Genomic DNA, 243,793 nt, shown 5'->3' with positions numbered 1-243,793 from the left:
ATTTATCTGCACCATATAATAAATAGTTATGTTAAATTATAACAACTAAAATATATTTTTTAAATATATACTACCCAAAATTTGATGGGTTTAGTATACACTTCCACTATTTAGAATAATTCTTCTTTTTTTAATGAAAGAAGTCTGCAATAGTAGGATACTTGAGATATTAATACTGAGAAGTAGGAATTGTTGTGTTGTAGGTTTCCGACAATGAATCTGTCAAAATATGCCCGAGCTAAGCGAATGGAGTATATATAACTTACATTTGATGCAACCCAAAAAAATAGAATTCTATAGATTTCTCCTGACTTACCTTTTGATTTTCTTGTCTCAGCATCATAAATAAATCAAATATTTTCAAAAACTAATAAACATTGTACTGCATTTTATTATTTAGGGTTCAATATGTACTGATCTATCCTTGCTAAGTCAAAATCTATGAAACCTACCAAATCATAGGCATTTGCACACGCTCCTATGCCCACAATTGTCAAATGCTGACTATATTTCTCTTGTTCTTCTTATTGCGCCGTCTCCTTTCGAAGGTTGGCGATCCAAATAGCTTTGGAAACTGCTGCATATAAGATTTTTGTGGACAAGCGGTCAAACCACCTCCTCAGGTCTTTCAGCTACGAGTTCTGGCGTAGATATTCTTGTTGACAGTGAACTCCACCATGCACGTGCTGAGGCTGGATACAAAGCATTGAAGTTTATGGCTGAAAAGGCTAATCGACAACTCGTTATACTTTTCAATGATCTTCAGCAAGTGTTGTACTGTCCAACATTGACTCACTCTTCAGTATTCTACCACCGTCAGTATGCCACTTACAACTATGATAATATTCACGATGCAGATTCAAACGATGATGTGGTGGCATGAATCTATTGGTAATCGTGATTCTACAGATATCGCTTCAGCTTTCCTGTGTTACATAAAACTTAACTTTCGTCCATTGCAGTCAGGAGAAATAAAAAAACTCATAGTTTGGTCTGACCAATGCGTCGGCCAGAATAATAACTGAAGAATGCAGTCCATGTTCCGTTTGCTGATTGTGAATAGATATTTCCCTCAAGTAGAACAAAAGTTCTTAACTAGCGGCCACAGCTTCTTACCTTGTGACCTTGACTTCTCGCTCATAGAGAGAAAGACAAAAAGAACAATGGTAAATGTACCCTTCGACTGGGTGGCAGTGATTGCCAGCTCACGTCCCAGCAATCCCTTCAATGTGTACTACATGGAGCAAAAAGACTTCAAAGACTTTTCAACATGTGAGAACTACTTATGGAAAGATCCCAAATGTAAGATCACTGGATCCTTTTGATTTTCTTGTCTCAGCATTATAAATAAATCAAATATTTTCAAAAACTAATAAACATTGTACTGCATTTTATTATTTAGGGTTTAATATGTAGTGATCTATCCTTGCTAAGTCAAAATCTATGAAACCTACCAAATCAGAGGCATTTGCAAACGCTCCTATGCTCAGAATTGTCCAATGCTGACTATATTTCTCTTATTCTTCTTATTGCGCCGCCTCCTTTCGAAAGTTGGGGATCCAAATAGCTTTGGAAACTGCTGCACATAAGATTTTTGTGGACAAGCGGTCAAAACATCTCCTCAGGTCTTTCAGCTACGATTTCTGGCGTCTTCCAAATGATCTTTTGCCCTGAACTTAACCTTCCAATATGATTTGGAGTAATTAATATCTTTCACTGCTCAACACATGACCCAAGTATTGTATTTTTCTCTCTTTAATTATGCTGAGTAATTCTCTTGTTTCTGAGTATTTCTCTTGTTACTGACTATTTATTCATTTTATCATAAAAACCTTCCATATTGGTTAATGCCACACGGTTAAAAATTAACACACTTGATCTATATCACATTTTAATTTAAAATATAACAAACAATATATACACATTCATTAAAAACCTTTTACTGACATGTCTCTACATACTCCAACGGCTGATCCCCTCTTGCCTTGGAAGTTTCTCCACACTCAAATCTCTTAAAATCGACCACTTCTATGTTGTGCTCTTTAAGAACCTCGTCTACAGTCACAGTATCATCTAGAAGGTAGTCTTGGTGGATGAGACAACTCTCTTCCTCTTTGTTTGTGGAAGGTTTGTCATCGGGAGAACCGATTTTTGTGGGGTACATACCGACAATATGTTGACACAGGCCTAAAAGTTGACACAGTTAAAAATAACGACTTATAGTAAGTTTAATCAAATTAAAACGAGTACAAAAATTATCGATGTAAACAAGAATATCCATAATGTCACAAAATGTCATACGCATCAGTAGTTTATTGTAAGAAGGGCAATTAGTTGTTCAGAACTTTCATTCCCACAAAAAATTACACACATTCTTGAAAATAAAAATAAAGAAAGGTTTTAAAACATAGGTACTGTAGGTAGGCAGCTATATTTTTACATGATACGATAAATTAAATATTTGGAGATTAACATAAAGAGATTTGTGTGAGGATTCTTTCCTTTAATTTAACAGTAAATTGCACATCAAAAAGTTATGCAATAGAAAATTAATTCAGAAATATCTAACCATTGAATAGGTATGGCAAAAAAATATTTGAAGCCCAGTACGATTTTGTGACCACAAAAAAGTAATTTTACAGTTTTGCCTGAGAAGTGAAAATTGTAACAAAATGTATGAAAAATAATCTTACCCCTACTAATTTCGGATGTAGTTTCATTGTGTTCTAGTGCTTTATAAGCCACCAGTCCTCCCAGTCGTCCTAACTGAACGTTATTGCTTATGCTGCCAGATGGATGAGCATAACCTATAATATAAGAAAATAAAAAATTATTTAAGAATTTAAAAATATATTCAATTTGTAAGTTTGATTTTTAAAAACAAGCACTGTCATTGCAAACAATTGAATGGTGGGCAGCAACAATGTTGTAAGCAACAGATTGGGTCAAAGTGAGGTTTTAATGCAATATTGTTGTATATCCAAAGACCAATGCGAGCATCTTTCAATCTGGCTAAAAACATTTTGTCTTCCTTGAGTTTTTCGTACCGCAATGTTGGTATCCGTGCAAAAACGTTGTATGTACGTCACTGTCACTACTATCACTGTAAAAATGGAGGTTAGAAACGGGAATGTACCAGCAATACCCCGCCACATGAGATGAGTGCTAGAGTGTTGTATATTTTGTTAGAAAACGCATTTTTTTGTAGCCTTATCATTGTCGTTAGCTTTGTTATGATCTGCGCTCGTCCGTAATGAGTGTATGATTTGAAATTCGGCATCTTTCGATAATTTCGATAACTTCAAATAAGTATTATTTTAGGAGCGACTATGTATGTGAAAATCTGTTTGCGAGGCTGCTAAAATTCAAGACCAGTTTGGAGATCTATTCACAACATTTCATAGGCTGGATTATAATGCACAAATTGCACGTATAAGAACGTATAAGAGAACACATAAAGTCGTTTCCACATGAAGAAAACCATTATAGTCGCGCTGCCTTTCTGCTGTATTAAACTTAAAAAAAAATGTACAAACTGTTTTGTGAAAGTATCCGAATGCAATGTTTCCCGGCACACTTACACTGACATATTTCAATCAGACCTTAATCTGCGCTTTGCTCTCCCTCGCTCGTTTTGTGATAAAATGTATATCAAGCTTGTGGTTACTCCAGACGGTCTAGAAAGAAATGCTATTCTTGTTGACAGTGAACTCCACCATGCACATGCTGAGGATGGATACAAAGCATTGAAGTTTAATGCTGAAAAGGCTAATCCACAACTAGTTGTACTCTTCACTGATCTTCAGCAAGTGTTGTACTGTCCAACATTGACTCACTCTTCAGTATTCTACCACCGTCAGTATGCCACTTACAACTATGATAATATTCACGATGCAGATTCAAACGATGACACTATGATGTGGTGGCATGAATCTATTGGTAATCGTGGTTCTACAGATATCGCTTCAGCTTTCCTGTGTTACATAAAACTTAACTTTCGTCCATTGAAGTCAGAAGAAATAGAAAAACTCATAGTCTGGTCTGACCGATGCGTCGGCCAGAATAATAACTGAAGAATGCTGTCCATGTTCCGTTTGCTGATTGTGAATAGATATTTCCCTCAAGTAGAACAAAAGTTCTTAACTAGTGGTCACAGCTTCTTACCTTGCGACCGTGACTTCTCGCTCATAGAGAGAAAGAAAAAAAGAGCAATGGTGAATGTACCCTTTGACTTTGTGGTAGTAATTGCCAACTCACGTCCCAGCAAGCCCTTCAATGTGTACTACATGGAGCAAAAAGACTTCAAAGACTTTTCAGCATGTGAGAACTACTTAAGGAAAGATCCCAAATGTAAGATCACTGAGTACAGTTGGTTCAAATTCGACAGCGATGATTCTATGAGAATAATGGCTAGAACTTCTCACAACGTCATGCAACCTTGTGAATAAAAAATGGCGTGCACAAGCCATCAGAGCATTCAACTACCAAATTGATGCATTGCCGAATGAGTATACCAGGCCTATAAAAATAAAAGAAGAAAAACACAAAAATCTGCCGGATATGTGCCAGTACCTGAAACCCAAATACCGAGAGTTATGAAAAATTATATTTTATTATTAATATTAGATACTTTTTTTCAAAACCTAAATAAGCCAAAACATCGCATAGTAATCAGGTACAACACTGTTATATATCCAGTATATACAACATTGTTGCTGGGATATTTTTTTGAAATAATTTCTTTCTGCTTACTCTGTGTAAACCTGCATAATTTTTTTACACATCTATAACTTTATCTTGTTGTTAAGTGACTTTTTTTCAGTGCTTATTTTCATAAATAACTTTCAATATGTTTTTTCATCCCTTGCGTAATCTCAATTCTGTCAAATTTGTATTACAAAACCAAAAAATGCAAAAACTACAACCACTAGCCATACAGTGATGGACAGAATACTATAAAACTTTGTGTTCTAAACTTATAAAGATTTAAGTGATGAATTTGGTAGTTACTTGATGGAAATTCATTTTATCTAACAATACAGCTGTTTCAGCAGAATACCTTTCTCAAGTGATCCATTTTTGACATGCAGTTACACTTTATAGTCTTTAACTGAATAGGTTGAGGAGGGTAGAACTGTTTGTCTCCAGTTAGTCATTCAGAATTATGTCTGTATTTTTAATTTATTAATTTCCATTGATTCTAATAAATATAGCTTAAGGCCTTTAATTTGAATGTGAAGAATTTAAAATTCATCATTAAAAGAATAAATATAGCCTAGAAGGTGAAACATGTACGTTAGAATCTGTTTTTCTGTTATTGAAAGCCCTTTTATGTCCTGCTATATGTTTGTTAAAGTTCTAGCAGTTTGACTGATGTAAGTTTTTGGGCAGTCGCCACATTTAAGTTTGTATACACCACTGTGTAAGTGCTTTTTCTTTGTTGTTCTTAATAATGTTATTAATAATAAGACAGCGATATTTTTCTATTATTATAGATGTAGTGTACCCCTTGTCATTTACATGTGTTTAAAGTACCTGTAAGGTGAATCCCATCTCCTGCTCTAATACACAAGGCCCTCTTCAAACTAGCATTCTCTCCTACAGTTCCAATCATAAGAGCTAGTCTATCAGCTAGACTTTTACCATCAGTTGCCTTCAAATTCTTCAGCTGCTCACTGTCCAAACAAATCTAAACATACAGAATAATTTAGTAGTATTTAGCTATTTTTGATACAAATAAAAATAATAATAAAAACATCATTTAGTTATACTCACCTTTGTATTAATCTGATTTGCTGACTTCTCATGATTTTTGGCAAATTGCAAACAACTTCTGGCTGTTTCTTCGACCATATTCTGAAACTCTTTATTTCTAGCAACGAAATCTGTCTCACAATTCACTTCAACCAACACCCCAGCGTTATTTTCAATCGCCACTCCAATAAGTCCTTGTGTAGTCTGTCTCCCTTCTAATTTGGTGGCTTTGGACCAACCTAGAGCTTGGGCTTGTTGTTTCAACCATTGTTCTGCTTCTACCAAATTGTTGTTGTGCATTTCTAGAGCTTTTTTACAGTTTGCAAAGGTATAACCTGAAAAATACAATATATTTTTAAATACAAAAAGTATTAGAAAATAATACAATAAAAAATTATGTTATTTGCAAAATTCTTAAAGAATTTATATTATTTTACATTCAGATTTTTTATTCATACCAATATTATATAATTATATTAGTTTTTATCACAAATTGATCGATTTTATCACAAAATGAATTGTATTTCAAAGAAAATTGATTCATTTTTTAAGAAAATATTAATTAAAGCTGAACAAATTATGAAGCCACAATATGCAGTTATGTCAACAGCCAGACTAAGTATAAATCTTATAAATACTGTAAAAAAATATAGAAATATATAACTATAAACTGATAATTTCAATGATTATTTTCTAGATTATTAGAGTATTATATAGTCTATAAATGACTTAATCTATTATATAAACAGACTAACCTATTAGTATCACAGTAAATAAATGATAGGAATGCTGTGGTGACTGAAATCACTTTGTTTTTTATACAGATAATATAAGTATGAACATAAATGAAACTAATAGGAAAATCTAGATCAAAACATGTTGATGTTTTCTTCAAAAATATCAACCAAAACAACCTTATTTCAGTTATTAATAAAAACAATATTAATAATGCTGGATATAGTTTTCCCTATCTTTTAAGTATTGCATATAGAAACCTTCTATTTATGAATCTATATTCGTTGCTTCTACAGTACATATTAAATATCCCTTACCTGTTTTCTTCCGCAGAGTAGCCAATAGTGATTTTTCTGCAGCAAAATTGCGTTTGGTTAGATACAGATGCCTTACACTTCTAAAGAATAACTGCAAAATTAAATAAAAAGCCAGTATTAGAGTAGTCCCATGCTGAACATACAAGGAAAGCTTATTTGAAAATTGATAATTGTCGTTGACAATCTCTAATCTGTTGTTACGTACTAGAATACGAAAATTTTTGAGGGAACTCATGTCATATAAGCAGAATGATTGATTTTACCTCTGCTTACCGTTTCCATGGAAAATACATATTTAGAGGGTTCTACAACTAAAGTCAGAATCTATTCGAAGAAGTTTGTGAATGATAATATTTTCCTGAAGAAATGGGTCGTTAGAAATCTATACAATTGCAGGTACGTATACTTACCATTTTATATTTTAATTTTTCTTAAATTTAAAGTAAAACTAACCTATACCCCCGGTAGACAAGATATTTTTGATAATTTTCATATGACAATATGACATATAGTTGACGTTTGTCGTTGTTTAACAGTTAAGTAGTACAATTTCTCGATTTATTCGAAACCTTCAGTCTAAAACCCGTGACGTCATTTTAATTTATAGATTTAAAAATGTATAACAAATTAACAAAACAGTATGATTAATTATTATTACACAGTATCAACTAAAATTAGCGAACAAATATATAAATTAGATAATACTCTGGCAAAATGATAGTTTTTTTTTAAATAAGAACAAATCGAATTGTTTGCATATATTCACAAAAATCTTGGATGTGTACTGTTTTCCAGCATGATATATTATTAATAAATAAAGTTAAAATAAATACATACTAGGAGGAGTAGGTACAGGGTACTGGATAAATAAAAGCATAAGACTTTTTTGATAGATTTTTTCAGGTATGGCGTCCAGAGACGTGGAAAGAGATCGTTTGATCAAACGCATTACTGAGAAGAGGGCGAAACTGGAAGCTCGTGGTGATCTTAATATAAAAATTCCACGATTATCACTGCCATCAGATTTTAACATACATGACCGATCGTTATTTTCTCTGCCTCCAGAACTGCTTAAGCCAATATTGGCTTCTGCACATCCCAAATATAAAAAGCAGTTTGCAGCCGAAAAGAAAAAAGGTACATATTGAGACTAAATCAGCGTATGAAGTATATTTCACGTCTTAATTTTTCAATTTGTTCCATTCTTTTAGCGGCAGAACAACAGTCTAGAATCAAATCTTACACATTGTTACGAAAACAAAGGGAAGAATACAGAAACAGATTAGTGAAGTTAATAGTTGGAACAGATGCCGACAGGGCAATGTCCATGGATGATGAATTGCCAAATGCTGAAGATAGGGAAATGTTACGATACTATTACTATATTAAACACGGTGTAGATACGGTACATGTTGCGCCCTTGGATGAAAAAGTATTAGTAAGGGTAAGCGGTAACATTTTTAAATAAGGACGATATTAAGACCACGTACATTTAACCAACTTACACCTTTAAACGGCTAATGGAATTTGGAGAAAACCTTTTGTTGTAGTAAAAGGCACGGTAAACTGCACTGGAGTTCTCCATAATCTTTTTAATTACTTACTTCGTTTAGAATGTTTTTGCCTGTATTATCAGTTAGAGTTAATTTGTATAAAATGAGGAGCAAAAATTCTAATGGAATTTTAAATATTATTTATTTGGCTAATAATGAATGTATAAATATAATGGTTAACCTGCTAAACAATTATTTTGTAAATAACATTATAATAGTGTACTTACTGAATAGTTAGATTTCTAAATCATCATCGTCGTCACTAAATTCACTACCGCTATCATTACGTAAATCTATAATCACTGGATTAATTTCACAATTATATTTTCCCGGATCCACCACTCTTCTATTAATTTTTCACATATTTACAGTTTTGGCCCATATTTCTGGAGTTGCAGTTCAAAGAGCTTTTTGCCTTGCCACATTTCCCTAACTGCATCGTTACTGCGATTAAATCTGCATTTTCTATAAAGCCTTCTTTCTCTCCTGCATGAAGAATGATAGGTCTTTTTCCTTAGATATCTGTGTGTTTTATTGATTTTATGCTGCCGTCTTGCCAAATTCTTTTAATTCCACCCTTTGCAAATATCCATGTCTCATCTAAGTATACGAATGTTGTATTTTTAGATTTAAGTCTAGTGTATTCTCTCAAAAATTTAATTCTTTTGTGAACCACACTCCAACAGGTAAGTCAATGCTCCTAGAATGTTTACGAGTTGTTTTCTTATCTTCGTGATACTCAGTCACAGTAAGATCTTCTTGAGAATCTCTGACAGTAGAGTTTTTAGCTTGCTTTCACTTATCCCGTGTGCTTCACAAACTCGTTGATTTGTACATAATACTAACTTTAAAGGTCCACCATTGTCCCTTTCCATGGTAAAGTATTTATGCACATTTGCAATTAATACATTAATATCCAACTTACGTCTAGGCATGATGGTCACTTGAACCTAGACGTTTGAATTACAATATAATCAGTTTAGATCAATATGACAGAAAGTTTCTAACTGTTGTGCTTAAGAGGTAAAATATGACCTCTGAAGATACTGACGCATCACAGGAAAATACTCCTTCCAACGATAAATAAAAAACAAAACAAGAAGTTAACAAAATGGCTATTATTCAGTTGAACATTCAAACCGTATTTACACATATAGCTATGCTACAGCTTTTAATTAAAGAAACACATCCACAGGTTATCTGCTTACAAGAGACACATTTCACAGACAAGTACAGAATATATTACGAAATATATACAGATTCGTCAAAAACTTCTGAAATGGAAACGGTAGACGCAGCTTTCGTTGACGAAACAATTAAATATCAGTTCCAGGTACCTAAGGAGTACTCCATATATTCCGCCGAATTGTATACCATATATAAAGCCCTTTAACATATATCAAACCAGCCCAAATTGGAAGCAATCATTTTCATAGATTCTTTAAGTGCAGTACAAGGAATATTAAGGGTTTACCCAAACCGCCCAATACTATGCCAAATTAAAATTGATCTAGAAGAACTTTACAGTAAGAATAAAAGGCATGTAGGCCTAATAGGTAATGAACAAGCTGATCGCGAAGCCTAAAGAAGCCTGTTATACGAATAGACCAGATAAAGAGCTCCTAGAAATTCCTCATTCCGACATTCAAAACACCACCAAAGAATTTTCAATGAGAATATGGCTCGAAAGATAAAAAAAAACTTGACGACAACAAACTACAACGCATCAACCCAAATTTGTCACCAAAAGAGATAATGCCACTAAAAACGACGAGATCAAGTCATACAACACCGCTTGAGAATAGGATCTACCAGGTTAACCCACCAGTACTTAATGAAGAAAGAACAACAAAAACTGTGCTATGTTTGTGATATTCCTCTGACAATCGAACACATTATTGTTAGTTGCCCATTTTATCACCTGGAACGACTTCAAAGTGATTTACTAAGTGATCTGAAAAGTACTATACTGTAAAAGTATATATCTGAACTATATTAAATGTGATAAAGTGACTAAGTTTTTAAAACTAACTAAATTGTACAATCTAATATAAAAATAGACTTAAGTTCTCAATTGTAATTAGTTGTTATTGACAAACATCTGATTTTATGTACAACTCTTTCATGGTTGACGCGGTTTACTTAATAAAAAAAAGTAGGTGAAAGAAATTTACGTTAAATAACATTATGCAAGAATACTATTTATAAAAAAAACGGGTGTGGCAGTCCAGTGGAACTGCCGATAGAAGTTATACTTCTATACACGCGTTCGTCTTTATAAATTTATATGGCAATCAATCTGCACAATCATTACATATGTAATGCTATAGGTAAGTACGCTAATAATTAAAAATAAAGTAATCAATCAGTGGAAATAATAACAAATAAATGTTTCCGATTCTAAAAATGCTAAGATATTAAATAAATAATATTCATCAGTATGTAAAAATGACAATAGGTATACATAACTTACTTACCCATATGTTTAATTTACCATGATAATAATATTAATACAAATTAAAATGAAATATTCATAAGTATTTACAAATGACAATATACGTAAGTTACTTATGCATATGTTTAATTTACCATGATAACAATATTAATAAAAAAAATATTGTTTGGTGATACAACTGTAATATTTAATTGTTGTTTGTTGTGTATATAAGTACACATTTGAACTTTCTTGAGATATTTACAAGTTTTAATCTATAATTTAACATGCCTAACGAGGCTTGTTACTCCCGTGCAAATTTCCAAAGTCGAACGCGCGTATAGTATAACTTCATGAACCAAACACGTAAAATATTTGCCAATTAGACATGACATAAACGTATTTCAAAATTGACAGTTCTCGGTTATACAGTGATTTATTGAGATTATTATTTTGAAATACAAAAGACTAAAATAATTATGAACATTTAAATAATACAAAACATATCACATAAATAATAATATTAATAAAAATTATATTATATATATATATATATATATATATATATATATATATATATATAATATTATATATATGTAATATTAAATATATATACAAAAGGAACATTTTTATTCTCGAGAGAGGAAGAGAGAGAAAATATATCTTCTGTCTCTCTCTTACTCATTACCTTACATATGTAATGATTTCACCGATTCACTCCCGTACAAATTTCCAACGTGGAGCGCGCGTATAGAAGTATAACTTCAAAAATGTAACAAAATATGCAAAACTATGAACAACGGATTAATGACATATATTTATTTTATACCTAAAATTTAGCAAAGTGTTAAATAATATGGAGAACACCAGTGCAGTTTATCGCGCCTTTTAGTACAACGAAAAGTTTTCTGCGAATTCCGTTAATCGCTTAGAGGTGTAAGTTGGTTAACTGTACTGTATTTACCTTTAAATTACTGCACAATCGCCTTTACTTAAATTTTGTTGAAATATATTAGTTGTTATATGGGTTTATACATTTTTTATTTAAACAAAAATGAACTATTTTTTATTTAAAAAAGGGAGTTTTTACCCTTTTTATGTGGCGTGGATAGTGTAAAAAAGTCAGTACGGTCTCTGTGCCCAATATTCATCACAGAAATCAGAAATGACTTGTGTGTTTTCCGTTATGAACCCTTTAAGATGAAAAACTTACAATACTTTGTTAAATAGGTTTTGGCACTGGTGCCCAAGAGGTTGTGGAAATGGGAGAAAACGTTGGAAATATCTATCCAAGAGGTAAAAGATGAATTTATGCTGGCCGTAAAAAAGGCTATTGTGGATTTCGTCCTTCAAGATCCAGCGTTCGTCAAAGCCATTGGCGAAAACTTGACTCCTGCCAGAATAGAACTGAAAAGTATAGGTAATAGCTTTAGACCTGCTTTCAATAAAGCCCAATTGAAAATCAGCAGGAATTTGCACTGTATTAATCCGTGTTTAGCAGCTGTATTGGACATTTGGGAAAAGGAGTTCAAGTAAGTGGCATTTTGCTTTGATTTCTAAAAGTCTGCTAAATATAAACATTTCTTAGAGATAGTTTTTCTATTTTGCAGAGATCTTCGTCTTCTAGATATCGAAGCCCTAAAGAATCACCAAGGGGCTTTCGAGTTGAGCGAATTCAAATTTGTAACAAACAAACACATCGAAACGTGCAAAGACAATCTGTTTTCCAAATACTATTACGCCGTCACGGACATTTTTCTTCAAGGCAGTAAGAAGAACAGGTTACCAGATCCAGGGAAGAAGAAGAAAATGGAGTCGTTTTATAACGCGGTCGCTAGTATCATGACTTATCAGCTACAGACTTTATGTTTTAATTCGTTAGCTGATTACATGAAGTACATTTTAGATGTTAGGGTAAAGTATACTCGTTGATTTTATCGTACGACCAGAAAATTAATTTTGTTTGTTTATCTTGCGGCTTTGAAATTGTGTATTTAATGACGCACAGACTAACAAAACATAATTATTTATTTACTTATAAAACGGTTACATATAAATTAATTAATCATAGCAGAGTGGACATTCGGATTTGCTCATCGACTTGACATAACCTCACCCAAGCCTGTCTAACTTTTCGGAAGTGTCTACTGAATCATGCATCTAGAGGCGATAGATAAGACTGCGCGAAACTTTAGTTTTTTTCTTTTCTTTAACAGTTTCTTTTTAAAGGCGTTTTAAAAGATTGCTTTATGTTTTTTGCAAGTTTGATTTCCTTTGAGTCATGGGGACTTTATTTTGAGAAGAAATTCTCCTTCTTTCAACACTGCAGCTGTCATTTACAGTTTTTTTACTATTAATCTTAGTATTACATATCTGGTTCCCCTCATCGTATGACAAGGGTACTCCAGTTTTATCTTTTTCACTTTTCACTGTTCGCGTTATTTCTGTTCTGTGTAGGATCAGAGGAGAATGTTAAAAGTGACGTTGGGGTGAGCACGGTGATTTAGTGGAATTTGATACCATCAATAAGCTTTTTCCTGTCTAGATCCGTTATTTCAGGCCACCTGTACGAACACCTGCAATTATTTCAGCTTTTTCTCATTGTTATACCTGATGGACACCTGCGTCTCGGGTCAACACACCGTTCTTGAAGTTAAGTTTAAACTGTTTGCAATGTTCTACATACTTGACAACGACATTTTGGATATCAAGTCGATGAAGACCTCCAATTAGATCAGGGCACTGTCCAGCAATTTATATGGTATTTATCGTGAATTCGCTAGGGCAATATTAACAAAAGCAATGAAGTTGCAGGAGACAGACTCAAACTGAACACTCCAGGAAAATCTGTTCCTAGATGTAAATATCAACAAATTCTCCAGCATTTCTGTGTCAACGTATATTCGTCTTCTGCATCAATATATAATAAGTCAACTAAAATCCTCTTTTCCCATTATTTCAAATACTTAGGCGGTCAGATAAGTAATTAGCCTCAGCGCACGATGGCGCCACTATATCAAGAGAAATCTACTGTAGTTTTGTTTTGACGGCGTGTGAAAGCGGGCGTGTTGGCAAATTTTAGAAAAATGGAAAAAGAGCAATATCGGTCGGTAATTTAATTCTTGTTTTTGCGAGGGAAATCACACAGCGAAATCAAAGTGCGCTCGGATGCTGTGTACGGTGACTCCTCACCTTCGATTACAAGACTTAAAAATTGGTTTAACGAGTTTCAACGTGGTTTTACATCGGTTTTTGATGAGCTGCGCCCAGGTGCCTCAAAATCGGCTACCACGAAGGTTAACATGACAAAAATTAACGATCTCATACTGGCACACCGCTGACTGAAGGTACGCGAGATAGCTGAGGCAGTAGCCATCTCAAAAGACCAAGTATATCATATCCTGCGTGAAATTTTGGGCGATGATTGCCGCGTTTGCTCATTCCGGACGACAAGCTTAACCATGAGACCACTTCAGAGCAGTGTTTGACACTATTTTAGTGTTATCCAAACGAGTTTCTACGTCGTTTCGTAACCATTGACGAAACATGAATTCATTGCTACACACCAGGGATCAAGAAACAGTGGCGGCAACCGGTGAACGCGCTCTGAATGAGGCGAAGACTGTCCTATCGATCAAAAAGGTGATGGCCACCATTTTCTGGGATTCACAAGGAGTCGTTGTTCGATGTATGCTGTTGTATATGGACAGGCGGCGTAAGGTAATCGATTTAGGTTCTGTTAGTAGAAAAGAAACGTAATATAAAAAATAATTCGTGAATAATATCGTACTTGTGCAAACATCCAGCGGATGGACTGTATTCTGATAGTCTTCCAGTCACTTGATTTATAATTTTGAATTTGATCAATGAACTTTTCTATCACTGTCGAATATCCTATTATGACGGCTACCAATTACGGCTACCAATTTCTGTTCATTTATATTTTAGTATGCCAATAAAGGGTTCCAAATAAAACTACAGCAAAGGGGCAACAGCTTGATGTTTGAGCCGTCATTTAAAAGTTTTCGTGACACATTAGTAGCACTCATTGATATAATGATTGACGCTGTTGGAGATATTCCAAGACTCGAGACGAAATTGTACTTGGATTGGACAGAACAAGAAAGATACTTAAAGGTACGCTGAATTTTAAGCCTATATTATTTATTTTAAATTTAAGTCGTTTGTTTCGATTTTTAAAAAAATTATTTGTTTGATATTCTACTTTTTTATATAAAATATTTTAGCCCATATTTCCAGAAGAACTTGCTTTGCAGTACAAAGCCCAAATTAGATATATGCTCGATGAACAACGGATTGGACCCGAACTAAGAGTTCAAGACTTTGATGAGTTTCTGTCCTTAATTAACGGAAAAGATGAGGAGTTTATAAATGAATTTTTATCACAAAAACACACGTTTGATGAGTTGGCCAATGAGATCCTTAAGTACAAGGTAAAGTCCGGCTGTTTATTGATTGTACTTTTATTTGTTTGTAGATTGTATATCGTTCAACTTACCTGCGATCTAAAGACCCTTGTGTGTATATCCGACATTTATATTTGTGGTTTTAGCATCTAGCGCCTGTGCTGGAGCTTTTATTAAATTGATGCCTAGCTTTAAGAGGTACTCAAACCTTCTCCTTGCCGCTTAAGAAACTTCATCCTTGAGAAGCTCTTAAGGTTCTCACAGGGATTTATTGTTTATAAACTGGGTTCCTGATTTAAGGTTAGTCATATGAGACCAAATGATGCTTATAGTGAACGTTAAAAAGCTGCTACTAAACATTTCAACATGAAAAAAAAATCAACGCGTTACTGTAAAAAGTAAAAAAAAAGTTTCACAAATTTTGATCCGATAAACATTCCAAAATATGCAAAAGACTCAGCTTAAACATATGACGATGAGCAGGAAATGACAGAAAGAATTCGACAGACCAAGAAGAAGACGACAGAAAAGAGAGCTCAAAATAAGTGACTCTTCTTTCCAGGAATAACTGGATGAACTGCATCCCAGGACTAATTCTGGACCAAAGTGGGAATCCATGGGATTGATGGACACCATAACGTATTTCTTAAAATTCAAACACAAAAATTCCTAAGACGTTTACTGACCAAGCAGTGTTCTTTCAGGTAACGATCGCAATGGGAATCCTTTGCTATTTTATAAATAGCAGGCAACGATGCATCCAACTATACTGACCGGCCCCCAGACCCTGATTAATCTCCTTCCCATCCCACGGGGTGAAGAGTTTTGTCTCTTAATCTTGAATAACCTGATTGACACGCAGAACTCACTTTCTAGGGGCACCTGCCAGAAACATTTGTTACTGTAAACAAACAATTTGATTATGTTTATTCTCGTTCGAAGATTTTGAGATGCCATTATTAAGCGTTTTACTTTCGAATATTTATAAGACTCAAATTTAAACTTATACAGGGTGAAAGAAAAAATGCTACAATATTAGTGGCCAAAAATAAAAAATTACAAATAAAAATACAAACTTTTACCAAAGAAGAAGGAACCAAAACTGTAATATTGTAGAAATAGGCATATAATGGTCAAGAAAACTATAGAAAACTTACACAGTATCACAACTTAAAAAATAAGTATTACACTCCTATAAAGGAAAAAAACTGTAACTGAAGCGCTAAACAAAGCTCAAGGGAGAGAAAACACCACCGTTGCAGCCTACACTGACACAATTTATAAATTTTCTGGTAATAATAATATTATAAAAACGAGCTACCTATATTTTGCTACATTTACATTTTGTTACTAACCATAATTGTTTTTTTAGGCAATTGTTGATAAAATTCCTTTGGCAAACGAACACTATGTTCGTATTGAAATGTACGACATGAACCGAAACGATTTGATCAAAGCCTTGGAAGCTTCTGCTCAAAATTTCAAAGATATGTTGCTACAGAAATGCATTAAAGATTTGCAGGTACTGTGTAAAAGGTAAGTGGCTCAAAAATTTATTTAGTTTTAAACAAAACTGTTTTGGTTCGTCTGAACTACAAAATACTTTGAGAAAAATATGGTTCTCGTATTCTTTGCTTAAATAAAATAAATATAGATGGTTGTGTTTGGATTAAATTCGAATCTCTCACCATTCTTCTACACGTGTTTCAAGGTTTACCTTTCATTAGAAAGACTTGTGAGAAGACTGAACTGAAAATGAAGTCAGTGTCGATAGCGATTAAAGTAAGCTGTAAACCCAAGCTAATAAAACTTATGGGTCGATGTTAGGAATATTTATATTCCACTCATGCATCAACAATTTAGCCATGTAAATCACCATTATGTTGGTACTCATTTCGTCAAGTAAATACGATAAACAAAATAAATTGAGACGGTTGCGTTTCGAGTCAATTCGTGTTTCTCACCACTCTTCTACACTATTTACCTTTCATAAGAAAGACGTAAAAGACTGGACTGCATAGAAAAGCACCAGCTGATAGAACTTTGTCTGATCTCCACCAATTGTTGGGGGGAAAGCTTATTAAATTCCTTTCCCAGCGGGTACAGTACCAAATATTGTAGGACCATGGACTGTTAACGAGATTCCTTCGATATACGTAAGCAGACTTCACGGCGATGATTCCTTATGTGTTTGGTTTGATCGGGTTATACTTAGCAAGAAATAAACGTAATCAATCGATAGTACACATTTAATAACTATAGAATATTTACAAAACATACAGAATATTTAAATAGTGGTTTTGGGTCGCGAAAATATAGCGAAAACTAATGCACTTTTTCACTGCATTTTTTAGAGGAAGAGATCGTTAGCGTACCCAGATCGATTAACCGAAACGATTTGATCAAAGCCTTGGAAGCTTTTGCTCAAAATTTCAAAGACATGTTGCGCCGCACATTCGGCTTGTAAGTTGAGAACACAAATCACATCTGCAATTTGTTTGGCTTGAATTTTTATCTAACAGTGTCGACAGGTCGGCGTCAGTTATAACCCAAGGCCTTTATGAGGTATTTATGAGACAAATAACCTGCAGGCAAGAAGAACAGTCTGTCGCATAAGATCCAAGCCAATATTTGCGAAAATGAAAAATAAACTAATCTTAATAGAACTTGTTGGTTTTATAACACCAGCTTTGGTTAAATGTCATCCAGAGAAAACATTTCTATTGTCTTTATCCCTATCGTCTTTTTTATTATCTTCTATGCAGATCAATAATTTACATATCACATTGGATGTTTTAAATGTTTAACTAATTTACAGCATTGGTGACGAATACCAAACTATATCCGACAAAGCATTAGCAATTCCTGACGATACTCATGAACTAATTGCTACAATTCGATATGTTGCTGACGTACAAGCTATCACTCTCTTGGATCTGGAGGATAAGTTAAGAGATGTTATGAATTATATTCTATTTTTGACCGACTATGTCATCTTTACGCCGGTAGAAATGAAATTGAATAATAATGCGTTTCAATGGTGAGTAGAAATTCATTCAGTAAATTTTCCGTATTCTCTGCGATGGATCACGATTAAACGCCGTCACTGGTTTTCTTAGATTTGAACATGTTTATAGTTTACTTCATGACTAGAGCTCGGGAAAAATATGTACTTAAAAAACCCTAAAATATGCATGCAAATATGCAAATATTGAAACTATTTAATTTGTTTTATGTTAAAGTCACAAAAAATATTTATTGACATCTGTATTATTTACATCATCATATTCATTTATTCTTTGATTCATGATTAGACTTCGGCAAATATGCAAATAAAAATGTAGAAAATATGCGCATAAATATGCACGTGTTTACCCGAAAATATGCAAATATTTTACAAAATATGCATACAAATAAATAAAATCGTAAAATAGTAACAATTTTATTTAAAAAAAAAAGTGTACATAACTAAATATTTCCTACTATTCATTAAGATTTACATTTATTTTAAGTAACTACATCATTTTTAAGTATGAATAAACTTATTTAGAATTATGGTAACAATAAATGACCAAGTGGTGTTCAAAATTTTCTAACAAAAACTTGTGGCTTCTGTCTGAGTACATATATTTATATATGGAAAAACTTCGTTCAACATCAACTGATGTAACGGGAGCATTTTTCAAACTAACCAAAACATTTGGTTCTAAATTAATTGTTTCCGAAATATTTCCAGCTAGAACACTGACTACTTCAGAAAGAATATGGTAACCTTTATTTTTTTCCATAGTAGCTTCAAATTTTTTTAAAATATCTTTTCCAATATTACCTCTAACGTTCCGATAACATGACGCAAATTCTTTTATTAATGCTGTACTTTCGAACAATGACAGTTTTGGTGATTCTAACTGAGTAATTGTTTTTTGAACAAAACTAAAATTTGATTTTATAAATGAAAGTTCTTATTGAAGCAAGTTACTCTGAAAAGTTTGTTTAGAATCCAAAAGAGATTGGGAACTTTCATCTGTTAACGTATCAATTATGTTCTTTATTTTAACAAAATGATCTGTATAAAAATTAGCTGCTTCTAACCATGTTCCCCATCGCGTTAAAATAGGTTGTGGTGGAAGAGGAATGTTAGGTAGCATTTCTTTATAAAGTTGAATTCTTATAGGAGATTTAAGAAATACTTTTTTGACACTGGATATCATGGTATTTACAAGAGGAAACTTTTTTCGTATTTCCTCTGCAACTCTGTTTAATCCATGCGCTACACAAGTAACATGTATTAAATCTGGGAAAAATATTTTTACATTTTGTCCTGCTTTCACCATATAAGGAGCAGTATCCGATAAAATAAGCAGTAATTTATTAGAAGGAATAGTTGTCGGAAGAAAAAAAGTTGCTAATGTTTCTTGTATAAAACGCGAAATTGTTAAAGCATTTGTTTTCTCAAGTTGCTGGCATGAAATAAGATGAGATTTTGGTAAGGTATCTTCTTTAAGAACACCAATCAATAAATGAGCAATATACTTTCCTGGGGAATCAGTGGTTTCGTCTACAGATATGTAAAAATAATTATCTGCAATTTCTTCCTTAATATTAATTAACTCCGACGAGTATAGCCCGTTCACATTATTTCTTCTTAGAGACCGATCACTTGGAACATTAAGTTTGCAATATTTTTTTAGAAACGAACTAAAATTTACATTTGCTAATTTTAAAAGCGGTATGTTTGCAGACACTAATGCGCGACACAAGTCTTCATTAAAAGTTTCTTGCTCATCTAATTTTTTTGAAGTAGATTGGAAACATTTAGCCATTGAAGTTTGATGTTTTCCTCCTATTTTTCCTTTTTTTGCAATGTGTGAAGCAGTTCTCACATGTTGGTCTATCTGAAATTTCTTCTCACATGCTATCTATAAATAAAAATAACAACCTTTATTTTAACCCAACCTTTAAAATATAAAAATATACAAGGTGTTTTTGGTTAATCAAATAACTGGTTTGGAAAAAAAAAACACTCGCTAACTGTTTTAAATGCAGTATTAATCCACAAATTAGTTTTTGTTACTAACCATTAGTACATCATATAACTTATTTTAAAATTCAACAAAAGTTTTTTTTTTGTTAATTCAATTACAATAAAAATAATTGTGTTTTAGAATAGCTGACTTCATAAAAAAAAGTAAAGGTGAAAAATTTTTCTAAATACACACCATTGTATTGTACCATGGACAATTTTTTCTCACTAAAGGAAGCTATTTTTCATTTAAAAACAACCTACGAGTACTAAATTTCAAGTAAATACGTTTATTGGTTTTAAAGTTATTGTTGTTATTAACTAAAAGAATTTAATTTTTTTTAATTTTAACACCCTGTATCTCGAAAAGTAAATAAGTTTGACCCCTCATTAACTATATCGTTTTGTTCAATTTTTCGAGAAGTATCTACAGTCAAACGTTGTAAGTGTCATTTGGAAATACCCTGTATGTATGAAATATTAGATATTTAATAGAAAATATTAGATACTTACAATTTTGCCACAGACTGAACAGTAGATTTTTGCCATATCCAAAGACAGCTCTTTATAAGGTTAAATCCAAGTTGAAGCACTGGTTGTTTTAGGCATTATAAAATCACAATCTTCCTTTTTGTTACGCACAACGAGTGTTTACGCTTTGAATATCAAAACAAGAATGATTTACAAATCTGAGCATCAAATTAGAAATGTTTAGGTACCTAATTCAATAAACTGGGAGATTTTGGAAAATCCCTAAATTAGGAACAAAACTATTAGCCGTTTACCTGCTGTTAAGATACAATAAATTGTAGATAGATTTGGGGATTAGATCATAAAATGCAAATGAGCGAACCCTTAGTAATTATCCAATAACTGAATGCCTCAGTGACCGAGACTTTCTAAGAATGTTGAGGGCTACTTAAATTGATCTTCTTTGAAATTGTAAATGTTTTGTACCTGTAGAGATTACGTACTTAGATCATTTCTTGATCAAAATGACTACAAAATTTTATACAAGAATTGAAATAAATTGGTATGTTTAAAAATTTTCAAATACAGTATAAAAATCTGAACTTTTATGCACTTTATGCAAACTTTTATACAAATATGCCAAAATATGAAATATTTGCATAAAATATGCACAATATGCAAAATATGCAATATGCATATTTGCCGAAGTCTATTCATGATCATTCAATTCATCATCATCATCATTCTTTATTATACTATTATTACAGTTAAAACTATACAGGGATGGGCATAAGTCAGTTAACCCATTTGCATACCAAATAAAAAAAACTAAACAGAAAACTAATTTATTGATTTGATTAATTATTAAAGTAATTATGGTTTTAAAGTTACTGTTTATGTTCAAACTACAGACCACGTTCCTCAATGCACCTATGACACCGCTTATATACGCTGTTGCAGGTTTTATCAAAGAATTCTGGGTTGTTGCGGAGTGCATCGAATTCCTCTTGAATTCTTGTTTTCAAATGTTCAATATCACGTAATGGGGTGGCGAACACTTTGTTTTTGAGTACCTCACAGAGCAAAATCGCATGGCGTTATGTCTGGTGACCGTGCTGGCCACTCAATGTCAAATTCGGCATTCAGGTATTCGCGAACTGCAAGTCCGAAGTGCGGAGGAGCGCCGTCTTGTTGAAAATAGCGAATATCTGCAAACTCTGGGTTATTTTCCAAAGTACCCTTTAAATCAATAGGCAGTTCAAGATAATTTTCTGCATTTACGCTGCTTTCAAAAAAATACGGACCAACTATACCACCGGCGTGATGTCCAGCCCACACTGTTACTCCAGGAAGATTTAACTCATGAGCAATGGTTTCGTGAGGGTTTTCATCTGCCTAGTAAACACAATTGTGTCGGTTAATCTGTCCGTTTAGTTTGAACTACGCCTCATCACTCCAAAAAATTAGCTTATAAAATTGTGCATCGTCATCTGCGCAACCAGTATACCACTCGCAATGCGATGTGCATTGAGTATATGCACTTTTAATAAATGCATATGCATTTATACAATTTATCCAAAATATATAAATTTCCCGAGCTCTATTCATGACAAATGTTGTGAGGATCACTCAGAAAATATAATTTTGTTTTGTATTCGATATAATTAAGTGAATATTTTCAGGTACTTATACATGTCCAAAGTCTTGGAAGAACACCGACAAATGGTAGACCAGAAAATGGAAGAGTTTCAACAACTCCTCGCACAGAAAATCAAGAAGTTTAATGAAGAACTGGAAATATACGCCAAAATGGTGGACGAATTACAGCACAACGGTAACATTGAAGATCTTCCGAAGTACCATAAAAAAGCTACAAAGCTTGACGAAAGGTAAATACATTTTACCTATTCTATTAGTTTCGCCTTGAAACTTTAACTGTTTGTAAAACATTACAATTGACTAATTTTAGACTCATCACTGCCATGGAGAAAATCGATAGCTTTAATGAAGAAGAAGCTGCTTTTGGCTTCGAACTTTCGCAGTATCCCATGAGAAAACAAATACACGACAAATTAAGTCCTTACAAAAAGTTATACGATAATTCAGTGGAATTTTTAAACAAATACGACTTGTGGATGAAGTCCAGAGTAGGCAGTTTTGATCCAGATGAAATTGAGACTGATGTTGGTACTTATTATCGAAACGTTTATAAGCTAGAAAAGATCTTTTCGGAGAAACCAGCCACCCTAGAATTGGCTACTACTGTAAGTTTACAAACATTTTTTTTACAAAATCGACAATATTTTGTGTGTTATGTCTTATTTTATCTTGTTATTAGATGGTTTTATCTTGTTTTTGTGTTATTTTGTTTTGTTACTATTTCTCGTTGGGTTTTCTCTTCTTTTATTTCTCTTATTTTCCTTTCAGTTTCTGTTTTGTATACATTTTGTTTTGTTTTAGGTTCGAGAAGCAAATCGAAGAGTGTTTGGATCTTTATTTATCTTGTTTTTGTATTGCTTTGTCGTGATTTGCCTTGTATTACTTCATATTGTGTTGTTTTATCTTGTTTCTTCCTTGTTCTATTTTGTTTTGTATAATTTATGTCTTGTTTTGTATTGTTTTTTTGTCGTTTTATCCTGTTATTATCTTGTACTTTGTTTTGTTTGGTTATGTCTTGTTTTTGCAAGATGTTTTTATTTTATTTTGTTCAATTTTAGGTCAGGGAGCAAATAGAAGAATTTAAGGAGCATATGCCGATCATCCAAACCTTGGGCAATCCCGGAATGAAGGAGCGCCATTGGGAAAAAGTGTCTGAAATCGTGGGATTCCCCATAACCGTAGATGAAAACCTAACACTGGAGAAAATTATCGATTACGGATTGGACGATTATTACGAGAAATTTGAAGCCATATCCGAGGCAGCTACTAAGGAAAATAACTTAGAGAAGAATTTGTCCAAGGTAAGTTGGTTTATTAAATATAGTATTGATATTATATCATTAATATATTGTGATAGATGCTGCACGAATGGGAAGATATTGAGTTTAGTGTTTTGATGTATAAAGACACTGGAACATATATTATCTCGGCTGTGGATGACATTCAAGTACTTTTAGATGACCATATTGTCAAAACACAGACTATGAAAAATTCACCATACATCAAACCATTCGAAAAAGAAACATTGTAAGTGTATTTAAAGCCTAATTTTGCTATTTGCTTTTTCTTGTAGCAATACCCTGTGTGATGTTCAATTGTGCTACACTTCCATTGAGCATTATACTTTTCTAATGGAAGCTTTTGTATATATATTTTCCAATTGGTTACACCACAAGTTATAATTTTTGTTGTAATTGCCTCACATGTATATTTTAAAACTTTTACATAAACAAAGAGACTTACATAAAATGTTATTTAATGTCTAAAATACTTTATCTGGCCTTTAATAAGTGTTTCTTTAAAAGAGCCTGGGAACAAAAGTTGCAATTGCTACAAGAAATCATGGATGAATGGTTAAAGGTTCAGTCCACTTGGATGTACTTGGAGCCCATATTTTCCTCACCCGATATCCAACAACAGATGCCAGAGGAGGGAAGAAGATTTAGCGCTGTTGATAAGGTACGTCATTTAATTTATTTTCGTATTGGGTCATTTTGAGATAGTATTCGGTTTCTCTGCATTATGTATTTAGATCTGGAGGGACCTAATGAAGACAGTATACAGCGATCCCAGGGTACTAGCTGTTGCTGAGATCGACAAGATGGCTGAAAGGTTGAAAAAGTGCAACAATTTATTGGATTTAATTCAAAAAGGACTTAATGATTATTTAGAGAAGAAGAGATTATTCTTCCCTAGATTTTTCTTCTTATCCAATGACGAGCTACTAGAAATTTTGTCTGAGACGAAAGATCCCACAAGGTAATTAAAAAATTACTTAATTTCAACAGAATTTTCAGTAACGATTTAATAACATTTAAAGTTTGAAAAGATTTCAATAAAATATCAAATTTTCAAGGATATTTCGACTATAATTAAATAAAATTTCAAAACCATTTCAGTACAACGTCAACATAATTTTCATAATATTTTAACCTTGCAGTCGTAGCGCCTCTTTTGAAAACACATTTAATAGCGCCGGGTTCACCAGACCCGATATATAAATATAATAGATATATATATATATATATATATATATATATATATATATATATATATATATATATTTATATATATATATATATATTTTTATATATATATATATATATATATATATATATATATATATATATATATATATATATATATATATATTTATATTATGTTCACCGACGAAGCAACTTTTACCAGACGAGGGGTTTTTAATTGGCGAAATAGTCATTATTGGGAAGAAGAAAACCGGCATGCTATTAAAGCTAGACATTTTCAGCATGAGTTTAAATTGAATATTTGGTGTGGCATTATAGGCGACCAACTACTAGGGCCTTATGTTCTTCCTCCGAATTTAAATGGAGATTCTTATTTATTCTTTTTGGAAAATACTCTTAGTGATATTTTAGATGATCTGCCACTGGATGTAAGAAGAAAAATGTGGTTTATGCAGGATGGAGCGCCACCTCATTTTTCATTAGCTGTTAGAAATAATCTTAATGACGTATTTCCTTAACGATGGATTGGCAGAGGCAGTGATTTTCAATGGCCACCAAGAAGTCCTGAGTACAACCCGCTAGATTTTTATTTTTGGGGACATATGAAGTCCTTAGTTTATGCCAATGAAATTAATACACGAGACAAACTTTGGAGATACATTCAAAATGCAGCTAATCTTATAAGGGGACAGAATAATATTTTTTTTAACGTCCGAAAATCCTTTATAAACATAATTAGAAAAGGCATAGAAATCGGAGGAGATCATGTAGAACATTTAGTTTGAGTTTTTGTGAGTTCTTTTAAGTTAAAGTGTGTTTAGTTTTGATTTATCGTCAAAACGGAAACCTTACGTTAGTTGCAACTTTGTTTATTAGTTTTGTTTGGGAAAGTATGTACTTACTATTTCTTTCTTATTTTTACATTTAATATTTTTCTGTTACGGTACTGTAATGTGATCTAATATAATGCTATGTATTCTAACGACTTTGGTAAAATATATTGTTTCCTGTTATTTCGTAAAATTGCTAAACTGGTTGTCTCATGTATTATGTTTTAAGTACGGAGAATTTGACTTCTCTTTTGTATTCTGTGTCACAAAGATGCAGACAAGTGTACGGTTTCGTATTACAGTCACAATTAACTTAAATTATCGCATTCAAAATCATAATACAATAGGGTGATTTATTGATGTACCCTCTTCCACCCAACGGTCAAAAGATTAATATTTGGCCCAATAGCCATATTTTGGTCCAAATAACCTGTCCTTAGTCTATGTCCTAATAGTTATTTAAATCGCATTTCTTCATTAGTAAAATGATTGTGACGAGGCATTTCAATAAAAAAAAGTAATGGTTACTTTTAAAAAATGCAACATTACACTACATTGTCACATCAAAAATAATTTACTCTGAACAAATGACATTTACCAACAACAATTATCTGACAGTCCAAAGCATACTTTTCATAAATGAAATAATATTTGAAATCCTTTTTTAAGACTCTAAGCAGTTCGACTGCGTTTTTATCGAAAACGGTTGAAATTATCATGTTTAAACAAGAGTATTAATTTTACGTAAAAATGATGTTTACGTCATATTTTCTAATAAAAATTACTAAAAAGTTTCATCAGAAAAAGTGTCTCAATTTGATCATTAGGAATGATCCACGTGGCGCCCTCTATGACAAAACGTAAAATTGTAAATAAAATACTATTTCTTGTCTAAGATTATGTCTCTGTGCCAATTTTGATAGCAATTTATAAATATACAGGGAAACTATTAGCAAAAAACGAAAAACAAAAATTAACTTTAACACCCTGTATCTTTTTTCTCAGCAACATTTTATTAAGGCATATTTGGCTCAATAGCCATATTTTGGTCCAAATAACCTGTCCTTAGTCTACGTCCCAATAGTTATGACTCACCCTGTATAATATATATATATATATATATATATATATATATATATATATATATATATATATATATATATATATATTTAATTTTTTTTGCCTTTATTAATTAAATACCTTCTTATAAATACATTTATGTGAATATGATATTGAATAATTGATTGATTTATTGATTGTAAATTCGACTATTGTATTTAGTATACCATCAGAAATAAATAAACTCCGTCATTCTGCAGGTGTATTTGACTGTTTTGCCACTCCTCCAACTCCAGCTAAATAAGTAATTATATCCTTCCTGTGGGTTTTTTCTCTTGTCAAAGCCAAACTGTGTTTCCACCACACTGTCCCATCTTTAGCGGTAAAACGAGGTATTCGTGTGTTTTTCGGTTCACAACTTTCATCATCAGAATTGGAAGAAGAAGCCTCCTGTTCGGTATTCGATGACTCAGATTGGACTCCGCAATGGCTGAAGTTGTCGGTCTCCGAAAAATCATCTTCTAAATCAATCTCTATTTCACTGTCAGATGGTACTTCTTCCAGTAGACGAGGAAGTCTGACTTGCTGGGCCTCGAAACCCATTATCTGCAAATAATTATTGTCATGGTTATAAAATACAATGTAAAGAAATTATTCGAGTATATAGCATACTATTTAATCAAGTTGTAACAGTAAATAAACAAATAAAAGTTAAAATACTCACCAAAAAAGTAAAAACTGATTTGGTAGCGCTGGGTCTCTTGAACCCGACGTATCCACTTTACAAAAAACAAGAGATCGTAGTACCCTGTTCGAACGCCTGAGTTGTACTGCTGGAGAGAAGTTAGGAACATAGCTGGATGGTTTTGTTCACAGCGCTGCTGCCAACGGAGTTTTATGTAGTTAAAGGTAGATTCGGGTTTTACAGACCCGGCGTTACTACCGCAGAGTTAAAAACAATTTTTATATAATTTCATTAAAATTTAAATAAAATATCTAAATTTTTAAGAGATTTTAATAATTTTCAACAAAAATTAAATGAAACTTCACCAAAATCTAAAGATTTGCAGAAAACATCAATTTTTCAATAAAACTTCAATATCAATTCAACAAAATTTCAATACAGCTTTGACATGAACACAATTTTAATCACAATTTCAAAAGAATTTCGACATTTCAATAAAAAAATTAGAAATTTAGAATGCTCTTCTAACAATTTTCAATAAAATTAAATAAAAGCTAAAATTAAAAACATTTTAATAAAACAACAATTTTTCAGTAAAATTTCAATTATTACTTAGTAAAATTTGAACATAACAAATTCAATATCACGAAACACAATTTTTGTAATAATTTCAATATAATTTTGATAAAATTCCTTTATTACATTACAATTTTTAATAAAAATTTAATAAAATTTTAATAAAATGTAAAACTTGAATAAATTTTAACAAAATTTAAATATAACAATTTTAATATCACTCAACGCAATGTTTGTAATAATTTCGATATAATTTCAACAAAATTATGATAAAATTTGTTCAAAATTTTAAGAAATCTTTAATAATTTTCAATAAAAATTACATCAAATTTCAATAAACTGTAAAATTTAAAAATATTTCAATTAAATTTCAACTCTAATTCAATAAAATTGCATATAACAATTTCAATATCATTCATCGCAATTTTGGTAACAATTTCGTTTTAATTATAATAAAATTTTAATAAAACCCCTATAAAATTTCAAGGAATCTTTAATAATTATTAATAAAAATTAAATAAAGTTTTATTAAAATGAAAAATTTGAAAAGATTTCAATAAAATTTCAACTTTAATTCATTAAAATTTCAATAAATCTATTTATAATAATTTTTAAAACGAAAATCTAATCCTAAAAATAAACGTATTATTAATGAGATTTGTGTTGAAACGCCTTTAATTATAGTAGATACCATTGAAATTATTTTAATAAAATATCAACCTTAATTTAAAAAATTAGTTAATAAAATTTTTTTTAAGGGTCCAGCCACATCTTAAGAAGTGTTTCGAGGGCATAGCAAAACTAACATTTACCGAAGAGCTAGATGTAACACATATGAAATCAAGCGAAGATGAGATAGTACCACTAGTAGATGTTATCCAAACTGCTCTTGCAAGAGGTCAAGTGGAAAAATGGCTTGTAGAACTTGAGGCTGACATGAAGAAATCCGTTCATAATATGGTTAGTACAATGTGCCTTATATAATATTTGTATCGCATATATTTATTTTTGTTTCAGGTGAAATCGTCTATAATTGACTATCCGCTAAGGCCCAGAGAGCAGTGGGTGCTGAAGTGGCCAGGGCAGTGCATTCAAAGTGTGGGATGTACGTTCTGGACTACAGAGGTCACTGCTGCTATTGATCGCGGAACTAGCGCTTTGCAGGAATATTTGGCGAAATGTAACCATCAAATCGCCAAAATTGTCGATTTGGTGAGAGGAAAACTTAATGCTCAAAATAGGATTACTTTGGGTAGGTACCACATTATTAAAGATAAAAACATCGGTTTTTTCGCTGGAAAAAATAAGCCTAATTTTGTGGAACTATCTTTGTAGTTTATGAAACCATCCATTCTAATTTATTAAATTTTTAGGAGCTTTAGTTGTGTTGGACGTGCATGCCAGAGATGTCCTCTCCGGCCTTATTACAGATAGCGTGAAAAACGTACACGACTTCAAATGGTTGTGTCAACTGAGGTATTATTGGGAGGTAACTTAAATTTTTATTTAGCTAAAACCTATTTTTTTACATAACCTAAGAATCTTTGTTATATTAAAATACTTTTTTTACATTTTTTTATGATTCAGAACGACCAGATGGTAACTTCTATGATTAACTGTACCTTAAAGTACGGATATGAATATTTAGGAAATACAACAAGACTTGTAGTCACACCGCTGACTGATAGGTGCTACAGAACATTGTTTGGAGCTTTACATTTACATTTAGGTGAGTTTTTTGGGAAGTCATATTAGGCAAGATACTGGTATAAGAATCTACTGGTCATATTGGACGATATAGATAAGAAAGAAACATTACAGCAAATAAATAGAGGTCAAAAGGCATCAAGACTCACGCAAAGAAGATATTTTATTTTTTACACGTTCTATTTGCTCCAGCCATTATTTTCATATCATCTGCGTAGTAAACCTTACCTATTTGTTCTGTAGGTTGCATCCCAGGTTCAGCTCTTATGTTGGTGTATCAGGAACATTTTTTATTTGAACTATCTAAAATAACTTTGTCACTTCCATTTGAAATTCTTTTTTAATTTCACTTTTAACAGTTTTGGAAATGAATTCATCCTTATGAGAAGCGATGTAATTTTTGGTTTGGTTTTGGTGGTACTAGTGTCGATTTTAAGATTTCATTCAACTTTAAAGGCATCGTTAGTTTTTCAGCTAGTTCTTTTTGTCATATTTTAATACCTTGTGGCGATATGGTGTCTGGATTTGAGGACTTACTGTTGTATAATTTGTTTCTTCTCATTGCGCCGTCTCCTTTCGAAGGTTGGCGATCCAAATGGCAATTGTAGTTTTGCAAACTGCTGCGCGAAAGATTTCTGCGGATGAGCGGTCAAAACATCTCCTCAGGTCTTTCAGCCACTAGTTCTGGCGTTTTCCTACTGATCTTTTGCCTTGTACTTTTCCTTCCAGTATAACTTGAAGTAATTCATATCTTTCGCCTCTCAGCACATGACCCAAGTATTGCATTTTCCTCTCTTTGATTATTCTTAGTAATTCTTTTTGTTTACACATGCGACGAAGTACCTCAACATTAGTAACTCTTTGTACCCATGGAATCCTCAACATTCGTCTGTATATATACATCATAATTTGTTTAGCAATTTCTTTTAATTCATAGATTTATCTTGTTTCTGTCTAAACAACTGTTTCCACAGGTGGAGCTCCGGAAGGCCCAGCTGGTACGGGAAAAACGGAAACAACAAAAGATTTGGCGAAGGCGGTAGCCAAACAATGCGTTGTTTTCAATTGCTCTGATGGTTTGGACTATATAGCTTTGGGAAAATTCTTTAAGGTACCTTCAGTTTTGATTCAAAACGAATTTTTTGTTGTAAACTAATTTTTTGTCGACTGTAGGGTTTGGCGTCTTGTGGAGCCTGGTCTTGCTTTGACGAATTCAATAGAATTGATCTGGAAGTACTTTCTGTAGTAGCTCAACAGATATTAACTATACAGCGAGGTAAGTAGACGTGTCAAAATATTATATAACTAAAAAAATAGCTTTTAAATATACATAGCGATAGTTTGATGACCAATTGAGTATCTTATGGCACAGAAGCTCTACTAATTTTAAAAAACGATTAGAGGAACCGCGGTAATTTCGGACCTCTGCTGATAATTCGGACCCCTAGTGCAGTTTCGTACCGAGGTGCTGCTGTCAATTGGAAAACAGCGTAAACCTTTCCTTGGCATTGCCGAATGTGAGGCTCTGCCGATGTTCAGTTAGTGACTGATTTTAGACAGTGACGAGTGTTTTTATTTTTGTGACTCATGGAATATGACAACTAGAATAGACAACTATACTATCTAACGAGTGGATGCCTTTACATATCTCGGCACAGAAATCAATCAGAAGAACTCCGTAAGTAGCGAAATTAATGCACGTATTTCCAGCGGGAATCGTACATACTATGCTAATAAAAGATTGATGACATCGAAATTTTTAGAAAAAAGAACCAAAATGACTGTCTACAGAACACTGATTAGACCCGTAGTAACCTATGGATGTGAGTGAAACTTGGGTAATGACGAAAAAAGATGAAGCCCAACTCAGGACATTCGAGAGAAAAATACTGAGGAAAGTATATGGCCCGGTACAACAGGAAGATGGCACATGAAGAATCAGGAGAAACGACGAGGTTAATGAGTTAAATGAAGGTTATGACATTGTAAGATTTGTGAAAAGTCAAAGACTGTCATGGCTGGGACATGTGCAGAGACAAAACGATGCAAAAACAACAAAGAAAATATTACAATGGAAGCCCATAGGAAGGCAAAAAAAGGAAGGCCCAGAACGAGATGGTTGGATGACGTGGAAGACGACCTGAAAACAATGAACATAAGACAATGGAGAAGAATGGCACAAGAGAGATCTGAATGGAAGGACATAGCCAGACAGGCAAAGACCCATCCAGGGTTATGATGCCAAAAGAAGAAGAAGAAGAAGACTCATGGAATATTTGCAGTGTTTTTGTTTATTATTTCCTATGATAGTTCTCGTGAAGGTAAGAATTTAATACTAACGTATGGAGAACAGTAAGAATATGGAGAACCAATAAAAGCAGCTTTTGTTAGGGCAGGAAAGCCTACTGTCTTGCCTCCTGAAGTGGAGGAACAGTTGGTTAAGTTTTGTTTGGTTATGGAATCTACATTTTTTGGTTCGACTAGGCGAGACCTTCGGTGGATGGCCAATCAACTGGCTGAAAGGAATTACATAACGCACCCTTTTGTTAAATACAACATGGCAGGTAAAACGTGGCTAGACCTATTCATGAAAAGGCATAAGGGCTGACTTTCAATTCGTCGACTTCAAAAAGGCAGATACGCTCCCTTACATAAGGAGAAAAAGGTGCCTTAATAACAATTATAGTCTGTATGAGTGCTGGTGGCGACTATGTTCCACCCATGATGATATTTCCTCGGAAATATATGAATACTTAAATACAAAAAGGAATTTCCTAAGGTGATGTCTTTCACGTGCAGCCATCAGGGCGGATTACAACAGAACTGTTTACAAAATGGTTCGACCATTTTTTGAGCACTACAAAACCTACAACTGAATTCCCTGCTCTCCTAGTCTTTAACGGGCATTCAAACCACAATGGATGTTAATAAACAAATGCCCTTTAACAACATTTGACGTAATGGAGCTGTTTGGTAAGACCTACATAAAGTGTCAAACGACTGTATATCTAATGATCCTGTTGAAATTTCTTTGAACAACACACTTGATAAGGAAAATTCTGAATCTTCTTAGCTGCTGACACATTCTCCTTCATGGGTTGCACACGAACAAGCGTTCACCTTAACTCAGTTGGAGTTGAGGTGCACCTGCTCCCCGAACTCTGCTATTCCCCTTATCAAGTTCTCTGTCAAATCCTTTTTCAGTTTACACATGCCCCTTTCAAATCTTGCCTGTTTCCAAACTGATAAAAAATCATCTGGAAGAGGCAACAAACCCTGCAAGTTTGCCATAATCACTTCGTCTTCTTATAAAGCAGGAAGCCGTAAAGGAAGTATAAAAGTTAATTGTTTTTACTTATCCAACCAATTGTCTGCTGCCTAAATAGGTCTTGCTAGAAATTACTAAAAAGGTTCTGTCAGGAAAAAAGATCAAACTCATAAAGACGCCAAAGGAAAATGGAAGAAGACTGGAACAAAAAAGAAGATGTTAGAGGATGAAAATAAAGAAGACTTCTAGAAAAAGTGTAAAAGGCATAAACCTAACCCTCAGGTCAACAGAAAATTAGATTTCGAGATACACAAGGGATCTTCATCTGAGGAAGACGATCATTTGTCTCTGAAATAAGTCTCTTCAATCGGATTTGTTGTAGGACTAGGACAAACACTGAATGAATCGATTGTGATGTGCATGTTCTGTAACGAACAATGGTCCAAGTTAGTGATGGGTGAACAGTGGATCAAATGCCTAATGTGTCAGTGTTGGAAACATGTTGATTGTACCAGTGCGGAAAAATATAATTACATATGCGATTTCTGCCAGTAAACTAGATTCAAACTTAAAACAATAATAGGCCTACGGCTTTAAAAAAAACTACTATATTTTGATATTTTTGTATTTAAGTCACTTAAAAGTCAGATTTGTACATAGTTTATCAATCTATTTTAAAAATGAAATAAATTTATATATTTATTTAAGTGTGAATTATTTCTACACCAGTCACATTAGATTTCTAGGGTGTACAAAATACGAGGAAAAGAGGGGTCCAAACTTACAGCACTTTTTTAAGTTCCTGTTTTGTGAACTTTTGCAAAAATTAGCAGATTTATATAATATATACTTTTAGAATATTTCAAATTAAGAAAAGTTATTTCTAGATAATGTTAGTTTAGTTTTTTTCTTAAATTGGAATTCAAACTACTTTAGTATAAATGTTATTAAGTAAAAACCAATTGGGGGTCCGAATTTGCCGCCTTTCCTCTAGTATTAGCAATAAGCAAATGATTATTTGTAGGAATTAATTCTGGATGCGAGAAACTTCTCTTTGAAGGTACAGAATTGATTTTGGATCCCACTTGTGCTGTTTTCATTACCATGAATCCGGGCTATGCAGGAAGATCGGAATTACCCGACAATTTGAAGGCTCTTTTCAGGTACATATAGTTTATTTTGAATAACAGAGAATGTAAATAAGCCTTTTTTATTTTATCTAGATCTGTTGCTATGATGGTTCCAGATTATGCACTCATTTCGGAGATAGAACTGTATGCTTCTGGATTCCTGACTGCTAAACCTCTTTCGATAAAGATAGTGGCCACCTACAGACTCTGCTCAGAACAGTTAAGCTCCCAACATCATTATGATTATGGTAAGTACCTTGATTTCTTCCTCTTATTTATTCCAGAATTTAGACATCAAAATCTAGTTCATTGTTTGATGACGCACCCTATACTACTTTGTTAACTAGTAATATTAAATTGAACAAATTTGACGTTACTGCAAAAGCATCTTCTTTAGTTATTTATTAAATGATTCAATGATGATACAAATTCATATTTTTGTAGGTATGAGAGCTGTAAAGTCAGTGCTCAGGGCAGCCGGTGCCTTAAAACTGAGATATCCAAAAGAAAAAGAGGATATTCTGGTACTTCGTTCCATTATCGATATAAATTTGGCCAAGTTTTTGGAACAAGATGTGCCATTATTCGAGGTAATAGAATCTTATAATTATCGTAACAGATCTTCGTAACTAATTATTTGCTCTTCCTTGAGAGTCATTTCGTTTTTATTGTATTCTATTGATGCTACGTTTTTTTAACTAAAATAATTTCCTCGTTGGATGAAATTTCTTTTTTTATGACACATTTTTACCTTTATTTTAACTACTTCCCTTAAAATTCCTGTTTTATTTAACATTCTGACTCGCTGTAGCAACCACATGGCAACAAATTTTTTTTAAAGCTTATTGTAATGCTCAATCATTGCGTAACTCTTTTCTTGATTTTGAAGTACTGCTCAATGATGTTATAGCTGACTGTTTGTCTCTTAATAAGCACTGTCTTATATCTGATAAGCTACATACTATCTATATTAAGGGCTTTCAGATGGTTACTGGATTTTGCAGTTTATAAATTAATTATAGTTTCCTATAATTTGTGGACTGTTTACAAATTTCCATAATTTTTCAAAATATTACGAAAATATCCTAAATTTTTCCTAGTTTTTTAGTATTTTTAGATATTTTACTCAATTAAACTCAATTTCGTATGAGGTACCACAAATTTTTTACCCCTTAGTAAGTATCCTTACTTTTTCAAAATATCACGTTAACGTTTTTTTAGGTCTTAAAATTTAGTATTATCAATTTTATGAAATTTTCCAAGATTTGTTTACAATTTTATACACTTCCCAAATTTTTCATAAATTTGCTCACCTTTACAATCTTTTGCATTTTTATTTTTACAATGCAACTTCTATTTGTTAAATTTTTAAACAATTTTATTTCAATTTTGTATATATATATATATATATATATATATATATATATATATATATATATATTCATTTGTAGCTTATTCACGCTTTTTCAGAAATTTTAAATAGTTTTGCACAATAATGTGGAATTTTACTCAATTTTTTTTTACACCTTAGTACAATATCATACAAAGTATTACAATTTTTTTTAAAAATTTCTTTATTTTGAGATTTACGAAATTTTCCAAATATTTTTGTCAGTTGTCACAAGTTAATAGACAGTCAAATTTTCCATAAATTTTCTTACGTTATAACCTATAGCGCATCCACCAAAATGTGGAATCAAAATAAAAACACGATTTTAATGTTTTTTTTTTGTTTCTTTATTATATTTATAAGCTTTTTAGTACGAACTAACGAAATAAAAACTCAAAATAAAAATTATCTTAGGTGTATACAATCAAATAAAGATGTTTAATCAGTCGCAATTTGCAACCATCTTACCTTTTCTTAACTTCAAATAAATAGAGCAAATGCTACAATTATCAGATTAAAAAAAACTCGTACTCAGTAAGCCGTGGAAGTGAAACATAGAGCTTTGCTTGTGTTGACTGACAATTGTCACGACTGAAATTTTATCCACCTAAACTTAGCTGTTGTTCAGTTCATTTGAAGCAATTTTGAGCTAAAGCAAGTTAATTACTATTTAAATGGGAATAAGCCACAATTAAAGGTTAAAATACGTTTATTGACGTTTCAATTTCCACTTCGGAAATCGTTCTCAAAATACAAACATTAGTAAATTAAACAAATTTTGTTTTTGTTACTTAGTGAAAAATTCTTCTAATAATTTAATTTTATCTGACTCATCTATATTGACAATTCAGACATACATTATACATTTTAAAGTAGACGACTTTAAAATGATATTGCCAATATTGTTGAGTTGCGTTCCTGGGACGACTTTACTTATAAGATAGTTCATTCGATTACATGAAATCAACTTTAACTTGAGAATATCCGTCAGAAAAGATCATAACATGTAATTCGTCTTAAAAAAGACAAATACATGCCATGATGACAGTAAAATTCTCCTGTTAGTGATTCCATAGTAAATTATGAGGGAAAAACCAGGAAAAAAAACCTCATAATACTATCCCGACATGGTAAGTATTTGATCTTGCATTTAGTTTACCTTCAATAAATACCAAATTCCGATTTTATATGTTTGTTATTTAAAAAATATAAATGATGTATTCTCCATATGTTACTGACTTATCAATATTGGTATTTTCTTTTTAATAACTTCCTCTTTCAATATGGGTAACCATATCCTACTACATTCTGCCGAGGAATTCGCGACACAATTGGTCTCATTTAGCATAATTAGAGCCGCTTCTTTGATTTTTCTCTTTTTACCATCCGTTTCTTTTAGGACTATATTTGAATCATTCCATTGAACCCTATGTTCATTATCCCATGCATGTTTACATATTTGAGATCTATCAAATTCTCTATTTTTAATATAGGATTGATGTTCACTTATTCTAACATTTAATGGCCTCGATGTTTCACCTAAATAAAACTGATCGCATTCACAAGGTATTTTATAAATGCAATTCTTTGTCCTTTCTTGTTCATTGTTAGGTTTGGTTTTGGACAAAATAGATCTCAACGTGTTTGTTGTTTTGAATGTTGTTGAAATGTTGAATTTATTTCCTATCCTTTTAAGCTTTTCCGATAATCCTTTTATGTATGGTATTGTTATTTTCCTCGTATTATTCCTTGTATATGCTGTAGGATCTCGTTCTAAGTTGTTTTGTTCTATTCGATCGATTGTTGAAAATTTCTTATTTATAAACGATAAAGGATAATCATTTTTTAATAAAACAGATGTTAACAAATGTTTCTCCTCCAAGAACGAATTTTCGTTAGAACAAGTAATTTTGGCTCTATCGTATAAGGATTTAATGATTCCCTTTTTAATATTAATATTGTGATTTGATTTGAAATTTAAATATCTGTTGGTGTGTGTTGGTTTTCTATACACCTGAGTTTCGTATCCAGTATCGTTCTTACATCCAGAAACATCCAGAAAAGGTAATGTGTTATTATATTCCTTTTCCATGGTAAATGTTATTGTCATAAATATATCGGCTAATAATGGAGATAAACTAGAGCCCATTGCTAGTCCAAAACTTTGTTTATAGAATTCATTATTTAGTTGAAAATATGTATTATCAGTACATACTGTTATTAACTCCATTATAGCTGATATATTTAGTCTTGTTCTAGTTGCCAATGTATCATCACTCTCTAATTTTGTCTTGACTATATTTAAAGTCTTATCTAATGGCACATTCGTAAATAAACTATTTATGTCAAAACTTACTAAAGTATTATTTGAATTAAATTCAATATTTGATAATTTATTTAAAAAATGTTGTGTATTTTTTATAAATGTGTCATTATTATTTGCAATTGGTTTTAAAATATTTAACAAAAATTTTGATAGTTCACTACAAGGAGAATTCATGGTACTACAAATGGGTCTAAGTGGTATATTTGTTTTATGAACTTTTGGTACTCCATAAAAATGAGGGGTCTTACTGTAATGAGGTGTAATTAATCTTCTCTGATAACTGGGTAAACAATCTTTAAACTTGAATAAAGTTCTATATATTTTGTTTTCCAAAGGTTTTGTTGGATCCTTTGTTAATTTTGTGTAAGGTCCGTTTATTATTAGATCTTTAATTTTGTTTTCATATTGAATTCTATCCATTACCACAGTTGCATTCCCCTTGTCTGCTGGTAGGATGATTACGGAGTCGTCATTTTTTAAAGTTCTTATAGACTTTAGTTCCTCTTTGCTTATGTTTTGTTCAATTTTAGTAGACTTTTCCAATTCAAGCTTACATAATACTCTGTATTCTTCCTTTTCATGGGTTGGTAAACATTGAGATATTTTTTCCACTGAGCTTATTATGTCTAATTTTGGTATTGATGGCTGAACATATATGGAGAATACATCATTTATATTTTTTAAATAACAAACATATAAAATCGGAATTTGGTATTTATTGAAGGTAAACTAAATGCAAGATCAAATACTTACCATGTCGGGATAGTATTATGAGGTTTTTTTTTTCCTGGTTTTTCCCTCATAATTTACTATGAAATCACTAACAGGAGAATTTTACTGTCATCATGGCATGTATTTGTCTTTTTAAAGACGAATTACATGTTATGATCTTTTCTGACGGATATTCTCAAGTTAAAGTTGATTTCATGTAATCGAATGAAGTATCTTATAAGTAAAGTCGTCCCAGGAACGCAACTCAACAATTTTGGCAATATCATTTTAAAGTCGTCTACTTTAAAATGTATAATGTATGTCTGAATTGTCAATATAGATGAGTCAGATAAAATTAAATTATTAGAAGAATTTTTCACTAAGTAACAAAAACAAAATTTGTTTAATTTACTAATGTTTGTATTTTGAGAACGATTTCCGAAGTGGAAATTGAAACGTCAATAAACGTATTTTAGCCTTTAATTGTGGCTTATTCCCATTTAAATAGTAATTAATTTAAAATGCCACAAGAAAATAGCTTCAGAACAATATAAAGCAAGTTAAGTAATACTTTTTTCTGCCATGGCTTACTGAGGACGAGCCTTTTTTGGATCTCATGATAAAAATCAGTCTGTATTATAAATTTCTAAACAAAAACATGACTTATTTAGTTTTTTAAAAGTGAGACCTTCAAATAGTGATAAATTATGGACAAATGATCGCCTTTCACTCGTTCGGTCCCATAAACGGCCATTTCCTCTTTTCGTAATCTTTTTGAGAATCAGTTTGCATTTCAAAAATATATATTTTTTTCTTTATTTTTCGATAGTCTACAGAATTTTTTACACTTTTCCACAACTTTGTGTAGCTTATTACACATTTTCCATATATTTTATTCTATTTTTGCAGTCTTTAAAATTTTTAACAATTTTAATTCAATTTTATACAAAATATTTCAAAATTTTTTCCGGTATTTTCTAGAATTTCTACACTGTGATACACAAAGTATCACACATTTTCTATAAATTTACTCAGTTTTCTAGAATTGCACTATTTTCCACAATTTTATACAAGAGAGATTTATAAAAAACAAAACAATTAAAAACTCTTTTAGAAAACCGCAAGTAGAAATAAAAACACTGTTACACAAAACCAAACAACAAACACAAAAATCAAACTATAGTAAACATTCTTTTAATATAAATGTTTCTTGTAGGGTATCACCTCAGACTTGTTTCCCGGAGTGATTTTACCAGAACCAGACTACATTATCCTAGACAAAGCCTGTCGAGACACCTGCGAAACAAGGAATATCCAGTGCACGCCGTTTTTCCTGCAAAAAGTCCAACAACTGTACGAGATGATTATTGTTAGACATGGATTGATGATAGTTGGCTTGCCCTTTGCGGGAAAAACAACTTCCTACAGGGTGCTGGCCGATGCACTTGCGTTGGCCGAGGAAAGAGTGAGTTTTTAAATTAAATTTAGTGGATTTCCAGCTAATTGGATTTGATTACTACTATAACTGATTAGACTTCAATAACTTAACGATCATTTTATTGTTTAGGGCGGCATGGATGAACACAAAGCTATATACGTTGTAATGAATCCGAAATCGATCACGATGGGTCAACTGTATGGCCAGTTTGATCCAGTATCCCATGAATGGTCTGATGGTGTACTGGCCGTCAGTTTTCGACAATTTGCGATGTCTACCACAGATGATAGGTAAGCTGTTAAACTATAAAAATATTGTAGGTATGTTGTTTATTTTTGTATCTTCTTCTTAACGTGCCATCTCCGCGACGGAAGTTGGCAATCATCATGCTATTCTGATCTTAGATGTTGCCGCTCTGAATAGTTCGATTGACGGTCATCCGTACCATTTCCTCAAGTTACGCAACCATGAGATTCTTCTCCTTCCTTTACTTCTCCTGCCCTGTATTTTCCCCTGTATAATTAATTGAAGTATGTTGTATCTTTCATTACGCATAACATGCCCCAGGTATTGCAGCTTTCGTGTCTTAATGGTTATCGCTTTTTTGAACCCCTTTTTCGAGAAAAAAGCTATAAGCTATAACTATAGCTAGTATTGAATAAACACAAAAACAAAACGATTTCAGTGAATCAAAGTCAGCATTCTTTATTTATTTATAGGAAATGGCTCATTTTTGATGGTCCTGTAGATGCAGTATGGATAGAAAATATGAATACTGTATTGGACGACAATAAAAAGTTGTGTCTAATGTCTGGAGAAATCATCCAGCTAGCAAATACGACAAACCTAATATACGAACCAATGGATTTGGACGTAGCGTCTCCTGCAACGGTGACTATAAAGAATACCTCTTGATTTTTGTTATATTCTAAATGTTTTGTAGGTTTCTAGATGCGGTATGATTTATATGGAACCATCGTCTCTAGGCTGGGAACCGCTTTTGCTGTCATGGCTCAATACTTTGCCTCCATTCTTAAATACCGATTTCTACAAGACGATGATACTGAATTTATTTATGAGATTTTGTAAACCACTTTTATGGTTGGTTAAAAAAGGAGACCTGAAGGTAATTAAACTGAAATAAAGATATCTAAAAAGAAGCTGAATTTTGGGTTGTTTATTAAAAATATTTGTACTGTATCTACCACGAAATTTTTTCTCTATTTTTAGGAAATCACTCCCTGCCAAGAAACTAACCTTCTTCAAGCTGTAATGTACTACTTCGATACTTTCATGGACGACTTCTACGACGAAAAATACCGAGAGCAGGTTTCCGATCTGGACGTCAGAGCACAAATAGAAGGTTCATTCTTCTTCTCGTGCATTTGGGGCCTAGGTGGAACTTTAGATTTACAAAGTAGACCAAAATTCAACTTTTTGTTTAGAGCGCTGTTAGAGAAAGATTTTAATCAATCAGTGATCAAGACTATTAAATATCCATATGAGATCAATAAGCCCGACAAACCGTATATATTTTCTTTGCCAGCAGGAGAGACATGTTTTGATTATAGATTTATAAAGGAGGTAAGTAAGGAGGTGTTTGCTTCTTTGTTTCGTATCCTAGAGCCTAGATTGCTGTTTCTTAAAGGGTTATTCTTAAATAGCGATAATGTTCTTTATTATTAGAAAATAAATGTGTGTGTGTGTGTATGTGTGTTGTATTGGTACTAGTTTTAACAACCAACTGGTAAATCAATTTGTTTTGAGTTCTCACTTTACACAAGATAGAGTTAGTATCTACATTGAAAACTATTCTATGGCATTGACACTTTAAATCCATTTAATCTAACGTGTACTGATCGATTAATATACAAGTTAATAATGATGTTCCATGTTACAATTTCAAGTATTCCTATTTCCAACATTTTAGTATATAGAATGTGGAGATTAACATTGTCATAAGTCCCTCTTATATCTAGAAACAAAGCACTAACTGCTTTCTTATAAGTAAAGGAACTAACTAATATTAAAAAATTTAATGACAGTATCCCCATCTCTGATTATATAAATACGTACAGAAAATGCTATCTAAAACTACTCAAAGTAGCCAAAAAATCCTACTTTCATAATCGCCTAACAAGCTCCAAAAATATTTCAAAAGAAACTTGGTCAATAATAAACGATTTTCGAAATAAAACCAATGCAGCGAATCAAACCTTTTCTTTTCCTAACCCCGAAAATCTAAATGATTACTTTATTAATGTGAGTAAAAATATAACCTCAACTATTTCGCCACAACAAGATCCAGTTTCCTATCTCCCTAATTCAAAAAACATTGCTGATACCTTCTTTTTAAGACCAGTTGATAAGACTGAACTCATTCGAACAATTCGTAGTATAAAAAGCAAATCGTCCTGTAGTACAGATGGATTATCTATTAAAATTTTCTCAAATCTTCCGCATAATGTATTGGAGGTCATGGTCTCGCTAGTAAATGATTCCCTTGAAAAAGGTACATTCCCTAACTGCCTAAAGACTGCCATCTTATTATTATTGTTCTGTTTTTTTATTATATTTGTTTTTGTTTTATACTTTTTGTACTTTTTGACTGATTTTTTTTAGCTTTGTCCATAAAATTGTTCAATAATTTTCAGTGACAATAAAGCATATTTCTATTCTATTCTATTCTAACTATAAATGCCTATCAAAAAGAGGCTGAGGCTTTCTTGTGTTGATTTACCTTTTCTAAAACCAAACTGAGTTTTTGGTAATAGGTCGTTCAAACAAAATTCCAGACGGTTTTTAATAAGTCTCTCATATGTTTTAAATATACATCAAGCCAAACCGATTGGATGATAAGAATCTCAATTCATAAACAATTTTCCTGGTTTTAAGATCGGGAAAACGAATGCAGAAACAAAAACAGAAAACGATATTGATATAAACGTGTCAATCGTCAGGAATCTTAATGCGGCGTGAATTTCATTATATAGATTTAGAAGCGCAATTTTTGAGGAAAATTAAGCAGCTAGTGCTGAATTTGAATTTTTCTCCAAAGAAAAGTAAAGTTCAGTGTCAGAAAATGGTTTGATTAAGAATCGGATTTGTTCTGGATAGTCATACTGAGTCGATTAGTCGATTAACTTTTGACCATACATATTTAATAAGGACCCGACATAATCTCTATAGCATTTTCTTTTAGCTTGTATAGTGATCTTCTTGATTTTGATCTTGATCTTCTTCTTTTTTAAACTTAAGTAGGTTTTCTTGGTTTGGATTATCTTTGAATATACAAAAATTTTGCCGTCTTCTTCTGACTGCTTCCTCAAATTCTAAATTCCACCAGTATTTGTCTCTGCTAGTTGATTCTTTTTTATTTTAAATTTGGAGATGCAGTAGAATGGGGTTGTATTTATACTGTGCAAAAATTTTTCATATGAATTTAGATTGAGAGAAGATATCTCCCGAACATTGTTCATATAATTTGTAGCCGGCTGTCTTTAAATTCCACTTTGTGATTATGGGTTATATATATGAGCTGGCTAATCTTCTATTTCCACACTTATAGGTACATGGTCTAAACCAAATAGGTCTTAAAATGTTTTCCAAGTGGTCAGATGGCTTAAGTTAGGAGTACAAATGGTCAGGTCTATTGCCGATTTCGAAAAGTTTCTAAAGAAAGTAAGAGAGCCATCGTTTTTGATTTATGGCCAAGATTTTGCCGTTTATATCTGTGTGACTGTCTATGCCCCAGACAAGGTCATGAGCATTGAAGTCATTTCCTATTATAAATGGTCTTTCTATAGACCACAACAAACACAATAGGAATATAAACACTATAAACGAATCACAAATGAAACAAATACTTTAGTTAGGCAAATAAAAAGGTACAGCGTTTTCCGTTCTCCCAATAATATTGATATCATCAGCATAGGCAAGGATTTGCATTGATTTATTATATATTGAACAAATAGTTGTGATTTTTTACATACGTATTACTTTTTCCAGAGACAGATTGAACAGTATACAGGAGAGAGAGTCTCCCTGACGGAACCTTTTATTTGTTTAAAAGTTTCAGACAGTTCCCCCTAAATTTGTACTTTACATTCAACTTTTTTAAGAGTTTGGTATTCCTAGCTCTATCATTGCTTTAAACATTTCTCTTATATTCACAGAGTCGTAGGTTGCTTTGTAGTCTATAAATATGTGATGAGTAGCAATGCCATATTCTGAAAGCAGCCTTTAAATTCTTGTCTTGTTGTAAAATCTTATCGATTGTGCATTAATTAGTTTTTTAAATAAATTCGTGCCATATTGTGTGTAATATTTTCTAACTTATTGTGCTTTGGTTCCATTTCCATTTCGCGTCTTCAACGATTATGCAGCCTGATTATATTTTTGTCCTTTTCCTATTTGCGTTTATGTTTTTGTGTTTATTTTCGTGGTGTTTCTTTACAATGTCGATGTCATTCAGCGTCCAGTAAAATCCAAACTAGCTATAAAAGCCTAATTTCACAGAGGCCTTTCTACAAACTTCGACTAAGATAATAAGAAATAAGGACAGTAGTATGTCACAATAGTTACCACTTGGAGAAGTCTTGAGAAATCTTGAGAAACTATTAAATGTTTTTGAGTTGTCTTTTAAGGCGTATTGTTGAGTTTTTTATCACGAAGCTTAGAAGCGATTTTACGCAAATACTATTGTCAATTCCCTTGAATATAAAAGTCTGTAAATTCACATATAAATATGAAACTTTTTTGTAATTTGCATTTGACGATCTTTCTGTTATATATTAAATTTTTTTTATTGTGTTCGTCCTAGGGTAAAGGCAAATGGAAGCTTTGGTCGGACGAGCTGATGTCTGCCCCGCCTATCCCGAGGGACATTCCCGTAAATCAAATTATTGTGACAACGGTCGAGACTATTAGAAATATGGCTTTGATGCAGTTGTTGGTTCAGCACAACAAAGCGATGATGATCATCGGGCCGACGGGCACGGGGAAATCAGTTTACATCACAGTGAGTACGATTTTAATGTATTAGGTATCGGTAAGAGCCATGGATTTTTCATAGAATTGCATCATTATATACTGTGTCCATAAAGTATGGAATTGATTCATTATTTTCTAAAACAAACTTTATTTAACACGCTGATACACAATATTGTAATGTAAAACTTAGGGGATGGATTATAAAATGAACACAATGCTACAATTATTGTTTACAACATTTTTTTTTTCTTGATTTAAAAATAGGCAAAACAAAGGCTTTGTTCTAAGAATTCTTGAAATATTCCATAAGTTAGCACAACGGCTAAGACAGTGAATATCTATATTTTTAATTGGTTTGTACAGCTGGTTTCTAAAAAAAAACTGATACGACTCTTAAAGCATATTTTTTAGAAAATTGAGCAGTGTATTTTGAATACTTAATATTAACATACTATCACTGTTACTGCCAAACCTTAAGATTTGTCAGATAACTTATTCTCTTCAACAAAAAAAATGGCTCTACATGCTAGCAATGAACTAAAAGCAAGAATTGTAACCAACTTAAAAGATGGTTGGTCACTATCTACCGTAGCGAACCATTTTAATGTAAGCAGAATAACAGTTTTTAATATTAATAAAAGATGGAAAGAAAAAGTAACTCTTGAAAGAAAACTAGGTTCTTGAATACCAAAAATTTCTACCGCTCATGAAGATCGTATGCTTTTGGAGAGATTAAAAGAGAATCCTTTTGAAGATGCGAAAACTGCAAGAATTATGTCCTGAAATCTAATTAAGTTTCCAGGAAGAAAGAAAACAACTTGGCGCACAATTAAAGCATTGCGTCTTAGGTACCGAACTGCAGCAAAAAACCAAGCTCTTTTACCACAACAGAAGCAATCAAGACTTATATTTGCTTTAAACCATCAGCTACAAAATCAAGATTTCTGGGATATAGTAGAGAAGAAGATAGGTACAAATATGGGCTACCATTTTGTTTATTGCTGATATCTTGACTATTTTTTTATCGAAAAAGTTCAAATTACATAATTGGCATGTAGAATTGTTTTGCTTTTTTGTGCAAGTCCGTTTTTCTGCCTAGTATGGTATTTTTTTCTGTAATGTCATAAAAATACTTACGGTGTCATTTAAGTAAGAAACGAAAAGGTGATATAAATATGGGCTACTAGTAAAAATATTTTTATTTTATTTTATAATTTTTTATGTACAATATTCACACACATATTCGTCTCTTTCTGCACCAGAACAATCTATAAGTGCCCACAAGTTGCACATAAGGCACTGAATCCATTTTTCACTTCGATAATCCTCACAAAATTTTCCGTCACAGAAAATACAATTTACATCGGTATTTTCCGGATCCGTTACACCAGGAATCTCTTTCAAATTCATATCTTCATCAGCTGGTTGAAATTCCTGCTTACTACCGATGTCAAAAGAACTTTCGATTTCCTTTTTATGCCGCCTCTCTGACTTGTTTTTAATTTTTTTCTTAGTTACCTTCCTTGTGGACTTACTGCTTGTACATTTAATTTCATTTTGCTGTTTTGCTGGTCTAATGCTTCCTTGTAAGGTGAAGAAGTTAATACCGTTGATTTAGATGATTCTCTACCACGATTTGTAGATTTTTTCCTGATCGACGGCACTGGCGATATTTCAAATGGTTCAAGTCCATTTCTACTTCGAAAAACGATTTCCGAAGTGGAAATTGAAACATCAATAAACGTACTTTAACCTTTAATTGTGGCTTATTCCCATTTGAATAGTAATTATTATTTGTCTGTCATAATAAATATAATATAATGTTAGACCAATCAAACACACTCTTCAAAATAATCAAATCGTACTAAGAGTGGTATCAGTTTTTTAGGAACCAGCTGTACAATAACAAATAGTTTTTCAAATTTTCTAGAAGTAGCAAAAAAAATCAAATTCTTTAAATTGTTGAAAAGAAAATTACTATTGGTACCACCCAAGATAAAAACATGGGTTCCAGGTCACTGGGGAATTTTCGGCAGTGAAAGAGCTGATGCACTTGCCAAAAGAGCATCAGCTATAAAATACTTCGGTCCAAAACTGGCCGAACTAGTTTTTAACAAGCATGTTCAGCGACCGGAGAAAAGCTTGGATCCAAGGAAAAACAACTCTCTTAAGGCAAAATTACCTGGATACAATAGAACTGCTTTATAAAGACTTAAACAGTGCATAATCTGAAATGGATATCATGAGTAAATGTAAGCGAATAGGTTAACTGGCAGGAATGCTACTGGTTTAGAATAGACGGCAAATGATGCAATTTTATCTAATTTTATTAGGTATATGAAAGGTGTATTAAGTCGGAAATTAACAAACTATTTTTGTAGGACTTTCTTCTGAAGAGAATTTCGAAAACTTACATACCACTATTTATAAACTTTTCTGCCCAAACTACCGCCAATCAAACACAGAATATAATCATGTCCAAATTGGACAAAAGAAGAAAAGGTAAGAACGATTCATGAAATATACCATATTGTATTAAATTTCTTCCAACTATTGCAACGTATTTTTTGTAAATTTAGTACATTTGTTCTGTGATTGTATATCATCTCTTTAAATATAGAGACGTGTGCGATAATATTTGTTGAGTAAGCAACATAAACTCTGTTTTTAATAGCAATACCTTTACCAAGGTTCTAGAAAAGTTTCACACAAATGCAACTTTGGAGAAAAGTATCATCATCATCCTCTTTGACTCGACAATCCTCTGTGGATTCTGGCCTGTTCCGAGATTCGCCGTCATCTTGCTTCCAGAATCGTGAGTTTCTGACAAACTATTGGCATCTTGTGATTTATAATACCTACCTCTAAGTCGGTCTCAACTCCATCCAATCACCCAATTCGCAGCCTGTCTCTCAGAGCCAGTCGACCTTCTATAGATATGCCTTTTCTAAAAACAGTATCGTTTCTTCTCACTTTAGCTCCAATACTGTTAAAAAGAAAGTCAAAATCCACTTGTGACATCCGAGTAGTTTCTGAAAGTTTCTTCTGTTTCGTTTTCAGTAGTTGCTAACATTTGGCTATTCTTTTCTCTGTATTGTTTCTTCTGCTACCATTGCTTTTTCTATTGTTTCTTTTCCCTGTTCAGGGTTCATTAGTTATTATTCCTTGTGAAATGGTACGAGCTTTTAGTCACCATTATAACAGCCGCTAATCAAATCTTGAACAGGTCTCAGACAGGTCTTGAACAGGTCTTAAACAGATTTTAAACAGCTTTGAATAGGCCTGGAACAGATTTTCCTGTTTAAGGTTTAAGACCTATTCAAAGCTGGTCAAGACCTGTTTAAGACCTGTCCAAGACCTGATTAGAGGTGTTAGAATGGTTAATAGAATCTAGAATTTCAATATAAATAAGGATTAAAACAGAAAAAATGACATCAAGGGTCAAAGGTCAAAGTGCGCTTAAGTGCATACTTATCTACTAAGCACAGTGTCATAAAAATGTGCTCTTAATACTTTTGAGAGTTTATTATTTTATTACTTCTATTTAAAATATTTTATTTTGTGCCTCTCCATTAAATATTTTAGGCGTTTTTGGTCCACCCGTATTGAAAAAATGTGTAATATTTGTTGATGATGTCAACATGCCGACAAAAGAAATATATGGAGCTCAACCACCCATAGAATTGTTGAGGCAATGGTTCGACCATGAGATCTGGTACGATCTCAAAGATATTGTACCCATGAGACTAATTGATATACAGGTAAGTTGACAAAAATCGAATAAGAGTTTTTTATATCGTCATTATGATTCTCTTTGGCTGTAATTATAATCAGACCCGGTTGTCAAAGCCTTCATTAAATAATTAACTAAAATATTTTTGCCAGTTTTTTGGAATTATATGTACTTTATATTTATTTTCAGTAATAAATAGTTCTTAAATTTCCCTCTTCTTTTATTGCTCACTTATCCAGTATTAACACCCAAATACGTCTATGTCTGAGAGAGAAATCATTTTTATTGTACTCGGATCTTGTACGGAGCGAGAAAAGCAAATAAAGAAAGTCTGGATCGAATTGTAAACGTAAATGTAAACGTTCATAGAAACCCATTAAAATATTTTATCTACTTTGCTAGAGTTTTAAATACATAATAATAGTTTTACTATTAAGTCTTGAACTCCTTCAATAGCAAATAAATTGTGTTGAATAATTTTATCGATACATTTTTGTAAAGATCATATATATTTTTACCTATTTTGCCAATTTTCACACAAAAATTTATTTTGCCCATTTCTTCTCAACTTAAGAATATATTTTATGTTAAAAGTAGTCCAAAATCGGATAAGTTGTACTGAAAAAGTTCTCAACACTTCCTCTTGCGAGATATGCCTGTATTTTCTTCTTTATTTATTAGGTTTTCTTCTTTTTTAGTTTATGTGTGCCATGTGTCCCCCTACTGGTGGTGGAAATGTGATAACTCCCAGATTCTCCAGACACTTTGTCCATCTTTGTATTGATGAGTTTCAGGATTCTGTTCTGATCAATATTTTCAGCAAGATAATGCTTTGGCATTTGGACACCAGGTAAGAATGTACCATAGAATTATGTATATTTGTTGAATCTATTTATTAAAATATTAAAAATCAAACAATTTATTAACCTTTTGAGTCATGTTGAAAGTAGGCACATTATAAAAAGTTTTTTCCTAAAAGATGGCTTTGACAGTAAAAATCACAAATAATGTGTTAAAAACTAGATGGTTCAGAAAATCCATTTGTAGCAAAAAATTTATAAGCTATTACTCACATCATCCAAAAGCTTATTGACAATATAAAAATAGCAACAAAAACGTCAAAATTATTTCGTCTTTATATTCTAAAACTAAACATCCTACAGATAAATTAGATAAAACAAATGTAGTACATAGCATTATTTGTACTTAGTGTGAAGCTGTGTATGTTTGTAAAGCCGGGAGAAATTTATCAAATCGTATTATTTTCCACAAGAGTGATTTTAGAATAAAAAAACTGTGTTGTGCTTTGGCAGAGCATTTAATTGACAAAATACACTGGAATCCCGAGACACCTATAGAAGAATATGAAATGAAACAAAGCAGTTGGTAAGAAGAATTTTTTCCTCTTCTTTAATAGTGTGATTTACTGCCTTTTCCCAGTTTTCAGGTTTTACATTATTTACGGCCTCCAAAAACAACTGTTTAACATCATGAATTTTAAAAGTGGTATTTTTTCTTGAAACTTCACTCTTTATCTGTGCCCATACCAGTTCAATCGGGTTTAATTCACAATTATATGGTGGGGATCTAAGTACTGTCATTCCACAATTTTTGGCAATTTCATCAATTTCGTATTTTTTAAATTTTTCTTTATGAAGGGCACACAACGAATAAAGTTCCTTTCTTATAGATCCGGGATGGTACGTAATATTTTTTGAACTCAGCCAATTCTGCAAGTCTTTTTTTAACCACTTGGTTGTGGGCAGTCCTTCTATAAGTCTGGAGTGATAACTTGCATTATCCATTACTATTACACAGTTCTTAGGAAGAAGATCTATCATTTGTTCGAACCATTCTTGAAAGACATCAGCGTTCATGTCTTCATGGTAGTCACCGGTACGAGTTGATTCAAAAGTTAATAAACCACCTTCAACAAAACCGTCTGAACTGCCAATGTGTACTATTATCAGCCTGCGTCCCTTTCCTGATGGTGGGTTTAAACCAGTAGATAAGTTATTTACAAAAGCGTGCCTTTGACTTGTAACAGTTTCATCCTGCCAAAATTTATTTGGTGTATGACCCTCGTTGACCCATGTTTCATCAAGATAAAATATTTTTCTTTTTTGGTTTCTCATTTCCTTTATGGTTCTTAGAAAATGTCTTCTCCATATGACAATATCGCTTCTTTCTAATAAAATAGACTTTCTGGGATTCTTTTTCCAGCGGAAGCCTATTTCTTTTAAAAGTTTCCATAACGTACTTCGACTCATTTCTGGGTAATCCTTATCATCTCGAACTGAGGCAAGAACTTTATTCAATGTTGGAAATTCTTGTCTAAAGAAGAATTCATGCCCTTTCCGTCGAAGTCCTTCTTTAAAATGATATTCTATTTGAAATTTTGGTTTCCCTGGAGCATTACGTGGCATTTGAAAACTACCACATTTCTCTTCTTTAATAACTCTGTAAATCGTAGATTTCCCAACACCAAGTGTACTGCTAACTAACTCAACGGTCTCATTAACACTTTCACATAAACGTTTGTCTGTAAATGATTTAAAACAATTAAATATTAATGTTTTTTCATTAACTGTTAGAGGACCAATTTTTCGGCGTTTACACGGCACTTCCAAATTTTCCATAACACTAGTATACACAATAAACTGCACCTTACAACTGAAGTACCTACTTTTAGTGAACTGTTAAGAATTTTTAATACGCCACTTGGACCTTCCTATATACAAAATGGAAAAACCCACTATCACATTTTCTGTGGAATAAGTTTAGAAGGTAATTATCTAGTCAATTACTGTCGTAGATTCCTGGAATTAAAGAATTAAATGTTTGATTGTTGAAACCCTTACTTCGTGGAATGCACTCATTTCAGATAAAATAAAACGTTTTATTTTATCTAAAGAATTAAACTTTATTTTGCAAATAGGCAAAGAATTAAACTTTATTTTGCAAATAGATAAAATAAAACGTTTTATTTTATCTAAAGAATTAAACTTTATTTTGCAAATAGGTAGGTACTTATTAAACTTTTATTGGTTATATATAACCAATAAAATAAACATCTTACATTTCTTGCAAATTCATTAGTACCTGTTAACCTCCATCACTCCGACACTGGCAACCTTATTTAGGGATTAGTAACCCTCACAACTATTGTATTCTATTCTGCTCCAACCTTTATACCTGGTGGTCATACTCAATTTAAAATTGTTTTCCTATATACTTCTGTAAACTTGTTGACAAATATCTGTTTTTCATTGAGTCACCCGTATCAACAGTTTAGGGATTTGCATACATAATTTATTGTTTTATTACTCTCTCATACATAAAAATACACTATAAAATATGATGAGGGTATAAACAACCCTTTTAAAGATTATTCCTTTATAGCTCTAACTTTTTTGCAGACATAACATGTCTTAAACACACTAATTTACAAAGAAAATTCTGTAAATACACGTTTTGTCTAACTCCGAAGCTCATTTTTCATGATAGTTTTACAAATTTGTATTGAGTAACTTCAAGAAATTCTCACAGACATACGAACAAATGATTTGTATTCTTTTCAGAAATTTTCCACAATAACGTTGCATGCAGACTTGGAATTCTTATTTTATTCCTGTTACTCGCGAGGCGGTTCTTTTTACTTTATAAGGTTATTCAGACATTTTCTGCATCACGAAAGGATCAACAAATAAAATGAAACTAATATACTGTAACATATAACACACGTAAAGACACACACGCAATAAGACAAAGAATGATACATATCACCGAGGCATCAGTAGAGAATTTCTTGACGTTTTCGCCATAGTTGTATCGACTTTAGATTTAAAAGGGATTCAGTTTTTAATAGACAATAATTCAGATAATTACATACAATAATTTAAATGTGGATTCAGAAGAGGGCGCAGCACAGTAGATCAAATTTTCTTGCTGCATGAAATACAAGCGGAAAGTTACGAATACGGGAAATCTACAGTGGTCCTATTCATCTATTGTAAACAAGCTTTTGACAGAGTAAATGGAAATAAATATACAAGGCCCTACGTGAAATGGGAATTGGTAAAAAATTAGTAAGAATAATAAAAGTGACACTCAGAAAAACAGAGAATAACGCTAAAATAAATGGAAAACAAACAGGTAAGTTTAAAGTCAGTGAAGGGGTGCAACAAGGGAACCCATTATCATAATTGTGGCTCATCCTTCTTGAAATTGTCATCAAACACGGAATTAACAGAATATGACTTGTATCAAAGAAAATACCAATACCTAGCATCAGCTGATGACATAGTACTGATAGCCAGAAGTAAACAAGAATTAAAAAGAAATATATGGAATGGACAGAACAAGAACAAATACAAAGACAATATCTGAAAATAATCACATAAGATATATAAATTCGAAGAAGTAGAAAAATTTCAATACTTAGAAGCGACATTTACCGGGAAACCAAATATAAAAAAAGAAATTCAAATGAGAATTATGGCTGATAATCATTGTATCTTTGCTTTAAATAACTTATTCAGAAGTAAAAACATATCATGAAAGGCTATAATGAGAATATAGCCTGTATATAATGAGAATGGTAAGACCTGTAGTATTAACTGCCAGTGAAACATGGACGATGAACAAACCAGAACAAGTCATGCTCAAAGTGTCGGAGAGGAAAGTCCCTAGGAAAATATTTGGAGGAAAGCTATGGACTGGGATGTCGATAACAAGACCAAATATATCACTAGAGAAGATCTATGGATAACTGAATATCGTAGGGATATAAAATTACAAAGTCTGAAATGGTTGAGACATATCCAAATGATAGCAAATACGAGACTACCTAAAAGAATACTAACGGGAGGAATAGAAGAAAAAAAGAAGAAAGGTGGGCCGAAAGCCAGGTGAAAGAAGGAGGTTGAAAGGGACAGAATAACTTAAAATCCTAAATTGGAAGGGTAAAGCAGAATACAAAAAAGAATGGCAAAGAATATTAAACCAAGATTCGGACCTTCTAGGCCTGGAGAGCTAAAGTATATATAAATCTTATGGAAAAAATTAATATTAAAAGACAGAATGTACAGAAAGCGACATGGATTATACCTGGTAAAACAACCGCTAACCAGATTGAACATGTCTTGATAGACAAAAGGGCAGGCAACGAGCTACAAAATGAAGAGTCTAAGAGGAGCCTGTTGCGGTTCTGATCAACTCCTAGTACAGATAAAATGTAAATGCATAATTTAGAGAAACAGAAGGGACAAACAGGAATAAACAACAGAACAAACAGATATAAAAAAATTGAGACAACAAGATATCAAACAGAACTATGAGACAGAAATAACACAAACACTGACAAATACTGGCAGTCTATGCACCGAAGAACCTACATTGTTTCATCTTTGGTTTAGACTTTTTATTTATAATAGGGAAGTTTATGTCAAAATAATACATAAAAATATTTTAAAAAATATTGAAAGCAATATTTGTATTTAAAATATCATATATTTGATTCCAGTGCTCTCTGGAGATGTCATTTATAATTTTATTTATAGTTATGTCATTAAAATATCTTTTTTGATAGAATACACTTGACTTACTTGTTCCAAAATCAAACTCAATCTATACAGTTCGATGATCTGACACATTATTAAGTTTACATTAAAAGAAGAAAGGACATTTTGCAGTTTGTTAACATGAGAATTTGAATATCTAGTATCAATATTAAACTCACTAGGGTAGAGGCATCACTTACAGCCACTAGCTCACCTATGGCTATTTTACTATGATTAGTACGATAATAGGCATAGCGTTTATCAACCAGTAAGCTTGAATCTGATAAAATACTGTAACGAACAAGCTTATTTCGACGTACCCCAGATAACGGTTGCATCTATCGAGACGTTGATGTGTGTTCGAGAATGTTCCTGATGTATTGACCGGCTGTCAGATCGTCAGATGTCAGAATAAAGTTGGACTATTCCAGATTATTCTAGTGCATAATAACTTGTATATATAAGCTGTGCTGATATTAGTTTAGTTAGTTGATAATATATTATTATAGTATAAGCTTATAAGTGAATATATTTATATAAATTAGACCCGCTCGTTTATTAGTAAAACGCTACAGTAGTGTTACGGTGTGAGGTAATTTATTTATTTAAAAATAATTTCATTTCAATGACCCCAATATATAAAAAAGGTGACAGGAGAAATTGTAAAAACTATAGAGGGATATCGGTCACAAGTTCAATGAGTCGACTATACGGACGAATACTACGGGAAGATTATCAATCGTCTGAAGACGAAGAACAAGGAGGATTTAGAGCAGGTCGTTCATGTACAGATAACATCTTCTGTCTTAAACAAATTATAGAAAAGAAAATTGTGACAAATAGAGAGTTACATATGACTTTTGTAGATCTTGAGAAGGCATATGACACAGTCCCGCTAAATAAACTATGGGAACTCCTGGGCACATCAAACATACATCAAACATTGGTTAGTGCTCTCAAAGATCTATATTATGGTTCAAACTCCCAAATGAAATTCGGAAACCTCTTAGCTGAAAAATTTGCAGTTACTAAGGGTCTCAGACAAGGATGTTGTATCTCTCCGACTCTATTTAAGATTTATATCTCTGCAGCTCTGAAACAATGGAAAAGGAAAGTCAAAGGAATGGGTATACAATTGAACGATCAGGATTATATATATACTTTACAGTTTGCAGATGATCAGGTGGTGATCTCAAATGACAAAGATGACATGGAATACATGCTTAGAAAACTAATTGAAGAATACCAGAAATGGGGATTAAATATCAATTTAGAAAAAACAAAATACCTCTCAATTGGAGCTGAAGCAGAACAACTCGATATTGATGACAATCAAAAAATAAATCCATGCAACGAATATAAATACCTGGGCGTCATCTTCGACCGTAGTGGAAAAGACGAACGAGAAATAGAACATCGAATTGTACAAGCACGAAGAGCTATAGCATGTTTGAATGGAATTCTATGGAGTAAAGAAATACCAAAGAAAAGAAAATGGAACATCTATGAGACAATGGTTAAAACTAGCCTACTTTATGGAGCTGAGACATGGAGAATAACCGAAAAATATAAGAAAAAAGGTCGAAGCCACGGAAATGGATGCCATCAGAAGATCGATGAGAATATCAAGAGCCGACAGAATACGGAATGAAGTGATAAAACAACAAATGGGTATAGAGGGCACTATAGTTGAGGATATTAAGAGAAAACAGCTCATATGGTATGGGCATGTGAGCCGAATGGGGGACGAAAGATTGCCTAAAAAAACGATGATGTGGCAACCCCCAGAGAAGAGGAAACGAGGAAGACCACCACAGAGCTGGAACCTGGGAGTTAGGAAAGCGATTAGCGCTCGAAATCTGGACGAAAACCTAACTCAAGACAGAATACAGTGGCGTTTGGGAGTCGGACAACGTCGTAAGACGTTATAAAAAACCGAATATATATATATATATATATATATATATATATATATATATATATATATATATATATATATATATATATATATATATATATATAATTTCAGCAGTGACTTTTGAAAAAGACTTTGGAACTTTTGTAAAGTATTGTTCTTCGGAAAAGTCCGCGTAGTTCGGTAGTGATCTTTGTAAGAATGAACCTTTAGTAGTGTAAAAGTACGTGTATTCCTGACCAAAGATGCGGCTTGCAGAACTATCAGTAAAATAGTTACGTAAACAACTAGAAGAGCGATATGAAGACAGCAGCGGGTCCAAAAATATCCTGCAAGAATGACTGAAGGATCTTCTCAATAAAAAATAGAGATGACCCAGATACATTCCATTTTCAATTAGCAGAAGAAGCAGTTTTAACAAATATTGAAGAAAATTCTCAAATTATTAAAGAAACTTCTAGAAAAAATGATGAAGGATTAGAAGATGTTTCTAGAAGATTCGACGAGAAATTTGAAAATGTTTCTAGAAGATTCGACGAGACTTCTCTCAAATAATTAAAGAAGTATGTAGTCAGAACAATGAGAAATTTGAAGAAGTTTTTATAACATTCGATAAGGTAGAAGAAAAGACCAAACAGTTAGAGAGCATGATAACCAATACAAAAGTGCTGCCACCAGTTAACGCAGTAATTTTAGATCCTGTAGTGAAAGAGGAATCACCTAGAGACAAATCTACACATCATATGAGATTCAAATTTCCACCATTTGATGGGAAGTATTCTTGGTCCAGTTACCTTAGACAATTTGAAGCTATTGCTACAGCCAATTATTGGAAAGAGCAAGAAAAGGCTGTTTTCTTGACTGCTGCTTTACGAGGTGATGCTGCGGATATAATAAGATCGATTCCTAAGGGCCAAGAAAATGTTAACAGACCTTGTTCACTCGACTAGACAAACGTTACGAAGATGTCCATTTACAACAAGTCTACAAAGCACTACTAAGAAGTAGAATTCAACGAGCAAGTGAAAATTTACAAAAGTTTGCAAACTCTTTAACGTTGATTTTGTTTAATTTAATTTCACTTCTAACCCATATCCCTACGCCTCCACCTCTGTTGAAATTGTCACGGATATACACGAATTGTCACAATGTAGTTACTTGCTAGGTTATAACCTTCAAGGTAAACATATTTTACCGAATGAATCGTCTCCCATAATTCTGTAAAACAAATTATATTTATATTCTTAAAGTTTTTAATATCTAAAGTAATTTCACAAGCTTTTTCAACACTAATACTTTGGACGTTGAGTAGCATCAGCTCGGGGTTAAAAATGACATCTAAAAATGAATATATTATGAGTATTTATGGTATAAAGCATATAAGTAATAGTGAATAATGAAAAAATATACTTCCACATAAAAATATTCACAAAACAACAAGGACGTCTCCAGGGCGACAACGATTGATTACGTTTTAATTAAAAAAAGACTAAGAAATTTATTTGAAGATAACAGAATAATGCGAAAATCCGACTGTACTTTAGTTTTGACCATTAAGTAGTAATTGAAACTTTTTTTTTATTTTATTTTTTATTTGAAAGCTTTTTAATCGAAACACATTATATTTAATAATAGGCCAGCTAGTCCAGTCGTCAGTGACGAAAATCCCACTGATACTCTAAAAAGCATACGAACAAGTTAAATATTGCTGAGTTTGTGAATTTTGGAACTGCCAAAAACATACAAAAAGGTTTGTCACTTCTAAGGCTTTAGGGCTTTCCCCTAAAACCTCTCTCGTAGGTGGGAAAAATGGAAAACATCAATTTACCAAGAATTTGTACACCGTAGAAAACAATGTTTTAAACAAGAAATATAGCTGAGATGTTTATGACCAAAAATGTTAGATATGTATTAGTACTTTTAATAGATAGCGAAAACAACTTCTCAATATTATAGAGCCAGAAAGTTCTTTATATGCCCGGACCTCATCGTACTTGTACTTTTTTTGCAACATAAGTTTTTATGTAACGTCAAATTTATTGCATTCTTAATTAAACTTATATTTTATATCAGTTTAACCTCTTAAGAGTATATAATTATTTTTCATCTTTTATAAACGATTTCGTCCCGAAAATCTACGCTTATGTTTCAGAGTATATATCTGAAGCTGCAACTCATGAATTTTTATTAAAATTCCTGGCGTACTTGACGTGATACGACGATACGTCAAAAGACGACGTTTTCCTTCGTTGCCCTTTAAAGACGAGGTCCTTTTCACCTCCTACTCCCAACTCCCCCTTTTCGTCGTTCGCGACCGTATTATGTTCAGCTCAAAGTTATTTTAAAGTTGAAGAAACTAAACACAGCTCCATCGGATCAATTTAATTTGCCGTGTGAAAAATGTTAAATAGGGGCGCAAAACATTGACGGTGTGTAGCTGAAGGAAATTTACTCCTGTTGGGTATTACTGGATATTACTGAGATATTAGAATTTTCATTTATCGTTTTTATCAAGTTCCTTCCCCTAGTGTCCATTTTCTGCCAAGTTCTTCTTTTTATGTAGATATGACTCTGTCTGTTTTTCAATGTGCCTGCAGTAAGTTGTCGTTCCATCGTTTTCGTGATCGTCTTCTTATTGGAGAATCGTCTCTTGCCGTCTTTACTACTCTGTCATCCGGCTTATATGATCGTTCCATTCTACTCTTCTATTTCTTACCCAGTTCTTGATGTTCTCCACCCTGCATCTACGTCGTATATCTGTACTTATAGCTCTGTCCCATGGTGTCTTACCATCAATTTTTCCAAGTGTTTTCATCTCTGCTGTTTCTAACATTCTTTTTGTCCTCTCTATGGAGATTTCAATAAAAGTACAATATACAGAATACTATATTTAAAAAGCAAAGTGACTCTCCATAAAGCGTTACAAACATCAAATTTTAAATTTTCATATTACAAAATAGTTGTATCCCAGCTTTTGTATAATTCGTACCATCCATTTTAAGATAAAACCGTCTTCTTCTTCTTCTCCATTTGACCTGTCCGTTGCGAACGTTGGCTATCAACATGGCAATTCTGATCTTGTTTGCAGCGCTTCTGAATAGTTCGACCAATGTGAGCCCAAATCATTTCCGCAGATTTTGGAGCCACGAGTGTCTTCTTGAGCTTTCTTTCTCTTTTACCATTCTTTGAAGTACCTCTATGTTGGTGACATGTTCGATCCAGGATATACGAAGAATGCGTCGGTACACCCACGTTTCGAAGGCTTCTAGTTTTCTCGTGAGCGTCTCTGTCAGCGTCCAGGCCTCCATACCATATAGTAAGATCGGAAAAATGTAACATTTAACTAGACGTAGTTTTAGGGGAAGAGACAAATCCTTGCTTATGAGGAGCTTTTTCATATTGTTAAATGCTGTTCTAGCTCGTTCTATTCTCGCTTTAATTTCTGTGGCCTGTTCCCATTTTGCATTTACGTTGGTGTCAAGATACACATACGATTCTACGTGGTCAATTAGTATGTTACTTATCCGTAATTGTCGAGCAGGTTGTTGCTTTTTGCTTATCAGCATACACTTTGTCTTTTTGAAGTTGAGGCTCAGGCCGTATTCCTGACTAACTGAATAAACTTTTTTCATTACCTGTTGCAATTCGTCTATGGTACTGGCAAGGATGACCGTGTCGTCGGCGTATCTTATATTGTTCGTTAACTCGCCGTTTATTTTTATGCCTTCATTTGCAATTTCCATACATTTGTTAAATATTTCCTCGGAAAAAATATTGAATAGGAGTAGGGATAAGATACACCCCTGACGGACACCTCTTTTGATATGCACCCTTCCAGTGAGTTCGTTGCCAATTTTTGCTCTTGCTGTTTGAGACCCCAGTATAGGTTTGCCACAATTCGAATGTTCTTGTCGTCAATACCTGTCTTTCGCAGAATATCCATCAATTGTTCATGATGGACATTGTTAAATGCTTTTCTAAAATCCACAAAGCACAAATACACGCCCTTATCAACGTCTCTACACCGCTGTATAAGCACCTGGAGAGCGAAAACTGCTTCTCTAGTTCCAAGTGCTTTCCGAAAACCAAACTGCGATCTATCGATATTTGACTCAGATTTATCATATATTCTTCTATGAATGATCTTAGTGAGCGCTTTATTAGTGACATGATCGATCAAGCTTATAAGCCGGTAGTCATCACAGATCTGGGCATTTGGTTTCTTCGGGATTGTAATAAATGTTGACTGTAGCCAGTTCTCCGGGATTTTACCGCTATTATATATGTTGTTAAAAAACAATATTAGACGGTTTTATATTTTAACAACATAAAACGTCTCATATTGTTAATTATCCCGCCATTTCTCCTAATACTTGATAAACTTAGTACACCCTTGTTTAATATCTCCTTCTAGCGAATTTACTTGCAGGAACTTTTGCCCACTGATCATTTGCATCAATACTTACTTTATATTTAATAAATACTTTGCTCTTAATCCGTTCCTAGCTCGCATAAAAGAATAATCCCACTATGAAATAATTAAAACCGCCATTAAGAACGGGAAGCCGAAATATACTTAAATTTCCGATTTTCTGAGAACTTTCAGGGCTTGTAAAATTACGGCTCGGTCTGAGCTGAGCTTATTTTGCTTTTTAGCCATTTTTAGTCATTTATTTTGTAAAGAATGTCGAGATCAAAGGCTTTCGGCTTATTTCGGAGCCAGTATAATTTTATATTTAAAGTGGACATCATATTTTATCCGTAATATGAAAACGTTTTGAGATAAAATGAAAATTTTAAAAAATCTTTAAAAAATTGCTTGCTCGGATTTACATTAAGAACTGTATATGGTAAATAATACTAATTTATTAGAAAAAGATTCTTTTAATGTTGATTTTTAACATATAATCTCAATTTTGATATATATTTTTAAGCTGTTCACTGATTTTGGTGAAGTACGTTGTTATTGACCTTTTTTAAGTCTACATAAGACAATTGATGTCACTTGAAGTAACAAAAAACAAAATTTGTTTAATTTCTATTTTGAAAACGATTTTCGAAGTGGAAATTGAAACGTCAATAAACTTACTTTAGCCTGTAATTGTGGCTTATTCCCATTTAAGTAGTAATTACTTTACAACGCCATAAGAAAATAGCTTCAGAACAATATTAAAAAACTTTGTTTGTAGTTCAAGGCACATTAATGCCTTACATCAATCATTTTATTTTATTTATTTATTTATTTTAACGGTAGAACCATTTACAATAAAATACAGCAAATAGTAAAAAGTAAAGATCATGTACAATAAACATCAAAACAGTAACAAAGAAATAATTAAACAGTAAAAATTTGTGCATTAAAACAGTATATCAAATCACAAAAGTTAAAAAAATATCACATATCTAGATTAATAATTAGATTCTTGTTGCCTTTTAAAACATTAATGTTTGGACAGAATGGATCCAATAGGAGCTCATTGCAAGAGCTGAGCATTCTCGACAAGGGAAAATGACGAGCATAATCAGTTCTATGAAAAGGAATATAAAAGAGTGCAGTGTGTCGAGTTCTATGTATTGTAATCCGTAAACTAATTTTCGAATGAATGAAAGCCGTTCTGAAGAGGCCTATTAGGCCGAAATACGTATAAGCGGATGCACAGGCGCCCTGTACGTGAAATCAAATCTTAACTGTCTTTTCCTTTCTATGTATTGTATTTAAGTGTACATTGGCTGATAGCGGGGGACAATTAATAATGTTGTTTAGTATTTTAAACAAAAATAACATATCAGCTCTTAACCTGCGGTTCTTCAATGCAGCAAAGTTAAATTGAGACATTATTATAGAATAATCTATGAAATAATTTTCAGTATTTCTTATATTAATATGTGCTTTAAAAGCTAAAGATCTTAGAAACTTCCTCTGAACGCTCTCCAATCCATTAATGTAGACTTGATGAAATGGGGGCCAAACAACAGAGCAGTATTCAAGATCTGAGCGTACCAGAGAGCAATACAATAATTTGAATACAATAGGTGAGAGATCATGACTGTTACGATAAATAAAACCAAGATTACGAAATCCTGTTTCCTTAATTTTAAGAAAATGACTTTTAAATGTCAATGCACAATCCAATAATACACCCAAATCTCTTATCTCAGTAACTGAATCCAAGAGAACATCATTAAGAACATATCTATTAGCTATTAGATTATTTAACGACCAAATGAAATACAAGAACATTTAGTTGGATTTAAGCTTAAACCATTTTGTTTTGACCATAAATATATATTATTTATATCATCTTGCAAGAGATCTTTATCCTATTTATCATGTATACAACAAAATAACTTTTATCAGCAAATAGCAGGAAGTGCGAGTTTTTGATAGTCTTAGCAATATCGTTAATGAACAAGTTAAAAAACAAGGGACCACAATGAGACCCTTGTGGTACATCAGAACAACAATGGAATTATTTTTAAATATAATTGTTAATACGAACTTGCTGTGTACGTCCCATCAGAAAACTTTAATTCCAATTAACAATGGGGTCAAAAATTAACCAATTAACAATGGGGTCAAAGCCAGATGCATGGACCAAAAGATTATGATTAACCTGGCCAAATGCCTTTGAGAAATCAGTGTAAATGCTGTAGACCTGAATTTTATTCTCAAATGCACCGAACAAGTATTGTTGGTAATTGACAAGGTTTGTTACAGTTGACTTCACCTTATAAAATCCATGTTGTTCATCAATAATTATGTTTCTGCAAACCCAGGTGAGATTTATCGATACCAATTTATCTAGAAGTTTTGGGATTGCTGATTGAATAGTTATACCTCTATACTTTGTAGCATTTTATATTGAAGTCCCCTCGTATATGTGATATATTGAGGGACCCTCATATATGTTTGAGAGATCTAAGAATGTTTTTGATGTAATTTTGTTCCTATCGTACGTGTTGAACCCAAATGTTTTCAATTCTTTCTTAGCGTCGAAAAGTGATATAAATCATTTTAGAGTTGTTTATTATTTTAAAGATGTATACTTTCTCAGCATTTTCTTTTAATGTTTTATTCGAAGTCGCCTTATAATTTTGGTACGTCGTAGAAATGGAATCTTCTGCGTTTTAATTCCTGTCAAGTGTTTGTTTATTTTCAACTTATATGAACGAATTTTTAAATTCGTCATTCGTACTTGGGTCGCCGTAGGTGCAGGTGTAGATTAATTCTTACTTGGTTCGCTGTGTGGATCACAAGTATGGATCATGGATCCACAAATTCACCGTCGAATTTGTGTTTTCTTGTTTTTGGTCCCTTTTCATGGAAATGTAGCATGAAGTGATAGTAGCAGTTTTACGATAGTTTTTGAAGATGGCCTCATGTTACCATTGTGCTGTGCCTGTTCCAGTCTTTGAAGGAGACGGGTTTTCAAGGTTGTGATCCAGCCGGTGCTGGCTTCCTCCCTTCCCCTTCTCTTCCTCTTCTTATCCCTGATCGTCATCCCGGATCTGCCCCCAGTATAGTTCCAGCATGTTTCCAGTTCCCGACCCCAGACATGCAGAATAAGGCTTAGTGAGGTTCAGGTAACTTTTTCTGTGTTTAATTTTCAAGTAAAGACAGACATTTTTTAGAGAAATAATTGCTTTCGTAACAATTTAAATTTTTTTTTAAATTGTAAGATTTTAGAGTTTGACTTTAGCTGTCAATTTGTGTGTTCAGTTTTTTTTTAAATTTATTGTTAACTTATGACAGCTCGTTTTATTATTATTTTGATTTTATTTGTTTTATTTTTAAAAAAAGGTTAACCTCCATGCTATTTTGTAAGTTCTTGTAGCATCTCCTGAGTTTGTAAATCAGTAGATGACATGTAAGTTCTTTGTATTTTGTGACTATTGTGGTAATATTTTTGTATTGTCTTTTTTGAACATTCTTGTGTTCTCTATGTTTTGCAACTGTTTGTGGTAAGACACAATAAATGTTAAATTTTGTTTTTTAACATTTTGTTTATTCCTTTTTAACTAACCCTTTTTTGAGTTTTATTTGAAAAAGATAGGTTTTGCATTTCAGATAATTATTTCCCTAGTTACAACTAGCTGTTGTAATGGTTATAATTAGGCACCTTGAAGTGGCGCTCTTTATAAATTATTAGAGGTGTTCATTGTTTCTTTCTGTTTTGTTTGTCCCAAGAGATTTGTATAAGTACCCCTTTATTTAATTTTTTTGTAGTTGCCCCAATCCAACCCCCTTGTCTTTTACTTATCCACGACCCCAGCTCTCCTACCAAAACCTGAGTGCCGTTCGCATATGTTTCGATTATTTTGCTTACCCTTCTCCACCCCCACTAGTTTCTTCCCCCAATTTTCTACCCCTTGTATTAATGCCTCGTGTGGTAGGCAAAATATTTCGTTACAACTTGTTAGCACACTCGCGATTGCCAGATTTATAGATGGGTGTAAGAAAACTATTTTTCCAATATTGTGGAAATACAGATGATGACAATGATAAATTGAAAATTTGTTGTCAAGGTTTACAATTGGAAAAATTTAATTCTTAATAAGTGCTGCAGGTATACCATCAGGCCCTGAAGAATATGTAGTTTTTAAACTCATAATCCCCTCGAAACATCAGTCAGACTAAATTTCAGAATCTGGAAATCCACACTTAGTCCAATTTAAAATTAGGTAAATCATACTCACTATCATTATATGTACCTGAAAAATAACTGACAAATAGATTGACTATTTCATCACCAATCTGAGCTATTACATCCCCTCCTTTATTAGACATTACATTAGGATAAGCACTAGACCCACGTGTAGCACTAACATACATCCAAAAAGAGTGGGGATTACTTGAAAGATTTGCTTGAATATTCTCTAAATAGTTCTTATAACATACTGCTTGTAATGATTTACATCTTTCCCTTAACACCAAAAATTTCTCATATGAGGTGCCTGATGCTTTAAAATTCCTGTGAGCTAGTTTTTTCTGTATGACAAGCTCAATTCATTCTCGCGAAAACCAAACTGGAAAGTTTAATGATTTAAACCGTTTGATACGAACAAACATATTGGTTACATCATATAAAATATGGTAAAAAGTTTTTCTATGCAGCAATTAATAACTGATTCATCTAATACCTTGTTCCAAGGAATTGAGGCTAAATATTCATTTAAAACTTGATAATTACATTTTTTTAAACCATGATAGAAGACATCATATTTAAGAAACAAATTTAAATTGGCTGCATATAACAATATAGTATAAGCTGAATGATGTTGCTAAATATTCAATAGAATATCAGTTGAAATTGACACAACTGCATCCCTCTGAGTACTGAAAACTAGATCTAAAAATTTATTATTAAGGTTAGGCAAAACATTTACAATACTTGTGACGTATTTTGAAAATTGTAGCATGTACAAATAATATTGGCGGACACTGAACTGTAACACCATTATTAAGATTATCCCAGGATGCCTAACGTAGGTTGTAGTCACCACAAATAGAGAATTCACAATCACTTAATCTATCCATTAAGTCCAACATACATGCTCTTCATGGAATGCTCCTCATATACTGACCCAGATGACCATGGAGGAAAGTACACTGCACCAATGACTAACTTTTTTGTGCCACACATTACCTGTGTAAAAACATGTTCCACAGAGGAATCGGTAGGCCTAACCAACATTGAATAAATGCGTTGATGAACAGCATAAACATAATAATAAACAACATAAAATTTGTATCAGCTTGACGGTAAAAATTCGATACCTTTTGATCCAAATGTCCTATCGACAAAAATCAAGATACGTTTTATAGGCACAGAGTGCAGCTTTCGTACGCAGTTTTTGTGTTTTGCGGAGAATAAACTCAGTTTTTATGAAGGTGTTAAATAAATTAACGTATCGCGATTTTTGCCATTTTTACGATTCTCATGAAATTAATGAAATTGATCACATTCATTGACCATTTGTAGGAAAATTTTCATATTTAGAGATCAGTCTTTAAAACCTATGACATGAAATTTTAATTTTGGTTTTTGGTAACAAATACGAGGCATTTGAAATATGAATAAAAAACGCAGAATTTAATGTTTTACATTACAAACGATCACACGTCACGGTAAATGCATTTAAGAAGACGTTTTTGGGTATAGTTTATTGCAGAAGTTTTGTTCTTTTAAAAAACGTACTATTGTAATTAAAAAAAAAAGTGTTAAATGTTTTAGTTTGTTTGTTGTGCGAAACTTTACATCCAGCGTTTTTTAAGCATATTTTAAACGCCTTTCATTTGTTGCCAAAACTCAAAACTAAAATTTAATAAAATGACTGTGGCCAGTCAATGAAAGGGATATATTGTATTGATCTCGTGAAAATCATAAAAAATGGTAAAAAAATCGCGCCTCGTTTATTTATTTAAAACTTGTCACAAATTTTATTAAACATTGATTTTGCTTGCGTAACTGACATGCAAAATCGACGGTCGCTTCAAACGTTGTTTCTAAGAGAACGGTTCATTCTACACAAAAAATGCTTATAAACAATTTTATTTAAAATTACATTTTTTATTTGAAACATTTTTTTCTAAGGTGTACAGATTCTTAGTAAATCGATTTTTTTTGCGGTTTTACCCCCAATGAGGCGGGTTTTAGGGGGTAGCTCGGGGGTAAAAGTGGTAAACTTTTTTTAATCTTTTTGGGGTCCCACAATTAATATTCTCGGTAAAATTCAGCTTGTTTGTATGATTTTAGAGAGTAGGAGACTAAACAAAATGACGCCTGTGTTCAAAATTGGAAAGAAAATATTCAATATTTATAACTTTAATACGAATAATTATTTACGAAATCATACATAAAACATTAAAAAAAAACGTTTTTTTTTTTGTTAAGAAAAAAGCCTTGAGTAATGTAGTCACTATATAGTCATTCATATTCATATTTTTCTTAGGGGATTTTCCAAAGAGTTCGATCCATGCATAGAACAAATAGTGAATGCGACTTTGGAGATTTTCAAGCAAGCCCGACTGAACTTACTGCCAACACCCGCAAAATCACACTATCTTTTCAATTTGAGAGATTTCTCTAGAGTAATACAGGTAGAGTATGCTTTTTTTATTATTTTTGTGCGATAAGTTCTATTTTATTTATGAAAATAGATCAGCGATGGCAGGTATTTTTTTGTAAGATTTAGTTTTCGAGCATGGATTATATATGAATATATAATTATTATGGGTGATTTTAACGTACGTGTTGGTTATAGTTCCAGGAATAAAACAGCGATACAATGAAAATATTAGAAATGAAAACGGAAACCTTCTGATGGACCTCTGCAGCATAAAGGAAATACGTATTAAATAAAACATTTTTCTCTCACAAAGAACAATTGAAATACATTTTTAAAAACAGTAAATGACAAATATCTATGATAGCATGAAATAACAAAAAAATTTTTCTGATTAAAAATTATTTTAATTGTTCAATTGTTGAATTGAAAAATGCAACCTTTTAAAATTTCGTGCATAATATTCAACAAGTATGTGTTGATGATTTTTAGTTTCTTCCAGGTAAATAGCTGTCTTCCATATATTTATTTTTTACTTATTTTTAGGGTGTTCTCTTATCAGTACCAGAAGCCATGGAGGATCTATTAGCCATAAAACGCTTATGGGTGCACGAGGTTCTAAGAGTATACTACGACAGACTTGTGGACCATGGGGATAGAGCATGGATTTTTCAAGCTTTAAGAAAAGTCTGTACGTCTTACCTGGAAGAAGATTTGGACGATTTGTTCATCAGACTGAAAAGACCTAACGTTCCGGTAAATATGTCTATATTAAAATTATTTGTTTGTCTTAGTTAATGAAAATTTTAAGCCCTACTTTTAATGCCGTAAACTGTTTTAAAATCGCTTTTTGCTAACTTGTGGCAAGCTGGCTATAATTAATAGATATCCTTCGTGTTTATTCTTACATCAACACTCGCGGCAATACCTAAAAAGACTAATAGCCTAATTTTGTAGGTTACTAGAAAGCGTTGGACACTGTTCAACATGAGAAGTTAATAGCTATTTTGAATGATAAAAGTCTGGATGGACGGGAAATTTGTACTGAAATAAAACAACTAGCATTAGAATTAAAAGCCAAACATATGAGGACATTCTTATTACGAGAAAAGTTTGACAAGGCTGAGTGGTCTTCCTGCTTATATTTAATTTATACGCAGCAAATATTTTCGGAGAAACTGTAGAAGACAAAACAGAGAATAGACGTAAAACGGATTAGTCACCAACAATGAAGATATGCCGAGGACACAGTTTAGTAAGCAAGGAATTCAGATGATTTACAGACACTTTTCTATGCTGTAACAGACCACAGTAAATAAATGGCTTAGAAAGTAAATAAAAAAAAATAAAATGGGTAGTCATCAGCATCAGTAAGAAAAAGTCACAATTATACAAATATTCGCATTGTTGTGTGAATGAAAAATGGGACTTAACTCAGAAAATCAAAAGTAGAATAGAGCACGTTCAGAGCAAAATATTCTTTCGTTTTACTATGAGTCCGGGGATTCTATGGTCTGGTAGATTGCCATGTAAAAGATGAGAAGCTTCATCTCTCGACCTGTCAATAACATTGCTGGAATGTAACCAGTTGTTTTATGTTGGGAGCTTCGGTAGGCTAGCAGAAACAGAGGCACCAGTTTGTCCCAGTCTCTCTGATTTTCTTGTACAAACAGGGACAGGTAGTTGTTGATGGTCCGGTTATGTCTTTTTGCTGATGGAAACCCATCATGGTCTTTCTTCCAAACTTCCGATCCAAAGTTGCGTTTCTGATTAGAATGAAGAAAAAGTGGAACCCCATGTCGGAATAAAAAAATTTTCAAGCAGAGCCTCACCAACTATAATTGTTTTTTGGTTGGGTAGTGCAACTACTTCTGGCCATTTGGAAAAATACTGCATAGCAACCATCAAATACTTGTTTCCTGATGCTATACTGGAAATGGTCCCAGAATGTCAACAGCAACTCGTTCCCATTGAGTCCCGGTGATGTATTGTTGGAGTTTTCCCCTAAGTCTCTTTTTGGGTCTCCTCTTTAATGCACACAGGTCACATCGTCTGAACTATTCTTCCACATCTTGCCGACAATTAACCCAATAATACCGTGTCATAAACTCTGGTCGGAGTCCTATTAATCCCAAAATGCCCCCCGGAGTGGCTATCATGGAGTTCTGCAAGCTCGTCCTTAATAGATGCCCTTAAAAGAACAACTTGGAACACTGTTCTTGTTCTATCTGCACTCTCCCGTTTACGACTGAAAGTTTCATATTTTTTTTTCTCTTTGATTAACCACGTATCTCTTCAACTTCTTCTCTTCCAGACGACATTGTTCCATTACGGTAATCATATCCCGAAATTACTCCATTTTGGTCTCGTTTCTTGATTTTACCATGCAAATTTTCGACAATAACGTCTTTAACTTCTTTCCCTTAATCCGACTTTCTCCAGGCACCAATTGTTACGTTTTTCCATGAGTTCGGGGATTAAATGGAGTACATGTAGATTAACTAACTTTACACACTGACCTCCAAAAATCTAACTAATAGTAACTAAACAACTAATATCACATTAACAATTATAAATACACCAATAATTTTCACCTACAATAACACACTTGTCTGATTACTGTCTATTCAAAGGGACGGTGCAGCTGTTTTTATACACGAACAGATGTTCTAGAGATCGCTAGCGATGGCATGAACGCCGAGTCTGCGCTTTTAGCACGAAATTCCAGGAAAATATCGCGAGTAAAGCAATAATAGAACGCCAGGTAGAATTTTCGAGATAATTACAGGACTGTTATTACAGTTACGTAACAATACATTAACTAACATCATGGTACTGGTTAAAAAACAAGGCACTTAAAACCAAGAATTTAACCTTAAAACCTATTTTCTGTATTACTTTTAAGCGCAGACATTATAAGTCTATTATTTTAACTAATGATTGAATGTGGGTTATGTTTTCTTTAACTATTTATTAATAACGAGTCTGTTTATGCCATTATTATTTAGCTAAAATATATAATAATTTGTGTATTTTTATGACGCACTGGTGCGTCACTCGCCTAATTCATAAAATTGTTATCATATGTGCGCACAATGTACCAGTGTGTTTTGTATTATTTAATAATATAATTTAACGATACAAGTAATAAATACGCATAATCACATTAATGAATAAAGCCATTTTAAACCATTTTTAATGTAATTTCCAGAGAAAGTCTTTCCTAAATTTATTTTTTTTTGTTAAATTCTTTAATGGTCGTAATTTATTTTAACTTTTCTAATCATTATTCTACACGTGACGCATTTGTGCGTCAATTAAATCGTACGACGCATAATTGCGTCATGGTTATTTATTGAGCTTTTTACGTAAAACGCTACAGGCTCTACTATTTTTAAGGTTGGTGAAGTGGAGCTACGTAATCTCTTGTACTGCGATTTCGCAAACCCAAAAGCAGATCAAAGACATTACATGGAAGTTTTAGATCTAGAACAACTGACATCTATAGTGGAAGGATATTTGGCTGAATTTAATAATATGACCAAAAAACCCATGAATCTGGTGTTGTTCAGGTAAAACCACTTTACAATTAATTTTACAATTTAATGAATAAAACTTAACGATTTTTGTTATATTTTTTTATCACAATAATTCAAGATGTTGGGGTTTAAAAAATTTTTAAATCTTTCTTTGCAATGCAACATCTAATGAAGTCAAAACATCTTTCACGAGGTACAAAAATCCGGATAAATATAAGACCATAATACGACCAGCAGTCGCGTATGGAAGCGAAACATGGACGCTAACAAAAAGAGAAATAAATAAATTCCTGGTTTGTGAACGTAAAATTCTTCGAATGATATATGGCCCTTGCAGAGACAGTGTGACAAACAAATGGAGGGGCAGATACAATAACGAGCTAGAGCCTCTATTCGGAAAAGAAAATCTAGTCAGATATATAAAGGCCAATAGACTCAGATGGGCAGGGCATGTGATACGCAGTAACGACAATCGCATTATAAACAATGTGTTCTGGGAAAGGCCAGAGGGAAGAAGGTCTGTAGGGCGGCCTGGAGAAAGGTGGAAAGATGCAGTCAAAGAAGATCTAGAGAAAATGGGAGTTCGACAATGGGAATTACTGGCACAGGACCGACAAACATGGAAGGCAATAGTAAACGCGGCAAAGACTCACGAAGAGTTGTAGCGCCATTGATAATGATGATGGTTTTAAAAAATTTGCCCAAAAGTAAATATTTGCCAAGAAGTTGGTCTTCAAAGATAGTACCTAGTGGTTCTATAGGATCAGAAATTACTAAGTATTACATAAAAAGCTTTAATTAAAAGTAATAGAATATCACGTCTAAGACCAACTTTATAAGGCAAACCAAACAGATAAAAAATGTTTATATACACAATAAATCTTATACATAGATTTCCCATTTCACTTTTAAATATTTTGAATATCAAATACTGTAAAAACCTACTTTCATACGACTAGACTATTTATTATTCAATTAGCAGCCCAGATCTGGCAAAGAGCATTTCTGGGAATTATTTCAAAGGAACTACGGTGTTTTGTAAAAAACTTAGAGGTCACTGGTTAAATGAAATTAGAATTATTAAGAGAAGAAAAATGCAATATTTTGACTGTAAATAAAGGTAGCGAAAAAAGCAAATATTTAATTGTGAATACATTACGAGAATTAACTGGCTTTAACTCAATACTGTTAACTCTACAAAGAACATAGACTTACCTTTTGGTATATTCATAGTCAGTGGAGTCGCGTAGGTACCACGTCGCGACGACGGGACGCCGAGGTTTGATAGAGGACCAATATAAACTGGTCGCGTTTCGTTCGCTGTCTCGTGATGAAGTGTTTCGCATTTCTTGAGACGGTCAGAAACCCTCTGGTCACGCTTCGAGGTGGTCCGTAGGGCGAGGGTATACCACTATACTGATAAAAATCACTCTATTGTATTGCGATTTTGAATGGCAATAATCCAACTTAATGGTCACAGTAATATGATACTTTTGAAAAATAACAAAAGAGAAAGTCAAATTCTTTGAACTAAAAACAGACTAACAATAAAATTTTACGAAATTTTATTTAACAGAAAATAATATCTTTTTAAAGCAAGGTAGTTAAAATATACCATTAAATTAGATCATATTAGTACAGTAAAAAAATGTAAAATATGAAAATAAATACTACATACTTTCCCAAACATACGGTCTTAGACGTCCATATAACTACCACAATCAATTAGTCGATTCATTTCGTTTCAGATTTGCTATTGAGCACTTGTCCAAAATATGTAGGATCCTGAAGTCGCCCAGAAGCCACGGATTATGCGTTGGTGTAGGAGGATCAGGACGACAATCGTTGACGCGCTTAGCGGCTCATATTGCTGAGTACGATTTGTTCCAAGTTGAAATTACTAGACAGTATGGCATCAACGAATGGCGGGAGGATGTTAAGGGTATTCTTAGAAGAACTAGTGCGACAGATCTACACGGTAAGTATTACTAGAGTTTTATAATTTTATACAATCTATATCAGCCAAATAGGGAATAAGAGCTTCTCATTCAACCTGAATAGCCATCTAAAAGTACGATAATATATACAATATCACTGAAACGTCACTGTTATAATAACACTGAATATTGTTCTGAAACTATTTTCTTGTGGCATTTTAAAGTAATTACACTAATTACTATTTAAATGGGAATAAGCCACAATTAAAGGTTAAAGTACGTTTATTGACGTTTCTGTTTATTTCCGAAGTGGAAATTGAAACGTCAATAATTGGTGGATTACTCCCATTTAAATAATAATAACACTGAAATCCCATCTCCAATTAAAATAAGTATAAAAGCAAAAGTAGTCATGAATTTAAATAATGCTTTGCATTTTTTATACTGACCAGCCTCAAATAATGGTCAAAATATAACAAAAAATACCGGCGCCCATTTGTAATGCGATACCATCATTGAAGTGATCATAAAAACTGTAAACAAGTCGTTAATTAGGTGTTAACTGCCCATAAAATATTTTATTTCTTTCTTAACGAGTGACATTGATTGATTTATTGTTTTCAAACGAAAACGGCTGCTGAAATATTCACACTTTTTTATCTAAATAGTAAGTGTCAACATATTTAAAAAAATATAAAAAAATGCCGGATTCTCTTTTAATTTATGCGTGATGGTCGAATCGTAAATATAAATTTATTCTTCTTTAATAATCCAGTCAAATTATGAAAATAATTTTATTTTAATAATTAATCGCAAAAGTAAATAGGTATCAAAAATTCTCTCCCCCCCACCCTCCCGGCGTCAAATTCTTTTAAACCTTTGAATCCGGTCTTAAAATGTAATATGTCCCCTCCCGATGTACGGAAATAATACAGTGTCTCTGAAGATCTCTAAATTATGTATGAAGCTTTGAAAACGTGGTGTTTTAGAAGATTGCTCAAAATTCCATGCGTGGACCATTTTAGAAACGAAGAGGTCCTAAAAATACTTTATTTTTGAGAGAATTACTAAATCTATTCAAAGGTTTCATATTTGGGTCAAATTTTAAGAAATTATGTATAAGTCACTAAGTGCCATCTTAATGGACAACATTGATAGTAAATTGCAACATTCATGGTTTAAGAACATACGAAACTGGTGCGATATATCTAAAGCACAATAATCAGAGGAATGGAAGAGGGATTCCTATGCATTCCACAACCTTCATTATCACGTACATGCTAACACGTTGCATAGCCCATCTCTTACATAGGGTAGTCAATATCAATCTTTAGATTACCATCCTTATCTATTACAGACCATGTTTGAGATTTAAATTCTCTGGTAGAGCTTGATCTTCTGAAAAAAACGTCCACGTATTATTGGATATCCACAGCTTACGGCCCGTGGAAACCGCTGCCTCACAGTCTTTTACAGCCTTGATTACCTTATCTTTGAGATAGATCCAAGTGCTTTCAGGGTCACTATCTACTTGGCCTAAAGAAAGAGCTTCTTCTAGGTTTTGTTGGAAGTCATTGATTTTTGATGGATTTAGAGACATGATTTTCTTAAGGATCTTCTCTTGATGACTTTAAAACGAAGTCGAACGTTCAATACCAAGAGTTAATGATCGCTTCCACAGTCTGCGCCAGGATATGTTTTACAGTTAATAGCCGACGACTTCCATCTTGATCTTATTAGGATGTAGTCTATTTGATTTCTCGTTCGTCTATCTAGGCTGCGTCATGTGTATAATCTCCGTGGATGATAGATAGATAGATAGATAGAACGTGTCTGTAATTGTAAGATGTTATTCTTCACAGAACTCCACTAGACGGTCGCTATTCTCATTTCTAGGTCCCAGTCCATTTTTGGCCAGCATTCCTTCAATATTTTCATTAGATGACTCTACTTTGGCGTTAAGGTCTCCTAAAATTATGAGTAATTCACAATTCGGAATAGCTCTACAGTTTCCTCTAGACGACCATAGAACCTGTTGATGTCTTCTTCTTGTGCAGCTGTTGTAGGAGCGTATATCTGAGCGTATATTTGCACATTGTGTATATCTGCACAAGGTGTCGGGTATGGGTGAATATTTTCATTTTAATAGATATTATACTGTCATCAACAGTATTATATCCCATTAAGCAGTCGTTTAGTTTAGAAGGTACAATTATTGCGACTCCATTTGTACTTGTGACCATTAAAAGAAGACTTTCACTAGACCATTACGATCGAAATATTTTTACTCTAGGTAATAAAAGTAGACTGAAATTTAGTTGAAAATATGTAATTGTTGGTTATGTAAAAGCCATATCCTGATTTTTTTTAGGAATGGAAGTCATTCATTGAAGATTTTAACAAGTAATAAAGCATTGGAATATGCCTAGAATTTAAGAAAACGGATAACAGATATTTATACAGTGTTATTAATTTTAAGTTAAAGAAGTAGATTGTCATCAAAAATATTCAAGTCGATTGTGTTTTATAGGTTTTATATATGTAGACTTTTAAAAAGGGTCTTTTTTTACGCTGTAATCAGTATAAATAACTACGACTCTTGGGCAAATTGAAAGATTGAATCACAGAAAAATAAAATACTAGTGCTTCCTTGAAAGTTTATCCATACAATGATACACTGATGATAACGGAAAAGCATACAATTGTCTTTTGCATACACAGAGTCAAATTTGCTTAAAAACATAAATGAATTTTGTTCAGATCTGAAATTGATCGTATTTTTCAGGTGTTTTCCTATTTTCTGACACACAAATCAAAGAAGAAGCCTTTCTGGAAGACGTCAGCAACTTGATGAACTCCGGCGAAGTACCCAATATCTTTACATCCGAAGAAAAAGTGGAACTGTGCGAAAAAATGCGGCAACTCGATAGGCAGCGCGACAAGTCTATGCAGACGGACGGAAGCCCACCCGCACTGTTTAACTTCTTTGTTCAAATTGTGAGGGAACAGCTTCATTTGATACTTACGATGAGTCCGATTGGGGAAAGTTTTAGAACTAGGGTTAGAAAGTTTCCGGCGTTAGTGAATTGCTGCACCATCGATTGGTTTCAGGTATGTTTGATGTTTATTGTGTTTGGTTATGTAGCTTTTTAATTCTTTTGAACGAATTTTTCTATTATTTTTTTTAAATCATCTGTTACTTTCTGCCATTCGATCTTTGTGTGCGACCTCTTTTACTCTTCTCAGAAAAGTACTATTTATGCACTCATTCTAAGTCAAACTCAAACTATTTTTCAACAGAGAATACTCGTTTGGAAATTTCCTGTTCTCCTCCAAAAATTACAAACCAAAGTTTTTTAAATTCCAAAATCTTGCCAGTACATTTCTTTTGGATGCCCAACGAACACTGCAAGACCAATTCGTTTTCCTGACCCGTTTCTTCTTCAAAGAGTTCTAGGGAATCGTCGTTCATTGGTAACTTGAGCGTATATTTTATTGATACAGACTAAATTACCGATGACATAATATGTCATCAATTTCCTTGTTGGTATCTGAGAAATAAAGCTTATCCAAACCTGTTCACAAAGGACAATTCCAACAAAAGAAATATAAAATAACCTTTATTTTAGTCTTGGCCTAAAGATGCTCTTCTAGCAGTAGCAACGAGATTTCTAGGAGAGATAGAACTGACAGAAATAGAAAGAAAAGTTTGCATCGACATGTGTCAAATCTTCCACGTCTCCACTCAAAATTTGTCCAACGAATACATGCTCAGACTAAATCGACACAACTATGTTACACCCACATCCTACCTAGAGATGATCAGCACGTTTAAGACTTTCCTTACAAAACAAAGAACGTAAGTAAACTAGATCTTATAACATTAGAAAATTGTTATCTAAAGCTTTATTAAGGCAATATTTAGTATTCATGTAATCCAACATTTTCCTTGGTGGTTGCCTTTTCCCTTTAAGGTCTACCTTCGTTTGTGGCACTACATGTTGAGTTTTCTGTGAAGTCGACACATTCATGCTGTACGTGCCCCTTCCCATATAAGTTATCCCAACGTTAGATTGATAAGAAAATTAAATTTTACACTCTCGGTGACATGTTTATAATTTTCTCGTCGATTTTTCACTATAATGCGTCTTAATGCCCTTCTATCTGCTTAGGTTATTTTACTTTTTCGTACATTTCTAGGTTTTGTGACGACCGAACCTGTAGTTTTGTATCTTCTGACTATATTTCTTACACTATAGCGTGACAATTGCAACATATTCGCGATTTACTTAAAAACTCTAATAATAATTCAACAAATTTTCTCATCGATAACTTTACCTCGACCCATTGTACAATCCACAAACGGCAAAAAGCTTGAAGCTACTACAAAATACATTTGACATTAATTGACAATATTATTGTTTTAATGTCATTTTTCCATAGCTACCTCTGGATTTAACGTAAGTATGAAAAAATCAACGTATGTTGACATAAGTGAATGCATAGCCAGGGTTTAGTGAATTTTTTTTATTGTTGAACATAAATAAACAACAATAAGGGTAATGTTAATATTAATAAATATTAATAAAAATTGCAAATTCCATAAGTGGGCCAACTGATATGGGAAGGGGCTCGTAATGTAAATGAATGTAGGCTTTTAAAGAAAAAAATAAAGGCTTTTATACTTTCTACTGTATAATATGCCGCCCTTTGTGTAGCTTTACTATAAATCTTTAAATCTACTCCTAGGGAAGTTCTACAAGGAAAACACCGTTATGAAGTAGGCTTAGAAAAACTAGAGGCAGCAGGAGCCGAGGTAGCAGTAATGCAAGCCGCCCTCGAAGCCTTACAACCCCAATTAGTAGTAGCCGCACATAACGTAGAAGAAACGTTGAAAACCGTCGAGGCCGAGTCACATGAAGCTGCGGTGGTCGAGAGACACATCCAAGAGGACGAAGCTGTGGCCAATGAGCAGGCCAAAGAGTCTCAAGCTATCAAAGACGATTGCGATGCAAATCTGGCCGAAGCCATGCCGATATTGAATGCAGCGTTGGCAGCTTTGAATACTCTAACGCCAGCTGATATTAGCGTTGTCAAAACGATGAAAAATCCGCCGAAAGGGATTAAGTTGGTGATGGAAGCTGTCTGTATATTGAAGGTTGGTTTAATATTGTATAAAATTTCTTGTGGTATCACATTTTTTTATTTTTTGCAACAAATGCTACTCTTTTTCCAGCCTTAAATGTTGTCAGCCATGCTAATTTTCTTATAATCAAGAAATAATCTCGTAGAGGAGATCCAGCAACAGGACCCAAACAGTTCTCTATAGCCGTTGAACATTTCCTAATTCCCATGGAAAAGTGGTTTAATTTTTTTATCAAATATCCTCACATTATGTTATGTAAACGATGTTAAACGCCAAGTTGTAAAGACTTCAAATTGGTAAGGAGGAAAAGAGATCCTAAGCTAAGGGTATTAGTACCTTATGTAGTTGATGATAGAAGGAATAGTGAATTGATAAGATGCTGATGGTAATGAAAGTCCATGGGTGTATCTTAAGGAATTAAATTTAAAATAGGCTTACAAGGAGCATAATTAGATTATTTAGTTACAATAATTATATATTCAAGACTGTCATATTGGAGGGCTCAGAAGCCAATCAGAAGTCAATTTTTACTAAAAATTCAGTTACGTACTGAAGATTCCTTATAACAGTTAAAACTTTCTACAGACAAAATGCCTAAGGCAATACTTCACAGGAAAACCAACAGATGGAGGTACTTTATTTAGCATCAGAAATAAACTGAAAAATGTTCGGAAGTCATTAGTGTATGTCATAGTGTGATTTGAATTTTATTTCACCTTTTTATCGGTTATAATGAGTGAAATAAAGTAGATTTACCATTAGAACTAAAAGAAAAAGATCCTTACTCGGATACTGAATCAGAATACGTGCCTAATAGTGAAAATAATTCATCTCGTTCAAGTAAGTAACTCTTAACCTAAAAAGTCGAAAATAATTTCTTACGAAAATATGTTTTATGCTTTTTCTGTTAACAATAGATTAAATGTTATAGTATTTATTACCAAAGATAAACACAAAACATATTATTGTGACTGAAATTACATCATATTGATAGAAAAAACAACATAGAACGAGGAGTGCGTCAAAGGTGCATTTTATCCCCCCTATTATTTAATGTATATGCCGAACATATTATAATCAGAGCTTCTCTTGAAGATCGCCCTGAAGGTGCCAAAACTAATGGAATCATCATTAACAATATAAGATATGCCGATGGCAACGTAGTATTAGCAGAAACAGAAGACCAACTAAATATATTAATGAACATATTATCAGAAGAAAGTCACAGGCTGGGCTTGGACATTAACTTTTCCAAAACCAAAATTCTGGTATTCCACAAAAACCCCCATGAACAAGTTACACCTAACGTACAAATAAATGGTATCACCCTTCAGAGTTCCCAAAGCTTCATATACCTGGGCAGAGAACTAAATAGTCAACTAGACCACTCAAAAGAAATTAGAAGACGCATTGAAATAGCAAGATCTGGTTTCATGAATATGCGTAAAATGCTCTGTAACCCCAAGCTATCAGTCTCAATAAGATTGAGAACACTAAAGTGTTATGTGTGGTCTCTATTACTATATCGCTGTGAGACCTGGACATTAAAACAGTATGACGTCAACAAATTAAATTCATTTGAAATGTGGATGTACCACCGAATGCTAAGAATAAGCTGGACCAGCAGAACTACGAATGAAGAAGTACTGAGAGCAATGAACACACGCCCTCATCTGGTCAATACTATCAAAATTAGAAAGACGTCATATCTAGGACACATATTGCGCCATAGGGAATTTGAGCAGCTCCAAGTAATATTAGAAGGCAATATTGAAGGTAAAAGGGGCATAGAACGAAAGAAAAAATCTTGGCTACGAAACATCAGAGATTGAACCCACACAAGAGGAAATGAATTAATTCATCAAGCCCAGAACATAGAAAAATTTGCCATATTGATCGCCAACCTCAACAGAGAAGGCACATAGGAGGAGGAGGATAGAAAAAAAATTACTTACATACATTGACCACTGAAATTTGTTTCAGATGTTTCCAATTTACCTGCAGATGATCTTGGGGCAGAAAATAATGTGATTGAAAATAAAGGGGACGTTATGGTAGAATCACCGAAAAAAGGGAGAAAGCGCAAAAGGAATCCAACAGAATGGACACGGACAGTCAACACAGTTCGACGGTATAGTGGAAAAGCTTATTATGTGAACAGAAACCGGAAGAATATGTCTGGCAAATCGTTTGATTCTAAATGTAGACGACTTGGTTTTTCCAATATAACACTCAAAGAACGACAACTTATTTTTGACTCATTTAAGTTAGCTGATAATACAAAGTAGAGCATTTACCTTCGTGAACTGATTCATAATAGCTCTGTTCAAAAACGTCCCGTCAGAAATGGATCAAAAGCGCCAACATTAAAATCAATAAAGTATTAATTAACTACTACAGTCATGTCCATTTGTGTGTGTAAGACATTTTTTTAAGATACCTTTCAAGTGGGCGAAGGGCGTATCTATAAAATGTCTTGTAGTTCGAGGCCAGCTTCTTGCATAGACAAAAGAGGTCACAAAAAACCAACTAATAAAATTGATGTCACGAAAGTCAAGGAACACGTCAAAATTTTTTGCCTTTTTGACAACAATATCTTCATCCTTTTCACATGTTGAAATTTTGTCCAGAGCGTCTCGTCAAAAGCGCTAACATTTAATATAAACTATTTTTATATATACTGAACTCTGAACTGACTATAAATAAAATTTTGATTTTTTAATTATTATCGATAAATAATTCATTTTTAAATGTTCTATATAACTCACTGACTATTGATTATCTTTTACAAATTTTAGGACATCAAGCCCCAAAGAGTTCCCGCGCCGAGCGGCATCGGACAAGTCGACGATTACTGGGGACCTTCGTTAAAAGTTTTGAGCGACATCAAATTTCTCGAAAGCCTAATTTTGTATGACAAAGATAACATTCCTCAAAGAATAATGGACAAACTTCGACATCAAATATTAAATGACGAAAATTTCGATCCGGACAAGATTAAGACCGCCTCAACTGCAGCAGAAGGTTATAAAACTGATTTTGAAAGGATCATTCTTTCAATTCTATAAAAAGTTTATAACATATGAATCAGTTATTTATGAAACATAGTAAGTCATACAACTTAAATTTTATAGGAGAAACAAAAAACCGTTTCTAGTAGATTAGATGTTATAAATTATTTTAAATATATAAAATACTGATAATAGGGTTTAAATGAAACATGACAAAGGTAAAATTACAAAATTTTGAATCTTAGTTTAAGAATAATTTTTTAATTAGTAAATGCTATGACTTAGTATGATTCATAAATAAACATAGTTGTTGATATGTTGAAACTATTGCCAAAAATATTTGTGATCTTTTGTAAACTAAAATTAGATGTGATGAAGTAAGAAACTATTCCCTACTGGCGAGTCTTCTAACGTATTATAAAATTCTTTGTACTCTTCTGGTAAGTACAGAAGTGTCTTCTTTAAATCGCCTATCTTCTCTTTCAAAATGGGACACTTATTTTGATAAGCTTGAGTAGTAGGTAGTTGAATATCATACTGCCTGGCTTTTTAGTAAACGTACTCCTTATAGCGCCACCGACAAAATTACTAACACTAACAGTAGCTTTTGTTTTTGAGTCAAATACAAATTCGTTGTATTTTGAAATTTTAAAAGGTTCTTTCCTTTGTGCTTTGTTAGCAATACATCCAATAGAATTGTTACTTTTTTTGGTTAATTGGTAAATCAAGAATGCCTTTAGTATCAACTAGCTTTACTAAAAACTTATGTTTCTTTCCAGGACGTAGTATTAGTTCCATGACTTCTTTGACAGTGTAAAAGCGATCTATTCGATGTAATACATGCTTAACCAGACTTAATGAAACTATTTTGCGATTCATCATCATCATTGGCCCCACAACCCATGGTGGGTCTTGGCCTGCTCAAGGATAAGTCTCCATTCTCTCCTATTCTTCGCCTTGGCTTTCCAGTTTCGTACTGCCAACATTCTCAAGCCTTCCTCCACCTGATCCTTAAATCGTGCTCTGGGTCTGCCTTTCCTTCTCACTCCATCTATTCTTTGGCTAGAAATATGTTTTGACGGCTCCATCTCATTCATTCTCTCTATGTGACCTAACCACCACAGCCGCTTTATTTTTATACACCTAATAATATCAGGTTTGTCATACAGGCGGTAAAGTTCACATTATAGCGTCTACGCCATAATCCGCCTTCAGTACTCCTCCATAGATATGCAGGAGGACTTTACGTTCAAAGCATCTTAAACGCTCTTCATCGCTCTTTGTCATCGTCCGTGTTCACGAGGCGTAGGTGAGGATGAGCTTGATAAGAGGTCTGTATATCACTAGTTTCGTTCTTTTTGTAATTAGGCTTGTTGTTAAAATTTTTTTTTAATCAATAACACGCACTATATGCCAGATATATCCGTCTGTTAATTTCTTCACTTACTGCATTATTCTGATTAATTTGTGAGCCTATGTATATAAACTCTCTTACTCCTTCGAAAGTATATGTTCCGATCGTTAGATCTTCGGGTTGTGCTGCTTGTATATAATTTGATACTTTCATATACTTCGTCTTACTAGTGTTAACCTCTAGTCCCAATCTTTTTATTGCTGCTTCAAGCGCCTTGAATGATTCGACCACGTCCGCCTTTCTTCTTGGAATAATGTCGATGTCATCGGCGTACGTTAGTAATTGTAGGCGCTGCGATTAATAATAGTTCCTCTGGTTGTTATTCCAGATTCTCTTATCGCTTTCTCTAGTGTAATATTGAATAGAAGGCATGATAGGCTATATCCTTGTCTATGTCATATCTGAGACTGGAACTTTCTGGAAACTCCATTCTGCACTCTCACTTTACACTCGACTCTTGAGAGAGTCGCTTTCACCAATTTTACTAAGTGTACTGGTGTGTTGAATTCTATCATGGCCTTGTACAGTGCGTTTCTTTCAACACTATCATAGGCACATCTAAAATCAACAAACAGGTGATGAGTATCAATGCCATACTCATATGATTTTTCCAGAGCTTGCCTTAGAAGGAATATTTGATCGGTCGTTGACCTTTCCTTACGAAACCCACAGTGATATTTACCTATTATGTCTTCACAATATCCCGATAGTCGGTCGTAAAGTCTTTGTAGTTGTCACATATTGTTTGACCTCCTTTCTTGTGTATAGGTACCTACATTCCAGTCTTCTGGCAACTTAATTTGCTTCCAGGTCAGTTCTAGCAATCTACATATACAGTATGTCAGATTTTTTTTGCCATGCTTTAAAAGTACTGAAGAAATGCCATCTGTCCCAGGAGCTTTGTTTCCTTTCAATTTTTGTATAGCTTGGATGACTTCTACCTCTGTTGGGATGTTATCTTTTTCTCTTTCGTCGTCAATGTCCTCGAGTTGGATTTCTGATTCGTGGAGCCCTGTCTCTCCTCTTATATTTATCCCACCTTTCTAGTATCTGGTCCTGATCACCAATGATCTCCCCTGTTCTATTTCTAACGATTGATAATCTTGGTTTGAATTCTTTCTTGTTCTGGTTATTCCTCTTGTAGAACTTTCGCGTTTCTGCTTGTGCCTTATAGCTCTCTAGTTCTTTTAGTTGGCTTTCTGTATGCTCTTTCTTCTTTTTTTTAAGTATTCGTTTTTCTTCTCGGCTGGTTATACTCTTCCTCTGTTTGTCTTGTTCTTCACCCTTGGAGTCTTCTATATGCCTGATTTTTTCTTTGCGTTGCTTGTGCACATTCCTCATCGTACCAGTCTGACCTTAATTTTTTACGTTTTTGCTTTCCGATAACTTCAGTTGCCACTTCTTTCGATATGGTTCTACACTGCCTCCAATAGTTGTTAATATGTCAGTTTCTGGGTTAAACTGCGTCTCATTTTCCTACGCCGAGATTTCGACTCCCTTTTCGGAGTTATTTTTAGGGCTTGTTAAGCCTCAGTCTTTTAATTTACTAGATCACTTCACTACTACACTATTAACTGTTTTGCAGTAGTATAGTGAACAATAAACGGTGTACATCTAAAGTTAATGTAATGTACAGTGAAGTGATCTGGAGGTTCTAAAGAACGATGCGTACCATGGGAGTCGAATATTCAGCGTAGTAAAATTCGACGAGGTTTAATAGGAAAACTAATTGTTCTAATAATATTAATCTTAATATATATACTTTTGTTGATTTAGGTTTATGCAAATGGGTCATAGCAATCTCGAAATACGATAAAGTGGCGAAAGTTGTAGCACCCAAGAAAGCGGCATTAGCGATTGCAGAGGGACATTTGGCAAAAGCAATGGCTGATTTGGAACTGAAAAGAGCGCAGCTGCGAGAAGCCAAGGAACGAGTAGCGAAACTGGAGGCCCAACTGGAGATTGAGAAGAAAAAGTTTCAGGTAGAGTAAGGTCACTTGGTCAATCCACTAAGAAAATATAGCGTTATAAATACACATATTTTTTCTGTTGTCACTGGTTTATAAGTAAGGCCAAAAACTTTCATGGCGGTGTGTGGATTATCATTAAAATATTTATCAGCTCTTTAATCGGTCCATTCGCATAATTTTTTAACAATACTTCTACTTACAAATGACTCAAAACAGTTTACAGTTTTCATACAATTTTGAAAGTCAATAGCTGGGTAAAAGTTATAGTCAAAGCAAAATTTGGGTATGATACCTCTTGGAAACTTATCATCAAACGGAACCGTAACGGCTGTCCAGCCGCTCATTTGTACCCCATCAATGACTTCTTCCTTATCCGTTGATGAATAGTTGCTGTCTGAATCGCTCTCGAAGTCACTGTTAGACATTCCATAACTCAAATCACTTTCACTCTCGAGATCCGAATCCATTTTTACTAATATAAAACACAAGTACGTACCTAATAGGTAAGAAAAAGAACACGTGCTCTCTCAGCAAAGTCTAAACGTGCACTAAATAAATATCTTGCCGCTGCGTTGGTTGCCGCTAGACTGAATGTTGACCTTGTTCTGGAAAAAATGGCTACCCATGATATCGCCATATGAATATCCATGTCCTACTACGATCCAAATTAATCTACAGAACCCTGCACCACTTTTACAGAGTGCAGTAATATCCCCTATATGAATATCTGTATGTGGATATCGTGGTAAAGTTCGCCATACCTAAAAATATCCAAACGTGGATACGATGGAGCGAAAGGGGTTAACAGTTTTTATTAACTTTATTCTGTTGACTCTTCGGTACCGTCAGCCGGCTTGTTAATACAATCAGAGCGTTCCTTGATTTCGATATCTTTTTTGATAATCCTTGTATAACTATTAATCTAAATATGTTATCTCAAAAATTAGTCTCCAAATCCTTCTCCCTGGATCTTGTTTTAATTTATTTTCAAATTCTTTTAATACCGTTTCTCTATTTTTACATATTAGTTTTTGTGTGTGAAATGTTTGGTATTTTGCATCCATACTGATTCTTATTTATACTAACCAATATTTATTTTATTATTTATAAATGTACTTTTCATATTACAGACTTTAACAGACGAAGTAAACCTTTGTCAACTTAAGCTACAAAGAGCAGAAGAACTCATTGGTGGCTTGGGTGGTGAGAAAGACAGATGGAAACAGATTGCTAAAGATTTGGGCGAAAAATATTACATCCTTACAGGTAAATCTGACACAATATTAGATAGGATAGAGTGGCTCAGATAAATTTGTTTCAATATCAATTTCAGACTTTAAATTTAGGTTTTACAAGGTTTTAAAAGTGCATTGGTCAACTTTTAATAGTTTCAGTTTGAATAATTGTACCTTAGAATTTGTATCCGTAATTATATTATACTTTTAGGCAATATTCTCGTGGCAGCAGGAGTGGTAGCCTACTTGGGACCATTTACAATGCAATTTAGGCAAAAACAGATAGAAAATTGGACAACAACTTTAAATAGTTTCGGTGTAGTATGCTCCAAGGATTTTCAATTGACTGCGGTCCTAGGAGAACCAGTAACGATAAGAGCTTGGAATATTTTTGGCTTACCTACAGACACGTTTAGCGTCGATAACGCCATTATTATTTCGTAAGTCGTTCAAATTCGTTTAAATAGTTATAGTTTTTGTTACAGTTCATAGATCTTCTTCTTCTTGATATGCCTATCCGTTACGAATGTTGATGATCATCATGGCAATATTTATCTTATCTGCAGCAGCGCGGAAAAGCTGCACAGATGTTGTATTGAACCAGATTCTGAGGTTCTTTAACCAAGATGTTCTTCTTCTTTCTGGACCTCGTTTTACAAATATTTTTCCTTGCAGGATGGCTTGAAGGAGAGCATATCTGGAATCATTTCGCATAATATGTCCAAAGAATTGTACCTTTCGAGATTTGATGGTGGTCAGTACCTATCGGTTCTTATTCATTCTTCTGAGGACCTCCTCATTTGTGACTCTATCAGCCCACGGGATCATTAAGTATTCTACGATATAGCCACATCTCAAATGCTTCCCGTTTTCTGCACATATCTTTGTTCAAGGTCCACAACTCAACACCATAAAAAAGGACAGAGAAGACGTAGCATCGCAGCATTCTTACTTTTGTATCAAGAGAGAGGTTTTGACTCTTGAAGAAGGCCCCCGTCCGATTAAAGGTGGATCTAGCTTTTCCGATGCTTGCTCTAATCTCCTGGTTGGTCCATTTTTCATTTATTATGGTGCCGAGGTAGATGTAGTGCGTCACTCTTTCTACAGGGGATAGGTTGACGTAGAGTTGACCTTCTGTTATCATTTTCTTGCTTATTATCATAAGCTTGGCCTTCTTATTGTTTATATTATATATTATTGAGTCCATATTATTGACTGTAATACGTGATTTTGTTCATAAGAACATGTAGGTCTTCTAAGTTTTTCGCAAATACTATGGTGTCATCTGCATATTTGATGTTGTTTAGCCGGTAATCATTTAGTAGAATACCTTTTTTAGTTTCGTGCAAAGCTTCGATAAATATTCTTTCAGAGTACAGATTGAAGATTAGAGAAGACAAAATACAGCCTTGCCTCACGCCACGCATGATTTTCACATGGTCAATGTGTTCACCTTCAACTTTGAGATTTGCTGTCTGATTCCAGTAAAGATTTCTAATTATTTTTCGATCTTGGTTGTTAATTCCTGCTTCTTTTAGTATTTGCATCATCTTGGCGTGCTGTACTCGATCAAACGCTTTATAGTAATCAACCAGATTTGCGTATACGTCACAGTTGACGTCTCTGCATCTCTGGAATAAGACTTGTACTGAGAACAAAGCCTCTCTAGTACCAACAACATTTGTGAACCCGAACTGGTTGGGGGAATTTTGACTTTCACACAACTTGTAGATTCTCTTGTGAATTATCTTTAGGAACAATTTAAGGAGATGACTTATGAGGCTTATAGTACGGTAATATTCTCATTTTTTGGCTCCTGGATTTTTTGGAAGTGCAATAAACTCATTTTAGCCATTGTCTTGGTATTTCTCCAGAGTTGTATATGCTGTTGAATATCTTTGAGAGTATTGCTATTGATTCGTTGTCCATTAGTTTGAGTAGTTCTGCTTGTATTATTATTAATATACAAGCAGTTCATAGATGGCATTGGTATAAATGAAATTATATATACTGCCACACTTTTTGTAAAACAACGCGTAAAATAGATCTACATTTCTGATTAAAGAAAATCATCAATAAAATACAAAAAAATATTTTTTTAATAAAGCATAAATACTTGAATGTGTAACTCCACCCTTACTATATTAGAGGTATGGCAAAAGCATTTTCCTCGGCATATTTCTCGGTCTGGTTGTTCATTTTGTAATAAGTAAAATTAAAATGATTTTTAAAAGTTTTTAATTTTTTAATTTTAAGCAAAAAAAGTGTTAAAAACATTGTAATTTACATTACAGAATATTTATTTGTCTGTGGTGTACTTTTTAAATGTTTAACCAACAAAATTTGTGTGGATATTTATGCGTCATTCTGTGATGCAATGTATTTATATATAATACTTTATTTTCTGATCGTAGCAATGCTAGAAGATACCCTTTAATGATAGATCCTCAAGGACAGGCTAATAAATGGATAAAAAACATGGAAAAGTCCAAAAATTTAGCCATTATCAGACTAAACCAGGCTGATTATGTTAGAATATTGGAAAATGCTATTCAGTTTGGACAACCGGTAAGAACAAAAGCTTTCTTCTTATTTTTAAGATGTCGTTTCTGACTGTTCAATTTTTCACATGCGAAAAACCATGTCATATTTTTCGCTGTATTACCTACTATCATTCTTTACTTCAATTTTAAAATTATTACCCTACTCCAACTCTCTTACTCCCACTTCAACCCCACTCCTTTAGAAATACAGAGAAAATAGCAAACGAAAAAGACTCTTGCTTGACTGTTGACTATCGCTAGCAATAGACGCACTCTCTCCCTTGTTGACTTTCGCTAGCAAAAGACGTACTTTCTCTTGACTATTGACTATCGCTAGCAACAGACGCACTCACTCTTGACTGTTGAGTGCCACTAATAACAGACATACGCGAAAAATACCGCAAATACTCTTTTGAATCGTATAGACAATAGACGCAAATATACTCTATCTCTTGATCTTAGTGTTGGTACCGCGAGAATCCGGTAAAGACAGCTCTTCTCCTACGAGAAACAACCGAATGTGAACAACCGCGAGCGAAAGCCTATAAATACCGCTATTGTGTGTTAACAGCAATATTGGTAAGACATACAGTTCTCATACACTGAAAATATATTAATAAGTATACACACAAAAGAGACTCTAGTTGTATAATTTTTTCAATAAGCTTCCCTTAATTTTTAGACTAGTTATTTGTTTTTTGCTACATTGACATTTGCGACTATTTTTCTTCCATATCTCAAACCTCACGTTGTTAAAAGTTAAAAATTTTTAGTGCTTTTACTCAGAATAAAAGTATCGTATATTGGTCTCCACATATTTATTCTTCACTTAGTTCCTCTTAGGTTAAAATGGGACCTTAACGCAATTTTTTTTATTTGCCAATATGTAATTCTTTAAACATTTAAAATGGGATAGAGAATGAAACCCTGTCTTACTATTAAAATCGTTTATATTTTAATCATCGATCGTGGTTTTTGAGAGATATAGCTAATTTTTTATTTGCACAACAAATTTTTTAAAACACATTTATCAATATATTAGTTGACCAAGGATATTTTGTGAGCTATAAAATAAAGGTAATACTTTTTTGAATAGTGTTTTTTTAGTATTTATGAAGTTTTAGTTGAAATGGCCAGACGATTAGTTGGCAGAGCGCCAACTCTTAAATATTAGAAAAAAAAAAAAAATGCAGTCTATACGCGTATGATTTTAGTTATGTTATTATAGTTTATTTTTATGAACGAGAGAGTAATTAGCATAATTTTAACTGGTAGCTCCGACCACTCCATGGGCGTGCTCAAGATTAATTGAAAAATTACTTTGAATAATTGTAAAAAATAAATGAATTATTTCAGTGTTATAAAGTGTTATGTGTATGTAAACAAAAGTGACCTCTTTTATCACACACTATATTAGAACTGACTGGCCTACATTAAAAAGGGTTTTAAAAAATTCACATTTTTTTTAATTTTTAAAAATTACAAAAGAGAAAAAGAGTTTTTAAAACCGTCTAAGGTATGTTAAATAGATGAATAAAAATATTAATATAAAACTTACAGCTACTTGTTACAAATCCAAATCAGATTCAGAAGATGAACTTTCAGAACCAAGATTTATAATAACTGGCTCGATCATTTTATCAGTAATATTGTCCAGCTTCCACATTTTTTCCTCTTCCTTAATAGTGTGATTTACTGCCTTTTCCCAGTTTTCAGGTTTTACATTATTTACGGCCTCCAAAAACAACTGTTTAACATCATGAATTTTAAAAGTGGTATTTTTTCTTGAAACTTCACTCTTTATCTGTGCCCATACCAGTTCAATCGGGTTTAATTCACAATGATATGGTGGGGATCTAAGTACTGTCATTCCACGATTTTTGGCAATTTCATCAATTTCGTATTTTTTAAATTTTTCTTTATGAAGGGCACACAACGAATAAAGTTCCTTTCTTATAGATCCGGGATGCTACGTAATATTTTTTGAACTCACAAAATTCTGCAAGTCTTTTTTTAACCACTTGGTTGTGGGCAGTCCTTCTATAAGTCTGGAGTGATAACTTGCATTATCCATTACTATTACACAGTTCTTAGGAAGAAGATCTATCATTTGTTCGAACCATTCTTGAAAGACATCAGCGTTCATGTCTTCATGGTAGTCACCGGTACGAGTTGATTCAAAAGTTAATAAACCACCTTCAACAAAACCGTCTGAACTGCCAATGTGTACTATTATCAGCCTGCGTCCCTTTCCTGATGGTGGGTTTAAACCAGTAGATAAGTTATTTACAAAAACGTGCCTTTGACTTGTAACAGTTTCATCCTGCCAAAATTTATTTGATGTATGACCCTCGTTGATCCATGTTTCATCAAGATAAAATATTTTTCTTTTTTGGTTTCTCATTTCCTTTATGGTTCTTAGAAAATGTCTTCTCCATATGACAATATCGCTTCTTTCTAATAAAATAGATTTTCTGGGATTCTTTTTCCAGCGGAAGCCTATTTCTTTTAAAAGTTTCCATAACGTACTTCTACTCATTTCTGGGTAATCCTTATCATCTCGAACTGAGACAAGAACTTTATCCAATGTTGGAAATTCTTGTCTAAAGAAGAATTCATGCACTTTCCGTCGAAGTCCTTCTTTAAAATGATATTCTATTTGAAATTTTGGTTTCCCTGGAGCATTACGTGGCATTTGAAAACTACCACATTTCTCTTCTTTAATAACTCTGTAAATCGTAGATTTCCCAACACCAAGTGTACTGCTAACTAACTCAACGGTCTCATCAACACTTTCACATAAACGTTTGTCTGTAAATGATTTAAAACAATTAAATATTAATGTTTTTTCATTAACTGTTAGAGGACCAATTTTTCGGCGTTTACACGGCACTTCCAAATTTTCCATAACACTAGTATACACAATAAACTGCACCTTGCAACTGAAGTACCTACTTTTAGTGAACTGTTAAGAATTTTGAATACGCCACTTGGACCTTCCTATATACAAAATGGAAAAACCCACTATCACATTTTCTGTGGAATAAGTTTAGAAGGTAATTATCTAGTCAATTACTGTCGTAGATTCCTGGAATTAAAGAATTAAATGTTTGATTGTTGAAACCCTTACTTCGTGGAATGCACTCATTTCAGATAAAATAAAACGTTTTATTTTATTTAAAGAATTAAACTTTATTTTGCAAATAGGTAGGTACTTATTAAACTTTTATTGGTTATATATAACCAATAAAATAAACATCTTACATTTCTTGCAAATTCATTAGTACCTAAGGTAAAAGAAACAACAAGTTAGACTTACTCACAATCAATTTAATTTAACTAATCGGACGACCGGTTTCGCTTTCTATAATATGCAAAGCATCTTCAGGTCACGATACAAAGTTAAAATGCTGAAAATAATAATCCCATATTATTTTCAGCATTTTAACTTTGTATCGTGACCTGAAGATGCTTTGCATATTATAGAAAGCGAAACCGGTCGTCCGATTAGTTAAATTAAATTGATTGTGAGTAAGTCTAACTTGTTGTTTCTTTTACCTTTTGAAATGGACTCACACAAGCAACACATTCATGATTTCATTAGTACCTGTTAACCTCCATCACTCCGACACTGGCAACCTTATTTAGGGATTAGTAACCCTCACAACTATTGTATTCTATTCTGCTCCAACCTTTATACCTGGTGGTCATACTCAATTTAAAATTGTTTTCCTATATACTTCTGTAAACTTGTTGACAAATATCTGTTTTTCATTGAGTCACCCGTATCAACAGTTTAGGGATTTGCATACATAATTTATTGTTTTATTACTCTCTCATACATAAAAATACACTATAATTATGTTAATAGAAATGAATTTTATTGTATTCCTTTTTTAGTTCCCAGACCATAAAAAAACGTTTTTTTCTTTTGTGTATCCTCTTTTCTTCTCTTCTCTTTGTCTGGTAATTTTCTACAGTTGTAAGAATCTTTTTGTAGGCTTCATTTTTTTCTTGTGTTGTATTCTTACATTTATCGTCAAACGAATGTTTTTTACGGGCACAAATTTATGTTCCTATTTCCTCTTTCGCTGCTGCTTCAATGTCTTTCTTTATTCTGGTCCAGTAGAAGTCTATATCTGTCTGGCCTTCTTATATGCAATAATGGTGATGACTTTTATAATAATTGCTGATATTTTAGGTGCTTCTGGAAAACATTGGCGAAGAGATGGATCCAGTTTTAGAACCGGTTCTAGCACAGCAAATATTCAAACAGGGAGGTGCCTTATGCATCAAACTGGGCGACTCCGTCGTCGAGTACAGCAAAGACTTTAAGTAAATTATACATAATTCCGAATAAAACTATATTTTGTAAATAAATGAATAACATTTGTAGATTATACATCACGACCAAACTGAGAAATCCTCATTATCTACCGGAAGTTGCTGTGAAAGTCACTTTGGTTAATTTTATGATCACCAATGTCGGTCTGGAGGATCAACTGCTTGGAATTACCGTTGCTAAAGAACGGCCTGATTTAGAATCTGAAAAGAATGCGTTGATTATACAGGGCGCTGAAAATAAAAAGTAAGTTTTTGTAGCTGATGGTTCAATCTAAAGATAGTTTATACTCGATTTAAAAATGCATGTGTCACGAAATTGTGCCATCGATAACTTTCAAATGGAGTATAGTAAGTTTACTATGTTTGATTTTGGTTATATGTAGTTATAAAATAACTAGGTAAATTTTGCTTATAGACTATTTTATTACATTTTTAAGATTGTTTATTGCAGTTTTTTGCAAAATTTTTTCGTTTTTCCTAATGGTTTTGTATAAGAACAAAAAGCTATTTGAGCAAAATATGATCTAACAATAAATTTTCTCTTTTCTGACCTTTCATCCAAAGAAAGATATTGTTTATTTTTTTTTAAGATCATTGAAGGAGATAGAAGACAAAATCCTGCTGGTATTGAGTACTTCTCAGGGTAACATTTTAGAAGACGAAACTGCAGTCCAAATCTTGAGTTCGTCCAAAACTTTAGCTAACGATATTGCAGCTAAGCAAGCAGTAGCAGAAGTCACTGAACGGCAGATCGATAAAGCTCGATTAGAGTATACACCAATAGCAGCACATGCGACAATTTTATTCTTCTCGATAGGTATGTTCAGATATTAATATATCTATAAACAATTTGACCTTTTTTTGTTGACTTACGATTTTTTATTTTAGCTGATTTAGCAAACATCGATCCAATGTATCAATACTCCTTGGTTTGGTTCATAAATCTATTCAAGTCAGGGATCGACAACACTGAAAGGGTAGAGGATGTCGGACAACGATTGAAGGACTTGGAAAAGTACTTCACATATTCTTTATATGTTAATATTTGTCGAAGTCTCTTTGAAAAGGTAAGAAAATAGGTTTTAAAACATTAAACGCAAAATGGATTAGGCAGAATAGATATACCGATAGAAATATGACAGATACTATTTTTTTTAATTTACCAAAATATACTGTCATTAGTTCACATTTTTTCTCAACTTTAAATAATTTTTTTAAATTTTGAGACCTACTTTTAATATTTATTTTACGACTTAATAATTTTTTTCATTATTTATTCAAAGTTTTGTCCAATTTTGTTTTTTAATATTGCAGAGTTTGTTAAACTCTTCCGTAAATTTGTCTTTATTCTATTTTTACTTTTTTATATACATATATCTCTCATACATCTTTATAATTTTTGAGACATTTTTACAATTTCAAAGTATTTTAACCATCTTTATTTTAATTTTTATTGGAATATACGTCGTTGTCCACAATTTTCTACAATTTTCCATAGTTTTTTTTTTAATTTTTGCAATTTTTTAAAATTTTTGTAACCTTTTTTAAAGTCGTCCAAAAAGTTAACCCTTTGTTTCCTGAAAACTTTTAAAATCAAAAATTGAGGTAAAAATTAAATAATCTTACTCTATTGGGTTCCTAAAAGACAAAAAAGTGAAAAATAATATTTTTTTTATGTATTTTTTTTAAATAGGCTATGGTTTCAACATGATACCGCTAGGAAACAAAGGGTTAAGACACTTTTTATATACGTTTTTTTTTTCACCACACTCTCACCACTATTTCACCACAGTTTGTAAAAATATTATTCAATTTAATTTACGCTTGCGATCATAAAATCCGGGTCACCTTGAAAATTGTAAGTTTCTTGAATATTTTTGCATTTGGTGCACGAATAACCTTTTTTTTATAGGACAATGTATTTTTTATTTGTCGTTAATGTTTGTTTTTATTGAAAAAGCAGAAAATAAAACTAATTGTTGATAAAACAGACATACCAAAAAAAAAAATGGAAAATACAGAACATGCTAACACATTAGTGAAATAACCTCTTGCAGACGACGGGGCATACTCTCAATTTTTCTCCGGATTACATGTTGTGGTATGTTATTCCACTCTTTCACTAACAGATCCTTAAGCTCGTGTGCGTTGTTAGGAGTAGGTGTATGGGTTTAAATACGTTTTTTTAAATCGTCCCAGAGATGCTCAATGGGATTTAGGTCTGGATACCTAGCTGGTGGGTAACCTCGTAATTCCAACCTCGTCCAAGTATTGCATACAGATACTGGTTGGAAGACGCCAGAACTCGTGGTTGAAAGACCTGAGGAGATGGTTTGACCACTCATCCATAAAAATCTTTCGTGCAGAAGTTTTCAAAACAACAACTGCCATTTGGATCTCCAAACTTTGAAAGGAGACGGCTCAATAAAAAGAAGAATATTTTTCCATAATTTTAAACAACATTTTAAATAGATTTTTAAAATTTTTACAACCTATAACAATTTTTACCCTTTTTCACATTTTTCAAATATTTCCCTATTTGTCTAATGATGTTGGACAATTCTGCAGAATTTTTAAAAGTAGTTTCAAAGTTTTGTCATAGTTTTCCATGGCTTTCGACAATCTTTCTCATACTTTTTAAAAATCTCATTTATTTTAAACAATTCTGCAGATCCAACTTAGTAATTTTTATTATAGTACTCAAGTTTTTAAAATCGATAACTTGAAAGTAACACAACAAATTTTTTTAGGACAAATTGTTATTCTCTCTTCTTCTGTGTATCAACTTAATGAAGACCCGTGGAGAAATCAATACGCCAGAGTGGATGTTTCTTCTAACCGGTGGTGTAGGTTTAGAAAATCCAAATAAAAATCCCACTGATTGGTTAGTGACGAAGTCATGGGATGAGTTATGTAGATTGAATGACTTACCAGCCTTTAAGTAAGTCAAAAGTTATTCGAAATTAAATAATTATTGATTTAACATTAAATGTTTTTAGAATTTATTGTCTCATCTTGAAACTTCCACTTAATTTTTACTACATATTCAATATAAAGAATATTTATAATAATAAATTGTGACCCATTTCTAATTTTTTTTCCTTGGTTTTGGCTAATTGCACATTAGATTTTAATTTAAGACCAATCAGGGATATAAAACTGCATTGAATTAAACAAATTAACGATTTTTAGTGGCATCATGAACCACTTTATGGCCAACAGCAGAGAATGGAAAAAAATGTTCGACTCTGGTGAACCACAGGACCATGAACTACCTAGTCCGTGGCATACTAAACTGAACGATTTACAAAGGCTGATAGTTTTACGGTGTATCCGGTACGACAAAATGGTACCTGGTGTTCAAAACTTCGTTACACGTAAGACATGCTAATAACTACAAGACTCTTAGTAATATACTTATCATTTTTAGTACATCTTGGAAAACGCTACATAGAACCTCCACCGTTTGATTTGATTTCTTCGTTTGGAGATTCTCATTGTTGTATACCTTTGATTTTCATTCTAACGCCAGGTGCAGATCCTACAGCTGTTTTGTTGAAATTTGCTGATGATCAAGGTAATTCAAACACAATATATCATATCCACCTTATACTCCTGACTTATCACCACGTGATTTTTAAAATATTTACTTAGTAAATTAAAATGAAAATTTCATTTTAATCATTGTTTGGCTTTATTATTGTTTGACTTAACAGTTTTTCGGTTTGTATCTTTTGCTAACATTACATTTTTATTTATGTAGGATTTGGAGCGGCTAGATTATTCGCTCTATCACTTGGACAAGGTCAAGGACCAATAGCTATTAAACTAATTGATGAAGGGGTTAAAAATGGCACTTGGGTGGTACTGCAAAATTGTCATTTAGCAAAGAGCTTTATGCCGACTTTGGAAAGAGTAAGATCTTGGTATAGTACTTTCTATTACATTGATTTTATTTAGGTTTTGCGCTCTCATTTACAATATTTTAAAATAACAGTAATTACTTTACTTAAATTGGGCACCGATTGGTGCCACCTAAATTATTAGTCGGGTCTGCTGACGGCTCCGAACGGTGCCACATATAGCAGAAGAGTTGAAATGAAGACTGTTGAAGACTTTTTCCAAATACAAACAAATTGAAATACAATGTACGAATATTCATTTTGTAGATATGTGAAAATTTAACTCCGGACGCCACCCATCCTGACTTTAGGTTGTGGCTGACGTCATATCCTGCTGATCATTTTCCTGTGCTAGTATTGCAAAATGGTGTCAAAATGACCAATGAACCTCCGAAAGGTTTGAAGAACAACATAATCAGGTAATTGCAAAATACAAATGGATTCTTTTTGTTTTTAACAAAATTGATCAATCCCGACATAAATTGTTCCTTATTTATATAAAGTACAATTCTTTCATATATATACAACTTACCTACTTATTTAACGTTCTGGATGTCGTTTTCCACGAATAATCTGTAAAATACTTTTTTGTTTGATGTTACCTGTAAAATTTCGCGCTCAGTTTAAATCCGCATCTCATAACATGATTGTTAATAAAAAAGAAAAAGTTAATTTCACACCTATTTCATTTTTTCCTCCAGATCTTACATGAGTGATCCAATCTCCGATATAGAATGGTTTGAAAGTTGCCATCAGAGTGCAGTATTTAAGAAGCTGTTGTACGCTCTATGCTTTTTCCACGCAACTGTGCAAGAGAGAAGAAAATTTGGTCCGTTGGGCTGGAACATTCCATACGAATTCAACGAAACTGATCTAAGAATCAGTGTGATGCAGCTGCACATGTTTTTACATGAATATGAAGTAAGTATTTAATAAAAAAGATAAAGAAAATTAAGATAAAAGAAATATTTAACATATTTTTTTAGTTACCTTTGCATGGACTACTTGTACGAGGCGTGTTTTTTAAGTAAGTACTGTTTTGGAATTTAAAAAAGACGTGCAAAGATATGGCAATAATTTTATTTTTACAAGAAAGCCTGTACCTTAATCTACTTTTCTACATAATTTCCGTGAATATTGAGGCACTTGTCATAACGTGGCACCAGTTTTTGAATACCCTCCTGAGAAAATTCTGCCGCCTGACTTGTTAACCACTGCATCACAAATGTTTTGACTTCGTTATCGTCTTGAAGACGCTGACCGCCCAGGTGTTTCTTCAAGAGCTGGAACAAATGGTAGTCGCTGGGCGCCAGATCAGGGCTGTATGAAGGATGATCTAGAGTTTCCCATTTAAATGATTTGATGAGATCTTTGGTCTGATTAGCCACATGTGGACGGGCATTGTCATGCAGCAAAACGATACCCTTACTCAACTTGCCAGGTCTTTTGTTCTGGATTGCACGACGCAGATTTTTCAATGTCTCACAATAAGACGCTGCATTGATGGTCTCATTACGATAAGACGCTGCATTGATGGTCTCATTACGAGGCAGAAACTCCACTAGCAATAATCCTTTTCTGTCCCAAAAAACTGTGCACATGATTTTCCGGGCAGAAATTGTTTGCTTAAGCTTCACTCTTTTGGGTGATGATGAATGTCGCCATTCCATGGATTGTTGTTTCGATTGTAGTGTGACGTAGGCCACCCACGTTTCGTCACCAGTAACAATTTGGTCTAAAAAATCTTCACCTTCACTGTGGTACCGCTCAAGGAAAGTCAATGCACTGCCTAAACGTTGGGTTTTGTGCAAATCCGTCAACATTTTTGGAACCCAACGTGAACACAATTTCCGGTAATTCAAGTTCTCGGTAACAATGCGATACAAAACACTACGAGAATACTGAGGAAAGCAGTCGGACAATGATGAAATTGTAAAGCGTCTGTTTTCTCTCACCTTTTCATCCACCAAACTCTGCACCAAATTTTCATTAATGACCGAAGGACGCCTACTCCGTTCTTCATCATGCACATTTGTGCGGCCATCTTTAAATGCTCTCACCCATTTCCTTACCATTCCATCACTCATAATGTTTTGTCCGTAAACTTCAACGATCTCACGATGAATATCGATCGGTTTTACGCCTTTAGCACTAAGAAATCGTATAACAGCCCGTACTTCACAATCAGCGTGACTCACGATTGTTGGAGGCATCTTAAACACTGGAGTAAACTAGTATACAATGAAGAATCAGACTGTAATGGCGTCAGTGCGTAGACAAGAGATGTAGGTAACCAGCGCTCATGCGCGGAACGCCGACCGTAGCGCTGCGGCGGCGGAATCGCAAAACGGTACTTACTTAAAAAACATGCCTCGTATAATAAACATTTCGACTGTTTTTAATTAATGCACAATACCTACTTAACCCTATATCCGACACGTGGGGTGTAAGAAACCCCAGGAAGTGGTCAAGGAAAATCATTTTCGTAAGTTCTGGAGCCAAGATATTCTTCTTCTTCCTGGTCCCCTCTTTCCGCATACCTTTTCCTGTAATATAAGTTGTAACCTGAAAATATAGTATTACATATTATTATGAAAATCTACGAGATATAAGTATATTTTCAACTTGGGGTTTGTGATACCCTACGTGTCGAACAGCCTTACAAAATTTCACCTGTTAGATGCCGAGTTAAAGGTACATCGGAGTAAATTACTATATTTTCTCTATATATTTTACTTTTATAGCTTAAATGTTTCTCAAAGCAGATAGTGACATTTTTTGAATTAAATCAAGTGCTTATTATAGTAAGTATAGCCTCGCGAGTAAAATAGTTTGTATAAACAATACTAATTGTTTGTAAACAACTGTATTTGTTTATCCCATTTAAGAGACCAAAGGTCATTTTCAAATAGCTGTACAGGTGCTTTGTCGATACTTAGAATGTTTTTTTGTCTGATTCTCTTCATACAGTTTCAAAAAGTCTCAAATTTTCATGTTTTTTAAAACTATAATAATTTTTAATTGTTTACTTATAAATAATTGATGCACAATGAAGTACCATTACCATCGTATTGGCAATATCCCTAACTTATGCAGTGTAGTATATTTAAGATGCCATAAAAAATAGCATCAGAACAATATTAAAAATATTTAATGTTAATTTTTTTTTACAAACCTTCCTAATTATTTTTCCTGAATGATACTTAAAATTAATGACAGAACATAACAGTGACGTTGAGTAATCATTACTAACTACGATGTTTCCAAAACGAGGGTACTGAGCGTTTAAGGCCAGTATCATTTGAATAATAGACCATTGGAGCGTTCGAGGCTGAGGATGAGGCCGACAAGGTGCGCTCAATTTTAGGAGATAAATGCTAAATGATATCGTTATTGCTATTGTGCCCAAAGAGCTTTAATTATGACCAAGGGTGGCGACAGAAAATGAACATTTGAAATTGGAATTTCACACCGACGGAGACAATAATGAGGTCGATCAAAATAGTTTTATGTCACATATAAACATTGCTTATAAACATTTTCAAAACAGAAACATATTTTACTATTTCAAAATTATTTTATTTTTTTTTCTCTCGTTCAAAAATTTTAAAAATTACCAATGTATCTAGTTTACATATTTATGTAATATATACATTGAAGTCTCTTTTTATGCGGATTATTTTTATACGATTTTAAACTTGTGCGGTTTGTGTTTCATCCAAAAATTATCCAAAAGTTTCTATTATTAACGGATCCATTTTAATTTAGGCGAATCAACTGTAAGAGTAATTAAGAAGAATGATTAGAAGAAAAATTAAATTGAAATTAATGGAAAAAAGAGGACCAAAGATTTTATCAGACAAACTCTTTCTTATCGTTCACCCCAACTGGAAGGATGGATCTTGGTTCAAAAACTGTCTATTTGGAATAAACACCGTATCTAAGTGGACAAAAATGTCAGGTGAAAAAATTGGAATAGACACAAAAAAAATACAAAATACCAAACCATTCTCATCGATCTTCAGCTGCTATGTCAGTCTTGTTCAAGCAAGGTGTTTCTGAACAGGAGTTAATTAAATTAAAGGGTCAAATTCAAGCTTTCTAAAATCATATCTGCAGCTGGATTCCAGTCACCACCATAAGTTGATCGGCAATCTCATAATAACAAATGAAGCTGGACCTTCGAGTTACCAAATGCTATAGGTACATAAAATCATTCTTTGGTAGAAAAGAATGGACAAACAACTATAGCTCATAATATTTATACATTTAATATTACTAACAAATAAATAAAGATTATGTTTCGTTGATATGGTGCATTTTCTGACGTCTCGGGATTTTACTGCCAAAATTTATTTTGAGAAAATTGCTAGGCAACAAACTTTCATACTAGTCGAAAATATTGCCGGCAAAATTTTCTCTCTTATGATATTATATACATCAATGAATTAAATATTAGTGTATTTCGGAATAAATTTTACGTTTATCTTAGGTAGGCATCAGACTGATCGACCGACCACGACCAACCGTCCGACGGCGATCAACCAACTTTTGTATTTTTATTTTTAAACTCACTATAAACTATTATAGAGTAAGATCCCAAAGCGATCAGACCTAACTTATTTTCACACAGATGAAACCTTAGAGTCTCAGTAGCGGCTCGCGTGCTTTGAATACCTGCGTATTTATGAAACTTGCTGAGTGACACCTGGGCAGGTACCAGGTGAGAAAGGTATAATAACTAAAATAAGAGCTATTTAACTTAAATTTACATAACTGATTTTTATACATATTCTGTAGAATATTATTTTGAAAATACTGTAATAAGTGTCAGACACTTGTCATGGACCAGAACTGTTGTCAGACGCTTTAAAGCTCCACTAAAATTAAATGAACTTTACTTACTTTTACATGTCTGATTTTTAAATTATTATGGATGTTATTAATGGAACTATAATAAAGTTATATTTAATCAGTCAGACAAATTAAAATGACCAAACATCCCTCAAACACAAAAATTAGTTAACCAGAAGTATGAGCGCGAGAGTGCTGTGCTTGCATTTCAGAGTGAGTAAGAGGTCTATAACTCGGTTCTCCTTCTTTAACTCACAATCTGTTTCACTCTATGTTATTTTTTATCAATATTTCTCTCCTTCGATCAAAGGAGACCGTAAGATTTTTCGCAAGAACTCAAAAATATCAATTTCAAACAGGCCCTCGTTGATTTTTTTATTCAAGACTGGACATCTGATGAAATGGTGCCATTTATTGAGAATAAACGGATATTAATTAATTCTAAACAATGTCATTCTTACATCGTTGATAATAATACAGTTTTATCGAATGTTGATGACAATTTATCGTGTCCTGAACATGCTGACACTAAAATTGTTTTTCATATTTGTAATGTAGACGTTGAAGCAAATTTTGTTATTAGATGTTCTGATACTGACATTGCGATAATTATATTGGACATATGCATAATTTAAAAAATGATGTTTCGAATGTATGGTTAAACGCAGGTACCAGAAATAACCAGGGATACATTAATTTGACAAAGGTTTACGAGTACTTGGGACCATCTTTATGTAGAAGTTTGCCAGGGTTTCACGCTCTAACTGGATGTGACTTTAATCTTGCCTTTTTTAAAAAAGGTAAACAAAGACCATTCAATATATTAATGAAGAAACATGAATATCAGCGAGCTTTCATGCAGTTTGGAGAATCAGAGTTGTTTACCGATGAGCGCACCCAAAAAGATATTTTGAAAATAATCCAAAAATTTATCTGCGAAATTTATAGTTTTACTGATACGTGCAACATTAATGCTGCCCGGCTTCAATTGTTTTTAAATAATTACAGCGTATCTAATATTAACGAAGAATTCGATCGCAAAAATTTAAAAAATTTTAACGTTAGTGAATTCCTTCAAACTTCAGGTATTATACTTTGATTTCAGGTTTAGAATTTATTATGTTTGTGATTTTCTGCTTTTTAATTCTTTGAACTATTTTTTGCAGAAGAACCAGTCAGCAACAAAATAACTGATAATGATGAAGATGATGACTCGTATGAGCAGCATCATGATTGGTTGAATGATGAAAATTGTAATAATTGCGACAATGAATATGATGATTAAAATATGAAAAATGTTTTTTTCAATCAATCCCAGTTGAAGATTTTTTACAAAAATTATTTTTTTTAATTATCCTAACTAGTATCCTTTTACAATAAAGTAAATATAAAGCCACCAATAATAAGCTACAATTAAAGGTTAAAGTACGTTTATTGACGTTATTAAAATGCCACAAGAAAATAGCTTCAGAACAATAAAAAGTAAATATAATTTCTTATGAAACCAAATTGCTCCGATTTAATTAATTATCCCATATATATTCAATACATTAATTTATTTTAATATTTATCTTAATGCTAGAGTTCAATAGAGATGCAAAAATATTTAATCGGATCGAAAACAGTAAGTATTCTTAATGTATTTGAATTTTTTACTCTGAGGCTCATGCGCACAGCACTCTCGCGCTCATACTTCTGGTTAACTAATTTTTGTGTTTGAGGGATGTTTAGTCATTTTAATTTGTCTGACTGATTAAATATAACTTTATTATAGCTCCATTAATAACATATTTAAAAATTAGACATGTAAAAGTAAATAAAGTTCATTTAATTTTAGTGGAGCTTTAAAGCGTCTGACAAAAGTTCTGGTCCATGACAAGTGTCTAACACTTATTACAGTATTTTCAAAATAATATTCTACAGAATATGTATAAAAATCAGTTATGTAAATTTAAGTTAAATAGCTCTTATTTTAAGTTACCTTTCTCACCTGGTACCTGCCCAGCTGTCACTCAGCAAGTTTCATAAATACGCAGGTATTCAAAGCACGCGAGACGCTACTGAGACTCTAAGGTTTCATCTGTGTGAAAATAAGTTATGTCTGATCACTCTGGGATCTTGGACTATTACTCGTTCGTGTTCTATCGACCGACCGTCAAAACTGCTTCAAAACATCAGGAGGCTGTAGCAACATAACCACATTTTTGTAATATTATTTTACCGGGATTTTTGTAGAAAATTGAATTATGAATATAGTTAGCAGCAATAATTCTACTGATAAATTGTTTATCAGTAGATAAAAATTTGTAAAAGACACCAACAAGGAGAATTCTTTGTATTGTTCTATTTTTATTAATTCTAATTTATTGTTATTATTTTAATTTACTAAAACACGATAATTTATATCAATTTATTAAACCACTGTACAACAATTTATTTGACTAATAATTACATAATTTATCTATACGGACGTTACAATTTAAACGCGAACGCGAGCTTCTTTTTTGACTGGCTGTTTTCTCCAAAAAGGTCCTGTTATATACCCAGTACCGTTAGACTAGAAAAGTCGATGGCCCTCTCGACTAGACAGAGCCGCGAAATGGTCTCAAATCTGGTATGTTTACATCGGCTTGTCTCCAGAAAGTTCGATTGTTGTTTTTATAACGGAGGGGGACCCATCGTGTGTCAGGTAGGCATTACCTAGAAAATACGTGAATGAATGAGAATATTAGTAATACATATTGTAACAAAATAGCCCATCTCCGATACGTCATAATTCTTAGAAGGACGAATCTAGAAAACGTAAGAATCGGCATGTCAATAGCGCCCGTCTTTCGGACGGGAGACAATTAGAGGTGGGATAACGCCAGAATGTTCTCGAAAAGTAACTTTATTATATATATGTAACGTTGTTAGGAGTGAGTTTAGTTGATAAGAGAGTACCGAACTGTAAACTTATAAATAAATATAGTTATATAAATTCGAACCGCTCGTTTTATTTAATCTCGCTACAATATGTTTACGGTTTTGGGTCAGAATTTATCGTAACAGTATTATATCCCATTTTTTAAATGATTCTATTAAATTTTAAAATTATTATCGCAAGAGGAAGCCCAAATTTTATAAGTTAATTACAAATTTTGAAAATGTCAATGGCATTGCTTAGAACAGTATAAATGTTCTAGAATGCGAAATGTTCCATATTCATTGACCAACGATCAAAAATTCCGAATTTCAAAACTGGACGATCGCGGTCGGTCGCTGTAAGTAATGGACGGTCCACCAGTCTGACTCTGCGCATACATTTTCATAGACTCGTAATGTTGGTCGATCGTGGACGGTCGGTCTGGTCGAGCAGTCTGATTACAGATAAGTAACCGCAACATTAATTTGACGTGACAAGATGTATTTTTTTCTATGAATATTTGTCTATCATCCAGATAACTATCTGATATATAGGACAATATTTATCTGGAGGTGAAAAGACCGGCCCTTTTACGCAAGATGTTTATTATTTTAAACATTTCATTTTTAATTCTTTTGAAAGTTTGTTAATCCTAAAATATTGGCTGCGCATTGGGTGATCGGTAAAAAGTAAAATACAAAACTCGAACTTTCCCAACAAAAAGAATTTCCAAACTATAGTTTATTTTTATGAACGAGAGAGTAATTAGCATAATTTTAACTGGTAGCTCCGACCACTCCATGGGCGTGCTCAAGATTAATTGAAAAATTACTTTGAATAATTGTAAAAAATAAATGAATTATTTCAGTGTTATAAAGTGTTATGTGTATGTAAACAAAAGTGACCTCTTTTATCACACACTATATTAGAACTGACTGGCCTACATTAAAAAGAGTTTTAAAAAATTCACATTTTTTTTAATTTTTAAAAATTACAAAAGAGAAAAAGAGTTTTTAAAACCGTCTAACGTATGTTAAATAGATGAATAAAAATATTAATATAAAACTTACAGCTACTTGTTACAAATCCAAATCAGATTCAGAAGATGAACTTTCAGAACCAAGATTTATAATAACTGGCTCGATCATTTTATCAGTAATATTGTCCAGCTTCCAGATTTTTTCCTCTTCTTTAATAGTGTGATTTACTGCCTTTTCCCAGTTTTCAGGTTTTACATTATTTACGGCCTCCAAAAACAACTGTTTAACATCATGAATTTTAAAAGTGGTATTTTTTCTTGAAATTTCACTCTTTATCTGTGCCCATACCAGTTCAATCGGGTTTAATTCACAATGATATGGTGGGGATCTAAGTACTGTCATTCCACGATTTTTGGCAATTTCATCAATTTCGTATTTTTTAAATTTTTCTTTATGAAGGGCACACAACGAATAAAGTTCCTTTCTTATAGATCCGGGATGATACGTAATATTTTTTGAACTCAGCCAATTCTGCAAGTCTTTTTTTAACCACTTGGTTGTGGGCAGTCCTTCTATAAGTCTGGAGTGATAACTTGCATTATCCATTACTATTACACAGTTCTTAGGAAGAAGATCTATCATTTGTTCAAACCATTCTTGAAAGACATCAGCGTTCATGTCTTCATGGTAGTCACCGGTACGAGTTGATTCAAAAGTTAATAAACCACCTTCAACAAAACCGTCTGAACTGCCAATGTGTACTATTATCAGCCTGCGTCCCTTTCCTGATGGTGGGTTTAAACCAGTAGATAAGTTATTTACAAAAGCGTGCCTTTGACTTGTAACAGTTTCATCCTGCCAAAATTTATTTGGTGTATGACCCTCGTTGATCCATGTTTCATCAAGATAAAATATTTTTCTTTTTTGGTTTCTCATTTCCTTTATGGTTCTTAGAAAATGTCTTCTCCATATGACAATATCGCTTCTTTCTAATAAAATAGACTTTCTGGGATTCTTTTTCCAGCGGAAGCCTATTTCTTTTAAAAGTTTCCATAACGTACTTCGACTCATTTCTGGGTAATCCTTATCATCTCGAACTGAGACAAGAACTTTATCCAATGTTGGAAATTCTTGTCTAAAGAAGAATTCATGCACTTTCCGTCGAAGTCCTTCTTTAAAATGATATTCTATTTGAAATTTTGGTTTCCCTGGAGCATTACGTGGCATTTGAAAACTACCACATTTCTCTTCTTTAATAACTCTGTAAATCGTAGATTTCCCAACACCAAGTGTACTGCTAACTAACTCAACGGTCTCATCAACACTTTCACATAAACGTTTGTCTGTAAATGATTTAAAACAATTAAATATTAATGTTTTTTCATTAACTGTTGGACCAATTTTTGTTGGACCAACTGTGAGGACCAATTTTTCGGCGTTTACACGGCACTTCCAAATTTTCCATAACACTAGTATACACAATAAACTGCACCTTGCAACTGAAGTACCTACTTTTAGTGAACTGTTAAGAATTTTGAATACGCCACTTGGACCTTCCTATATACAAAATGGAAAAACCCACTATCACATTTTCTGTGGAATAAGTTTAGAAGGTAATTATCTAGTCAATTACTGTCGTAGATTCCTGGAATTAAAGAATTAAATGTTTGATTGTTGAAACCCTTACTTCGTGGAATGCACTCATTTCAGATAAAATAAAACGTTTTATTTTATCTTAAGAATTAAACTTTATTTTGCAAATAGGTAGGTACTTATTAAACTTTTATTGGTTATATATAACCAATAAAATAAACATCTTACATTTCTTGCAAATTCATTAGTACCTGTTAACTTCCATCACTCCGACACTGGCAACCTTATTTAGGGATTAGTAACCCTCACAACTATTGTATTCTATTCTGCTCCAACCTTTATACCTGTTGGTCATACTCAATTTAAAATTGTTTTCCTATATACTTCTGTAAACTTGTTGACAAATATCTGTTTTTCATTGAGTCACCCGTATCAACAGTTTAGGGATTTGCATACATAATTTATTGTTTTATTACTCTCTCATACATAAAAATACACTATAAAATTATACTGGTTTTTAGACGTAGATCGATTTCATAAGACGACTTTACACAAAAGTTCAGCTATTCTTCAAAAATGACTTATTTGTTATCAAAGTTATACAACAGATTAAAACATCATTCTGTTGTCGTCCTAGCCTTGCCTTAAGTAGGAGGAAGCCAGAAAAAACTGAGTGGGGTGACTGTAGATGGTAATTGATTGGATCCCCCGTCGCATGGTGCACGGGTAAAATCACATTTCTAGAATATCTTTTACAATTACAACTTCAAATTTATTTTGCATACTTAATGCGTTATTTTTACTATTAACTTTCAGGATATACAGTACGATGCTCTACTCTACCTTACAGGGGAGTGTAACTATGGTGGAAGGGTAACCGATGACTGGGACAGAAGAACTTTAAGCACCATACTTCAAAAGTTTTACTCCAAGGAAGTGGTGCAGAACGAAAACTATCCCTTGGATCCTTCAGGTAAATGTTTTTGTTCTTAATACTAATTAGGGAAACATAGTTATGTCCATAAATACTTGTTTTGATTTGTTTTCTCTTCTTCTCTCTAAGAATTTCTATACCGGAAGGCATTGCGTTTGTTAAACTTTGAAAAACAGTAAAAATACAATCTTTTTTTATGATTTAAATATAGAAATATCCTGACTTTTCTAAAACATGGAGAAATTTTATAAAAACTAAAGAATTATGGGAAGTAACTTTAGACAGAAGGATAGGATTATAGTTGTCACCCATTGGAAAACCAATCAATCAATAACATACTAATGAAGTAGGAACATATAATATGAGGACATAGGTTCAGATCATTTCGTTCGGTGATAAGTTAAAAAATAATCATTTAACGGGAAGTGGACAGGATAATAAACAAGATAAGCAAAAGTATGAGTTAGTGGTCGTAAAACAAGACAGTGAGATAAGAGGGCTGTAAGGAAAACTTACAGGTAATAGAAATTGTGAAAAGTCAAACCAAAAAAAGGGAAAATACTAAAAAAGCAATTCAACATGAAACGCTAGTACTGGAAGAGAAGAGGAACGTTGACTTGATAAAGAATGTAAAACATTACTCAAGAAAATAAGAAAGGCAAGATTAAAAATTATATTCGACCCAAGAGAATATGTTAAAATAACAAAGACTTCTCATCGATGGCGATTTAACTAAACTACAAATCTGAGCTTATTATTTGATGAGAAATCCTTTGTTTTAATTTTATGTTTCCTCGTCTGAGATCGTTACAAGCCCATTCTGTTATAATAATTGTTAGGTCCACGGGTCGTTTCTTTGGAATTTCAGGAAAAGAATTTCCTACATACCAGGTTCAAAAGGAAATGCTCGTCAAGCAGTTGATCCTTTGTGAGTGTTAAAAATGTTTTATTGATGATAATATTCTCGAAACCATTCTATAGAACACAAACATATTTATTTTTAAACTAAGAAACAATTATGCACATCCGAATGAAGCCAGACCTTTAGATACTTTGTAAATAAAGGCCTCAATTGGTCTATTATACCTAGCTGGGCTTTTCAAAGCAAGCGGCCGAAGTTGCAAGGAATTTTGGGCTACTGATGGAACAGGCGAAGAGGTGTTTCGAGCTACTGCGGCTCATATTCGATTTGTATTCTTGTTACGTTGCTTGCGTTTTGATGACTTAAATACTAGAGAAGAAAGAAGAACCATAGAGAAACTCGCACCAATAAAAAACATTAGACGAGATTCTTTTTGCATTTCGTGGACATCCAGCCAAATATGGCACAAAAGTATTTTCCTTAGTGGACGCCAAATGTTTTTACATGGTATATATGGAAGTATACGTTGGAGCTCAGCTTCCAGGGCCATATCGCGTTAGTACTAAAACCATCGATTTAGTGGAAAGAATTTGTGAGCCTATGTTTGGATCGTCTAAAAATATAACCATGGTTATTTAGTTTACAAGTTACGAAATTGTAAAACTTCTGCTGGAGCAGAACAAAATTACATCTTTTCACATGTTGACTCGATTGATGAAGATTCTGGTGATGCCTGTAGCCCAATATTATTACTTTTTATAACATTACAAAATCAGACGTTGACTAAGTCGATCCGAAATATGCGGCTTATAACGTAGGCAGAAATACCCGAAGATGACCAATGGTCATTTTTTATAATTTACCCAACATTGCAGGCTAAACTCTGACGTCATGCATAAATATAATGCAAATGAAAACGAGCTAATTTCGGAACGAAGATTGTTTCCTGACGAAGATTTACAAAAGGATATCAGTAATATTGCCCAAAAATTAAGCCGACTACATGCAGATCCAGCACCTCCGCGTCCAAATACAGGAGGTCGTTGCGCCTATTGTTCAAATCGTAAGATACGATATTTTTATGTCAAATGCCAAAAAAAGGCTATGCTTAGGGCATGTTAAACCGATTTGGAAGACTGCAATGAAAATTGAAATTAGGATTAGAATTTAGTTTATTAAACGTAAGATAAGTACATTTTTGTTAACTTTTTTTTCCATTTTCTTAAACACGTTTATTTTATCATTGGCTTTAAAATCATTTAGACGTATTAAAATTAAATAAAAAAAGATTGTACATTATGTACATATATCAAATAGTTTTATTTTAATCTTTTCTAATGTATTGTGTAAAATAAAAACAGACGCCACCTGACTGTTCATGTAATTTGTATGTACCCGATTACTCAAAGGTTCCACCTTGTGGTTCTAGGGTTAAAGCGGGACTATCAAAATCTACAAATTTGAAATGGAAATTTATCTTATAAGTGTTTCTTATTCTAAAAAACTCGCTTTTTTATTGTCATTTTTATTTTGTATATAAAAATGTTGTCGCTATAACCCAACATTTTAATAAAAATTTATTATTGTGTTTTCATAACTCCTCAGGTAAATACTACGTACCCGAGAAATCAGAATACGACGATTTTCTTAACTACACCCGAAACCTTCCACTTATCACACATCCCGAAGTGTTTGGTATGCACGAAAACGCCGACATCATGAAAGACCAACACGAAACTGATTTGCTCTTTAACAACACACTCCTTACTCAGGTAAGCAAATATTTGGATAGCCCGTCTCTGTTTTCTTGTTGGACCTTACACTTTTTGTTCCAAATAGTGGCGGCGCAATCACAACATTTTTTATGAAACCAGTTAGCGGTAAAGACAAAATATCTATCCGAATTAATGAGCACTTAATAAGACCATTATTTGTCCATATATTACTGTTTGATATATTATTTACATGTAATCTTTATAGAAGTCGTTTAACAATTTGGAATGGTCTTCTTCTTCATCTAATGGCGCTACAACCCTTGTGAGTCTTGGCCTGCTTAACAATATTCTTCCATTCTGCCCTGTCGGATTCTTTCCTTCGCCACTGCCTGATGTTCATGGTTTTAAGATCCCTCTCTACGTCGGCTATCCATCTTTTACGGGGCCTTCCTCTTCTTCTGTTTCCTTGGGGCTTCCATCTCTGGACTACTTTTACAGCTCGATTATCTGGCATTCTTTCTAGGTGACCAAGCCAGTTTTGTCTTTGTAAATTTACAAATCTAACAATATCTGTGCTCTGCATTAGTTCATCCAGCTCGTGGTTCATTTTAATTCTCCACGAACCATCTCTGCATTGGGTTGGTCCAAATATCTTCGTTAGTATTTTACGCTCAAATAATCTCAGTTGATTTTCATCAGTAGTTGAGAGGGTCCACGTTTCACATTCATATGTGACCATTGGTGTAATTACTGTTTTGTAGATTCTAAGCTTAGACTCACGATTCAGTAACTTACTTTTCATTAAGTCTTTGTATGCATAAAAGCACTTATTACCGCTAAGAATCCGTGCTTCTATTTCTTGACTGATGTTGTTGTTGTCATTTATTATTGAGCCTAGGTAGGGAAAAGTGGAGGCATATTTGTAGGTATGGTTGTCTACCTTCAGATTCTCATGTTCATTCGATTTTGTGCACTCCGTATATTTTGTTTTGCTTTCATTTATATATAGGTAGACCAAACGTAGCAGCTTCTCGTTTCAGTTCTATAACTTTTTCGCTTAATACCCTTTTGTTGCGGCTTATTATGGCACATTATCCGCATATGCGCATATTTGCAATGATCTTGTATAAATACAGCCGTTTATATCCAGTTTTCAAACAACAGCCTCTAAAGTTAGATTAAAAAGTATTGTTGATAAGGCATCACCTTGTCTAACTCCATTTTCAATATCAGTCAGTTCGTCATTCGTTTAAGTTTAACCAACTTATTGGGTATCCCTAACATAGATTGTGGCTTTAACATCTTTTGTCGATCTACTCCATCAAACACCTGTTTAAAATCGATATACAAGTTGTAAATAGGTATGTTATATTCAACACATTTTTCATGTATACCTTTTAACATATGTATTTGGTCTATAGTTTACCTCTTTGGTCTGAAGCCACATTGGTATTCACCAATCATTTTCTCCGAAACCGATTCCAGGCGGCTGTATATAATTCCTGATAATATCTTGTAGACGACATTTAAAACTGTTATGCCCCTATAATTTTTGCATAGTCGTTTGTCTTCCCGTTTGTACATAGGAAGTATGATTCCTACTTTCCAATCTTCTGGGATGGCTTCTAGTATCCATATGCGGTCGATTAGTTTATGGATACGCCTCCATAGCGCATGTCCACCATTCTTTATCAGTTCTGCAGTTATTCCATCTGTGGTAGGTGCTTTGTTATTTTTTAAATGTTTTATGACGTTTATCGTTTCTTCCAATGTTGGTTGCTCAACTAGTTGTTCTACTGTGTGGTGAATTATTTCTTCATCTTCGTTTTATTCTTTCTCTGGGTTTAACAGCTCTTGAAAATGCTCCTTCCACCTTTTCATTATTTCCTTTTTGTCGCTGATAATTGCCCCATTTTTGTCCTTGCAAACTGTTGATCTTGTCATGTACCCTTGGGTGTATTGCTTGGTTTCCTTGTAAAATTTTCTAGTCTCTCTTCTGTTATTATAATCTGTAATTTGTTGTATTTTTCTATTCAACATTTCTCACTTTTTCCTGCTACATATTTTCTTTGCATCTTTTCTGAGTTCATCATATGCCCTTCTATTCAATCGGGAATTCCTTTGTAGACATTTCTGTCTAGCTATAATTTTGCTATTTATTACTTGTTGGCAATCTTGGTCAAACCATTACTCGTTTCTTTTGCTTGAGGTTTCACCTAATGTTTTCTTTGCCATATTTGTAACTGTCGTTTAGATGACATTCCATTCTTCTTCGACGTTGTTTTGTTCTCCTCTTTCATTTAATATTACTTTTATTTTCTGCTCATTCTACTTTTTAGGATTTTTAGAAATATATGTGTTCCATTTTCTTTGTTTGGCACCTTTCTCTTTTCTTACCAAAAAAGATATATCGATGAAAGGCAACCGTATATACGTATTTCTGACTTGAGTTAGAAGACCATGGTGGTTTCCGGGGCAACAATTGGTCGCATTGCTCCTGTAGTGATCCTTTCCCAAGTTAACATGCCTTTTTTGGTTTTCTGGTTTGCCAGACATGCCATTACATTTTACTTTTATTATTCACTCGCATTATCCTTTTCCATTTGTTTCAAACGTTTCAACGTTTGGCATTCCTTTCCCCAGGTAGCTGTAGCTTCCTCCGAGGTTACTGTTAGTTGTTGCCCTGGAAACCATCAGGGTCTTCTAACTCTAATGCCACAAATTGGTCGCATTGCTCCTGTAGTGATTCTTTCCCAAGTTAACATGCTCCTTTTCTAACTTGGCTGCACCGTACTGAAGATAACCAATAGTCAGAAATACGTATATATGGTTGCCTTCCGTCGATATACCTTTTTTGGTTTTCTGTTTTGCGAAACAAGCTTACATTTTGCTTTATATATATATATATGAGAATGGCAAGTGAGACCTTGCCGAAACGTCGCCAAAACAATGGTTTTCAAGAAAACCAGCATTTTACAACGCGGAGTCAAACCCGGAAAAATAGTGACAGCACATATAGCTCCCGCGGAAACCTCAAAACAAACATATATATATATATATATATATATATATATATATATATATATATATATATACATGTGAAAATATAAATCTATTTGAGATATTTAGCGACACCACTATAAAGCTCCTCTACTTGAAAACTCATCATATGCTTTACACCACTCTTCTGTTGCAATAAGATACAAAGTTTCTAACTGTGTGTTTAAGATTTTTATTAACTGTTGGCCGTTTTTTCTTATTTGTTGTGCTGCTGTTGATGCTACCTGCAGGATAGAATGGTAAGGAAGTTTGTTTGATACAAAGGAAAAGTTTTTTGGAGGGTAACACTTGGTTAACAGTTTATAAAGTGTAGTAAATGGGGAAAAGTATCAATTGTATTTCGTTTGTCTACTTTATGTCGTTTTTTTAATTTTCATGCACATATAACCAGGATATCTATGAGTTGGATGTAAGTAGGATTTTGTTGATTTGTCTCATTTACTAATAACAATTTTACACCTACAAAAGCTGCTTAAAAAACAAAGGGTAAGTTACTTCAGTACAATCTATTTCGATTACTATACTCATATCTATTAAAAATAATCTATTAAACGCTTTTGACTTTGTTGTGTGCTACTTGCCTCTACAGGGATAATTTCGTAAATATATAAAAAACTAAAATATATAAATCGTCCTGCTTTGTGAATAATTTTTTTGCTTTAATTCTTTAGGACGCCATGTCGACGAGCGGTTCAGCAAAATCCCCAGACGAAGTCATCATGGAAGTATCTTCAGATATCTTGGGTAGGCTTCCGGAAAATTTCGACAGGGACGCCGCTATGGAGAAGTACCCGACGTCGTACTCGCAGAGTATGAATACTGTTTTGGTACAGGAGATGACGCGATTTAATCGTCTTCTTAGTAAAATTAGGGACAGTTTGAAGAATGTACAAAAAGCTACGAAAGGTAAGACGATAACTAGGAATTTTTGTGCAGTTTTTTTTCTGGTTACGATTTAAATTTACAAAAGTCTCATGTCACAAGAACGGTTATACTCGATTTCAAAATAAAAAAAAAATTGAAAAAAGAACACAGGTATAGGGTTAGAAATTTAAGAAATATCAGAAAATTGTATTTGTCTTTTGTAGTTCACCTTGTATACGAATATTTGTCAAACATTTCTGTTAATACTAAAGGAAAATAAGCAAAAAAAACCCTGTTTAGGACCGTGACAAATCCAGATATATGACAATTTTTTTGTTATTATAAGCCCATATAAAGAAAACCTATACGTTTTCTAGTGCAGTAAGTGACATTGCTTCGATTTTTTGATTACTATTTATCTTCTAAAACATAAAAAAGCTGTAAAATGGCGATTTTTAAAAGTTATAAAATAATTTGTTGCTTCAAAAACTGCAAAATAAGGCAAACACGTTATTAGGTTATTAAACTATTGTAAAAATCAACCTAGGCATCTGTTATTCTGCCCAAAGTTATGTGTTGTGGTCCTTCAACCGATTTGACAGATGTAGCTACAACAATATGTCCGCTGTCAAATTTCAGAAGTCTCTGTTGTAAAACCCTGTATATTAAAATTACTCACTTCAACTTTTTTAGGTTTAATTGTTATGTCTGTCGATTTGGAAGAAGTAGTTACCAGCATATTGACAGGAAGGATTCCTCAAATGTGGGCAAATGTGTCGTATCCTTCTATGAAACCACTGGGAAGTTACGTCGCCGATTTTTTGGCAAGATTACAATTTTTACAGGTAATATTATTTTACGTTACTTAGCACTCTTTGGAAAAAGTTCTGATCACTATCTAATATCTACTTCTAACAATTAGTGAGTATATTATACTAAGAGAAAGTAACCCGAGCTTAACCAATAACAGAACGAATTGTGCTAGCTTTAGACAAAGTTACAGAATTAACAATCAAAAGTAACAAACAACTTAGGAGAAACTAAACATAAATATAAAACGAGCAGCGCTAAACAATACCAAACAAATTATGTATAAGAAAAACCAAAGGTCAAAATTATTCCAAAGAAATTGAGAACTGGTGCAAAGAATAAGAAAAGCCAGAAAAATATGCCAAAAACAAAACTGCAAAAAATAAAAATTTATAAAATAACCTCAACTAACGCAAAAGATTCCACTGATAAGAAAAGAAGTTAAAACATAGACTTATGGAAAACAAAAAGCAAATCTATTCGTTTCATACTTGAAAAATGTATTATAAAATCACGAAACGGAAAATAACCATCAAACCAAAAACAATCCTGATGAGAGTAGTGAATACGATGTGAACAAAGCTTATCAAAGAATAGTAAAGTTTACTACCCCTCTACCCCTAAAGAAGTAACCAAATTAATCAAAAACAAAATCAATCCCAAAAGTTTTCTGTGATCTGAGACTTAATAACAGGAGAAATACTATATCAATTACTTAGGAATATCATCGTAAAACTCACTAATCTAATAAATGCAGTATTCAGATTCCCATATAAGAATACTACCTATAAGTATTGTATTCAGATTACAATATAAGAATACTAACCACTACAAAGAAATTCCGTTTCCATCAATTTAAATTTTATAATAAACATTCAACAATCCACCAAATGTCTACATCGCATAACAAATATTGTAGAGGGATTTTTAGATTACTAGAACAAAATATGCCCAGCTATTTTTCTAGACATAGCAAAAGCATTTTATAATGTGTGGCACAAAGGCTTGTTACTAAAACTCAAAAGTTATCTTTCCATTCCCAGCTAATATAGTCATATCTGTTAAGAGTTAAACAGGAAAGTGAATATTCAGAATTACGACCAATCAAAGCAAAAATTCCAAAGGTCAGTGTTCTGAGACCCATACTATATTTATTATATACCTGTGATATCCCCGTTCTTCTTCAAGTGCCATCTCCGCGGCGGAGGTCGGCAATCATCATAGCTATTCGGACTTTTGAGACGGCTGCTCTGAAAAGTTCATTTGATGTACATCCGTACCACTCTCTCATGTTGCGCAGCCATGACATTCTACGCCTCCCTATGCTTCTCTTTCCTTGGATCTTTCCCTGCATAATCAGTTGGAGCAAGGTGTATTTCTCTCCACGTGTAATATGTCCGAGATATTCTAATTTTCTTGTTTTTATTGAATTTAAAATTTCCATTTCTTTGTTCATCCTTCCCAGAACCTCTTTGTTTGTGACTTGTTCTGTCCATGATATTTTCAGAATTCTTCTGTACACCCACAGCTCGAATGATTCCAGTTTTTTCATTGATGTCGCATTCAAGGTCCAAGATTCCATTCCATAAAATAAAGTCGAAAAAACATAGCACCTCGCCAACCTAACTCTTAGTTCCAGTTTTAAATCCCTGGTACATAGAACTCTTCTCATTTTGTTGAAATTTGCTCTAGCCTTTTCTATTCTTATTTTTATCTCCTGATTGTAATCATTTGTGGAGTTAATCATTGTTCCCAGGTATGCATATTTGTCCACTTGTTCGACGTTGGTTTCGTTTATTAGAAAATTCTCGTTATTTCTTTGAGTTTTCGATATTCTCATAAATTTCGTCTTCTTGACATTCATTGTTAGACCATACTCTTTTCCATACTCTGGTATTCTGGTCACCAGTCTCTGAAGATCTTCAATGTTTTCGGCTAAGATCACAGTGTCGTCCGCATATCTAATGTTGTTAATGGGAACTCCATTTACCTTTATTCCAGCTGTTTCACCCTCAAGAGCTTTTTTCAGGACCTCTTCGGAGAAGGCATTGAAAAGAATTGGCGACAATACGCATCCCTGTCTTACTCCACATCTAATTTAGTTTATAGTATAAATTTTATATGATCCTGAGGTCCTTGTAGTCAATCTTCTTTGATTTCAGGACATTCATTAAATGTTTATGTCGTACTTTATCGAATGCTTTATTATAGTCAATAAAACATGCGTATATATCTTGATTGACGTCCAGGAATCTTTGTATTAGTATATTAAGTGAAAAAAGAGCTTCACGTGTTCCTAGGCCTTTGCGAAAACCAAATTGTGTATTATTAACGTCTATGTCCAGTTTGTGATATATTCGGTTATGATGACCTTAAGTAGTAACTTTAGCGTATGAGACATTAAGCTAATGGTGCGGTAATCGCTGCATTCTCTTGCGTTTTTCTTTTTAGGGAGACAAATAAAAATAGATGTTAACCACTCTTTGGGTAATACGCCTGAACTATAAATTTGGTTGAAGAGTGTCACTAAAACATCAATGTGCTTCTCATCTAGAATTTTTAGGATTTCTATAGGAAGCATATCAGGTCCAGGGCTTTTCCCGTTCTTCATTGTTTTTAATGCGTGCAATATTTCTTCTTTTGTAATATATGGACCTATTTCTTCTGACGTAAGTTCTATGTGCTCCAGATCTCCTCTTTCATCATCGAACAATTCATCGATATATTCTGCCCATCTTTATATTTTCTCGTCCGTATGTGTTATAGCAGTACCGTGTCTATCCAGAATTGCACAAGTGGGATTTTGTTTTCTTAGTCCTGCCAGTTCTTTGACTTTCTTGTGTAGGTTAAACAGATCATATTTATTTTGAAGGTCTTCGATCTCTTTGCATTGCTCTTCAAAGTATTTTTCTTTTGCCTGCTTTATCGTCTTTCTAATCTCGTGGTTTATCTCTCTGTATTTATTGTTATCCTTGTTTTTAAATTGTCTACGTTGTTCCATCATATTGAGTATTTCGTCATTCATCCATTCCTCTTTTCTCCTTGGGGAAGTCTTTAGTATTTTTTTACAGGGTTCCAGTAGACAATCTTTTAGTCGATTTCAGTACTCGTCAATATCATTGGTGTTTGTGTTCAATTTGTTGCAGTTCACATGCAGTTCATGTTGGAGGCATTCTTTTACTTTAGGTTCTTTAAGTTTTCTTGTGTCTATTGTAGGGATTCTTTGATGTCTTTTAATATTTTTAAGGGTGAGTGTAATTTTGGCTATAAGTGGATTGTGATCTGAGGCCACGTCTGATTCAGGATATGCTTTCATGGCTTTAACAGCATTACAGTATCTTTCATTGATCATAATGTAGTCTATCTGGTTCCTGACTACTTTCTCCGATGTATCTGCGGGCGATCGCCATGTATACAGTCGTCTGTTTGGTAACATAAAAAATGTGTTTGTAATAATAAAGTTCTGCTCTTGACAGAATTGTAACAAACGGTCTTCTTTCTTGTTTCAATTTTTCAGATCATAGTTTTCTATACACTTTCTTCTTTGTCCCTTGTCAGTCTTTGCATTAAGATTACCTAGGACTCTCGTGATTTCTCTTGTTTTCGTTATTCTAAGTGCCTCTTCGATATCTTGATAAAATAATTCTACTTTTTCTTCGTCGGCATTCGCCGTAGGAGCATAAACTTGTATCAAATTCAGTTTGGCATGAGATGTCACTAACTTCAGTACCATTACTCTTTCTGAGATAGGGAAATAGCATTCCACCGCTCTATTAGATTTTTTATTAACTATTACTGCCACGACATCCCTGTTAGCAAAACAAAAAACATTGCCATTTGGTTACAAGATCAAGGTCAAAGTGGGCCATTCATCAGTTTGAAAAACATAATCTTTTTTTGAAAACGATTTCCGGAGTGGAGATCAAAATGTGAAACACAATCAATTGTGAATTAATCTCACATAGATATTTAATATTTAGATAGAATATTTAAAGAAAATGTTTCTTATTACAGAATAAATATTTTAAATTTTATTTAGGACTGGTATGACAATAGAGCACCAACCACCTTCTGGATTTCGGGATTTTTCTTCACTCAAGCTTTCTTAACGGGCGCTCAACAAAACTACGCCAGAAAGTACACAATTCCTATTGATTTACTGGCTTTTGACTACGAGGTAAGTTTTTATAAGCAGCCAATGACCTTTATAGTGCAATTTTGGTCTACTAACCAGAACAGTACAAAGAATTGTGACTGATCCTATAAGAGAAGTTTTACAAAGTAATATACCAATCACAAACTACAAACCTACAAAATTTTATCTAAATAAACTAATTCGACAAAGTACGGTAAGCATGTTTCATGTTAATTTGCAGTGTAGTTCAAATAAAATCAATATTATCAATGTTTTTTTTGCGGATCAAAATTTATATGATGTCATATGTTTTTCATATTTATAATGTCATAACGTCCTTGCTTAGTAAAGTAGACAAACTGATTATACTTGGTGATTTTAATATAAATTTTAAAATTGAATCTAACCGTTCTTTTGATATTCAAAATCTATTAACATCTGTTGGTCTAAAAGTAACTATAAACGATTATACCAGAATAACATCCCAGTCCAGTACCCATCAACAACATTATGACAATTTTTTTTTAAATATCTACAGAGTGGGCGTATTTGAACCTTGTTTTTCTGACCATCGAGCTCAATTTTTATTTATTGACTCTGTGAAGGTCGCGGCATATTATCGTGCACGTATAGTTTCCGGCACGTAGCGTTTCCACTCCAGCAATTGGGCTGCGCGTTCAGATTTTGTGCAATTGCTCTTCTACTTAACGATGAAGAATAAAAAACTGTGTTAAAAAGAAGGTTTATAGTACATCCAATACTAAGAGAAAGGAAGAAGAAATGTGAATACTGGACTTTATACAGAGAATTAATTGATGACGATGAAAAATATTATGGATATTTTAGAATGAATAGGATTCAGTTTAAATATGTTTTAAATTTAATTTCACCTTCAGTTAAAAAATAAAATACTACATTTAACGAAGCCATACATATCAAACCAAAAAGTATTTTTAAAAAGAAGAGGTATCATTTTCGTAAAAAAGTCCTAATTATGAATCACTTCCATGATTAATTGTCACAAAGCAATAAAACCACATGCATAAATGACAAAATAGCCTCGAAAATTATTTTTTTTAAATACTCTGTATCAAAATCAAACAAATACCTAAATAAACAACGGGGGGAAAACGACGGACATCTAATTTACATTATCCTTACCAACCATCCTTGCGGACTCGTTACGTAGCCGTCGGCATCAGTAAAATATTGTTTTCAAATATACTGAACGGAAACATTAAGTGTCTGAAACGCTATGTTCCGGACAGTGTGCGTTGTTCATATTTAAAACCATTTAAATTATATTTTTCGAAAACTAAACGCTATGTGCTGGAAACGCAACGTCCACGATAATATGCCACGACCTTGAACATAAAGTTGTTGACACATTTCAATGGTTTATTACTTTATCTGGTTTACAGAAGCTTAAACGCGCGCTAACGAGTACCAAGATGAATTTTTCTATGATATTAATAATGATCCTGATTTTTTGACAGTCTTTCTCACTAAAACTTATAACAACTTAACATTAAAGAATTCTTTACTAAAAAAAGTACGATAAACTGCTGAAAAAACATCTGTGCAATGGTTTAATAATGAATTAAGGTCTTACAGATCTAATCTTTCTCTTATTAAACACATTGCAGACGCCCAGATGCCACTATGGATACCGATTTGTTCATTGTATAATTCATAAGTATATAAACAACAAAAAAAATTGAATATAATCGGCAATTCCAAAATGCTAAAAAAAGTGAGCTTACTGTAATTTTATTATAATACTAATTCTAATAATAAACCTTGACACTGCTGGAAAATAGTAAATTTTGAAAGAAAATACAAGATCCAGTTCAGTACAATCTGATCTACCTCCAGACAAAATAAAATAATGTTTTACTACAATTGCAGATAATATAATAACATCTCTTTCCATTAATGTTGATGTACTCTTCAATTATAGAAATTATCCTTCCTCGGGCAAGTCCTTTTTTTGGCCCCGTTGTGGAAGAAGAGGTCTCTCAAATAATAAAGTCTCTTAGTAATTCTAATTGTATGAACGTTGACGAAATTAATAGCAAAATTTTAAAATAAACTTACCAAATAGTTTTAAAACCTTATTTCACTCATCTTATTAATTTAATTCTATCAACTGGAGTATTTCCTGAAGTACCTGCTAAAATACTCAAAAGTACTACCTAGTGATTCCTCAAAAGCTGACAATTACAGACCCATAAGCATTGTTTCTACTTTTGGGAAAGTGATTGAGAACATTATCAAACAACAATTTTATGCATATTTTGAGTCAAATAATTACTTTAGCAACCCACAATATGGATTCAGAAGTGCTTGTTTTAGTATAAACGCGGTATTTAATATTGTGAGCGAGGTGATTGAGGGATTTGAACGCGGCAATCGCATAGCAATTTCTCTTTGCGACTTGTCGAAGGCTATTGACTGCGTTTCACACGGTATTTTGCTCCACAAATTAAATTACTATGGAATCAGAGGTATCCCTCACTTCTTATCTATGTGGCGAACATCAGGCGGCAGTGTCTAAAGTTCATCTCTCCGATTTTCTATCCGTAAAACATGGAGTCCCACAAAGTTCGGTCTTAGGACCTCTTTTGTTTATAATTATTTATAAACACGAATATGCCTAAATTTATATCTCCATACAAATCCGTACAATTCGCAGATGATACGATATACGTTATATCAGGAAAAAATAATGATGATTTAAAAATGTCTTATGAGCAAGTTTCTACTAAATCTATCACATGATTTGCAGCAAACAAACTAAAACTTAACTCTGACAAAACACAAAATTTGGTTATATCTGCAAGTAATTTACATAATGATCCAGATAACAAAAAGGCTGTTAAACCATTGTGAATAACCATAGATAATCGACTGAACTGGTCGGCTCATATCTCACAACTAAAGAAAAAGCTATCAAGTTCATTATTTGTTATTCGCCAACTAGCAAGGGTTGTCAACTTTGAAACATTAAAAATGACATATTTTCTTTATTCCACTCTCATCTAAACTATGGATTAATCATATGGGGAAATTCAACAAATGCGCTTCAAATTTTTGGAATGCAAAAGAAAGCTATTAAGATTTTAGCAGGGGTTAGTCATCTAGAACACTGCCGACCTTTCTTAAATTAAATTCAAAATTATGCTGCACCTACTCTGTTGATATTTCATGTTCTGACTGCAACGGGCACAGAAACGGTCCCATTTATTAAAGCGGTTTGATGTTCACGTTCACAATACGCGAAACTGTCACTATTTACGAACAAATCGCTGTATATTACGTCTTTCAGATAAAAATTGCCTTAATTATAACTATTACAATATTTTACCAAAAAGTATTAAACATATTTTCTGAAACATTGCTTTTACTACTCAGAAGAATATATGACTTATTACAGAACATCCACTGAACTGCTTACCGTGACTTTGCCATAAATCATTTTCTGTTTAATATCTGTTCTTGTTTGTGATATATTTAACTTATATTTTATATTCTTTTTTTATATACTATGTATTTTTTTGACTTGCTACAAACAATATTTGTATTTGTTAAGTACCTATTAAATAAATAAACTATCTCTAAAAAATATAATATAGATTATTTATACAGACGCAAATTTTCTAGGTGCTGCGAGAACATCACTTTGAGAAGCCTCCTGTAGATGGCGTTTACATTTATGGACTTTTCCTAGATGGCGCTCGTTGGAATGAAGACATAATGGAATTGGATGAGTCTTTTCCGAAAGTTTTGTATGATGCAGTTCCCTACGTAAGTTATATAACAGTATGTGGTTCAAAGTAGAAGCCTGATGGTGTGTGATCCTGATCATTGAAGAGGCTATACTCTGTTTAACATGGCCTCTTCACCAGGATATCATTGGGTTTCCTCTTTTATTGAGTCCAGGAACTTGAATCTTAGTAAATATTAGCAGTAGGTCCTTATTATCTATTAAATATATCCTACCCACCTTAACCATTATTTTCTCATTCTGGCATCAATTATTTTGATAACCATATCTGTTACCAGGTCCAGAACCCAGGGGGAACATGTGCTACGAGCGGCAGATTTCAGGGGGCGCCAAAATTTGAGCCCCAGTGTTTTTTTATATTTATAATTTTTAAATTATAAAGGGTCCTGGGAAGTCCTGGGCACATCAAGCATACATCAAACATTGGTTAGTGCTCTCAAAGATCTATATTATGGTTCAAACTCCCAAATGAAATTCGGAAACCTCTTAGCTGGAAAATTTGCAGTTACTAAGGGTCTCAGACAAGGATGTTTTATCTCTCCGACTCTATTTAAGATTTATATCTCTGCAGCTCTGAAACAATGGAAAAGGAAAGTCAAAGGAATGGGTATACAATTGAACGATCAGGATTACATATATACTTTACAGTTTGCAGATGATCAGGTGGTGATCTCTCAAATGACAAAGATGACATGGAATACATGCTTAGAAAACTAATTGAAGAATACCAGAAATGGGGATTAAATATCAATTTGTAAAAGACAAAATACCTCTTAATTGGAGCTGAAGCAGAACAACTCGATATCGATGACAATCAAAAAATAAATCCATGCAACGAATATAAATACCTGGGCGTCATCTTCGACCGTAGTGGAAAAGACGAACGAGAAATAGAACATCGAATTGTACAAGCACGAAGAGCTATAGCATGTTTGAACGGAATTCTATGGAGTAAAGAAATATCAAAGAAAAGAAAATGGAACACCTATGAGACAATGGTTTACTTTATGGAGCTGAGACATGGAGAATAACCGAAAAATATAATAAAAAGGTCGAAGCCAGGGAAATGGATGCCATCAGAAGATCGATGGGAATATTAAGAGCCGACAGAATACGGAATGAAGTGATAAAACAACATATGGGTATAGAGGGCACTATAGTTGAGGATATTGAGAGAAAACAGCTCATATGGTATGGGCATGTGAGCCGAATGGGGGACGAAAGATTGCCTAAAAAAACGATGATGTGGCAGCCCCCAGAGAAGAGGAAACGAGGAAGACCACCACAGAGCTGGAACCTGGGAGTTAGGAAAGCGATTAGCGCTCGAAATCTGGATGAAAACCTAACTCAAGACAGAATACAGTGGCGTTTGGGAGTCGGACAACGTCGTAAGACGTTATAAAAAACCGAATATATATATATATATATATATATATATATATATATATATATAATTTTTAAATTAACAAATTAACTGTCACTTTTATTATATATTTGAATTTTCTTTCTTGTGACGGACACACAATATTATGATATTTAGAACATTTCTTACAATCTTTCTTCCTTGGACAAATATGGCATCTTCATTTTCTTTTTGGTTGTAGTGAACACGTTTCTTTTACGGGTTATTTTTCGTTATAATGATCTTTCAGTTCTTTCAATAAATTGTTGATACTTTTTTTGTCTTGTTGGTTAGTCCAGATTGGATTTTTAGGTCGCTTATTCTTCTTTTTAAGTGTGGTTCTAAGTATTAGCAAACACACATCATCAAAAACTACAGGACGGACTCTCTCATCTATATTAATCAAAATGAATCGTCGAATTGTTTGTACGGGCATCACTTCAGAACGAATTCACCAAATTAGATAATTATTTTTTTGTTGTGTTTTTTATTATCAGCAGAAGGTTTGTGTAAAAGATGATTTTCAAAAAATTGTTCGGAAAGACATTAAAAACAGATTTTCTGTAATTTTAAGTCACAATATAACTAATAGATAGCTCCATACTACCGATTTTACATCGTAGTGGGTATTTAGATGTTGTCATATACTTGATTTTTTCTGCTGATATTATCATTTGTATTTCTTGGCTGTTGTATTGAAGATGTGTGTCTTCTTTGGAGATCGTCTTCTGTCTCGGCGATTAATGCGGCGTTGTCTGCATAACATAATATTTGGATTTTGTTGTTCTCATTCTGTAGCTATGACCTTTACGTACTGCTTGTATTATTTCGTCCATTATTATATTAAAGAAAAGTAAACTTAACGAATCATCCTGTCTGACTCCGCTTTGTACTTTCTTTCTTTTTTGAAACATGGTGTATTGTGATTGTTTCTTTTGTTCAGTATGACTTCCCGTTTTTCTAGAGCTTCTTTTGTTGCTTTTTCAATGTTGTTTTTAATTTTCTCCCAGCTCGCGTTTATATCTTCGATGTCACTATTTGTTTCAGCTGTATCTTCTGTGCTAGCCTCCTTTGGTACATTGCTCTTGTAGAGTCGTTCCACAGTTATTCTAAATTGAATTTTTCCTCGGTGATTTCCTGTAGAAAATATTTTGGTGATATTTTCATTCTTATCTTTGCTTTGCTAGTACTAGTTTAGGTTCACTCTCTGCGTCTGGTGAGTTTAAAGTTCGGGTATCTAAAATCTGCCTTGGGTGAATTTTTCTATTAGTGACTGTAAAATCAATCATAGATTTATGTCCCCTGGCGTTTTAAAATGTATATTTATACTGGAACTTATGGTTGAAAAATGTATTATCGATTCTCAGTTCGTTAAAAGCTTTGTGCTTGATCTCTGTGATGCTCTGTGATTAGCCATGTGTTCTCCATTTGCGTTGACATGTATTCTTATCAGGTATTGCTATTATTAAAAAATAAATAAAAAACCAATTGTCATTATTTTTAATCTTTTGAATTAAATAGTACAAACAGATTATCAAAATTCCAAAACTAATTTGAAATTTTTAAATATATCATCAGCACGGTCGTTAGGGCTCGAACACCGCACACATCCATATTTTTTCAATTTTGCAAAAGCAAGGGCTCGGAATAAAACAATAACGAAAACTTCGACCAATTTTCCAGGAATTTCCAGGAAATGCAACTAAATAAAATACGGAAATACAGCACCGTTGCTAGGGACTGGCATTGGGCATCGGCACGTCATAGGAAGCGCAAGTCCTGAACGAATCGGCTGCTTTTAACTTATACTAATTAGGCAAAAAGTGTTGATTTTACATTTGGTAGACAAGCAGGATTTAAAAATAATATATTTACATAAAAGTTGATTTTTTTTTATAATAGTAAACATTCCGGAGTCCAGAGAGTATTTTATATTTCTAAAATATTTTTTGTTTTAAAGATACAGTTTTTTGAGAACGATTTCTGAAACAGAAATCGAAACCTCAAAATCAACGTACTTTAAACTAAAATCTTGGTTAATTTCCAGTAAAAACAGTAAATTTTATTACAAAAAATAGTTTCAAAATCATATAAAATAACTTTTGAAAACATATTTCTTCTGAAGACAACGACACAGTTTTTAATTTTTAATATTTTTAATACCAATAAATATACTGCTATACTTTGAACAGCAGGTACACCCACTATCTGAAAGACTCTGAAACGTACAACTTGTGAGTTGTACATTTACTGATTACTGATAATCTTTCTAAGGTGAAGCTTCTTTTATTGTACCAGAACCATTTTGCATTATCATCGTGATCTTCACTCTTTCATAATTTGCCATCCGCTCAAATCTCTCCTTTTTGCAACATCTCTTCATTGCCTAACATACATCGATCCCAAAGTATTCTTTAGGTTTTACAGCAATGACTTCGGTGATCTATCTTTTCTTATTTCTGTTATATCAAATTTCCATCAGGGAACACTTTCTATATTCCAAACTACGCCACTATTCTCGGCTTTACAAACCTAATGACCTCTCTCTCTCTCTCTCTCTCTCTCTCTCTCTCTCTCTCTCTCTCTCTCTCTCTCTCTCTCTCTCTCTTTTTCCAAAGGCGCTACATCCCAAATCGAGCCTTGGCCTTCTCCAAACTATGCCTCCTACCTGCCGATCCTCCGCCAATCTTCTTCAGGTTCTCACGTCTAGCAAATTTCGCGCGTCCGCTGACTCTCCTTCCTCCCACCTTTTCTGTGGCCTTTTTTTTGGTATTTCGTTTTGCATTTTACTTCTTAAGTGTTTTTTTGGCAATCTTCCCGTATCTTTTTTTACCACATGACCAGCCCATCGATGTCTCTGAAGTTTAACGAGTTCTTAAATCGGTGCCTCTTTGAACAGTTGTTGGTAGAGTTCATGGTTGTACCTGGATCTCTCTATACTTCGTTTTCGTTATAGTCCAAATAACTTCCTTAGGATTTTTCATTTGAAGACTTCCAGCTTTCATTTTGTGTCTTTTGTCATCACCCATGTCTTGCATCCGTAACATACTATTGATCTCATAATAGTTTTGTAGACCCTAAAATTTTATAATTTATGAATTATTACAAATCCTTTTTTATAGTATGAAATTATGAAAGCAATTATTACTTTAAGAAAAAAATGTCTGTCTTTACTTTAAAATTTGACACAAAAAAAGTTACCTGAATTTCACAAAAACACTTTGAATTTTCTGGAACTATTACTGGAACTATTACGGGAACAAAAAAATCGGTTGCCTGTAAAGTCGGTTTTACGGGCGAAGATTTTACGTGACAACGTCTTTTTCTCGGTAGAATATTTATTGATATGAATATTATTAAATTGCACAATAGGAACAAGGAATTGAATGAAAATAAGAATTGCACAAATTTTAACTATAGAAATATATTTTGTTTACTAAAACATTGTACATGTAAACTTAAATTTAACTAATTTCTATTTGAGTGATTTTGTTGAGGATAGGACGATGATAGGAGAAATATGAAATGAAAGGAAGTGTTTCTGCTGTGATGTGTCTTGAACGCCAAGAACGCTCGAGAAAGACAGACACACAAGCACGCACCGATTCAACGCGCCTAATTCTCTAGTGGTGCGCCTGCGCGCGCAGCGGACCGATCATGTTTGAGTGGGAGAGAGACGCAAGGCATTCGCCGGTCCGGCGGGCCTCTCTCTCGTTCGGTGACTCACTGTAACAGACGTGAGCGGGCGTTACACTTTTTCATGAATGACTCTGAGCCACAACCTAATTTAAGACGTTGTCACGTCAAAACTTCATCTCACACTGCGATAGGACTGACTATTCGTGGTTGAAGTCAACACTGAACACAAAACTTATGACTCTGCCTCTTAAAAAACAGGAACAGGTAGAATTAGACTTCATACACATTAATTTGCTAATATTAACTGCTACTAAAATTATTTTCCATAACGTAAGACGAAGATTTCCATGAAAAGGAACAAAAACAGAAAACTTTACAAATTCGACGTGAATTTGGACATAGCGCTGAAGCCAGTCACTCTTGACCGCAGCTCCAGCGAGAGTGATGAAATTATCTTTAAAATTAATTCACATTACTTGGTATAAACAAAACGCTGGGTATAAACAAAATACACACCGGAATTAAAACGCAAATTATTAATTTGAAAACGCAGTATCGGGCGGTTTGAACAAAGAAATATCGAGGAACATACGCAGCTGCGAAATAAATAAACAACCCTAAAATGGTTTATATTAACGACCTAAGAAGGAATTGAAATATATTTCGGGTATTTTAACTTAAAAGATACGAACTAAGAAACATGGAAAAAATTCTTCGTTATTATAATGCATATATGAGAGGATTTTAATTTAATACGCAATTTAATTGCAAGGAATTTACAAATGCTACAACCTCTACGTACTGCTTGTATTATTTCATCCATTATTATATTAAAGAGAAGTGCTTTGTACTGGTATACACTGTGTTAGTTTACCATTTATCTTTGCCTGTATTCGATTATGTAAGTAGATGTTTTCGATGGTTTGTATAATATTGATTGGTATGTTTCTTTCATAAAGTAAATGTAAGACGTCTTCGACTTGAATACGATTGAAAGCCTTTATTAGGTCTATAAAACATAGATATGCTGGTTTATTGTACTAGATGGCCTTTTCTGTGATTTTTCTTAGTACACATACGGCGTCTGCACAGGATCTTCTGGATCTAAATCCTTTTTATTTAAAGGGTATAAAATATACCCATATACAAAGATTAACCTCTTTTTGTGATACGTAGTATACAGCCAGCTGCAGGAATTATTTTCCTTGTGGATTTTCTTTTTCTTTAAAACCTACAATCTAAAATGACATCATCATCATCATCAACTAGCCTCTAACGTCCACTGCTGAACATAGCTCTCGCATGCTTTTCCACTTAGTCCGATTCTGCGCCATCTCAATCCAATTTGTAGTCACTCTTTATATGTCATCTGTCCATCTCGTTGGGGGTCGACTTCTGTTTCTGTTAGCTTGTATTCAGGGTCTCCATTCCAAAATTCGTTTCTGCGCCGTCTTATGTAATGTCTTATACTTTTCTTTTCAAACACATTGGAATCTTGGACCAAAAAATATTCTTTATCTTTCCAAAAGCAGCCCAAGCGAGGTTTATTCTTCTTTTCAGCTCGATTGTATTCAGCTAAAATGTATTACCGTAGAAATAACTTTTGTAGAAAAATATCTGTTTGACGTACATACATTTATTTTGTAGATGTGGTTGAAACCTTTGAAGAGGGAAGACCTGAAGGAAAGAAAAACCTATACATGTCCAGTATATAAAACAGCAGAGAGAAGAGGTATTTTGTCCACCACGGGGCATTCGACGAATTTTGTCATAGCTATGTTCCTTCCGTCATCTCAACCTTCCGCACACTGGATAATGCGTGGTGTTGCCATGTTGTGCCAGTTGTCCCAGTAGTATAGGATTTTATATATAATAATTATATAATATTTATGATTTTATTTATATTTTATTTTAATATATACAATTTTTAAATAAATGTAAACAAAAATTGTAACGGATAATATAATCAAACCGATTATGTCGAAACAACTTATATTTTTTATTTTATTTATAATATTGACTTTTACAAAGCATCAACGGAATCCATCTACTAAAACAAATATTTTTCTATATGACCACAGTCCAATAACTTCGTCTGAATAGTAGAAGATGCGATCAGTCGACGTCAGCCGATATAGACCTTATCTGTGCAGCGTCACGACGCTCTAATACGACACCCACCATCATAAATCACTTGATTTAATTACACCAGGCTCCTTTGTTAAACTTAGTAATGAGGAAATGGACGATTGATTCGGGGGATTAGGTTACTACAAAAACGAGATTTTTCCTTGAAGATATCAGAATTTTATAGTTAATAAGGCAATTAGAGCTGAATTATATTAGCCAATAAAAAGTCCTGGATGATATTATTGCCGCAGTAAATATTTTTTAAAATCATAAAAAGATAATGATAAATTTTAGATTTCTCCTTCTCATGTAAATAATAAATTGTATAAACAAAATTTTGGTTTAGCAATGGCCTTTAGTTTATATTAGTGGCCGAATTTAAAACCCACAGTACAGTGGAGATATGTAAGTGATGTATTTTTAATATGGCCTCATGAATCAGGGTTGTTGCATTCATGCCTGAATGATATAAACGATAAAGAAAGGGCAATAAAAGATGGTAGTGGTCATGGTAAAAAGATTTACCATAGAAAATGCATATAATAATTATCTTTCTTCGATATTTTAAATCTCACAGAAGGATACTGGATATGAGACTCATGTGTGTAGAAAACCAACACACACCAATAGATTTTTAAATTACAAATCTAATTACAACATTAATATTAAAAAGGGAATCATTAAATCTTTATAAGATAGAGCCAAAATTACTCGTTCTAAAAAATTCGTTCTTAGAGAAGAAACATTTGTTATAATATGTTTTATTAAAAAATGATTGTATTTTGTTATTTATAAATAAGTAATTTTCAAAAATCAACCAAATGAAACTGAACAATTTAGAACGAGGTCTTACAATATTCACAAGAAATAATACGCTATAGTGTTGTGATGTCCTCTCGTGGGAGTCACTATCCGGGTAGCTTTTAGACAGTCAGAGACAGAGTTCAAAATAAAAATAAAACTTTATTGTCTTCCTTAAATTAAATTGACAAAAATCTTATGTACATATTTACAATTTGGTTTAGTCTTCTCAGTACCTGGCCTATTTATTCAAATTAAGTTTGACCTTGTCATATGAAATTAGTCTTATCGGCAAGCGAGTGTGTATTTGAAATTTTACGGGAACGTTGTATCGATTTAATAACAGCGGACGATAGGTACAAAGAAAGGAAAGGAACTCAACACGTCCCTTAAGTGATTCGGGTTAATAGGACACTCCTCGACAGTCTCAACACGACTGCTTCAGAGTACGGGTAGTGAAGAGCTCAACACGCTCTTCGGGTAACGGCGGTATGGGACGGAACAACTTGTGAACTCAACACGTCCACAAGCCGGGGTAGGGAAGAAGAGAACCTTCAGTCAACACCTGTCGATTCTATCTCTATGAGGAAATGTTGCGGTTTATATAGCGGAGCTTGGTAATTAGTTTTGCCCTTTCTACTGTCGATACATTCCTACTCCATGGGTTGGTTCGCGCGCACGCTGGTTTAACGGTGATGGCTTGGACTCATCGTTACAGTGTATTTTTATGTATGAGAGAGTAATAAAACAATAAATTATGTATGCAAATCCCTAAACTGTTGATACGGGTGACTCAATGAAAAACAGATATTTGTCAACAAGTTTACAGAAGTATATAGGAAAACAATTTTAAATTGAGTATGACCACCAGGTATAAAGGTTGGAGCAGAATAGAATACAATCGTTGTGAGGGTTACTAATCCCTAAATAAGGTTGCCAGTGTCGGAGTGATGGAGGTTAACAGGTACTAATGAATTTGCAAGAAATGTAAGATGTTTATTTTATTGGTTATATATAACCAATAAAAGTTTAATAAGTACCTACCTATTTGCAAAATAAAGTTTAATTCTTTAGATAAAATAAAACGTTTTATTTTATCGGAAATGAGTGCATTCCACGAAGTAAGGGTTTCAACAATCAAACATTTAATTCTTTAATTCCAGGAATCTACGACAGTAATTGACTAGATAATTACCTTCTAAACTTATTCCACAGAAAATGTGATAGTGGGTTTTTCCATTTTGTAGGAAGGTCCAAGTGGCGTATTCAAAATTCTTAACAGTTCACTAAAAGTAGGTACTTCAGTTGCAAGGTGCAGTTTATTGTGTATACTAGTGTTATGGAAAATTTGGAAGTGCCGTGTAAACGCCGAAAAATTGGTCCTCTAACAGTTAATGAAAAAACATTAATATTTAATTGTTTTAAATCATTTACAGACAAACGTTTATGTGAAAGTGTTGATGAGACCGTTGAGTTAGTTAGCAGTACACTTGGTGTTGGGAAATCTACGATTTACAGAGTTATTAAAGGAGAGAAATGTGGTAGTTTTCAAATGCCACGTAATGCTCCAGGGAAACCAAAATTTCAAATAGAATATCATTTTAAAGAAGGACTTCGACGGAAAGTGCATGAATTCTTCTTTAGACAAGAATTTCCAACATTGGATAAAGTTCTTGTCTCAGTTCGAGATGATAAGGATTACCCAGAAATGAGTCGAAGTACGTTATGGAAACTTTTAAAAGAAATAGGCTTCCGCTGGAAAAAGAATCCCAGAAAGTCTATTTTATTAGAAAGAAGCGATATTGTCATATGGAGAAGACATTTTCTAAGAACCATAAAGGAAATGAGAAACCAAAAAAGAAAAATATTTTATCTTGATGAAACATGGATCAACGAGGGTCATACACCAAATAAATTTTGGCAGGATGAAACTGTTACAAGTCAAAGGCACGTTTTTGTAAATAACGTATCTACTGGTTTAAACCCACCATCAGGAAAGGGACGCAGGCTGATAATAGTACACATTGGCAGTTCAGACGGTTTTGTTGAAGGTGGTTTATTAACTTTTGAATCAACTCGTACCGGTGACTACCATGAAGACATGAACGCTGATGTCTTTCAAGAATGGTTCGAATAAATGATAGATCTTCTTCCTAAGAACTGTGTAATAGTAATGGATAATGCAAGTTATCACTCCAGACTTATAGAAAGACTGCCCACAACCAAGTGGTTAAAAAAAGACTTGCAGAATTGGCTGAGTTCAAAAAATATTACGTACCATCCCGGATCTATAAGAAAGGAACTTTATTCGTTGTGTCCCCTTCATAAAGAAAAATTTAAAAAATACGAAATTGATGAAATTGCCAAAAATCGTGGAATGACAGTACTTAGATCCCCACCATTTCATTGTGAATTAAACCCGATTGAACTGGTATGGGCACAGATAAAGAGTGAAGTTTCAAGAAAAAATACCACTTTTAAAACTCATGATGTTAAACAGTTGTTTTTGGAGGCCGTAAATAATGTAAAACCTGAAAACTGGGAAAAGGCAGTAAATCACACTATTAAAGAAGAGGAAAAAATGTGGAAGCTGGACAATATTACTGATAAAATGATCGAGCCAGTTATTATAAATCTTGGTTCTGAAAGTTCATCTTCTGAATCTGATTTGGATTTGTAACAAGTAGCTGTAAGTTTTATATTAATATTTTTATTCATGTATTTAACATACCTTAGACGGTTTTAAAAACTCTTTTTCTCTTTTGTAATTTTTAAAAATTAAAAAAAATGTGAATTTTTTAAAACCCTTTTTAATGTAGGCCAGTCAGTTCTAATATAGTGTGTGATAAAAGAGGTCACTTTTGTTTACATACACATAACACTTTATAACACTGAAATAATTCATTTATTTTTTATAATTATTCAAAGTAATTTTTCAATTAATCTTGAGCACGCCCATGGAGTGGTCGGAGCTACCAGTTAAAATTATGCTAATTACTCTCTCGTTCATAAAAATAAACTATAGGAACTACTCTCCAAATTTTCTTTAATTTAAATTCAGAAATGAAAAGAAGGAGATAATGATGACAGAGAACACAGATGACTACATGAACCCTTCAATTTCACTAGAACATCTGGACGATGCATTGTTTGGCATAAAAAACTCTTCTCCGGGTCCAGATGATATACCAATAATTTTTCTCCAAAAACTAAGCACAAACGCTAGAACATACCTCCTTAATGTTTTGAACCAAATGTGGATACAGTACTACTTTCCAAAGTCTTGGTCAGAATCATATATTATCACAATCCCTAAACCTCAAAATCCGAAAACAAATCCCCAGTTATAGACTAATATCCTTAACCTCAACCTGTAAGCTATTCGAAAAGATTATAAACCGTTGCCTTACATGGTTTTGCGGACTATTCAAGGCCCATGAATAATAGTCCGCAGTATCTTTCTTTCCAGAACCAGTAATTTTGTCGTTTCCCGCTAGTTCAGAGTCCATGTCTCGCTCCATACGTTATTGTGGAACGAATTATTAATTTATATTTAAATGGGAATAAGCCACAATTAAAGGTTAAAATACGTTTATTGACGTTTCAATTTCCACTTCGGAAATCGTTCTCAAATTTTGAGAAATGACGTTTCAATTTCCGAAGTGGAAATTGAAACGTCAATAAACGTATTTTAACCTTTAATTGTGGCTTATTCCCGTTTAAATATAAATTAATTTAAAATGCCACAAGAAAATAGCTTCAGAACAATATTAAGAGAACGAATTATTGTCTTGTACACTCTTATTTTTGCTGGTATTGAGATATTTTTGATTTAAGTAAGGTCATTAATGAGTAGTATGCCCTGTTTCCTGCAATGATCCTGGCTGCCACGTCCTTTTCATATTTATTTTCAGATCTTATGATCGCTCCTAGGTACTTGAATCCTTTGAGGACTTTAAGTCGTATTCATTGATTGTTACGTTTTGTCTAACCCTTGGTCTTGGGTTCTTCGTAACCACCATGTACTTGGTCTTGTCCTCGTTGACCTCCAGACCAACTTCCTTGGTTCCGTTTTCGAATAGGGTGAAAACTTCTTTTGCATCTCTAGCGGATTGTGCAATTGTGTCCACGTCATCCGCAAACGCCAATAGTATTTTTGATCCTTGAGTGGCAAATCCGTTTGTCAGTTGTGGTTGAGCTTTCCTTACCGCATGTTCCAGTGCAAAATTAAATAGCAGTGGTGCGAGAGGATCTCCTTGTCTAAGCCCGGTGTCAATGAGGAATTCCTCCGACGTGGTGCTGCCAATTCTGATCCGTGCGGAAGCGTTTTCTGTATGGGCTTGTTCTTACGAACAAGCCGCATACTAAGTATATGCAGTGAGTCAGGGCAAACCCGTCTAGAATTTAGAAGAGATTTTTTAATTTTGTCGTGTGCTTGTAAAGTTCTATTCTCTCCAGATAACCCAGTCTACCATAACGTTCATAACAATCGTTTCAGCCATTACTTCTCATCTCACCCTCAATGCAATCCGCCTTTCTATGAACGAATAATTAACCGATTACTTTATAAATATATCACAACATTCCCGATAATATACCACCCTTCGCCTAAAAAATAAAAAAAATAAAACGCTTCGCCTCAATGGACTGTAAATAAACCACCAGTGATCACTGATCTATCAAAATTTAATAAACATTAAACATGTATTAATCTGGGTTCCATCTTATATTGGAGTACACGGTAATGAGGCTATGGACCGTGTAGCTCACGAAGCAGCGACAAGTGATGGTCAAGTTGAACTAAATAAAATAGTGCCAAGTGATCTTAAATAGCGCTTAAAAAGCATAGTTAGTTGTGCGTGGCAAAACAAATGGTCGCTGTTCGGACTTAATCCAAACTGGTAACAGCGCTCACACGTCTTACCCATCGCTGCAGCATCGCGCGGTCCAAAATTTGACTCTGCGAAAGATTGCACAGAAAATTTCTTTCTCTTGCGTTTCAACTATCGACCAAAGCAGACACACCGCTTTTACGTTTCAACTGCCGACAAAGCAGCCACTCGGTGAATCATCACATCACGAATTAACTAAAGTTCATTCGTTTACCAAATTCCCATCAGTAAACATGAGCACGTGTTGATATTAGCCGTCCAAGAGGCTATTAAATATAATTTATTACCGTAAGTGAGACAAATTCTCATGTTACAAATCCCAACTTGCCAGCATTTTAAATTCAAATTGTATCGTGTTGATTTTTAAGTTAATATATTGTGTTATATTTATGTTATAGTTATTGTTAAGTTATTTACTGGTCGTGTTATTTTTTAGAGTTTAGTTTAATTGTGATATAATGATTAAATTTCAAGAAATTCTTACACTAACGGTTTCAAAAGTAAATATTTTTAAAAATCATATGATACATAGTTCGTACATCAGTACGACCCTGTTTGGCTTACACGGTGTTCTATTGACGATTGGGAATTTGTAAAGTGAATACGGTTTATTGTAAGTTATATTTTTCTTAAACAAGCAAAGAGCAAATAAATAGTAATTGTATTATCTATCAAACAATTTAAATATATACTGTTTATAATTGAAATACATCTCCTATGGGTAAGAAATAATTTATTTAAATACACACAACAAAAGAACCACCGCTTAATGGAAATATACCAAAAGGTCGAAGGAATAATCCGAAGTAATTATACCTAATTATTATTTGTACCCGGCCGAAACATTTATTCGGCTATACTTGGACGGTGTTAGAGAAACTCTTCCCGTTTTCAGTCGCAGTGTTCCTAAAAACTAAGTCAAATTAGACAAGACAATACTTTACAAAAACAAGCCTTTTTGTTACTCAGAAAAAAACAAGTCATCTTTACTCGACTCCGACTTGGTCACACCCGCCATACACATATTTACCGAATCACAAGAGACAACCCCCCAATATTGCAACCAGTGTTACACCAACAGTATAGTAAAACATATTTTAACCGAATGTCAAATTTTCCAGGAAACGAGAAGTAATCTCAACCTTCCCAGCGACATAGGCGAGCTTCTTAGAGACAACAATCATCTAAACAATATTATAAAGTTTTTAACGGCTATAGGCATAAAAATATTTAAAATTAAAATCTAGTTTGTATCACAAATTACATATATCAATCTTCTTTCATGTTAGTATGTAATTAATATTATAACCTTTTTTTTAATATTGTATTTTCCATTGTTGTCGTCTATAACCTCAGTGGTTCGGACGACATTAAATAAATAAAAAAAAATACGCTAGCAAAATAACAATACCATACATAAAAGGCACAAGGAAACTAAATTCCTGTGGTTGGCTGTATACCATGTATCTATCACAAAAATTTTTTATTTAAAAAATTCCTTTATAAAAGTTATATTAACCCATTAACGCCGAGAAAAAAAAATTTCTTAAAATTTTAGAAATTTACAATGATAATGACTAAAATAAGACCCTAAAACATACTTTTGACCATATTTTTTTAATTAGGAACAACAAGATGCTTTAAAATAGCTGTTCCCATATGGGCTCGTTAGGCGCAACCTATATTATACACAAAAAAAATTATTTTTATAAAAATTAACTATTGATTATGAAACATTCGAAAACAATCTATACAAAGTCCAATATTGCATTTGCAGCACATTGTTCGTCCCCTACTATTGCAATTGTCACCCCCACATCTTCGCCTTTTACCTTCGGGGACTGTAATAATGTAATAATGCATTCCATCATATCTAATATCATTGCTAACTCGAAAATCACTCGCTGCTGCTTTCGGTGCTCGTCCAGTAGCTTTCGGTTGTACCCTGTATCTTGTTAAATACGTCTGAAATAAAGAAAAGAAACACAAGAGTACTACTGAATAGCTTCCTTCTACCTGTTTATTTAAATGGTAAATACTTCGTCTAAAATCTAGTTGACTAATTTTTCGGCCACTTTTTCTGTACAAAATCCATGCATTCTGTAATGCAGCATCAATTAGATAAGTAAATATGGGCCAGTACCATTTCTTTGATCTAATACCAATGCGATAACTACAATCAGATAAAAAATTATATTCTAAAGGCAGACAAAGAGACAAACTTACCAAGATATGTTGTTGTCCATTTGGTCAGTTCCACCAGTTCCAAACTTTGTATCCAAATCTTACTGGTTTACCACGGATGAATTGTTTACATCCATGGCGACCAAAATACCGAATCATCGATTCATCGTAGGAAAGATTTGGTTCAGGTATAAAGTGTTTAAGAAAACTTGATTTTAAGTGGTCTGTAATTAGCCGAAGCTTGTACATTTTATCAGAGGTGTTTACATTGTTATTATCAGCAAAATGAATAAATCTGCATATTTGCAAGAATCTATCACGGCGCATGGCTTCTGATATCATAATATTTTTCATATCATCTGAGTTTTCCCAATAACTTCTTTTCGATGGCAAAACATTAATTCCACTGAGGATCAGAATACCAATAAAAACTTTTAATTCTTCTATGGTCAGATTAGGATTAGGACAATTTTGAAATAAAGCATAGTTTACCGTTTCATGTAAAATTATTTGAAGCAAATCGTCGGAGAAAAAACATTCAAATATCTCTGAACAGCTCAACGATTGGTATTTAGAGTAGTGGTGGAAATGTACGACTACCGGTTTGCAAATCTCCTTCAACAAAATTGGTGACTGCTGGTTTGATGGCTATATTCAGTAAATAACTGTCCTTATTTGGAACATGTACATGAGTTGATGCAGATAAAATATCAATATTATCAAGGTTGAGTCCCAGTCTGTCTTTGTTCACAAATACAATCTCAGCTGGAGCACTCAGTTGTCCTGCCGACAAATTGTCTGCTAAACCACTCTCATCTTCATCTGCAGAGTCTTAATCAGTTAAGATGTTACTATCAGGAGGCTCAATATATATATATATATATATATATATATATATATATATATATATATATATATATATATATATATATATATATCTACGGCATTTCCTTCATCATAAGCTATCTAGAGCTTCTTGAAGCGTAATTCCCCTAAAATAAAACACATTATTCTTAAATGGCATTAACGCCTAACGAGCCCATATGGGCACACATATGTTTAGAGGCAAATTTTATAGCCATAATAATTTAGACAAAAACAGTTTTTACATACTAACATTCCTTCACATGTTATTGATAATATACATATAAATGTAATTAGCTAGATAATATTTTCAGAGTTAAATAATACTTACACAAATTTGATGTCCATATTTTTCACGAATATTACTATCACATGTATTCAAATATCCAAAACAAACGAAACCTTTTACCACTGGTTCGCACCAACTCTCCTAGGTATGTATCGACATGTACTAAACTTGTCTGACCACTCAAACCGCTTCGGAGTACCCACTACAAAAAATTCTTCACGTTTTAAAAACCTCCTTCTAACGAGCCCATATGGTACCGTTAGGCGCTAATGGGTTAATATAAAAACCTTATCGGATTTTGTGATGTAGCCCAATAGTCTTTAATTGCTTGTGCCATTTCTTCATAATTATACTATACTATTCTAAATTAGAAAGTCAGACTAAATTCAGGTTTTTCTAATAATAAATAAAGGCAGTAACATAATGATATAACAAATTTAAATAGAAAATAACCCCCCCCCCCCCCACCTATGTCTTGAAAAGATCGCTGCGTTTTTTTCTAACGCTTGTAATTTACAAAATTAAAGAAAACTGCATACACATTCTTTACTCTACAAGTGTCAAGTACACACTTTTCCAGGAAAATGACGAAAACTGTGCTGTTGTGATTCCACTGAGAATTAAAATTTACTAGAGTGGAGTTCGAGATGGAAGCGTTACAAGTAACTGTTAGTTTTTGAAAATCTTGTGTATCAGAATATGAACGAAGTAATAAAAATGATAAATAACTGAACTAAAAACCTATAGTACGGTTTACCCCAGACAAGAAATAAAAAAAAGCTGAACAAATTTTATACAGATATTTGAAGGTTCTAAAAGATAATGAGGGGTAGCTGCTAAAAATTCCGCGAACACGTACAGCTGATTTTGCTTTTTATATATACATATATATATATATATATATATATATATATATATATATATATATATAGATCGGTTTAAAACGTTCTCCTACGTCTTCCGATACCCAGTTGCCACTCCTCTCGATTCATCCATAAGTCTTCTTCTATGTCTCGGTCTTTCATTTCTCTATTGATGCCTTTTCTCCAACTAAGGACGGGATCTTCCCCTTTTTTTTTCTACCGTGAGGGGTTCACATTAAGATTTGTTTTGGGAGACGTTCTTCAGATGTTCTCTGTAGATGACCGTACCATCTGAGTTGCTGGGTACCAATATCGTCTACTATTGTATGTTTTACTTTCATAACTTCTCCATCTTCCAATATGAGGTCCTGTTGTTTCTCGCCGATACACATATACTTGGTTTTCTGGATATTGATTTCAAGTCACCTTTTTTATAGACTCGATTAATTTTCTAGTCATATACTCAATATCTTCATAATCTTGTGCTATCACTAGTTGATCATCTGCAAATGACAAAGTGTATATGCTATTGTTGTTAATCGGCATTCCCATATTTCTACATTTGCGCTTCCACAGTTTTAGAGCTTGTTCTAAATAAATTTTAAATAATATCGGGGAGAGACAGCAGCCCTTCTTAAGGCCTTTATTTATTGGGAATCCACTTGACAGATTATTTTCAACCTTTACCTTGGAGTTAGCTTTAGCGTATAGTTTCTTGGTCGCATTTATTAAATTTATGCTTATATTTGTTTTCTCTAACGCGTCTCATAATTTATAATGTTGTACGCTATTATAAGCCTTTCGTAGGTCTACATACAATAAATGTACTTCTTGATTACCGGCTATTTTCTTTTTAATAATCTGTGTAATGCAAAACAAGTGGTCAACAGTAGATCTACCTGCCCTAAATCCTGCCTGTTCCTCAGCCACTAAGTCTTTATATTCGCTTTCTATTCTGTTTTTAATTACTTTTCAGTATATTCTACCGATCGAGTTTGTCACGGCAATGCCTCTGTAATTGTCACATTCATCCCTTCTGCCTTTTTTGTGTATAGTGGATATGCAAGATGTCTTCCACTTCCATTCCTCTGGGGTTGTCATTCCATTAATGCAGTTTTGGCTAAACTTGTATACAGTTTGGTTGTACCGTGTTTAATTAACTCTGCAGGGATGTTACCTGGACTCGGTGCTTTGTTATTTTTTAGAGATCTACATACATCTTCCACTTCTTTCGTTGTTAATCGTATGGGCGAAGTTAAAATATTTATATTTTGTGTTTCATTGCTGTCTTTAAATTGTGGTCTATCTTCCCTTAGGAGTTTCTCAAAATATTGGTCTCAGTCATCCATTGTTATTGTTGACACTATGTCTCTCTTCTTTTCTTGTCGTAAAGATTTTAACACTCTCCAACTTTCTGTGCTTCTTCGTCCTCCTAGATGTGAATTTATTATGTTATACTTTTGTTGACATGCTTCATTTTTCTTCCGACATATCATTTTTCGTACTTTAGCTTAAGACTCTTGTTTTTTTAAACAATCGTAAAAAGTGAAAAACATAGTTTTTTTCCTATAAAAAATTTCATATACAATCTAGAGAAAAATGTTTCAAATAAAAGTTGTAGATCATTAAAAGTTCTTTATTTTGAGAATTTCCAAAATAAAATACATTAACAATTGACCTAATTTTTGAACTAATTTATAAATATTAATAACTTTATTAAAATCCTTTGTAAAAGATATATATTTAAAAACCCAAACGGGCTATGTTAGACAAAACGTTTTCGGAATCCATATTCCATCATCAGTGTCTAGGAGTGAATGAATGTAGCCACTAAATATATGGGTAAAAACCCGTTAAAAAATAATTAGTTACATTTGTTTGACATTATATCTTATAAATAATTAGGATGTTAAAGTTACCGTTGGATAAGGTAACATGGCGACATATGACTCCACGTGAAGTTGCTAGTCCTGAGACGGTGTGTCTACGAGGACTTTATGGAAGCAACTGATGCAATTAATAACTTTGTTTATTGCATAACAACATGCGATATATCTACTCAAAATTGTAAAAGTTAATGAGTTATTAGAGTATGCCAATTATTCATAAAAAGTTCAGTTTGTTTAACTTATTGTTGGCAAGTACAGTTGGCAAGTACAGTTGGCAACTGTACTTGCCAACAAAGTCACTCTAGATATATTTTGTAAATCGCAGTCGATTCTTTAAGGCTTTATTTATGAGATTTATTAAGAAAAATTGAACATTTTACTAAATTTGTTATTAAAAACCAGTTTGAAAAAGGGCTGATCTTTTATATCTAAACATTTATAATTACTTTGATATTTTTTTATGTCGCATGGTTGTAAGTAGGCTTAATGAAAAGCTAATGAAAAAGCACATTTCTCAGAAAAAACAGAACCTTTTATGACCAATAACAGGAAACAAACTAAGATATGCAGCGGACAGCTCTCCTCTGCACTTTTCCGTGGCGGTATTTTACGAGTACCATCATTTTAACAGGATATAATGTTTTACTTCTTTACTGTGTATGCCAGCTATTAGTTGAATCATAAAATTTAGATCTTCCTTTACAATTTGTTTCAGCTCTTGATGTTAATAAACAATGGAAATATGGTATTTAGAAAAAGAAAAAGATGCTATCTGGTAGAAGATTTTTTTTTTCTAAAATGTGTTTTTTACCAGCTTTTTGTTGAGTGTATAAGATAAAAAATGTCAAAGTTATTATAAATGTTTATAAGTTAAAAAGTTAGTCCCTTCTCAAACTTTTTAATAACAAATTTAATAAAATTTTTAGGTTTTTTAATATACTTTAAAAACGAAGTCCCAAAAAAACGATTGCGATTTACTGTGTACCTTCAGATTGATTGTTTGTGAAAGTACAGTTGTAAATAATCGTTCTCTGGGATAAACAAATTAAATAACTTATAAACTATTTAGTAGATCTATTTTGGTGAATTCTTAACGTGCACGTAAATATATGCTTTGCATAGATGTATTGGCCCTTTTCCCAGTTTCGCGTTCATATCACCCAGGACTATAACTGCATCTCTCGTCTGTGCATTTTCACATTCTACTTCTAGTTGGTCATAGAATTAATCGGTTACTAGATGGATGGATATTAATAATTGTAATATTATGGAATTTTCCCCTTAGACGTATTTTGCATATTCTTTCATTAACTGGAGTGAAACCCAATACTGACCTGCGACATTTATAGTTTACCATAAAACTCACGCCAAAGTCTCCTTGTCTTTCTGCTCCACAGTAGTACATACTGTATTCTTTTTTATTTATGCAACCATGCCCTTTAAACCTGATTTCTTGGAGGGCTGCTATGTCTACTTCGTACTTCAATAGTTCCTGTGCAATACTTTGCATTTTGCTTGCCTGCAGCTTGATTTGGACATTCCAGGTTCCCAGTCGCAAATCCATCATTAAGTCCTTATTCCGTAGCTTTGGTGGTTGTCCGTTGGTCCTTCCGGTTAGTTCGTTGTTCGTAGCATTCGTGATAGCTGAGTTTAAGGTGAACAAGTTATCGGCCTATTTTACAAGAGTCCAGTGCCAGGGATGCTGGCTATAGCTTCTGAACAAGCTATGCTTTCTCCTTTCCTCGTCCGCCCTGATCCTACCATCCATTGGTATTGGTTACCCTATCTCCAATAAGGTTGCTCAGATTTATCGGGGTTCAAGATCACACTTCTTGGAGGTGAGGATAGGAATTGAGTAGGAGAGGCTAGAGGTGTTAACTGGAAGCAACACCTTGTATTACGCCTCAGTACTCCTTTGATGTACCTATTACTTTCCCATAAAATAAAATTAATTAAATTACGTAATTAATTTAGTTTTGAATACAAATTTTTTTTTAATTTTGTATGAATTATTTTAAGATATTCGAAGTAATTAAAATTAAAATTAGTAGTAGTTTTTGTGGACAGGTAGAATAAGCAAATTCGGATGGTGTTATTGTCAAATAATATTATTTATTCCTAGCTAAATATTCCATAAAATCAAGAACTGTTCAGGAAACAGTGTAAGAACGATAGGAATTTTTCTTCCAATTCTGTAAAATAATCGGAACTGTTCCACTCGGAAAAACATGTCCCACCTTTAATATTTGCAGTTCATGCAGGAACCCGACATTATGTAACTAACGTCTTAAGCTAATATGCGGTTGCCATGACGACGCCATCAAGATCGATGCTGGCCCATGCCCTGTACTACTCCCGAAGGGATGCGGGTGGGGGACTCCGAACGGGATGATGCCCTGTACCTAGATATTTATAATAAAAATTTATTTTGCGATGTAAATAGTAAATAGGGGATTTTCTAAAATGGTTTATCTTAATTACACAGTTATTTCTTTTTGATTTTTTGCTAGGCTAACAAAAATCTTGAAATGCGTATAATTTTCCAGAGATTTGTTTTCATCTTTTGTGCAATTAAAATTTACGACAGAGTGTTCTATAACGAAAATCCAATTGAATCCGTGTAATAATTATAAAAAAAAGTATATATGTTCAAATTGTAGTATAAGCAATATTTGTTCGTTTTATCTTTATTTGCTCACAAATACTAACAAACTAATCTAGATTTCCAAGAATTATTATTACAAAGATCCGGTGTATAGACAAACTGTTTGTGTTGTACTGTACAGAGTAGTAGTTATTTTAAAACTAAAGCTTCTTCTTCTTCTTCCTTCTTGTTTGTAGGCTTTTAAGCCTGTTTCTTCTTCAATATTAGACTCATAAATTGTTTAAATTATTGCACAATCTTTTTCTTGGTCTGCCAATACTTCTTCGTCCATTTGGTGACTTATCTCGTGATATTCGTACTATTCTATCCTCTGCCATTCTACTATAATGTGTTCGTTCCAATCCTGTTTCCGTTTTGTCAACCATCGGTGGAGTCACCCTGTCTGACTCCGCTTTGTACTGGTATACACTGTGTTAGTTTTCCATTTATCTTTGTATGTATTCTATTATGGAAGTAGATGTTTTCGATGGTTTGTGTAATATTGATTGGTAAAAAATCCCGTTTTAGAAAATGCTGTTTACATCGTTTTTGCAACAAAGACGATTACATGTTTCGGTAAGTGGTGATATGATTTGTGAGTACCTAAGCTCGTGGTTTTCATCGCCAGATGTTACAAACTCCAATATCGTTTGATGCAAGCCGGGGTAGGTTAGACAAATTTAAAAAACGCCACGGACTAATAGCGGAATAAGTGTACATTGCTGACGAATCTGGTCTGTACTGCCAATTATTTCCCGATCATACTTTGGTCTCTGCCAATAAGAAGTATCTGTCAAGAAGACGAAATTTATGAGAATATCGAAAACTCAAAGAAATAACGAGAATCTTCTAATAAACGAAACCAACGTCAAACAAAGTGGACAAATATGCATACCTGGGAACAATGATTAACTCCACAAATGATTACAATCAGGAGATAAAAATAAGAATAGAAAAGGCTAGAGCAAATTTCAACAAAATGAGAAGAGTGCTATGTACAAGGGATTTAAAATTGGAACTAAGAGTTAGATTGGCGAGGTGCTATGTGTTTTCGACTTTGTTTTATGGAATGGAATCTTGGACCTTAAATGCGACATCAATGAAAAAACTGGAATCATTTGAGCTGTGGGTGTACAGAAGAATTCTAAAAATATCATGGACAGAACACGTCACAAACAAAGAGGTTCTGGGAAGAATGAACAAACAAATGGAAATTTTAAATTCAATAAAAACAAGAAAATTAGAATATCTCGGACATATTACACGTGGAGAGAAATACACCTTGCTCTAACTGATTATGCAGGGAAAGATCCAAGGAAAGAGAAGCATAGGGAGGCGTAGAATGTCATGGCTGCGCAGCCTGAGAGAGTGGTACGGATGTACATCAAATGAACTTTTCAGAGCAGCCGTCTCAAAAGTCCGAATAGCTATGATGATTGCCGACCTCCGCCGCGGGATGGCACTTGAAGAAGAAGAATAAGAAGTCGGCTTCCGGAACGAAAATGATGAAGATGAGAGTGACATCCATGCCTTATGCAAATGAGGCTGGAACCCATAAACTTCAATTGTTTGTTGTCGGAAAATAAACAAACCCACGGGCATTTAAAGCAACATGTCTTCCTGTTTGTTATCGTGCACAAAAAAGCATGTGTTTTAACAAGTCTTTACTTGTTTCTTGAGTGGTTTAAAATGGAATTTGTTCCCGTGGTCCGTCGCCATCTTTTGTTGCTTAATTTGCCTCCTCGGGCACTTTTATTGTTAGATAATAGTCCTGGGCATCCATCTACAGATGGACTTATCTCAGAAGATGGTAACATTTTTGCAATGTTCCTGCCAGCTAACACCACGGCTTGTATACAACCAATTGATCAGAACGTTATACAAAATGTAAAGTTAAATTACCGCAAATCACTTTTGGTTAATTGTCTTGTATTATGTCTTGACACACCCATCGACACATTAAAATCGATATCTTTAAAGGACCCTGTTTTTCTTTTGGCTAATTGCTGGGCCGATGTTAAGGCATATCTAATTAACAAATCATGGAGGAATTTGCACCAATTATCCTCAAATAAGTGAATCAGAAGCTCAAGAATGGGCTTCTTGTGGTGCTGAAAGTGAGATACAGAGATACGAAGTGTTAACTAATGAGGAGATTGTGCGATCGGCTATGTGTGAAGACGATGAGCAAGATGAGGACAATAGCATTGAGGTTCTCGCCTCTGAAAAAACTGGTAGTTCAGAGGCAGTAGGTGCTTTCAGCACAACTTTAAAATGAGCTGAAGAAACCGAATTCGATAGCCACGAAGTTGTGTTCCTTCGTCGGCTTAGAGATCGAGCTTTTAAAATAAAGTGCGTAAATTATAATTTCAAGAAAAATTAACTAATGTTTTATTTGCACTCACTGTTTTTCTTCATCATCATCATATAACGGGGGTCCTACGGCGATTGCCGCTTCCCGCATTTCAGCCTCCATCTTTTCCTATCTCTCCAATCTCCCTCTTCTAAGCCTCTAGATTGCATTGTTTTTGTAATTTCTCTTCTCCATAAATTTGGTGATCTTCCCCTTTTCCTTCTTTCTGGCGGAACATACATTAAGGCTTTCTTTGGCCACCGCTCCTCCTCCATTCTCATCACGTGACCATACCATTGTAATTGCCTTTCTTGTATTCTATATGAAAGAGTATCTCTAATTCCTGTACGGTTTCGTATTTCCTCATTCCTGATTCTTTCCATTCTCGATACTCGACATGACCTTCTAAGATAATCCATTTCCACAACGTCTACTTTATCTCGTTCATTCTTTGTCATCGTCCAACATTCGGCACCATGTGTTGTGATTGGTTCTACAATTGCTCTGTATACGCGAAGTTTGGTATGCATCTTTATTTTATTAGACCACAGTAATAAATTCAGTATTCGGATGCATTTTTCCCTTGGGTTATTCGGTTTTGTACATCTATCTTAACTCTGCCATCTGCTGATATGATGCTTCCTAGATATTTATACTGGTTGCAGCCTTTTATGACTGCGTTTTCAAGCCTCAGATCTGTAGTATTTCCTCCAATTTTTAGATATTCTGTTTTGCTTATGTTTACAGTAAGCCCCCATTTGGCATATTCCTCAAATAATTTTCGATTCATATAATTTATATCTTCCTCATCGGTTGCAACCACCACCTGATCATCTGCAAACAACAATGTATACAGAGTTTCTTGTCCCACTTCGATGCCCATAAATCTACATTTATTTCTCCAATTCCTCAATGCTTCTTGGACGTATATTTTAAAGAGTGTCGGTGACAAACAGCATCCTTGCTTTAGGCCTTTAGTGACTTTAAATTCATTTGAGGTTCTGGGTCCAATTTTTACACAACTAACTGCATTTTCGTACAATTTATATGTCGCTCGGATATACGTCGAATCCAATCCGGACCTTTTGAGGACCTCAAACATTTTCTTTAACGGGACACTATCATATGCTTTCTCAAGGTCTATAAATACCAAATGGGTCTCTCTACTTCTTTCGACACTAATTATTTGTCGTAGGATAAATATATTATCAAGGCAGGATCTCCCGGTACGAAAGCCGCTTTGTTCTTCAATATCTTGTATCTGTCTTTCAACCCTCTTCTTTAATATTCTGCCGTACAACCGGCCCACAGAGCTCGTCACACTAATACCTCTATAATTGGAACAGTCTCTTTTATTCCCTCTCTTATATATGGAGCTTATATAAGATTTATTCCAATCTTTAGGAATTTCCTGGTCTCCACACATACATTTATTGAAAAGGTCTACTATTAATTCTAAAAGTGCAGTCGACCCATATTTAACCAGCTCTATGGGAATGTCTCCAGGCCCTGCGGCTTTTCCGTTTTTAACCTCTTTTAAGGTTTTCGTCAATTCAGATAATGTTATTATCGGGATTTCCTGTCTTTCGTCTCTGTTGTCTATTAATTCCCTTATCTTTTCCCATCTGTACTCTACTCTATCCTCTTTCAGCAGTTTCGTATAATATTCTTCCCATTCATTTAACTTTATGAGAGAAATGTTGTCTTCATTTTTCTCATTTTTCCTAAACTGCTTTAATGTTTTCCAAGCTTGCGCTACTTTTGTTCCACCCATAAATCTGTCCAGTTCATCACACTTAGCCTCCCAGTTTATATTTTTCGCCTTATCCACGTCTTTTTTAACCTCTCTATTCCATTTAGCGTATATTTCTCTGTCTTGAGGATCTTTGGATTGAAGCCATATGTGATATGCTTGTTTTTTCTTGAGAACTTTCTCTTCTAGTTCCGTTGACAACCATTCAGGTTTTCCTTTTTTCCGATTTTCAACTTTTCCCAGTGCTTCATTTGCCGCTTCATAAATATATTTTTTAATTACCTCATACAGACTTTCAGGGTCTAAGTCCTTTGTTTCTATATTTTTTATTTTCTGAGCTATTCTAATTTTATATAAGAACTTTGTCGAATCTTGTTTAAAGCTTTCCAGGTTATATTTTATGTTTTCTATGGTTGTTCCTATGTCTGTTACTTCATCATTTTTGTGACTTGATTGTTCTCTCTTAAATGTCACCATTACTTTTGCAATAATCATATGGTGGTCACTTCCACATTCTGGCCCTCTAAACTGTTTTTCTTACAAGGTTGTAATTTTGCATATTTGCATTCTTTTCTTTATACTGTAATTTGAAAATCGATTAAAGAAACTAAAGATGAACATATATGTTTTATTACCATTAAATAAGGCTTACTACAATCCGTATGCCTCGATAATCCGCAAATGGTCTTGTTTTTGCCTGTCCGGGTTAACGGGGTCCTACTGCGACACCCTGTATAGTCTACATGTCTAAAATAAATAATTTAAACAATTTTGCAATAAATGAATATTAAATGTAGATACTTTTGTTTGCGATTCCAATCCTGGCACTTTTTAATTGAAATTGTCACTTTTACACGTCTCACCTACACTTTAGCTAATTCGGTGCTGAGAATTAGATAAGATAATTTGCCGGCAATAACTGATAGCAAAATATTGACTATGTTAGTATTATAGTAAACAGTTGTAGCAATTGCTTGAGCAGTACTTCCTAAATAATGTTAAATATATCGAAAATTATAATATTTATTTTGTTTAATATGACGATAGTGTCACATTGTACTCTGTTGTCATTTGCTGCAAAAAGGTTTGATCTATATTACGTTGAGTCGTTTGCGAATTTAGAAAAACAGAAGAATTGCGTTCACTACATAAACAGTTTGGTTACCTATTTACATATTGAAGCAAGAATCGTTCTTAGAGTCGACAACGACTTATTTTTGCTGCTCACAGAAACACAGAACAACGAAACCGAGTGTTTTTTTACTTATTTATTTGACAGCACACCTGAATGTAATTCGTCTTTCTATATGACGTCTTTAGAGGGTGTAGTGGCAAATGAAACTGATATTGTAGAAGACATTATAATTTCAAGTAAGTATTATCTACAAAAAATTCTAATATTTCAGCTTGTATATTAGTCCTTTCATTCATGTGATAAAAATAGTTACGTTTGGTGTTAAACATCCAAAAGATGAGGTTTTAATGTGTTGCTATTTGTTCCGTTTCGTATCTATGTTTATTTCAAACTCATTTGTCATAATAATAATATATTCATTTTGTATCTGTATTCAAACATACGCGCTACTGAGTAGAGCGCTTCATGGTTTTAGCCGTTGGAGTAGAAACCGAGCTTTAGCGTGAATAACGTCACTTCGCTCTGAACATTAGACCAAGTCAGTCGCTATTCTGTATCGTCGGCTTATTTACTGTAATTTGTATAAAGTACATAATAAAAGTGTATCAAAATTCTTACAATTTTCTTTACTATTCTTAAAACAATCTCTTCATGTATTTTCTCCGTGGCTATCACAGTAGATGGCACCTTTGTGCGCTTATTAATTGAGTGGAAAATAGCCAGGAGACGTTTGTTGCTCTTTCGTGTTCGTGTATTCAGCCTCCGCACTCTGATGAGGAGACCATGGGAGGAAATGACGTCACGACAGTTTGAGGAAATGACATATTTTGTATCTTCTAAGTCTCTTGCCGCCATTGCTTCATCAACATCGTTGTGCCAACTTCTCTGTGGTCGTCCTCTCTTTCTTCTTTCAGGAGGGATCCATTCCAGTACTCTTCTAGGCCATCTGTACTTATGGCATTTTTTTAACATGTCCGAACCAGATTAATTGTTTTCTTTCTATGTCATCATTGATATTTCGCTCCATTTTCATTTCGTTTCTTATTTGTTCGTTTCCAACTCTCTCCAGTTTCTATCTACCGCAGCTTCGTCTCAGATAATCTATTTCTGTCGTCATAAGTTTGTTTCTATTAGCTTTGGTGACGTCCCATATTTCCGAACCGTAAAGTGTAATACTTTGGACTATACTACCGTAAATGTGTTTTTTGGTTTCTCGTCGAATTGTTTTTTGCCCGAGAAGAGAGTTTAAGGCACGGGTCGCTGCTCTGCCCTTGTTTATTTTTTCCCTGATTTTATCTGCGCTATTTTCCTTCTTGTTGAAAATGACCCCCAAATATTTCCAGGATTGCACGCCTTTGATTTTGTCGTCTTCCAAGACTAGGTCACAATAGGTTTCATCTGTTCTCACTGAGAGATATTCACATTTTGTCATATTCATGTTTAGACCTGCCACCTCATATTCTTCTTGCAGTTTTCTTACCATATAGCTAAGATCGTAGCTGTCTTCGGCAATTACTACCTGGTCATCCGCAAAGAAAAGTGTACATAGCTTGTTTTCTTCCACCGTTATTCCCATGTTTCTACATTTTTTTACCCATTTCACTAAGGATCTGTCCAAATAGATTTTAAATAAGGTAGGTGACAGACAGCAGCCTTGTCTTAGTTCCTTTGTTGTTGGAAAGGAGAGGTGATGTCTTGTCCCATTTTAATTCTTGCAAAGTTTTGTTCGTAATATTTTTGAGTGGCGTTAATAAGAATTTTCAAGTTACCCATTTCTATCCATAGTTGGGAGATCGGTACACTGTGATATGCTTTTTGCAAATCTATTAAAGCTATATGAGTTTCTCTATTTCTCTGCACTCGTTTTTCCATTGCAATTTTTAATGTGAAAATATTATCCATAGTGAAGTGTCCGGCCCTAAATCCCGCTTGTTCTTCGGGTTGTTTGTCTTATATCATTTTCTGTCAGGTTTCGTAGTACTTTTGAGAATAGTCGGCCTATAGTAGCAATCACTGCGATCCCTCTATAGTTTTTAGGATCCACCTTTGTGCCTTTCTTGTATTGGAGAGATATACGATTGTCTCCATTCTTCTGGAACTTCTTCTCCGTTTAAGCATCTTTCGAATAATTTTCGGATCATCTCAAACAGTTTTGATGATCCATACCTAATCAACTCTGGATGTATTCCGCCTGGGTCTGGAGAATTTTTAAATTTCATTCCCTTAACTGCTTCTTTCACTTGTTCTATTGATATTTCGAATCTTTCTTCTACTTCCACTTGTTCATTTGTCTGTTTAAACCTTTCTCTTCTCTCTGTTAATAAGTTCTCAAAATGCTCTACCCATGTGTTCTCTGGTATTCTATTTATTATGACTCGGTTTTTTGTCGTTGTTCTCATCTTTTATAGTTCTCCAGGCTTCAGAGCTCTTTGTTCCTCCTATATAGTTGTCTAGGTAATGGCATTTTTGTTCCCATGCACTATTTTTCTTTTTAACCACTTCTCGTTTGACTTCTTTATTTAAAATTTTATATTTTTGTTTTGTATGTTCGTCTTTCTGTTGTAATAACTTTAGATATACTTTCTTCTTTCGTTTTATCTTTTCTTCCACTTTTTTATCCAACCAATATGGTTTATCTACTCTCCGCACCTGTGGCTCTAAAGCTTCTAGCGCTGAGTCTTTCATGCAGTTTTTTATATGTTCGTACTACCGACATAACTAACCTAGACAATAATGACCGGTTTACTATATTTGCAGATGACACCACAATTTTATGGCAAAACAAGGACTCTAAGGTCCTGAACAAGATTATTAGTAGTGATATGCTAAAAATCTTAGAGTGGTGCAAAGCTAATCATTTGACATTTAATTTTTCAAAAACCAAAGAATGATCTAAACAACATTACTTTGGGCAATAAAGGCATTTGTTCTTACACCGTAAACAAATTTTTAGGTCTCTATATTGATAATAAACTTAAATTTGAGCAACACACTCTATGTTTAAGCAAAAAGATATCATTGGGTTGCTTTGCGGTCAAATTAGTTGCTCACCATTTAGATTTCAAGATTGCAAAAAGTGTTTATGTGGCCCTGATTGAATCTAATTTGAGATACGGTATTGCCTTTTGGGGTAGCCGTTCTCTTCATCATTTCAGTAGCTACATCAGAAATTGTATGCTACAAAAGAGAGCACTCAGACATTTATGCAAGATCAAGTTTGGTACATCATGCAGGCCTCTGTTCCGGAAACATGGTATCTTGACACTTCCTTGCATGTATATTTTTGTAAGAAATAGAAAGTGTTTAATCACCTACCACTCGATATAAGATCCTCGAGCAATATTTTTGTATTCCGAAGAGCAATCAAGAAGTTTTTAGTATCTAAATGTTACTACAGTATAGAGGATTTTTTTGAGGACAGTTGCGCTAATTGATATGTTTTTTTTTTAATTATGAAAATTGTAGAATTAGTATTTTAATGTAGGTATCTTGTACCTTGTTTGTACTATACCATGTTGTGTTTTATAAATGTAAACTCATTTTAAAAACAATAAATGTATCTATCTCTTATTACAAGTTCGCTCTCAGGAGTCCAAAAGTACGAAATACGTATAAGAGAATGGTAATGCTCTGTATTGAAATTAAATCTTAACTGTCTTTCTTATTCTATTATTTTCGTATACTTACGACTGGAGTACTAGAAATCAGTTTGCGATAGATTTTTGCCTAGATAAAGTGACGTATTATTTAATGCAAATTGTAGATTCCTCGTGTCTGCTTTTTTATCGTCTGGTTGCTCGGAAAATTGTAGAAAGCACAAATTTGGGCAAGTTGGTGAACATATTTTAAACGTAAGAAATCTCCTGATTTTTTTTTTTTATTGGCTTTGGCTTGAAACCTTTAGCTACGTAATTACATATAAATATTAGTATTCATTCATACAGGATTGTACAAGGAGGACACTTTTCACGCTCAGGGATTCATCAGAGCGGCTTTATTGTAACAAACAAGACATAAACCACGGTTAGGTAGGTGGGCAACATATATGGTAAAAATACAAAGGAAATGTTCACGCATACGATCAATTTTACACTCATACCTTTAATTTAATTTTTACAAGAAATATCATAATTATTTTAAAGATTTTTATATTGTCTTCACTTAATAGAAGATTTACGTTTAATGGTGTACTTAAACCCTCTTTTATCAATTCCTGCTTTTATCAATTGGGAGAACTCCTATTTTGTGTAGATGTTTCGGAAAACATCCATGATCTACTTTTAATCTTAAGCCAGTTGACACTGTGTTTCTGCTTAGTGTGACATCTTTGTAAAATTGTTTTACATCTACTGTTTGTTGTAATTTGTATAAATTAGTGCTCCTGCTTTCACCAAACTGAATCCATTGTTTGTACCATTTAAATTTAATATGTTGTTTGATATAGGCAAGTAGGTCACACGTGTTAAATTCTTCTATCACCATATGTGGGTGCTATAATGGATTTTTAGCTATAGAATCAGCAATAGTATTGTCAACAATATCTGAGTGTCCCTTAACCCATAGAAATTTAGTACCATATGGATCTGATAGTTTTAGTAACTGTTGAAAAATTTCTAATATGAATATATTGCTATTTATTGTGAATTTAAAGTTTTGCAAGGAGTGTAATACTGACAGTGAATCACTGCATATGACAATTTTGTTCCACTGGTTTTCACAGCACAATTGAAGGGCTTTGTATATAGCACATGCTTCAGCAGAAAGAATGCTAGATTGATTATTTAAAATAAATGATTTTTTAATCTTCATTTTTGCTACAAAGTAAGCACTGGTTGTACATGTTGGTGATTTTGACCCGTCTGTATAGATCACAATATGATCTGAATAGCCACTTAAGATTTCTTTAAAAGTAGTGTAGCAAAATTCGTTTTGGTATTTAGGGATAATAATATTTGTAGCTAGAACACTTGTTAGATGTGGTATATCCAACGATTCCCAGATAAGAATACAAGGGGAATTTATTAACTTTAGTTCGTTGCAAGTTATTATTGCTCTTGCAAGTGGTGGAGAGTTTTTTTAATTAAGTATGTAGATGTTAAATCAGCTGTATTTAATTCATTAATTATTTTTAGGTGTATATGTTGGTTTGGGAAATATTTGCTTGCCAGATATTCTCTGCATAATGAGAGTGGGTTTTCAGATGCTAGAGCTAGGGTGGCTTCATTTGGAGCGCTTTTCATCAATCCTAACACAATCCTTAGAGCTTTAAATTGGATTTTATCAAGTTTACGTAAATTGGTTAAGCTAGCTGACCCATATACCACACAACAGTAATCTATTATAGATCTTATATAGGCTCGATAAAAATTCAATGCAATGTTTTGATCTGCACCCCACGATCTCTTACACACCATTTTAAGAAAATTAATACCTTTTTCGCAGCGACCAATTGTATAATTAATATGTTGAGTCCAAAACAATTTTCTGTCAAGTACGACACCAAGGTATCTAAATTCCGAAACAATTGGAATATCATTGCCATGTAAGGTTACAGCGTGATGTTTAATAGGGTGTTTTCTTGAAAAAAATACTACGGCACATTTTTGGTACGAAATATTGAACCCATTAACCAAGTCCAATTATCCAAGTTGTAGATATGTTTGAATTCAGTAGTGCTTTCACTGTACGTTTTCTTATGTGAGTGGATGAAAATATCATCAGCATATTGTAAGCAAACAATATTGGGAGACCATAAATTGTGCAAATCGTGTGTGTACAAATTAAAAAGAAGTGGACTTAAAACAGCTCCCTGTGGAATACCTTTTGATGTGATCTTGGGTCCAATAATATTGTGACCTACTCTTATCGATACACTTGTGTCTTTGTATAGATTTGATAGTAAATGTGCTATCGATTTTGGAATGCCAAGAAACACAAGTTTATCACAGAGTATATTTAAATCAATATTGTCATATGTACTTTTTATGTCAATAAACAATGCACCTGTTGTCATGGAATTAGAAAAACCAATTTGTACATCTGTAGTCAGACGAACTACTGCATCCGTGCTTCCATAGCCTTGTTTATATCCATATTGTGTTGCTGGTAGAACATTATGCCGCCTTAACCAAATTTCCATTCTCAATTTTAGAATTCTTTCAAATGTCGGTAAGATAGTTTCGAAACAAATTCAGATTTCTGCTTTAATCTGGAGCCTTCTAAAAATTGCAAGACATGACCAGACGACGATAAAGATGTTAAAAGAGACATGGGGAATCTAAAATTTGCATTCCACGACATGTCTATTCATCTAGGCAGAAATCCTAATGAATTTGTTTCTCGTACTCATACAGAGTAGATCCGAATAAAATGAAAAAGACAGAAAAGATTTGATTTCACGTTCAAAGCGTCTATGTATCTATTGATACGTATTTCGACTTAAAAAGTCTCATCAGAATAGTTATTCATAGCCGTTCTTAACGTGAAAAATAATTTTAGATTCCCCATGTCTCTTTTAACATCTTTATCGTCGTCTGGTCATGTCTTGCAATTTTTAGAAGGCTCCAGATTAAAGCAGAAATCTGAATTTGTTTCGAAACTATCTTACCGATTTTTCTATCAGATGTCGCTATTGCGTCCATAACGAAGCCATGTTATTGTTGCTTCTAATAAGACACAGAAGATTATTTTTCACGTTAAGAACGGCTATGAATAACTATTCTGATGAGACTTTTTAAGTCGAAATACGTATCAATAGATACATAGACGCTTTGAACGTGAAATCAAATCTTTTCTGTCTTTTTCATTTTCTTTCAAATGTTTTAAAAATGCATGACAATAATGTTATTGGTCTATATGATTCCAGATTATCTTTGTCTTTTCCCGGTTTTAGAATTAATATAACAAAGCAATCATTAAATTTGTAAGGGGATATTTCAGTTTGCAAAATACAGTTATAAATATGTAGTAGTAGTCTTTTAGCCAGTACACCCATTTTTTGTAACATAATGTAAGAAATCTGATCTGGACCTGGAGCTGTGATTTTGGATATCTTGATAGCATATTCCAGTTCAGATGATGTTATTTCTTTTAATAAAAAATGTTCTTCTGGATGTAAAGCCATGTAAGGTACATGTTTGTCAACAAATGGTGGACATAACTTCTGAAGAATATCTTTTGCAACTGCGGAAGGAGCATGTTCCATGTTTCCGTTTTTGTTGTTTAATTTGTTAGCCATCTTCCATATTTGAGTTGATGGGCAACTAGAGTTTTTTTTTTAATTTTTTTAATATTTTGTAGGATACGAAACCTCTTCCTACCTGCAAAACATGTGTGACCTGGTATTTATGATAGAGAAGAGCTTTAAAAATTGCTTGAATACATTTGCGACTATCGAAAACAAATGTTTGTCCTCTATGGAAAAACTAGGAAAACTTTTCATGCCAGGAATCTACAGAAACATCGAAAGCGAATCGTGGGAGGTTTGGTTTTTTACACCGAATCTTTGGACGATATTGTCAATATCGTTGGTTGGGTCATGGATTATATATTATAAAAGAAGCTTACGAACCCATCGTGTTTTGGGATAGATTATTTTTTAATAAAGCACATAAGTTTATTGTTTCTTTTTTAATTTAACACAGGTAAAATTTATCGTTAATAAGTCTTGAAAGATAACACTTAGTGAAACAGTAAGCTAAAATTTTTCAGTATATTATTTTATTTTAATAAAAAAAAGGTAAAAGAAATAAATTAGACTTACTCACAATCAATTTAATTTTACTACCCAAGACGACCGGTTTCGCTTTCTAAAATTTGCAAAGCATCATCAGGTCAGTGGTACAAAGTAAATTAAATGCTGAAATTACAAAAAAAGCCAATATTAGGGTGCTCTTATGCCAGTATTACATGTCTGTGTTTATTAATATGCATAAAATTGCTTTAGCAGACAAAGTAACAACTCACAAATTGGTAAGAGAAAAAAATCTGTTGAATTGTAATAAATTAGAAATAAACAAAATACTACTTACATTCCGGTACAAGAGTTTTTATATAGTGATTGGTGATACATAGTTCAAACTATCCCGTATTGCTGATAATGGGTGATCTTCGGTCAATGTTGTAACTGTCTCACAATTTAGCAGAAAGTTTCTTGAGGGGAGGGATGTTAACAGATGATATATGAGTAAGGTATATGTTATTGTTTGTTGAAAGAAAAAGTGATGTTTTATATTATTTAAATTATTAAAGTTATTTATATCTATTAAAGAGATATATTTTTGAAATGTGTGTTAAATTATTGAAAATTTTTATACAGAAAGAGGACAAATATATGACAATGAATGAAAGTACTTGTAATATTTTGTTGGTGTGCAATTTCTTTTTACTTGTAATTATCAACTTTTGGATAAAAAACTCAATTCCTCTCCTACCAAGTAATGTAGTGCCTATAAGCCTCCTTTTTTAAAGTTTTATGTCTGTTTTGTCCTGTTAATTGTGTTCGGTTTGTCCCTAATTGTGTTTTAGTTTTATAATTTTTACATTTGACATCACAATTCTCTGCCTAACAGAAATTAAATGCTTTTATCCAAGCAATTGTGTTGAACTTACGAAACTAGATTATAGTGAACAAATAAAATGAAGAAAACCTGTACTGATTCATACACAAGATAAAATGTAAAGTGTGATGAAGAAAATAAGATAATTTATTAGAAATAAGTACAGTCGCAGTAAAATATATTTTAAATTATTTAAGTGCTTGTATTTCTTAGAATTTAATTCAAAATTCATTTTACATACAAAATTATTAAAGAAGTCATTAAATACAAACAAATTATGTTGATCAGTTCTCGTTCTTTGTGCGTGGTCTCTAGCACACGTTCGTTAGATGTATGTGTGCAGCCACTGGATTTCAAGCATGCGATCTCCAATATACAGTGATGAGTGTCTTACCACCCGGCTTTTTAACGTAAGAGATAGAAAACACAGTTACCTTGTGAAATAAAAAGAGATGAAACTCGTAGAGGTGAGAAATAATCGGAAAAACCTATAATTTATATTACATTACATTACCACTATCGATAGTCTCACACCTTTAGACGTTAGATTCGAGCTAAATCACCTCGGTCATAATTATTATGAGTAACGTCGAATGTGTGACGTATTTCTATTTTTTAATTTCGCATAAAGTAAAAACTGATTGACCACAATAAAGCAAAAATGTGAATAAAATAATTTAATTAATAGTGATTATTTAATCTAAAGTTTTAAATTATTAACCAAGAATAATTTCTACTATGATTTGAAGAGTTTCATACACTCTTGTCACGGAATAATTATAAATCCTTCGTGGATTAGTGGTAAGAATTCAACATTGCGATGTGGATTTCTTTTTTTTTTTTAATAATTTGAAATTATGCAAAGATCGTTTTGCATTGAATCACTAAACAAAACTAAACAAAAACTAAAGTTAAAACAAGAAATCTTATTGACAAAACAGTATCGTCGTACTTTCGAAAATAAAGTAAAAACTTTTAAAGAATGTTTAAATAAGTAAACATTCTACAAAAATAAAAAAATATCCGTGGCCACTAATCAATCGATTAGGAAAAGTCGCACTGAGATATTCACTGACGATGCGAGAATTATGTGCAGGACAACCATCGTGTTGAAACCATATGGAATTGAAAGGTATTGGTAAATTACAAAGGGCTGGGACAATTTCATTTTGCAGAAGTTCCAAGTATTTCCGCCCAGTCAACATACCGTCTATAAAAAATGGACCAATGACATGATTCCCTATTATGCCTCCCCAAATATTTACTTTTCGAAGACGCTGGGTACGAGCGACATAAATCTGACGAGGATTTCCTCGAGATCAATACCTAACATTGATTGAATTGTGACGGCCATGCAATGAAAACGTACATTCATCGGTGAACAAAACGTTCTATAAAAAATGCTCATCTTGATGTGACATTTCCATTGCAGTTTGACAAAATTCTAAACGTCTATATTGATCCCCAGGGAATTGTTCGTTGGATTTATGAAGTTTATAGAGACGGTATCGATGTCTTTACAAAATTTCACCTACTCTAAATCTTGGAATTCCACATTGTTCTCCGAGACAAGGTGTTGATTGGGTAGGATTTTGCTCAATACTTGCACAAATCAAAGTGTCCCTTAGTTCCAAATCTGGATTTACCTCCCTTCGTCTGCGAACTCCTCTTGGATCGAACACGGATCCATAAGTAAAAAAATTACGTATAATAGACTAAATTGTTGATCGTGCTGGAGCCGGCCTATTTGGAAACATATTTACAAATTGTTGTCTAATCATGTTGTCTGATAATCCATTCACATGCCAGACAAAAATTTGCACTTTTTCCTCGACCGTTAAAATCCTTTTCACGAATTGTTTTTTCAATAAAAAGTTTCTGTTTACCGTAAAAAACACTTCTCGGTGTGTTATTATTTGATAACTTGAAGGCTTGATGATTTGGTTAGCTATAAAGCAGGTAGCTGTTCGCGCGCATCCATTCCAATGTCGTCAATTGTTTTGAAAATCATTAGCTATACAGAGGAATTGATATTAACACTGAGAATTTAGTGATGGATTTGACATTAAACAGTCTTCAATGGATTATTTTCCATTCACAACTAAAGATTGTAAAACTGGAATTGAATTTGAAATATTTTGTATTTCTATTTTATAAAATTGGAATAAGAATAAATTGTAAATATTGAGTTTTTCGAAAACTTGTTACCTAATATGTATCATATTTTCTATTATTTTTGATTGAGTAAAACAAAAATTTTACCCTTGGTGTGAATTGAACCCCAGTCTTCTTATCAATAGACAACGTCTCTAACTATTACGCCAACTCCACATACAACAATAATTGTTTTCGGACTGAACATACCTATCTAGTTTAGTCAAATATTTCAGTTGAGTTATTTTTATTATTAAATAAACTTAAAGATTTATAATTTAAAATCGCTACTAATTAATGTTTTTTAGTATAATATATCTTAATATATTTAATCATTTATTCTAACATCAGAAATTATTAAAATAAAATATTTTCGAGGTCATCCGTATAATTATGACTGAAATCAAATAGACACGTCTAATAACTAGCCTTATCTCGTACTATCTCACAACTTAATCTGTCTTCTATCCTTTCCGCTATTTTGCCGGGTGCTAAGACACTCATCACTGTATACAGTTGCCATTCTCTTCTCATTTTGTTCTCATTCACAATAATTTTGTTGTTATTGTCAACTAGTACAGAGGGAGCTCGTTTTTTTAACATGTTGCTTATTTTTTTACTTTTTTGTGCATATTAAAAAAGTCGTGCCCAGTGCCATTTTTATCACCTCGTTCCATGAATTTCAAAATGTCTTCAATCCATTGATTTTTCTTGATTAAGTTACTTCTATAGTCATTGTTTGTGGAGATTTTGTTAACTTGTTTTTTAAATTCATTCCATAGTTCCTCTGGATTTTCTAGTTGTTGTCCGATGTTTTTTATTCCATTGTTATATTCTTTTTTAATATCATCTCTTATGATTTTGTCGTCATAATTGTTTATATTGGCTTATGGTTTTTGTCGTTGGATTCGTTTTAATCTTGCCACATTTTAATATCTTTCTTTCGCCTTTTAATACCTGCCTCATAATATCTACCACAAAGGATTGGTGATTCGATCCAATATCTGCTCCTGGAAATGTAGTGGCTTTTTTGACGGCATTTGGGAAGAGCTCACTTACAAGTATATAATCTATTTGGTTTCCTAAAAACCCAGGGCTGTCCAGGCTGTCCAGGAGCTCTCCAAGTTTATAGTTGTCGTTTCTGTAGTTTATACCAGATATTTGCAATAACTATGTCGTTACCTTTACAAAGTTCATAAAATCTCTGTCCTCGATCGTTGGGTGTCCAAGACCATAGGGATCTACAGTTTGACCTCATAGACCTTCCCCAATTTTTGCATTAAAGTCGTCTATAATATATAAAATTTCATGTTTACGCTTCTGTAAGGTGTCTAAACATCATCAAAATGAGAAAGGTCCAATACTTCGGTCATATAATGAGATGACCTAAATATCGCTTACTCCGGTTAATCATTCAGGGCAAAATCGAAGGAAAACGTTGGGTCGGAAGAAAACAACTGTCCTGGCTGCGTAACATTAGACAATGGACAGGTCGAACGGCCGAGGAACTGTTTCACCTAGCTGCCGACCGAGAATCATTTCATCAGCTTGTCAATATGACGATAGCCAACGCTTGAATACAAGCACGGCACACAAAGAAGAAGAAGAAGGTGTCTAGGATTTGATAATAGAGCTTTTTGACTTCATCGTCATATTTACTAAGTATTTATTTGAAGTAATATTATTCTTTCCGAGACTGGTACAGAGTTGGTCACATATTTACTCAGTTCGGATGTTAATAATATACCTACACCATTTTTGTGAAGCGGTTCTTCTGAAATAATACACTACCGTCCTTTTTACATATCCCTGACTCTAGCAATCTTAATTCTCTGATTCCCAGTAGATCAATTTTTATTTTTTTTTTCACTTCTTGAACTGCATTGTCAAATTTTCCAACCCCAAATAGACTTCTGGCATTCCATGTGCATATTCTCAAATTAGATTTTCTACTTTCTGGCGAGGTTTTCGTATGTTTACGACCTGAAACGCATCGTGGTATAAATATATTTTCCCTTTTCTACCGAATCTTGGCCCACGCTCTCCATAATTAGTAATGTTATTGATTTGTTAATTCCATGGTGATTTTCGTGAGCGTACTCTATTAGTTTTTAATGCAGTGGTTCCCCTTTGCCTTCTGCATTCTTAAGCTGTTGGCCATTTGTTGATTTATTCGCCTTGGGAGCCGATTTCTCAACTTCAGGGCAAAAGAGTGCCCTGCCACTTACCAACGCATCCGTCCGAAACGGTCGGTTAGTAAGTATGGGATTGCTTATACCAACATAATTACAACAAATGCTCAAATAGCGTGGTCTATTGTTGTATATATACAAGGATTTCCACAGTTTTCACTGTATTCCTTCACTCAACCGTTTTCTCCAATTTTTCCTGTTTAGCCAGTCCCCTTCCTGTAGGTTTCTTCTACTCATTTATTCGTCCACTTCATCTATGAAAGATCTTCGGGGTGTGCCTCTCTTTCTTCTTTCTATCGGGCTCCACTCTGTTATTCTATTTATCCACCGATTTTGGTCTGCTCTTCTGACATGTCCGTACCAGGTTAACCTCTTCTGTTCGATGTACTCTATTATGTCGGAGTTCATTCCCATTCTCCTCCTAATCTACATGTTATTTATTCTATCTCTTCTTGTTACTCTGCAGCTTCTCCTTAGAAATTCGATCTCTCTTGCTCTTATTTTGTTTTTGGTTTCCTTATTTATTGTCCAATTTTCACACGCATAAGTGAGGATACTTCTTGTCATGATATTATATATTTTTTTCTTTGTTTTCATGCTGATGTTCTTATCCCATAGTACCGGGTTCAATTTTCGTATGCAGTCTCTTGTTTGTCCTAGTCTATTTTTTATATCTTCCTCTGTTGTTCCTTTGTTTGATATTATGAAACCCAAATACTTATACTTGTCTGTTCCTTTGATTTGTTTACCTTCGCCTATTTCCAGCTGTTTTATTTCTGTATTCTCCGTTGTTAGGTATTCAGTTTTCTTTAGGTTTATTTCCATCCCATTCTTTGTATATTCCTGCTCCAGTTTTCTCATCATAAAACTGAGGTCATCCTCGTCTTGTTACTTAGCATATATAGATATTCGTTCCTTACTGGTATATACATTCCTTCGCACTTTCTTTTCCATCTATTGGTCTATTGTTGTACCATACAAAAGGTAGATTGTTTATCTATTAAAGATAACCAATTCCATTCAAATGATAATGACTTTGTAATGAGCTGTAGAATACAATAAAGTGGTAACGACTGTACTCAGTATATTGCCAAAAATCAAGTAGGCTGTGAAGACATCTTAGCAGCCAAAGAGTAAGTTCGTAGTGACCATTGGATATCTCAACATTAAATTGATTTATTGTATCACCTTGATTTAAAAGTCTGCATTAGTATCTTTTTGAGAAATATTACCTTAATAGAAATCATTTAAAATTACTATGGTGCTGTCAGAAAACCAGCGAATAGAAGTTTTGATGATCATACCAAGTACCAGTAAGTAAAGCGACGGTAAGCAAAATGTTGTATACATTTAATAATATTGGCAATGTTAGAGATCAGCTCAAGAGTGTCAGACCCACTGTTTTTGACGACAATCAATTAAATGTATTACTTGAAATTGAAGAAAATCCACATTCTTCAATTACAACTTTATCAACAACAATGAGATCTATCGTGGTGCCCTTCAGAATCTTCATAATTTTAAAAAAGACAAAATTACATCCATACAAAATTAGAACTCAATGAAGACAACATTGATATACTATGGAGTTTTGCGAAAAGATGCATGTACGAAAAAATTGTGTAATCGAAATAATGGATTTTGGTAAAATTGTCGTCATTGGGTAACAAAAAATCCCAATTGGACAATGGAAGTTTATACCCAATATCCCCAAAAAGTAAATGTATGGGCTGGGATTGTTACGAATAACATTGTAGGACAGTATTTTTTGACGGTATTGTGACGGATGAAAGGTATTTAGAGATGTTACAAACCTAGGTATTTCTATTTTTAACTGCACCATTTCCAGATAGCAATAATCTTGGTCAAATAGATAGAAAATAGATAAAATTGATAGAAAAACATTATAATTTAAGCTCTAAGAGTATTGCAGAATTCAGCTATTTTAAGCATGTTTTAACACGAGACCACTTTGGAAAACATCCACATACAGAAAAGTTCATAAATAATTAGTTTATTTTCAACTATAATACTAGTAAAATAAACAGTTTTTCACCTGTTTTCCTATTTATGGACATAATATTAATACATATAAACAGTCACAAAAAACAATAAAAATATGGACCAGTTTTGTCTTGATATAATACCAATATGTAGTTTACAAGTAAGATAAGACCAAGCAGTTGATGTTAGAAAATTGATTAAAAATATTATGATTTAAAGTGGAAGAGTATTAAAGAATCAAGCAATTTTAAACACGGTTTAAAACGAGGCAATTTTGGATTACATCCACCTGCAGACCAGTTCATAAATGAGTAGGGTACATTCGTACCGGAGACCATCGCATTGTATCCTCGCCTAGAGCATAGCACTGACCGTGCTTGCTCGCATTTAAAATAATGCATTTAGTTTACCTGGCAATCGATATTATGGTACGATCCTATGGTCGGAGCGAGGGTTGGCGCCTCGTTGTGAGCGCCCACTTAGCTGATTTGCCAATGAAGTTGTTTTAACAATATTTTGAACCTTTGAAATAAGAGCACTGTCTTAGGTGTTAAATTCTAAAAGCAATTCCTTAATCGGGGGTTTTCTAAGAAAAACTGAAAAGGCAGTGAATGAGCCGACTTAAAGTAGTTTTCGAAAAGATACGACCGCATGTGCGGGGGAATATTTTGTGTCGAATTAAAAAATTTTAGAATTGTTTTTTTTTGACAATGCTGTTTTTAAATAGACACATAATATGCATATTTATTTCAAAATATGCAAAATTTGTAAAAGTTCTGAAATATGCTAAATATGTAAGCAATATGCAATATATGTAAGCCTAGTAATAATAAATACTGAGTACTACAGTTAATTCCACAGAGTAAGATTGAGGGCAAGAGAGGCCCTGGACGTAAACATATAGTCTGGCTGGTCAGGCGTAGAAAATGGACTGGTCTAAGGTCAACTGATCTATTTCGAGCAGCTGTAAGTAAAATAAGATGGGGCAATGTGGTTGCCATATATAAAATCATACTGAGAGCCTGGAATGAGGAACAAATCCCAGAAGAGTGGTGTATTGGGATCATTTGCCCGCTACACAAAAAGGGCGATGAATTAGAATGTAGAAACTATAGGGGAATAACCCTCCTTAATACAGCATACAAAATATTTTCGAGTATTTTATATGGTCGCCTGAGTGAATATTCAGAGGAGCTTCTTGGCGAATATCAAAGTTGTTTGCAAAGTCCAAATACAGGGCGAACAATCACAGGCATTTGAAACGCATGTTGGGCTGCGACAGGGAGATGCGCTGGCGTGTCTCCTTTTCAACATAGCTTTGGAAAAGGCGGTCAGGGATGCCCAAATAGACAGCAGAGGAAACATTTTTAATAAATCATCCAAAATTTTGGCATATGCAGATGATGTTGATCCAGTTGCACGCACAACACGCAAGCTAGAAGAAATGTATACCACCTTGTCAAACGCCGCAAAAAATATGGGCCTGCAAGTAAATGAAAATAAAACTAAGATAATGGCATCAACACCCAACAATAGAGCCAGAAACATCGGCCACCAATTCACGGTTGATAATTCTACCTTTGAAGTGGTGGACAAATTCACATACTTAGGCTCCTTGATCACCAAGGAGAACGTCATGACGGAAGAAATCAAGCGAAGAATAATCCTAGCAAACAAATGCTATTTTGGACTGAGTAGACATATGAGAAGCAGAAACTTAAGCCAAAAAACAAAAATAACCATATACAAAACCCTTATACAACCAGTGTTGACATATGGGTCGGAGACATGGACCATTTCCAAGGCAGATGAAAATCTCCTGCTTATATTTGAACGAAGGATCCTGAGAAGAATATTTGGTGGCATCTGTGAAAATGGTGTTTGAAGAAGGAGGTACAACTACGAGATATATCACAGATATAAACATATATTTGGTGGTAAAGACGTAGTATCCTTTATAAAAATAGGAAGAGTAAGATGGGCAGGACATCTGGCAAGATCACAGCAGAACAACCCTCCTAGAAGAATCCTTATGTCACAACCTGTGGGAAGTAGAAATAGGGGTAGACCAAAACTCAGATGGAGGGATGGTGTAGATGAGGATGGTAGACAAATAGGCGCAGCAAACTGGCAACAGTTGGCAATGGATAGAACTGACTGGCGTAATATACTTGGAAAGGTCGAGGCTCTTTTATAGGGCTGTAGCACCAATGATGATGAATGTGGTTGCCAACATCAGTCAAAGATAAGCTCCCTTATAAGAAGAAGAATAAGGAACCACACAAAATCCTGCTTATTTTATTAAAAGTCATGAAAAACGTGAAGATATTGCACCTTTATATTTAAGCCATTATTAATAATGCATGTATTTGCAACTAGATTTTAAACCAAAGTTTATATTGTCAACAATATCAAGTCATACATGTTTTGGTGACTACGCCCTATTCGAGTGAATGAAATTTGATATTTCATGGCGCTTCAAGTTAGGTTTTTCTTTTTCAATTACACTATATTATTAAAAAATATCTATAAATGATTATATACTTGTGTACAAATTTTTATTCTAACTAGATAGATAAGATTAAATAACGAGATGAATTTGTTGTGTTTCCAAGGAATATTTGACAGAATTCAGAAGTTCACAAAGAAAAGCAAAAGCATTTTTCTACGTTATCTAGTAAAATTGTAATTTATCTCATAGATATACAGTATCTTCTCCTTTTTTTAGAATCTAGATCTGCTACTTTCCTTTGAGAAACTCCTTTCTTTTAACAGGTAGACACAAATTTCGTTATAGCGTATGTAATTAATTTCTGAACATCTCTGGAAAAGCGATTAAACGCCGGCCCGGAACGCACAGGGCTGCGGCGGCGGCGGGCGGGAGGCAGATGGGACGGAAAGCGCGTTAGGACACGGAGGCGGGAACAGGCCCCGGCGTGGGCGGCCCGCTGTCTCGCAGCTGCTGGTCGCCACGGCAACGACTTTGACTACCCGGCCAGATATTGATCTGGTTCTCTGTATACATTCCTTCTCTTTCTTTTTTGGAAGTTCTAGTGAACTTCTCTCTCTGCGAGTTTTCTCTTGCTGGGAAAAATTACAGAAGCATCGCTAGACTCAGTAGCGCAGGTGAGAGGGATTCTTCGGATTAGGGTTAATCACGGCTACAGATTAACTGTTAGGTCATTACAGACGTTGTTAAACTACAGATCTTGTGATTTACCGAATTATACTCTGTTTAAAACAATTTTTGCCTTTAACCTGCTGGATATCATAATTTACTTTTTCTTTGATGTCTTCGCTCAACATTTTGCATATAAAATAAATAGTTCTAATCTTCTCACTAATACGGAAACAAAGTTGTTGATCTCGCAAATAATTCCTTTTAATGGTATTTATATCAATTTTTCTGTAAAATTCGTGAATTAAAAGAATCTATTTCATTAATAAAAATTCAGCAGCCCGGTCCGAAAAAATATAATAATAAAAAATCTTTATCCAAACACATAGCAGAAAGTTATATAGTAAGATCTGGACTGAGAATATAAATTTCTACGATCATGGCAGCAAGTACCTACAATGTCTATTAAAAATAATGACATCTTTTAATGTTCTAAAATCATATAGACCAATTTCTCTCATGTACACACAATATAAACTGCTAGATAAAATGGTCAATACACGTCTGATGCGGTATAGAATAGAATAGAAATATGCTTTATTGTCGCTGAAAATTATACAATTTTATGGACAAAGCTTACAAAAAGTCAAAAAAATTACAGTAATAATTAAAATTTACTAAAATTACATAAATCGTAAATATCACAAAATAAAATATACAATCCAATGCAAAATTTCATTAAATAGCAAATTGCATAATAAAACCTTACGAACTAGTTTACGAATGGGGATGCAGGGAAATTATTGCAGGGGAATAGGCCGGAGTATATCTCATACGACCCTGTGGCAATAATAACTGAGGAAGCAGAAATCACAGAGGAAGATATAAATAAAGCACTAAAGAAATCCAAAAACAATAAAGCACCAGGACCAGGGAACATAAGAATGGAACTGCTGAAATATGGAGGCGCAAGGATAGTATCCTTTATACGAATGTTGTTCAATAAAATCGAAGCAGGAGAGAAGTTTCCGGATGAGTGGAATTTATCATACATGTCCTCTATTTTCAAAAAAGGTGACAAATGGTCACCAAATAACTACAGAGGGATCAGTGTAATGCCTTCAATAGCAAGAATCTTTTCATCAGTTATAAAAGAAAAACTAGAACAACACATGGACCATTATAGCGAAGAACAAGCCGGATTCCGAAAAGCCAGATCATGTTTAGATAATATATTCATTATGAGACAGGTGATAGAGAGAAATGGGTGAATATAACACAAAGACTATATAAAGAAACACAAGTGCAAATAAAGTTAGGTAATGAAATACCAAAAATAATCACCGCAACAAAAGGCCTCAAATAGGGATGTGGTCTCTCACCTACACCTTTTAACATATATATATATATATATATATATATATATATATATATATATATATATATATATATATATATATATATATATATATATAAATATATAGATCAGGCTTTGAAAAGATGGTATAGAAAATGCGGAACAATGGGCATACCAGTACAAGAGAATATATTATTACATTTACTACTTTTCGCAGATGATCAATTTTTTGCACAAGACAGGGAGGATATGGAATATATGTTAAGGAAATTAAAGGAAGAATATGAACTTTGAGGACTCAAGATAAATATGTGCAAGACCGAATACCTATGTATTGGACCCGAGGTTGCAGATTTGAACTAAAGTTTAGAAGACGAGACTATTAAGAATTGTAAGGCTTTTAAGTATTTAGGGTCAATGATTAGCCGAGATTGTACTTGTATGAAATATATAGAAATGAAAATAGCACGGGGAAAACAAGCCAAAAGAGCACTTCATGGAGTGATATGAAACAACACTCTAACCAAAGAAAACAAAAGTTCTTTCAAATTATAGTGCTGAATATTACCCTATATGGAGCGGAAGTATGGCCAATGACCACAACAATACGAAATAAAATAAGAACAATTGAACGGGACTTTATAAGAAGATGTCTACAAATCACAAGAGCGGATAGAATAAGAACGGAGGAAATATGGAACAGAATGGAAGTAAAATGCTCAATTACAAAAAAGTTGGAAAACAGAGCCCTGCATTGGTACGGGCATGTACAAAGAATGCCAGAGCATAGGTGGCCGAAAAGAATATTAAACTGAGACCCGTCGGGAAGAAGACGGAGAGGAAGACCTGCTACAAGATGGAAAACATACGTCGGAAATGCTATGATAGATAGAGACCTCAGAGAAGCTGACTGGGAGAATAGAGTGCTGTGGAGAACGAAAACGGCGAACTCATAATGGGAAAAGCCGAAGAAGAAGAAAATTCTGACCGGAAAAAATCCTACGTAAACGTTGGGTTTTCGAGGATTGTTTGTTAATAATATTAAACTTGGTATATACTGCTTCATGGTCAGAGAGTCCTGCATTAATAATTGTAGAACGTACATCAAGGGGTGAGAAATCTGAGACAATATAATCAATTATGGTAGATGTTGTATTAGAAATTATTGTAGGAGAATTAACGTGCATTGTTAAACCATACGATTTGAATATATTGAACAAGGATAATTGGGTAGCATAGGCAACAGCGTAATTAATATAGTCACCGCATAAAAATTTTCTGTTTTTATTGGGCAGGTCGTCGAACAAATTTAACAGGTTCTGAAATAATAGTTCCGTGGAAGAATTATCTGATATTATATTCATGATCCATTCCAGGCAGACTTTAGATCAAATCGGTGTGCAATTCATAACTTGGCTATTTTTCAGACTGAAATCACGAAGGAACTTTCTAATCGAAAGGACTCTTGTCTTATGTCCATTACTGAGAATCGGGATTTCCTACAATACTGCTAACAAATTTTCTTTATTGGTCTGTTTAATATCAAATATATCTACCTCTATGAACTGCGTGACCAAAAAACTGTAGAATTTGCTGCAGAAATATTGTAGACAGCTTTTATTGTCAAGTTGGTTAAGAATGAAAACCTTTGTCAGATGAGCTATCCAAAGTACGCGCAGCATTCATCTCCAACACGACATTCCAAAAGCATCAATTGTTTGGTGTTCTTGTGCGCAAAAAACACCTCGCTAAAATAGCACTCTGAGAGTGCTTCTTTCTAGAGTACAGGTGAAGAAGCTGCTGCCTTGTAGCTACAGTAATTAGCTACAAATTACTCGGTTTTCCAGGTTGGGTGAGTTGAGGCGTTGAAATGCCTAAATCTTAATATTGGATACCAAAAAGTCTAAAGAAAGCCTGTAAGCTATAGACGGATTTTTAAGGAAACCAACAAAGTTAAGAAAACAGTTAATGAATATTGGTATATGCAACATCCAGGGAATAAAACAAAAGACTGATATCATTGCATCTGATCTAGAACAAATAAACATGATATGAAATACTGATATGATGGGACAATACATACAGAAGTACATTTACTATAGACCCCAAAGGTAAAAGAGCCGCTAGAGGAAAGCAGTACTAATAAAGAAAAAAATTGAAGAACAATATCATAGACCTGGAAGCAGTTGATGAGAATATCTTAAGAGTAATTATTGAGATTACCATAATAGCTGCTTATGTTTCTTGTGATGATGAAACAATGATGGTGAAGGAAGATTTCTGCAACAAAATCGAAGATATACTGAACAACATAGGAAAAAATTTGAAGATTTTAATAGTAGAACGGGACGTCAGAAAAACTGCAAAGTAGTAGGTTGAAAGTTTTGGTAAAATTTATAAGTGTCTACAATGTGAAAGCTATGATTTAAAAATTAGCAATGGATTCTACAAATACAAGGACATACATCGATATACCTGGATTCAACAGACACGCAATCTTAAATCAGTCACCGGCTACATTATCCGTAAAGAAAAATCTTTATTCTACTACTACTACTATATATTTTTTCATATTTATATTCCTCTGATAATTTTTGTTCTTATACATTGGGCTTTCTTTCTTTAGTTAGGCTAGTAAAGAAAAAATGGAAGATCGTAGAATGCTGAGAAGTCAAGGAAATGTTGACTCACAAGATATAAACAGCATCAATAAAGAAATCTCTAAAGCCATCAGACGGGATATTAGAAAATACAACAACGAGAAAATTATAAAAACTATAGAAGACAACAAAAGCATGAAAGCATTGAGGAGAAAAATGGAAAATGGCAAAAAAGAAATCTTCCAACTTAAAGACAAAAATGGAAATATTATCTCAGATAGACCAAGCATATTACATATAGTGGAAAGTTTCTATGAAACATTATATAAAAGTCAAGTTATTCCAGAGCTCATCGAACAACCAATACAAAAGGTACATAATGTAGGATCGGAGGATATACGAGATATATCACGAGAGGAAATTCAACATGCCCTCAAAAATATGAAAAATAATAGAGCTCAGGGGGAAGATGGTGTAGTAATTGAGACAATTAAACTAGGAAGTCCACTTTTGATGTCCCGAATCCAAACACTTTTTAATCTATGTCTGCATAGTGAAAACATTCCAAGTAAATGGAAGAATTCGGTTACAATCCTCCTCCACAAAAAAGGGGATAAATCAGATCTCAAAAACTATAGTCCAATTAGTTTGCTTAACCACCTATACAAGCTCTTTACTCGAATACTGACAAACAGATTAGAAGCAAAACTCGATTTCTATCAATCAGAAGAACAGTCAGGATTTCGAGCGGGACACGGAACAAACGACCATTTGCAATGCCTTAAAACTCTAGTTGAAATGTCTATCGAATATAACAGACCCCTTGCTCTTATCTTTGTCAACTTCCACAAAGCATTTGACACAGTCGAAACAGTTGCTATCTTAAAAGCGCTATCGGAATGCAGAATAGATCACAGGTATGCAAATATTATTCGAAATATATACGAAAATGCGACAACAACCGTTAACCTCCATTGCATGATTGAGAAGATAAAAATTGGCAGAGGGGTGCGGCAGGGAGATACCTTATCGCCAAAACTATTTATAACAGTTATGGAGTACGCATTTGAACGGCTAGAGTGGGAATCAAAGGGTATTAGCATCGATGGAAAGATATTCAATCATCTCAGATATGCCGATGATATTGTTCTCATAACAGACAACTTAGGAGAAGCCAGAGTTATGCTACAACAACTACAGCAAGTAACCCAGAAAGTCGGTTTAAAAATAAACTATGGAAAAACAAAAATAATGACCAATCTCGTCCTCAATGACCTAATAGAAATCGAAATGTCGCCCATAGAACTTGTGGAAAAATATGTGTATTTGGGTCACGAAATAAGGTTAACGCGAGATAACCAAACATGCGAGCTACTCAGAAGAATAAGTCTGGGTTGGGCTGCATTCGGAAAAATGAGAGACGTATTTAAAACAAATATACCGATCCATTTAAAAAGAAAAGCTTTTAACCAGTGCGTTCTACCAGTCCTTACGTACGGAGCAGAAACCTTAACTCTCACAAAAACATCAGCCGAAAAATTAAGGACACAACGAAAGATGGACGAAAACTGCAATACTTGGGACACATTACAAGAGGCGAAAGATATGAACTGCTTCGAATAATTATGCAAGGAAAAATAGCAGGAAAAAGGTCCATAGGAAGAAGACGAAACTCCTGGCTAAAGAATCTACGGGAATGGTATAGCTGTAGCAGCAACGAATTGTTTCGGTCAGCAGTTTCGAAAATACGTATAGCCCTGATGATCGCCAACCTTCGGAACGAAGATGGCACTTGAAGAAGAAGAAAGATGGAGAGATCAATGCTTGGAATAAGCTTAAGAAATAGAATAAGAAACGAGGAAATTCGTAGACGAACCGGAGTGGAAGACATTATCGAACATATTATAAGGCAAAAATGGAGATGGGCAGGACATGTTGCAAGAACGAAAGACGACAGTTGGACAAAAAAATTGCTTGAGTGGAGACCACGGGCTGACAAGCGAAGCCGGGGAAGACCCCCAACGCGATGGACCGACGACCTCAAAAGAATCGTGACCAATTGGATAGCAGAGGCGCAGAACAGAAGCAGATGGAAAAGTCTAGAGGAGGCCTATGTTCAACAATGGACAACTCAGGGCTGATTGATGATGATGATGATGATGAACATTGGGCTTTGCATTACTATACAGAGTATTTAACAAGTTATGACCAATTTTATTTCGAAATCTCTTTGTTTGAAATCAACACTATGTACATATATAAAGAAGTAATGCAAAAACAAATATTTATTTTATATAATAAATTCAACAATGTATTGTGGTTTTTAAATTAAGTTTAATTGAAATATATTTCTTTCCCGTGTATTTGCCCCCCACTCATAGCACAAACCGTGGACGTGCAACTCAAAGTGTGAATGCTGAATATAACAAAATTACCCGGTGATAAATGTTGCGAAATAACTGAGATGGATGATGCAGACTTGTAAGAATAAAGATGGTTTATTGTTCTGGCTTAAGACGTTCGCCTCGCGACATTCAAACTTCCGGCTGCATTGTTCCAAAGATTAATGAAAGGAAACTGGAAGGTCTACTTATCACTTTAACGGTTCCTTAATAGTCACTATTATTGTTAAATATTTGCAAATCTCTGCCTATATTTTACGCCTAATGGTGGATCGGGCCATAAAAGGATAGACACTTTAGTGTGAAATGGGTCTTTTATAATTACGGTATATTTCTAATCTTTAAAGGAAACTAATGGACAAAAATAATTAGTTCATGTAATTTTATTTGTATATATAGTATATCACCTAATTATGACTTAAATGAATAGTGTGAATTATACAAAAACAGAGATAAACCTATTTTGCAATGTAGAGATTTGAAATTTAATGTTTTTAACGTTGCCAGACTTACCGTTTTTCTGATATTCTGCATATTGTACCTTTATTGAAATCTCGACTTTAATACCAGTTTAACCGTATACAATTTTCCGATTTTATATAGTTAGGAACATGTTAAAAAGATAACATTCAGTTTTTTTACAAAAAGGTTATATAATTGAGCTGTATAATATATTAATGCGTTTTGTTCATTTAATTATCTTGTAACACTTTATGAAAATATAATAAATAGTCTGGTGACAGTGGAAACACAGCGGGCGTGGTAATACGTGAATCAGATGCCAAACCGTAGATCTGAACTGAAGCAGTATCTTTCTATGAAGCCAGTAAAAAGAGTTATAAAAATGTGGCAACGATGTGATTCTTTCGCAGGATATATATACCATTTCAATATTTATTTGGGAAAAGAATCCATACCAACTACTGGCACTATAGGAGAACGAGTTGTTGAAACTCTAGCCAACACCATAAGGTCACCAGATGTGTGTCTATGCTGTGATAAATTTTTCACTTTGTTTAACCTACTGAATAATCCAAATTTTCCATGTTTAGGAACTTATAGGGCCAATCGCGTAAACGTAGCCAAATTTGAAAATAACAAAATATTAAGGGCTGATATGGAGTTTTTAGTTTCATCCCAAGGAATTTTAGCGACTTAGTGGAAAGATAAGAAAGAAGTCATGCTGATGTCCAATTGTCACAGTACAACTGTTGGAATTATCAACAGAAAGCTTCGAAATCAAATGTAAAAAGACGAATAAGTGGCCGTTCTGGAAGAATATCTAAATGCCAGGAACAGATGATCAACGTTGAAGACCATTTGCCACAACAAATACCTACTAGGAAAAAGTGCTTTAACTGTTCACAAAATAAATCAGAAACTCGGACTACGACTATTTGTACAGTGTTCAATGTCAATTTTTTTCGTTCTTCCATAATTGGCGTAACTATAGTTTATTTTTATGAACGAGAGAGTAATTAGCATAATTTTAACTGGTAGCTCCGACCACTCCATGGGCGTGCTCAAGATTAATTGAAAAATTACTTTGAATAATTGTAAAAAATAAATGAATTATTTCAGTGTTATAAAGTGTTATGTGTATGTAAACAAAAGTGACCTCTTTTATCACACACTATATTAGAACTGACTGGCCTACATTAAAAAGGGTTTTAAAAAATAATTCACATTTTTTTTAATTTTTAAAAATTACAAAAGAGAAAAAGAGTTTTTAAAACCGTCTAAGGTATGTTAAATAGATGAATAAAAATATTAATATAAAACTTACAGCTACTTGTTACAAATCCAAATCAGATTCAAAAGATGAACTTTCAGAACCAAGATTTATAATAACTGGCTCGATCATTTTATCAGTAATATTGTCCAGCTTCCACATTTTTTCCTCTTCTTTAATAGTGTGATTTACTGCCTTTTCCCAGTTTTCAGGTTTTACATTATTTACGGCCACCAAAAACAACTGTTTAACATCATGAATTTTAAAAGTGGTATTTTTTCTTGAAACTTCACTCTTTATCTGTGCCCATACCAGTTCAATCGGGTTTAATTCACAATGATATGGTGGGGATCTAAGTACTGTCATTCCACGATTTTTGGCAATTTCATCAATTTCGTATTTTTTAAATTTTTCTTTATGAAGGGCACACAACGAATAAAGTTTCTTTCTTATAGATCCGGGATGGTACGTAATATTTTTTGAACTCAGCCAATTCTGCAAGTCTTTTTTTAACCACTTGGATGTGGGTAGTCTTTTATAAGTATGGAGTGATAAGTTGCGTTATCCATTACTATTACACAGTTCTTAGGAAGAAGATCTATCATTTGTTCGAACCATTCTTGAAAGACATCAGCGTTCATGTCTTCATGGTAGTCACCGGTACGAGTTGATTCAAAAGTTAATAAACCACCTTCAACAAAACCGTCTGAACTGCCAATGTGTACTATTATCAGCCTGCGTCCCTTTCCTGATGGTGGGTTTAAACCAGTAGATAAGTTATTTACAAAAGCGTGCCTTTGACTTGTAACAGTTTCATCCTGCCAAAATTTATTTGGTGTATGACCCTCGTTGATCCATGTTTCATCAAGATAAAATATTTTTCTTTTTTGGTTTCTCATTTCCTTTATGGTTCTTAGAAAATGTCTTCTCCATATGACAATATCGCTTCTTTCTAATAAAATAGACTTTCTGGGATTCTTTTTCCAGCGGAAGCCTATTTCTTTTAAAAGTTTCCATAACGTACTTCGACTCATTTCTGGGTAATCCTTATCATCTCGAACTGAGACAAGAACTTTATCCAATGTTAGAAATTCTTGTCTAAAGAAGAATTCATGCACTTTCCGTCGAAGTCTTTCTTTAAAATGATATTCTATTTGAAATTTTGGTTTCCCTGGAGCATTACGTGGTATTTGAAAACTACCACATTTCTCTTCTTTAATAACTCTGTAAATCGTAGATTTCCCAACATCAAGTGTACTGCTAACTAACTCAACGGTCTCATCAACACTTTCACATAAACGTTTGTCTGTAAATGATTTAAAACAATTAAATATTAATGTTTTTTCATTAACTGTTAGAGGACCAATTTTTCGGCGTTTACACGGCACTTCCAAATTTTCCATAACACTAGTATACACAATAAACTGCACCTTGCAACTGAAGTACCTACTTTTAGTGAACTGTTAAGAATTTTGAATACGCCACTTGGACCTTCCTATATACAAAAGTGAAAAACCCACTATCACATTTTCTGTGGAATAAGTTTAGAAGGTAATTATCTAGTCAATTACTGTCGTAGATTCCTGGAATTAAAGAATTAAATGTTTGATTGTTGAAACCCTTACTTCGTGGAATGCACTCATTTCAGATAAAATAAAACGTTTTATTTTATCTAAAGTATTAAACTTTATTTTGCAAATAGGTAGGTACTTATTAAACTTTTATTGGTTATATATAACCAATAAAATAAACATCTTACATTTCTTGCAAGTTCATTAGTACCTGTTAACCTCCATCACTCCGACACTGGCAACCTTTTTTAGGAATTAGTAACCCTCACAACTATTGTATTCTATTTTGCTCCAACCTTTATACCTGGTGGTCATACTCAATTTAAAATTGTTTTCCTATATACTTCTGTAAACTTGTTGACAAATATCTGTTTTTCATTGAGTCACCCGTATCAACAGTTTAGGGATTTGCATACATAATTTATTGTTTTATTACTCTCTCATACATAAAAATACACTATAATACACGACGTTCCTTTGAATAGTCACTAGTGTTTTTTCTGTAAATTACCTGGTTGTTTATTCCAGCTGTGTCCATTAGTGAAAAAAATATTCTTAGTGGCCACCTTCTACAATTACGAGCTATACTGTAACTTCCTGTCAACTTATCCACCGTATCAACCCCTCCTTTTGTAAAGTTATAGAAACTTATTATTTCTGGTAAAAGTTTCTCGCCGGTAGATTTATCTATTTCATCATCGTGATAAAGTGATGATAATAAAATCACGTTTTTCCCTTTTTGTGGTACAAAGGATACCATAGTTATATGTTCCAAAATCCAAATATCAAGGACTGTGGTTGTCTGTTCTTAATCTGTATAAATACTGGGGAAATATCTCGCTTGTTTTTCCTCAAAGTTCCTACTGAAGTTAAACTATGTTGTTCACGAAAAATTTTTACAAGTTCGTAAGAGGTATACGAATTATTGAAAGCGATATTTCAATTTTTACCAGAAATTGGTGCTATCAGTCTTTGGACAATATCAACAGGTTTATTGCTTATTTGGTACGGCCCATCTGGCTGGTTCCCTGCATAATTTTCCATATTAAAAACATAGAAAGTACGGGAGTCTACTAGGGCCTGAATTTTTATTCCGTATTTCGCGGGCTTGTTCGGAATATACTGCCGGAATGAGCAACGCTCACGAAAAGACTCTAACTTCTCGTCAATAGTCAAGTACTGTCCTAGTAAGTAAGCTTGTTGACAATTTGCGACAAATTTTTCAAAAACTGCCCTAATAGGGACCAACTTGTTGCCTTTCTTGTCGATTGTCTACATTATCGAAACGTAAGCACTGCAATAAAAATGTAAATCTATGGAGTGCCATCAGTTAACGAAATATATCGATTCCTGTACCATTTCTTCGCCAAATGTCTTTTAAATTACTATGATCATTTCTATATACACCCGCTAGGTAGAGGAGGCCAAATAATGCCTTTATTTCAACAATATTGGTCCTGCTACAATATGCTTTATCTTTGTAGGCTAACGCTTTTTTATCTATCAATACATTGGTGCAGACCGTAATACCGTCAAGCATTTCTTCATCAAAAAAAAGCCAGCAATCTAAAAGAGCCTTAGCGTTTTTAGCATATTGTTTGGATCCTGGTAAGTTCGAAATTATGTTCTCTGTCCTCGTTCTAACTGCTTTAATACTATGGTGTTTTCTCCATTTTGTTTTGGAACCCCTACCTAAATAATAAGGATATTTTTTATCTTCTTTTCGCTTATTTTCAGATTCCAATACTTCTAGTTCCGCAATTTCTTTATTCTGTTCATCATCTTCGAGTTCCTGTCAAAGTGCTAATAGTTTGGCTTGTTCTTTTTCGTAATTCATTCTAGAGAAAAAAGTTTATATGTACAACAAATAACGCCACGAATTAAAATTGTCTTAGTTACTGTCTAGTGTCTTAAATATTTTTTTCGCTTCTGGTTAAAAAATTAAATATTAAATAATTAAATTGTACAATCAGGGTAGCACTTAATTTTATAACATACATCGATAATTTTTTTAGCTAGTAGTATACACAATTCACTATGGGCAAATTTTGATATTCACACATCTTTATTTAACTTTTCAAACACACGTCATGTAATAACTTAATACTTTGATCTGAAATGCTAATTTGACTGGAGAACAAAATGTATTCTAATCCAGTTAAAACGGGTAACTGGAGTTATGGGGCTGAAATTCAAAAAAGTTTTAGTCCAAATTGTCGAGGGACTTGCCACAAGAATATTCTCATGTTCGCATCATCCTGTTACTTTACGTTGCAAATGCTATGAATATTATATAAACGCAGGTCAGGGCTTTAAAATTTTATCGAAATACATTATTAGTGATTGAAGAAGTGATTGTACTAAAACGTACTTTAAGACAATGTACCTTCGTACTTGTTCCTTTTGTTTTTTTTTTATAAACTAAAATACAATGTATATGAATTGTCGACCTTGACTATGAATAACTTTTGTGGAACCACTCATGTCTCACGTCTTTGCTTTAACAACAGAAATTAAAAATTAGTTAATAAAGAGACTTATTTAGTAAAGCTATAATTTTTTTGATCTGATTTTTTATACCATTTAAAAACAACATTTTTAGTATTTAAGTTAACAAAATAGGGTGGTTGGGGGGCAAAAACATGCAGTTTCCTTTTCTCCTGTCGTCTTAAGAAATTATAATAGTTTAGAACTTTTCCAGTGTTATTACGGGAGAGCTTACATATTGTTTTTCCCATTTTAAGTAGACAGTAGTTCTATGTTCACTAATAAATAAAAAAAAAGTTTTTAAAAAAAATTCACATAAAAGATATTGTAGGATTAAAAGAAATCAATCTTTATTGAAAAAACCAAAGGTAAAATACAAAACGGTAATCTAAAAGAAAAATGTATTTGGCGAGGTCGTCAGAAAATCCTACTGAATTTGAAAATCTGAAAGAGCTGGTTTTTATTGGCTTTGAAAGCTTTAAAACGTCGACCTTTCGAAAAAAGGCATCTTCCGTTATCTCACGACAAGGAAATGTTGTGGAAATCGCTTAAAAAATACGCCTTCATAACCATCATCATTTACTTGGCAGACTTTGGCGACAAATAATCTGTATGATTTCTTTCCAAAACCTTCACTACGACAAAGTTATCAGGTAAAATATTTGGTACAACATCAAGGTCTTGCTCTTTATCGTTATCGTAAAAATGAATGTCAAAAGAATCAATACTTTCTTGATAGAAGAGTGTTACTGATGCATCAAAAGATGATTCGTCCAAAACTTTCCCTTTGGGAGCATTAACTTTAGCACTTTGAGATTTGATCTTTTGATTCTTCAGTAATGCTTTCCTCTTCTTCTGCTTCCTTTTCTCTTCTTGTTCTTCCAAAAGTCTAAACCAAAAGTCCTCTCTTGTTATATAGACAGTAGCATTTTTTGTAAATGCTATGGTATAGAGACCAGTCACATGGTAAATGCAGAGAACCTGTCCTGGATGGGAACTGGTCCAGCTATTAGCGACGCTCTCATAATAAGCTTTTAATGGTTTAAAATGCCCGATCGAGTTGCGGAACATTTGAAAATGTTACTGCTTGAAGACTTGTGTACGATACATGAATATCTAGAATTAGAAAAACGGGATTCTCCTCTGTCGGACTTGTATGTTTTTTAAAATGCTTCAGGTACTTAATAAACGTGCGAGTGTTCATGTAACCACTATTAGTAAGTAACAGCCATGTCGCAGGCAGTGGGCCCGTCTTTGATTAGAAGAAGATTCATCCGTTTTAGAGCAAATAAGCAAAATAGAGGGATATGGTGACCAGATACACTCATACAGCAAACAGTCGTAATTTTTTGTCCTTGCTCGGCAGATACAGCTTTTGCTACATCTCTTTTTTCAACTCGGGCAACATGTTTGGGCAGATATATAGTTTATTTATATTTTTTTAAAGTGTTCTCCAAAATTTCAAAATACTGAGCTAGTTGCCCTCTATTGAAGCCCATGGCCCAATATCTCCACTAGCTGGTATTGTTGCTAATACGGCCAGACATTCTTTTTTATCGATAGCAGTTCTGTTATATACAGTTTTAGACCCTCTTTTAACTAACACTTGTTTGTCCTGTGAAGTCATTAAAAAGGGTGTCTCGTCACAGTTGAATATTCGGCTTGGATCTTTCAATACATCTGGGATGCCATTTTGACTGAAATAATCATATAATTTCTTAAACCAATTTCATATCCTTTGTCCTCCAATATTTTCGTACACATACTTTGGCATTCACATCTTTCAATGTACTTTTTGGTATACAATACATCTTGGATGCTTTATAGGCAGACATGACACTTTTCATGTCATTTAGAGCCCGATCCAGTAGCTCTTGTGAACATTTTTTTCTTTGCATTGGCTTAAGTTTTTTAATTCTGACTATGATTCTGGAAAAAAAATCAAATGTGAATAATTGAGTCTTTTTTGTAGATACCATGTCAGGCTTAATTTGGGTTAGGCCAAAATTAGAGCACATGCGAAATATAATAAACTCTAATTATAATAAACTCGAAATATTACAAACTAATACCAGCCAGAATAATAAAATTAGTTTTATATTTTTTTGTAATTATTAAATTGTTAGAATACATATTTTAACTTAAGTAGGTTACAAAAAAAATAATTTTTTTTGGCAACAAATTCGAGATTTTTTAAAATTTTTTACCCTTAGAAATAACTACCTGACTTTCATAAGCTTCCTTTTTTGCTTTACTTAAAAACGTAAACAGGATAAGGACAAAAATAAATTGTAACAACAACAACTGCAATAGAAAGTCTAGAAGTCAGGGAAATTGACCAAAATAAAACAAAAAATCAGAACCTTGATTCAACACCGAGATCAGAAATTTGCTGTACTATATGAGTAAAAGATGACTATAAAGGCTGTAGAATATAAAAAAAACACTACTTACCAACAATATAAATAACATCAACTTTAATATGTATATATATTTCGGTTTTTTTAATATACTTGCCCTTCAAATATGGATCTATGGAGGAGTAGCTCCAAGACGAAAGCCCTAATCTTTGGCCGTACTGTTCATCCATCTTCTTCTTTGAGTGCCTCTCCTATCAGAGATTGGATATGATTAGGGCGATTCTAATTTTATTTACTGCTGTTTTGAATAATTCGTTAGTGGTACAGCCAAACCACTCTCTTAAATTTCTCATCCAGGACATTTTTCTACGACCTGGATTTCTGCGTCCTTGGATTTTTCCTTGCATTATATTTTGTAGGAATGTGTACTTTTGTCCTCTCATCAGGTGGCCTAATTGTTCAAGTTTTCTCTTTTTTATATTCAGTATAACTTCTGGATCGTTATTTATTCTGCGTATTACCTCTTCATTTGTAATTTTATCCACCCAACTTATTTTTAGTATACGTCGGTAGCCCACATCTCAAAGCTTTCAAGATTTTTAACATTCCTCTGTTTAAGAGTCCACGCCTCAACATCGTAAAGCAAAGTACTGAATACATAGCATTTTAACATTCTAGTTCGTAGCTGAATACTAATATCACGATTACAAAATAATTTTTTCATTTTTATAAAGGTAGACCTGGCAATTTCAATACGTCTTTTTATCTCGTGATTTTGGTCACCTGTTTCATTGATGAGGGTTCCCAAGTATTTGTATTAGCTTACTTTTTCGAGTTGGGTACCGTTTATTGCGATACTAGTGTCATGTATTCGATTCTTACTGAAGGATATATATTTGTTTTTTTTGACGTTCATCCTTATGCCGTAGTTATTACATATCTCATTCATACTTTCAACTAGATGTTGTAGATCTTCCGCCTGTTCTTGCCATTATCACAGTATCGTCAGCATATCGAATGTTATTGATAACTTCTCCATTGACTATCATCCCTTCGTTTGCATGTGAGAGAGCTTCTTGGCATATTTGTTCGCTGTAGAGATTAAACAAGAGCGGTGACAATATACAACCCTGTCGTACTCCTCTACGTATTTCTATTTCGTCCGATGTTTGGTCTTTTATTTTTATATTAGCTTGCTGATTCCAGTACAGATTTTATATTATTTGTATGTCTCTGGTGTCGATGTTCTACCCTCCAGGATTTCTTTGAGTTTATTGTGGCGTACTTTGACAAAGGCCTTTTCAAAGTCTATAAAGCAGGCGTGTACCTCTTGTTTAACATCTAGACATCTCTTTGTTGGAACGTTTAAGGGAAAGAGAGCTTCTCTTCTATAAAATCCTTTTCTGAATCCCATCTGTGTATCGTTAATATAGATATCTAACTTTTGATAGATTCGGTTGTGTTCATCCATAGGTCGGTCCAACTGCCGTACTGGTTTGTCATTACTTGTGGGTTTTTATAGTTCTTATGTCATTTATTGTCTTTTTATTTGATTATAAGTGTAACTAAACCTTAAAATGCAAAAAAAGTAAACTAGTATTGACATGTGATGATTCCACGTTTTTATCTTTTGAGGCTCCGTTGCCTCTTCAAGGGTGAGTTTTTTATTTATTGGATAAACGTGAATCTGCACATTGTCGCTCACCGAGACTAAGTGAAAGCTGTAAAACAGAAGTGTCAAAAAGATTTCCTACCTTTTGGATGCCAATTGGACCAAGCCCGCCACTAAGTACAAGTTCTATTGGGAAAAACGATCCTTTTCAGATTGTTGGCCTTTTTGTTTTGTTCGGTTTAAACGCGTGGCTTTGTCCTCACCTAGAATCAGGTATCGTTGTGCAATGAGATTGGGAAACCACAGAAAAACAATCTTGTTTCGTTTTTTATGTTTGTATCTTTATGATTTCTGAGTTTGGTGGAGGTAAGTTATTGACATGTCAACAGAATGGTCTAATAAAGCAGGTGGATCAATTTAAAAGGTATGGTAGAAAAAGGAAAAAAGACGAGAGAAAATTAGTAGACCAAATCATAAATAAAGGTAAAGTAAAAACAACAACATATTAACGGAGGGGAGTATAATCGACAGATTAAAAGAACTAAAAAAGAAAGAATAGAACAGAAAATTTAATTGGATCTTTTGGCATCCTTAAAAAGTAGAGGAAGTTAGTAAATGAAAAATAATCCCCAATTCATATTTTTCAAACTTTTCGTTATATCTGTTTGCATTTCCTGCTCCATTCGCCTTTCAAATATTTGAAGACTAATAAAAAACATTCTGAAGTTTTAATAATTTCAAATAGTCCCAAATAAAAACTATATCACCGTTACAACTTTTTTTTTAATATTTACACCGCCCTTATCTGCAGGAGTTTATATAGTGTCCATTTTCAGTTTTATTACGACTGATTTAAACAAGAGTTACATTTCCCAGTTTTATGCGCCCATCAACCTCCCATTTAGGTAGCACACCAAAATTTTACTGCACGTAAATTTATAGGAGCCTTCACGTTTTCTTAAGTTACACAATAAACGGTACACTGAGAAAAATTTTGCTTTGAATGATTAATGTTTTGTCAATATACCAACACTAGACCATATTTGTAGTTCTGAAGGTATTTCCTGTGGCATTTTAATATTATTGACTACCTTTAATAGAAATTAAATACAATTTCAGTTGAAAATACTTTATCTAACACTAAAACACGAAAAACTTTTGTTTTCAACACTTCCACAAAATTTATTTTAAATTATTATCACTATAGCGGTTTCGGCCAGAGTGCATTTCTCAAGTGATCTATTTTTGATATGTGTTTACACTTTATAGTCTTTAACTGAATAAGTTAAGGAGGGGAGAACTGTTTGTCTCAAGTTGGTCATTCAGAATTATTTCTGTAATTTTTAATTTGTTCATTTCCATAGATTGTAATAAAGATAGTCAAAAGCCTTTATTTTGAATGTGAAGAATTTGAAATTCGTCAGTAAAAGAATGATTATGGTCTAGAAGGAGAAGTACGTACGTAGAGTCTGTTTTTCTATTATTGAAAGCCCTTTTATGTTCTGCTATACGTTTCATAAAAGTTCTACCAGTTTGAGCGATGTAAGTTTTTGGGCACTCGTTTGTATACATCGCTGTGTAATTGCTTTTTCTTTTGGCTCGCTGGCACAAAGTGGCTGCACAGACAACACATAGTAAGATTAAGAGTTAATTGAGATTTCAAATGGCAGTAAATAAACAAATAAACATCCAACAAAATTATTTAAATTTAGCAGTTATGAAAGTACAGACAACGACAATACTGTCAAATATAATTAATATTAACGACAGCGATGAAATTGATCACGAAAATACCAAAACAACACAACTTAAAGAGGCTGCAGATGTCGATGACGATGGCTTTTAAACTTTTTATAGAAAAGACAAACAGAGAAGGAAACTTACAAAAAGAAAAACAACTTTTTTAACTTTTAAATAAACTTAGTTTTAAGACTACTGCAACACACTAAAATACATAAGAAAACATTTTAATACAAAATTATGTATTCTAAATTTTAAGCTTACCTCTTTTTTTAATAGTAAAAACGTCCCGCCATTATTTCTTGTTCAAAATAATCTATCTTATATGAAAGCTTATCAGCTTTCTACAGACTATTTATTTGTTTTGACATAGCACAATCACAATACACAACAATAATTAGTTTTTAAAGCTATTAATCTAAATTTAATATGTATTTATAAATACAATTTATTAATATATATTATATTATGATCAAATTGTGTAAGAAATCAAAACATAAACAAAATTCTTACTCTAAAAAAGCACTTTATACACTTTTGCCATACGCTGAACTGTCAATAAAATTTGAAGTATTCCCATATCAGTTGTGTACAATTGTCTAATTTATTTAATTAAAATTATTATTTTGTGGAATATCAGACTTACAGAGTTATTTCATAAAATTTATATTAATAATAATAAATGTTTTTGGTTATTTAATCAATATAATTCTAAAATTTCCAATATAATGATGATTAAATTTTTCTGATTATTACACCATGTTGACGCCTATGAAAGATCGAGCAGTTCCGTATGGGTTTCGTATTATTAGCTGTGTTGGAAAATTTGAACTCTAAGGTTGACGTTCTGGAAATTTTAAATATAAGTGACGTCACTTTATATAAATTGTGACGTGCAAGCATTTTTATATGAAAAGTGCTATATACTTATTATTAAATTAATTAGTTAAATTATATTAAAGATACTAACTGCATATGTGAATAATACATTGAAATATAAAACGTCATTTTCAGTAATTTCGTCAAATAGATAATGTACTGTACTGTAACTTTCTAATGTCAATGATCTTGAAAATATGAACACAGAATACTTCAATATCTTGTTTGAAATCGACGACGAGCTTGCAGTAAATTCTGACTTTGGAGGAGATAGTGATGCTGATGACGTCTGACTGTTTTCTGTAAAAGCAAGAACGTCAACAAAAAGTAAGTAGCCTACAGTAGGCAATAAATGTAGCCACTAAACGTTAAAGGGTTAAAAAACTTAACAATATAAATCAATTTTCAACTGAAAATTTAGCATAAATAAGCAAAAAACATGATAAAAACTAATCTTCTTTTCTACTGAATGATCCCTACATCTGCATTGAGGGGACATGACAGAGCAGAGTTGCCAACTGACAGATATACTTTGTTTATTGAAGTGAAGCATAGAAATTTATATACTTATCTATCTTATAGAACATAATGGAGTCTGCTAAAGAAACTAGAATATTTAGTGAAAATATAAAGTTGATTGAAGATTTGAGCGCCAACTATTTTTAGAATAAAAATAGTAAAATGAAAGATAAAGTTAATAGATATATAAAATCGAAAGAAAATAAAATAAAACAATTATATAATGAAAAATGACTAACATGTGACGTTTATAACGTTACAAAATAATCCATGATAATCACCAACCTTTGAAACGGATTGTCAGCTTAAGCATAATTAAACAAAACTTCTCAGTGTAGATATATCAGAGACGCATAAAAAGTGCCACACATTTAACCATAGCTTTCGCTACTCCCGGTAGTTTTGTTTTTATGTCCGTGCATTTGACGTGAGGAATATCAAGAGGGCCGAGAATTTAACAAAAGAAGAGTTATGTGGAAACTTAATAGGAAAACCCTCAGCAGAATGCATAACGCTCGATGTATAAATGGAAGGATTTTTCGAAAGGTTTTCCGGATTTTCTGCTGCTCAATTTTTCGGATAATTGTATTTTACTGCAAGTTTTATGAGTTTGTTAAAGAAGGATATTTTTTCAGTTTCCTTTTTAGTATTATAGAAAGAAGAACACTTGGGAGTGTTATCTATTTATCCCCTTATAACTGTTATTGTTATAATAGTGAAATTTGGCTTCTCAACTAGTCATAACAAGTGACGTAATAGTGACAGATGACGTTACAGCGCCACTGAGACAGATAATTTTAAATAGGCCCTTATAGGTATTGAAAATACATTTTCAGTCATAATAATTTTGTTTGAGTTTAAGCTCATTTTAATGAATAAATTAAATAAATACTAAAATTGTAGCTTCTCATTTACTTAATTAATAAATATTAATAATATTAATAACATAAATGTTAAATATTTATATATATATATATATATATATATATATGTATATATATATATATATATATATATATATATATATATATATATATATTAATATTAACAAATTTCAATTTGAACATCATATCATATCATAATATTATGCATAGTTAACTAAGCATATGCAGATATTGACAATATTATCTCGGTTTTAAAAATAAACTTTATCGGTCTTCCACTTTATCGCTGAATATTTCCCGGGAAATAAACCTAGGAGTGCATCAGCCAATATAACGAATCCAAAAATAGGAGTGAAACTTTCTCCGACCCAGCAGCAGGAGCTAGCGGCAGCAGGCAGGCGAGAGTAGGAAGAGAAACGAGTATGTAGAGGAGAATTCTGGGAAACGAGTGCAAATTCCCTGGGAACTGTAGAAAGCCCTCGCCGGCAGGACTCGCGGTAGCAGCATCACTGCCGAACATATCGATCCTGTTGTCATGGCGATGCGACCACAGGTCGTCCTTTTCTCATCACGGCTGGCATTTCGCAATCAGAGCCGGCTCTAGAGTAGGAATTTTCAGTATTTGTGTGACTGACTAAATAAACTTTTATAATACACTTCTCCAAGAAATTAACGCACCACTTGGAAATATTAAAATATTTTATTACCGTTAATAAAAATTTCCATTGTAATGTTATATTTTGCAAGCCCCTTGTATATGCTATTCGTACACTCTATATTTATTGACTGTGTTTTATCGCTATAGTTTCTTTTGCAACAAAACAAAAGAAGCAAAAAATGTACTAATTCTATAAATATACTAATTTCCAAGTGTTCACGAATTTTATTCGGCTACTGTTTATTTGTTGATTATTGTTAATTGTGTTTATTATGAAGCGTCAGTCACGTAATTTAACCCGAGATGAATGTGCCCAAGCAGTGATATTGTCGGAAGAAGGTTGGAGTTACCGAAGAATTGGTCGTCGGTTTACTGTGTCCTACACATCTGTCTCACGGGTGTTAGAAAGATTCCTCAAAACAGGGGATCGTACTCGCAGACCAGGGCAAGGACGAAACCGGGTAACTACCCCTATTCAATATCGATTTTTAAGAATTTCTGCTCTTCGACAACGTTTTGTAACACATTGAAGTCTACAAATTCAGCTTCGAGACGTGCATGCTATACAAATTAGTACTGAAACTGTTCGCCAGCGACTTAAGGAATACAACTTAACACCTAGGATTGCCGCCCGAGGTCCTCTATTAACTGCAGAGCATCGAAGGGGGAGACTACATTTTGCCAGAGAACACGTTAATTGGTTAGAGGCTGACTGGGAACGAGTGCTATTTACTAATGAATCCCGATTTTCTTTGTGCAATAACGACAGATGTTTTCGTGTGTTGCGATGACCCAACGAACGATATGCTCAGTGTAACTTCTCACACATCACATTTTTTGGTGGAGGATCCGTTATGGTGTGGGGTGGTATTTCTGTGACCGCACGTACGGACCTAGTGGTCATACAAAATTGAACTGTTACAGCTGAAAGGTACATATTGGAGATCCTGGAGCAACATGTAGTACCATTCGCTCTTTATATCGGTGAAAATTTCTTACTAATGCAAAATAATGCCAGACCTCAAGCTGCACAGATCGTCAGAAATTATCTAGAAAAGGTAAAAATTAACACTATGGAATGGCCATCACATAGTCCGGATTTAAATCCGATTGAAAATCTCTGGGATATCCTTGGTAGGCGATTAAGAGCGACACCGATCCAACCAAACAACTTACAGGAAGTGGGAGAGAGGCTGATCCAGATTTGGAGAGAACTAGACCAAAATGAAATTCGGCAATTAATTTTAAGTATGGGCCAACGATGTGAGGCTGTTATACGTAGTAGAGGTGGTAACACTCGTTATTAAGACTTTTTTCATATTTTAGTTTACTTTTCTTTATTTATTTTATTTACTATTTTTTTAGAATTTTCCGTTTTATTTTCTTTTCTCCTGTACTTCAACATTTTCTAATGATTAGACAAATTGTTATAATTACTAATAAAATGTAGAATAAATCTGGTGAAGTTTTATTTTTTATTCTTTGCCTGTTTACAAATAAAATTGATTTATTGAAGTGGTGCGTTAATTTCTTGGAGAAGTGTAAAACTCTGAAATTTTCGTAAATTTTGACATTCCTCGTTCCTCCGAAGTGACTAGTCCTACTTGCTTCACACCTTTTGATGCTATTATTTTTGCAGGTTTTTGAACTGTAGTTACCCCGGTTTCATCTAAGTTGTAAATATCGTTTGCTCCAAGATTGTGCCTGTTTAATACATTGGAGAGTTTGTCAAAGAATCAATTTATAATATGCCTATTAAAGCTTGTGGCTTGCCTTAAGCTCGTAGCCTGAAGGGTACGGATGGATAACTCATTGTGGCGCTTTAAAAAATTTGTTAGCCAGTCAGCAAATGCAGTCTAAAATTTGGTCCAGTTATCAGGAACAGTTACATTATTTTTTAAAGCAAACTGAAAAGCAAGCGTTTAAGATATTTGGGGGAAAGACGATGATATATCTTTAAACATAAGAAGTTAATTCATTTTTTTGTAGATCAGAGATCTTCCGATTTTTTAAATATCCTGTGGGCATGGTATTAGTATCTGAAAAAAAAAAACAAATTTTAACGAGGCATGTGCTACACATGTGTTCATAGAAAAAAATTAAGATTTTACTACATTCACTATCAAGCCCAATTTTCTGAATTTTTTTGACGTATCTCTGAAGCGTTAGTTAAGAGGTCTTTCATTTTCTATCACCTTATTTGCAGCAATAATGATTTCCTGTGGCGTTTCACCACGCTTAGTTTTTTTCTTGTAGGTTCTCATTTTAATCTATTAAAAATTTACAATTTTATATACAACAAAATCTAGGTTACTAATAAACCTGCACACAAATTTCTTGAGATGGGGCAGGTTGTTACAGTAACAACTTGTCACTTAAAAATAGTAAAATTCCCCAGGACGCCATATTAAAAATAAATTGTAATTACTCATCAATCCCAAATATTTAATCTTGTATTTATAGACAATAATAAAGCTAACAGTCAATAAAACATGCTGTGAAAACAATAAGTTACCTTACCTTGTAAAAATAGAACCAACAAAAATTTAAATAATGTCGGAAAAATTACTGAGTGCTACTAAAAACGCAAAAATGATGGATCTAGTAAAATGTCGCCAAAGTGACCAATCACGATACAGATTGTTAATGTGGCCGGCCAATCACAGAGTCCGTTATTAACTGCTTTGTCATTGGCCTCCCGGAGGAAGATTGCTGCGAATTCTCAAATACTAACGCCCGGTTCCACCAACGTGATCTAAGTAAAATCTTACCTAAGTTTTGCTTAGTCAAAAAAAATTTCTTAGTTAAAATCTGCGTTCCACCAAACAAGTTCTTACTTAACTTAACCAAGAAAAAACTTAAATTATCAAAGATACCAACTTCGCAAAATTGTCAAAAATTCTTAACCTGTTGACTCGTTATTAACAAAAAAAAGAAGAAAAATTTGTGTAATTTGTCATTTTTGATGCTGTCTTTAATGTCATTTCAATATTTATATTTATTGTAAATGGTAATCCTCCTTGTGTATTTTGCGAATTTATTCTGTTGTTAGTTAATAATAGTAAATATTAATTTAAAATTTAAGGATAGTTTTAAAAATAGTAATTTATAGTAATAGTATAGTGATAATAATAGTAGTTTTAAACATAGATTATAGTTTTGTTTTGTCAAGAGTTAGAGTGTGGAAGTTTATATTCATATGGAAAAAGTTACCAAAAGAGTGAACTTTTCTACCCAAGAAAAAGAGGAATTGATTTCCTTGGTGTCCAAATACAGGGACATCATTAAAAATAAAAAGACCAATGGTGTGTCTACCAAAGACAAAGATCATGCTTGGGAACAATTAAATTTTGGGGCATTTCGCATTTTAAGGCACTCTAACCTAGCCAAGCTTTTATATGACAGTTAACATACTCTTAAATGGTGTCAGAGTTACCAAGTCTCCAGTTTTTTCATACTCTCACATAATATTAAAGAAATGCATATAAAAATTAATAGGAAATGCATTGAAATTATATAAAAATTCATAGATTTTAGTTAAATTAAAGATAATCAAATGCATATACAATAAAATTGATTACAATGATATAAAAAATTAATAGTATTAATTAAATTACCGTATATAATATTTGTTTTATACTTATTTAAAACTTGTAGCTTCTCATAACACAAATTATAATTTCGTAAAAGTAACTTATATTTTAAACCTTCGTATACATTTTACAAAAAAAAATATGGCAAGTTTTATACTTATTTAAAATTTGTAGCTTCTCATAACACAAATTATTATTTCGTAAAAGTAACTTTATATTTGTAACATTCATATACGTATTTTACTAAAATAAATACGGCAACACAGTGACGCGGTGCCTTGAGGAAATATATTTGGTTAGGTTAGAGTGCCTTAAAATGCGAAATGCCCAAATTTTGAATTTAATTCAAAAGGTCTTAATACTTTTCGAACTAAGGACCAATTAAAAAAGTATTGGGCTAATCTAAAACAATGGCAAAGGCAGGCAGCAGCAACTCAAAAAATAAATAGAATAAAAACTGGAGGAGGGCCATTCGAGTCTCAGAATGAACCAGATGAGACTGTATTGGAAATAATAAACTGCAAAACAGTCGTTGGGTTGGACAACCCGTATGATGATGAATCTGTACTGGATAAAAGCCTTTTTGTAGTAATAGGTATGTAATCTTCAATATTTAATACAATTCAAATTATTTAATTTTTTTTGTTTTCAGAGACAGAAAATTAAATAGAGGATTGTACTCATGTAGAGTTTCAGAGTAGTCAGTTTAGTGTGAGTGATAATTCAACCTTTATTAGACCAAAGACTGATAACATTTTAAACTGCAAGCAGTTAACTAATATTCGCGAAGGTAAGCAACATTCTAAACACAAAAATCTGCAAATTTTGCAATGTTAGGCCACTTGACCCACTTCATTTTGCAACTGGAAAATAGTGCATACATAATTGAACAATTGGAAATTATAATACCCTATGAAATAAGGATTGTAGCTCCTAATATTAATGATTATACTAAAAACTAGCATATACATTTGCCTTGCCATCCAAAAAAGAGCATAAAAATAGAGTAACCTCTGTTATAAAAATTAATAAAAATTATTAGTAGTGGTAAAGAACTATTGCTAGTGGCCATACTCGATAGTTAGTATGGTGTCGAACTATTGATAGTTGCTGATAGTTAAAAAAAAATAATTTATTTTTATTTATTTATTTAACTAAATATAACTTACATGTATGTACAATACATAATTCAATGTATTATTCTTCTAATAAATAATAAATTGTATATGCTCACATGTTCATTAGAAATAATTTTAACACTTTATAAACCCACATACTCCATGCCATGCTACCACCTGATATTGTAGTATAACATTACAATTACATTTTAAAGTTGTGTTGAACTTTAACCTTAAAATTAAATATGTGTTGTGTACCTTTTCCAGATTCACAAGATGGAGATAACAAACCGAAGGCGAAACAACAAAAAAACAAATCTAAGATTCCAAGTAATGATCCACCAAAAATAGTAGATTTAAAGGCCCAGTATCTTGGGTACCAAATAGAAGAAATGAAAGAGAGGCTGGAAATAAAGAAAGAAGAGAGAGCCTTTCAAGCAAAACTCCAGGCCCTACAAATAAAACAAAAAGAAGTAGAGTTGGAAATAATGCTTCAACAAAAAAGATAACTTATGTTCGAGAATGAAATAAAAAAAAATGTAAACAATAATCAGTTAATAATATTTCAATAAAAAGTCATTATTTATTATATTATAATTTCTGTTATATACTGACACATTGTAGTTGATGTCATCTTTTTTATTTATTTATTGGAATAAAATTAACATGTCCATATAACTAAGGTAACGTATGAAGTCTATTATATAAATATAGTATAGCCTAGTATATAAATTTTATATACTAGGATTTTTGCGGAGTATAATTAGTTGTTATATATTTGTTTGCAATACATTTGAAGCCAATGACTGTTCTATGTTTAAAAATATGAAAGTATTGAAATTGCATAGAGGTTAATAAAGTATATATAAAAAATAAAAGAAAAATATAAAATGAAAATAAGTGTAGTATAGTGAAACTTTAGAATTGATAAATAATGATATTCATGGTAAATATTTTTGGTATTTCTTTATTCTCGCTAACATTAAGGCTGAGTAAAATAGTTTTCAATAAAAAGTCTTCTAATTTGATCATTATTTCGGTTTCCTGCTGGCACAATGTAATTGTCATCTATCACAATATATTCACCAATATCATCATTGGCTGGAGGTTGTGGTTCGCCTTGTCTGACTGCTACATTATGCAGACAAGCTGTGGCAACAATAATTGGTAATACACTTCTCAAACTTAATCGGCATCCATACGCCATAATAGGGAATCTTCGCTTCCAAACACCAAACAGTTGTTCCACCTTTACTCTCGTTCCTATGTGAACTTCATTATAACGCCTTTCAGCATTTGTTTGCGGATTTCTGAGAGGAGTTAACAAAAAGTTGGTGCATGTGTAGCCGCCATCTCCTAAAATTATTGTAATTTAAAATTGATTATTAGTTACATGTAGGTGAGGAAAATGTGTGAGTATTTAGTTACAGATTAGTGATGTCTATTACAGATAGACATCACTATATTAATGTCAATGATCATATCACCAGTATGATCCCATACAGATTGTAAGTATTGTCCTGTATAAGACAGTTAGACAAATAAAAAAAAGAAATACATAATAATGTTTTTGTGTAATATAAAATGCTCACCTAATAAAACTCCATTTGCAAAATCTCCTCTCATAAATCTTTGTTTCACTACTGAGTTGTTTAGAATGGTTTGGTCATGGGCAGATCCAGGCCATCGTGCTGTTATATTTTGGAACAGACCATCAGCTGAGCATATTGCTTGAACGTTAATACTAAAGTATCCTTTTCTGTTCCTGTAAATTTCTGAATCATTTCCCCCTATCACAAAATAGTAACATTATAGTTATATGCAGTAGTTAAGTGACTTTTTAAATACACACTCTTACCAGGTGATGTTATTTTTATGTGAGTGCCATCAATGCATCCAACCACTCTTGGGAACCCTCTCATTTCATACCATTTATTCTGTTGCTCTCGAACTTCTTCTATATTATTCGGTAATTGAATGTAGCGAGGTCTCATTGATGCTATTAAGGGGGTAACCCGTTGGGCAATCCTACAAACAGATGATTTCGAAGGTCCAAAGATGTCACTTATACTTAATAAATGTCCTCCGGTGGCATATGCTCTTAGACAAATTAAAAACTGGTCCATCGGACTTAAACATTTATTTCTGAAACAAGCAAAACCTTCATTGTAAAGCCCTTTAAACTGATTCAATGTTAAATTTGCCTTACCTTGCACTAGTAAACTGCAATTGTCCTTCTATTTGTGATAATACTTCAAAAGCACTGTTTTTTGATAACCGAAATCTTTCAAAAAAATCTTTTTCAGTATATGTTTCAAAATAGCTTGTTCGTTTGACTTGCCTTGGGATTCTAACGACCATATTATCCACTTCATCTACTTCATCCACTACATTCAATTGATTTTCCATCTGATTGTACTCATCAAGCCCAAATAAATCCATCCCAGATCCATTTTTGCAAATATCACACACTATATTCTATATATACACAATAAACTATACACTTCGGTGGAATATATATATATACATATATATATATATATATATATATATATATATATATATATATATATATATATATATAAATAATCCTATCAATACTAAAATATCTACGTACACTGTATATACACTATCAACTATTATATACTACGTTTTACTATAAATTACGGTAGAATTTATAAAAAATAGGAATATAAAAATTAAATTAGATCAAAAAAATGCGAAAGTTAACATAACATCTACAGAATAAATTTAAATTTAACCTCACTTATATGTCAATATATGACAGATGAATGTGCTCCAAGTTAAAATTTTTGCTTAAGTCGTCATAGTAGCTGACTTGAGCTTAAGCAAAAATATTTATACTTAAGTAAATATTTTTAGTTGGTGGAACGAAAGTTAACGGACTTAAGTAAAAACTATTTCTTAAGATGAAATTTTCACTTAAATCACGTTGGTGGAACTGGGCGTAAGTGTATAAAAGAGCCGGCATATTCCGATAGGGATCTAGTCGTCGTATACTACTAGCCCGGATAGATATTGTTGGCCTGGTGGTGTTGCTACCACACTACTTTGAGTTTTATTATTATTCGACTAACTTAATATCTTCGAAGATGTCGAATAAAAGAAGACTTCATCCATTTTAGAAGATAAACCTTCGAAACACGATAACCCGCGTGTCGTCTACGAACCTTCCCTGTAAGTAAGACACTGCCTTTTTGAAAAAGAAAAGACATTGGTCTTAGAACTATTTTACGTTGTGTCGAACTGACCAAAGCGTTCTTTGGAACTCGCCACGGCAAAGAGCGAATAAAAGCCCCGACGAGGACTTGTAATTGCTTTTCCGATCAGGGTCGAGCTGCGATAACGCTTCGTCACCAGAAACCTTCTGCAAATAGTAACTATCGAAAATACTGTTTACGAAAGGTAGTGACACGAAACGACGGGCAGTAGGAAGAGTCGACACTGCCGACATTCTTGTGCCTCTCTCGAGGAGAGGAAACGCGGCTACACGAGGTGAGAAGGCCGGCATCTCTGTAGAACTTGAGGCATATACCACGCAACAGAATACTAACTCACGTATAAGCCATTGTAAGAAAAGGTCATAGTAAGAAAGTTCGATTAAAGTATTCTGATTGCCGGTGTCCCCTGTTCCGGTGCCGGAATCCCATTTAACTCCACGAACACGAGTATGGAACCAAAGAATTTAAGATCCTCCTCAAGAGCGGCGGTCGTAGAGCGTCCAGAGACCCCAGAGAACCTGGAGGACGCTACGACCGTACGACAAAAAAAGACGTAATGAGGTATGCACCGCATTGGCTACGTCGAGTTAAAGGTGCTCTCATCTTGTTAAGTTGATTAAAATTAAATTTAACAAACTGCCCCGTGTAACAACAAACCCTGGTCTCCCTAATGATCAATATTGTAGACAACATGAAATTAAACGATAACTGAGAGATAAAAGATGAGAATAAGATGACGAAAATTTATATAATAATATCAAAGACATATTATGTATTAATAATTATAATTTTTTGTAAAGAAATAAGTGATAAATACTGATAAAACATTATTTTATAGCCACAGAAAGTAAATTTTCATAGAATATGATTTTACGTGTATACAAATTTCCTTCTTATCATTTGTGCTCGATAATACCAACTAACCTCAAACCAAACTGCAAACCTTGCTAATTTAAAAATAATTTTATTGTGTAGTGAGTAGATGATTAAAAACTATGAAATTTTTAATTAAATTTTTAGTGATAGTAAGGTTGATTTCTCCTATTTTAAGTGACTGTTTGCAAACAACTGGTTATGGGGACTGGTCCGTGCTAGTAACAACCTACAGGGCTTACGGCATTGGAGCTAAATATAAAGATTTGCTTAATGTAACAGGTATTATTATTTAAATAAGATAAGTTTTGTCGAGTTTTAATTCAGTTTTTTGAGCGAAAAATTTAACAGCAACTAAAATATTTTGTAGTTTGCATTTTTTGATTTTCGATTAAACCATAAATTTACTAAAAACTTGTTCTTAATAGTATTTGATATTTAGTTGTCGAGCTTTCTAATTAATTGATTCTATATATCTACAAACCCATGCAATTTTCCTACAACTGAATCTATTGAAAACGTCCCCCTCCTTTCTATTAAGGTTATTTACCAGCAATTCCTGTCTATTGTGGGCTTCGTATTCGAGAGCTTTTTCTTTAGTTCTGGTTCAGTTTCTTATAGAGGGTGTTTTTTGCGAAATTAACATACATAAACAAAAAAAAAACAACAAGTCACCTGGATTAGACAACATTAGCGCAGAATTAATAAAGGAAGGCGGAGCCCCCTATTAAATGCGAGACACGAAATAATAGTGAACATATGGAATAATAAACAACTGCCACAAGACTGGAATACCGGAGTAATTATCCCACTACATAACAAGGGAGATCAGCTTCAATGTAAAAACTAACGGGCAATAACGCTGCTAACTGTGGCATATAAAATACTGTCAAATATTTTGTATGACAGATTGAGACCATATGCGGAACAAATAGTTGGGGGATATCAATGTGGTTTCTGCAGACAGAAGTCCACAATAGATCAGATCTTCGTCTTGAGGCAAATCTTGGAAAAGACAAGTGAATATAATATAGACACACATCATCTTTCCATTGATTTTGAGAGTGCCTATGATAGCATCCATCGAGAATTTCTGATCCATGCACTGAAAGAGTTTAATATTCCAAATCAACTCATTGATATAGTAAAAGAAACTCTTAAAGTACAAAGCAAAATTCGAATTCAAAACGCACTAACAGATACAATCCATGTGAGAACGGGTCTACGACAGGGAGATCCCCTATCCTGTATTCTATTCAACATCACATTAAAGAGTCAAAAATCAACACCAGAGGAACAATAATAACAAAAAGTGTACAAATATTGGCATTTGCAGATAATGTTGATATCATAGCTAGAAGCGAAAGAGATATGATAGAAGCATTTAATGCGATAGAAAGAGCGGCACAAAACAGTGGTCTAAACATTAACGAAATAAACACCAAATACATGAAGGTCAGCAAATCGACAGAGCAAAGAAACCTACAGAATTTGATAATAGGAGACTATAACATCGAAAGCGTGAAAAATTTTACATATCTAGGTTCACTATTTACCGCAGATAACAATGTCAGTGAAGAAGTTAAGAAAAGAATACATATCGCTAATAAAATATATAATGGACTAATTAAACATCTAAGATCTAACATCACAAGAAAAACCAAATGCAAAATATACAAGACCTTGATAAAACCGGTCCTTGTATATGGATCAGAGGCATGGACACTGTCGAAAAGCGATGAGAACCTATTAGGTACGTTTGAACGAAAAATCCTTAGACACATATATAAGGGGGTGAAAGAAAATGACATATGGCGCAGAAGATATAATTTTGAACTATACACAGCATACAATGAACCCGAGGTCATAACATCCATAAAGTTCGGACGTCTGCGCTGGATGGGCTATGTTAAACGGATGTTAGAGAGTGAAATCCAAAACATATAATGAGGCACCAGTAGGGAGAAGGTCAAAGGGAAGACCCAAACTTAGATACATGGAACAAGTGGAACAAGAGATGAACACACTTAAGATTATCCACTGGAAAAACAAAGCAAGGAATAGAACATAATGGCGGAAAATCCTAGAACAAGCCAGGACCCAGAAACCCAGAAAGGGTTGTCGAGCTACTGATAATGAGGATGATGAACAGAAAAAATAGGAGACTTAGGCAATCACAGAAACCCCATACTTAATGGGTAATACTTTATCAAAACAAGGATTTTGGGTGTTCTATTTATTTTTCGACTTTTAACCACACTGTATTTTTTTTATATCTGACACGCGAATACTCTTTAAGGTGTCCAATCAATTTATTAATGTATAATTATAAGAAATCAGGTCTGGATTAAAAAATTTTAGAAAAATATTTCGACTCAAAAACAACACCCGGTGCATTAGATTTTTTAAAAATGGATTCTTTATTTGGAAAGAGAATTTTTTTTATTAGAAAAAAAGTCGCGTGCACCAAAAGGTTATTAGAGACGGAACCAAATTAATATAAATGACAAAATTGAATAATTGTAGATTATAGAAAATGTTTAAATATCTTATATGTTTAATTATACTATCATAGGAACACGCCTGACCTAGAGCTTCTGCTAGAGAATTCGAAATATTGTAACGATGTCTTTCTTGTTTATATTTACCACAATTTATTAAAAAGTGTTCCACTATCAATCGAACGTTACACTGATCACATATGGGTGGGTTATTCTTTGTGAAAAGATAAGAGTGTGTTACCTTGATATGTTTAAAATAAGCTTTTTAAGTCACTGGAAACACACTTGTCTATAGGCTCCGAATAATTGCTTAAAATTGCCTGCAGTCCAGTCAGCTTCTTCGTTTCCCTTTATTCCGACGTGTGAGGGTACCCACAAAAATTGAACTCTTTTTCTATGTTGATGAGCTTAGGACAGTTGGTATTTTATTAACTTTTCAAAAGGATGTTTCGGAAAAATATGTTTTAATGATGATTAAGAAGATCATGACCAATTTGGTACCCAACCAGAACATTAGTATTGGTAGGAAAGAAATAGAACTCGTAAATAGATATAAATACCTGGGACATGAAATTATGATTGGCAGGGATAACCAGACTCATGAACTGAAGAGAAGAATCGGCCTTGGGTGGACAGCATTTGGAAAACTGAGAGAAACTTTTAAAAGTGAGCTGCCCACATGCCTAAAGAGAAAGGTATTTATCAGTGCGTCCTCCCAGTCTTGACGTACAAAGCAGAAACACTTAGCTTAACAAAAGCAGCAGCTACCAAACTGAGAGTCACGCAGAGAAGAATGGAGCGGTCCATGTTAGGAATAACTCTGCGAGACAGAATAACCAACGAAGACATCAGGAGAAGAACCGGAGTGACTGACATCATCGAGAAGATAGCCAGACTAAAATGGAGATGGGCAGGACACATAGCCAGAATGACAGATGGGCGATGGACAAAGAGGTTATTGGAATGGAGGCCAAGGGAAGACAAGAGAAGCGTCGGTCGACCACCTACAAGATGGACTGACGATTTAAGAAGACTCAATAAAAACTGGATGAGAGCGGCGCAAGATAGACGGGGTTGGAAACATGAGGAAGAGGCCTATGTTCAGCAGTGGACTCTTGAGGCTTAATGATGATGATGATGATGAAGGGAATCTGTTATGATCAGGGCTTTTGTGAAGGTAAGCCCGTTAAAAAGTTTCACAGCACGGTATATAGCGTAGAGCTCATCTGAATATGCGCTATATACTGGGGGTAGACGAAAAAGAATATTGTTTCCTAAGGAAATGGATTGATGCCCCCACTCCGTCTTCGGACTTGGATGCATCTATATAGATTTTGTAGTAGTCGGAGTACTTTTCTAAGAGGGCTTCGAACTTTAGCCGAATAAGAGAATTGTTTGTACTGAATTTATCGAAATAAGCCAGAGATCTATCACAGATTGGTAGATCGATCAGCTAAGGCTCAGGGTATTTAATATCTGAGGAGAAAACATCCGGAAAATTAGTGTTTAAATTTTGTAGTATGGATTTAATTCTTTCGTAATATGGTTTTTTTAGTATAGCGAATATCTTGGAATTTGTTTATATATTTATTTGTAAAAGTATTTTGATTTATTGGTTTTAAAATGTTACATGCGACTGAGGCTGCATATGATAGGGCAAGGAACATGCGGTGGTGATGTAGCGGTTGTTCTCGTAAAAGAGCATAAATGCTGGGTACCGGGGAAGTTGGAAAAGCCCCTATAATTAATCTAAGACTTTTATTATGAATGACATTTATTGATTTAAGAAGAGGTTAATTAGCAATGAAATAGGAAATTGCTCCATAATCTAGCTTAGAACGTATTAAAGATTTATGCAAAAGAAGTAGAGTGGATTGGTCTGAGTAACAGTTTTTGTTACAAAGAGATTTTAACACATTTAATCTTTTATTTCAGGAAAGGATAAGTTGTGAGATGTGATCTTACCATGTAAGCTTTGAATCAAAGATTAAATCCAAGAATTTGTGATGATCTCTAAACTCCAGCTGCTTCTCATAGATTCTCAGGGTTGGCGGTTGTGGCAAGGAGCTTAAAGAGAATACAGCTCCTATTGATTTTTCTATTGAAAATTAAAAACCTGTAAGGTGGGACCAATTTTCGAGAGTATCTAAAAAGTTTTGAAGAATTGAGGACATTAAGGAAATATTTTTGCCTTTAATATATAACCACTATGCGTCAGCTTATAAATCGGGCTTGTAAAGGTGCTTGAATATTTTTGATTATATCATTTATTACCACTAGAAATAATGTTGTACTGAGCATGGATCCTTGGGTTGTACCATTATCCAAACGATAAATATTTGAAAAAATATTATTTATTTTTACTTAAAAAGGTCTGATATTGAAAAAGTTTTGGATGAAGATAAAGACAAGGCAGTAACCTTGAATATTCTAGTTATGAAGTTGTCTCAAAATGTTGCACTTCCAAGATTTATTAAATGCACGTTCTAAATGAAAAAATATAGCAACTCATTTTTTTTTGTAGCAAAAGCTTCATGTATCTCACTTTCCAAGTCTAAAATGTTGTCTGTGGTTAACCGATCTTTTCTAAAGCCATGTTGCTCGGAGATTAATAAATTGGAATTTTCCAAAACATATAAGAGTCTAGAGTTAACAATATTTTTTTAGTAATTTGCACGTTGTCGATGTCAGAGAAACGGGTCGGTATGATTCTGGGTCATATTTAGGTTTTTCAGTTTTAGGAGAGGAATGACTATTATATATTTTAGCCAAATATTATATTATAGCCAAATTTTGTTAAATATGTTTAAGAGATACATTATGGCTGAAACAGGAAGATATTTCAGAAATGCTGAAGGAATACCATCAGGTCCAGGACTACAATCTTCAGGTTAAGAAGAGTTGAGTTTATCTCTTGAAAGTAGATAGGATGGTTTAAGGAATTATTTTGAATTATTTTGAACTTTTAATGGATGTACAGGATTTTGTTCGGCGAATTCTTTGACTTTAAGAAAATTGGCTGTATACTGTTGATTCGATAAGTGGCTTTGATAGATTCTCCCAAAAATGTTTGCAATATCACTGCTTGATGTTATGAAATTACTATTTTCTTTTAAACCCTTGAAATTGTGTGAAGTGTGTAGACCAGATATTTTTTTAACGTTGTTCCAGACATCAAAGAGAGGGGTATTGCTATTAATTTCCGATACGTAATTACTCCATGAAAATGATTTAGCAGTTTTGACAGTTAGCTGGACCCTTGCTTTTAGCACATAATTGAGTTAGTATCGTCTGTTATTTTCAAAGTGGAAATATTAGTATCAATATAATCGGAGAATTTTCGATTATATTGATAGAGCATCTCAACTGAGGTAATGAGCTAAATTTTGATCACAGAGAGTTAAATCAATGCATAATGAATACCCTTTTGAAATATTGAATCCCGTCATTAAGAAAATTTATATTAGGTTGATCTAAGATATCGACAATACTTGTGCCTCTGGCAGATGTGTGATCTGACCCCCATATTATGTTGTAAGCAGTAAAGTCGCCTAGAATTATACGAGGACGTGGCAATTGCTCTAATAACCTTCAAAGGCTTTCAAAATTTACTTGTAGTTGAGATTCTGACAGCGACAGCCTTCAAATCACTAACTATTGGAATTTGCACCGCCTCGATGGATTTGTTTACTAGCATCGCTACACCACCGCTTACACGACTTGGATCTGTACGGTATTTGCGAAATAAGTGAAAAGTTTAGAGTTGTACAATTGATTGGTCTTTAAGTTTGTCACCTGTAAACCAATAATATCTGGAGAATATGGATTTGAGTTTTGGGAACAGATTTTGTAATGAAAGTGCCGAATCTGTAGGGGGAGAAAAGATTTCACCAAAACTGCGTTTTATGGAGGTACTTGCATTGGCGCAAGTATTTTTTTTCCTAAGTTAATGGCACTGGCAAAGCCAAAAGGCCAGTCATGGGCGCAAGTATTATCAGAGTCTTCAGTAGTATCTTAAAAATTAGAAAAGAAACATCGAAAATTTGCCGAAAAATACCTATTATCCAAACTAAAGTAATTATTCAAAATGAACAGGGTATTGTTTTTGGGTAGCAATATTTTTCTAATATCTTTTAATTCGGACCTAGATTTCTTATAATTATAAATAAATTAATCGTTTAAATACCTTAAAGAATATGCGTGCCAAATATAAAGACAATATACAGTATAGTTAAAAAGTTATGAACCAAATAAGAAATTGGCAAAATAGAAAAAACACTCACTATTTTTATTATTGATAAAGTAAGATTAGCTAAATACGCCAATTTTAAGATCGCCTAAGTGTCCCTTTTTTACAATTAACGTATGTTACTTTACTAAACGTATGTTACTTTACTACCCTTTACCCTATATTCCTGAGCCACAATTTTTTTTTCGTCCTATAAATGTTTCAATTTTTTCCTTAATAATTAGTTCGTATTCCTCGTGGTGCATTATATGCCCGAGATATGAGGTTTTAATAACTTTAACAATCTTCAAGAGATGTGGGCGAGTATTTATCCTTGAAAACACTTCTACGTTGGTTGTTCTTGTGGTCCAACTTATTCGCAACATTCTTCTAAACTGCCATATTTATAAATATATAAAGCCACAAGTAACCAAGACTGGGATGCCTACAGGTATAAGCTAACGCTATACTATGAAGAAATTCGCAAAGCTAAAAGGAATTCATGGAAAGACTTTTGCGAGGAGATTACAGATATCCCGGCATGTTCTCGGATCCATAAAGTCCTGGCAAAGGATGGTGCTACAACCAAAGAAGTAGGTTTCCTAATGAAAGCTAATGACTAGACTTCGGCAAATATGCAAATAAAAATGTAGAAAATATGCGCATAAATATGCACGTGTTTACCCGAAAATATGCAAATATTTTACAAAATATGCATACAAATAAATAAAAAAATCGTAAAATAGTAACAATTTTATTTAAAAAAAAAAGTGTACATAACTAAATATTTCCTACTATTCATTAAGATTTACATTTATTTTAAGTAACTACATCATTTTTAAGTATGAATAAACTTATTTAGAATTATGGTAACAATAAATGACCAAGTGGTGTTCAAAATTTTCTAACAAAAACTTGTGGCTTCTGTCTGAGTACATATATTTATATATGGAAAAACTTCGTTCAACATCAACTGATGTAACGGGAGCATTTTTCAAACTAACCAAAACATTTGGTTCTAAATTAATTGTTTCCGAAATATTTCCAGCTAGAACACTGACTACTTCAGAAAGAATATGGTAACCTTTATTTTTTTCCATAGTAGCTTCAAATTTTTTTAAAATATCTTTTCCAATATTACCTCTAACGTTCCGACAACATGACGCAAATTCTTTTATTAATGCTGTACTTTCGAACAATGACAGTTTTGGTGATTCTAACTGAGTAATTGTTTTTTGAACAAAACTAAAATTTGATTTTATAAATAAAAGTTCTTGTTGAAGCAAGTTACTCTGAAAAGTTTGTTTAGAATCCAAAAGAGATTGGGAAATTTCATCTGTTAACGTATCAATTATGTTCTTTATTTTAACAAAATGATCTGCATAAAAATTAGCTGCTTCTAACCATGTTCCCCATCGCGTTAAAGTAGGTTGTGGTGGAAGAGGAATGTTAGGTAGCATTTCTTTATAAAGTTGAATTCTTATAGGAGATTTAAGAAATACTTTTTTGACACTGGATATCATGGTATTTACAAGAGGAAACTTTTTTCGTATTTCCTCTGCAACTCTGTTTAATCCATGCGCTACACAAGTAACATGTATTAAATCTGGGAAAAATATTTTTAAATTTTGTCCTGCTTTCACCATATAAGGAGCAGCATCCGATAAAATAAGCAGTAATTTATTAGAAGGAATAGTTGTCGGAAGAAAAAAAGTTGCTAATGTTTCTTGTATAAAACGCGAAATTGTTAAAGCATTTGTTTTCTCAAGTTGCTGGCATGAAATAAGATGAGATTTTGGTAAGGTATCTTCTTTAAGAACACCAATCAATAAATGAGCAATATACTTTCCTAAGGAATCAGTGGTTTCGTCTACAGATATGTAAAAATAATTATCTGCAATTTCTTCCTTAATATTAATTAACACCGACGAGTATAGCCCGTTCACATTATTTCTTCTTAGAGACCGATCACTTGGAACATTAAGTTTGCAATATTTTTTTAGAAACGAACTAAAATTTACATTTGCTAATTTTGAAAGCGGTATGTTTGCAGACACTAATGCACGACACAAGTCTTCATTAAAAGTTTCTTGCTCATCTAATTTTTTTGAAGTAGATTGGAAACATTTAGCCATTGAAGTTTGATGTTTTCCTCCTATTTTTCCTTTTTTTTTGGATTGTGTGAAGCAGTTCTCACATGTTGGTCTATCTGAAATTTCTTCTCACATGCTATCTATAAATAAAAATAAAAACCTTTATTTTAACCCAACCTTTAAAATATAAAAATATACAAGGTGTTTTTGGTTAATCAAATAACTGGTTTGGAAAAAAAAACACTCGCTAAGTGTTTTAAATGCAGTATTAATCCACAAATTAGTTTTTGTTACTAACCATTAGTACATCATATAACTTATTTTAAAATTCAACAAAAGTTTTTTTTTTGTTAATTCAATTACAATAAAAATAATTGTGTTTTAGAATAGCTGACTTCATAAAAAAAAGTAAAGGTGAAAAATTTTTCTAAATACACACCATTGTATTGTACCATGGACAATTTTTTCTCACTAAAAGAAGCTATTTTTCATTTAAAAACAACCTACGAGTACTAAATTTCAAGTAAATACGTTTATTGGTTTTAAAGTTATTGTTGTTATTAACTAAAAGAATTTAATTTTTTTTTAATTTTAACACCCTGTATCTCGAAAAGTAAATAAGTTTGACCCCTCATTAACTATATCGTTTTGTTCAATTTTTCGAGAAGTATCTACAGTCAAACGTTGTAAGTGTCATTTGGAAACACCCTGTATGTATGAAATATTAGATATTTAATAGAAAATATTAGATACTTACAATTTTGCCACAGACAGAACAGTAGATTTTTCCCATATCCATAGACAGCTCTTTATAAGGTTTAATCCAAGTTGAAGCACTGGTTGTTTTAGGCATTATAAAATCACAATCTTCCTTTTTGTTACGCACAACGAGTGTTTACGCTTTGAATATCAAAACAAAAATGATTTACAAATCTGAGCATCAAATTAGAAATGTTTAGGTACCTAATTCAATAAACTGGGAGATTTTGGAAAATCCCTAAATTAGGAACAAAACTATTAGCCGTTTACCTGCTGTTAAGATACAATAAATTGTAGATAGATTTGGGGATTAGATCATAAAATGCAAATGAGCGAACCCTTAGCGATTATCCAATAACTGAATGCCTCAGTGACCGAGACTTTCTAAGAATGTTGAGGGCTACTTAAATTGATCTTCTTTGAAATTGTAAATGTTTTGTACCTGTAGAGATTACGTACTTAGATCATTTCTTGATTAAAATGACTACAAAATTTTATACAAGAATTGAAATAAATTGGTATGTTTAAAAATTTTCAAATACAGTATAAAAATCTGAACTTTTATGCACTTTATGCAAACTTTTATACAAATATGCCAAAATATGAAATATTTGCATAAAATATGCACAATATGCAAAATATGCAATATGCATATTTGCCGAAGTCTACTAATGACAAATTTACGGACACCAAAGAACGGAAAGAAGTGGGTAGCTCACAAATCTCTGGAATGGTGGAGGTATTCACCAGGACAAAGACAGGCGAAACAGTTCATTACACAACATTCGCCAAACTTTACGACAGACCTAATAAGCAAAGACAGGAAAACAGTCAAAGCCATAGTAGATCTTCTAACAGGGCACTGTAAGCTGAATAGGCACTTGAAGCTTATGGGATTATCAGATGATGACCTGTGTAGATTCTGTCACCTCGAAGCAGAAATAGCAGAGCACATTTTATGTCATTGTGACAGTCTGGTAAATGTGCGGTTCTTTGCATTAGGAGAAAAAAATCTACCGGCAAATAGCTACGTGGAAGGTACAGTCGCGAAGCTATTAGACTTTCTAAAATGGGTCAGGCTAGAGAATGTTATCTAGGACTAAAGGACCACAATAGATGTAAAAAGGTCGCAGTGAAATAGGCCAAAAAACCACCTCTCTAAATATTTCAAATGAGTTTAACTTATATGTTATATCTATCCCAGTATGTTTTTCTGGTCTCTGTTCATTTCAATTCTTCTCCGGATTTCCTTTGAATGGTCTAATTAGCAATTAATTTCTCTACCCAGGTATATATATTTTTGAACCGTTTGCAGACTGTATTCACAATAACATTAAGATTGTTATGGACTTTAGTTGATGAACTTAAGTTTCAGCTGAACACTAACGTTTTTGTTATTTATTTTCTGCTATGATCACCATATCATCTGTATACCTTATGTTATTTATCAACATGTCATTGTTTCTTGCTTCATCTGGACGTTTGTCTAACGAAGATCAAACTGTATATTTAGTAAATACATGAATAATTTAGTGCTATCATTGTTTGTTCGAATGAAGCCACTGTGATTCCAATACGTATTAAATATGATAGTCCTAGCAAAGTCCGTTCAACCCCATGGGTTAGAGAATTTCTATGAATTTTTTATGCTTCGATCAAAAGCTTTTTTGTAATCAACAAAGCAGGTGTATAGATTGGGATCACCAGACTCCCTGGTGATGGCGGTATGGCAGTTGATAGAACGTTGGGAATCCCTGCTATAGACACTTCGAACTGTTTATTCAAGACTGTGTCTGGCTTATTGTAACATAATCGGTCCACATTTTTTAGACAAAATAATATTATTTTTGTTTCAGATGGAATTTACACATATTGCCATATAAGAGATAGCTGTGATGTTAATATAGATCCGATTATGAATTTAAATAAGAAATTTTATCAAATTACCTTTAAACAGCTAGTTCGAGAGTACATGAAACAATATAATTTGGCATTTACTTTTGTATTTACCTTACCCTTAAATAACTATACAACTCCTTTAATTCCAACTGACGTCAAAGACTTTGATAAAGGTAATGTAATTAATATTTTTATAATACAATAAAACGACGATATTGATGTTCTTCATCGTTGTTATTGTTTTCCTGCATATATATATATATATATATATATATATATATATATATATATATATATATATATATATTGTTATGATGTGTTTTTTGTTTGAATGATGAGCAATGAGTATTTTAATAATATAGGGTTTTTATCGCGGTTCTCAAAGAATTAGTTTGTAAGTACTTTTTTAAATTATCTTTATTATAACTATTATGAAACACACATATATATCTAACCTAGCCAATGTAAATTTAAAATAAACTATCTTTAAATTGATGTTCTTATAAAACTAATTAAATTCTATAGACAATGTTAAATTTAAACAAACTATCTTCAAAATTGAAATTGTTATAACACTAACTAAATTATATTAACAAAATTTTGTACCTTTCTTTCACTGAATGCCTAAATGAACTGTTTTCCACTATATAGATTCTAATCACCACTGAATGTCTTCGTACTTCAGTTATCCTTGTTTTTTGTGAAATTACTTTTTCCAATTATCAGCTTCTACCAATTTAAGATATAGTTTTCTTCACCAGCATTTATACACCACCAACCAAACCAGCAAACAGCATTTATATTTATTCTTCTTTTCAATATACCAATATCCAATTATTATAAGTTGATTTATACTAATCTCCAATCATAATATAATTTTAATTCCTTCCAATGTCCATCCAATATTCTTCTAATATACTTTTATAATCTTCAATAATTATTTGTGTATAATTATAAATGTGCATTAAATGTATGCATAATTTTTAATCTTCATTTAACTCACTATATTAAACAATTGGACTATCTCCAACTAACTTTCATATTTCTTATTAAACTGCTTGACTGACTTACTAAAACTGTGAACAATTGACTTCACTAACTAATCTACTAACTTTCATAATAAACTGCTTGACTTCTGACTAAAAACTTTCTGACTGCTTGACTTCAGACTAAAAACTGCCATCTTGAATCCAAATCACGGGTATTTATATCCTTTTGGATATTCCAGAACCATCTGGTAAGAGATCATGTTCCATTCGTTCTATTAACTTCTATATAGATGTTCTCGAAAAAATATCTGTTCGATCCACCGCCATAATCATTATTCCAGAATGTTCCAACATAAACACAGGTCAAATTCTGCACTCTGGAGAATTCGGTCATGTTCCATTGATAATTTTGTTGACATTTAGGCTTTTCAGATCAGAATAAACATTCAAATTAGTAACTAACACTCTAATTTAATAAAATACACATTTCAAACAATATATTATTATAACCCCACTTTATATTCGTATTATGATTAATTTCTATCTGTCAATTCGAGAGTATTTTTGGTTGCCTAGGCACATGGCTCACTTACATATATTTACAACATTAAAATACAACCTTTTACACTTATTATATGCTAATTTATTAAAAATACCCTCACATAAATATATTTTTATTAAATTCTCTAGTATATAACTTATTTAAAACAACCAAATATCTAATATTATGTAGTATATAACTTATAAATTATTTTCTATAAACCCTAATCGTATCAATATATATATATATATATATATATATATATATATATATATATATATATATATATATATATATATATATATATATATATATATAAGTTATAAATTCTCAACGCGGTTCTTCCCGAGAACTCAGTAATTTTCATTCATCTGACCGCGGAAACTTATCCGAACATATATATGTATATATATATATATATACATGTCTTTATCATATGTGGTTGTTCCATCATAATTTTTAATATGCGCTGCCCTCTGTTTTGCTCATTGCTACCTTCCTTTTATTTCTTGAAGTTATACTTCTATACGCGCGTTCGACGTTGGAAATTTGTACGGGAGTGAATCGGCAAAATCATTACATAAGTAAGATATAGGTAAGAGAAAGACAGAAAATATATTTTCTCTCTCTCTTTCTCTCTGGAGAATGTATGACCGAGAACTGTTTTGAAATACATTACTGTTATGTCTAATTAGCAAATTTTTTGCGTGTCTTGTTCATAAGCTGGTATATGTGAGTTCGAATCCCAATACTAATTTTCTTTTTTGTTTTTGAAATATTTAAAAACCCCATGTTAATCTTATTAAATATATGTAATATACGCAAATACGCAAAAATGGGAAATTTTAAAATAAAATGAAAATTTACAACATAATCCGAGTTGTTGGTTTTTTATTTTTATCTTCAACAAACATTTTTTGAAGTTATACTTCTATACGCGCATTCGACGTTGAAAATTTATACAGGAGTAAATCGGCAAAATCATTACATAATATGTAAGATATAGTAAAGAGAGAGACAGAAGATAAATTTTCTCTCTCTTTCTCTCCCGAGAATAAAAATGTTCCTTTTGTAAATATATTTAATATTTAATAATATTACTATTATTTTTTTATTATTGTTATTATCATGGTAAATTAAACATATGCGTAAGTAAGTTATGTATATTGTCATTTTTAAATACTTATGAATATTGCATTTTAATTTGTATTGTACTATTATATTGAATTATGTTGCAGTGTATTGTATTGTATTTTTATATTAATAACAAAATAAACAATGAATTTTACTGCAGAGTATGTGTAAAAATTTTTTTTTTGCATTCATCTCCTTTCATACATATATGAAAATAAAAATATACATTTTCATCAAAATATTGATTCAATCCTTTATTTACTATACTCCTATTACAGGTCAAATGTTGTTTATATACAGCAAACGATGCACCATACACCTATATACCTAATTCTGTTTCTCTTTCTGCTTTCTCTTACCTATAGCATTACATATGTAATGATTGTGCAGATTGACTCCAATATAAATTTGTAACGGCGAACGCGTGTATAAAAGTATAACTTCTACCGGCAGTCCCACTGGACTGCCACACCCGTTTTTTTTAGAGATTATTTTCATCCATCAGTAAAAATATATTTATAATTAGGCCAGTATCTGTTTTTCATTTCATTGAAATTTGTCTGATTGATGTTCGATACTTTTCCTTAATTTTCAAAATAATAAGTACATATTTCCTGACAAAATATATTTTTGAGTGTAAAAACTAGTATCAGAGAATGTTGATGGGTATAAAGTATGCTGTAATGACGGCTATTTTTTTGAAACTTTCTACTATAAGGCGAGTTTAATTAGAATGCCAATATCATCATCATCATTCTGGCTTTACAGCCTTGCGTAGGTCCTAGCCTCCTCAAGAATTTCTCTCCAGTCGTCCCTATCCATCGCCTCTCTCCGCCAAGCACGTATTGCCATACTTCTCAAGTCTTCATCGATGTTATCAAAGAATCTTGTTCTGGGTCTTCCTTCTCTTCTCTGACCAATGGGTCTATCAATGAGCGTCTTTCTAGCTGGGTAATTTTGCTCCATCCGCATTACATGCCCTATTTACCTCAGACGTGCTATCTTAATATGTTTTACGATATCAGGTTCCTGGTATATATTCTATAAAGTTCGAAGTTGTACCGTCTTCTCCACACTCCATTGTCATTCACTGCTCCATAGATTCACCTAGTACTTTTCTTTTAAAACATCCTAAAATTTACTACTTAAAGAGCAACATATTTCAAGTCGGGCAAAGAAATATGTTGCTCTTTAAGTAGTAAATTTTTATCCAATGTCATCGACCTAGAGTCACATTAGAATTTAAATTTGGAACAATGTAAAACCATATATTGATGTCACAGCTAAAATTTTAGTGTTAGCTTCAATTACAAAAGAAAGCACTGAAGATGATCTGATCTAGATCCAAAACGTCACGTTATGCTACTGTATAAATTTTGACGACACTTTTTAAAAGTTTTAATATGTTTTATACCTAAATACAAATGTGAAGTGTTTTACTTCTGTATGTATTTTGTTCTTCGTTTTACAATAAATCCCACCCCATCTATGTGTTGGCTTTCATTGCAGCTATAATATATGGAATAGATTCTCTTGTAAAGAGTGCCAGTTCTCATCCACCGCATTTCCTGAAGTACTAAAACATCTACTTTGTATGTGTTCACTATGTCTAGTAAAGATGTGAGTGCTCCAGTTCGGTACAGGGTTCGGGTATTCCATGTTCCTAATCTCAGTTCCATTTTTCGTTTGCACAGTCGTCGTAACATATGTTTTTTTACAGGAAGAGGTTGTCAGCCTCCAGCCCAACTCATAACCTGGAGGACCAGGGACTCTTCTGTTAGGGTTGTCATACCTTAGTCTGTTTTGGTTCGCGGTTGGTTTTTTTTATTTCCCAGCTACCCACCAATCCTATGACCCGTTAGGGCATTCCTCTATCCACCACCTGGGGATGCATCCGATAGGACACAGACAGCTCCCCACGGTTGTTGTTGATTGAAGGTGTAATAAAGGCATATTCTTAGGTATTTATTATGTAATGCTTCAATTTTGTTTAAACGAGTATCAGTTGCAGTTCTGACAGATGTTTCTGTTTCTAGAGGATATACAGGTATTGGTTTTAGACTCAGAAATGGGAAGTTCAAAGTCATCTAATCCTTTCGGTATTTTGATAAATTTAGTGCTAATATTCTTTATACATTTGTTCTCTGTTTTTTCACTGGTGTATACAACGACTCATCAACGTATTAAAAAATTTAAGATTTTTGTGAAATAATGTTGTCCAAATCCATTGTATAGAGACTGTAAAGGATTGGACTCGTAAATACTTTCTTGTGGTAAACCAAATCTGTTGATTTTTAAAGCTGAAATTTGTTGATTGATTTTTTAAGAAAATAATCGATTTGAGTAAGCTAATCTAATGAAATCGGCGAAAGAGGTTGGTAGACCAACATTGATGAGCTTCTCATCCTTATAAGTTGTATCCTAGAACTAGACCTTACCATATGCTAAAGTTATATCCAAAAATGTGGCTTAAGTTTTTGAGTAAATCCCAAGTATACATCATTTACTAGTATTGTAATTTTTCATATTAACGTGTTTCATGAACTTTAGTTCTTTTAGTTCAATACTGGAAAGGACTATGGCTTGATCTTTCGTTGGATCCTTAATTATATTGACAATGTGTTATAATGTTATTTGAAGTCATTGATTAATGTCGAAGACGCAAGAAACTTATCATGGGTTCAAAAACTGGTGTGGATCCTAAACCAAAACTTATTTATTTCTATTCTTTCGGTATTTTCTAGGCTATTTTATTATTAATTTAGTTATTATGAGGAGGTTTTCGGTTCTCACGTCACGTTTGTCATGATGAAAGTGGCACTATAGATTTTATTAATTAATTTGTTTCTTTAGTTCCACATCTTTTCACTGCCGAAGTTCGTTAAGTACTTAGTATTTAACTAGGTATACTTGGAACTATTTAAATGGAACTGTTAAAAATACTTTAAAAATAATAAATATTAACTATTTTTTGGGAGAGTTCTAGATATATTTAAAAGTAATAGAAGAATTCCAGTAGTTGGCTGTATAACATAGTTAAAAAACTTATACAGAAGCAAGAACTTCAAAATTTGTGTATTGATATAAAAACTTTTTTATTAAAACTTGTTAAAACTGTCGTCCCAAAATTAGAGATGCATAAGGTTTTCGATCTGAATCGGATCGAAATTTAAGACCAACTCCAGTTGGTCTGTGTCGTTTGAACTGACAGTGTACCACGTGTTCCAGTTGAGCAAGGAAACATGTTGCTCTTTAAGTATTAACATTTACAACCATTGTCATCGACCTAGGGTCGCATTATATTTTAAGTTTAAATATGTAAACCATATATTGATGTCTCCACTGCAATTTTAGTGTTAGCTACAATTACTAACAAATGCACTGAGGATGATTTGATTCAGATCGAAAACTTTATGGATCTCTAGTTTTTGGAAGACACTTTTAACAAGTTTTAATAAAAAAGTTTTTATACCAATACACAAATTTTGAAGTTTTTACTTCTGTATTAGCTAAATAGATTTGTATTCTGACTGACAGTTATTTTACAACCTCATAAGATAAATTATTTGCCTAAAGTAACTAAAATGTGATATTTTTTAGGTTACGGTATAAACAAGATATACGGTATTTTTTTTATGGAATACTGAACAAGACGAAGGTTCTTTCTGTTATGACGGTTCTGCCACGGAGTCTGTTCTAAGCACGAACCAATCAGTTCGTTATCTAACATTTCTGAACCCAAATGTTAAGATGACAATACAGCTGAGTGAGACAAAAGTGGTTTCTTCATGGAATACGAACGTAGACTATGTTTTTGTTAATAATGGAACTTATTCTTGTACTGGTCTTATATCATCTTCACACCTTGCATCTGTTCTAATTTTAATTTTGCCCCCAACTCCGCCACTCTGTAATATTGAATCAGAAGAATTTGTGCATAATGCAATAACACCCACCGAAATATATTATAACGGAAAAATAGATTTGACTAATATTATAATAATTAATTTGTCTTGTTTGGTGGTTGGACTCCTTATAATAATATACTGTACACGAAGACATGAAATTGCTGCTTACTTTTGCAATTGCTGTAGAAAAAACCAACCCGAGGCTAGTCGATCTTCATTTCCCAAACGAATAAGGAATAATGATCAAATGGACAGGGAACCTAATGTGCAACCTTTGGAACTACATGTTTATTCCGTACCAGAGACTAGACAGCCAAAGTTTTATGATCTTCAGGGAAATAGAATTACCGTAAAAACTAATGAACAAAACCAAAGTGAAACTCGTTATGATTATGCATATTCACATAAAAATCCTTTGAACAGACTAGAGGGAAATGATTCAAATACAACAAAGAAAAATTGAACCTTTTCTGTTTCAATTGAGGAAGTCGTTCATAAATTACTTTTAAACTATCAAATACAATACACCTTCAACTGACATGCTCATTACATTATTTTTGTTTCATAATCAAACTATTTGTAATCTTGTATTTTAAACTAAATATATGTATTATACTAGATTTAGATTAGTTTGTGTATTATTTAATCTCTGTTCTAGTATATTTTTTCTAGTCATCATCATCATCATTCAATCTTCGCTAATCCACTGCTGGACATAGATCTCCCTCATAATTTTCCATCTATTTCGATCTTGTGCCTCTTGCATTCAACTCTTATGACAATGTTTTAGATTGTCAGTCCAACGTGTTGGTGGACGACCTCTTTTGAACTGTTCTCCTTGTCATGGTCAATGTTTCCGCACAGTAAGTTAACACTGGCAAAACACACTGATTAACCGTTTTTTTTTTAAGGCATATTGGTATATCAGACGATTTGAAAATATGGTTCAGCTTGCCGAAGGCTGCCCAAGTCAGTCTTATACGACGGAGAAGCTCAACGGTTTGGTTATCTTTTCCTATGCGAATCTCATGACCTAGGTATTTATAGGCCATTACCTGATCTATGGATCTTGTTCCTACGCATATATCTTCGCTGACTACAAGATTTGTCATCATCTGGGTTTTAGATATATTTATTTTCAATCCCCCTTCTAGAGAGGAAAGGTCGAGCTGATTTAAAAGTTCTTTGGCCTCATCTATCCTATCAGCTATTAGTACAATATCATCTGCAAACCTTAGATGGCTAAGCTTTTCTCCGTTTATGTTTATGCCCTTGTCGGTCAGTTTTGCCCTTTTACATATATATTCCAAAAGCGTAGTGAACAGTTTCGGCGATATGGTGTCCCCCTGGCGTACTCCACGTTGTATCGGGAATTTCTGGGTTTGACGATCACCCACTCTAACACTGGCTATTGCGTTTTGGTATATGTGTTTAATTATATTTATATACCGATAGTCAATTCGGCATTCTGTCAAGGCTTCCAAAATTTTTTGTTGATTTACGGTGTCGAATGCATTTTCATAGTCGACAAATATTAAAGCTGGTGGTTTATTATATTCAGTGCATTTTTCTATAAGATTTTTTATTACCAGTAGGTGATCGTTTGTTCCATAGCCTTTTCTAAAACCCGCCTGTTCTATGGGCTGACAAAATTCCAATTTATTTTCTAGTCGTTTCGTAATTATTTTTGTAAATAGTTTATAAATATGTGAAAGTAGACTTATGGGCCTATAATTCCTGAAGTCGGTAGCATCCCCTTTTTTATGAAGTATGATAATTTCTGCGTTATAAAACTGGGTTGGTGTTATTGCTTCCTGCAAACATCTAGTGAATAGTTTGGCAAGGACCTGCCATAATCTTTTTCCAGCCACTTTCAAGGCATCTGCCACTATTTCATCGCCTCCGGGGGACTTATTGTTTTTCATTTCTTGCACTGACCTTCGAACTTCATTGGGTGTTACGTCCGGTAAAATTTCAGATCCCTGATTGATTATCTTTGGTAATGATCCACTCCGGTTACATTGCTGTTCTTTGTATAGTTGTCTATAAAAACTCTCTATCGTGTTCATAATTTGAACTCTATCCTCGATGATTTGTCCCTGTTCATTTTTTAATTTGAACATGCTCTGTCTGAGTACTTTCAAGCTTTTGTTTTCTTCTATTACTCTAGTTATTTCCATCGTATTGTATCGTCTCAGATCTTTTCTAACTTCCTTTTTAATTTTCTTATTCAAAATTCTTAGTTCATTTTGGTTATGATCCTGATTTTCCCTAAGTTTTCTTCTTTCCCCTAGAAGATGTTTTGTGTTGTTTTTTTTTTGTTATTGTTTTCATGACGAGGACAATATTTCTTTTCAGCTTCTTTCAATATTGGAGTAATATTATTGTTCATTTCATTGATGCTGATATTCTCTAAGTCGTGTGTATCCAAACTAGTCTTAATATTTTCTAGTTTTCTAGATTTTTTCTAGTATGTTCTATATATTCTTCCAACCTAATTAACACATTCACGACCAACCTATTTTTAGGTCTGTCCAGTCAAACTGATTGTGGTTATACATGAAAGAAACTTGCCAAATCTACCATTTTTGGGGAGAAGTATTATGATTGAACAATGATTATTAAAAAAATTGGTTTGGATAATGTCACACATGTGTGACACTGGTTTATAGTAATAAAAATTTGAACATAACCCAAGTGTAACAAATATGGGACATATAAATGAGTGGCTCAGAGACAAAGGTGCCTAACCCCAAAAATTTCTTTTACTGGATTAGGCTTAATAAGTGCTTATATTTTCTGTAAAAATCGTGTGCAGAATCAGCCTAAACTTAATTTTTGTTGGTATCGTGTCCCCATCTATAAACTGGTTTTCGCACTAACAAAATGTCATAGGGTTGCGGCAAAACTGTCTAACCAACAAAAACATGGCGGATGTAAACATGATCAAAGACGCATCGGAGCCTTTCGGATCCGATTTCAGCGATATAAAAAGCGATTATAATCCCAGTTCTTTAAATATCGAGTCTTCAGGTAAGACAGTAACAATATTATTAATATTTAAATATCAAACAAGCGAGATATTCCTTAAATACCATTTATAAACAAATGTGGCTTAGGCTGTTTTGCTGCAAACTTATTTTGTAATATATTTTTTATTGTTCTAGACGAAAATAATGTTTATTCGAGTGAAAAAAACTCAATAAATGGGTTGTCTAAAGAAATCTTGAGAACCATGCAAGGTATAAAAGGAAGATAGCCAGGGAGAAAGGAGAAGAATATGTCACGGAAGAAGGAAAACGTAAAAATGCTAAAGAACTCGTAGTTGGACCATGTTCGTGCAAAATGAAGTGTCATATGAAAATTTCTAATAAACGAAAGCAAAGCATCTTTAAAAATTACTATTCGCTTAACTGAGCAATGAAAAATGCTTTTATTCAAGGCCAAATAAAAGTAGAAGACAAAAAGAGAACTTATACCCAAAATCAAAATTAAATCATAAAAAGGAAATCTTTCACCAACTTTGAATATGTCGGTCATGTATCTAGAGTATGAAAAAAAAATGCACAGAAGACTTAAGAAAATCCCTCTCGCTGTTTATGTTTCGCAAAATTTTTAACACCAAGTTTAATTTCCATTTTCATGCATCACATACTTGTCAAAAGTATGACAGTCTTAATACTGAAATAAAATCTGATAAAATCTGATGCCTCAGAACTGCGTAAACAGGAGGCAAAAGTTGAATTTGAAGTACACCAAAGAAAAGCAGAAGCAGTTAAAGAAAACAAAAAGCAAAATATAATTAAAGCAAAAGAATCACAGCAAAAAATATCAGTTTTAGTCTTTGATCTTCAGAAAACGTTTCCTACTCCTGAGTTAAGTACGGGTGTAATTTAATATAAGAGACAACTGTGGACAAACAATCAACCCAAATCAAGATTTTGGGTTGATTGAAAAGGAGAGAAAACACCATGATCGAATTTTTGATCCCGCTGATTGGGTTTCCATAATTCAATCGGCCAAAAAAAAGAAATCCAAAATTCCAGGTCAAAAGAATGAACTCACTAGAGTTTTTTGGTAGCAAGTCCCTTGAGAATAAGATAACAAATAGAAAAGTTACTATAACTGGCGAAAAAGTTAAGTGGCTTCAAATTTAACAGATAAGGTATCTAAAAAACGAACCAAAAAAAATGTATGTAAAATATACAGCACGGGACATGGGTTTGTTTCATGAGGTTGATTTTAGCAAGAAAATCAAAGGCCGCCCATCATCATCTACTGCCATGCACAACCTAGATGTTCTGTATCCAAATGGGAGAGCAATAACAAAAGAAAAGAAAAAGAATTTAATGGACTTACTTAAGTTTACTCCGCCTGAGTTCCTCAGCTTTTATTCTGGATTGAAAGATAGTTGTGATGCGTTAGATGGTGGCTTAGAAGAAGCAATTACACATGAAAATTAAAAATACGCACTAGAATAAGTTTTTAGCTAATAAGTTGGAGATTTGTTTTCTGTTTATCTTAATTTTTGTTTTGGACAATTTACTTGTTTTAGTTTTCTTTATGGCAATTTTGCCTAAACGCAGCTTAACATAAGTTTCTCTAGGAATATATTTTTTGTAACGACAAATGTGCCTATACTTTTTGAACACAAAATTAGAATAATAAAACTTAGGTGAGATTTGTCCTTAAATGTTGTTTTAAGACATTAGCTTTTTCTTAAAAAAAATAAAGTGTTACATTTTTTTTATCATAAAAATTGTATTTTTTATTTAAAGTCAACTTTCACAAGATTTATCAGAAAAACTCCACTTTGTGGCTTAGTCACCTTTGCCTCTGAGCCACTCAAATTTAACATTAACAAAAATAAAAACTACTTCCAATAAAAAATGAAACATAAGTTTAATTCTCTTTTCTGTGCCACTCAGCAAAACAGGGTGTAACAAATAACCCAATGGGCTGTCCATCACTCCCCTTACATTCCTGATATCTGTATCAGGTGACAGCCCTTTTTTTGCTTGCACTGCACTGTCGACATCTTTTCCGCTTATTTTCCTTTTTCAAGTTGTATTCCGCAAGAACTTTTTTTCTGCTTGGCCGTTCTGTTTGCCCCAATAAATGTTTGATTACTTCCTTTCTAAACTGAAGGTACGTCATTCTTGTTTTCTTTTACGTGTTTCTAATGATGCCACAAAATTCATTTGATTTGAGCGTACTCAAAAGTTTGGGGGGATTTAGGGCTGCACACCCCCCTTAAAAATTTTTTGTGCGCTTAGATTTTGTTGTTTCTTTTGTATGAAAAATGCTTTCAAAACAAGAAAGTAACGTGTTCATTTTTATTACAAAATGTCAAGTAGTTTAGGAGATAATGCAAAAAAACAATTTTTGTTTTGTAACTTCAAAGGGCTGTAACTTTTTTGGGTACACTTTTGTACTAAGGTAAGTTGGATTTAATCAATTTATTTTTATCCCCGTAATACGTGATTTAATTTTGTGACATACCTTTTTGAAATACCCTGTATTATCAAGGCAAGAGCTTGAAGTAAGTGAAACTCTTGTGGGCGCTTTTATGAAATGTTTTAAGCCGTACATGGTTAACAAATTTTGTATTTCACAAACATCTCCCGTGTTTACTTCCATATTTATGTTAATGTCTTCAACTATCATTATATTTTCATAATTTTTGTAGGCGAAATCAATTAAAGCATATAATTTAGCTTTGGAAACAGTAATGTCCCCATCACAAGATCGATAAAGTGCAATTATCAGAAAACGATTATTTTTAATTTCAACACCACAGAATTCAGCATTCAATGGATCACAAAATTTGTTTAAATCAACAGGCTCAAGTTGAATATATTTAGAACCATAGATAGCTACACCTCTATGTGGTCTATTTTCTCTACAATATGGAGAGACAAGTTGAAAATTGTCTAAGTATATTCTTTGTAAATTATCAGAGTTTAACCAGTGTTCCGAAAACACAAAAAATGTCATACTTAATATCTTTAAAAAATGCATTTAATTTATCTACCTTATTAGTAAAACTTTTTAAATTCAAGTCAAAGACAGAGCACGTTTCTTTAGTAATACTATTGTTAGTGTAGTTATTGTTTATGCATGAACGAACGAAAAAATTCATTAATATATATACCCTCAAGTCATAGTTCACAATTTAAAAGTCTTTGAAACGATGTTTCAGGAACTGCAATTTTTAAATGAAGCATAACCTCTTGGATATCATGAGTTTAATTGGTTAACCTCAATATTTTCATCAATAATCTAAATAAACATGATTTTTTGTTAGTTCTTTCAAAGATGTACCTGGAGACCACTTGGTTGTATATATGATAGTACTTCATTGTTCTCTTTACAGCCGCCTCCAGTCCATTTCCTTTGGAGTTACTAGTGCCTATTAGGCACTAGATATATGATATGCATAATAGTTAACATACTGAAAGAATTAAAAATAAAACAATTGGAATAGTCCAATGAACATGTTCTGGGTATAATATTAGATTAGGTTAGGTTACTTAATTTCAAAGTAGAAAATTCGTGATAATAGCGTCGTTAGTCGCCACTATAAGTTTGAGTCACTCCTCGGTATGATTCCACTAGGACTTCTTCGTATCAAACAAATAACTGGGCTACAAATTATACGTCAAATTAAATTTATAGTAAAACAGCGGATTTAAGTCCTGGTCTGTCAAGCTCAGTTGTCGAGATCAACCCTGTACCCTCCAGGCTTTAGGGGTGACCGTCTACAAGGGTGAATGTTTTATGCAGACTCACCCTCGAGCTCCAAATAGGGTGGTTGATTAAAGATAGACAGTGCTGCACTTGTGAATAAATCCTATAAGCAGCGGCGTGCATAATTAACTGCATTTTTATTTCGGCTGTTGCATGGGTCAGCAAAAGCAACGAAGATATGAGAAAAATAAACCACCATTAAAGTACAATAGGTAACAAAACAATAACTACAACTAGAGATGGTTTCTCTTATCCTTTCTTTTATACGGTATCAGATTGTTAATGAAAGATTTAGAAATAGGATTAAAAGCGTGAAAAAATATCCTAGTCTGATGCAGACTCCAATGGCAATCTACTTCTTGCCAACGTTAACATTAAACTGAGAAAACAACAAAAAAAAGGAAAAATTTGGAGACTAGATTTGTCAAAGCTTTAGGTTAAAAAAACAAGTAAATGAAGCAACTGCACCAGCATTCACAGAAGCTTCAAAAACAGATATTAATAGTGCCTGGAACGAAATGAAGGCGACAATACTTAACGCTGGCGAAACCTTTGTGGGTAGAAAAGAACCAAGTGCCAAAAAGACCGGATGACACTAGATCTTATTAAGCTTATAGAAGAAAAACAAAAATAGAAAAATACAAGTAAAAAATACAAGCAAATGAAGAATCCATTATAAACGCAGATCAAGAAAGCTAAAGAACGCTAAATGGATGAAAATTGCAAAGCAATAGAAGAATTTAATATGAAACACGACACACATAACCTACATAAGAAACTGAGAGAAATTTCAGGTAATACATGAAAAAGAATACCACAAGTTATAAGAAACTCCTATAGAGATCTCCATTTATCAGAAGAATAAAAACAACAAACTTGGAAGAAATACATTAAAGACTTATTTACAGCTAATAGGGAAGAAACAAATGAAACATTACCAAGTAATGAAAATATATGAACTCTAATATCAGAGGTGAAACAGGCAATTAAAAACTGCTAAAGCGCCAGGTCCTGAAGAAATGCCAGTAGAAATATTAAAAATCCTGAATGACTAAAATATAAAATGTCTAAACTTAACTAAAACTAAATTATTTATTCAATTATACGACGACGCCGATTGTCCAATTCCTTACGAATGATGAAATCTATCTATTTACTCTTACCCAATAAAAATAATCCTAAATCTTGCGATAAATACCGATTAATCAGCCACATGAGCCACATTTTAAACATACTACTCAAAATTATTCAACAATTTATATACAAAATGTAAAGAACAATAATTAGACAACAAACAGTTTGGTTTTAGAGGTGGAAGAAGGGAGGCATTGTGCGCAATAACGATACTATTACAAAAATGTAGAGAATATAATAAAAACGTATTCATATGTTATATAGTTTTCCAAAAAGCATTTAACAGAGTTTAACATGGTAAGCTCATACATGCATTGAAACACATAAACCTAGATCCTAAGTATGCTAATTTAATCAAAAATCTATACTATAATCAAACAGTGGTTGTACGGGTGAATGATAATGAGACAAACCAAATAGAAATTCAAAGAAGAGTGAGACAGGCATGTGTGCTGTCGCCACAATTGTTTAATGTGTACTCTCAACTAATATTTCAAGAGGCACTATGGAAAAGAACTGGAGGTGTAAGGATTGGAGATAATATCCATTATAACGTAAGATTTACAGACGATACCGCAATCAAGGTAGAAAATATATACAATTTACAAATTCTTGTCGAAACCATTAACATAAAACGCAAAAAGTTGAGACTAACAATGAATATAGATAAAACCAACCATGTAGTGATCGCGAAAAGTCCTGTTAATGAATATAAATATCTTGCAGCAATTATAAACTAACAGTTAGATTTGAAAATTGAAGTAGCTCGAAAGGGATTGTTAAAATACAAGGCAATGTTTACAAATAAGAAATTAAGTATAGCTATCACATTGGAGCTCGTCAAATGTTATGTATGGTTGCAATTGCTATATGGGGTATAAGCTTGGACTCTGAAAGACCAATCCGTAATGAAATTGGAGCCATTCAAAATGTAGCTTCATAGGCGTATTCTTAAAATTCTTTGGACTGCAAATGTCTCAAACGAAAACGTGTAAAGACGAATTGGACATGGCAGAAAACGTATGGACCCAATTTAAATATAAAAAACATCGTATCTGCGTCACATACTTTGAAACGATAAAACTATCTACTACACATTATCATGCAAGGAAGAGTAGAGGGAAGAAAAGGCTTGGGAAGAAGGAAGACATCTTCGCTGAGGAATATCAAAGATTGGACTAACATCAGTGTTGAACAGGTATTTTACATTGCAAAAGATAGGAAAGCGTTTAAAGAAGTGATCGTCAACCTTCGTTAGAAGACGGCACAATAGGAAGAAGAAGGTATCAGATAAGGTGATACACTAGACGCAGTAATATTTAATAATTATGGTGAAGTACTAATGGAAATAGGCAAAAGCAAAAAGATATAAAATGCAAAAATTAAAGTGAAAATACTATGTAATGCAAACAAAGCTATGTTGGTGGCGAAGAATGAACAAAAAACCTTAGTTATAACAGTCATTTTGCATCTTAAGTGGAATGAAGAATAAGAAGAAGATCATTTCTTTTTGCTTATGATTTTATATTTCGTATTTATTGTGAATAAGGCTGCCATCTAAACAAATTAATCGATCTACATTGAATTTTATGTTTTGGTCCTCTTATCACGTGACCTAAGTAATCCAGTTTTCTGATTTGAAAAGTGATGATTAGTTTTGTTTCATTACCAACCTTCTTCAATAATTCTTTATCTGTAATTCTATCAGTCCATTAAATTTTTAATACTCTGCTAATGTTGAAAATAAGTAACATAGAATTGTACATAGTCTGATTTTCAAATTAAGGTTTCTGTACGTTAGCAGTAGCTTCTTTCGTATAAATGCTGATCTGACAATTCGCCCGTTTATTTCTTCAGTATGGAAATTGGTTTCATTGATCAAAGTTCCCAAGTCCTGATATTTTTCTACTGGTTATACCACGTTACCATTTCTCGTCTTGTGAAGTTATGCCAACTTGTTCGCTCTTCTTTTCTTTGGTTTTAGAGTTTTTTCTACAATTTTTTCAGAAAATGGTAGATTGAGATAATTTTTTTTTCTTCCTAAATAGTCTGTGTATTTTGTAATTATTTTTAATGACTAATTTGTTGAAATGAAAGTAAACGATAGCATTTCTTTTTAATTCGAGTTACACCATTGTTTTCTACGTGTTTGGAGGTTTTGTTAGTTCAGTTCGAGTTACCACAAGTGTTTCGGATGAGAAATGAAACCTTGAAACAGGTATAAACAATGGTGAAGCTCTAATCTAATTAAAAAGAAATTCAATCGTCTATTTTTTATTTATAGTACAAAAGATGATGTTTTTCATAAAATCCGGAATAAAATTATTTTCTTTCGTTTATTCCTGCATCGTCCAGTAGCTTCCAGTAAGCTTGGATTAGCAGTTCACCTATATTGCAATCAAAGATAGGTCTTCTGATTTCTTTTTGCTAATTTATTGTTATTGTGGAGGTCTTTCAGTGTTTGTTTTATCTTGTAGAACTCTGATATGGTTAAAATCTTTTTATATATAAATTCTATTTATTGAGTCGCATTGATCTTGTTTTTTTTTCTCCTGGGATTTAATTGAGATACATGTATTGGATATTATCTTTTTCTCAGAATTTCAAACAGTCTGTGTCTGTCAACTTGGCCGGCGACTAATAGATGCAATTTATATAGGATGTTCGTGCTGTAAAGTCTATCTGGTCTCCTACAATATGTTCCTTTATATTAAATTTGTTCAATTTTTTGCTCTAAGGTGTATTGCAGCTTATTATAGAAGAGAAAATAGAAGGCAGACGCAGCCCGGGTAGACGACAAATGACCTGGCTGCGCAACATCAAAGATTGGACAGGATTAGACTTTCAAAGTTTAATAAGGAAAGCCCAAAATAAGGAAGACTTTGCAGAGGTCATCGCCAACCTTCGCTAAGAAGAAGGCACCTAAAGAAGAAGAAGGTGTTTTGACATGAATTGTTAAAATATCATCCAAAGGTCGTGGTAAGATCACCGGGCCAAAATCCCTTTAAAGCTTTGTAATATCTATCGCACATATACAAGACTAATTCCTAAACATCTAATGACTTCTTAAGATTCACAATTATGTGCAAACAGTGCTAATATTCTAATGGTCAAACATATAATTGTAGACTGCCTTTTTAAGTCAACAATTACAAAAAAAATCGTCTTAGTCAAAATCTAAAGAATGTCTTTAGCTAGCCTGATTAATTTTAAAACATTATCAATTACTTTTATGGAATTTGGCTTAAGTAGTCATATATTAGGCTTATTCTTTATACAGTGTGTCAATTTTAAAATTTACAATGGGCTATATCTCACGAAAAAAAGCAGATATCGAAAACCCTTTCTAGGATAGTAAGGGGGAACTAAAATGACATGAAAGAGAACTTACCCAGAACCAAAAAAGTTTAAATTGTAAACCCCTACTTCTGATACAACATTAAAAGACTATAAAAAATGGTATCAAATGGTATAAATATTAATTATACAGGGTGAAGATTTTCTGCACTTCTAACAAGATGAAGCACCTCCTCACTATGCAGTTAGGCATTGGTTGGATACTAATTATCCGAACAAATGGATTAGAAGGAGAGGCCCTATTGAGTGGCCACCTAGGTCACCAGAGTTACTGCCACCTGACTTTTTTCTATGAAGTTACCTCAAGTAAGAGGGGATAAATATGTGTTGCTACAAACCATAATGCAGGGAAAAATATAGGGAAAACGAAGTATTGGAAGAATACGCATCTCCTGGCTCAACAATCTGAGAAAGTGGTATAATTGCAGTTCCGTCGACTTGTTCAGAGCTGCAATCTCAAAAGTGAAAATAGCTGTGATGATTACCAACCTCCTTAGAGGAGACGGTAACTAAAGAAGAAGACCTCAAGTCAATTGTTTATAAAACTCAACCTGCGTCACTTGAAGAATTGCGAGAAAGAATTACCTAAGCATGTCGCGCTATTACCAGAACAAAATTTGCCAAAGTTCGTACAGAATTCGAAATTAGACTGTATTATTGTTTACCAAACAACGGACCCCGCTTTGAACATTTACGTAATTTACATGTTTAACAAATTTTTAGTTCAACAAAAACCTCATTAATTTTCCATTTAAGCCAAAGTTTCACAATTATTGCTTCACCCTGTATAATTATTATTTATACTATTGGATAGCATATTTTATAGTCTTTCAATGATGTATCACAAGTAGGGGTTTGCATTTTAAACTTTTTTGGTTGTAGGTGAGTTCTCTTTCATGTCATGTTAGTTCCCCCTTACTATCCTAGAAACGGTTTTAAGCATTTTTTGATATCAGCTTTTGTTCGTGAGATATAGCCCATTGTAAGTTTTAAAATTGACACACTGTAGATTAACTTATTGTAATTAATGGAATTACTGTAATATAATAAAATTGTACCTGGCTAATAATAAAACCTGTAAAATGCGCTGTAGAGACACGAAAAAAGTTCAAAATGTTTAAGAAATCACAACAGGGTAGGTAGTAATGATACAGAACTAGTCGTTGGACCTTGTTGCTTTCTTTTCAAATAGTTTTATCAGTTAAGTTTTATAAGTTTTATGTAACGAGTTTTTAATCTCACAGTGTTAGAAATAACATGTTCTGGTGGCGAAATAAGTTGTTGATGCAAAAAAAAATATAAATTTTTTGACATGCTTGAAATATTGTTCCATTGATTTTCCCATTTTATATATTCTAGCCTTAACGTTATTTATTGCATCGCTTGATAAAATCTTAGTTAAGATCCCATCCTTGGTTATTCCACCTTTGGGCAACCAGTTCACTTTCCCATTATCTATTATACCGACAAGTCCGTTTATCCAGATAAATACCATTCCCATTTTAGATACATTATTGTTTATATATGTATATAAAAGGCTAGAAGTTTGTGCAGTAGGGTAACCACGCCACATAGGAAAGAAACCTGAACTACAAACTGACATTTTAATTTACTGAGTCAACTATATTTTCTTCCTCTTCTTCTTTTTATATAGACATGACTGTCTGTTTTTCAATGTCCGTCCGGTAAGTTGTCGTTCCATCATTTTCATGGTTTTCCTACTGATATTTTTATTGGGGAACCGTCTCTTGCTGTCTTTACTACTCTATTTGTTGTCATTCGGCTTATATGATCGTTCTATTCTACTCTTTTATTTCTTACCTAGTTCTTGATATTCTCCACCTTATATCTACGTCGTATATCTGTACTTATATGTAGAAGTACAGATACATAATGCTTTACCATCAATTCTTTTCATATCTGCTGTTTCTTACATTCTTTTTGTCCTCTCTGTGTCAGGTCGTGTTACTGCCGCGTATGTCATTATTGGTTTGATGACTGTTTTGTAAATTCTGCCTTTCATTTCTTTCCCGATATTTTTATTTCTCCATATTGTTTGATTCAGGCAAACTGCGGCTCTGTTTGCTCTATTAACTTGATCTTCCACTTCTGTTTCAAGCTTTCCGTAGCTAGATAATGTGATGCCTAGATTAGATATTTAAACTCTCTGAACTAAAATCTAAATGTTAAGTTTTCCTGGCGGTTATATTAAATTGGTGACGGTATAAATCATCTTCACTTTGAGAGAGTAGTAGTGCGTCGTCTGCATAGCAGATAATTTTAAGTTGTTTTTCTCCCATTTGGTACATTTTTTAAATTTCATCTATTTTATCCATAATCAGGTTGAACAATAGAGGAAACGATATATTTAATTATTATTATGTATATAATAATATTCATGACATATTAATATAATTAATAATACGATTAATTTTTTCCCAAAATTGACAAAAATATTGGTTTCTGTAATTTTGAGATAAGATCTAATGAACAAAATAATTTAAAGCTTTATTTTAGTTTAGATTTAAACACCTAACGCCACCTAGAAAAGCAACTGAACTACCAACTGACATGAATAAACTTATCTGACGTATAAAACATAAAATATATATTTGCCAAATAAAGTACTGACTAAGAAGTTATCTGGAAGATGGATTGTGTTTATTGTAGTGTTATTATGTTGTAAGTTATCGCGAAATCAACAATATAACCTAAATATTGTTGTTTGTTGTTTATTGTGGGTGAGAGACATGGATCCGGTATTAGAAGATTTGGTAAAATCGACGAGTTTGATGTTTAATGTTTATAAATTTCGTGCGAGAATATAATATTTAAGGCAGAATTGACCATTTTAATGTTTGTAATGATAGAGACTTTTTTAAGCGATTTTGATGTAGATTTTAGGGTTTTGCAAACGATATTTGAAACTGGCTCTGATTCAGGTACGTCGATGGATTCAGGCAATAGGAGGCTCGATGAATATTTCGTGATCGTCCAGGTTTTCTTCATAAACCATTTGCAGTGCTTCCTTCAGCGTAAATCCACGCCTGAAAGAACCAAATGAATATACTAGACAATAACACACAAACAAGACGCTGAGCATTTCTGATCGCATATATACCAAATACGCAACACGGAAGACGTTTATACACATACAATATTTTTTGTCTCCCTGGACCAGCTAGTGTTACCATACGGCAACACTAATATTTTAGAGGTTATATTACATAACTTGAAATACTTTCATAACATAAAATAAATTTGGTCTAGAACTAAAAAATAAGTATCTATAAATACCCTGTGTTCAGTATTTTTTATAACAATTCAAAAACCAAGTTTTAATAATACTTACAACTGTTACCACAATTTTTAAAATTTGCAAACAACTGCCAAACAGATTTCACGTTGTCGAAAAAAAAAACAGTAATATTGCTTATTAGATAGCGTTAAATTCATTTACCCTTAAGTTAATAAACTTTGACATATTATTTAATGCTAAGGCGGTACAAAATTCGCAATAAGGAAAGGAAAGGAAAGGAAAGGAAAAGGCAAAAAGAGTTCATCCTTTTGTCAGATAAAAACTTACGATTTTGGCATTATTTTCTTTTCCCTTCCATTAACGAATGTTACGTAGCTATCAAATTTTTTTACTTTACAGCAATTTTTTGCAATGTATATTATTTCTCATAATATATGTTAACCCTCTACCTCATACGAAACCTTTTATGGATTCAAAATTTCAAAGTGTTGTAGTATCCACCACCCACCGAAAATTCTGACTACATCATACTACAGTACGCATTATACTAGGTACCTGTATGTTTGGTTGCCTACCAGTCAAGAGAAAGATCATTATAACCTCATTCATTTGTACACGTGTACTGAATGAACGGTACCTTATGTATGATTCCAATTTAAAACAATATTTTTTATGGAAATAGTGAATTTATTTGTTGGAAAAAATTTTTTGGAAAAAGTAAGTATTATTTTTTATTTTTCTGCATCGAAATTCACATTATTATCTAGCTTTATGTCATGTATTATCAAACCATATATGGTTTCGTATGCATTCCGTCTAAATTGGTATAAATGCAGAAAATCCATAAATGGTTTCCAATACATTCAATCTTATTTTAGTTATACCGCTTTTAGGAAAATGACCATTTGGTTTTTGTTTTCAGAATGGATCCTGGAAAGTTTTATGGCTCATCTAAATACGTTAGCTGTGTTCCTGGTGATGAAGAAGTAAGAGAAGACGATTTAGGTTCAGATTCCAATAATAAGTATATTCCTCGATGTCGTCAGTTCCAGTTTGATGTTAGTGATAGCAATTAACAAAGGAATTTGGATGAAAATATACCTATTTGCTCTTTTATGAACAGAATTGTCAACAAAAAAATGGAAATCATGCCATTTAAAACATTTTAATAAAAGTGATTATGCATTTACAGGCGTTGTAGAGTTACCAGAATGTATCCTTAAGTTAGAAACTCCTGCAGATTTTTTCTTGTTTTCCAAAGAATTAATATCCATGATTGTTGAACAATCAAACATAAAAGCTCTGCGGGATAACATAAACAAACCTCTCAATATTACCGAAAACAAAATAGAGCAATTTATAACAACTGTAATATTTATGCCATTGGTGAAATAACCATAATCGAGACTATAGGTCAACCTGTAGGACTGTAGGAATGAGCAACTGAAGGTCAACCACAAGTATTTGAATCTATAACCTGCCATAGATGGGATATAAAGAAATACCTTTATTTTAGTGATCATAGTAACTTCGTTCCTGTTGGTAATCCAGGCCATGATAAACTGTCCAAATTCGACCTATATTAGACAAGATTAAATAACGCATGTTACTGGTTCCCAAGTAGGAACATCTAGCTGTTGGGCCGGAACCACCTCAAACAGTATAATCCGGCAAAACCTCATAAGTGGGTGTTACAAAAATCAAGTACTTAGTGATATATCAGGTTTCAGTTATGACTTTGATATTATTGCTGCCAAATGGAGTACCTGATTTAGGAGTTAGTGGAAATGTTGTCACTAGACTAACAAAGGCAGTGCCGAAGAACGTTAATGATAAAGTATTTTTCGATAACTGGTTTAATAGTCCAAAATTACAGATTCATCTTACAAAAAATGGTTTGTTGCCTTTAGGTACGGTTCGATTAAGCCGTGTTCCAAATTCAGGAATCCCATCTGAAAAAGAACTAAAGAAAAAAGAACGTGGTTTCATTGTAGAAAAAGTTGCCCCTGTTGAAGACGTAAACATACGTTGGTAGTGAACCTAGAACCACAAAACGTAGGTACTTCTTTTTCTGATTTGGAGGCATTAGTATAAATATCTTGGTAATTCTGGTACTCATCAATCTTACTGTAAAATTGTTCAACCATAGACAAAGCATTAAGTTGATTACTATAATTGTTAAACTCAAGTCTAGGAAGGGTTTTCTGACCATCCAAGGGGTATCCGTTAAAAGAGTGGTTTGGTATATTTTAGGAAAGACAATTTTATTACTAATCATGGTCATGGTCTTTTATAAAAAGGGGGAGAAGCAAAGACATTGTTTCTGACGAGATTTTCACTATTTGCTAAAACTTTTGCAGCATATTATAGGCTAAGATATTGTCCGCATGGATACTCTGGCGTAAAAAAATGAAATTGCTATATGCCATTATTTGACTTGAAACAAACCATTTTTGAACATTTATGTAAATCTGGGAGGTCACTACCAAGAAAGAGAGGTCGTTCAGTAGGATAAAAGGACTAGACTTCAACGTCTAGTCGTCAAGAAACTCCACCTGTGTTAACCAATGGAACAACCCAAAACACCAACAAAAATAATAAGAAAAACTCCTGCAAAACATCAAGAGATACCGATAAATTCTATGTGTATGGACAACATTGGACACATGCCACAATGGCAAAATTGTCGCCACCAGTGTCAAATATGTACAAAAAAAACTTACATCAAATGTATAAAGTGGAAAGTATGTTTATGTTATAATGAAAAAAGAAATTGTCTATCAAAATTCCATAATTAATGTATTTTTATCAAAATTTTATTAAAATCACATCATTCAATCTTCGCTTATCCACTGCTGGACATAGATCTCCCTCATAATTTTCCATCTATTTCGATCTTGTGCCTCTTGCATCCAATTCCTATGACAACGTTTTAGATCGTCAGTCCAACGTGTTGGTGGACGACCTCTGCTTCGGTAGGCATCATCTCTTGGTCTCCATTCCAGTATCCGTTTTGTCCATCTATTATCTGTCATTCGAGCCACGTGACCGGCCCAGTTCCATTTCAGTGTTGCTACTCTCTCTACTGCATCAGTCACTCCTGTTCTTTGTCGTAGCTGGCGATTTGGGATCTTGTCTCGTAGTGAAACGCCTAACATAGCACGCTCCATCGCCCTTTGACCACACGGATCTTTTGAACTGTTCTCCTTGTCATGCTCAACGTTTCCGCACCGTAAGTTAACACTGGCAAAACACACTGATTAAACGTTTTTCTTTTAAGGCATATTGGTATATCAGACGATTTGAAAATATGGTTCAGCTTGCCGAAGGCTGCCCAAGTCAGTCTTATACGACGGAGAAGCTCAACGGTTTGGTTATCTTTTCCTATGCGAATCTCATGACCTAGGTATTTATAGGACATTACCTGGTCTATGGATCTTGTTCCTACGCATATATCTTCGCTGACTACAAGATTTGTCATCATCTGGGTTTTAGATATATTTATTTTCAATCCCCCTTCTAGCAAGGAAAGGTAGAGCTGATTTAAAAGTTCTTTGGCCTCATCTATCCTATCAGCTATTAGTACAATATCATCTGCAAACCTTAGATGGCTAAGCTTTTCTCCATTTATGTTTATGCCCTTGTCGGTCAGTTTTGCCCTTTTACATATATATTCCAAAAGCGTAGTGAACAGTTTCGGCGATATGGTGTCCCCCTGGAGTACTCCACGTTGTATCGGGAATTTCTGGGTTTGACGATCACCCACCCGTATAATGCATGCGAAACCACATATTGATTTTCAAAAAATCCTCCAGTTTGTAGTTATTGCATATGAAACCATTACTAATGCATTTTTTATGCCTTAATAAAGATCACAATACATAAAAATTATTATTTCATGTTTGCCATAATTCATGCAGTAGAGGGTTAAATTCGTTCTATTCTTTTCTCGATCAAAAATTTGCTTTTTTATAGAAAAATCTGCGTATCTTCCAAAAAAAGTCGATATTTTAAAAACACACTTTCAATCGTAACATTAAAATTTTTATTATTACAAACCAGAACTAGGAAGCCATGAAAACCAATGAAAATATACAAAAGCAGGACCTGGGAACAAAAATTTTATTTATATTGAAAATTTGCTAGGAGGGCTTAGGAACAGAGGACTACAAACGGTTCCAGGCCTGAGAAAAAATCACAGAAAGTAGTCACTGATTTACGTTACAAAATTACAAGAAGAAGTATTAATCAGAATGAAGTTCGGCTAATCACTAGGTCCTGGAAATTCTCCTGTTCGATTAATATGAAACTAAATCATGATGAAAATGCTATATGATAAATATAAAAAATGGGTATTACAGATAAGTCTGAAGAAAAACGAACACCAAACATGAAATTTAAATATTCCATTATTTAAAATACGTCAAAATTTGTAGAAACAGATTCAAAACATCGTCAAATGCCTATCATGCCACCACTGGCTTGGACTCTTTGGCAAAGACCCCGATTTCACCATCTGAATCTCACTTCGCGTTGAAATTGTTGTAGAGTATACGATTTTTTTGCCCTTTCCTATTGAATTCGCTACAATTTTCAGATGATGCAAATTCTGACAAAAGTTTAGTTACAGTTAAAAATAACCAACTTATTTTTCCCCACAGTCTAATTAATGTTGTTCATAGCACAAACATATATCGCTGTCAAATATTTATGTAAAGTAAAGAAATATATAACGACCCCTGGAATTAATTTTATTAAAGGCTACGAGTATTATTTTAATGAAAGGTCTAATTATTTAACTCTTTTAATTAATTTGATATAATATCTTTTTTCTTTTGGGATGCTTGGAGACTGTAGAAAAATGTCTGCTCTTGGCATTCACCGCGTGCCTTATGACAAATTATTGAACATAAAGGCCCACAGTGAACACTAGGAGAACAACATATTATTTGTGGTCAGCTGAGTAGGTAACTGCTTCTCTGAAAAAAAAACAAATACGTATATTATTGACGAAACATATGCTGTCTTTGAGCAGCAATATATCCAGATCTAAACTGATTGGGCATGTATATGACATAATTTCATGCTGCCAAATTAATTTTAAATATCAACTATTTTTAGATTTTTTGAAACTGATCTGAAATAGGTAGTTTACAACTTTTTCTTTAAATATACAATGACTTATAAACAGTGGCGGATCCAAGGAGGGGGTCACGGGCGCCATGACCGCCCCGCCCCCAAAAATTAAATATTAATCAAATAATCCTAAAAAAAATAATTTAAAACACCCTATAAGCAGGAAGTCAAGAGTTAAAATGAAATGCGGAAGCCTTTTTACATTGCTCTTTAAAAAAATCAACAATTCTAAATACAGTAATATCTCGAGTAACGCTACCCCGACTTCCGCTAATTCGGAGTTACGCGATTTTTAAATTTTATCAATTCGTCATTTGAGTGCCAGAGAATCGTTCGATTATCGATGGGATAAAATTACAGCCCACACATTATTGCTCATTCAATGTACATGACATGACTTTTTGCACGAAATCAACACATTTTTATTTTGTATTAGGTATTTCTTATCTTCAGTTTTGTCTACGAATTGGTTGTTTGTAATTTGAATATGTATTATAATTGTTGAGAATGTGTGCTACATTTTATAATTTATCTATAATAATATCAAAGTGAATATTATTGTTGCATTAGCTCTGTCTGATACGTTAGTGAATACAAATAAAGGAATAAGGAGCTGCTGTCCAAGGTATTTGTAAAACTCGTTGGGTTGAAAGGCATGAAGGTCATCTTCAGTTCCAGGGCGAATCAATCATTAAAATATACAACGCTCTGGAAACAACTTCTACGTGGAAGGACAGTTAAATGTCAGCTGATGAATTTTCATTAATGAAGTCCAGAATTTCTCATTTCAGTAGTTTGACTTAGTGATGTTTTAGGTACAACTGTATCACTTAGTCGTCTTCTTTAGTCACCAAAATAGTTTTCAACAAGACTACTGAGGCCATAAAGGACATTAAATGCATTCTTCAAAATAAAATGTCAAATGCTGAATCTGTGTTTAGTAAAGTTTACTGTGAAGGAAAGAAAATAGCTGAACAACTAGACATTAAATTGAAGATGCCTCGTATAGTTTCTCGTCAAACCTGTCGTCAAAACAAACGTGCTAACTCTTGCGAAGAATATTTCCAAAAATTTCTGCGGATCATCCACTGAAAGGTGCAAAAATCTAAATCCTATATCAAAATCACCCTCAAGACCCACGACCCCTTTCGACAAAAATTTCTAGATCCGCCATTGCTTATAAAGCATTTGTTTTATTACTCGTATATAGGCAACGTGCGCTACAATAAATGTTTAATCGATAGTATATTAGAATCCTGTAAACCGTAATAAACTCTTCAGTTTAGTTCATGCATAGTACGATAGATGTCGTTTTAATTAATGTATTTGAGTTAACAACAGGGACGGTACAGGAGATTATTAAGTTTGCTGGAATTAGATATTTCGGAGGTAGGTAGCCTGTATGGCCAGTGGCATAACTAGGTTGGCGGTCGGCCCAGGGCCTCTGATATGAGAGGCCTCCAAATTGGCATACAAATTATAAAATAAAAACTGAAAAATACCGAAAAAAAAATTAAACATATAAAACTACACTCTGGTACATAATATAAAATAGTTTTATTGTTTACTTTAGGTTTTCTTTTATAAAAAATACTATGTATTGTAATACAGTTGCAGTAAAACTCCGACGTTTCAAAGTTTTTTTGAAAGATAGTCGATATGAGTTGGTCCCGAAGGTTTGCTTCGGAGAAATGTGATGAAATGAGAATCTCCCTTAAAATAGTAGAAGACGGTTAACGCTGAATTGTCTCTTGTAACTCTTAAATAACATATTGAATAAGAATCACAAAATACTTTCTAAACCTGGTATTTCCGTAAACATCCGTTGTTTCTATAAGGTTACAGATAGCTGTCTACCACAGAACATTGCAATCATACACAAGTTCATATTTTATGCATAGGTTCTAGCAGTTGTCGTGTGTTGTCGTTAGTAGTGTTGCAGCGTTGTAATAGATGACTTTGATCACAATTTCAAGTACTTTCTATGCTAGCTGACGAAATAAAAAAAATAAAACTAAAAATAAGTACATTATGACTCTTATTGTAACAAATATATATGCTCTGAAAATAAAATATTAGGTATTTTGCAAATAAAAATTTTTATGTAACTTTAAAGTTACAGTGGTCCGTAATATATAACATAATTTTTTTTGCAGGTTGTAACAGAAATGGAATCTATTTGTTTAAAATCATTTTATGGTAAGAAAGAATTAAATAATGTTCAAATTAGAGACATTTGTGGATATGACTCTGAAGATTCCATTCTAGAATCTGACAGTGACGATGATAAAGTGGTACATATTTCAGAAAATGTTTCTTCTGAAGAAATGAGCGTGGGAGATATGAAAGACAATAATGAGAACCAGAAAGATGATAATGAAAAAGAGGATGACAATGACGACGAAAATGACGTGCTAATAATCAGAATATCACATGGAAAGAAATTACTAGTCATTTTGCACAGCCAATTCAACGTTAGAAAGGTAATTTAGCGCCAGGACCTGAAAAACCCGTATACTCTAATCAATTATCTTAAAACGCTGATAGATGACGATATTTTGGTCAATATCGTTTATCAAACAAATCCGTATTCTACACAAAAAAACACCAAAAAATCTTTAAATATGGACAAGAACGAAGAGAACAGATTTTCGGTGTATGTTTGTTCATGTCAGTGTATGGTTTCCCATCAACTAGAATTTACTGGAAAGAGTCTACTCGAATTTCAGTTATTGCCAAAAATTAAAATCTCGGAATCGCTGGGAACAAATAAAAAACAATATCCACTTCAATAATAATAGTCAGATAATTCCCGGAGATAAGTTATTTAAAATCAAACCGCTTTTAGAACCAGTTATAGCAAATTTTCGAAAAATTCCAATGACAGAAAAACTATCAGTGGATGTTATTCCTTACAAAGAAAACATAGTCTAAAAATATATATAGAAAAATAAACCAAAAAAGTAGAGCTATAAAGCGTTTCTCCTATGCGATATCAACGGAATTGTATATAATTTTTAATTGTATACTGGTAAAGAATAGCATCCAGAATATTTACCATATGTTAAAGTCAGTGGAAATGTGGTTCTTCGATTGGCCACAATAATTCCAAGAAATGCTTACCATACGATATATTTTAATACTGGTTTACAAGTATGCAATTGATATTGAAATCCTAATAGATTGAAAGGATATAATTTTTTTACCGACAAAAATATGAAAAAGAAAAAAAGAGGGAGTTTCGAAGAATTTGTCTACAAGAAAAAAAGAGTAACCCTTAGAGCAGTCAAATGGTACGACAATAAGCCGGTGCATTTACTGAGTTCGTTTGTAGGGACGTATCTTACAAATCAAGGATGTTCAAGGATAAAAATAATCTTGTGTTATCAATATTAACCCTTGTTTTAATGTTTGGGTAATGAATAAAACTTTCAGAAGATATTTTTTTATAACTTTTTCAAAACTATTACAGCTTAGCTGTTTAATACTTTTTGGTAGAATATTGTAATAGTTATAATTAAGGCAATTTTTATCTGAAAGGCGTAATCTACAGCGATTTGTTCGTGACAGTTTCGCGTATTGTGAACGTCAACATCAGACCGCTTTATTAAATGGGCAAGTTTTCTGTGAATTTCAGGCTGAACTTAAAATATCAACCGAGTAGGTAGTGGTATAATTTTCAATTTGATAAAGAAAGGTCGTATGTCGTATGATCTGCGACTTGTACAGATTTGTACAGAAATACGAATTTACGCAAATCGTTAACATAAATAATAAACAAAAGAGGTCCTAAGACCGAACTTTGTGGGACTTCACAAAGTTCGGACTCGTTTTACGGATGGAAAATTGGAGAGATGACCTTTAGACTCTACCGCCTGGTCTCTGTCACATAGATAAGAAGTAATATGCTTAAGAGTGACACCTCTGATTCCATAGTAATTTAATTTGTGGAGCAAAATGTCGTGTGAAAATCAGTCAAAAATCTTCGACACTTGCTCACAACATTAAATACCGTATTTGACTCAAAATAGGAATAAAATTGTCGTTTAATAACGTTTTCAACCACTTTCCCAAAAGTAGAAACAATGCTTATGAGTTATGGGTCTGCAATTGTCAGTTTTACTATTTGGTAAGTTTTATTTAAAATTTTGCTATTAATTTCGTGAACTTTCCTACAATTAGAATTACTAAGAGACTTTAATATTTGAGACCTTTTCTTCCACAACGGGACGAAAAAAAAAAGGATGTTCTTGAAGAACGATAATTTCTATAATTGAAGAGAACATCGACATTAATAGTAGACAGAGAGATAACTATATTCTCTCCAATTGTAGTAAAAAAATGGTTTATTTCGTCTAGAAGTAGATCAGGTTGTACCGAACTGAATCTTGTATTGTTTCTTTCAAAATTTACTATTTTCCAGCAGTATTTTTGTTTATTATGGGAATTAGTAATAAAATGACAGTAATCTAACTTTTTAACATTTTGTAATTGCCGATTATATTCAAAGAAATTTCACTCTAATATAGAAACAACTGCAACTCATCAAGTTCACTCCACAACTATAACGTAAGAAATAGATTCCACATTAGAGCTACAGCAATGAACACAACTGCAGGACAATGAAGCAGTATGGTAGAAGGACAAAACTACTACAACCTTATTCCAGACATAGTGAAGGCATCAATGCTCTCAAACGAAAATTAAAAAATCTAATTTATGAGAACCATTTTCTAACCCCCTCACACTGACATTTTTTACATTTGTTTTTTTCCCTTTTTGTATAAATAAGTTTAAGTTTTCTTTCTGTTAGATAAATATCAATGATTATATCTGTCTTTTTCTTCTTCTAATGGCGCTACAACCCTTTGTGAGTCTTGGCCTGCTTAACAATGTTCTTCCATTCTGCCCTGTCGGATACTTTCCTTCGCCACTGCCTGATGTTCATGGTTTTAAGATCCCTCTCTACGTCGTCTATCCATCTTTTACGGGGCCTTCCTCTTGTTCTGTTTCCTTGGGGCTTCTATCTCTGAACTACTTTTACAGCTCGATTATCTGGCATTCTTTCTTATATCTGTACACCATATAAAAATTGTTTGTACAGTTGAACCTCATCTTCTTATTCAAAATTTCAGTGTGTCAAAGTAATTATATTAGTGTTTGTTTTATATTTGTTTCTTGTTTGACTCACATAGTCTACGCTCAGGGTCTATAATTGTATATTTATGATTTTTATAAGTGAAATTTATACTTTAGTGTACTAAATCATAAATAAAATAAAATTAAGCTAATGTGAAATTTGAATATTTATATTAATTGTAATTTAATAGAAAAAGAAGAATATAGGACAAAAATAAATCATTGTACCAGCAAATACAAAACGAAATACGGCGACAAATTTCAATGGCAAAAGAAAATTGGTTAAAAGAAAAATGTGATGAAATAGAAATGCTACAAAATAAACATGACAGCTTTAATTTACACAGGAAATAAAATAATTAACTAGAGCACCAGAATACAAACAAAATATACTAGTTGATGAAAAGGGAGACACAGTAATGGATACAGCAATAAATTGATGGTATGTGCAACCTATACAAAATAGGTAACGAATATTTCGTTGAAGAGACTGGACCAGAAATAACAGAAAGTGAAGTAAAACACACAATTGAAGATATGAAAATTGGGAAAGCAGTAGGACCAGACGGAATACCGATAGAAATATTGCCAACTTATCGCCGACTGCAATATACATGTTATTGTCGAATTATTTAATATCATATACAGAATAGGTATATTACCTAAAGAATTGCTTCTATCAACATTCGTGAGTATACCGAAAAAGAAAAACGCCAGACAATGTTGCGATTACCGTACCATCAGTCTAATGTGCCACATACTAAAAGTATTCCTAAAGATTATTCATCGTAGAATATATTAAAAGTTAGAACAAGACATTGGACAACTCAGTTCGGATTTAGAAATGTTCAAGGAACCACAGAAGCATTATATGCAGTAAATGTGCTAATACAGAGATGTTTAGATGTAAACCAGGACATCTATGTCCGCTTCATAGATTTTAACAAGGCATTCGATATTCAAGAATAAATAATTTAAAAACTAATAAAATGTGTCTTGTCGCCATCACTGTTTAATGCATACTCAGAGGAAATATTCAAAAAAGCATTAGAAGATGAAGTAGCAGGCATAAAAATAAATGGCCTACCCATACGTGAAGTTAGATATGCTGGTGACACAATACTAATAGCAAAAAATATTACAGATCTACAAAGAATTTTAGATAAGGTTGTTGCAGCGAGTGAAGAATTTGGTCTGTCACTAAACATAAAGAAAACAAAATTTATGGTTATATCAAAGAAAAATATTAGATACATCAATCTACACGTAAATAATAAGATGACAGAACGAGTTTGGAATTGTCATTATTTATGGACAAACATTAATGAAACAAACGATTATACCAAAGAAATTAGAGTTAGAATAGAAAAGGCTAAAAGTGCATTCAATAATATGAAACAAATATTATGTTGTAGAGACCTCAGCCTAAATTTTAGAAAGCGAGTACTAAAGTGTTATGTATTTTCTGTTCTTTTGTATGGTGTGGAGACATGGACTTTAAATAAACAATGTCTCAATAAAATGCTGAGAATCTCCTGGACCGACAGAATAACCAATGAAGAAGTACTAAGAAGAATAGAGAACAGCAGGGAGATACTTAATTCCATCAAAATAAGAAAACTACCATATATGACAGATATGAATTCCTTAAACTAATAATGCAGGGAAAGATTCAAGGAAAGCGCAGCATAGATAGAAGAAGAATGTCCTGGCTGAGAAACCTCAGAGAATGGTTTGGATGCAGCTCAACTGAACTCTTTCGGTAGTGTCAAAAGTTAGAATAGCAGTGATGATTGCCAACCTTCGTCGCCGAGATTGCACGTAAAGAAGAAGAAGAGATAGTTGACATTTTTCGTGTGGTGCATTTCTTGCATATACTTGAATTAAAGATGTAGTTGTACATGAAGAAATACGACTTATAAATTCGCCAAAAGTGATATTTTTTCACACTATTTTAATACAATTATATTTATAGCTAAAGCTTTAATTAAGTCAAAACAAAAAAATTCTGGTTTTAGAATTTAACCAAAAATAGATCGACAATCGCGTGACTTATTCAATATTAACTTTCTAAACAGTTTTAAATATTGTAGTCCACTGCTCATTGAAATAATCAATGGGTGTGATAAATCTGGAAAGAAACATTGTCGTCGTATTTGCTCTAATTGATATTTTGGGGGTGGTGAAAATGATTGAGGAGTTTGTTGATAATTATTTATGAGCCAGGAAGGGTTAATAAGTAGGTGGGAGGTTAATGCTCCACTTTCGGACAAGAAAATTGTGAAAATCTAGTACAGGAGTTACTTTATATAGAAAAGTTTTTCGGTTTTATTATTAGAGATAGAATTATTGCTTAGTGAAATGATATTTAAGTTAATACTTTATTTAATTGTTTTTATTTTTTTTCGGCTTTAGGATTAGTCCATGCTGTCAGAAACGAAGTAAGTATTAACTCTAACTTTTTGTTTTTAGGTTATTTAGACCAAACATGTTTTCTGAACAAAAAATTTTTTTCGTACAAGATTAATCATAACAAGCATTTTGGGATTAGGACAAGGGTCTCACTTTTCTCGCCCAGGGGTCGTTCTGAGCATTTTTTTAAACAAATACTAGGTAAACCACAGTAAGATGAGTATATAAACAAAAGGAAAGACATTTAAGCTTGCAAGTTCAAACTAGTTATATCAGTCATAAAATAAAATCTAAAACAATTTATCATTTAGTTTCAGAAGATTCATAACATTGTAGTAACCATAAACGTTTAAACTTCTTACATTTTTTTTAAGAATGTCTGCCTGATGTGTTTAATTGCTTCTTCTTAAGGTGCCTCTCCGTTCCGAACGTTGGTGATCATTCTGGCTACGAAGGCTTTGTTGGTTGCTATATGGAATAGGTTAAATTTGATAATTAAACAAGCCATTGGAAAGGTCTCAAAATTAGTCTTAAGAAAACAAAGTAGATGCAGATGAAGAGTCAGTCATTTGAAATACCTATTAAGCTGGTTAAACAAAAATTATGCAGACTATAATGAGGAGATAATCACACGGATTGAAATATCACGTAAGGTATTTATGAAATGGAAATCAATTTTTGTTCTTCCATTTCTTCTTCTTCTTCCTCTTTATAAGCAATTATTCTTGTTCATTGGCGGATTAATACTTCTATGGAAGGTTGTCACTTCATCTTTTGCACGGTCATCCGATACTTCTTCTGCCGATTGGTGACTTATGTCTTGCTATTTTGACGATACGAGTCTCCTCCTTTCTGCTCATGTGGTTATTACATTCTTTTTTTCTACTTTGTGTTCATTCATTTATACACTGAACGTTACATTTTCTTCTAATGTTTTCACTTCTCTTTCGATCTCTCAGTATTTCTTGTAATTCTTCTCAGTACTGTCATTTCTGCCGTTTCCAGTAGCCTTTGCGTTGTGGCTGTGTCGGGTCTTGTTTCTGAGTCATATATCATTATTGGTCTTACACGCATTTAGGTCCATCAGACACAGAAATGCTGGTCTATTATACTCTCAATTGATTCCTCAATAATTGGCTTTATAACGAATATTGCATCTGTACACGATCTTCCAGTACGAAAACTTTGTTGTTCATCTGTTAAACTTATCCTCTGATTTATTAACACTTGTAAAATTATAGTTTTAAGTTTTAGTACAGTACTTACAAGTTTATAC

General features: G+C 33.2%; 3 protein-coding genes and 2 long non-coding RNA genes across 6 annotated transcripts; 3 read left to right on the top strand and 2 right to left on the bottom strand.

The window, feature by feature from the left end:
- Positions 1–1,874: 1,874 nt before the first annotated feature.
- On the bottom strand, positions 1,875–7,328 carry mEFTs (elongation factor Ts, mitochondrial). Its single transcript, XM_072533961.1, has 6 exons — positions 7,217–7,328; positions 6,807–6,897; positions 5,776–6,089; positions 5,536–5,689; positions 2,694–2,807; positions 1,875–2,187 (listed from the first exon to the last, which is right to left on the bottom strand). The coding sequence occupies exons 1-6, from the start codon at positions 7,217–7,219 to the stop codon at positions 1,940–1,942; spliced, it is 924 nt and encodes a 307-aa protein (XP_072390062.1). The 5' UTR covers positions 7,220–7,328; the 3' UTR covers positions 1,875–1,939.
- Dhc36C (Dynein heavy chain at 36C) lies at positions 6,905–129,809 on the top strand. 2 transcript variants are annotated; one of them, XM_072533960.1, is made up of 62 exons: positions 6,905–7,202; positions 7,710–7,943; positions 8,018–8,250; positions 12,024–12,325; positions 12,404–12,707; positions 14,742–14,930; positions 15,041–15,247; positions 16,593–16,756; positions 18,039–18,260; positions 22,397–22,603; positions 22,684–22,978; positions 23,432–23,674; positions 23,731–23,900; positions 24,179–24,332; positions 24,406–24,632; positions 28,768–28,969; positions 29,027–29,261; positions 29,383–29,498; positions 29,597–29,738; positions 30,691–30,827; positions 30,890–30,992; positions 34,009–34,147; positions 34,208–34,362; positions 34,559–34,704; positions 39,758–40,006; positions 40,109–40,269; positions 40,699–40,870; positions 40,923–41,105; positions 41,210–41,563; positions 44,802–44,999; positions 47,353–47,473; positions 48,557–48,732; positions 49,403–49,554; positions 67,134–67,281; positions 67,794–68,003; positions 70,647–70,819; positions 72,535–72,764; positions 75,509–75,834; positions 76,353–76,582; positions 77,473–77,881; positions 80,668–80,893; positions 84,071–84,276; positions 85,395–85,530; positions 85,711–85,939; positions 87,914–88,067; positions 92,244–92,377; positions 92,439–92,630; positions 92,977–93,203; positions 93,275–93,453; positions 95,137–95,327; positions 95,579–95,763; positions 95,817–95,963; positions 96,150–96,301; positions 96,556–96,707; positions 96,990–97,209; positions 107,437–107,593; positions 110,022–110,188; positions 113,863–114,097; positions 114,749–114,900; positions 118,905–119,042; positions 122,664–122,807; positions 129,476–129,809. In XM_072533960.1, exons 2-62 carry the CDS (start codon positions 7,712–7,714, stop codon positions 129,680–129,682), a joined length of 11,946 nt encoding a protein of 3,981 aa, XP_072390061.1. In that variant the 5' UTR covers positions 6,905–7,202; positions 7,710–7,711; the 3' UTR covers positions 129,683–129,809. The 2 variants fall into 2 exon arrangements, with proteins under 2 accessions (XP_072390061.1, XP_072390059.1); XM_072533958.1 differs by having other exon boundaries at positions 7,700–7,943.
- Positions 90,012–91,890, bottom strand: LOC140444720 (uncharacterized). The gene is made up of 2 exons (XM_072536483.1): positions 91,650–91,890; positions 90,012–91,329 (listed from the first exon to the last, which is right to left on the bottom strand). The coding sequence occupies exon 2, from the start codon at positions 90,948–90,950 to the stop codon at positions 90,012–90,014; it is 939 nt and encodes a 312-aa protein (XP_072392584.1). The 5' UTR covers positions 90,951–91,329; positions 91,650–91,890.
- A 19,534-nt stretch (positions 129,810–149,343) lies between the features above and the next one.
- Positions 149,344–157,243, top strand: LOC140444703 (uncharacterized). Its single transcript, XR_011951323.1, has 2 exons — positions 149,344–149,861; positions 156,925–157,243. It is a non-coding gene; the product is annotated as an uncharacterized lncRNA (long non-coding RNA).
- Positions 157,244–197,435: 40,192 nt separating this feature from the next.
- On the top strand, positions 197,436–215,847 carry LOC140444702 (uncharacterized). The gene is made up of 3 exons (XR_011951322.1): positions 197,436–197,560; positions 208,716–208,931; positions 215,023–215,847. It is a non-coding gene; the product is annotated as an uncharacterized lncRNA (long non-coding RNA).
- Positions 215,848–243,793: the final 27,946 nt, after the last annotated feature.

Source organism: Diabrotica undecimpunctata, chromosome 6 (assembly GCF_040954645.1).
Source record: "Diabrotica undecimpunctata isolate CICGRU chromosome 6, icDiaUnde3, whole genome shotgun sequence".
Classification (NCBI taxonomy): Eukaryota; Metazoa; Arthropoda; class Insecta; order Coleoptera; family Chrysomelidae; genus Diabrotica; species Diabrotica undecimpunctata.
This window is presented reverse-complemented; position numbering and strand designations above follow the sequence as displayed.

Coding starts and splice junctions, on each gene's coding strand:
- LOC140444720 (XM_072536483.1), bottom strand. CDS start 90,950: ATGGAAAATTTGGAAGTGCCGTGTAAACGCCGAAAAATTGGTCCTCTA.
- Dhc36C (XM_072533960.1), top strand. CDS start 7,712: ATGGCGTCCAGAGACGTGGAAAGAGATCGTTTGATCAAACGCATTACT. Junction 84,277..85,394: donor TTGAGAAGAAAAAGTTTCAG/GTAGAGTAAGGT, acceptor TTCATATTACAG/ACTTTAACAGACGAAGTAAA. Junction 97,210..107,436: donor TGTTTTTACATGAATATGAA/GTAAGTATTTAA, acceptor ATTAACTTTCAG/GATATACAGTACGATGCTCT.
- mEFTs (XM_072533961.1), bottom strand. Junction 5,690..5,775: donor CAAATCAGATTAATACAAAG/GTGAGTATAACT, acceptor CTGTATGTTTAG/ATTTGTTTGGACAGTGAGCA. Junction 2,188..2,693: donor TACATCCGAAATTAGTAGGG/GTAAGATTATTT, acceptor GTCAACTTTTAG/GCCTGTGTCAACATATTGTC.